General features: G+C 44.5%; 3 protein-coding genes and 1 long non-coding RNA gene across 13 annotated transcripts; 3 read left to right on the top strand and 1 right to left on the bottom strand.

The window, feature by feature from the left end:
- Positions 1-16,485: 16,485 nt before the first annotated feature.
- On the bottom strand, positions 16,486-21,907 carry FOXA1 (forkhead box A1). Its single transcript, XM_006117707.4, has 2 exons — positions 21,494-21,907; positions 16,486-19,025 (listed from the first exon to the last, which is right to left on the bottom strand). Exons 1-2 carry the CDS (start codon positions 21,566-21,568, stop codon positions 17,763-17,765), a joined length of 1,338 nt encoding a protein of 445 aa, XP_006117769.2. The 5' UTR covers positions 21,569-21,907; the 3' UTR covers positions 16,486-17,762.
- LOC102462251 (uncharacterized) lies at positions 19,038-31,014 on the top strand. 3 transcript variants are annotated; one of them, XR_012903396.1, is made up of 6 exons: positions 19,038-20,989; positions 22,497-22,610; positions 23,428-23,600; positions 25,916-26,158; positions 28,953-29,758; positions 30,177-31,014. It is a non-coding gene; the product is annotated as an uncharacterized LOC102462251 (long non-coding RNA). The 3 variants fall into 3 exon arrangements; XR_001367849.3 differs by having other exon boundaries at positions 25,916-29,758; XR_331635.4 differs by lacking the exon at positions 23,428-23,600 and having other exon boundaries at positions 25,916-29,758.
- Positions 31,015-48,606: 17,592 nt separating this feature from the next.
- TTC6 (tetratricopeptide repeat domain 6) lies at positions 48,607-232,843 on the top strand. 8 transcript variants are annotated; one of them, XM_075926900.1, is made up of 33 exons: positions 48,607-49,170; positions 49,818-50,998; positions 57,925-58,008; positions 66,874-67,080; positions 68,919-69,061; positions 73,785-73,994; positions 91,654-91,813; positions 93,104-93,208; positions 96,955-97,056; positions 101,762-101,824; positions 115,391-115,821; positions 125,425-125,917; positions 132,034-132,163; positions 146,164-146,339; positions 146,741-146,877; positions 149,108-149,277; positions 157,865-157,985; positions 165,471-165,621; positions 166,351-166,433; positions 175,766-175,842; positions 176,897-177,057; positions 181,377-181,511; positions 182,657-182,806; positions 184,417-184,557; positions 185,201-185,314; positions 187,569-187,688; positions 207,447-207,520; positions 211,705-211,915; positions 213,081-213,233; positions 213,451-213,621; positions 215,508-215,733; positions 218,455-218,624; positions 232,699-232,843. In XM_075926900.1, exons 2-32 carry the CDS (start codon positions 49,838-49,840, stop codon positions 218,589-218,591), a joined length of 5,997 nt encoding a protein of 1,998 aa, XP_075783015.1. In that variant the 5' UTR covers positions 48,607-49,170; positions 49,818-49,837; the 3' UTR covers positions 218,592-218,624; positions 232,699-232,843. The 8 variants fall into 8 exon arrangements, with proteins under 8 accessions (XP_075783015.1, XP_075783014.1, XP_075783016.1 ...); XM_075926899.1 differs by lacking the exon at positions 232,699-232,843 and having other exon boundaries at positions 218,455-218,913; XM_075926901.1 differs by lacking the exon at positions 232,699-232,843 and having other exon boundaries at positions 48,608-49,170; positions 115,394-115,821; positions 218,455-218,913.
- Positions 58,025-61,654, top strand: LOC142829109 (uncharacterized). The gene is made up of 2 exons (XM_075926908.1): positions 58,025-60,181; positions 60,377-61,654. Exons 1-2 carry the CDS (start codon positions 59,583-59,585, stop codon positions 60,840-60,842), a joined length of 1,065 nt encoding a protein of 354 aa, XP_075783023.1. The 5' UTR covers positions 58,025-59,582; the 3' UTR covers positions 60,843-61,654.
- Positions 232,844-288,358: the final 55,515 nt, after the last annotated feature.

Here is a 288,358-nt window from a genome sequence, read left to right as displayed (position 1 = left end):
GTTGCAAGTAAATAATAAAGAACAATAACAATTCCTGACTTGTAGTAAAGGTGATATTTTAAAGGTACAGTTTTGCCAACAAGTGCTCAAAAACATATATCAGAGCCCCCAAATTATAAGATAATTAATAAATCATGTTTTAAGTCAGACTTCTGATTTTTTTCATCTTTAGGGGACACAGCTAACCTCCATTTTGTGTGCATTTATCCCAGAGTCAAAATGTAACCTTATGCACACTCAAAAGCAGGCTTCTCTGTTCCCTGGGAATCCCACTGAATTACTGCTATCCTCTGGAGTACGGGGAGCTGCCATTCTCTTGCTGTATTATCTCTGTCCCTTCTTGGAAAGGACATGCAGAATGTAAATGAGCCTGCTCTCTCCGCGCTCTCCACTCTCCTTTCCCCTATTTACTCCCTTCACTCATTTGTCCCCTATCTTTCCTTCCTTTTTCCCTCCCAGTTTACTACCCATTTTAGTCTCTGACTGTATCTCCTCAATCCGCCTCCAGCTCCATCCATTTAGCCCTCTCAATTTGCTTCTTGTTCCCCACTTTCCCTGATGCATCACTGTTTATTGTTTAGTTTCCTAACACATTCTCCCTCTCTGCTGTCTTGGTAAACTCATTCCTGGCACCTCCCCATTCTCCTTTCCATAGCCCTCACAGGGATGGGCCACCATATTCTGAGAGAGCAATCTGGCCTCAGCCCCATTGATAACAATGGGATGTGGTAGCCGTCTTTTCTGAGGGGAAGGCTTCTTCAACTGCACCAGCAAAGTTTAAAGTGATGTGTCCTCTGAGGTGTTAGTCTTACTGAGAGTAATGGGAAGTAGCCATGATTTTAGATAAGGGCAAAATTGCAGGCAGAACCCAGAAATTCATCAGAATGCTTAAAATAAAAACAAAATCTTGTAAATATTGACAAATATGGGTGGCAATGCTGACATGCCATGATAATTGTAACGTATCAGTTTTTTTTGTTTTTTGTTTTTTACTTGTAGGTGACAGCTTTTGTTTTATAAAGAATAATGCCAAACACTAGCCTCTTTGAATGGAAAAATTACTAGTACTAAAATTCTTCAAGGAAGTACTACTGTCTACTGCAGAGTTGATACACTATATGTGTAAGCATTTCTTGGAATTATTAATCACAAGAAGATTGGAAGGAGGAAGCAGGAAAAAAGTCTAAATAGGAAATGTCAAGAAGACACGGCCAGGCATGAAACATTTGTGGCTCTTAATTGAACTAGAAGCCAGATCAAGTTTCACAACCGATCTCTTCCCAGAACTGATTGGCAGTGTTCAGGGTTCAGTTGGTTTTATGGTTGTTACAGGCACTATTAGCTTAAATTTGGCCCAAAAGGTTTTGTAAAAAATTTTTTGACAACATTGAAGAACAATAAAAGCATGTTGCATGATAAAACAACCTATAATGGTATTAGGTTTTTTTAAAAAACTAACATAAACAAAGGTATATGTTCCTATAGATTTTACAGCTCAGATACTTGGGCACTGAGGACCCGAAAATGAAACTAACTGCAAACATATATGAAATGGACTTCAATGATGTCCATTGTCTGAATTAGAGGAAATATAGAAAGTGACTACTTACAGAAAAGTGTAATGGAAGTTAAACAGGCTTTCAGTTTTAATCAAGTAGAGTGTTGTTAACAGAAATGAAGAAGTGTGTGTGCTTACAACATGCTGCTTTATTTATTTATTTCTTTGGTTGGTTGGTTGGTTGGTTGGTTGGTTGGTTGGTTGGTTGGGGGTTTTTTTGTTTTGTTTTTGTTTTTGCCACGAGAGCCCTTTAATAGAAGTAAATATATAACTCAGTGTGAGTTGTGTGACCCAGTAGGGAATCCCCTTCCTTCCTCCCCTCACCCCCTGCGGCCCCACCCCTTGTGCTGAAAGTGAGCAGGCTGCTACCTCCAGGAACAGCAGTGGTGAGCCAGACCTGCCTCAGGCTGAGGACAGAGGGGAGCAGGATGAGCCCCCTGTTTTCAAGGGAAACACTTGCCCTAAGGAGATGGCAGAGGAGAGGTGGCTGAGAAGTGGAGTGCCACTGAAGGAGACTGCATCACAATAGAAGTTTCAATGTGTGACAGGCTTAGAGATGCCTCCTCCCCTCCCCCACTGTTTTGCATCCTTGGCTGTCTGTAGGGCACTTAGTCACCAACACCCTCCTCCCCCATTTTTCCAAAACAGATTATCCATACTGCTGCAGATTGCACCCCCCACTAGAGGGGGGAAATCCTTCTAATGCTAAAGGCACAGGCTACTTAATGTCCCTTCTGTGTTTCAGAGCAACACACCCAGAGCAATAGGTAGCACAAGCCGCACTGAGCTCATGTGGGGTGTTAATAAATAACTAAGGGCCAAACCCTCCTCTCCTGTCCTGTCCTTCCTCCAGTCACTGTGATAATGTCACCCTCTCGGTCAGTCTGATTGAGAGATAACTCTCTCAGCAGCAGTTTCACTGAGCCCCTCTGCAGCCTATGCCTCTCTGCGTATCAAAAGGAGATGAAGCCTGATTAACCATTTTGAAACCAATGGGCTGAGGAGCAGTCTGTACAAAACAACTTTTTATACGCTTTAATTAAAAACGTGTTCCAGCAGCCCGAGCTGAAAGGGGTTTAGAGGGGACGAGGAGCGGACAGGGCTGAGCCGGTTGCTATAACTACGCCAAATCTTTTCACTCCTTGTCTTCCCCAGCACACTCCATCTCACCCTCTCCAGCCATTAATTCACATGTGCCTCTGTCTATTAACCCTTCAATCTGTCCGTCCAGCAGTCCACTCTTGAGCCCACCCTTGCTGCTGCTGCTAAACTAACTCCTCTCCTTTTCTCTTTCTCTTACTGGCTTTTTCTAAAGGACCCATCCTGTGAGACATTGAGCAGCTCCAGCTCCTATGGAGATCAGCAGGATTTGGTGGCACTCGGCACCAGCCAGGAGCCAGGCCTATTCCTATGTGCTATCCTCCCACACCTTTCTCTTTCCTAACTTCAACTTCACATTTTGACAGGGTTGTCGTACTGAATATTTATTTTAGACATTAAAAAATTACCCTTCAAATGGGATTTAATTTCACATAAAATAATTGTGAAGCCCCAGTGTTCAATAAGCTTAAAATAATGTTTCAATTAACATAAGGGTATCATTTAAAAACATTTTTTCATTATTGATCTTTAATTTCAAAGTTTCTTGTTAAGCTTATATTGTCTCAGGTGTGTTATACGAACGCATAGTCCACACAGTCAATAAACCACAAGATCTTGTAGATGAGTGTATGTATATTAATGTAGCTCTGTATATTACTGTGCACATATATGTACACACTTTTATAGGATTTCAGGTTTATGGGATTTCAGGTACAATTCAATGCTAAATATATTCAGAAAATATATTTTTGAAAAAGCTAATTTCATCATCTATATTTCCTGGGTGTTTTTCTCTTTTCATTTTTATTTATTGCTAAAGATATTTGCATGAAAGAATGATTGTTTTACTTTATGACTAGTTAATCTAATCCCACTTCTTATTCATGCACAGTTTATAGCATACCATTTCCACAGCAACTAAAGGTAAGAAATATTTAGACTGAAATAGGTATAATCTATTTAGTTAAAAAGCGTTTTGTTGTGTGCTATTTACTTGATTAAATAGAATGTCCCTCTTCCTTTTCAAAATTAAAATCAATTGCAAAGCTACTTTGCTCATATCTAATAACTACTTTCCACAAGATTATTTTCTTTATTGTTCTATACCATAGCTTTTGTTCCAGATAAGCATTTCCATTAAAAGGAATACAAATGTGTCCTTTAGAAAAGTATATTAATACATATTTAAGTATGCCAGGCTATCCAGGACAGAAGAGACATTGTAAAAACTGCCTACATACATATTTACACTCAATAGACCAAACTGTAAATGCTCTGGTTTATCAGATAAATATGTATTTGCCAAGGAGTTCCGGACTCTTGAGCAAATAATTCCTATTTTACAACCTCTCATGAAAGAGATAGTCTTCTGTGTTTCTTTCATTCTTGTTTTTTTTTTTTTTTAAATCTTGTATGTTATGTACCCAACTAGATTTTTATTTGCATATCAAGATGAAGCTTCAGTAATCTATAAAGTCCACAACACAAGTGTTTAAGATAGTAAAAGAGTCCAAGCAGTTGTTACATAATATTGATACGTTACGCTAACAGCAACAAACATAGGGTTCCATCCTGCAAGGTGTTAATCAACACCTAGAGGTACTTAGCAGCATTGTTTATTTATTTAATGTTATCATGTATATTACAGTAGTACTTGTATTGGGCCCATTGTGCTACATGCTGTACAAACATACAGCAAAGAGACAGTCCCTGTCTAAGGGTATGTCTACACTACCCTCCTAGTTCGAACTAGCGGGGTAATGTAGGCATACCGCACTTGCAAATGAAGCCCGGGATTTGAATTTCCCGGGCTTCATTTGCATAAGCGGGGAGCCGCCATTTTTAAATCCCCGCTGGTTCGAACCCGTGTAGCGCGGCTACACGGGGCTCGAACTAGGTAGTTCGGACGAGGTGTACCGGTAGTTCAGAATAGGAACCTAATCCGAACTACCTAGTTTGAGCCCCGTGTAGCCGCGCAACACGGGGTTCGAACCAGCGGGGATTTAAAAATGGCGGCTCCCTGCTTATGCAAATGAAGCCCGGGAAATTCAAATCCCGGGCTTCATTTGCAAGTGCGGTATGCCTACATTACCCTCCTAGTTCGAACTAGTGGGGTAGTGTAGACATACCCTTAAAGAGTTTACAATCTACAATAGGACTTGAAGGCCCACAGCAATTAATAAAGTCCATTTACTTCTGTTGAAATCTCTTGCAAAACTCCCTTTGTCCTCAGGGGTAACTTGTGATACCCATAGTTCTTACCCTGAGAGTCTGCCGTATACATGGGTAGTGTAAGTGGCCACCTAGGGTTCTGAAGACACTTTGCAGTTTGTGAGCTGCTATGATTCCATATTGCCCCTGGGACAAGATAGGAAGGGACCTCCCCACCTTTTCAGATTGTACTAACTTCTTACAGGCAGAAAAATAAAAAAAAATCTCAGATTTACTCAGCTGGCTGTAGGAGAATGGAAACTATTTGCATCACCATCCCCCTCCGGCCCTTTCTTAGTACCTGAAGGCACCTCTTTACTTTAACCCAACAGAGGTGAATATATTCTTCCTACTAATTAGTTTTCTCCCCAAACCACTCTAGATAGGAAACAGTATTTGAAAATGTTTGAATCTGGATGTAGAGGCAGTAAGATGGTGTGTTTTCATTCATTGAGTTTTTGTTCTCTGTGTATAGCTTATCCATCTATGCCCTATTAATCTAGATCCAGAAATAGTACCCATCACAGTAGTATTTGAACATGTTCCAAAATGATGCAGTGTAAATACACATATGCTTTGTTTCCCTATTTTTCCCTCACACACTTCTCCATTTAGCAGAAATTGAACTCTGGTTCCTTTTTAAAAGCAAGGAGAAACAATGTCCATCTTTAACAGTAGCTTGACAACAAAAGCAAGGAGAACCAATGTCCATCTTTAACAGTAGCTTGACAACAAAAGGGCTTTTTTTCCGGAGGATCGGGGCCAGTGTAGACGCTCTTTTCCGGCTTTTTTAAAAGCCGGAAAAAAGCGGCGGACATTTTTATTTAAATGCCGCGGGGGATATTTAAATCCCCCGCGGATTTCCCTATTACGGCTTCTGAAATTAACATGCCCCTTCCGGAAAAGGGGCCAGTGTAGACGTAGCCCACCTGAAAATCATAATCCTGTTTGGGCTGTGGCATAAGACAAATTATTTCTCATAGACCAAAGGGATTCCTTGTAGCAACTAAGGTCTACTATGTAAGTGCCCATTTAGAAAATGCGTAGTGGAATATTGACATTTAGGGTAACTAGCCTTGTAAAAGACAGTTCGTGCACATGAAGTATGTGGTCATGTAATATATTTTGGAGGAGACATTATACATAATGAGATGAAATATACTCATGTTGGCCTGTATATACCTACCTCAATATTAAGAATGTGAGGTCTGCTTCCATAGAGGACATAGGGGGTACATCTATACAGCAGGGCTAAAGTCGAATTAAGCTACGCAACTTCAGCTATGTCCATTGAGTAGCTGAAGTTGAAATAGCTTCATTCGGCTTTTGGCGCTGTCTACGCAGCAGGAAGTCGAAGGAAGAACACTCTTCCTTAGACTTCCCTTACTCCTTATGAAACAAGGGTTAAAGAAGTCAGAGTAAGAAGTCCTCCAACTTGACATTATTTCTAAATAAAGGCTTGTAGAGTAGATGTGCACTAGGTTATTCCGAAATACTGTGTAGACATACTGAGGGAGTTTTGCCACTGCCCTCAATAGGAAAAAGATCAGCCTCCTATTGATCTCTTTACAATCTATGGGAAAGATACAGAAGTACCTGAATACTCTGCATCTCCTCTGAGGTCTATGCAGGTGCAGTTTCACAATCATACTTGGGCCCAAAAAACTCCATGCCAGGCATACCTGAAAACACAGAATGGGAATCCACATAAAATAACCCTGTCAAGGTCAGCCCTATCTCATGAAAGGAATGATGACAGGGTCAACTTTATTGCACATGGGGAAATCCCCACAAGTTTGGAAGAAGCTATCTCTCCTCTGACCCTGACCCCTCCCCTGCCCAGCTAAGTAACCTAAATCAGTCCTTACTTAGGCAAAACTCCCACAGAAGTCAATGAGAGGGGTTTTATGGTGACATTTTATTTTTCAAGAAGGAATGCAGAATCTGGCCCTAGTTTAAAATAAGAACTGGAGGGCATTCCATCATAGTCAACCAGAACAGGAGGGAAATTTAAGAAGACCTTACCTGAATTGGAATTTGGCCATGGACCCCTGCTCTTGTGAAATGTGTCATAGGGTTATTAACTGGCTGCAAGTGGTCAGGACCTTGGTTTTTATGTCTCATCTAAAGGACGGATTAGTCTAACGGGACAATCTCTTGTTTAACTAGTACATGTTTTATAACCTTCCATGAAAGATTTAAAATATAAAAGATAACTCCCCTCATGAAAATGGCTATATATTTTTAAGTCTGACTAATAAGCAGAAGCCAGAAGATTCTAAACTAGACCTTAGCAGTAGACCTTCCCTCCAGTATTAGAGATGTTTCTCCCTTGGTATGTATGGTTATGCCAATTCTCTTCCAGAATATGATCTGAGGAAGTGAGTCTGGCCCACAAAAGCTCATCATCTATTAAACCATCTTGTTAGTCTTTAAAGTGCTACATCGTTTTTCCTTTTCTTTTAGCAAGATCAGACGAACATGGCTACCTCTATTACTATTCACACATGACTAAAGACAGCCTAAAACCAGACAGGTGCTGTCTCCTCTCCCTGGGAAGTCTTTCTGAAGTTAACTCTCCTTAACACTAGAGAGAATTGCCCCTACAAATATAAAATTATTGAAGTGTTAATTTACAAGACACTGAAATTTTAGCAATGATTTTTCCCTTTTTCCCAATCTCAAACTCGTCACCTCCATTTCTCCCCTTATTGTTAAAGGATACATCTACATTGCAAGCTTATTTCGGAAAAAGCTATTTTGGAAGATATCTTCCGGAATAGATTATTTCAAAATAGAGCGTCCACACTACAGAGAAGCCTCAAAATTAGTCCAAGTCTGGCTCCCCTAATGTGGACATGCTGTCTTGATTTAGAGTTCCAGGAAGCACTGGGGAGGAATAACTTAGGATGGCCCTGGTGAGGAGCTATTTTGACATAGCAGCAGTGGAGCGTCTATATACACCCCTCTTCTGAAAGCTTTTTTGGAAGAGGCGTTATTCCTCATAGAATGAAGTTTACTAACATCAGAAAAAGCCCTCAGTTACTTTGATTTTCTTTTGAAATAACAATTGCTGTGTGGACGCTAATATTGTTTTTCCAGAATAATGGCTGTTATTTGGAATAAGGGTGCAGTATAGACACACCCTAAAATGTATAATATCAGTGTACCCTAAAGACTTTGAAGTCTTGCTTGTTAGGTCCTGTCCTCCAAGAAACTCATCCCCCACCAAAATCCCACAGCAGTTAATGAGCTTGACTTCCATGGGAGCTGGGTTACTTCCCAAAGGTGCTCAGCTCCTTGAGAAAAGTACTCAGCACTTTTTGAGGTCTGATCCTCCCTTCCTCTATTCATGGCTCTGACTGATGATTCTTCTCATGAACCTTGCTCCAAAACTGCCACAAGGGGTGCCAACGAGCTGTAGAATAAAGGGGCTCCTGTGCAGTGAAACAAGTCCTAGAGCTAATGAGTTTTTATTGTACCATCCATATACAAGAGGCAGTGGAGGGGGAGGGAATGCAGAACTATCCATGGATTCCAGTCAGGAGTTCTGCTTAGAAATCAATGACACCATAAAGCCCTGAGTGTGAGTCTTGAACTCTGAACCCTTCCTTATCCTATCCACTATCCACTATGTGCCTGTCTCCCTGACTTATTCCTCAAAGATTTTAATTGCATATTTACCTTATGCAAAGTCATAATCTTATTTAAACAGATTTATGAATCTGTGGGGAAGGAGAAGTTGGCGGTGTGATTATATATTATCTATCCACACCTCCAAACCCATCACAAATATATAAATACATATCTATACACACATACACTATTTATTTAAACATTCATCTCTCTATTGCTTGGCCGTGAAAGGAAATCTGCTTGAATAACATCCGATAAAAAAACAGCCATGCTGTAAACAAAGAAGCAGGGAACTCTTTTTAATCCCTCATTTTGAGCTAGTCATTACACTTGCCATGACCAAGTGGAGTGGCAGCTGAATTTGATCAGAACAAGGGCGGGCTGTTCCTATTTTCCCTGGAAGTGTTAACGTTTGATTGAGTTTGTTTACCATCATTTGCCTCAAACTGTGCCGCGTTTAACTGTCTATAATGTTTGATGTCAGGCTCTGCGCTTAGGGACATTCCCACCGCCCTGATCTCTCTTGGGCACACTCCTGAGTTTTGCTCTGCTCAATGGAGCAGCACTTTTCATAGAGGCGAGTGTACTGCTTCTAACCTTCTTCTGCAAAGTTGGCGCGCTAAGCCAGTGTGAAGGCGGGCCAGCTAGTGCAGAGAGTTGGAGGTACATTCATGCTGCGCTTAAATCAGGAGCCGGCAGATTCAGCGGGGTAGGATCCTTTCCCCTTCTCCAGCCTCAAACCAGCCTGGAGTGTAGCATCAAGTGCCTAAAATGCGGTCCCAGAATCGCTGGAATCGCTGTCAGGTTTAGGTGAGGAGTCCCAGATCCAGATTGCCCCTCCCAACGCCTACCTATGGCAGAGAAGTGGCAGGAAACCCCAACCTGGTTAGCTTCGGCTTTGCCAGGAAAGGCTGGAATGCGCAGTCAGACCACCAACGCGCCTTGATCCTCCCAATAACCCACTTAATAGACTTCTGTAATTTAAACTGCCGGGGACCCCCACTCTCAAGCTGATTTTCGATCTAGGTGTTTTCTCCTTTTCCCCCTTTTGCCTTTGAAATGTCCCCACTTCCCCCCTCTCTTTCTTCTCAGCCCCCGTCTCTAATTCTAGATGAGTATTACTTTGCTCTTTTCGTTGGCCAAGCACAATTGTGTTATTGGAGATAATGAATTCAATCCCCATCAAAGAGTATTAGGAGCGCCTTGGCCCTGTAGTGGCTTTTTCAAACTCGGAATGAAAGGCCGGGAGAAAATTCTCTGGGTAGCCTCCCTGATAGCGGCTTTTGAAGTGAAGGGGGTCGAGCATTGTTGTTCAAATTTTTGTCCATAAGGCTGAAGAAAGACCGGCGGCTTTTGATGAGAAGATGAGAACCGCCTCGTAAGTTGAGCAACAAGTTAGATGGCAGCGTCTTACTGCTGCCTGCTGCCTGTGGATAACATATGTCCCGCATTAATAAGGGCTCAGAGGGAACAATGGGGCAAGGGGATACAAGCCTGGCTTACACCAGCTAAAGGCTTTTTTTTCTCTGGACCGCTGAGTATGGCTAGTGGAGGGGAGAGCTGATGAGGTTCTGCCTCGCATGTTGTTTTTCATCAAGCATTCCAGGTCGGCGGAGGCTCCACCACTGTGTTGGCATGAAAGGGCAACGTGTTTCTCTTGGAAGGACTCGAGTGTATATTATCTTTCACCCCCGGAGGCTGCGACGCAGGGATTTGTGCTGTCGGGCGGTTGTGTGTCCGTTTGGTACCCGCGCTTGTGTGTGTGTGTGTGTGTGTGTGTGTCCCGGGGGGAGGAGGGGCAGGGCGGGAGTTAGGCTTGTGCGGTGTTTTCTTTGATGGCAGAGCCTCCAAGTCTTGAGCGGGGTTTGATGTTAGCTCTGAAAAAGGGACTGTAGAGCCAGAGAGCGTGTTGCGTCCCTTGCAGTTGTGTGTGTTTACACAGCTACGGGGTGCAGGGCATCTTCGCGAAAGCCCCCAGACTGGGGGGACGGGACAAAAAGAAAGTATCCCCGCCCCAGCAGGCTAAGCCGCAGGACTGCTCGGTGGTTTTAGTCACATCAGATAACCTCTTCCCTCGAAAACTTCTCTCGTGCATTCGACTTCAGCCCCCACGCTCTCTTACGGCGAGCCCCACGGTCTTCCAGCCCTGTGGAGGTGCCCCGCCCCTAGGGATCATGTCTGAGAGTAGCTATGGAGAATCGCAAGTTTTCATGAAGACCAGCCCCACCTCCTACTTCCCAATGTGTTTTCATTTCTCGCCAGTCATAATCGGGAGGGAATGGTTATGCGCCTTCAATGGCTGGCTGGCTGGCTGGCTATGAAACTAGAGGGAATAAAGGGGAAGATGAATTTCAGCCACTGCACAGTTCGCTTCAGAGTTAGATGGTTAACTGGCGAGCATTTGGAACACAAAAGGCGGTGTAAACAAGGGCTATAACGCGGTAGCGCCTGGGCCAGATCCCGCCTCTATTGAAGCCGAAAGGGATCTTGGCCGTTGACTTCAGTGAGGGCAGGATCTGCCTCAGGGTGAGTCAAGCACCCAACAGCACTTTTGTACCAGTGTGGTGGTGGCAGGCGGGCTTTGCCGCGCGTGCAGACGCGGAGTCCCGAGCACAGAATACGTGCGCTCCGTGGCTCTCCTTCAGCTACGGAGGGGAGACTTGATAAAGCCTCCTGAATCAGCATAAACGCGAGCCAGAGCTCCGGGGGCACGAGGCACCCAAGTAAACACTCACGGCAGGGACATTTTAAATGCTCATTGATAACGCCTCGAAGAGAAAAAGGAGCCTGCTTGGCGTATATGCCCCCCGCCTTCAGCTTATGAGGGCGATCTCATTTCAAATAACGACTAATTCTGCTCTAGTTTATCGGTATGAGGTAGCTGATCCAGGACAGAATCCGCAAGCCGAAATGAGTTCAATTAAAGTCACCCGAAAACGTTCTCAGGAGGTCTCTGGGAATTATTGGCGCCTGGTTTACAATATTTCAGCTCGTTCGCGGCAAATGAGTCGCAGGGTCATAAACGCTGTAGAGTATCGAGCTAATGCGAGTAAACACGAGGTGTGGAGGGTGGGAGGCGGCAATTTTCAACCTGAGGATAAATCTCTTTACTTCAGTGTAAGGGCTCGACTTGCATGGGAATTTTTGCCTGAATGGGGCAGGGTTTGTTTCTTGCCCTTCAGTCTAGTTACCTGGATGTACTTGGAACATAATCGGAGGGCGCTGCGTTCCATTCGGATTACAGTGGCTGTAGCTCGAGATAAATGCATTGCAGCATTTCACCGCAGCTGTTATCCAGACATTGATGTCCGACTAGCTAGCATCCCCCCACCTCAGCATGGTCCCCGGGCTCCAGCGGAGAGTACATAGTACAAGGCTGAGATGTGGGACTATTAGCTCTTTAAAATGTATCCCGCCCACTGTGGGGATCTGTGTTGAGGGGAAAACACTCCTCCCCCCCCTTTTTAAACCATCCTCAATTGGCGAAATGTTCCTTTCGGAGCAATACGAAGATGTGAGAAGGATGAGACGCTTTCATATGACAAATTAAAACATAATTGGACACTGATCAACAATTGCACTCAGCTTTCTCTTAAAATCGCTCTCTCTCCCAAAGCCCATTGGACACGTGAAAATGAGTCAGTCGTGCCATAAGAAATTTTTGTTTATTTAATTTTAATTTCAAGTTTGGGGGAGAACAGTGTGAGAGGATGGCAGGTTTCAATTTTTTTAACCTCAAACCCACCTGGATTTTGTCAGGAGATTGCATGTGTTTTAAATTCTAATGACTAAAAACAAAGGTGAGGGCTGGTAGTTAGAGCTGTCCAAAGTTCAAAGATGTGAAATCTCAATGAGTTTCTATTTGAGGCGAAGAGGAGAAATACAAACATCATGGAAAGTCTTGGGCCAGAAAGTTGCACTATATTGGGAATGAAGTAGGTTATTTGGACTAATCTGTCTGTAACTGTTACTCTGTCACAATGGGTAGAATAATTAGTGCAAAATAACCAGCCAGAACAAAGACAGGGTTTTTTTCCTTATCACCCTTAGTGTTTAACATGTTTTTCAATCTTTCGCCTCCTGAAAATTGACCTTTAGACCTTGGAAAATATAGACATCCTCATTCTATAGTTATTAGTTATTAGCTGTATTTTCTGGGAAATTGAGAAGTCTGTGCTTTGATAAGGAGAAATTACCACCGTCTTACAGCATCATATGCAAATTTAGTCACCAGTTAACTCATTTTTTAAAAGTTATTGATTGGTATCAAACATTCTATACCACAAACCCCCCAACTAATCTAATGGGAGCTTTTGCCTTAGCAATGGAAATTCTAGCCCTAGCTGCACACACATCAGTATGTATAAGCTATTGTCATGTAGTGCTAGTTTGATTATTCGTATGTTTCCATTGCATGTGTTTTCCCGTGGAAACAAATTCATATATATATCTATATATCCTGTATCCCCATAGACCATTTCACTCTTATAATATATAAGGAGAGTAGTTCTGATTCAACATTAAGTCAAAATTAACCACCGAATGTAGACTAACAATTGTGTTTTAACACGTGTATTTCTGTCTTGTGAGTGTGCTTTAAGGAAACTATTTTTCAAATTAATTTTTTTTTAAATCTACATTCTAGAACCACTGTTGTTTCATAGCGAAAAGGAGCAATTACTGTGTACACTGCTACAGCAATCAAGTGATTTATATATAATATTGCTGCAAAATCAACACCAATTCCATTGATTATTTTAAAGGCTAGTTATCCTTACAGCAGGGATAGTTCGCTTAGTTCAGGTTGCAGTGGTTAGTGTTGACTAATCATTGACCAATAAAAAAATCAATCCCTCCCCCTTCAGTCATTTTAAAACAAGACATGGGCACGTTAGTGAGATATGTCTTTTAAATATAGATTTTCTAGGATTTGGTCATATTTATACTTTATTGATGCAGCAAAATTTAAGTCTACACCCAGAAAATTCTATTATTTCATGATTCCATATAGCGTTTTTTAACTAATTTATTTCAATAGGTATCCCCTTACAATGGTTTTGCTGTTACACATACCAATATTGACCTTATAGAGCAAACAAAACCGAAGGGCTATTGCTATATTCCTTTCTAATGTAGGTGTGTCATTCTTCTTGCCCATTCCTTGATTCTCACGATTTTATTCCCCTTTGAAGAAAAATAAGGATTTCTCCTTTTTAACAAGTGATGCAAATTTAGGGCTTGATCCTGATCTCTCTGCAGCTCCAAGAGGTGCGACGTGTATTTCCTTTTAGACTTAAGACAATCTGGGCGCGTGTGTTTCTCCTCATTGCTTATAAAACTTGCCACAGGGAAATTGAGTTTAAAAATTACGGGGCGGGGGAATACTGGCACTACTTAGGTTGTGCCACAAGGCACGAATCCGAGGCTGTATTCCCTGCGATCTCAAAAATTCCCATGCAAGGAATGCGGGATCGATTTCCAGATCTGGGTCTTTCAAAGCGTCTGAAATCCACTTAGACGTTGAAGAGGTCCTCTAATATACTGAATGACTCCCTGCTTGCATTTAACTAGGTTAAATGAACTTGAGGGATGCCAATAGTTTTAGCTTTCTAGCATGTGGTTGATTAAAGATAATTGCATTTTAAAAGGCAGATAAACTGGACTAACGTCCGAAAGTCACAGCGCAACTAATCCTGAATTCACCCATTTCCTTGGCGTCCAGTAAGGCAATAGGGCTAAGATACCAAGAATTGAAATATAGGAAATTCATGCTCCCTATCATTAATTTGACCCTGGAAGAGCGCTAGGACTGAATTATTGTAATATGTATGTTTTCCTTCTATGAATACTATGGAATTGGTATATTGCTCTCCTTTACCTGCAGTCCCGTCTCGAGGGTTTTTTTTTTATGCTTCTGCTGAAGGCTTGTTGAGCAGATCTGTAAAGAGCAGAAGCTGCAGGAACAACAGACCTAAACAGTTGAGCATGTAGCAGAAAACACACCACTTTCCTTCCTTTTAATGACTTTATCTTGAACTAAGCACAAAATGTGTATTGTTTTAAAAAATACTTTTTTCGTCCTGACAACGAATATTTCCCTTTTACTTCATTTATATGGTTTCCCCCATTTTAGATTCTAACCTTTATAATATATAATTATTTAGTGTATATCCTGGAAATACACATTATCTGTAGTATAGACTGAATTATATCTAGACAGCACATTTTGAACCAGAATGTTCTGGTTAATACATTTTACTACACACCCCCATAATATTTTTTCAACATCAGTTACACCCTGTCAGTATTCCACAACTGAAGTCTGAAACCGGGTGTCTTAGCGCTGTGAGTCAATTTATATTTTCTATGCAAAGCATAAATGTTTTCACGTTGAAGTACAGTATTATCTATAGCACTATTCTATGGACAAGCGGGGGAATTCTACTTAAAATGAGCTTGGGTAGTAATTACTGGGGCAAAACTGCCTTTGCCAGAATGAGTGAGGGCGGTGTGCTCATCTCATCTGGCCTGACTTGCAATGGTGCTGAGCAGCTTGCAGCTCCACTCCAGGGGGTATAGACAGTCTTATGCGAAGGGGCTGCAAATAATTCCATTTAGCTACACCGCTCAACAGCTCGTTTTCTACCAGGCGTGGAGCTGCCTTTCAGAGTGTTCTAGAATAAAAATGTGGCAAAATATCGCATTGTGTGTGCGCGCGTCTATGTTCTTACAGAGTGTTGGCTTCTGTGAACGATCAACCTGTCTGTGAAAAGCGCAAGAGCGGCTTCCCTTTTATAGGTTTCCTTTCGTTCCTGCCTGGGCCGCCGGATTTTAAGACTTGGTTTTGCTAAGGGATTTCTGTGATCCCCCTTCCCCGAATTTAGTTTGTCTCCACTTTCCCCGACCCGTCAGGGAGCAATTATGTGCTAATTAAGAGAATTACATAGTTCTTTTATCTCGTGTTCTTGTATGAAGTGGGCTGATCAAAGTAAAATCTGTTCAAGTTCATACCCCTGCCGAGGATGCAGTGCACAAACAAGTGCTGCTTGCTGGGGATCAGCGTTTGCGGAGCTGTTGTTGTTGTTGTTATTGATGTCAATCTGAGCAAAGGCTACAAAGAAGTAGGTGGACTGGAAACTGAGCCTAGTATCTAAGGAGATTAATGATTTTTTTGTGTGATTTAGAGCAGCATTTTGGTGTGAAGTTGCATGTAAGAGATTTTCTTCTCTGTGTAACAATGGCCAGCCGTTTAATTCCTGGAAACTGAGTCTTTAGAAGAATTGGTACAAAATGTGTTTGGCATGCTAGCACACATAACAGTTATCAGATATGACCAATTAATATTTAGGCAGAGCGGTAAGGAGGACAGGCATATTTTGTTAAATTAGTTATCTACAACTGGACTCGGAAACATCTGCATAATTTGCAATAAATACAGATTAAATATACAGTAGGAGTCATCACATGGCACTTAAACTAAAAAGCATAATCTGCTGTGGATTTTTACCGTTTAAATACTGTGTGTTTTAATTTCCTAGGGAACAGAATACACACTACGATATACTTTCATTTTCTTTACAGCCCTAAAAATGACAAAAGACTAGAAATTAAAACAAAGAAAAGGATATTACACTTTCATCTAATTGCATTTTTTCACATGGAGTGTTTTTTAAATTTGAGGTGAATGCTTATACATGAATATATTTACTATATATAGAGAGGGTTTATTTGGATCTATCTATCTATCTATCTATCTATCTATCTATCTATCTATCTATCTATCTATCTTGCTTTCATTATTAATGCCAGCATACCACTATGGTTCACAAGAGTTCAATATTTAATACATAGCCTTTCATTTTAAAATATTATACCTTCATCATAAACACTATTTTTATATTTTAACTATGTTTATATTTTATATAAATCTATTCTATCCTTCACACATATGCAACTGAAAGAAAATAACAGAAATCGTCCATTGTTAACGTTTGATTTATTTAAAGTCCTTAACTGCAAATGATCAAAAAACATACTTCACGGCTTAAATTCTCAGGTATCATTTTAAATCAAAATATTTTTCAATTACAATCACATTTATAAAATTAACATTTAAAAAACTCATGTGTAATTTTACTGTTATTTAAAGCAATCTCAGCTGTAAAGAAAGAAAATATAAACCATGCAATAAATTAAGAACATTGAGAAAGCGAACAGGAATAATAAGACCCGTCTGTCTATGCTAACACCGTGTAAAACTGTGGAAAGTGCATTAACACTGGATGAAACAAGCTAACAATGGCAATAATGAAAGGCCATAACAAATTCTGGAGGTCTCATTCTGGAACATATAAGAAGGAGAGAGCTCTCTCCTCGCCCCTCCTTGCGTTGCGTTAATATGCAGTATTTTCTGGGGAAAATAATGTTATACAGCAATAGGTCTAGTTTGTACACAATGGAGAGACTCAAATTAAATAATTATGTCATCCACGTGTTGAAGAGAGTTCCTGATGAAGGAGAATCTTCGTAACAGCTTGGGAGAAAACAAATCCAACTGACTGTGACCTCTGTACCACATCCCGAGACAGGTAACGCTTGGAAATATCTGGGCCAAATTCTGCGCTCCAAAACTCCCACTTCCATCAATGAGAGTGCAGGATTCGTCCCAGGGCAATTGTGCATGCGTGTTCTACTAACCGAAGAGTATTTTGCCAGTGTCAAAAGGATAATCTGAGAAAGTAAATAGCTTTCTTGTTGCTTAGAGATTAGTGTTTTGCGACTTCACAGCAGTATTGTCCTTCAGACCTTCTTAATTAAAAAAGAGAACCGTATACGTCTGCTTGCTTGCTTCTTCATCTCCGTATTGTTAAAAGTATTGCCACATACCTGTAAACTTGCATGAGATTATAGAGCACAGAAGGGGGCAGTGGGTAGGGATGGAAAGCACAAACAAATAGTTTACAAGCCCAACAATCGGTTTTTTTCTCTTTCTCTCTCGTAAGCAACCCCCGGCAAAGGCGACAGCGATCTTTGGAAGGGCAGAGGAGAGGGAGCGAGGAGTTATGTACAGAGGGGGGGGGGGGGGGGTCGCTCCGCTTTGCAGGCGCTCCTGGTTTCGAACAACGTACCCACGGCGTGTGAACACAACAAGAAAGTAACAGTCCTTACGCGGGAAGCGCGCGGGAATGGGACAGTTTGGTTCCCGGGCTGGCGAGGGGGAGACTCGGACTCGCCCCGCGAGGTGGGCCGAGCGGAGCTAAGAAGTGTTTAGCACGGGTCTGGAATACACACCTTGATAGTAGGAAGGCTCCAAAGCGGAGGGCTCAATGCTACTCCTCCCGGCCATGGAGGCGCTGCCCAGGGGCAGCCCGCCCGGGATGCCAGCCCCGTAAGAAGAGTATTGCAGCGCCTGCTCGTAGGCTTTGAAGTCCAGCTTGTGCTGCTGTTCCGAGGAGGACATGAGGTTGTTGATAGAAAAGGGGTGGTTGAAGGAATAATGGGGGTCGCCTTTGAGGTGGAGCGGGGGCTCATGGGCTAGGGAGTGCGGCGGGTGCTGGACAGGCGCCAGGGAGGGCACGGAGCTGAGGGTGGAGGACGCCGCGGAAGCCGAGGTCTTAAGCTCAGTACTCGCTCCAGTGTGGTCCATGGCGTGGGGGCTGGCGGCGGGGTTGGGGTTGGGGATGGAGCTGGCGGACTCTAGCGGGGCGGGTTTCGAGTGAGCCCGGTGTAAAGGGGAGTTGGAGCCGGACTGGGAGGCGCCGGGGGGCTCTTTCCTGCCCTCCGCGCTGGCTTTGTTGCTCGCCTGCTTCTCGCACTTGAAGCGCTTCTGCCGGCGCAGGTAGCAGCCGTTTTCAAACATGTTGCCCGAGTCGGGGTGCAGGGTCCAGTAGGAGCCTTTGCCGGGCTTGTCGGGCGAGCGGGCCACCTTGACGAAGCAGTCGTTGAAGGAGAGCGAGTGGCGGATGGAGTTCTGCCAGCGCTGCTGGTTCTGCCGGTAGTAGGGGAACAGGTCCATGATCCACTGGTAGATCTCGCTCAGCGTCAGCATCTTGCTGGGCGCCTGCTGAATGGCCATTGTAATCAGCGAGATGTAGGAGTACGGCGGCTTGGCGTGCGGGTAGCTTCGCTTGAAGGTCTTGGTGTCCCGGCTCCGCGAGAGGTTGGACTGGGCGTAGGCCATGGGACTCATGCAGGGGTTCATGCTGGCGTACGGGCTCAGGCCATTCATGGAGGCTTGCTGGGCGGACATGGCGTTCATGCCGGTGGGGCTAAGCGCCGTCCCCATGGCCGCCACCCCTGCCGTCATGCTGTTCATGGCGCTGCTGGAGCCCGCCGACATGCCTGCCATGGCGCCGGGGCTCAGGCCGGCCCCAAGCCCCGGGTTGGCGTAGGACATGTTAAAGGAGCTGGATGTCATGTTGCCGCTCGTGGTCATGGTGTTCATGCTCATGTAGGTGTTCATGGTGTTCATAGAGCCCAGGCCGGAGTTCATGTTGCTGACGGGAACTGAGGAATAGGCCTAGACAGGGACACAAGATGAAGAGAGGCGGTGAGCACGAGAGAAGGACACGAACCACTTTTATGAAAGCGAATCCCCGGAGTCCCTTGCACAAGAGGGGAAACGTCTCCCGGCCTTACACCGAGCAGTAACGTCGCCTGACCTCCAGGAAGTTACCACGGCCGTTCTGGAGGCGATCTACCTCCAGCCTATTTACAAATACAAAGTGATAATATATACACCTCTGATGTATCTTACAAACCTCCAGCCAACATGAACACCTTTTTGCCTTTATAGTGTGTCTATTACTATACTACGGAAACTGCTAATTTTATTCTCCGCTGTTTCATGCAGACGGTAGCAGGGTGAGAAAGCTAAATATTTTATTCAGTACTTATTTGGAAAAAGCGCCTGTATTTGTATCTCCGGCGACTGATGCAGCATGCACTTATCTTACTAAGTCACGCTAAAAGTACAATCTCACCTTTTCATATCAAAACAAGTCATGCACACACCATGCTTACAAATAATGTAAAGCGATTGTCTAAAACCAGTTACATGTTCCTCTTATTTCTCCCCATATTCTTAATGTTTGATTAGCTAATAAAAACCTAATACAAAAATATGAACAAACTTGTGCGTTTTCTGATTAAATTTTGGACAAGGCAGAATTAAATTGTCTAGGTTTTCCTACAAAGCATCATCATACATATGGCTGCCACGTATTTGATTTGTTTTTGTTAAACAAACTAATAATATACCATTAAAAGAAATTCAGCTATTCCCCCGTTTAGACCATATTTTATTTATAAATCTGAGAGACAGCACGTGGACCGTTTTGTTCAATATCTGTGTCACATTATTTAACCTAACATCAAAAAACATTTCCCAAAATATATATACGCTAAATTCTATATTGTTTCCTTATGATTTTTTATAATCTTCTAATGTGCAATAAAAATACGATTGAGACACATTTCTGAACTATTATAAAATATATCACCAAAATTACTAAAGGAATATAAAGCAATAATACATCTTAATTGGATAGAAATAAGGTCAAGGCCTTTCTCGTTCATTTACAATTTAGAGTGAACAAATAGAATTCTGCTAAGTAAAAGCTATGTTTAATTATTATTGATGTACTGTAGAATTTGCAGCTCCTTATTATAAGCAATCATGCCGTTTGTCTCCTAAAATCCTGGTTTTATTTTATATTGAGATAATTATTTCACGGAACAGTTTAAAACAAGAAGGCGTTTCCCTTACAAAAATCTATGCAGTGTATATATTATAGTAGCAAATAAGGACAAGCAATTGTCGCTAACATAGTAATAGGAAGGCTCCCAAAACTTTATGGTAGGGAATATTAAATACAGAAAAGCTAAATATGGTTTTCATCTGCCCCTTCAACATTAAAAAATAAGTGTATGGGAACACCCATGCACCCACTGTTCCTATATGTGTGCGCAAATATTTAGTATATATATATCCCGCATCTTAACCCTACGCATTTACAATTCTACTATGAAGTGTCTCCTTTCTGCGTACTAATCTGTGCATAACTTTGGATATTCTCTCTGTTACTTGTTTAATGCTAAGTGTGTTGTTTCTCACAAATATTCCAATGTGAGCTAAACGGTCACATCCACAAATGTGCAAACAGCAATCCCTGTTGGGTTTCAATCCATATTCCAAGGGGAGGCAATTCACTCCGTATTGGTGCTTTATTTGCCCTCTATCATTGTCCATTTGCTTATGTTTGATCTTTTCTTTCTGTTCCTTCTGAGCATATTGTAAAAACAAGAATAACATGGAAATGCGACGGGGATGGAGAAAGAGACAGGTTCCCCCGGGCCCGCCTGAGGAGACTCTCAGCAGCGCCACCCTCCGGTCCCAGGAAGAAGCACTGCCATGTTTCAAAAATCTTGTTGCAAAGGACAAACGACTGGTTATTTTGCCCAGTAAAGCACCAGAATTAACAGGTGAGGCCGTAGGAAGCTGTGGGGAAAGGCCTTAAAACCGAAACTCGCCCACGGCGGGGGAAGGCGCTAGTATTTGCCAAGGATTTTTGCAACTCGTGGCCCTCACACCGTGCACCATCTGGAGAGCCCTGGGCTGCGGGAGCGAGGGCTCAGGCACAGTCCTCTGCGCCAAGCCGAGAGTTTACGGGGCGCTTTTGTGTGTGTGTGCAAAAGTACAAATGACGCCTCTTACACGAGCTCGATCCCCCTCCCCCGCACTCCCACTCACTGCAAGCACAAGCAGCGGCCCCGTTTTCACGGAAGCGCCATTGGGTTGAGGGAAACCCTGGCGATTTCTTTATTGCTTGGCCGGCTTCAGTGGAAAAGGCACGTCTGCACTGGCAGGATCTGGAGTGCAACCCTCTTCCCCATATTGTTACACACACTCCAGCCCTCCCTCCTCCCCCTGCGCCAGCTCCAGCGGCTCCGGGGCAGCAAACAAGCGAGCTCCTTGGATTCACTCACCTCCTGCGTGTCGGTGTAGTAGCTGCTCCAGTCGTTAGTTTCATGCCCTTCCATTTTCACAGTCCCTAACATCATGGAGCCAACCTGCCCGGTGTAACCATCCAGCCTCTCTCCCAGCCACAGGCAGCAGGAAAGGGAGCGTGACAGCCCCAAACTAGCAGGAAGCCAAATCTCGGGGGGAGGGGGGAAGGAGGAGGGGTTGAGCTGTGGTCTACAATCAGCCAAAAAAGAGGCAGGCAGCGGTGTGGGGCGAGACACTTGAGAAAGTGAGGAAGTGCCGGCTGGGATGTGAGTGGAGTTGAGCTGATGTGGATCTTACGTCGCAGAAGTGCCCACCTCCTCCTCCTCCTCTCCCCATTTGTCCGCCGCACAAAGACGTTCGCACCTACAAAGCCGGAGATGCACCTGCAAACAAGGCAGTTCCACTCGCTTGCAACTCCCCCGGGGCGTCACTTTATTTGCAAAGCAGTGTAATTGGTTTAAGCTACGGGGAAAGAAGGAGAGACAGAGGTGGGAGGAGGGAGGGGGGAGAAAGAGTAGGAAAGGAAAATACCCTCTTTTCAAATGGCCAGTAGAAATGCTAGCAGGGATCGCTGGAAATTACACGAAGACGATAAGGAAGGGCAACCCCCGCTGTTTGTATAGAATTCAAAAGGCCACCCAGCCTCCGAACTCGGAGATTTGGGAGCCGTATTTACTAAAGTGCAGTAGATGTTCATTTAACGTGGCGACCGGCATTTCAAAGTATTCAAAGTAGCCAACATACACCCAAGATATGAGAACTAGTCTTAAGATTATACAGCACTTTTCACCTTCCTCTCCCCCCCCCCCCACTCACCAAAGCAAATAACTTTGGCGCTTCCAATTTCAATCTATGTTCTCTGCCATATGTTTCCAAAATTCTATTGACATGTTCATGGGCTAAGACCAGTCCATTCCTCTATACAAGGCTTCTATGTAGCTGTAAGTTTTATTTTTCTCTTTTGCTGTTTCTTACGTTCAGAAATCATGCCATGTGAGTCACAGCGGTGAGGCATGACGTTAAGCCACCCAATAAACACGAACACCGGATTGAATGCGGATCCACTGATATTAACCTATATGTGACAAACATCAGGTGAGTCACTGAAACCATTTTCTATCCTTGTTATAGAAAGTATTCATCCCATAAGCTTGCTTGGAAATAGTCACCCAGCCACAGTGATAATAATAAGCAGCGGATGCCTGACTAGTAACTTTAATTGTGCATTACTCTGATTTCTCTCAAGAAATGGGGGTGCCTCACAATGGTCATATTTGGCTAAAAGTTGAAATTGGTCAGTAACAACAAACAAAACTACACTGAGCAAAACTCTTGGGCAATCTACCCCGCTCTTGCAGGGGAGGGGAACTAAGATATCATTTTAAATTTCCACCTTTTGTGATTCTCTGATCTGATGTCAAGATCGTAGACACGTCTTTGGGTTTCTTAGCAACATCCTTTATGTTTGTCCCGATGACAGAACTTGTATTACTTCGTAGTAAAAAGCTTTCGGGGGAGTTTAAGGGAAGGAGAATAAACCACCTTACAATTCTTGGGCATTTGAAAATCGATGTGATACGAATCGTAACAAACATTAAAAATACACTAGTGAACTGAATTTCTGTACATGGTGTTTATCAGATGGGACATACACAACGGCTTTTAGTTGCTTCCTCGTTTAATTGTCCTTGTGGGTTTTTTTACTAATAGTGTGACAAATTCTTGTGCATCACAAATTAAGCACGTTTCACATTAAAGTCTCTCAGAATAAATTAACATTATAATACACATAGTCTCACATATAATATCTCTGCTTTGAGAAATATGTTTTAACTTGTCTCGTAAACGCGTCCTTTGTTATCCATATCTTTGTTCTTTTTCTTCCCCTTTTTTTCTTTAAATCTGGCAACAGAGTTAAGTTAAATCTTCGAAACAAACAAAACTATGAAATCAGCAGGCGAGAACAAGGGAGGAAAACGTGCCGTTAAAGAAACAAAAGGATAAAAGCACTGGATTACAATCCGCTTTTTAAAACGGTCACACTGTAAATAAAAGATTTATCTTGAAACAAAATCCACATAGAAGGTATTAATAGACAACATAATCAAAGAATGCAGCATCTATCTATCTATCTATCTATCTATCTATCTATCTATCTATCTATCTATCTATCTATCTATCTATCTATCTATCTATCTATGACCTGATCAGTCTATCTATAACACAAATTAGTACTTTTTGAGTCACTTATTTATTTCAATATTTTTGGTTCTGTTTGGACAACATACCAGGTCAAAATATACACGAATGCCCTATGAAACCGTGCGGGGCTCTCAGCAGCAAGGGGTCCTCTGTTTTTCTCGTGATTGTGCCACAAACTATTCTTTGTTTGTGTGAGATAAGCAAGATAGTATCCTATTTTCCGCAGCAATGTAATTCTAGTGAAAACAGCCGCCTAATATATTAGCTCTCATAAGAGATCAGAAACTGTCTCCGCCACATGTCTACTGGATACGTTCGCAAAAATTATATAGAAACGTTATAAGGCAAAGTGTATCAGCTAGCTCAAAAGTCAAGCTGTTTAAAATTACATTCTCTGGCCTTCCAAAAGCCATAGGCAATGATATCAACACACACAACCCACCCTGATTAAAGATTCAGCCCCTTTTTAAAGAGTAGGTTTCCTCTGCTGAAAGGTAATTGTAAGACAATTTTGTTTCACTGAATTTCTACGTGTACAGGAGACTTGTTTGTACAAAGTCACAGCGCCTCCTGTTGTCCAGCTGCTATGCCAAACTCACATACCTGTTTTACACACAGCTACTGGGTACAATGCCACATGAATAGCTGCAGTTTATAATCTTCTTACAACAGTTTTCACTTACTTAGACAAATCAAGCTGCCTGAGGCAGAGAATCAGCAGCTACTGGAAATTCCCTCAGTGCCCACTCCTCTTTACAGCACTGCAGCCTGCTGTTTGAGAGACAGATTTTCACTGCAATTTAGCAGTGGATCTAAGCTCGAGGATCGGGGCGGTTATTTGTGCGGGTGTTTGCAAATAGTAAACGGTGGCTTTGGCTGTGAACCGTTTTAAAAAGAGTACATTTCTAGCCAGCTAGCTGCTGAAACTCTATGTAATGTGCCCGACGATCTGGGTGTCAGCCGCATTTGGCCATACTTTGAAGACTCTCTGGGCAGGAAGGAACGGAGACTCTTCTTAAGAAGTGCGTGGGTGACTCCGGATCAAACCTCTTGGGATGAGTCTAGTTGCCGAAGTGTGTTTGCTAGGCTAGAATAGTATAGCCCTGGTTCCAGTATAGTGATCCTTTCTTCTTAGTGCACCACAGCTGATTGTAACTATTTACAATGACTCCCTGAAATCATTTGCTTCAACTGTCATTCGTTTTGCAAAGTCACAGGACGGGGACACAGAACAGAGAGAGCTTCTGCTCTCGGATGTCTAATGGGGACCAGAGTTTCAATTCCGTTTAGTGGTCTCTCTGCATCAGAAACCGGAGGATGTTGCAAATTAGGAAGGGGAAATAGAAAAGAGACCGACGTTAGCTGGAGCTATTATTATAAGAGAGTCACAACTCATCCCACTTACGTGATGAAAAACATACAATTTTTGAAGCCAGTTTGCGCAGTATTTCTGAGTAAGGGTATTCCAGGGAGGCCTCAGGTAGGGAGATAATGACAGTGAACAAAGGGAACGGTGGCAGATTTCTGGAGTATTTGTCATCTCATTTATTGAAGAATAAAAGTAAGGGAAATTAGTGTTTTCTATTCATGCTCACTTACCAAATATGAAAGTTGGATCATCTGGACAGTCCAGCCACCCCAAAGATTCATTCCCCCCTACAAACTGCAACAAACACAGAAACAAAATTATTAAGAATGATTTTTTTAAAAGAGAAAAAACTGTTCATTTTTCCTAGAAAACGTTGCCGTTTAATGTATTTATCTTTGCCTTTGATGCAGACGGGACTTACGGGTAATTCTTCAGGTTTAATTTGAAGTGGCCACTTGGTTTTAGCTAAATAAGATATTTGTATCGACATTAAAGAGATTTTCTGTTAAGGGACATATCGCTGACACGTGAAGCTGTTCCAATCATCTGTCTCTTTCCATGGAGCTAGGGACATTTTTCTTCTGTGTTAATTGTACAGACTTCGTTTCATTTTACTATATACATTTAACTGCAGAACTGCACATAGAACTGGTCATTATCAGAAAGGATTTCCATATTATTAGAGTATTATGGGTGTGTTAAAGTAGGTTGGACTAAACTTGGTGATGGCTATCTATCTATCTATCTATCTATCTATCTATCTATCTATCTATCTATCTATCTATCTATCTATCTATCTATCTAAAGAAGCTTCATTTTTTTTCTACAGAAGAGATGAAGCAGAAACAGGAAAATCCTATTACTCTAATTTCACACAAAACCGCACACCAATGTCAATAAAACAAATAATCCAACGAAAAGCCCGATGTTGTCAGATCGCAGGGTGCAGCACCCGTTTCTTTTAAATACAGGACAGAGACAACACAGATTGTGAAAGCCTGAATCCTCCTTTCTCACTCCCAGCATGTACTTCGATTAATGTAAAGAGCTTCTGATTTCCACGAAGAAACCGGTAAGTACCAAGACGAAATGCAATTTTATGGACGGATCTAGACATAATAGAACCACTTCGGGACTTGGCAGCATTGACTGAAATATAAACAGCGATGAAAGGGCCCAGCATATTTCTGGGGGCAAAATAGATAGCCTCGTGCATTTTAACACCTCTCCTGCCAGCCCAACAACTGGAAGCTCTGTGTTTTGAAAGTATGCCTCTGACGCAGATAGCCATTCTCGATACTGGCTTTGATTTAAGGGTTGAGCTCTCAGTCGCTCAGCAGGAGTTCACGAACAGGTGAGATTTGATAAGGTTGCATTTACTTTCCTCTCTTTTGGGATAAATGTACTTGCCTAGACAGGTAAGAACACTTTATTGGGTCAACAGTGGCTTCTAGTCTTTTCCTCGTGAACTTTTCTTGCCTCGGATTTTGTCAGTCGAGTAGTTTTTCCTTAACTAATGATCTGCCTCGAAATGAAGTGTCTTTCCCCCCTTACTCCTGCTGGTTTTGTTTATCCCGCTAACCTGCAAAAAGAATCGTATTCCTCTTAAAGTAGATTTTAAATGTAGTGTATTGTGAATCACTTACTAAGTGACATATAACGACACTAAAATGGTTCCTGATCCCATCCACACGGTCTGGACTCTTTTTCCTTCTGAATTGACTCCTTTATCTCCTGTGGTGTCTACAGGAAAAAGCCCATTTCAAATAAAACAATGCATTTGAAAAATGAATCTCTATTCAGCTATTCAAATGAATCGATGTTTCTACCTTTAATTTCAATCTAATGCAAGATGCAGGATTAAAGCAGTACTGTTGTCAACTCCCAGACGCTGACAATACAAACAATCTAGTCACTCCTTTAAAGAGGTACTATACAAAAGTAAATGGAGGACAAATTATATGAGAAATTCTACAAAAATGTTAATATTTTTGAAACTATGTGTTATTAATGTTGAGTAATTAACTATACCCAGATCAGGATTCTGGAGAATTGCCAGGAAGTCAATTTATAAATTTGTGTTAATTTATAAAATTAACACAAATGTCACCTAGGAATTCGAGTGTTTTCGCCTCCACCCTTCTCTCCTACCCCCATTTTTTGTCGCGCCAGGTGTGTGACTGATAGATTGTCCGAATGGATCTAGAGTATGTTTTCCTGATAGAGGAAGCAAAGAAACTGTAGCTCAGCCGCACTACAGTTCTTTCCATCAGCTGTACTAGGGGTTCCCGAGATCTTTATTTTGCAAGTTACAGGAGCACCGATAAGTTAATCGCCTACACCTGACTCGATCCTGCTGCTATTGCAGTCAGTGAAAACAGGATCCGGTCCATCAGATTTATGAACTATTGAGGAGGAAGGGGAAAGACCACAACACAGCTAAGAAGGCGCTCAGGATCGGTCCCTAACAACTCCGGATTCTATAATTGCCTGATTATGATAACCGAGCCCTGTTACAAAGTTCTTTTACACAATCACAGGAGATATCGCTCTGTGCATTGTCATAGCGATGCTGCACTGCCAGGATTTTTTGTTGGTTTGTTTTTTTGGTTTTGGTCCCATAATTTGTATTGATGTGATAGAATCCATTCTTTTATGCGTGAGAATACATTTCCTTACATCATTCAATTCCTGCTCTAAAACAGATTAGAAAATATCTGTGCACTAAAACCAGGTAAGGAGGAAAAAATCTTTAAAATTAAAATGACAAATAAATACTGTCCAATCATTGCTTTTGGCCACAAAGACAATTGGATAATGAGAAAATGTATGTTTTCTTTGTTTAAAGCAACATATTTTTGTTAAATAGTTTATAATGCAGGTAAACTATGTAATGCATACTGTAAGTTAATTTTTGTGAATGCTGCTAGATATATACAAGCTGTTTGGATAGTTCAAATTGTCAGGATGCCCACATTTATACATGGTCTGGGGTGGATCATTGAAGTATGGAGACAGACCTATTAAAATATATTGTTTTTTCCCATCAGTGTCAAAAAGAAAGCATTTATTTTGAATGTTGGGTGCAATAGTTATATTATAATTTATGGAATCTATAAAAATAAACATGTAGCTTGTATATTGGTTGCCCTGTACCCATTTTCACCAATCCATTGTTCAAAAACACTTTGTTGACTTTGAAAAGTTACCAGAGTCATAACTGTTTGCAATGTTGCTGTAGCTTTGGTGGTCTCCGGATATTAGAGACAAGGTGAGTGAGATCATAACTTTTATGGACAAGCTTCTGTTGGTGAAAGAGACAAACTTTCACCAAGGAGCTCTGTGGGAGCTGGAAAGATAGTCTGCTTCACCTACAGACAGACTCTGGTCCAGTGAAAGGTATTACCTAACCTTCCTTGTCTCTGGAGTCATAGTAACATACTAGCAGTAGCTAAGTAGTGAATTTAGGTAAAACATACACAAATCCCTATAGTTTCCTACTTGTGGAATCCAACACAAACAACAAACATGACCTTTCAGGGTTTAGGTGGGGCTTTCAGCATAGAAGAAAGGAAGTGAAAAAACTGTTATTGAACTGGATCTTTAGCTCTAACAAGGGACTTGTTAAATTGACAATATATGTAGTTCTCCAGGCAAAAATTTGAATTTCTTGGAGAAAGGTTGACTCAACTTCAAAGGCCATAATAAATCAAATAATTCCATACCACAATGACCACAAGCTGCAGAATGGACTGTGGCTGCAGTCTCATTGAGGGAAGGATGGGCTTGGTAGCTTACATTTTAAGTGACAGGGATAGTGGAGGGTTCTTCCCTCTGCCCCCATTGACATGTTTCTCATCCCACAGGACTGTGTTTGGACCTGGCTTTGTTGGCTGATGGGGCCTATTACTTAAATCAATTAGGCTACGTCTAGACTACAGGCTTCTTGCACAAGAAGCTTTTTTCAGAAGAGATCTTCCTAAATAATTTCTTGTGCAAGAGCACATCCACACACAAAAGTGCGCTGAAAAAGCGATGTGCTTTTGTGAAAGAGAACATTCTGACTCATTGGATGCTCTCTTGCATAAAAGGCCACCCGGACCCACTTCAGTCTGGGCTTTAGGTCTCCAATTGCTTTCGAGTGCTGGTGCTGGAGTCCTTTCAGAGACATTCTCTGAAAGGGACCCCCCTGGACATCCTGCTGCTTCTGCATGCTTGCTACCTCTTTGAGGGACAGCTAAATGTTTGCAGTGCCTGCTGTGGTTGCCCTGTTCTTTTTTGGATGCCACAGCTTTTTCCTCTGTGCTATGGAGCTGGAGCTGCCCCTGGGCATGTGATGGCCCTACACAACCATACTTCAGTTCTTGCAGCACTTAGTGCTAGCTGCCTTCCTGGTACTGCAGGACCTGGACTCCAAGCTCATTCTGAGGACCCTCTCCGTGGCTGCGGATGCTCCAGTCTGGCTGCTGCACTCCCACAGTTGAGAGAAGGTTCTGGAGGCTGGACACTAGTTCAGACTGGTGGGACCAGCTGGTTCTGGAGCAGTGGAATGACCAGCAGTGATTCAACAACTTCTGCATGCGGAAGGCCACCTTTCTTGAACTGTGTGCCTGGCTCACCCCTGCCCTCCGGAGACAGACCTCTACCTGCGGCCCACCATCCCTATGAAGAAGTGGGTTGCAATCGCCCTGTGGAAGCTAGTCACCCCCAACAGCTACCAGTTGGTGGACAATCAGTTTGGGGTGGGGAAGTCCACCAATCGGGGCCCTCTTTAAGGGGCTTATGGGCTGCAGTCCCTATGGGGTGGGATGGGGTGGGGGGGGAGAGTATTGCATAAGGTGGTGCCTCGGGAAAGGGGGGTTGGGGGCTGTGGGGGATGGAGTAGGGGTGAGAGGGAAGCCCCATCCTGGAGGGCTTGTGCCATTCCACCCTCACACATCCCACCTTGCTGCTGGGGGAGCACCTCAAAGAGGGTGGCGCCTGGGGTGTTTTGGGGGGGCAGCGGAAGGGAGCAGAGTGGCTATCTCCCAAGGGATCAGACACTCCCCCCTCATTCTCTGTTTTGTGTGTTTCTTTGTCTCCTTGTGCAGGTGGTGAGGGCCATCAACTCCCTCCTGCTGCAGAGTGTCGTCTGTCTCGGAGACCTGGACGCGACCGTGGCCAGATTTGCCACCCTGGGGTTCCCCAACTGCGGGGGAGCCATTAATGGGACACACATCCCCATCCGAGTACTGGACCATCGAGCAGATCAATATGTTAACTGAAAGAGCTACTTTTCCATTGTTCTGCAGGCCCTGGTGGATCACCAGGGACAATTTATGGACATTTTTGTAGGGTAGTCAGGCAGGGCACACAATGCCCAAGTATTCTGAAACTCAAGCCTGTACTGCAAGCTGGAGGTGGGCATGTTTTCCCTGGCTGGGACTTTGCGGTCAGGGATGTGCACATGCCTCTGTGCATAGTGGAGGACACGGCATAACTCCTCGTGCCATGGCTCATGAAGCCATACCCCGGACACTTCGATCCCTGCAGGGACCTGATTAATGCTCACCTGAACTGAGCCAGGATCCAGATGAAATGCACCTTTGGCTGCCTAAAGGCATGTTTCCAGTGCCTCCTCACTTGCCTGGATGTAAGGGAGCACAACATCCCTGAGGTGGTGGCAACATGTTGCGTCCTCCCCCAATATTGTGTAGTGGAAGGGTGAGGCCTTCCTTCTGGTGTGGAGAGGTGCGTTTGAGCAGCCCCAGACAGTGGCCATCTGCCAGGCCCATCAGTTGGGAGGGCGTATCTGGAAGGCCCTGAGGGACAGATTCTCTCAGGCACCTCACTAAATCTCCCCAGGGACTCCCCAATAGGGGCCTCTGCCTTGCAGCTCCATCCCTTCCCCACAACAACCCCTCCCTTTGCCCCTTCCCTGACCTCCCAATAAACACACCTGCTTGGTTTTGAAAAAAATGCAGTCTGTATTACTGAAACATTGTGAAAAGGTGGGCAGGAACGGGGGGCTCTGAACTGAGAGGGGGCATCAGAATTGGGGGGATGGTGGCTTGATGTGCCACTTTAGGTGTGGGGACCTCATCGGGGTTGTGTGAGTTGGGGGACTACAAAGAGGTGAAGGAGGGGGAGGGGAAGGCTGCAGTGGGGTCAGGGTTGGTAGGGAGGCAGGTGGCGGAGGCATAGGCATCACTCGGGGAGGGGCATAGGCATTGCTAGGCAAGGGAGCAGAGGCATGATGAGGTAGGGAGAATTGGCATAGCGGGGGGGGGGGGGCAGAAGGGTGGAAGCCAGGATCAGCAGCATCAGGCGGGTGTTCCATCAGGTGGGACATGATGGCACACATGATGTCACAACCCTGCGTCAGTTGGTCCCAGGCACACTCCCACCACTCTTAAGTCACTGTGCACCTTGTGTGCCAGGGTCTGGTGGATGTCATGAGGACAATGATGTGCTGTTGCATCAGGTCCTCACGCACCCTGGAGTGCCTTTGGGTCCTCTGGGATCTGGTGGGTGGTTGCGGTGGTGTGGCTCGGCCCTCAGTCCCAGCTGGTCTAGCTGTGGAGAACATACAGAGGGAGAGAAGGTCAGTCATCCCTGCAGACACTATTCCTGGAGCTGTGTTGAGCAGGAACCAACAGTCCATGGCCCAGAGGAGGGGGATGTCCTGTGAGCAAGGCCATGTGCAGTCTGCACAGTGGGCCTATCCTCACAGGGCCCTGAGGTGCCATGGGGACTGTGCTGCAGCCAAGAGAAGTGTCCGGACACATGGGCGGCAGAGAAGCTGGGAGCAGCCAGGCCCTCCCTGGGGGCCACACACACAACTGTGGCTCGCAGCATTGTCCACGGGAGTAGGTGCTGCCTCGCACATGGAGGCATGCCCGTGTGCAACACTCCACGGTCTGTGTGGGGTTGTGGCTGGGCCCTTGTGGCTAACTGGCTTCCAGCCATGCTGGCCTCCCCACTCCCAGGGTCAGGACATGTGGGGCCTCTCCTGAGCCTGCCAGCAAGATTCCAGGTGTCCTCAGAGGCTGCCTGCTGCATCCATGTGCCACACAGTAATGCTGAACATGGATGCATGTGCACAGACCACAGCACGATGTGCAGCCCAAGCAACCCAAGCGACATTCGCCCCCTGCCTATCCCTGTGTGCCCGTCTCCCTGTGTGTGTGACAAAGTGAGACCACTCACTGGAAGATCCCTCCCAGGTGTCCGAGGAGGCCTGAGAGACATCTTGACTCCCTGTCACTAGCTCGAGGGAAAGAGTCACAGTGCCCCCTCCTGGCCCGGAGCCCTTAAAGGGCCATGGTCTGGCTACAGTGTTTGTGCCAGTTGCAAGCCGGCCAGCACCCAGCCAGCAGACCCTGCACCTGGCACGCCATGAGGCAGCCACCCGCTGCCACCCAGCCCTCTGCCTTTTCCCAGGACCAGGCTGGCGGCTCCCAGGAGCCTGCCCGGGGCTGCAAGAGGCAGGCGCCCGCCTGGTCAAGTGTGGAGATTGTGGACCTCCTCCTCTTCCTCCGGTGTGGCCAACTGGCCCTCCTGCTCCTCCTCGGGGGTGACCTCCAGCGGGACAATTATAGGGGCCTTGACTCCAGAGTCCACCAGGATGGATGGTGAAGATGTCCCCCCACATCCCAGGATTAGCTGGAGCTTTCTGTAGTCTGGGCAGGTGTGGGGTCCTGCTCCTGAGCGTGAGCTGCATTCGGTGGCCCAAACATATCCCTGGTGGAGCTCTTTGACTTTGCTCTGGACCTGTTCCATGATCCAGGGAAGGGGCCGGGCTCTGCCAGGAATGTGCCCATCCGGCCATAAATGTCAGCATTGTGCCGCTTGGCTTGGGGATCCTAGAGCTTCTCCTCCTCACCCCACAGTTCGAGGACAGACTATCTGTGGGCCAGATCAGGATGGGATGCGCCTCTTGGTCTCCCTGGCTGGGTCCGCACACCCCTGGAGCTGCTCCTGAAGAGGGCCAGGGGAATCATGGGGAGCTTCAAGGGCGGACATGGCTGTAGTAGGGAAAGCCACGCGGTCAGGGTGCTGCTCTCTCTCCGACTTCCTGCCACAAGGCTTTTCCAGGGTGTCTGCAGTTTTAAGAGGGGCCAGGAGATAGGAACTAGAGAGTTGTGATTAGCTTGTATAGAATGGCCACCAGGGCACCTATGCTTTTTCCTGGAGGCCTCTACTTCCACAAAAAGCCCTCCTCCCCATCCACACATGCCTTTTTGCAAAAGAACTCTTTCGCAAACAGGCTTCTTCCTTGTAAAATGAGGAATACCAATACCACAAAAAGCCCTCTGTTCTTTTGATTTACTGTCGAAAGAACATGCTTGCAGTGTGGATGTAACTCAAGTTTTCTTGAAAAAATGGCAATTTTTCTGACAAAACTCTAGTCTAGACATAGCCTTAGGGAGATAAATTTAATTCAGGCATGTGCTTCTAGCTCTCCATCAGCATTAGATTGATGTTCTATAGAGATAAATGGTGGTCATAAATGTCTGTCCTGGAATGTTCTCCATTTTGAATTTACAATAATAGAAGAGCTGAATAAAAAACCCCTATGGGTGGTTTATTTAAAATTCCTCCCTGTGTAATGCTACCAGGACCTCATGCATTTCACAGTTCATAGAACACAAGACTTTCTGCTACCAACAATTCAGGGCCCTATCACAAATGAGATAGAGCTCAATCTCTGTGAGCTGAGTTAGCAATGCTCATGCTCTGTAGGTTGTGGAGGCAGTATAGTCACCTATTCAGGAGGGACATTTAATCTGTCAAGGTAATCTCACCACCACCACTAGCCTCTGCACCAGAACAGTTGTAGCCTCCTTTGGGCATGCCAGTGAAATCCACGGAATAAAGGACTTTACTAATGAGAAGTGAATGTCAGTGATATCTCCTTAGAATAGAAACCCCAATGAGATTCCTTAAGATTCTATCCAGCTCATTATTGCCCCAGTGACTGCGAACCTCCTGAGTGTCACAGCTCTGTAGCTCTACCCTGTTCTGAAGGTTAGTTTCCCCCCATAGCTGGCTGCATGAAGCAGACTTTGGCTTTACACAGCTGCCCCAAAGCATACCCTTCAAAGGGATGGAGCTTCCTACTGTGCTCAGGATCTAGAAAATCACATCAGAAAAGTCACCACATGCAGCGCCTTCCCTTATTTCCTCATGCTGCATCTTTGGCTAACAGGCTGTCAGTGAAGGGACAAGCTGGCAAGTCATGACGCTCTCCCCCAGGCTGATAGATCTAAAAGGGAGCTCTCTTTAAAGAGATATTCTGGAATCGACCAAGTTTCAGATTAGAGACTGTCTGCCCCACACTATTTTCAGGATTGTGGGCTGAATTCTTATTATCATCTATAGGATTGAGGCAAGAAGACTTTTCCCCACTCACTTTTACAGGATCACTATCTGGGAGTTTCTCTCATCCCAAATCTCAGCCTCTGCAGACTCACAAGCAGCATCCCCACAATTCTTTTTAGCACCTTTGGCCCTGGACTCCCAAATCTTTCTGTGTTGCTGGAGCCACAACAGATTCAATTTCCTCTATGCATAGGATTGACATAATCTGTTCATATGGGCTTGCATGCCTCCAAAAGACTGAGCTTTCCAGCTGTGAAGTCAATGAGAACTATACACCCAATCATAGACAAGATCAAAATGTGCTTTAGGAAGCAGATGAAATGGACTGGGACAGAAATCTATAGAAATTTGCCAGGACAACTCAAAGAAAGTAAAGAGCAGCCAGCAATAAGATCAACCTTAAAAATGAAATTAAAAGTTCAGGGCCATATGCAGCGAAGATTTCTGTTGGGGTATAACTTTAAACTCTGGAGTAGTCTCACTGAATCAGTACATGATTCAAGCCCTCCATAGATAAATAGGAGAGCACATTACCTAATTGAAAGCCTCCACACCCTACAGGCTTTTGGTCTCTATTAAAGCAGGAGAGGCTCTGTCCTTCTTACTATAAAGATTATGACTAGCTTCTAAAAGTAAATCAGATATTTTCTCCGTGGATATATAATGACATGCATCTGGGTTATGAATAGTACAGTTAAAATATGCCAAATATAAACTTTTGGTTTGTGTTCACTAGAAGTGGTCGTATTGTCTCATTACTTAAAATATTGCTTGGAAATGAAAGCTCATCATCCATTTTCCAACTTTTTAATCAACTTTCTGCTGTCAAGGACCTGTCAGTGTTTAACTAATATGTTTAAATTGGCAAAAAAATAAAGAAAACCTAAACACTTAGGAGGAATAGGTATTTATTTACAAAATTATTTCTGTTGGTATAATATTGACAGGCATAGATATCATGCAACCACTGAGGTGCTTTTCAAAGAAGAGTGTGAATATTTGTAGTGAGTCATAGATATATTATAATAATTAGAAGAATTACAGTTTTCTATGTACCAAAATTCTCAGAAGGTGATGAACTGAGGTACTTACTGACACTTACTCCTCCTCATTATTGCGATAGGTAATCCCAATAGGGGTTGACCAGATATACATATATTGACATTGGAAAAGCTACCAATTCCTTATACTTCAATGGATCTGGATCAGGCCTTTGTAATTAATGGTACAAATCATAATAGTAAGTACTGCTCTCAAATCAGGCCCTAAACCAGGTAATGTTCATAGTGTTACTATTCCCTGTTGCCTGTAATAAAAAGTAGATTATTTTACAGTCTACCTTTTTCAAATTCATCAGTGATTAAAAACTGCAATATTGTTGCAGCTATAGACAAGCAATGACATGGTTTTCCAAGGCTAATTTATTTACTACAATAACTATTATAGGACAAATGCTGATAATAAACTTGAAACTCCCATTAACGTAATACATAGAAGACATAATTTAGTTTCAAATCAGTCAATTTACAGGTTTATGAGTGAACACTTTTGCTTGAATTCATGGAATATATATAATGCTACAAAGAAGGGTCATAATAAACCCCATTTAAGGTGATAGTTGCATAGCAGATGCTCAACTCACACCCTCTTTCCAGTGCCACAGACACTCCTTGCATAGCACAAATGGCTTCATTAAAGCACTGCAGATGAGGTAGTCCCAAGCAATATTCCCTTTATTTTTTTCCATCCATGTGTGAAATAAATTTTCTTATGTGCTCTGAGGCATGTGTGGATGTGCACCACCAATAGAAACCCATTCTGTCGACTGTCTGTGGGCACTCTGCTAATCAGCTGGGCAGCATCTGAATCTATCTGGGTGGCCACCCAAGTGCACAACTTACAGGGAACACTGGTCTCAAGTTATAGCAACTACTAGGAACTGACTGGTTTCATATGGTTAAACTGAATAGTGGTTTGTTTTGTGATTTATTTTGTGATTTGTTTTGTGATTTAATTACCATATATATGGATTATAGTATTTCAAGAATTAATACTCACTTTATTTTATTTATGTATTTATTAATAAGATGTCTTTGGGATACTTATGCTTATTTTTATTTGTATGTATGAGAAAACTGAAATATTAAAATAGAGTTATTGGTTTCTTTAAAGAGCAATTATAGAATCATGAGCGGCTGATAATGTAGGTGTGGGATGGCATTGCCTTCCAAAAATTGCCTACATGTCCCAGCCATCCCGGAAGGGCATGGAATGGCAGCCACAGTCCTTAGTTGGGGTTGGGCAGGGCTTAGTTGGGGGAGGGAGGGCAGGGCTAGGTTGTTGAAGGGAAATGGTCTGAGGGAAAAGGTGTGGCTTTGAGTAGAAAGGTCAGGGCTTTGGCTTGCCTTCCTCAGATGGGCCTTCATTCTCCTCCCATATATAGGATTATAATCTAAGTAAATGTATATAGTTTTTCTATTTATCTGGGCTAGAGAAGGTAGAAAAGAAGCACTGTACTGGAATTTAGAAGACATGGATTCAATTCTTGAGTCTGACAATAACTCTCTTTGTGGCCTTAGGAAAGTCATGTAAGCATTTTGTACCTCAGTTTCGCAATTTTTACAATAGGGATGATGTTACTTAGCCTGTTTTGTGATTTTAGTGAAAAATATAAGACAAGTGATAAAGAATATTATTCATTATTTTAGTGGATGGATAGACAGGCGGTTCTGTGCAAACTTAGGGTACGTCTAGACTACATGCCTCTGTCGCCAGAGGCATGTAGATGAGGCTACCCGACATAGTAAAATGAAGCGGTGATTTAAATACTCGCCGCTTCATTTAAATTTACATGGCTGCCGCGCTGAGCCGACAAACATCTCATCAGCTGTTTGTCGCTCAGCGCGATAGTCTGGACACTCGGGTGTCGACATCAAAGGTATTTGTCGACCACCCAGGTAAACCTCATCCCAGGAGGCTTACCTGGGTGGTCGACAAATACCTTTGATGTCGACACCTGCGCGTCCAGACTATCGCGCTGAGCCGACAAACAGGTGATCAGCTGTTTGTCGGCTCAGCGCGGCAGCCATGTAAATTTAAATGAAGCGGCAATTATTTAAATCGCCGCTTCATTTTACTATGTCGGGTAGCCTAATCTACATGCCTCTGGCAACAGAGGCATGTAGTCTAGACGTACCCTTCCTGCTTTGTACTACAAAGCAGACTTAATTTCTTTTCTTTTAAACGGATTACTTTTTAGCTTCCCTAGGAATGTTTCTCTAAAAAGCTTGTGTCAATTAGGAACAAAGGAAACTGGTTTGCATTTTCTCTCCATCCAACTGAACATATTTTAAAAATCACTTTTATTTTTATAAGAACAAATCCTTCCTTGTAATAGTAATAGCCTACTAACTTAGAATGTACAATTTATGTGAAGTTAGAAAGCTTAGTGATATGGTGAAGCATAATTTAATAGTGTGTGCCCAGGGACTAAACTATACAAAGTTTTCCAGATCTAGATCCATCTACATGTATCAAGTTTCATCTACTGATTAAATCCTTGGACTAAGCAGGCTACAGAGATGAGCGTTAAATTGTTCAACTGCATGACTTACAGTAACCCCCCCCCCCCAAAAAAAAAACAACTTTCTTTAGACTGTGATAGCTAAACAGAGGTTCATAATTCATACACTAGTACTTGGGGAGAGGGGATATCCACCTTCCAGTGTCCATGGGCATAGGGGACTCTCCATGCAGAAAATTGCAATGAAGGGCTGAGGTGGAGGGGTGTCAGCTAACACTGCCCCCTCTGTCCTAGATGCTGTATGAATTGGCAGACCTGTGAATAGAGCAGAAGTAGAAGTAGGAGGGCTGTGGGGCTGTTCATCATCCTTCAAGCCCTGCAGTGAGGCCTGGGAAGAGATGGGGCTCCAGAACCTTTAGTTCCTAGCAGCCGGGGCCTAAGGCCGTGTCTATACTACATGAAAGAGTCAAACTAAGTAAGATACGGAACTCGAGCTTTGAGAATAAAGTAGCTGGGATTGATGTACCTTAGCTCGACTTAATGTGGCATCTCCACAGTGGGAGGTCGATGGGAGAAACTCTCCTGTCAACTTCCCTTACTCCTGGTGACCAGTGGTGATGGGGGTAGGGGTGGGGGTACCACCAGTGGTCTACTTAGCAGATACATACTAGACTTGCTAAATCGAACACTGTAAGATTAATCTCCAGGGTCTTGATTTCTGGGTAAGTCTAGACAAGGCCTAAGAACCTGTCTAGAAGGCCCTGGGTTTCTAAGAGTTACATGGATCTTGAGGGAAAACAATGAAATAGAAGGTAAAAACCATCTATTTGCTCTCCTCCCCAGACTCTTCTCCTGTGAATTTTCTGCAGAAGGGACAATTAGACTCTTACTAAGTCCTAATTGTCCTGCTGTGCCCATTTAAATCAATCTGAGTTTTGCCATTAATCTCATTGGGAACAGGATGAAATGTCTTAGTGCTTATTGCAGACCAACTATTTATAATAAATTACCTGTCTCCTATTGCCTCAAATGAAGAATAATCTTAACTAAGTCACATCCCTTGTTTTAGACAGTGTGTGAAACAAGCATGCAGGCATGTCACAGAATGTCATTAAGTACATTCAGATATAATTTATTGTGTACCTACTGGGAGTGGTAAGTCTTGTTTAGCATAGTACAGGTTCAGTCCTGTAGTCAAGCTCTGCTTGGTTTATATGTTTGGGCCAAAGCTGATGCTTTTATATCACTTTTTGAATTAAAATTGTAACAGTGGCTACTCTATACTGTAGTAAGTCCATGCACTATAGCTAAAAAATGCAGATCAATATATTTATGTCATACTTTTCCTACAAAAAATACACAATTTTTTATATGATTGTCTTTACGATGAGTACCATGGAGACAACTACTACACTATATCCAATGCATAGAGAAAACTATTTGCAACATTATTTTATTTCTCTCTGTTTCAAGACTCACCCATGTTATGGTTTTATATATTTTTATTTCGACAAACCTGTATGTTTGATAGCCTTTTCTCTTTATTCCCCTTAAAATAAATCAACAGATTAGTTCAGTTACCAGATGCAGCCATGTTTATAAGACAAATGATAAATACTATTACTAGCTTTTCTGATTTTTTTCCTCTGACTTTTGCCTGCGTCTTAATCCAGGGGTATTTGTTTTGCAATTTCTTGTAACTACTCCTAGAATCTGTTGCATCTCTTTTCATCTCTGTATCTGCTACTCAGTGCATTTAGTTCATTTTCATATCTCTGCTCCTTAGGTAAAAATGTTTTCTCTTAAGCTAAAAATCAGAAGCTGCAGAATCTTATTTGTCTCATTGTGCTACATTTTTACAGATGCTCCTGGCAGGTTTGAGTCCCCTGCCAATCATTTCCATTATTTTTTATTCCAGGCCTCATTCTTATTCACTGGTTATGTCCATGGACATATGTTTTCTCTGGTGGAGTTCTTTCAGTGATTATCTTATTGGGCTTGCACTGCAGGCTAATCTCTGACTGGCAAACAGCAAAGGTAGAATGGCAGCCCTTCAGCAGATGAAACAAGGCAAGCAACACTCAGAAATGAAAGCATGAGGAAACACCCAAAACTGATGAAATCACAGTCAACATATGAGAGCCAACTGTTCTTATTTTTGCTAAACTTCTTACAGTAGGCCCGATTCTATCCTTGTCATTCCACATGCACAACTCCCACAGTAGTCCATTAGCTATAACTCTACTTGATCTTTTACATCATGGTCTGTTTTTCCATTCCCTGCAAATTTATCTCTCTTAACATTTTATTTTAATCATAGTTTTCTCCCCTCACATTTATCTATGCCATATATAAGTAATCCTCCCCAGACCCAATCTCCTTTGGATGCTTTCAACCAGCTTCACTGAGACTATATACAGCTCTTAAATTTAGGTTGAGTTCTAGGTTTAGACCCTGGATTGACTTTATGTAGACAGATCTTTTGATACTATTAAAATCACTGATATAAAAAGCATCTTAGAAGAGTGTCAAAGCAAGGTTGTCCTCTGTTCTTTCTGCTTTTTTCACCTTTGTAATGGCACCATCTGCCTAAAGGAAAAGGAAAAACCCTAATATAACTGAAACAAAAGTAAAGAAAAAGTCTGATATGTGGATGATATCATGCTGATGACATCCCAAACAACCCTCTTTCTTCTGGAGTCAGTCCATGAAATGCAGACACTGTAGTCTCTGGAATTCAAGGAAATCACTAGGTGATATATTGGCAGTGCTGACATTTGGACTGGCCTCTGAGAACAGCCCTACTGACAAAGGAAACTAAATGGTATTTGGTATTTAACTTAACATGAGCCCCACAAATATTTTCCAAGGTTAGTTTTCATCTTTCCACCCTCAGTGCTGCAGGTGCTGACCCCTGCTAGCTTGCCTGGCACAGAGGCCAAGTGGAATAAGGGGAAAATATGCGTAAAGTAAATCCTGGGCCTTTCTTACAGCCCAAACGAATACTTTTGAAAAGGATCCCAGTTTTGCTTGAACCAGTCCTGAGAACAGAGCAGATACAGGATGAGCAGTAGAGAATGCTAATTTTCCTGCAGTGCTCCACCATTGTATCAGAACCCTGATCGGGAAGAAGCAATCTCTAAGGTTTTTCCTTCCTTCCTGAAGCTTCCTGATGCAAATACCTCTTTCCATTCAGTGTCATCTTCCTAAAGCTTCCTGATGCAAATACCTCTTCAGTGCAGTGCCCTCTCTTCCATCCCCCACAGTGACTCCTGCAGAGAAGAAATGTCAAAGATAAAGTGAGATGCTGATTTCTTATTTACCATTAGGTTAGTTTGAGACTGAGCTGCTCCCTAAAATCCCCACTATATCAGCTTATGATTCTTACTTCAATGAAAAAAGCAATTTCTGTTAACTTTTGCTTGCATTCCTAGGCTACATCTATACTGCAGAGCTATTTTTGGATAAATGGGGTGTTCCCTCATGCTCTCTCCCTGTTCCTCTGGGTGGACTCCTTGCACCCTGCCCCCCTTGCAGGCAGCAGTCACCTATGCTAAACTGAACTATTTGTGAAAAATACATTTGTTACTCTCTTGAGCTACAGCAGGGATAGGGAACCAAAGGCCCGGGGACTGGATGCAGCCCCCAGCTAACCAGGATCTGGCCCTCGAGGCTCAGGGCCTCCCCCAGCATTGGGGAGCCCACACTGGTACTCCAGAACCCCACTGCCCCACCACGGGACTGGAGCACACAAAATCTACTAGGCTAGGGCCAACGAGGCTCTGCTGTGGTAGGGGAATGTGGAAGCGTCTTTCTACTTCTCAGTCAGGAGCCATGTCAGTAGGGTTTTGGGGTTTTTTGGTTTTTTTTGGTTCTCACTTGTCTATAGGCCCCAACTGATATTTCTGTGGATCAGCAGCCCCAGACCTCCAAAAAGTTATCCACTGAGTCTTGCTTCAGGAACAGTACACTCCCCAGTAGCCCTGGCTGTGTCTCTGAGGAAATCAGTTGATTGTAGTCTGAGAATTCAGACCTCATCTACCACACTTGGTCTTATGCAATCTGGGGCTGTGTACTCAAACATGACTACAGCATTAACGATGTATGCTCACAGATAGTGATAAAAGTAGAAACCATGTGCTCTAGCTTGGGGAGGGAATGTACACAGTCAGGAGCAGCCTGAAGTGAGCTGCAGCAGCTGGTGCCCCAGGCGGGACACACGATCGGCGCCCCCACCTGTGTGGCTGTCAATGGAGTGACGTCATCATCGGGCGCCCATGGCACCCCATGACGTCATCATCAGATGCCATCGAAGGCGGTGCTCTAGGTGACGGCTGAGTCAGCCTATAGTCATGGGCTGCCCCTGTACACAGTGCAGGCAGATGGACACAGCATGCCAAGTGGCTAGGACACAGACAAAGGTCTTCATTCACAGTAATGTCTCCCAAGTGTTACAATCCATGGAGGATCACTTAACTCCCCCAGGATTTTGAGCTAGTCTGTGTGAACATATACAGGGGGACCAACTGGGCCCAAGCCACAGTTGTGTGGTGTCACGTGAGGCTCAGGGAAGAGGACATGGGGCTCAGGGACACTGTGGGCAGGGCTGACTGACCGCCTTGTTGTTTTCTGTGTTCTCTGCAGCGGGACCAGCCGGGAGCAAGAGACACTTCAGCCCTGCAGTGGCGGCACCGACAACCCAGGCACAGTCTGGTGGGCCAGGAAGCACGACCAGCTCCTCTGGTGTCACGTCCAGGCAGTGGAGTGGATGGAGGAGGTAGTCAGCAGCAAGCTGCGGGCTGACACAGAGTGGCAGCAGCAGGTGTGGGGTCAGTTCTCCAGCGCTGTGACTGCATGTGCGACACTATCTCCATTCTCACGTTGCACAGCAGCCATGCCGTGCACTATGGCATGGCCTTGCTCCACCCTCCTGCCCCCCTGCCGTGCCCATGCCCCCTCCTGCCATGCTCATGCCCACCTCCCTGTGCTGCCTGCCCCAACCCGGGCTGAAGGGCGCGGAGGCCTCTACACCCGTGGATGCGCTGGGAGGAGCCACCCCTCCCAGCAATAACTCTCCCTCCCAGTTCACAGCCCTTTCCTCCTCCCCCTCCCAGTTCAGAGCCCCCTCACACTGCTCACCTTTTTCCCCTATGTAAATAAAATACAGTTTATTCTTGGTTAAACAAAAAACTGTTGAGTTTATTGGGAGGTGAGAGAAGTGGGGTGGGGGGAAGGGAGATGTGGATGCAAGACAGAAGCGACCTACTGTGGGGCCTGGGAGAACATTTCCTTGAGGGCCTGTAAGATGTGCACCCCATTGTGGTGTGCCTGCTGGATGGCAGCTGTCTGGGGCTGCTTGAACGCCCAGCCTTCGCCTGCCATCCACTCCGGGAGGAAGGCCTCCCTCTTCCTCTCCACTATGTTGTGCAGCACACAACATGCTGCAACAACCTCTGTGATGTTCTGCTCACCCATGTCGAGACGGGTGAGCGGACAACGGAATCTTGCCTTCAGCCAGCCAAAGGCGCACTCCACCTGGTTGCGGGCCCGGTTCAGATGCTGGTTGAATGTTTCCCAGCCGGGGTCCATGCATCCGGTGTATGGCCGCATCAGCCACGGCATTAGAGGGTAGGCTGCGTCCCCCATGATGCACGTGACATGCGGATGTCCCCAATCGTCAATTCCCGCTGGGGAAAGCAAGTGCCTGCCTGTAGCCTGTGAAACAGGCTGGAGTTTTTCAGTATGCGGGTGTCATGTGCCCTGCCCGACCAGCCCACATGTATGTCCGTGAAGCAGTCTTGGTGGTCCACAAAGGCCTGGAGCACCATCGAGAAGTACCCTTTCCGGTTGATGAAGTGGGCTGCTTGATGCTTCGGTGCTCAGATGGGTGTGGATGCTGTCCATGGGTATGTCTACACTACAGCACTAATTCGAACTAACTTAGTTCGAATTAGTTAATTCGAACTAAGCTAATTCGAATTACCGCAGCTAGACTTAAAAGCTAGTTCAAATTAGTGTTTTGCTAATTCGAACTAGCATGTCCACATTGAGTGGACCCTGAACCGAGGTTAAGGATGGCCGGAAGCAGGGCCGGCAGGGCATCAGAATAGGACTTAGAGCGTGGAGCTGCTGTCTCAGGCAAGCCGAGGGCTGTGCTTAAAGGGTCCCAACCCCCACCCCGGACAGACAGTTCTCAGGGGTTCCCCGCTTGCAAAGCAGTCCTGGCTTGGAATGCCCTGTGTGCCCACACTCGGCACATCACAGCACTCGGCCATCAGCCTGGCTGCACTTGCTGCAGGCTGCCATCCGGGGGGGGGGGGGTCAATCGGGGGACTGCAGGAGAGCTTCCACCCTGAGGAGCCCGTAGAGCCACCCCAGTCCTCCCCATCAGGGGCTCGTACCCCATTCCTCCCTCACCTCCTTCCACTTACCCCTCCCTAGCCCCCCTTCCTGATGTACAAAATAAAGGACAAGTGTGTTCAAAAATAGAAACTCTCTTTGTTGAACAGATCTCGGGGACACTGGGAAAAGGAGGTGGGAGAGGGGAGGGCAACTAAAATGATCAGGGGTTTGGAACAGGTCCCATATGAAGAGAGGCTAAAGAGACTGGGACTTTTCAGCTTAGAAAAGAGGAGACTGAGGGGGGATATGATAGAGGTCTATAAAAGCATGAGTGGTATGGAGAGGGTGCATAAAGAAAAGGTCTTCATTAGTTCCCATAATAGAAGGACTAGAGGACACCAAATGAAATGAACGGGTAGCAGGCTTCAAACTAATAACAGAAAGTTCTTCTTCACAAAGCAAATGGTCAACCTGTGGAACTCCTTGCTGCAGGAGGCTGTGAAGGCAAGAACTATAACAGAGTTTAAAGAGAAGTTAGATAAATTCATGGAGATTGGGTCCATGGAGTGCTATTAGCCAGGGGGTAGAAATGGTGTCCCTGGCCTCTGTTTGTGGAAGGCTGGAGATGGATGGCACGAGACAAATGGCTTGGTCATTGTTTCGGTCCATCCCCTCCAGGGTCCCTAGTGTTGGCCGCTGTCGGCAGACAGGCTACTGGGATAGATGGACCTTTGGTCTGACCCAGTACGGCCATTCTAAGCTCAGGGCTCAGAGTCGGGGGTCTCACTGGACCACCCTGATTTTCATGCACACCTGCTCCTGGGTGGCCAGGCTGGCAGCTATCCTGCCCTAGACAGTCACTTTCCTGTGCCTAGTGCGGAGGTTGTGGATGAGGTCCACAATGTCCGCATTCAACCAGGTGGGCGCCCGCCTCTTGCAGCCCTGGGCAGGCTCCCGGGAGCCACCAGCCTGGTCCCGGGAAGAGGCGGAGGGCTGGGTGACAGTGGGTGGCTGGCTCGAGCCATGCCAGGTGCAGGGTCTGCTGGCTGGGTGCTGGCAGGCTTGCACCTGGCACGGGCACCGTAGCCAGCCCGTGCCCCTTTAAGCCAGCCCGGGGCCAGGAGGGGGGCAGATGAGTTTCCCTGGTGGTGCCCAGAGTGGCCACCAGGGAAAGCTGGGGAGGGCTAGCCTCCCACTAGTTCGAATTAAGTGGCTACACAGCCCTTAATTCGAACTAGTTAATTTGAACTAGGCATTAGTCCTCGTGGAATGAGGTTTGCCTAGTTCGAATTAACTGCACCGCTAGTTCGAATTAAGTTCGAACTAGCGGTTTGCATGTGTAGCGCCTATCAAAGTTAATTCAAACTAATGTCTGTTAGTTCGAATTAACTTTGTAGTGTAGACATACCCCATAACTCCCATGCAGTTGGGGAACCCCAGTGCAGTGAAGCCAGCCATGATTGCATGCACACCCTTCAGGCAGATGACCCTCTTGAGCAGGATGTCATTGATGGCTCTGACAACCTGCAGAAGGGCACACAGAAACACAGGGAACACACAGAATGAGGCAGGGTGGGTGCCTAGCCCTTGGGTTGTGCCTGCCCCCCTTTGATGCCCTTTCCCCATAAACATGCAAGGGCCCTCTTGCCCCGGAGGCCCCCCCTTTCCCGCTACCAGCAGGCCTATGTGAGGGAGGGACGGCACCAGACCCTGGGTGACAGGGCTTCCCCTCCCCCCCGTCTCCCTCCAGCCTGGAATCTTCCCTTCCCCCGGGCAGGGACTGCAGCCCCTCTCTCCCCTGAGGTCCTTACCTGCATCAAGATGGCACCCATTGTGGACCTGCCCACCCTGAACTGGTGTGCCACTGAGCAGTAGCTGTCTGGGGTGGCCAGCTTCCACAGGGCGATGGCGACCCTCTTGTTGACGAGGGTGGCGGGCTGCAGCTGTGTGTCGTGTCTGAGGAGCGCAGGGGTGAGCCAGCTAAACAGCTCCAAGAACGTCTGCTTCTGCATCCGAAAGTTCTAGAGCCACTGCTGATCATCCCATTGCTCCCGGACCAGCTGGTCCCACCAGTCAGAACTGGTGTTGAGTCTTCAGTAGTGCCTCTCCACGGTCGGGTAGGAATGCCACAGCAAAGACGCTGCATCCAGGGAGAGGGAGTCTAGATTGAGCTCTGCGTCAAGTTCGTGCAGGAGTAGCGAGGCAGCATTCAGCAGCAGCTGTACGCACTCCAAAATGGCTGTGTGGAGCCCTGGCTCCATGGCACAGCAAGTAGAAGGCAATAGTCCCCAAAGGCACTAAGGCACAAGCTGTGGTGTCCAAAGAGGCTCAGGGCAACCACAACAGGCACTGCTACAGCTTTCAGTCTCAACCCGAGGTCCCAAAGTATGCAGCAGCAGAGAAATGGCTGTCCAGGGAGATCCCTTTTAGCATGTCTCAGAGAGGCTCCAGCCCCCGCCCCTGGAAGGTACTGGTGTCTTTTGTCCTGTCCGAAGTGGTTCCGGGGGGAGGTCATTGTGCATAAGCGTTCTGCCAGTGTGGACACTGTCTTGTGCATAAGCGCTTTGCTTTTGCCATGCTCTTTGAGCAGTGTGGATGCACTCTTGTGCAAGAACTTTTGCACAAGAATTCTTGGGCAAAATAGTTCTCATGCAAGAAGCCTGCAGTGTAGATGTAGGGTGCTCCTATACAGCTCCTTCGTGAGAAATATTGGTCTTCATTTTGAAAGATACACAAACCTTGATGGGGAAGACCATTTACTTCAGTGGTGGATCAGTCTCTGAGATACTTATCCAAACTGAACCTGGGTATCTAAAATATTTTGCAATTTCATAGGGGGTGATTAGTTTAATGAAGGGGTCCCCGTCCTCCTAAATCAGAAAACTCCAAAGGGATTAGTGTTAACATTGAATTCTGAGACCTTAGCTATATCAGGTATAGGGGGTACCACTATGGATAGGAAGCTGAAACACAAAGCAGGTTCTATTCACAACTTCTTTTCTCTACTTTTGATTCTGTGAGCACTGTGAAGCAGATGCAGTTCTGGGAGCCCTGGCTGGATTCTCTGCTGTCCCGAGTCCTTGGCAGTCTTTTTAGTTAAATTCCAGTGATCCAAATTTTATAGCTGCTGATGAATGTCAGAAAGAGACAAATTTGACCTTCTGTTTCAGGCTGAGTTTGCAGGACTAGCAGTTAGAAAGGTGGGATTTAGACTTTCTCTGGAAGTCTCCGAGGGCATGTCTACACTATCTCCCCTTATTTTGAAATAACAATGTGAGTGTCCACACAGCAAACCAAATTATTTTGAAATAACGGTCTTGTTATTTAAAATAGTAACCTCTACTTCTGATGGAGTATGTCTACACTGTAATGTGTACCTCAAAATAAGCTACACAATTTGAGCTACGCAAATTGCATAGCTTTTTTCAAAATTGCTATTCCAGTGTTTTCCTTTATCTTCATGCAATGAGATTTATAGGAAGCCAAAATAAGAAGGCTGTTATTCTGAATGTATTTTGAGATAATGGGTTTCTTGCATAGACAGTGTAGAACGCTATTTTGGGATAATGGAAATAGCCCTGCTGTGTAGACTACCCATAAGGAATAACACCTATTTCAAAATTGTTATTTTGGGAGTTATCTTGAAATAATCTAGTAGTGTAGATATAGCTCCAGAGGTAATAATAATGGCTATATTTAGACAGTTGAGCTATTTCGGGATACCAGAAGCACCCCAAAATGACAATTCTGTATCTTTAAAGGTGCCTGTCATTTCCAAATATATTCTGAAATAATGAGTGTGCTATTTCAGTGTCCCCGTAACCATGAGGCTTAAGGGACTTGTTGGAATAGTGCTTTATTTCAAAATTTGGCAGTGTGTAGACAGTACCGAATTTTGAAATAAGCTATTTTGAAATGATCGTGAAATAAGCTATGCAATTTGTGTAGTGCAAGTTGTGTAGCTTATTTTGTAATAAATTACTATTCCGAAACGTTGCTTACGCCTGGTGGAATGAGGTTTTCAGGGACGCCTGAATATTATTTCCAAATAACAGGCACCACAGTGCAGACCTAGCCTCAGAGTAGAAATGTCATGGAGCCAGGGCACACCTCCATCCACTAGGCAACAGAGTTTCTTTGTACAGAGAAGCAAGGAGGCTGACGGAAAACGCAGGCTTTTGGAGGGCGCCTTGCTTTCGTGGCTGGCAGATATCCGCCCTGGGCGCTGCACCCTCAGCTAGCCGGTATCCTCAGGGGACGGTTCCCACAGCTGCAGCGCAGCCACAAGTCTTCCCGCTCTGGGAAGAGACACGCCCGGTACAGCCCGGCGTCCAGACCGCTCCGCCTGCCTCGAAAGCCAAGTGTCCCCCAGATTTGCAAAGCGGGGGCCCGAGCAGGTTTAGTTGCACCGACTGCGGGAGCTGGCCCATTCCGCCGTGAGTCGGACCGAAGCCTCCTCCTCGTATGAGACCAGCCTGGCTACCGCCGGGGAAATGCAGCCGGCTGATGGGAGAAGTTAACGCGGCTCGGACTGGAGCAACCTCCTCTCTGCCTGTCATTGTCTCAGAAGAGCGCGCGGCGCTAGACCCTCCCCTGCTGTAGGGGGCGCTCTCGGGAAGCGGGAGCCCAGCCGGCCCCTCTTCTCCGGCCGGGTCTCATGCTCCGAGCCAAGCTGGCCCGTTGCTAGGTACCCGAGCGCGTCCTCTCTTCCCCTCCCCGCCGCTCCCGGCCCGGTGTCCGGGCAGAGCCGCCGCCCCACGGGAAGGGCTGTGGCCGCGCCTCTCCCTGCCTGCGTCCCGGGCCACGGGCTGTGCCCAGCGGCGTCCCTTGAGCCGGGACTGACTCCACGGGGGCAGGTGAGAGAGCTCGGTCCAGCGCCCCACTGACCCGTCAGCGTCCCAGTCAGGGGCTGACCTGTAGCTGGAGGAGGGGGTTTCTTTTAGACGGTGTCGGTCATGGGGAGGGACAGGGCGGCTGGGTGGGTGCTTAGGTGGGGTCCCGTTTGCGGGTTGGTACATTTCATGTTGGGGAGGTCAGATTGGATCTTTTTGGCGGTTGCCGGTCGGTGAGTATCTTTTCCAGATACTCTTTTAAAGGGAAGATTAGTTGGGGCGGAGGGACATCTTTTTTTTTTTATGCGGAACTTCAGGAGGGAGTCATTTGTTATGCAGGAGGAGGCTCCACCTGCTGTCCTTTTGCATTGAGGACTCTTATTTTGAGACTTCCTCTACAGTGACCCCCAAAAGAAAAGAAAAGAAATCCCCCAACCTTCTAGCAGCTGCTAGCAGAGATAGCAAAGGTTCAAGTTGCTGTACATAAAGTGCTAGTGGCTGTTGGACTTTCTTAACTGCACATATTGTGAGTAGTCCTATGGAAATCAATAAAACTACTTACAGTGCACAAAATTAAGGATGTGCACAAGCCTGCAGGATTGAGGTCTATAGCAGGATTGGTGTATGTAACATATATACACACACACACACATTTCTGTCTTACTTTATAGACCGTATACATTAAGAAGAAATGGCTAGAAAACATGAGCACTTTGGACTAAGTTATTTAGAAGAACTAAGAATGATTAAAGAGCGTGAGATTATATGCAAGGAATCTCGGCGAGATTTTCTTAAATTCAAACAAGCGGTAGCTATTGCCCATACAAACGTGAGCAGTCAACCTTTACTGGAAGATTTAACACCAGATCAGTCACATCAGTTAGAGCAGTATCATCTTCAGAGGTCAGAGAGTCCACATAAGCCTGTTATTAATATAAATAAAACTGTACCTACAGAATTCATTGGCAGTTCTGAAATAGCCAGAAAAGTTAGGATCTCTCCTGAAGTAAGAGACATGAAAAAACCAATTAATGATCTCAGAATGATGATGCAAACAAATACATCTGTAAAAGAGGACAGTACCTACACAAATCAGAAAAGTTACTCTGAAAAAATAACTGTGGAAAATAGTAGTTGTAGTCAAGAAAGTACAAATGTAAAGATGCCAGTAATAGCATCTTTAGCAGGTACCACTAAAAAAATCACTATGTTAAAACAACCAGCACCACCTCGGAAGCCTAAATATCGCAAACTTACTTTTCATCCACGACTAGTAATTTATAACCCCCCCATTCTGTTACAGAAAGTCAAAGATACTAGAAAAATGCAGGGTAGAGCCCATTCTATAAAGGCAAATGTTAAGAATGTAGAAACAAATAAAACAAAAGAAACTAGCAATGACAGTAAAGAAAGTGATGAATCTAGTTCTACAGATTCAGATTCAAGTGAAAAGGCTTCTGAAAAGGAAAAGGTAATTAAGAAAAAAGATAAGAAAGTATACAGAGAACTTTCAAAAGCAAGTCAACAAGATTCAGTTATTGAACCGGAAAAAGCACAGAGTAAAAGAAGCAGAGTCTCCCGCAGTCATCCAAGTGTGAGGTCTACTTCAGAACAGTTGGAGGAGGCTAGAGACATAACTACACCAGACACTTCAAAAATATATGAGGAGAACTTCCAGCAGAGCAAACCAGAAGAACTTACTTCCACACCAAAGTTGCCTGTGAGAGTGGCTGCAAGGTCTATTGATGAAATAATTGCTTCGCTGCAGTCTACTTTTCAGTCTCCCTCAGACCAGATGATCAAAGAACTCCTGGAGAGTGTTCTTGGCCAGAACTACAGCATAAAAATGGAAGTAGGTAAACCAGAACAAGAACAATATTTTCTTTTGGGTAAATATTACTTTTAGAAAAGTTGTATATTTGTTTTTCAGATCCTACTATGTGTTATAACACAGAGGCCAGACAAGCTGAATGGGTAAAAACATTGATGTGTCATAGAACTTCCTTCATTTTTTCTTACTGTCAATTTGCAGTGTCCTTTAAAAGTAAAATCAAGTCAAGATTAAAACTTGTTAAAATATAACTTCATTTAAGGGTCTCTTTTTGGACTCTGTCAACAGAGGGATGTAAATGAGACACTTCAAAATTGCAAATGACCGCGGTTTTACTTTCAAAATGGCGCTTTTTCGAAAGAGCACCATTACGCAATTATGCAAATGAAGTACAGGATATTTAAATCCCTGCTTCATTTGCAATTTTGAAGTGTCTCATTTACATTCCTCTGTTGAAAGAGGGATGTAGTCTAGACACAGCCTACTTATAATCTAAATGGTTTTTCTATTTCCCTTTTAAAGGGATATGTTTGATATTGACAGATTAACAGAAGTGTTAAATGTAATTAGAAGGTAACAGTGTTAAAAATGTCAGTTTTCAGTTATTGGTTAGCACTGTGAAATCACAATTAAACTGTTAATAAGTTACTGTTAGATTTATTAATTTGGTGTTAGAGATCCTCTCATCTACTGTGGTAATGTTTACAGTAAAAGACTAAAGCCAGGTCTACATTAGACCTGGAAGGTTGGCTTAAGGTATGCAATTCCACCTATGTAGAATATGTAACTGGAGTTATCTTACCTTAAGCCAAGCATGGCGGCATCCCCACAATGGGACTTTTGACTGTCCTTACTCCTCACAAGTGCGAGGAATACAGGTGCTGGCCACAGCTGCCCTTGGCATTTGATTTATGGGTCTATACTAGACCCATAAATCAAATGCCAGAATGTCGATCTCCAGTGTGGTGAGTGAAGATGTTCCCTAAGGCATTAAGCATTAAAAAAAATGCTATTGAAGACTGTTAATTAGACAGAGAACCTTTTACTTAGCCATTATGGATTCAGTTCCTAATCAGCACAGGAAATATTATCAGATGTCTCTTGGGATTGTGTGAAAATAAGTTGATGAAAGGATCTGATTCCATTTCCAAATGATCAGGTGTTCACATAGAATCATAGAAATGATGGGTTAGAAGGAACCTCCAAAGGTCATCTAGTTCAGCTCCCTCACCAAAATCATTGTTGGAACTGGCACCCAAGTGATATTTATGTGATTTTAATGTTTTCTATTTACATTCTGTATGTTCTGTTTTGATGTTTTTCAAACAACAGGTCATGACCCAGTACTGGGTCATTCAATGTTAGATAGTGGGTCTCATTTCTGCAGAGTGACCAGTGGGGGTAGCTCAGGCTAACTTCCTGTCCTGGAACTACATACTGCGCTGCACCCCAGAAGTGGCTGGCAGTAGGCCTGGCTCCTAGGTGCATGAGGAGAGAGAGTGCACAGGCATCTATGCATTGTCCCTGGCCCAAGCACTAGCTCTCCACTCCTATTAGCTGGGAATCTGCTGCTGCCTACTTTTGGAGAGCAGCATGATTTGAGGTGCCTGGAGAGGCAGGATGCCTGCCTTAGCATCCCCGCTGCATCGCTGACTGGGAGCTGCTCAAGGTAAGCCCCTCCTGCCCAGCCTTGATCCCCCCAAAGTCAGAGCCCCTGCTATACCTAAAGCTTTCATCCTCAGCCCCATTTCAGAGCCCACACTCTAGTCAAATTATATTGGGTTGCAGGCATCAACAATTTTCTTCAAGTTTGAAAACCATTGTTCTGGTTGAGATTTAAATTATGGTTCAGACATAACAATCGTATATTTCTTGGATAGATCTACTTATGGCACACCATTAATTGAGAAGGAATCCTTGTGGAAGGTATAAATACTAAAACAGCAATATCTGCAAACGTAAGCAGAAGTGCTAAAATAGATTGAGCATGCATTTTTCACCAGTTAACCTCTGATCATATATTGCTAGCTGGCACAGTGAGAACAGTTTCATATAGATAGAGATTATGTGCAGATATTTTAAACGTTCTCTTTTTCACTGTTTTCTTGAGGCCTAATCCAACACCTGTTGAAGATTAAGGCAGTCTTTTAATTGATTTGAATAGGATTTGGACCAGGCCCCTAAGCAGGAAGGTCAGACTGTAAGCAGGAAGGTCAGTGCAATATGACAAATAGTGTATCTTAAACCAATAGAATGAGGTAATAGGTCCTGATATATAAGAACAGGAAAAAGAGATTCAACATCACTTTCCCAAGCTGGAATATACAATTTTCCTCTTTTGCCACATCTGCACATTTTTTATTCCATTGCTTTAAAATACACTTTTTGATCGTTAGTAGGAAGAACAACAACCTTTTAGCATTCTTTTACAGGCAGTCCCCGACTTACGCGGATCCGACTTATGTCGGATCCGCAGTTACGAACGCGGCTTTTCTCGCCCCGGAGGACACGGACTGCGGGACCTCGTGGTCCCGCCGCCCGTGTACTCCGGGGCAAGAAAAGCTGCTCCGCGTCTCCCTGGTCTGCAGACCAGGAAGACACGGAGCAAAGCCGCGGAGGGGCTCGGGCAGCCGGGCAGCCCCGGCGCGCCTGGGCTGTCCTGCCGCCGGCTTCCCCCGCGGTTTTGCAAAGCCGCGGAGGGGCTGGGTCTCCGGGGCAGCCCAGGCGCGCCTGGGCTGTCCCGCTGCAGGCGTGCTCCAAGGCTTTGCTCCCCGTCTCCCTGCAGACCAGGGAGACGGGGAGCAAAGCCACGGAGCACACCCGCAGGGGGAGAGCTCAAGCGCGCCCGGGCTGTCCCGCTGCGGGCATGCTCCAAGGCTTTGCTCCCCATCTCCCTGGTCTGACCAGGAGACCAGGGAGATGGGGAGCAAAGCCTCAGAGCACGCCAGCAGTGGGACAGCGCAGCGCCTGGACTGCGGGCATGCTCTGCGGCTTTGCTCCGTGTCTCCCAGGTGAGCAGACCAGGGAGACAGAGGAAAGCCATGGAGGACTTGGGCGTCCCCACCCCGTCTCCTTGGTCTGCTGGGGGGGGGGGGTGCAGCTAGTGCCCCCCCCCCCCAGCAGACCAGGCTTTTCTTGCCTACCCCTGGGGTAGAGCAGCTGGGGGCTGGCGGGTTGGTCCCGCAGCGCTGCTCCGGACCAACCCGGCTGCACCCCAGTTGCTCTGCCCCAGGAGTCCTGATTCAGCCGCTGCTGGTCAGTTTCAGCAGCGGCTGAATCCGGACGCCTGAGGCAGAGCAGCTGGGGTGCTGCTGGGTTGCTCCAGTAGCGCCGAGGAGCCGCGCTACTGGAGTAACCCAGCAGCACCCCAGCTGCTCTGCCCCAGGCGTCCCCAAGTCAGCCGCTGCTGAAACTGACCAGTGGCTGACTACAGGAAGCCCGAGGCAGAGTTGCTCTGCCCCAGGCTTCCTGGAATCAGCCGCTGATCAGTTTCAGCAGCAGCTGACTTGGGGACGCCTGGGTTTCTTAAGTTGAATCTGTATGTAAGTCAGAACTGGCGTCCAGATTCAGCCGCGGTTGAAACTGATCAGTTTCAGCAGCGGCTGACGCCAGTTCCGACTTACATACAGATTCAACTTAAGAACAAACGTACAGTCCCTATCTTGTACGTAACCCGGGGACTGCCTGTAATATAAACCTGTACTTTTAAGCATAACTACTGTGCAAAATAGAAGTGTTAGTGGGATCTTTATGTTGTATATTCCATTTTATGACTCTTGCAGAATGCAAATATGTTTGGGTCAGTTCTTCAGCATGTGTAAATCAATGGCAGTATCTTGAATTAGCACAGCTGAAGTGCTGGTCTTTGGGTTTTCAGGGCATGACTATATAGCAGATATAAATGGAATATAATTTAAATATAAATATAGATTCTTCCTTACATTTATTTTAGCATTTTCTACCTTATTGAAGAAGCATGACTTTAAAAAGAAAAAATAGAACTGTGACATTAAATAGAGCCACTTATTTTGGTTAAAATGAATTATCTGCATAGCTAAGTTTGCTGCCTCTGAAGCAAGGAACAACTATCTAATGCCTTGAAAAGCATAGTTTTCTTTGTTTGTTGTGTCAAGTTATTGGTGAATTGTAAAGGTTGTTGTAATAAGCGTATGTTAGGTTCCCTTTCAGAACATTGTATAGCTTTGCTATTCAGGTTAAATTTGTTGGATAGGCACTGACCCAGTTCTCTTTTTCTTGGCCTCTCAACAGTTTTTTTCTCAACATCATTGGTAAGTCACAACGTTGAAAATATATTGTCCTTGAAGCTTATTTATTAATGTACTCTCAATGAAATATTACTCAGTAGATTAAGATTAAATTGACTGGTACATGCAAAAAGCTGTTTGTTTGTGCATTTTAAAATCTTCACTATGCTAGAATGAAAATGTACCCAATAAGAAAAAAACTGAAGTAAAGAATAGTAAAGAATAAAATTAAAACAATAGTAAAGAATAAAATTGTGAAGCATGTAGAAGAACATAATTTGTTGGACAAAAGTCAACATGGTTTCTGTAAAGGGAAATCCTGTCTTACTAATCTATTAGAGTTCTTTGAAGGGGTTAACAAGCATGTGGATAAGGGGGATCCAGTAGGTATAGTATACTTGGATTTTCAGAAAGCCTTTGACAAGGTCCCTCACCAAAGGCTCTTGTGTAAATTACATGGCCATGGGATAAGAGGGAAGGTCCTTTCTTGGATTGCGAACTGGTTAAAAGACAGGAAACAAAGGGTAGGAATAAATGGTAAATTTTCAGATTGGAGAGGGGTAACTAGTGGTGTACCCCAAGAGTCAGTCCTAGGACCAATCCTTTTCAACTTATTCATGAATGATCTGGAGAAAGGGGTAAGCAGTGAGGTAGTAAAGTTTGTGGATGATACCAAAATGTTTAGGATAGTCAAGACAGAAGCAGACTGTGAAGGACTCCAAGAAGATCTCACCAAACTCAGTAATTGGGCAGCAAAATGGCAAATGAAATTTAATGTGGATAAGTGTAAAGTAATGCATATTGGGAAACATAACCCCAACTATATGTACAGTATGATGGGGGCTAATTTGGCTATGACAAATCAGGAAAGGGATCTTGGAGTTATCGTGGACAGTTCTCTGAAAACTTCCATGCAGTGTGCAGCGGCGGTCAAAAAGGCAAATCGGTTGCTAGGAATTATTAGGAAAGGGATAGAAAATAAGACACAGAATATCTTACTGCCCCTGTATAAAACTATGGTACGCCCACATCTTGAAAACTGTGTACAGATGTGGTCTCCTCACCTCAAAAAAGATATTTGGGCCTTGGAAAGGGTTCAGAAAAGGGCAACTAAAATGATTAGGGGTTTGGAGTGGGTCCCATATGAGGAGAGGTTAAAGCGACTGGGACTTTTCAGTTTAGAAAAGAGGAGACTGAGGGGGGGATATGATAGAGGTATATAAAATCATGAGTGGTGTGGAGAGGGCCGATAAAGAAAAGTTATTTATTATTCCCTAAATAAAAGACCTAGAGGACACCAAATGAAATTAATGGGTAGCAGGTTTAAAACGAATAAAAGAAAGTTCTTCTTCACACAGCGTGTAGTCAACCTGTGGAACTCCTTGCCAGAGGAGGCTGTGAAGGCTAGGACTATAATAGAGTTTAAAGAGAAGCTAGATAATTTCATGGAGGTTAGGTCCATAAAAGGCTATTAGCCAGGGGATAAAATGGTGTCCTTGGCCTCTTTTTCAGAGGCTGGAGAGAGATGGCAGGAGACAAATCGCTTGATCATTGTCTTCGGTCCACCCTCTCTGGGGCACCTGGTGCTGGCCAGTGTCGGTAGACAGGATACTGGGCTAGAAGGACCTTTGGTCTGACCCAGTACGGCCGTTCTTATGTTCTTATGTCTTGAAAAATTTACATTTAACTTGAAAGTAAGTAGTCTCAATCCCAGTAGTTTTGTTGCTGAAGGGTTCTTTTTTCTTTTCTTCTAATTTTGTTCTTGTTCTGTTGAAGGCTTTAATTACATCTTGAGGCCATGAACTGTATGAAGTGTATAAATGGTTGTAATTTCTTTGTGTTTTTAAAGCATTTTCAAGAAACATTGTGAAATAAAATATAGCTCCGGCTATAAAACTCACACTAGCTAATGCTGTCTTGACCCCAAAAGTCCCTGTCTATCACAAGGTAAATGCGTACTTGCGGAATTGTTTGAACATACTCAGCAGAGGCATAGGAAGCCATCATGTGGAATAAAGAAATGCACACCTTACTTGATATGGTGAGTTGGTGTACCAGAAACAAAATGGTACACATTGAGCACAGATATGGCATAGCTCCACATCCCAACTTCACTAGAGGAGGATTTGTTCTGCAAAGAGAGGAGCACCTTTCTAAACCCTGCAGTAACTCTTTCACTGACTCTACCTGCACAGGGGCAGATGACTGTTTTTGGGGCCCCAGGCAGCATAACTCCACGGGGCCCCTCCCTTTGCCACAGCGCATGCGCCGTGACGCCATGCGCATCCGCGGTGGCGCCACGGCGCATGCGCGGGGCTTTGTCCACCTCTGTTCCTGCAGAATTTGATGTGTGAGGTGATTAATCAAAAATGTACTTAACATCCTGTTCTTTAGGGCTCTGTTCCTGTAAACACTTTTGAATGTGCTTAACTTTACTACCATAAGTAAGTACATTGAGGGACTACTCATGGTAGTAAAATTAAGCATGCACAAAAAGTGTTTGTAGGATAGAGGTGTAAGATCATTTGTCCATGAATATACTTATTGGTTTCAAATTAAATTGTGAATATTTGCAGTGAAAAACAAAACTCATGCTTATCAAAATATCACTTTGTTGGTGTTTTGTTCTGTAAGATAAAATATGTCATAAATGCATGCTTATTTTTTTTCTTGTATGAAAAGCTGACATCAGCTGAACTTAAGGAAAAGAAGACTGAATCTCAAGCTAATGAAGAAATAGTAACAAGCTTTCAGGAACCAAGCCTGGTAAAGTTCAATGTTATCTAGGAATGTTAAAACATAATAAGTTATTGTGCTTGTGTTTGCTTGCTATGTTGCTCAGATAGGCAGTTCATGTTTCAAACTGATAAAAATGAAGGGAAATTAACTAGTTTATTAAAAAATGTATAACACTCCATAAAAGTCAAATATTCCATTTTTTTTCTTGCTTTATTTTTCTTTGTGTCCCCCTGGATCTGTTTCTCCCACTGCTGGAGATATGCAAAATCCCACTGAAATCAATGTCAGATTCTTTTGAGAACCAGGACAGGATACTGCTCTGTTTGTACATACCTAGCACAACGAGGCTCTGTTCTTGGTTGATCCATAAGCACTACAAATAAGAAATATGGTTAATCAATTATGTAATTTAAGTGTTTGTATTGAGTGGCCCTTGAGTAAATAAAAGTTCTTGTGTGCATATTTTATTTTTCTGTAGCATACATTTAAGCTATATATAGTTACACATTTAAACATAGACACGTTCTTAATGTTGTTCACAGTTGTAAACTGAGAGCTGAGAGATGTACAATGTATTTGAGTAGTGTATGTCTTTGTTATATATCTGTGTTCAAGTTTTCAGGGCACACTTTGTAGAAATCATGAATCAGATCATGCCATCAGTTTTTGAGTGGAAATCCCCATTAGCATTAGTATTTAGTGCAATTCATTGTAGTTCCTTTTGGTTAGTATTCCATCTTTTTAAAGTCCATTTATTCATAGATGAATTGATTGTTTTAGTCTTAACTGATCAAATATTGCAGATGCTGTTTAAAATAAATATAGGCAATGAAGGTAAATTTCACAGCTGTAAACATTATGTTGAGAAATTTGTCTTGTGGAATACAAATATCTGTAGTACAATATCTCCTACAGTTCTGGAAATCTGAGTCCCTTACCGCTCTCTGTAGCTCATGGAGGCAGATCAGTGTTTTGTCACTGCCTGGTTTGGCCAAGCTCACTGAACTTTTGCTTGCCCCCAGATTCTTTGCTTCTGCAGCAGCAGACAGTAGCAGTTTCTTTTGCTTCTGTCTTTACTCTTTCTATTTTAACTTTTAACTTATAAGTTTTCTGAGCAGTGGGGAGAAGTGTTCTCCATATTCCTCCTCCTTCCAGTGTTGGTTAGCTCCTATAGTTTAACCGTTTTTGAGTTTCTGCTATAGTCTCTTCCCTGCCAGCTCCTCTGCTTCTTACAGGCATGGCAGAGCAGCTGAGAAAGCACTAGCTCACATTCAAGTGGTATTCTCTATGGGTATGTCTACACTACAAAGTTAATTCGAACTAACAGACGTTAGTTTGAATTAACTTTGATAGGCGCTACACATACAAACCGCTAGTTCGAACTTTATTCGAACTAGCGGAGCGCTTAATTTGACCTAGGTAAACCTCATTCTACAAGTACTAACGCCTAGTTCGAATTAAGTAGTTCGAATTAAGGGCTGTGTAGCCACTTAATGCGAACTAGTGGGAGGCTAGTCCTTCCCAGCTTGCCCTGGTGGCCACTCTGGCCAACACCAGGGAAACTCTTCTGCCCCCTCCTGGCCCGGAGCCCTTAAAGGGCCATGGTTTGGCTACAGTGTTTGTGCCAGTTGCAAGCCGGCCAGCACCCAGCCAGCAGACCCTGCACCTGGCACGCCGTGAGGCAGCCACCCGCTGCCACCCAGCCCTCTGCCTTTTCCCAGGACCAGGCTGGCGGCTCCCAGGAGCCTGCCCGGGGCTGCAAGAGGCAGGCGCCCGCCTGGTCAAGTGTGGAGATCGTGGACGTCATTGAGGTTTGGGGGGAGGCCTCCAACGTCCACGATCTCTACTCTAGCCACAGGAACGTTGCCATCTACAGCCGCATGGCTGACAGCCTGGCCACCAGAGGCCACATGCGGACCCGGGAGCAGGTCCGCTGCAAGATCAAGGACCTGCGGCAGGCCTACTCCCGGGCCTGCCCCCACTTGAGGCCCTGGACGGCATCCTGGAGGCTCACGCCGTCCATGACCCCGGGTGGTGATCGACCCCGGGGCAGAGGGCCCCGTCCCGGACACGGAGGAGGAGGAGCAGGAGGACGCCGAGAGCCAGGAGCCTTTAGGGAGCCTGCCCAGGACCCAGGACCTCTGAGGAACCCCACAGAGCACATCGCCTGTGTCGTCCGAGGCCGGGGAGGCCTCCACATGTGAGTACCATCATGCTCCCCTTATGTGTACGGGAGGGTGGAGGGAGAGGGAGCCCAGGGACCGTGCGCGTGGGCCTTGCCCACCATGGAGCAGCAGCGGGGTGTCATGCAGGGGCCCTGGACTTGCAGAGCGGGGCTAGGTTTCACCCACCTTGTCCCCAGGGAGAACTGACCGCTGCTCTTGTTTCACCACAGCCACAGTACCTGGGACTGCAGGGTGCACCACCCCGCCTGCAACAGCCACCCGCACCCAAGCCAGCAGGTGCACCAGGGACCAGGAGGAGTACCAGTGGCGGCGCCAGCGGTTCCTGGAGCACCAGCTCCGCACCCAGGACCACTGGGTCCGGGAGGGGCTGCGGCAGTGGAGTTTGGAGGTTCTGGAGGAGGAGGGCCGTGCCCTCGGAGGCCACCTCCAGACCCTGGTGGACAGGTTCCTGCCGCTTCCTGCACCGACCCCTGTGGCCGTCCCAGCTCTCGCTCCTCCTCCCACCCTTTTTCCCCCTCCCGCTTCCCTGCACTCCCCGTCCCTCCTGCCCCATCCTCCACACCCGCTCTCCCCCGACGCCCCCGCACCCACAGTGCTACAAGACGGGAGAGCCAGCAGGACCCCAAGCCTGAGCTTTCTCTTCCCTTCCTCCCCCTTCTAGCTCCCTCCTCCTAGGTTTCCCCTCCCCTCTCCCACCCTGACTCCTCCCTCCCCCCGCCCCAGTTATGTAAAATAAAAATGAGATTTTTGTTGGCAAAACAGGTGTCTTTATTTGACATTAGGAAGGGGGGTTAAGGAGGGGAAGAGGAGGAGGGTGGAAGAAGGCCCCAGTGGGGCATGCAGGGAGAGTTCAGTCCTCCTCCTCCACCTGGAAGCTCTCCCGCAGGTCTTCCCGGATCCAGATGGCCCCCCCGCTGGGCTTCCTGGATGGCGGCGGTACGGGGCTGAGCGTAGTGGCCAGCCATGCGCTCAGCCTCAGCCATCCAGGCTGGCAGGAAAGCCTCCCCCTTCCTCTCGCACAAATTGTGCAGCACACAACATGCTGCCACCACGGGAGAGATATTGTGCTTGGCGAGGTCGAGGCAGGTGAGGAGGCACCTAAATCGTGCTTTCAATCGTCCGAAGGCCCCCTCCACCACGATGCGGGCCCTGGTGAGCCTGGCATTGAAGGCCTGGCGGGAGGGGTTGAGGTGCCCCATGTATGGCTTCATGAGCCAGGGCTGTAGGGGGTAGGCCGCATCCTCCACCAGGCACACGGGCATGTCCACGTCCCCGACCCTGATGTGGCAGTCAAGGAAGAAGGTCCCATCCTGCAGCCTCTGGCACACGGAGGAGTTCCAGTACACCCATGCGTCGTGTGCCTTGCCGGACCAGCCCACATTAATGTCCGTGAACTGTCCCCGGTGGTCACACATGGCCTGCAGGAGCACGGAGAAGTACCCCTTTCGGTTGATGTACTGGGAGGCCTGGTGCTCCGGGGCACGGATGGGGATGTGCGTTCCGTCGATGGCCCCCCCCGCCCCCCAGTTGGGGAAGCCAAGGGCGCCGAACCCCCGGATGACGGAGTCGGGGTTGGCGAAGCGGACCACCCTGCGGAGCAGCACCCGGTTGATGGCCTTGACCACCTGCAGAGAGACACAGCAATCCGCGAATCACTGGGGCGCCCGGGTGGCTGGGAGTGTTCGTGCCCTGGCACTGCCCTGCGCCCTACTCCCGGAAGCAACCCCCCCGGGCAGCGTGTAGTACGGCCGGGACAGACCGACTCCTCCGGTGCGGGGCACTTTCGCCTCCCCGCTCCCTCCCCCCATTTTCCCTGGGGCGGCCTATCTCCTCCTTGCAGCCCCCCCTCCCCTCGGCCCATTGGCCGGTGAGTGCCATACCTGCATGAGCACTGCTCCGATGGTGGATCTCCCCATGCCAAACTGGTTCCCGACGGATCGGTAGCTGTCTGGCGTGGAGAGCTTCCAGCGGGCAATGGCCACCCGCTTCTGGAGGGGGATGGTGGGCCTCATGCGAGTGTCCCATCGCCGCAGAGCAGGGGCGAGCCACTCGCAGAGCTCCAGGAAGGTGTCCCTCTTCATCCTGAAGTTCTGGGTCCACTGTCTGTCTCCCCAGCGCTCCAGGACGATGCGGTCCCACCAGTCGCTGCTGGTGTCCAGACGCCAGATGTGGCGGGGCACGCTGGCGTCCGGGTGCTGCTGCGGCTCCTCCATGGCCCCCAGGGAGGCCAGGCGGAGAGGTAGCGGGCTGACATGCACCAGGTGGTGCCAGGCAGCTTCCAGCCATTGCTGGCAGGCTTGCAGCAGCAAGTCCAAAAACTGCACCAGAAAGCCCAGGGCGAGCTCTGGCTTCCAAAGAGAAGCACCGACATAGACAGGCGCAGAGAAAAATGCTTTGTTGTCCCTCGGCGAGGTAGGCAAGCAAGCGGAAAAGCTGAGAACCAGCTGTCCAGGGGGGTCCCTTTAAGCACGAGCCTCAGATAGCCTCAGACAGCAGCCACACAAAGCAACTACTGACCTGATGCCCTGCCGGAACTGGTTTCAGCTGCCCTTAAGTGCACCCCAGCGTCCAATCAGTGTGGACGCGCTAGTTTGAATTAGCAAAACGCTAATTCGAACTAGTTTTTAAGTCTAGATGCGCTAATTCGAATTAGCTTAGTTCGAATTAACTAATTCGAACTAAGTTAGTTCGAATTAGCGCTGTAGTGTAGACATACCCCAAGTGGGCAGTCTTCACTGACATTGTGCTCACCCTGCATCCAGTCTCTGACTTATGAGTTTTCCCCTTCCCATTCTGAAAAGAAATAGGACCCTATAAGCAAGTTTTGAGACAGGCTACTTATAGCTTCACCCTTTAAAAGTGGACACTCACTCTGAACAGGTCCTATGGTTGGCCAAGTTTACAGGCTTCCTCTATTTTGGAGAAAAGCTGGAAAAGGTGATGGCTGACAACACAATACCCAAACTGTCTCTCTCTTCCCCACTAAGAACCCTCTTCCCCACTATAGACAAGCCTTCAGTGGGAGGCACTTCTTTCTCTTCTTGTTCCTTTGCTGTTACCTCTGGCTATGTCTAGACTGCAGGCTTCTTTCGAAAGATGCTTTTTCGAAAGCATCTTTCGAAAGAGCATCTTTCGAAAGATCGCGTCTAGACTGCAGGCGGATCTTTCGAAAGAAAAATCCGCTTTTTCGAAAGAGAGCACCCAGCGAGTCTGGATGCTCTCTTTCGAAGACGGCCTCTTTACATTGAAGAACGCCTTCCTTCGAAAGAGGAACTTTCGAAGGAAGGCGTTCTTCCTCGTGAAACGAGGTTTACCGCCATCGAAAGAAAAGCTGCGTTCTTTCGAAATAATTTCGAAAGAACGCGGCTTGAGTCTGGACGCAGGGGAAGTTTTTTCGGGAAAAAGCTACTTTTCCCGAAAAAACCCCTGAGTCTGGACACGGCCTCTGTGAGGACAACAGATTCCCAAATGGAAAATAGTGGAATCAAAGTCTTGGAGAAAAGTCCAGCTGTACCTTAGCCCTCTAAAAAAATGCACTTTATGACAAAAATTGCATAAACCTTCACCCAGAGCAGAAGGTAGGTGGCAAGTTTTCTCATTTCTAGAGGAATTTTTCATTGACCACAGAAAGGTGGGTCAGGGAAATAGTCAGGGTTGCTCCCCAAGTCATAGGTTTCACCCCATGCAGTCTTCATCCAGCTATGTAGGGATGTTGTTTGTTCTGGTGGCCCTTGCGGATGCCACAGAACTCACCATGGAGGCAGAGCTGCTGCAAAGCAGTGCTAGGCTCATGGGTCTCATGCTGCGCCTCATGGTACAGTTTGTCTAGACCAGTGTTTCTCAACCAGTGGTACAAGTACCCTTAGGGGTACTTGAGAGAAATTCGGGGGGTATGTCAACACAACTGAAATTTGGAGAAAACTGAATTTTTGTTTTAAGTTTTACAGCGCTTTATTATTTTTGTACTTTTTACACCCAAAATTTTCATTGCCCACCCAACTACAATTAAGTTGTTAAACAAGTGTGTTGCAATGGTAGAAAAAAGAATTGTGTGTCTGAAAACTGTAGGTACTGGGGGTACTTATAATTTTTTTTAAATGGGTACTTTATAAAAAAAGGTTGAGAAACACTGGTCTAGACTGCCTGTATGCTGCTCCAGTAGGACAAGGACCAGTGTGGACCGCAGGCCCTACTCACCCAGGTCCTGGCATTCCTGCTGCTGCATATGCCCCTCAGTCCTCTGAACACTGCAGAATGCTACTTCTGGCAGTAGGAGATGAGCTTGGACTGGAGGGACCGTATCGTCCTGCAGCTATGAGATGACCAGCAGTGTCTGCAGAACTTCTGCATGTGGAAGGTCACATTCCTCAAGCTCTGCAAGTGGCTCACCCCTGCTCTCAGGTACAAAAGCATGTAGCCATTGCCATGTGGAAGCTCGCCATGCCAGACAACTACTGTTCCATCGGGAACCAGTTTGGCATGGGGAAATCCACAGTCGGGGCCGTGGTCCCTCAGGTAGCCAAGGCCATCAACCAGCTGTTGCTATGGAGGGTCGTCACTACGGAGGGTGGGGTGGAGTGGGGGCATAGACAGCATGTACATTCCCATCCTGGCCCCTGACTACCAAGGGGTTCCTATGTAAGAGTGTCATGGGGCTGAATGCTCTGGACTGGGTCTGCATGTGCACAGGCTGTTGTACAACCCCCAGGCCAAATAGGCTGAGAGAGGAGTGCGCAGCTCCTCGCAGCTCCCTGCCTGCCTCCACTTGTATATATGGAAAGTTATAGAACTCACCTGAAGCACTTTCCCTGTGTTTGTCTGAATCCTAGGAGACATCCTGGGAAGGGGGGGACTGGTTCCAGGTTGAGGAGCAGGTCCTGGCCGGTGGGTATGGTCTCCTGGCTGGCCTCTTTCTTCTCCTCATTGGTGTCATCTACCACCCTGCCCTCCTGCTCCATGACGATGAGAATGGGCTGGGGGGACATGATTGGCTTCCCTCCCAGGATGGTATCCAGCTGGTAGAAATAGTGACAGCTGTGAGGTGCTGCCTTGGATCATTCACTCTGCTCCCTGGCCTTGTGGTAGGCCTACCAGACCTCCTTAATCTTCATGCAAATCTAGTCGAGGGTCTGGTTGTGGCTTTTGTCAGCTAGGCTGGCAGTAATCCAGTTGTAGACCTCCACATTCCACTTTCTGGTGTGGAGATCCTGGAGGTTGGTCTAGTGCCTCCAGACCTCGATAAGGTCCACGATCTCTGCACCATTCCAAGCCAGAGCTCTCCTGCATCCCTTGCAAGTGACAGTTGAGGGAGCAGCATGAGTGCTGGCTGTCGTGAGAGGTTCTGAGGGAGGGTTGGGGTCCATCATGGCTCCCTCGCTGGCTGGTGCCTCGCACATAGCTAACATTGTTCTCCGACGTGTTAGAAGTCCTTCTCCCATTGCCTGGAGTTTTAAGCTCTGAAGAAAAAGGGGAGTAGTGGAGATGCCAGGTGTGGCCAGAACAATCAGAACTATAGCTGTGAAAGGTCGCCAGATGCCTGTTATTTTGAATTAGCATTAGTGTAGTGTCCACACTCACAGTGTTTCAAAATAACTATTTCAAAATTAGTGTTATTCCCCAAGGAAAGCAGGAGTACAGATTTGAAATAACCACCCCTTAGTTTGAAATTATGACCTTAGCAGTGTGGATGCTCTGCTTATTAATTGGCCCTAAGGGGGGTTATTTTGAAATAACTCCCTGGTGTAGACAGAGCTTAAAGAGGATTCCACAGGTGTCCTGGATGCATAGCCTAAACTTGGGATGTTAAAGACTAGTCGACTATCCAGTAAGCAAATGCTTATCGGATAGTTGAGTCGACTAGTTGATTCTCCACTCCTGCTGCCTCTATCAGATAGAGGCAGCAAAGGAGGGGGAAAAGTGGGTACTTCAAAGCGGCAGAGCCCCGGGGTCAACTGGGGAGTCCCCAGCTGATCCCAGGTTTTGTGGAAACGCCACGTGGAACCCAGGGGCACCTGGGGACTCCCCAGCTGACTCTGGGTTCTGTGGAAATGCCGCACAGAGCCTGGGAACAGCTGGGGAGTCCCCAGCTGACCCCAGGTTCTACAGAAATGCCGCACAGAGCCCAGAATCAACTGGGGAGTCCCCAGGCGACCCCAGGATCTGCATGGCATTTCAAAGTGACAGTGCTGCATGGAGCCCTGGGTCAGGGTGCTTCCACTTTGAAATGCACAAGAGCCCCCACTGGTAAGTCATTTCAAAGCTGGCACGCTGCTTGCAGCCCGGGGCCAGAGGGAAGTCCCACTGACTCCAGGTTGCACATGGGTGCTTCTGCTTTGAAATGCACAGGAGCCATTGGGGCTCTTGTGCATTTCAAAGGAGGAATGCGTAAGTGCCTATCGATTGGTCGAATAGTTGATGGAAATTCCATCGACTACTGAATTAGTAAATTAATCGGTATTTAACATCCTTAGCCTAAACCTGGCAACTCTCTTCTTATGTACATAAAAACTTATAATGATTCATAAATATGTTTGTGGGTAAAATACCTTGAACTATTCTGAATATTAATTTTAGTATCTTAATGATCTTTTGATGATTTTGTGTTTACACTATGTAGTTTAGAAAGTATATTAGAAGTATAAATGTGTCATATTTACAAAAATACAATTTTAATTCCTTCCTCTCCCCCTCCCTCCCCCCCCCCCAGACAGAAGAATCACTTAGTGGAACACCAGGAGCTTCACTTGCATTTTCAGAGGATATGCCTGATTCTGTAGAAACAGAGGAATATAGATTACAGTTATCTTCTTCAGACATTTCACTCTCACAAGAACCTGCTTTTTCAGTGCCTAAAATTTTGGAGGATATAGAGAGAAAACAAGAATCACAAATAACTGTAAAATCACCTTTAGAGGTAACATTTGTATATCTGATTTAATTAAAGTATTTGGGGTGAATCATGTTGTCCCTCTTTGGGTATATACTGCTGCTGGGAGCATGCTTCCTACATGGGTAGATAGACATGTGCTAGCTTGAGCTAATGTGCTGAAAATTGTAGCATAACCAGCATAGTTTAAGGCAGCTTGGGCAGGACTCCAGAATACAAACCTATCTGGACCCCTTGGGTATGTAATCTATGTAATCCTCAGATACTCTGCAATTTTTAGGGCACTAGCTCAAGCAGAGCTAGCATGCTGGGAAGCATGCTTCCAATGAGGGATGTAAGAGTGTAACTGTTTAAATAGTTAACTAATAAGCATCAGTTTATCCGTTTCTGATACGGTTTCTTGCCGGCTCCTGGACTTGCTCCTGGGAAGGCAGCTGTCGCCTGATGCTGTAGGCTCTGTAATATATAGATTATACTGCAGAGCCTGCAGTGCAGCCGGCTCTTGAGGAGTCAGGCCGGCAGCCAGCTCTCTGTGTGCTAGGAACCAGGCTTTACTATACTTTACTATAAGCTGGTTTATACTATACTTATACTATATTCATACTATAAGCTGACTCCTGGCATGCACCAGCTCACCAGCTTATACTGTGACACGTGTAACTGTGTAACTACTAGGATTTTTAATGGCTACACGGTTACATTTTTAATCATTTTTTACATCCTTACTTCCAGTCTCAGAGTATGTCTGTGCTACAAACCTAAGTTAACCTATATTAGGTTTACTATGTAATTATGGTGATGGTTTACATCCATACTACCCTCCTTGGGTCAGTTATGCATGTCCTCCCCATGAGCACTTTCACTGATGTAAAAGGGGCAGAGTTGAGATATAAGAGTCTGGTCTCTCTGACCGAAACCTGGTTGCCCCACAGGCTCCTGGGATCCTGGCAGGCTGCCCCACTTACTTCCTATTCCTGATGGACAGATGGGGAAGCCACCTACAGCTTCTTGCCCCTCTATTCCCCCCCCAAGAGTGGTGAGAATCTGCCTGGAGTTTTTCTTCTTCCTATTCTCCAGTGTGAAATTGACAAGACAGTCAATGTATGGGATACAGTGTATACATTAATGCTGCTTTGCCCTAACGACACCAGCATTAGTCTTATGCCTTTTGTGGAGGTGGAGTTATAGTGTCAGTGTAATAGGGCACTTACATTGGTGGGAGGACGACTCTAGTGTAGACATTGACATAATTAGGTCAACATAAGTTGCTGTATGTTGACCTAATTGTTAGGGTTGTAAGTCTATAGCCGTTTAAACAGGTAACCAATAAGCATGAGGTTATTAGTTACCCAGATGGCTACTTGCTACCTGCTACCCCGAGCGACTGCCTCTGATACAAACTTGCCATGCTTCTCCCCAGGCTGCTTCCTCTGTCAGAGGGAGCCAGTAAGCGGGGGCTCCTGGCCTGCGCTGGCTCCTGGTGAGCTGACTGATGCCCTGTGTATATCTGTGTAACTGTTGACCTTTTTCAGCAATTATATGGTTAATCCATTACACACATTTTAACATCCCTACTAATTGTGTAGTGTAGACATACCCTCAGATAGTGCAGCCTGGGGAGGAGCATAGCAAGTTTGTGCCTCCCAAGTTCTGGATTTCCCCTGAAACTGATGTATCAAGTAGAGTAAGATACAACAACCACTACAGTTTCTCTAATTTATAGCAGCCTTAACTGTCTGATTTGTTTTGCTCTGAAGTTCATAATTGCCAGAGTTCAGAGTATTTCAACATAGATAAAAACAACCATATTATATTTAATTTCTCATAAAATTGTTTTTTTACCCTTCAGTTTTCTTGCTTTTTAGGCTGTATCCTCACAGCTGCTACAAGTGAGAGGAGAAGCAATTTTAAAGGCTAAACCATTAGAAGTCCAGCAAAAATTATCAGAAAAAGATCTCATGCTACAGCAATCACTGTCCTCGCTATCCACATGGACTCCAGGGTTCAAGTAACTTTTAGAACTTTTCATTGTTATGAAGTGAATGCATTGCAAAATATTTTTATAGCTATTTTAAACACTTTTAAAAACATGAGTGTAATTCAGGTTTAAAATAGTCATAAGACCATTTTCAAAATCCGGGGTCTGAACACCCAGAAATTTGGGGAAGTTCAGATCCATATTTTATAGCTCAGAAGCAACTGTTGTTTGAATTTGCTGTTTATCTCCTTAAAATAGTTTTCATTTACAACTTCTTAAACATACTGGGCCAAACTCAACCCTGGCATTGACTTAGCAGGGGTGGGAAGCATTTATGCTGAAGTAGAATTTGGTCTACACAATATCTAAGTATTATCCAATATTTAAAAACAAACCATGGAAAATGCCACAAAGGTAAACAATTCCAGATTTAAACAATTTTCTTTATTTATGTATTAAGAATTCCTTGACTTGTATTTGTATTATAGTAGGCTGTTGGTTATTCAGATTCAGCAGTAGAGGAAGGTGAGATTTTTTGAATGACACTCTTTTTAGCTAAAAATGCAGATTCAGGTTGACTGACACTTTCTTTAATTTATGTCAAATTTGTTATAGTAAATAAAAGCTTAGAAAAAGTCTGTTATGTTTCAACATTTTAAAATTAAATATCTTCATATTTTGATTGGAAATTCGTTTTCATTTTAGATTTTACTTGCATTTTAATTATTTTAAAAAGGTTACCCTCTCACCTTGAAGCAAAATGAAATAGTTTATTTTAGGCTGAATGCAACATTTCACTCAACCCCAAATTAATTTTTTTAGACTCTTTTGGTTCATCAACATTTTTTGTTTTGAATTGACTCAAAACAAATTATTTTGTTTATTTTTTTTGATTCATCCACCCAGCCAAACATATCAGAAATTCACACAAAGTTATTCAGCAGTTTTTAGTTGAAGAGTTGTAATTTGAGAACAGAACTTATATATCTTGCTAGTGTCATAGATAGCATATGTAATTCTGTAGCATGTGTGGAGATACAGAAAGTACAGTTTATACACTAATTTGTCAGATCTTATTCATTTCATGACAAGTGAGATTCTCTAGTTTTTTTCCTGTCAATTAGATCTTTATGGCCTAATTTGTTTTGGTGTACCTTAAGTTGCATCTGCACTTCACTCTTTATTGAGGTTAAAAAAAGCTTTAATGATTAGCTTTTGTTGGTCTTAGAGCCCTGAAAGGTTTGCTGGACACAGAGAGAGCCTTTTTATGGCAGGCCTAAAGTTTGTAAATGGATATTACTTTCAATTAAGTAGCTGAGACTAGACTCATGGGAAAAGAATGCCTAAGTTTATGAAACAGTCAAATTGGCATTTAAGTGACCCTCTGCATGCCATTGCTTATCTACATGGCTTAAAGATCATTTGGTTAGCAAGATTATATATTAAAACAAATAGTGACTGCAGACAATGAGTATTTTACCTTCAATAAATAGTTATTGTCAGATTATCAATGGTGCAGAAACTGCATGATTTTCTAAAAAAAAAACAAACACCCAACAACTTTATTTAGTGCATTAGGTGAAGACAGTGTAGGCCACACACGTAGTATTGTTTCTTCATGTCTTCTTTTTCAAAGAATGATAAATAGTCGTCTTAGGGCAGACTGTGTGCTGTAAAAACACACCTTTACCTGCAACATGCCCCAAATATTTTAGTTTTTATTGCTTATGCTTCCAGCTTGTCCATCCAGCAAAATGATAAACTTCAGTACTAGAAGAATAAGCATGATACAATTAGATTTAGACCCAAACTGTTTTTATCTATTTTAAATTAGTAAAAGAGACCTCCTGAAAAATTTCTGAGACAAATTTTCAGCTATTTCACTTTTCTTTATTTATAGAAATCACTGAAACTATTATATGGTTTCTTATTATAAAGAAAACTTAAGAAACTGTGTTCCCATAGAAGTATTATGACTTTCAGTTATTTTTTTAATTTTTCTGATGAATTATACTGTGAGGAAAATGTAGTTTTTAGTGCACAGATTTACATAAGACAGACTATTGCTTATATTTATGGATTATATATAGTGTTTTTCCCTTTTAGAAATATGGTGTGAAATCTTTCATTTCTTGTCTAAAATAAATCAGTATGTAAGCTGCTCATTAAAATATTGCTCTGCAATTTCACTCTTCTGAGTCTAAGCCGACTATGCTTTCAGTCCTACTATACTGCAAAACTTTCATGAAATCTTGTCCTGAAAATGTCTACTCCACTGCTTGGGATTCCAGGGGGTATCCTTTAATCCAGACTAGCCCATTCATGTGTATCATGTGTATCATGACTGTGAATCCCCTTCTTTCATGGATACTCCTTTCTTTTTTAGACTTTTAAATTTTCATCCCAAAAGCTTGATCCTGTACTCTTTATGCAGGAAAAGGTCCTACTGAGTTTAGTGAGCTTTTGCTTGGGTTGTAGGATCTGGTGACATTTTTGCATTGTTGAGGAAACTAAGGCCTTGTCTACACCACAAAAGTTGCACTGCTTTAACTAAAATCAGTTTTTATATTATTTTAGTTAAATTAGTCCAGACATTTTTGTGAGTGTTGGCTGAAAATTATTTACGTTTGTTTAACTTGTGCCTGTAAATTTACTGACACATGCTAAATCAATATAAAATTGGTTTAAAATGACAAAAGTGTGTCCACGCAGGGGTTTTCATTAATTTCACTGTCATTTTTAGAAACACTTCTTTAGTTAAACCTAAATATACATAGTTTATTTCCCCTGAGAAATGGGTTCTCTTTCATATACCAGTTAATTACAACATAATGAAGTATATTCCCAAATAAAAATGAAACTGTAGGTTAAGGTTTTTCAGATATTGACAAGCTAATTGGGTGTTTCAGTTTTCTTCAAAAATCCATTGAATTCATTGCTAAACTATATGATAATTTTCTGGCTCTTGAGATGTATTAGTTTCTTCTGACTGGTGGTATGTGGTGTAATTATCATTTTGCCTCAATTTCCTAAGGCTTCTTTATCTTTCTTTTTTGCTTTCATTCTTTTGTAATATTTTAGGACATGAGAAATGTGGCTCAGTGTTATACTGTTGTCTGTATTTTTTTCTTATTTCTTTGTAGTTATTAGTGCTGCATTTCCCCTTCATAAAACAAAAACATTACATTCTAGTTTGTGGGTTTAGGAACAGCCCTGAGTAAGGGGGATGATATATAAGCTTCATGACTCCAATGATAGCTCTGCAAGGTTTTGTGTCTCAAGAAAATTTTACTCAATGTAACTTTAACTTTGAATTTCCATCAGTCTTCTACAGATGTTTTCTGTAAGTAACTGATAAGTATTTACAAACTTAATTCCAGTTTAATAATTTTGTTTTCCTTTTAATTTCCTTAGATCCTAAAATGAAAACAAAACACGGAAGAACAATTCAGTGAAAGGACCTTTAGTATAATTTGTAACTTTTCTGTGGATGGAGTCTTCTACCTAAAAATCCATCCTCTATAAAATCCACTCTTTTTCTTACTCTCACACTTTTTCTGACCAAACATGCCTTCTCCATTAAACCCTTTATGGCTCTCTGCTACGTTATGTCTGGAAGATGATGGGGTGCATGTTATGTGGATATGTGGGAGTCTCTGCACCATCACTTTGATCTTCTTTACTTTTCAGATCATCCTCATTCACCCTAGGGGGTTTCTTGTCAGCTAGTCCCCCTGCATATAGCTGGTGTATGTCCTGGACATTTGGTAACTCTGTGGAGTCCATAAAATAGATGGAAATGTCTTTTAGGTCCTGATACATTAAGTTGGTGGAAAGAGTCTCATTGACTTCAGAGAGTTTTGGATCAGGATACTAAATGATGGACTTATATAACTTTAATTTTCCAAAGTTAGTCAAAGACATCAGGTCTTACAAAGTCAATAGATTAAATCAAATTTGTATGGGCCAGACTGTTCCGGAATTATGAACTGAAAGAAGTTAGGAAAATGTACAAATGAAGATAGGACTTCATTAACATAATCAACTCCAAAATGTTATAGACATTATTTTCAAGGAATTCTGTTATGGATCCTAAATCCCATCTGCACTACATCTGGGAGCATGCTTCCCAGCATGTGTAGACAGACATATTTTTGTTCTGTTCAAGCTAGTGAGTGAAAAATAGCATTGTGGCTAGGAAAAGCATGGGTAGAAGCTTGGGTTAGCTGTCTGTGGACAAGTCCATTTGAACTTCTTGGTTACATATTTGGTGGCTAATAAAAGTTGTTGCTCGTGCTATTCTTGGCTACACGGCTATTTTTAGCACTCTTTCTCCAGTAAAACTAGCATGTGTTTGTCTACCTATGCTGGGAAGCACATTCCCAGCTGCAGTGTAGATGTGTCTCTGATCTCATTGATGTGTTCATGTAATGTTTCAGCCTATTTACATATGTATACAATTTAGGCGTCCCTAGATTACTTACACAAGTGAAACTCTCAATGAAACTCATGAAAGTTGTGCTTGAATCAAAAGAAAAAGACTCTGGATTATGTAATTAATTTCTACTTTAAAGCTACTGTCAGAGATTTTAACATTTTCTTTTTCCTTGTACAATAATTTCTACTAGTTATATGTATTAAATCTTTAAATACTGTCTGTGATGCTAATGCAGTAGTAATCTATGTATGTGAAATCTAGATCTCAGAAGACAGTGAAAATCCTAACATAGTTGATTTTTTTTTTGTCCCCCAGAGGTCAACATCATTCAGTTATTCATCACCTTTGTACGGCTTCTCCTAATTTTGCATTACCTGCTGATCTGCAGCTGGCTTCAAGAGTATATCATACTTTCGACAGAAAAGGGCATTACCTTTTATTTACAGCAGAGGATCTGTACCACCAGGAGAAAGCATCACTCTGCTCAGAATATATTGCTTTTGAAGAACAAATGGAAAGAAATAGGTATGAACTCATCTATTTTCAGTTTAGCTTTATACAGGCAATCCCCGGGTTACGTACAAGATAGGGACTGTAGGTTTGTTCTTAAGTTGAATTTGTATGTAAGTCGGAACTGGTACATATTGTAGGGGAAACTCTAGCCAAACATTTCTCCAGAGCTCAGTTTTATTCTCCCACACCTCACTTCCCTCAGTCCTTTATTCTCAAGCTGAGGTGTCTGCTGAGAAAAGCCGCTCCGCGTCTCCCTAGTCTGCTGGGGGCAGCGCTAGCTTCACGTCTCCCTGGTCTGCTGGGGGGTAGCAGCTAGTGTGGGGTTGCCTCACCCCGTTTGTAAGTAGGGATCTGATGTAAGTCGGATCCATGTAACCCGGGGACTGCCTGTAGTTAGTATTTAGTTTAAGTGAATATTAGTTAAAAATAACTTTTCTGAAGGCTTCATTATTTTAAATATTTTATTATTAAGGAAATGTTCTGGAAACAAAATGCCTCAATACATTCTGTTTTACACTGGCACTACGGACATATTTTAATATTCTTATTTATATTAATCTTAAACCATAAACACCTAGAATTAATATTGCTCAGAACAATAAAGATATTGTTTTGCATCTGATTTATTAAGACACATTTTAATTTGTTTTTAGTGACTGTTTCATATATTTATCCTTTATCTTGCAAATACGTATGCACATGCTTATTTTTTTTGTCATGTCATACATGAGCACTGTTGTCAATAGGACTTCTTAAGGTAGTCAAGTTTTGCATGCGTATTCCAATTTGGACTTTAAAGCTCAGCTCCGCAAACCCTTACTCACAGAATCTTATTCACACAAGTCTTGATTCTGAAGCACTTACACGTCTGTCTGCCTTTAACCATATGAGTAGTTACATTGATTTCAATAGAAATTCACATACATAAAGTTAAGCATAAATTGTATGTCAGTAGGATTACTTGTATGAGTAAGGGCTATTCATGGGAGAAAGTGTTGCAAAATCTTTAATCTTTAATTTTTGAATAATGTGTTTAAAATGAAGTGACTGTTTTGTAAAATAATGTTTAAAAATTCAAGCTAAGAATGTTAGTGCAACATGCCAAATAACAGGATGATCTGTCAACACGTAATTTGTTTTACAAGGAACAGTGATGAAATGTTAACAATACTCGGCTTTGTTGTCTGCCTATTCATGTTTTATAGTGTTGTCACATCGCTAATTTATGTGCTTTCAGTGTCATTGTGATTAGTTCCTAAATCTCTTTCTGATTTTCCTACAGGTTTTTGCAGTTCCTTTCTCTTAACTGAAAAAAAAAATCAAATATAAATAAGAATGATCTTTCACCTTCATTGTGTAGTGATTATTTTAATTAACTTTTTGCTGTATTTTTGTTTGTGACTTATTGTGTTCGGTAGTTACTCAGGAGATTTAGGATTGGACAACGTTCGTATATTCTTTCACAATTTTCGGACTGGTTGGTTGCTTCCTATAGTCTGTTTAGATCCAGTCATATTTACAAAATATAAGATCATTTCTAATATGTTTGCAGATGACTCAAAATTTGTTAGAATGATAAAGAATAACAACAGGTCAGTTCTATACAACTATCTTTGTTACTTGATAAACTGGGCTCATTTGAACAACATGCATTTTAAAAAATACAGGCATATTTAAGGTTATACTTCTAAGAATAAAGAATATAGGTCATGCTTGCAGGATGGGGGACTATATTTTGGAAAGCAGTAATTCTGAAAGGGAGTTGATAGCCATGATAGATAATAAGCTGGACATAAACTCCTAGGGCATACACTAGCAAATACAGCAAACATTATCCTTGGTGGTATATGTATATCCTTGAAGAATGTATGTGCAAGATGATATTGCATAGAGGTAGGAATATGGTATTATCTCTGTGTAAGGAGTTAGTGAGACTATTACTGCAATACTGCAGTCCATTCAGGTATCCAGGCTTTTTAAAAAGGATATTGACAAATTGGCTCAGAAAAGAGCAATAAGAATGATTCCAGGTCTGGAAGGCCTCCTGCCTTATAGTGAGAAATTGAAGAAACTCAGTCTATTCAGTTTATCCAAGAGAGAATAATAAATAATTGATCAGTATCTATAAGCACCTGCACGGGGAGAAGATTTCTGATGGTAGAGAGCCCTTTAATTTAGCAAACAAAGGAATGTGGGATTCTCTGTCACTTGAAGTGTTTAAATCAAGACTGAATAGCTCTAAAATTTAGGCTAGATCTCAACCAGAAATTATAGACTTGATGCAAGAATCATTTGGTGATAATGCATTTTGATCTGTACAGACTTCTTTTTCCTCCCAGTTAAACTAATGCTGCTCTTTTCAATTTGGGTATGCACTAGGGCTGAAGTTGTCTGTGAACCTTAGTGAGTAAAGTTAGCAAAATATAGAAGATTTTGTGTTTTACAGAATCATAGAATAATAGAATCCTAGAACTGGGAGGGACCATTCAATTCCAGTCCCATGCCCTCAGAGATAGGCAACCAAGAAGAGTGAGCAGGCTGCATGAGTGGTCCTCCTTTATTTCAGTGGGCCCAGGGGTTCCACCTGCAGCCTATAGTCTCCATGTCTGGCACTCTTCCCCACACACCTCTTATGCACTGGGACACTGGAGCCCCACACTTCCTATTTCTCCTTCTCCCTCCCAGCACTTTTGGAGCACCATGAATCACCCGATCCACATTCTGTCCCCAGCCCTCTCCCTCCGTTCCTGAGCTTGAACAGCCACAAACATCCAGTTCTTTCAGTCTTCTCTCATAGGAATTATTTGCTCCATTATCTTTCCTGGCACAAAAGTTAAGCTGACTGATTTGTAGATTGCTGAGTTGTCCTTATTTCCCTTTTTATAGATGGACGCTATATTTGCCTTCTTCCAGTCTTCTGGAATCTCTCCTGTCTTCCAAGACTTTTCAAAGATGATAGCTAATGGCTCAGATACCTCCTTAATCAGCTCCTTGAGTATTCTAAGATGCATTTCATTAAGTATTTTTAACTTATTTTAATTTCTGAGCTTATCCCGTTTTTCACTGGCATTTACTATGCTAGGTGTCCAGCTGCCATCAACCTTCCTTGTGAAAATTAACTCGAAGTTGACAAGCACCTCTGCTATTTCCCCGTTTTCTGTTATTGTTTTTACCTCTTCAGGAAGAAATGGGCCTACCCTATTTTTGGTCTTCCTCTTGCTTCTAATATATTTGTGGAATGTTTTCTTGTTACTCTTTATGTGTCTAGATAGATTGAGCTTGTTTTGTGCATTCACTTTTCTAATTTTACCCCTACATACTTGTGTTATTTGTTTATATTCATCCTTTGTATTTTGACCTAGTTTCCACTTTTTTATAAGACTTTTTCATTTTTAAATAATTCAGGATCTCCAGGTTAAGCCAAGCCAATCTATTGCCATACTTCCCATCTTTTTCTGTGCATTAAACTAGTGTGCTCTTGCACCCTTAATAATGTCTCTTTAAAAACTGCCAGCTGTCTTCAGTTGTTTTTCCTATTAGTGTTGCTTCCCGTGGGAACTTGCCTACTAGCTCCCTGAATTTATTAAAGTCTGTTTTCTTGAAATCCATTGTCTTTATTTTGCTGTTCTTCCTTCTACTATTCCTTAGAATCCTGAACTCTATCATCTCATGATCACTTTCATCCAAGCTGCCTTCCACTTTCAAATTCTCAACCAGTTCCTCCCTATTGTTAAAATCAAATCTAGAACAGCCTCCCTGTTAGTAGTTTTCTCTACCTCCTGAAATAAAAAAATTGTCTCCAATACATTCCAAGGACTTGCTGGATAATCTGTGCCCTGCTTTGTTACTTCCCAACAGACGTTTGAATAGTTGAAGTCCTCCTTTACAACCAAATCCTGTGCTTTGGATGATTTTGTTAGTTTAAAAAAAAAGTGTCATCCACCTCTTCTTCCTGATTAAATGGTCTGTAATAGACCCCTACCATGACGTCACCTGTGTTTTTTAACCCTTTTAACCTTACCCAGAGACTCTCTCAACAAGTCTCTCTCTTATGTACCTCTTAACATCAGTCCAAGTATATACATTCTTACTATATAAGGCAACACCTCCCACCCTTTTCCCCTGCCTAGTCTTCCTGAACAAGCTGCACCCTTCTATATCAATATTCCAATTATGCATATTATCCCACCAAGTATCTATGATACCAACTATGTCAAAGTTGTGTTTATTTACTGGCATTTCAAGTTCTTCCTGCTTATTCCCCATACTTCTTGCATTGATATACGGACAACTAACATTGTCTCCTGAGATGTTTGTGGTCATCCCATTCCAAATCTAATGGATCATTTTCATAAAGTAGATAAATAATTCCTAGTGTGTGAAATATTTGATTCTGTTTTTGATTGTTGTCAGCTAGGATTTATCAAGCTGTCATCTATCTGGAAGTATATTACTGGGTGAAACTTTGTGAAGTAAATGGTGAAGGAAGAAAAACTTTCTGTAAAGTAAGCTCTCTAACACATGATAAGTGAAACTTCCCAGGCCTTTAAAGTTTTTTGAATCCTAAGGGTCATGGGTAGGAATTCCTCGGTCAATTCCTTTAAGAGCATAATCAGAATGTCTTAACTGATACATGGAGCCAGATGTGAATTAGGGGTTTGTGGGGCCCTGAGCCAGAGCAAGAGGGGCCCCATCATCAGCCCTTCCATCTGCAGTGTCTCCTTCCCCATCTGAACTCTTTCCATAGAGTGGGGTCAGGTAGTGCTGTTGGGGAGGGGGGTCAGGGCATATGAGCACATGGACTTTCCCTGTCCCACCTGCCTGGTGCTTCTGCTGGGTAAAAGGATTGGGGCACATGGGCTTCCTCTATGCCTCAGCAGGAGCACCAGGCAGATGGAGTGGGACAAGTGTTTCATGACCCTGCTTCTCGATAGGAGTGCTGGATGAGCAGAGTAGGGCACAGGGATGCCTATTGTCTAGAGGCCTCCTGGTTGTCTGGAACCCCTAGGCTTGGGCCCTTTGGCCTAGGGTGTGTCTAGACTACATGCCTCCTTCGACGGAGGCATGTAGATTAGCCAGATCGGAAGAGGGAAATGAAGCCGCGATTAAAATAATCGCGGCTTCATTTAAATTTAAATGGCTGCCCCGATCTGCCGATCAGCTGTTTGTCGGCAGATTGGGGGAGTCTGGACGCGATGCCCCGACAAAGAAGCCTTTCTTCATCGACACAGGTAAGCCTGGTTTCACGAGGCTTACCTGTGTCGATGAAGAAAGGCTTCTTTGTCGGGGCATCGCGTCCAGACTCCCCCGATCTGCTGACAAACAGCTGATCGGCAGATCGGGGCAGCCATTTAAATTTAAATGAAGCCGCGATTATTTTAATCGCGGCTTCATTTCCCTCTTCCGATCTGGCTAATCTACATGCCTCCGTCGAAGGAGGCATGTAGTCTAGACACACCCCTAGTGATTAATCTGCCACTTCATGGAGCATTGGCTTTGTCACAAGTGCTGCAGGTACTTTGTGTACCAAAGACCTCATTTCTTCTAGTTCTTCCATCATTGCATCATAATCTGTACCAAAATTTGAGCAGAATGACAACCAGAAGATGATGGTTCCTCTTGTACTCAAATGAATTAATGATTGAGCCTGTTGCTAAATACAGTTCTGCTGCAGAGAAGTAGAAGGATAGCAACTGTGCAAGAGACGGGCTGACTTTCCCCCAGTTTTTTAAAAAGCTGACAACGTTGGCTGACCCAGTTAGTATTGGGCCAGGAGTCTATAAGGATTGTAGCCAAGTGATAATGGAACCATATAATGCAATTACTGTGACTTTGCAAAGTATATTGGACCAGCTGGTTAAGCATTTATGGCTTCCATTTTGTACTACAGGCAGTCCCCGACTTACGCGGATCCGACTTATGTCGGATCCGCACTTACGAACGGGGCTTTTCTCGCCCCAGAGCTCATGGGCGGCAGGTCGCCACCCGTGTCCTCTGGAGCGAGAAAAGCTTCTCCCGGTCTCCCTGGTCTGCTGGGGGGGTCCAGCAAAGCCGCTGGATCCCCCAGCAGACCAGGGTCACCAGAGCAAAGCCGCTGCCTGGTCTGCAGGGAGACGGGGAGCAAAGCCTTGGAGCACGCCCGCAGTGGGACAGCCCAGGCGCGCTTGGGCTGTCCCGCTGCAGGCGTGCTCCGCGGCTTTGCTCTCCGTCTCCCTGGTCTGCAGGGAGACGGGGAGCAAAGCCTTGGAGCACGCCCGCAGCGGGACAGCCCGGGCGCGCTTGGGCTGTCCCGCTGCGGGCGTGCTCCGCGGCTTTGCTCCCCGTCTCCCTGTCTGACCAGCAGACCAGGGAGATGGGGAGCAAAGCCTCGGAGCATGCCAGCAGTGGGACAGCTGTGGCGCGCCTGGGCTGTCCCGCTGCCCGCGTGCTCTGCGGCTTTGCTCCGCGTCTCCCAGGTCAGCATACCAGGGAGATGGAGCAAAGCCGTGGAGGACTTGGGCGGTCCTGCCACCCCCGTCTCCCTGGTCTGCTGGGGGGGGGGGGTGCAGCTAGAGGCCCCCCCCCCAGCAGACCAGGCTTTTCTTACCTACCCCTGGGGTAGAGCAGCTGGGGGCTGCTGGGTTGGTCCCGCAGCGCCGCTCCGGACCAACCCGGCAGCACCCCAGCTGCTCTGCCCCAGGAGTCCTGATTCAGCCGCTGCTGGTCAGTTTCAGCAGCGGCTGAATCAGGACGCCTGGGGCAGAGCAGCTGGGGTGCTGCTGGGTTGCTCCAGTAGCGCCAAGGAGCTGCGCTACTGGAGCAACCCAGCAGCACCCCAGCTGCTTTGCCCCAGGCGTCCCCAAGTCAGCCACTGCTGAAACTGACCAGCGGCTGACTACAGGAAGCCCGAGGCAGAGTTGCTCTGCCCCAGGCTTCCTGGAATCAGCTGCTGATCAGTTTCAGCAGCAGCTGACTTGGGGACGCCTGGTTTTCTTAAGTTGAATCTGTATGTAAGTCAGAACTGGCATCCAGATTCAGCCGCGGTTGAAACTGATCAGTTTCAGCAGCGGCTGACGCCAGTTCCAACTTACATACAGATTCAACTTAAGAACAAACCTACAGTCCCTATCTTGTACATAACCCGGGGACTGCCTGTATCTCCAAAGACCTTCCCTGGGAATATTGCCATCTATGAGTCTTACCTTCTATATGAATGTTGTTGACATGGCCATGACAAAAGGAAAGGCCAGCCAAGTTTGTGGTGCTAAAGTTCAGAATTCTGAGCAGGAATCATAGGATTAATTTGGAGTAAGAGGCTTACCACTCTTTAGCTACAGCCTATACTTTTGTGGTCTGTCTTGCCTTCCTCACTAAAGGTCAGATTAAGGTTCATCAGAATGAGCACCAGGAGCTTAAAAAGCTAGTTCAAGAAGGTACAGACCTGGCCCAGCATCAGGCACGGGCACTCCTTGACAGGGATGATACAGTACAGAAAATTATTGATTCAGTTTGATGTCAGCAAATGCATTTGGCTGAAAAATTCTGAATTCCACTGGAAGGTTCAGAAAAATATCATCAACAATGTTCCTTCTAATTTTTTCATCTATATGCACAATACATTTTGTTATTTGCACTAAGGCATTTGCAGATGCACACCATCAGTAGAAATACATGCTGCGGGCTGTGGGCAGCTATGAGCACTCTGTTAATCAGCTGGTAGAATCTGAATCTCTCCTGGGTGGCCTCCCAAGTGCATAGCTTGCAGGGAACATTGCTCAACAACTTATTCTAGTTCAGAGAGAACTTCTTTGGGGAACAGGTGGAGATCTCTGTATGGAAGGCAAAGGACCTGAAAATACTTTACTTAGAAAGACCTTCACGTCATTGGCTGGTTTCAGATGTATTCCAGTGTATGGGGCATGCAGCTTCAAAAGCAGAAACCAGAGTGTATTAAGCCCTTAGCTATAATTCTTCTTCCTCCCCGTTATTTTCTTTTTAAGTGACTTCTGGAAAGATCCTAACAGTTTAAGGTTTATTAGTCAGAGAATATTAAGTAAAAATATTTATCCACATATGATTCTTTTGTATCTTTGGATGCAAGAATCTAGAACAACTTTTGATGATGATAATATTTTCAATAGTTGGCTAGTTTTCTAGACTTCATGCTACTCAATTTGTTTTTCACTTTTTTTATTTACTAGGCATAGAAATTACCATTCTATGGTATATTCAGGGGATAGCTGAGTGAGTCTGTTACAGAAAAAAACAACAAATGGTCTGGTAGCACTTTATAGACTAACAAAACATGTAGATGGTATCATGAGCTTTCGTGAGCATGTCCACGAAAGCTCAAGATACCATCTACATGTTTTGTTAGTCTATAAAGTGCTACCAGACCATTTGTTGTTTCATTCTATGGTATGTTTATGTTTTATTCTATCTGTCACTGACTTTGATGCAATTACTCACATGCTTAAATATTTAAGCATATACTCAACCTTGCTGCATTCAAGAAGTATAGAAAACTGAATCCTCTGGAGCACTGCCATCTTGTGGCACCACATACTACTTAAAAGTTGATTTTCAATCTTTTAAAATTTATATGCTACATAAACCTACAAGGTCATAGGTCCAATTTGTCCTAAACTAGTCACTGGATAGTTAAATTCAAATTATATTGATGTTTGCAGTTAAAATATCAATAGTTTTTCTCTCTTCATGTGTTGGGGCTAGCTTTAAGTATTTAGGTTTACACTTGTTTGTTTGCAACAAAGACCAAGGAATTCTGCAGTAGTCTATTCTGGTATTTTTAGTGGGTCTGATCAAAAAAGCAATAGGTTCAAGTTTTCCTAAGATAGTAATGCTTATTTCTTCCTTGTATTTATCTTAGGCAGCAATATATTCAATATGAATATTAAAAGAGGTATTTTATCCCCCCCATTTCCAGCAAAAATATTTTACAAGAATTGTAAAAAATGTCATTGATATAGTATTGTATTTTATAAAACTCCTTTCATCAGGAATTCCTGTATTTCTCTGAGAAAAGATTTACTGTTTTTGCCAGCAGCTAGAAACAGAACAGTATTAGATTAGTATTTCTACTTCCTAGCACTTTCCCTGAATTTGCTTTTGTCTCCAGAAGGTCAATAGTCTGTAAGGCATTTCAGTTTATATCAGCTTTTTACTGTTTGACATAGACTTCTTAATCTGAAAACCACTTAGATCAAAAGTGCAATATAAATAGTGGCTAATCATTTTTGTTGCTAATTTCAATTACTTTTTAAAAAGTAATATTTTTAAAAAGTGTGTTTTACTCAAGGATCATAGAAATAAAGAGGAAACTTGAACAGATGAAAGGCCAGACACTTGGCAAAAGCTACTTTTTCCCCTCATCAAGTTAAGACTTCTGCTTGAAGAAAGAGAAATTTAATATATATTTCAGAGACTATTCAAGATCACATTACTTTCAGGTCTAAGGCATTTCTTTCTAAGACTCTAAGGAAGGATTACGGGTTCTTTTGTCCCAAGGTTACTTTTTTAGGACTCCTTTCAAAAATTAATCACACTCCTAATTAGAAGGTACTGTACTTTGTTTTAAAATTATGCTCAGGAATACCAACTTTCTCTCATACTGTAAGGAGGTGTTAAAAAGGGAGTAAATTGCAGATATTGTAAATGAGAATCATACCAACTACATTGGTTGTGTGTGTCATATTACAAAGAAATATGAGTGGAATAATAGAAACATAATTGTATGAATTCAAAGAGAAACATGTTATAACTGTGTTGGCCCCATGATATTAGAATGACAAGATGGATTAGGTAATATATTTTACTGGACCAACTTTTGTTGATCAGACACACTCTTTCAAACTACATAGAGCTCTTCTTCAGGTCTGGGAAAGATATTCAGAGTGGCACAGCTAATTACAAGGTGGAACAGATTGTTTAGAATAGGTAGTTAACACAAATATTACCTCACTACAAAGAAAAATGTAATTATTAGTTTAGTCGAGTGGTTTTCAGTCTGTGGTCCACAGATCTCTGAGGGGGTCTAGAGACAATGTTTAAGATTTTCAAGGGGTTTCACAATTCCATTAAGAATGTTTAGGGGTCTGCAAACGAAAAAAAGTTGAAAATCACTGGTTTAGTTGTTTCAAAAACCAAAACAGTATAAAACCAGCAGATGTCACTCTGAGCATGTACTAATGAGGTTAGAATGATTGAGTCAAACATAATAAATATTTTATATCTATATGTATACATAGATATTTAGCGATACATTTTCTCTCATTTGTATATATACTATGTTTCATCCTCTCCATTTAGTTATAAATTTGTATAATTGTATTATTTTCATAAAGACCAATTGTAACCAAAAGGTTGAGTATTCATTGTGTTATGAAATCAAGCTAGAAATATAAATTAAAACAAAATATAAACATAAATCTTATTTTCTACTAAGTTAATATATTTAAAAATATGATGCAGAAATTATCAGTATAAACACTATCATTTATTGAGTAGAATGTTTTTTAAAAAAGCTACTTGGCTGATAAATATTAATCAAACCAGGAATAATGAAAATATTAGTGTTTTTGAGTATTCCCTCATTCACACTCAAAATCTGTTATTGGCAAGGTACCAGGCACAAAGGGTCTGTCTACATAGCAGGGCTTAACTCAAAATAAGCTACGCAAATTGAGCTACATCAGTTGCGTAGCTTATATCGAAATAGGGAGAGTCTACAAAGCACTTATTTTGAAACAGAGCACTCTTTCTCTGACTTCTCTCACTCCTCCTACAATGAGGGTTAGAGGAATCAGAGTAAGCTTGACAGTGTTTTGAAACTATTTTGAAATAACTGCCTCCTGTGTAGATGCAGCTAAGTTATTTCAGAATAGCGCTAGTTATTTCGAAATAGTATTGCAGTGTAGACATACCCAAAGTGAATAAAGGTAGAGAATGGCAAACATGGTTAATTCAAGCGGACAGTTTTATATAAATTATTTAAGAAGAGGTTAGTAAATTTTAATCTGAAACATTATAAAAGGTGCAACATGTATTAAGACACATGAATTGTAACTTATTTTATATACTTGAGAGTGTCACTTTCTAAAATGAGATATTCTATTTATGTGACATTTGCAGTAGGTAATTTTACAAAAAATACAACTCTCTCCCAAAATCAGAATCGAACTGACAGGTTAAACACTTAGGTCTGGTCAACACTAGACCAGGCAGGTCAACTTAAGGTACGCCATCCAGCTACACAAAAATGCTTACCTTAAGCCAAGCTGCCACAGCGTCTACAGGAGGCCACAGCTGACTCCAGGCTCTGCACAGCACTGCTGCTTTGACATGCCAATGGGCTTTGGTGCATTTGCCTTTGAAGTGTAGCAACAGCTCTGTGTTGCTACACTTCAAAGGTGGTGGTGCCCTTTCGACTAATCTGCCTTCAAAGGCAGAGGTGCCGTATTGACTAATGTGATGCAAAAATGCATTGACTATTTGATTAGTCATTTACCCGATACTTAACATCCCTAGTCTATGGTACTGAAGAAAAGGCCTAGGTCTTCTTTGGATTTGGTACCTCACTTGGAGATGTTGGTACTGAAGTCTAGTACAAATTAGAGACTTAAAGAGTCATTCAAGGTAGAGTCTGTCATTGGAGCATTCTCCAGCTAAGAAGAAGGGATTGCCACCTCCATAGCTATGCCAAGCCCATTGAGGGCATCCCCTAAAAGATCTCTGCAGCAGAGCCATCAGTCATTGCCACTCCCAACCATCTCAGAAGCATATGCAGTCAAAAGAGATCTGGTTAGCCTCTCAGTACTGATGTCCCCAGAGGTGCAAGAAGGTTTACAGTCAGTTCTGATGCCTGTGTCTCCTTCCGCTCCATGTCAGAAATTCACAGTACTGTTATCTCCCAAGCTTCCACAAAGGCTGCTGCAATCAAAGGTCAAGCCTTCAATGATATCCTCAGCACCACATCTATCATCTATAAGCTTGGGCTACCAACTTACGCTTCCAACTGGTTCTGCTCTCCCATTATCAGATTCTTCCTCTTTGCACTCAGAGTATTTTCATCTGTGTCCCATCCAAGTCAGAGGACATACCCTCCAGTGGATCTTGAGTCATGCAACAGTCTGTGGTCTTCCTGTTATGGAGCAATGGCCCAGTGATGGTGGGGGGATTCTAGGGTCATATCAGTAATCGTTCTGGATACTGTCATTTGTCCCTGCTGCTGGTAGGACCTCCCCACAATCATCTTTCTTTGGCAGTGAGATTACTCTGGGGGCATTGGCACTGAGAGTATCATTTTCCGGAATTGAGCACTGAGAAGTCACAAGTGTGGCTTCCTCATCACAAGTCATGAAGCTTCACCTTGGAATCCTGTCCTGTCTTTTTCCTCATTGCCAGGCAAGACTGTTGGGTTGCTTTGACTGAAATCATTTGCTCTTACCATAGCACACAAATACCTGAGTGTCCTGAGTCATATGTCAAGGTGTACCACACCAGGCTGCATGTCAGAAAGCAGCACGCATCACTAGAGTTGCTGAAAGCCCCAAATACTCATCATTTGGACTAGGTGGTTCACCTGACAGTGTCATTTTTGTTGATTCTGGATTGGTGATGCACCCTCTGAAAGTCTGGAGGTTCCTTTTATCCCCATGCTACCAGCCTTCATTTTAGTCACAGAAGCATCAGCTATGGTTTTTGGGATTCATATCGGGTCCCTGCAAATTCAGGGTCTTTGGTTGCCTTGGGATCTGATGATTCATATAAGTGTCAGGGAATTAAAAACTGTGCAGTCAGTCTGCTCCACTTTCCTCCAACATATAGTAGGAAAGAACTTGTGACTATGATTTACATAAACAGAGAGGAGTACAGTCAACCCAACTATACCAGGAGGAAATGTGCTTTGGGGAATTCCCCATAACTAGTTCATCTCAGGGCTTTCAGTTGATCAGGATTTCTGCTTACCTTCCAGATACCCTCAATAGAGCAGGACAGCTCTGACTACACTTAGCATGTTTTATGCCCAGATATCACCAGATCTTATCTTCCAGTTCTGGAGTAATATCCATGTGGACATATTCACAACAAAGTCCACTAGAAAATGCCATTTGTTTTGAAACCAGGTTCATTGATAGGTGTATTCTGTTACACTGAAAGGATCCCCATCTGTATGCCTTTCTTCTGATTTCCTTGCTGCCCAGAGTTTTGTTTAAAGTCAAACAAGGCCATGCTCATCTCAACCTTAGAGCACGAGTGTGGCCTTGACAATACTGGTTCTTGACTCTATTGAGCTGGTCAGTCAAACCTCTGCTGTCTCATTCATTGGATTTAAATGTGATTTGCCACTTTCTCCATCCCAACTTCCAGCCTGCATGTCTCTAGCTGCCACATGCTCTTGCGGGAGTGAGGAGACTTTGCACGCTCCCCTGCCCCCAGACCCAGATCGGCCTGGGAACAGGGAGAGTGCACGAGGACTCCTTCTGTTAGGCACCTACAGGGACCTGCCAGCTGTTTTAAAACAGCTGGCATTTCTCTCAAGGGGGCAGGGTGAGGAAAAGAAGGGGAAGACTTCTCGCACTTCCCCAGCCCAGGCCAATTGGGGGTGGTGGAGCACAAGACGTTTCCTGCCCCCGCCCCTTCTACCAGAGGCTCCGCCCCTTCCGGGGTGGCCCAAATTTCTGAAGTGGCCCCCTTTTAAAAATTATTGCCCACTCCTGGCATATCCTCAGAACATGCATGCCTCAGCCTTGTACTCTACTATCATCTATGCCTAAAACATCAGAGTTTGGAGATTACCTCTGTAAACATACATCTGGTAACTATCTCAGCCTTTCACATCTCGGTGGATAATAAATCCCTTTTCTCTGACCTATTGTTACCAGATCCCTAAAAGTATGATCAGACTGTAACCACATGAACAAGAGCCTATTCCACCTTCAGTTCTGAACTTGCTTCTAGAAAAATGAATAGGACTGCCATCTGATACTTGCTCTTAACTTCACCTCTCTATAAATATGCTATTACTTGCCATTATAGTGGGCAAGTGGAATTCCAGTGTTAGAGCTTCCCTATACAGTTTTCCATAAGGATAACATTTATCTCTGCTCTTGTCCAAAATTTTTCATCCAAGGTAGTTTATAATTTTCATTTTTACCTACATTCCTCCCGATATCCCATTTGAACAGAAATTAGGAGAGACTTAAGTTGTTCAATGTGAGAAGGCTTTAGTTTTTAACCTGAAGAGTATTAGGTTCTTTAGAATCTACATGTAGATCTCCATTATGGTTGTGGAAAGGGTTAAGTTTTCACTCAGCAAATCTTATTCTGTAACACTTTATTCATGTATTTATGCTACTGGTTTGCTAATATAACCTTGCCAGCTAGAGTATTGTGCATTCTACTAAAGCACAAGCAAGTCTGGTGACTTCCTTGGGACAAGTGCAGATCACAGCTATATGTAAAGCAGAAACTTCATCATCCATTTACATTTTTGCTTCTCATGCCATTTACCATCAGTCCACAGACAATATCAATTTTGGACAACCTGTGGGTCACATTTGGCCTGTCTGACCCTTCAGTGCAGTCCCTTGAGCACCTACTGGAGAGTGGGGTCAGGACAGCGTTACTGGGAGGAGCCAGCCCAACTCCTGGGCGGCATGGTGAACAAGGACAGCTAGCCATACAATTTCCTTCCCCAATGTGGCCCTGAAGCCAAAAAGTTTGTCCACCTCTGAGGTAGACTGAGCTCACCTCCATGTTCATTTGCTTGTGAGTTACCTACAATGGAATGGACATGTACAAGCACTCGAAGAAAAACTGCTAACTTTCTGTAACTTGTTCTTCAAGATGTTTTGCACATATCCATTCTATCCATGCTCTCCGCAATATGGCTACGTCTACACTGGCCCCTTTTCCGGAAGGGGCATGTAAATTTCAGCAGTCGTCGTAGGGAAATCCGCGGGGGATTTAAATATCCCCCGCGGCATTTAAATAAAAATGTCCGCCGCTTTTTTCCGGCTTTTAAAAAAGCCGGAAAAGAGCGTCTAGACTGGCCCCGATCCTCCGGAAAAAGTGCCCTTTTCCGGAGGCTCTTATTCCTACTTTGAAGGAGGATCGGGGCCAGTCTAGACTCTCTTTTCCGGCTTTTTTAAAAGCCGGAAAAAAGCGGCGGACATTTTTATTTAAATGCCGCGGGGGATATTTAAATCCCCCGCGGATTTCCCTACGACGACTGCTGAAATTTACATGCCCCTTCCGGAAAAGGGGCCAGTGTAGACGTAGCCTATGTGTATCTTTTTCCAATAGTTCTTTTGGAAGAGGCTTTTCTGAAATTTGGCCCATCTACACTGGGCCAAATTTTGGAAAAGCCTCCTCTATTGGAAGAGCTCTTCTTCCTTGTGGGAGGAGGGACACAGGGCTTCCGAAAGAGCACATATGCTCTCCTGTAGTGAGATGTAGCCTCAGGATTGTTAGAACAACTCTATTCTCTTAGAGTATGTCTACACTACAAAGTTAATTCGAACTAACAGCCGTTAGTTCGAATTAACTTTGATAGGTGCTACACATACAAACTGCTAGTTCAAACTTAATTCGAACTAGCGGAGCACTTAATTCGAACTAGGTAAACCTCATTCTACGAGGACTAACGCCTACTTCGAATTAACTAGTTCGAATTAAGGGCTGTGTAGCCATTTAATTCGAACTAGTGGGAGGCTAGCCCTCCCCAGCTTGCCCTGGTGGCCACTCTGGGCACCACCAGGGAAACTCTTCTGCCCCCCTCCTGGCCCCGGAGCCCTTAAAGGGGCACGGTCTGGCTACGGTGCCCATGCCAGGTGCAAGACTGCCAGCACCCAGCCAGCAGACGCTGCACCTGCCACGGCACGAACCAGCCACCCGCTGCCACCCAGCCCTCCGCCTCTTCCCGGGACCAGGCTGGCGGTTCCCAGGAGCCTGCCCGGGGCCGCAAGAGGCGGGCGCCCGCCTGGTCTAGTGCGGACATCGTGGACCTCATCCACGACCTCCGCACTAGGCACAGGAAAGTGGCAGTCTAGGGCAGGATAGCTGCCAGCCTGGCCACCCAGGAGCAGGTTTGCATGAAAATCAAGGTGGTCCAGTGAGACCCCCGACCCTGAGCCCTGAACTTAGAACGGCCATACTAGATCAGACCAAAGGTCCATCTAGCCCAGTAGCCTGTCTGCCGACAGCAGCCAACACTAGGTACCCTGGAGGGAATAGACCGAAGACAATGACCAAGCCATTTGTCTCGTGCCATCCATCTCCAGCCTTCCACAAACAGAGGCCAGGGACACCATTTCTACCCCCTGCCTAATGCCACTCAATGACCCAACCTCCATGAATTTATCTAACTTCTCTTTAAACTCTGTTCTAGTTCTAGCCTTCACAGCCTCCTGCAGCAAGGAGTTCCACAGGTTGACTATTTGCTTTGTGAAGAAGAACTTTCTGTTATTAGTTTGAAGCCTGCTACCCATTCATTTCATTTGGTGTCCTCTAGTCCTTCTATTATGGGAACTAATGAAGAACTTTTCTTTATGCACCCTCTCCACACCACTCATGCTTTTATAGAGCTCTATCATATCCCCGTTCAGTCTCCTCTTTTCTAAGCTGAAATGTCCCAGTCTCTTTAGCCTCTCTTCATATGGGACCTGTTCCAAACCCCTGATCATTTTAGTTGCCCTCCCCTCTCCCACCCTCTCTCTTCCCCTCTCCCACCTCCTTTTCCCAGTCTCCCCGAGTTTTGTTCAATAAAGAGAGTTTCTATTTTTGAACACACGTGTCCTTTCTTTTGTACATCAGGAAGGGGGGCTAGGGAAGGGTAAGTGGAAGGAGGTGAGGAAGGATTGGGGTACGAGCCCCCAATGGGGAGGACTGGGGTGGCTCTGCGTGCTCCTCGGGGTGGAAGCTCTCCTGCAGCCCCCTGATTGACCCCCCCCGGATGGCAGCCTGCGGCAAGTGCAGCCGGGCTGATGGCCGAGTGCTGTGATGTGCCGAGTGTGGGCACTCAGGGCACTCTAAGCCAGGACTGCTTTGCAAGCGGGGAACCCCTGAGAACTGTCTGTCTGGGGTGGGGGTCTGGTCCCTTTAAGCACAGCCCTCGGCTAGCCTGAGATAGCAGCTCCACACTCTAAGTCCTAACCTGATGCCCTGCCGGCACTGCTTCCGGCCATCCTTAACTTCGGTTCAGGGTCCACTCAATGTGGACATGCTAGTTCAAATTAGCAAAATGCTAATTCGAACTAGTTTTTAGGTCTAGATGCACTAATTCGAATTAGCTTAGTTTGAATTAACTAATTTGAATTGTTAGCTTGAATTAGTGCTGTAGTGTAGACATTTCCTTATACAAATATACAGTGGTATGTGGCAACAGAGGGAGCTCAAGGTGCCCCAATGGGTACCACTGAGAAAAAAGGTTCTCATGTACCTACAGTGGAATGGACATGTGCAACACATCTTGAAGAACACTAGTTACCCAAAAGTAGGTAACCATATTATTCCTGACTTCTCCCCTTCTAAGGAAAGAACTTTAGTAATTTTATATATTCTTTCATCTTTAGTTTATTCACAAGGAAAATTAAGTAACGTTACATTATTTTTCTTACTGTTTCAAATAACTGACATTTGAGCAATTTAATCATGTTGTATTGCACTTCAGAATTTGTTATGAAGGAGTTCCTGTTTCAGAACTATACCAGGAGAATCAGAAAGATGGAATCAATGTTTTGCCACCACATACATCAGGAAGTTTAACAGAATGGCAAAAAATAGCTCAATATTATGTTGAAAAGCCACGACTGGAACTCTTAGGAGAGAAAGTAAGAACAAATATTGATAAAAATGTACAGTGAACAGTTTTACAAATAATTTCTCTGAACCAGAAAACATTCATAAATCATTTTGTTAGTATGTGCCATTCAGGAATTGAAGGTAACAGTTAGCAGATTTTCCCCAAATATTTGCCCGTATACATTTTTATCATACCTAGTCTCAAAAGCAGAAAAGAGTCTAGTCTCTTATATGTGGAAATCATCCCCCCTCATATCCAGTTCGTTATGTGAATTATTATTACATGGGAACATAGGAATTACCCTACTCGATCAGACAAGTGGTCTCAGTATTCTGTCTCAATCTGTGGCTAATATCTGAAGCTTCATAGGAAGGGACAAGAATCCTTGCAGTAGCTGGTTTGGGGATAACCGCTCCCCACCGCAAAGAGGTTTCGTTTTAACCACCAGTAATTACAGGTTGGCTTGTGTTCTGAAGTTGAGGGCTTATATCCCTTCCAAGACTTAATTTTTAAAATATCATATCCTATAATACTCTGAATATTATTGTTAACCATACATTTTTCTAAACCTTTTTTTGAATCCTCCTAAGCCGTTGGCCTCAATTATATCACATGGCAATGAATTCCACTAGCTATTTGTGCATAGCATTAAAAAGTATTTCCTTATATCTGTTTTAAATTTGCAAACTTTTCATTTAATACTGCATTGTAATTGGTTGCATTGAACAACAAAAATTTAAGATGGTAAGAAATATTTATGGCCATAGATAAATTAAAATGTTTGCTTTAAAATTTTATAAAGCTTAAGTTTTTAAGTACAGTGATCATGCCTGAGCCAAATGCTAGAATGTGCAATCTTCTGAAAAGTGATATAATTTGTAATATTGTCAGTGTGTGAGCTATAAGAATCTGATAGTCAAGTTCTTATCTGCTTTAGTAGTGATTTAGCAATAAGAAGGGAAATTTTAATATTTACAATGGTAAATATTTGTTTTGAGTACTAGGGTTTCTTTTAATTGTTAAATGATTAGTAAAACAGATTAGAAACTTGTAGTTGATGTTGCTAATGCCAAAAATGGCCTAATTTTCTGAATGATAGCAAGTGCCAGCATTAGGTTGAGAAACGTCATTGAACAATGAATTAAAAAATGCATAGAGCTGCACCAGATAGTTTATTTAGGCTCAGAAGTGTGTCTCGTCACTTGAAATTAACTTATTAAATATATTCAGATTCAGTTATATTCAGATCATAATAATTCAATTTAATGTGTGGTGTGGCTTGGTTTTAATAGATAACTATAGTTTGTTGGTTTTGAAGGTTTCTGTTTATCCAGGAACTCTAAAAATGTTTTGGGCTCCAGCTCCACCAAAATTTTCTGCGCCGCTTTCTTTCATGAAGGAAACCTTATTTCCTATGTATCAGGTAAATATTTTAAACGTTTTCTCTGTGTTGCTACCTTTTAAAAATATATACCGCTGTTATAATTTATGCTACTATTTTTATTGAAGTTTCTTTAGTAATATCTATAGATTATAATATGTATGATCTGTTGTACATATTGCATAATTTGCTTTGGTTTTAAATTCAGTTTCTGGAATAATGGAATTTCCTGTACAAGTTGGACCTCCCTGGTCCAGCACCTTTGGGACCTGGCAGATCCCAAATGTGGGAATTTGCCGTATCAGGGAGGTCCCCTGCCACTAACTCCGAAGCCCACTGGTGACTCTGCTTCTGGCTGTCATTGGCCACCCTACTGACGGCTTTAGCCAGGCTGCCTGCTGCTTGTCTTGGCTTGGCAGGCTGCTGCGGCCCCTGACTCCCAGCCCCACCGGGTTCCCAGCTGCAGCCCTCCTGCTGCCTGACTCCCAGCCACTGGGGCTGTCTAGTCCAGGAACATCTACGCTCCTGCCCAGATCGCGAGTGTTGCCAGACCAGAGAGTCCTGGTGTACGGAGGTGCAATCTGTAGTAATTTACGCTACTTAATATAGTGGCCACCTTTAATAAGGTGCATCTACACAGCAGGACTTAACTCGAAATAAGCTACGTTAATTGAGCTATGTCAATTGAGTAGCTTATTTTGAAATAGCTTATTTTGAAATTGGGAGTCTCTACACAACACTTATTTCGAAATAGAGCACTTTTCCTCCGACTTCCCTTACTTCTTGTACAATGAGGGTTACAGGAGTCAGAGTAAAAAGTCCTTCAGCTTGACAGTATTTCCACATTATTTCGAAATTGTATGCTGTGTAGTCATGGAGTAAGTTATTTCAAAATAACGCTAGTTACTTCAAAATAATGTTGCTGTGTAGACGTACAAATATTGTATGGTATTTGTTTTAATTGCATTTTAATAATTACCACCTTTCTCACTTAATACTTTTATATTTTAAAAAGGTGTTTTTCAATGTGTATTCTTTCTTTTAGTAAACTTTATAAAGTTACTTTATTAAGTCTCAGTGTGTGGTAGCTTATCACTGGTTTCTGTTAAAGTCTGATAACCCCTCATCCCCACACATTAGCAATTTAGATAGAAAATAATTTTAGAAATGTCAGTGTGTTTTTAAATTTTGTAATGTTGTTCTGCAATAACATTTTTGTTGTGCAAATACATTTGGCAGCCAACAGACCATCCAAGCTAGTGGACATGTCTAGTGCTTGGTGCTGGCACTCAAACTATGGAGAAGCCTGTAATCCATATACAATACTTTAGTGCAGGGGTGGCCAACCCGTTAGAGACAAAGAGCCAAAATAGTGGTGGATAGAGTGCGAAAAGCCATGTACCGGAGGGAGGGTGGGGGCAGAGGAAGTTGTTGAGCAAAAAAACAAAACAAAAAAAACCGCACTAGGGGAAAATAGGTGCCGGTACACCATCCCAGGGCATACCATCACAAAGAAAGTACTGGGAAGGGGTGAGAAGTGCAAGCTCTGGGAGGGAATTTGGGTGCAGGCGGAAGTAGAGAAGAGGATGCTGGCTCAGGGAGGGGACTCCAGGCTGGAGACTGCTGAGGTCAGGTGGAGGGTTGGGGTGCTGAACAAGCCGCAGGCTTGTGGCTGTGACGGTGCAGGAGTTTGGGCTGGGGTGAATGAGGGGCTCAGGGCAGGGAGGCTGGGAGTATGATGGGCTCAGGACACAGATTTACAGTGTGTGGATGGTGCAGGAGTGTTATGGCAGAAGACTGGGGATGTGGGGGTGCAGGAGTTTGGGGATGTGAGAGGCTCAGGATAGGGGGTTCCAGTGTATGATAGGCTCAGGTTTGGGGTCTGGGTGTGTGTGTGTGCAGGTGTGTGATGATGCTGCGGCCAGATGGGGGCTTGGCCTCAATTGGGGGCTTGTTGGCCAGGCTTCATTTTTAAATAAAATATTATGTCAAACACAAAATGTTTCAGCGTTGTCTTTATCTATGAGAGGGGCAGGGAACCTGTTTTGAGTCAAGAGTCACTGACCCAAAGAAAAGTCAGTTGGGACCACACAAGTGAGATGCAAAAAATCAACCGCTTCGAAACCCCCCAAGCCTCACTAATGTGGCCCCAGGTCTGCTGGTGGGGGCAGGGGACAGGGTGCTGGGGTAGGGTGCTGGGACAGGGTACTCGTGGTGGGGGGTGGGAGAGTCTGGCCAGGGGAAGGGGACAGAGACAGCTGGGGCCAGTACCTGGGGATCCCAGATCTTAGGAAGCATGCTGGCTCCTCTTCCCCTCCCCTCCCTCAGATACCCCCCCCCCCACTCTAACCAATTCCCCTCCCCTTCCCCAGAGCCAGGCACCTCCCCCCGCTCTTACCCAATCCCCCTCCCCTTCTCCAGAGCTAGGCACCCCCCAACCCAATACCCCTCTCCTTCCCCAGAGCCAGGCCCCGTCCCTTCTAACCCAATCCCCCTCCCTCCCAACCTAATTCTTGGGTCCTGGAGGCAGAGCCGCTGCCGCTACAGCCACGTGCGTCTCCCTCCAGGCGCTGGGGCATGTGCGCTCAGTGGCCGGCCTTGAGATGTGCTGGCTGGGACACTGTGTATGCCCCCCAATTCAATCCCCCTCCCTTCCCCTCCTCCAGACTAGAGCCAGGCATCCCTCCCTCCCCCTGCTCTAACTCAATCCCCCTCCTCCCCGCTCTAACCTAATTCTCGGGTCCCAGAGCTGCCGCCGCTGCTACAGCCGTGCGTCTCCCTGCAGGCACTGGGGTGCTTGCGCTGAGTGGCCAGCATGCCATGCACACCCCCCAACCCAATTCCACTCCCCTCCCCCAGAGCCAGACACCTCTCCTTCCCACTGTAACTCAATCCTCCTCCCCCCCCCAACCTTATGCTTGGGTCCCAGAACCAGAGCCACTGCTACCGCCCCACGCATCTGGGATGCCACGTGCACCCCTCACACCTGATCCCCCCTCCTCTCCCTTCCTCTTCTCCAGAACCAGGCATCTCCCCCCCATTCTAACCCAGTTCCCCATTCCCATTAACTTTATGCCCAGGTCTTGGAGCTGGAACTACTGCTGGTGCCGCCGCCACACCCGGAGCCCACTCAGCAGATGGCTACTAGCAAGTGCAGGCTGGGACGCTGTGTGCGACCCATCCTGCACATGCAGGTTATGACGCAGTGTACTGGGGACCATGAATGGAATGGCTTGGGCAGTGAGCATGCATGTGGCTCAGAGTGGCCCGGCCATGGGAATGGCTGACCTTAGCGGTTCTGGGTTGTCCACCATTGCTCTAGTGCTAGAGATGCACTAAAAAAAAGATTCTTTCTTATGCATAGGGGAGTCTACAGCAGAATTAAACCTGGCATAGCTAGTTCTTATGCCACTCGCTCTCAGTCTCATCATGATGGAGTACAGCCAGAGTAAGTTGTGCTCTGGCTACTCTTAACTGTTACATGCTGTGTTGAGGATGATTGCCTTTTGGCATTAATTACCAAAGCCAGGAAACAGCTGTTTAGAGAATCAGGGAATACTAGCCCTTGGTGGCAGCCTTACCCGCTGTCACATCAAACAGATCTTGACCATAACAGAGTCTTGCCCACAGTGTCTGCACATATTAGATGTGAACTAAATTATAATTCTATAAAAACATTAGATTAGCTAAAGTATGTGCTATAGTAAGTGGCACATTGCTGTATTTATTGTAACATTTAAAATTTTAATAATAATATAACATTAATATTAAATACGTTAATGTTACAGAGCAATGTTATTGAGGGTGTTGTAGTTGAAGATTTTTCAGCTGATCTTCAAGATGAAGACTCAGAGTCTGAGGATGATCTTGACATATACAGTTACATGGTGGTATGTATGTATTTCAGTAAGATAGCTTTCAATTTAAATTAATCCCAACTGCTTCCTTGCCAAGAATTAAGGGCTTAACAAAAACATTCTGAATATTTGGATAAAAATATTTTGTGCCAATTAACTGTTTCTGGTATTCTTATGTTGAAAGTATTTTTACTGAGTAATTGAAATACAATATTTAAAATTGCTTCATTCGTGAACAGACATAACATGTCATATTTCATTCTTTAAAGTTAGAATGTTCTTGACTCAGAATGCTGGATATTTTAGTATAGCAGTCCAGTGAGATCAACTGTAAATTGAATTTTCCCTTCATGTATGGGAATCTCTCTCTCTCTCTCTCTCTCTCTATATATATATATATATGGAGAGATCCATCACACAGTCTAAAGACCCTTTTCTCCTTACACTTTGTGTCTGTTTGCAATGGAGGGTACTCATCTCTTGTAAGAGCTTCCTGTCAGCTCGATGTGATCCTGCACTCTTTCTCTCCATGCCTGGTACCCCAGTTTGGCTGCTGTAGATAGGTCTTCAGTTGCTCAGCACAGTTAGGGTTGTCAGATGGTTTCAACAAAAAATACCGGACACGCTTGACATTACATCACAATCTACATTACATCTTATTTAGAAAATACCGGATATTTATATTTTCTCATTTATATTTTCTCAATTTGTTTCCCAAACAGAAAGCTCAAATACTAGACTGTCTGGTTCAAAACTGGACACCTGGTAACCCTAAGCACAGTGGCTGAATCACCCAGTTAATAGGTGAATGGATGAACTCTTTCTATGGTAGCAAAGGTTCAATCAGGACTATCATTGTGCCCTTGTGGATATCTGCAGCCCTGTCCCTGGTCTCAGTTCTCATCCCCTTCTTTGCTAGCTTTAAGTCCATCTCTGTCTTACTATAGAGAACTACCTCCTGGGCTTTTTCCCTGGAGGCTGTCCTTCACAGTTCTTTCTCACTCTCTCACTTCTCCAGTCAGGTCACTGCTTAAGTTCATTCCTCTTCCTGGGGTGGTTAACTAAGAGTTCATCAGACAGTCTATTTTTCCTTACTAGTATCTTCAGCCTTGTCCTTGAGCGCTTTAAATTACAGCCTTGTGCTTGAGCTTCTAAATAAACCTTATCCCAATATCAGGGCTTAAGATACTTGCCCAGGCCTCCGCACTCTTCTGGGTTTAAACCCAGGGACCCTATAAGCAGTAGCTACATACTATTTCCCTTTATAATTGATATTCTTGCATTCCCTGGGCTGCTTTCCATTCATCATTGAATTCCCTTCATCTGTTTCTATTTGAGGAGTGTCTCGTCATAGCCTCTTTGCCTGGAGAATTTTTCAGTCTTTTCTCTTCTGGTCTTAGCCAGGAACTGTCTTGATCAGCCCCTGCAACTCCTTTTATCTGAGCCAGCAGTTCTCTGTTAAGGCTACAGAGAAGCAAACAATCTAGGCAAGCCTGGAGGACCAACCTTCACTGTATCTTTCCTGGGGTGGCATGGGGACTAAAGAGAGCCTCAGTAGGCATGATACATCCTATCACATTAAAATAAAATGATTATGTAATACTTTAGGGCTCTGCGTAGTGCAATTAACAGTTATTTTGGAAAGAAATTTATAGAAAGAAAATGCATCCAATTTTTTCTTCACTAGAAAAGTAGGTTATGTTGGAACACAACTGTGGCTGATGTTAGCTAACATGCTGTTAAGCGTGATTTTGCAGTCAGGGATCTCCGTGTTTATGTAAGCGGGGGAATGGTCCCGCTCTTGTGGGGAACTTTCCTGGCTTCTATACACCCCGGTGAAATGAACCAGCGAAAGGATCTGAGTCCCCGCTCCCACTTCCTTTACCCCACGGCTCCCTGATCCTGAGGGCTCCCCCTCCACTCTCCTGAGTAGCAGAGCCCTTGAAACCCCAACAAGGCTGGGCCCAGGTTTCCTGGGGCTTAATCCCTGACCTTGTAGTCACTAGGGGCAGGAGTTAGGGTGTCCCCACTCCGAGGTGCTCTTTTTACACTGCAGGCCTTCTTGGCCCAGTGATCACTTCATAAGGTTCAAAGCAAATACAATTTATTAAACATCAACTGATTAAAGAGAATAGAATAAGAAACAATGAGAATGGTTAAATGAGAACACACAGCCCTGCTCTGTAGCACAGGCACATCCACACAGCAGTCTGCAGAGTGTAAGGACAGTTCACAGTCTCTTCCTTAGAAGCCCTGGATGTGCTGCAAGGGGCTGCAGGCTGGACACGCTTGCACTGGCAGTGACCACACAGCCTCAGTCTCTAAGTGGCCAGACCCCTCTCCCAGTCCAGAGCCTTTCCCCACACTTTGCAGGCCCCAGTAGCTCACCACATCCAGCTGCAGGCTGTGCTGCTTGGCCAGTTCCAGCTCTTTGTGTTGCTTCTCTGTTCCTTTTGGCTTTCTGAGCACTGCCAGTCTGCTGCTCAACACAGGGTCTGCACTGCTTGGCCTGTCTGTGTCTGGTTCTGTCGCTGCAGGACTTCTTCTTGTACTCCTCTTTCAGCTCTCTGTCTTTGCAGGACCTCTTCTGCACACAGCTTGTTTGTTCAGAGACAGAGCCAGAACAATCCTCACTTACAACCTGTCAGTCAGGCTGAGCTGGAGTGTTGACTGCTTTCCATTGTCTCTGGGGTCTGTCAGTCTCATGAACCCTTCCCCTTCTGAAGCTGGTAAACCAAAAAACTCCCACAGAGTTTTAGTAAGGGGTAACAGTCCCCTTACATTTAGAATAGTGTTAGCTGATTGAGAGTAAATTAATGAAACCATATATTTAACCTTGACAAGGTGACACTATGTTAAACTGCCTTGTCTCTGTCTTTACTGTCTATTGCAAAGCAACATTTAACACCAGTTTAACTAACACAATTCTTCTGTCATGTTCTAACTTAATTTCATTTTCAAGTGAAGAATAGCCCCTGATTATATTACTGCACATTTTAGCCTGACCAGGAGTTCAGCGGGCATACAGGCTGCTGCTGGGACAACAGCATTAGCTTATTGGAATACATCTAATAAAAAGCAGTATGCACCCAGCTTCATCCAGCTCACTTTCATGTGCAAAACTGTGGTGACAATCTCAGTAGAATTAAGGCAGAATAACTTTCCAAATGAATGATCCATGTGATAGTCTAATATGCTAAACCAGTGGTCCCCAATCTTTTGGGGCTGCTGGGCTAGGTGAGGGCGGGGCCATGTACGTGCTGTGTACCTGGGGTGGCACTGTGCATGTGCCGTGCGCTCGGGGGCAGCGGCCGCGCATGCGCCGGGTGCCTGGGGCCTGGGGTGCAAGAATGGCTTAGGCTGGCCCTGGTCACTTGGTGGGCACACATAAATGCCCCGGCAGGCACCATGGCACCCACAGGCACCGCATTGGGGACCACTGTGCTAATCTGTAAATATGAAACATGCTAGAAGATTTATCTGACACTGTTCAAGTTCTTAATTCAATTAATTTTCATTTTTCTTCATCTAAATTATTGCTCTGGGGTGGGGTTTAGCTGAAGGTTTCAGTATGCAGGTGGTTCTGGGGAGAGAGGACTACACCAGCCCTTTCTTACCATAGCAGGTTGGGGCAAGGTGAAAAGCGCATCTCCGTGGCCCTTGTAGCTTGAATGGGTACAGCCAAGGGAGGGGAGCATGTTCCCTGGCTAGGGCAGATCCGGGTTCATCTGCCCCCCTGTGCTTCCCAGCCAGAGTGAGGAATGCAGCAAACTGCATTTTCCCCAGACTCATTAACAAAGGGGAACATCCAGCAACATCCTCATATGAATCAGGAGAAGGAGCTTCACATGTCCCCTGCCCTCCCTAGAGGGTGCCTGGAGACTCGGAGGCTCAGCACTGGGGCAGTCCCGGATGAGAGTGGGGTGCAGCCCCGTTCACTTGCCTTTTGATTCTGTCTCTTTTCTGTATGGTTTTATGAGAAGCAATCCCATTTCAGGCACATCCTGTTTTCTTGGCACAACCAAACTTTTACCTTGGTTTAACTTATGATAAAGGGAAGCTGCACATTGGATTTGGTGGTCCTAGTGCTTACTGTTTAGGAGGAGTTCTTGAACAGACAGACAGATGGACACACAGATACACTCACACATAGGCAAACTCTCTCAAATATATAGTAGAAGAGATTACTATTAAGTTTTTGTGTTAGATTATGAATTGGATGGGACTGCTGTTTTATAGCTGTTGGAGATGAAGTGACTATCCTGTGGAATATTGGAGTGTGTCATTGACAGCATTGTAGGTAAAGTGAATGTGGGAAAGAATGTTAGAGATTTTACCTTTAGCTTTTTATTTTCATGATTTCAAGATCTGTGAGGGATGGGTGTGTCCTCATGCAACTTTAGTTGTCAAATCAATAAAAAAATTTATTTTGGTAATATTTCACGGTATGTACTTAATAACATAACTAGACTAGTATTAAGTTTCATATCTACCAAAAAACCAAGACTTGATAATAAGAAATATAAGTAATGTTTTTCTGCTTTTGTTTTAATTCTGACTTTGTAATCTTAGTTCTTCATTGACATTCATAGCATTAAACCAGCTGTAAAACAGAAAATTTGTCAGGAAAAACTATCATTTTTTAAAAATTGCATAATTGAGAGTTAAGTAAATGAAGGCTCCACTTTTACTAGACATGGACTATGATAGCTCTATTTTAATTTTATTTTATTTGTAGTCAAAAAGCACATTAAGAAGATGCAAGTCAAGTCCAGATTGTGATGCCACTGAAAAATTAAAGGTACTGTAATTTAGTCACTTTTATTGTTTTCCTTTAGATTTTACAGGCCAGTCTTTGTCCTTTGGTGGTTGATTGTTTCAGTCTGCAATACATTTAAAGAAAGAACACGTACAGAATAATAATATTGTACAAAATATATTTAAAATTAACTGCTTTTCTGTTTTCCTTTCTGCTTAATTAAAAAAAAATAGATTAAATGAAAGTTCTCTTTCAAGTGGATTGGTATCTTTCAGTTTCAATACAAAAGGCTGGAGATCTGTATTGAGAGTCTCCTGTTGACTTCAGAGGGAATTGGGTAGGTCAGTGGTTCCCAATCTGTGGTCCATGGACCTCTGGGGGTTCATGAGAGCACTGTCAGGGGTCCGCAGAAAATTTTTTAAAGGAAGGGCCCGATCCTTACTTTTCTTTTCCTTTTCTTCTTCCTCCCCATGCTGGAGCACAGGGGATGGAGTAACCGTGCACACCAGGATACTGCTTGGTTTTGATTCTGTTCTCTGGAAGCTAAGGGAGCATGTGGAAAGTGCTTGCATGCCATGAATGCCTCCCACGCCTAGCTGGTGTATGAGAGGCATACACAGGATATAAGCACTTTCCCCTCGCTCCCTTAGCGTCCGGGGAATGGGATCAAAAGCAAGCTGTGTCCTGGTGCTCATGGCTACTCTTCCCCCCCACATGCTCCCAAAATTCTGCCCTTGCCCCCTACCCTCCCAAAATTCCACCCTTGAGGAGTTGGTAGCTCTAGAGCTTCCTTGTCCATGAGATCCCCCTTGCTCTTTGGATGGGCAAGGAATGGAGGGGACAGCAGGTGAGAAAGCAGCGCAGGCAAACAGCAGCCAGTGGGACCTGAGAAGCTCCGTGCCCTACAGTCGGCGCATCCCTCAGCTCATATTGAAGCTGACAAGCTGCGACTGAACTCTGGAGTTGGCTTATAAACAGGTCAGTCACTTTTTACCATTTTTTTCTTTTGAATACGTCACTCCTCTCTAGCCATTCAAAAGCTATTCGAGTGGCAGGAAAAGTTTAGTTGGACTAGCAAGAATGGATCGTTTGTGGGGTGTCTGTGAAATGCTAATAAATTAAAAGGGGTATGTTCAAAAAGATTGGGAACCACTAGATTAGGATTTTTATTCATGTGAGTAGTCTTTACCAAATTAATCACACATAGGTGGGACAAGATTGATGAATAAAGGCTTGCTTCTTATATTATAAACACACTGGCATAGTGATATTGTGTTTTTCCTATTTGTAAAGTGCTGTGTACATTTTAAGGTACTACAGAAATAAATAATATTTCTGACAATATTTCAGATTGCTTAAGATAGCAATAAATAATGCAAATGTTGCTTACCAATCACACAACCTGTATGACTTTGACCTTAACTGCATTATAAAGGTAATATTTTATTAAGACAAATCAGTTTGTGGATTCTATTTAAGATGTACGTTCGCCATCACTCAACAGATGAGGGCTTGTGACTAGATTGCAGTGGATATAATAACATGGAGCTTGTAAGGAATATATGTGTATGGTGGAGAGGAGAATATGAAAATAACTGGCAAGAATCAGGGCTTTCCAAGCAGATGTGAGAATCTTATTGCTCTAGGAATCCCACACTGGGGCAGGGAACCTCCACAGTTGCCAACTGAAATTCACATTTTTTTCAGTTTTACTGCTGCACTACTGCTGGACCATGGAATATATTTGATTTCAGAAACACAATAAGTTGCTGTTTCTGAACATTTTTTTAGGTTTTCTGGTGTGCAAGAAATGTTGAAAAAATTACTACTTCTTCAAGGATGTCCCCGCGGGTGCTCCACTATGTGTGCTGGGCTTGCCCCGGTGCTACAGACGGAATCTTGTGATGAGCAGTGTTCGGCCGGACCGTGCATGTGCCGCAGACTTTCAGCTTTCACGCTCTTTTCTGTCTCATGCGGTCCGGCCCCCTGCCAGTTCCTCTTCACTGCCTCAGGCTGCAGATGCTTGGAACCATGCTCTTCATTTAGCTCATTGAACTCGATTATTTCTAGTTCCCTCCTTGTACATACACCCTTAGTTTGTTTCCCTTGTTTCTTAGATTCATCTCCCTGATTCTAAGAAATCGATCCTGAGGTCAGTAATCCAAGAGGGCTACACAGCAGCGAGAACGTCCCTCCAAATAGCCATGGACATCGCTGACACCGCTGCTCTCTCTACTGCCATTGCCATCATTATGCGCAGAGCTTCTTTCCTTCAAGCGGCGGGAGTTCCGAAGGAACTACAGGCCGAAGTCGAGGACTTACCCTTCGACAAGGATAAGCTCTTTGCAGAGACCACAGATTCAATCTTGCACTCCTCTAAAGACTTCCAAACAACCTTGCGAACTCTGAGGATGTACGCTCCCCCCTTTAAGAGACGCCGGTACTCACCATACTAGTGCAGATATGACTACTCCTACATCAGACATCAGTGGCAGCAGCAACACCAGCAACAGAGGCCCTTCGACAACCAACGCTCTCGCCAGAGGCCTCAGTGACTCCGAAACCCAAATGGCAGGACGAACATGCCTCCCAACAACAAGCAACAGGTTTGATGCATTGGTCGGGGGGAGCAGACAGTCACAGGCAGCACCATGAATCGTACAACCCAGCTTTTTCACCACTAGTTGAGGCCCTTTCTACATTAGTGGGCAAAAATCACTACAGACAGATGGGTCCTCGAGATTGTTCAGTCTGGCTACGTATCCCTTTCATAGCCATCCCACCAACCACCCCTCCCATCCCGTCCCTCTTCAGGGACCCCTCTCATGAGGTCCTCCTCCGAGTAGAAGTCGACCGCCTTCTCTCTCTGGGTGCCATAGAGCCAGTCCCAAAGGATTTCAGGAACAGGGGCTTTTACTCGCATTATTTCCTCACCCAGAAGAGGTCCGGAGGTTGGCGCCAAATTCTAGATCGCCTCAGTTTGAATAAATATCTCAAGAAACAACTATTCAAAATGACGACTTTAGTTGCCATAATCCCTGCGTTAGATCCAGGATGCCTTTTTCCATGTCCCTATCCATCCAGCTCACAGGAGGTTCTTACGCTTCGTCATGGCAAAGGACCATTTCCAATACAATGTCCTCCCCTTCGGGCTATCAGCAGCCCCCAGAGTGTTTTCAAAAGTTCTATCCTTGGCCACGGCCTTCCTCCGGCACCAAGGGGTACTCATCTTCCCTTACCTGGACGATTGCTTACTCAAGGGCCCTTCTGCACACGAGGTCTCCCAGATGGCTCACCTCACAAGGCAAGTCTTTCAGTCGCTTGGACTCCTCCTCAACGAGCAAAAGTTCATTTTGCACCCCACTCAGAACATCAAGTTCATTGGGGCCTGCATGGACTCACTTGCTGGCCGAGCGTTCCTACCCTTACAAAAGTTTCAAGCCATACAAGACCTCATTCATACCATCACCATCAGCCCTACCGTTCCACTTGTTACATGCCTCAGACTGATGGGCCATATGGCCGCCACAACATATATGGTGAAATACGGCAGATTGCATCTGCGCGCCCTTCAGTACTGGCTGACTCTTGTATATGACCATACCAGATACGATCTCTGCAAGCCGGTAACACCGCCACCTGGCGTTCTCCAATCACTCCTATGGTGGACCAGCCACAGAAACCTGCTGTCAGGTATACCTTTCCATCGGCAGGAGCCACTCCACCAAATCACAACAGATGCCTCCCTGCTAGGCTGGGGGGGCTCACATGAGGTCCCTCTCAGTCCAAGGCCAATGGTCCCCACAAGAAGCACGCCTACACAAAAACCTTCTATAGCTACGTGCCATTTTCAACGCATGCAAATCCTTCCTCATCTACATTCAAAACACCACGGTGAGAATACTCACGGAAACATCACAGCCATGTATTATGTGAATCGCCAGGGCGGCGCTTGCTCCTGTTCCCTATGCATAGAAGCCATCCACTTTTGGAACTAGTGCATGCGCCACGGAATAACACCTACAGTATCCTACTTACCTGGCACCACAAACATGACGGCAGATTTCCTGAGAAGACACTTCCATGTGAAGCACAAATGGGAAATGCATGATGGCGTCCTATGCGAGATCTTCCAACGTTGGGGTACTCCCTGAGTGGACCTCTTTGCAACTCCCGCCAATACAAAATGCTGCAAGTACTGCACCAGGGCGGGCCTAGGCTGCGCATCCCTGGGGGACGCCTTCCTTATGACTTGTCGTGGAACCCTTCTCTATGCATTCCCCCCCATACCTCTGATCCCCAAATCCTCCAGAAGCTGAAGGCGGTTGGGGCAATGCTAATCCTCATAGCCCTGGACTGGCCTCGCCAGCACTGCTCCTCTATCCGTGCGGACACTGATCCGCCTTCCGCCTCTCCACAATCTCCTCACACAAGACCGAGGACGCCTGAAACACCCCCAGATTCAAACCTTGAACCTAACAGCATGGTTCCTAACTGGCTGACTCCATTCGAATCCCTCTGCTCCGTTCCAATCCAACACGTCCTAGTACACAGTAGACGACAAACCACGAGAAAAACTTACCTTCACAAGTGGCGCAGATTCTCCTCCTGGTGTACCTTAAACCACCACGATCCGACACATCCGTTGATCCCCTCCGTACTGGACTAGGTGTTGCACCTGAAGGACAAGGCCTTGCATTAGCCTCCATCAGGGTACACCTCACAGCAATATCAGCATTCACATCACCGATAGGTGATGTTTCTGTCTTCGCCCATCGTACTACTAAGAGATTTCTCAAGGTCCTTACCAACATGGCCCCAACGCACGACCCAGTCCAATCTGTGTGGAACCTGGATATAGTCCTTGACGCCCTAATGAGGCTGTCTTTCGAGCCTCTGGCGACTGTATCCTTGCATTACCTCACTTTGAAAACCGTTTTCCTGCTTGCCATAACATCGGCACACAGAGTGTGCGAGCTTTCCGCCATGATGGCCACGCCACCATATACAATTTTCCATAAGGATGGAGTAGTCTTAAGACCCAAGATTCATACCCAAAATCGTCTTCCATTTCCATATCAACGAACCAGTGATCCTGCCAACCTTTTTCCCGAAGCCCCATGCTTCACCACGAGAAGCGGCCCTACACTCCTTGGACACCCGGAGGGCCTTAGCGTTCTACATAGATTGCACTAAACCTTTCAGGCGTACGGACCACTTATTCGTCTCCTTGGCACAGAGGTTGAAGAGTCAACGCCTATCTTCCCAGAGGATTTCCAATTTCGTAACCTCATGCATAATGCAATCGTACGCAGCAAAAAGCTTATCCCTCCCATCCCAACCACATGCCCACTCGACTAGGGCCATGGCCATATCTACAGTGTTCCATAAAGGAGTATCCCTTAAGGATATCTGCAGGACGGCAACCTGGTCCTCACATGAGACCTTCGCCAAACACTATTCTATTTCTTTAGGCTCTTGCTCAGATGGGGGCAGTGGCGACTGCGGTGCTTTCCACAGTGGATAAAAAGGGAATCCTTTGCCCTCCTTCCGTTCTGGCAACCACCGCTACGCAGTCACCCATAGTGGAGCACCCAGGGGAACATCCCCAAAGAAGAAAGTGAAGTTTCTCACCTCCGGTACAGTAACTGTCATTCTTTCGAGGTGGTGTCCCTGCGGATGCTCCACTACCCGCCCTCCTCCCGGATTTGGAGTCCTCTCTCTCTCTGCTCTTGTCTCTTACAGACTCCGAGGCGGTCTTGAGGAACTGGCGGGGCGCCGGACTGCGTGAGACAGAAAAGAGCGCGAAAGCCGCGAGCCCATGGCACATGCACGGTCCGGCCGAACACTGCTCATCACAAGCTTCTGTCTGCGGCACTGGGGCAAGCCCAGCACCCATAGTGAAGCATCCGTGGGGACACCACCTTGAAGAACGACAGTTACTGCACCAGAGGTGCTCCACTGTAGGTGCCAGGCTTGCCCCGGCGCCGCAGAATGGAGACTTTTTTTGTAGCAGTACCCCGGCCAGACCGCGTATGCGTGGTGGCGTCTTATGGCATTTGCGGACTTTTGTGAGAGTGCGCAGTCCAGCCCCCACCAGTTCCTCTCGACTGCCTCAGGCTGCAGATGGACTGAACTGCTCTCCTCAACTTTCCTTCTTATCGTGAGATCCCTCTTGTTAAACGTTGTTAAAACTTGCTATTCTTTTTTACCCCTCCTTGGTATTTCTCATAGTTTACACACACAAAAAAAAGAGAGAGAGAGAGAGAAAGAAATTTAATACCTTAGAGTTTCTCCTTTCCTGTTCGTACCCCCGTTTCTTCCTACGGTCCCTTTTGCTGTACATAGTTATATATTATAAGATAGCCATAGTTTTTCTTCGTTCATCTGAAAAAACCCCAACAACAAACAAACATTGGAAATGCTGTCATTCCCGGTTTTAAAAAAATGTGACAATGCCCACCTCTGATGGACATGCCTCATGTATCTGCTGCCTTAGGGAAGCCCATGTCCCCCAGAAGTGCCCACACTGTACAAAGCTGACTGCAAGGTCCAAAGGGACAGGGAAATGAGGCTCCGAATGATCCTATCCGATAAAGCTCTCCAGCCACCACACTCGGAGTCAGCCTTGGGAGATCAGCCCCCAAAACCTAGGACTTTGTCTCCTACAGCTGTTTTGCCCAAAAGACCGCGAGCGTCACTGGACAGATCTTTACCAGCCACCTCACACGACAGAGTTAGCACGGGGGATAAACCTGGCACTTCAGGCACCGCGAAGCTGTGTTTAAAGACATCCGCAGCACTGAAAACAAAGCAACTGGGAGAAGCCACATCGACAGCGGCACTGAGGGTTGCCTCGGCACCGCCCACTACGAAACCTCTGGCACTGGTGGTCACTACTGCTTCAAACTGGCATGCGGCACTGAGCGAGTCAGCACTGACACCAGTGGCACCGACCCGCACACCATCGGCACTGAGCCACATACCTTGGCATGGAACACTCCTCCGCGCCGAAGTCGTTCCCGATCTCTGGCATTCTCACCGGCACCATCACCTTCCCTACCGGCACTGTGCTCCCTGAGGCCTTACTGCGGTCACTGCCACCGATCACCATACTCTCCACATCAGTGGCTACCATTCACCTTCCTAGTATCATATAGGGACCACCGGCAACACCACTACCGTCACTCATCCACCTCTCTGGCTTCCTTTAGAGCTTCCTACACCTGCTTCCGGTCTCCCCACTCACCTCACATTCATCATTGGGAACACGTCCGACCTACGTACTCTCACAGGCCTTTACCACTGGATAGACTTTACCACCGTGATGACCGTTACTACCATGATTCACATAATAGGTACTCATACCAATATAGGTCTAGATCGCATGGAATGTCATATTGTGACTGCACATCTTCTAGACACTCACTGACTCGAGCTCCTCCTACTCCAACAGGACAACCGACACCTCCACCTCAACTCTCATCAGAGCCAGATGACCCCCACCTTTCCACTGAGGAACACCCACCAGAGGCGTCCCTTACCGACCACTCTTCTTCCCCAGATGAAGTCGTCATTCCTGGGGACATTTCCCTGGCTGGACAACCTCTGGCAGTTCCTAGAACTATTCAAACAGGTAGCTGTTACCCAAGAGATACCACTGGATGAAATAAAAGACAAACAGCATGGTCTTCTTAAAAATCTCCAGCCACAACATAGATCAAGGCTTGCTGTCCCCCTAGATGAAGCTATATTGCAGGTCGCCGAGGAAATATGGCAAACCCCAGCCTCTGCGCCAACGACCAGCAAGAAAGCTGACAGGTAGTATTTTGTACCTCCTAAGGGTATGGAATTCTTTTCACCCATTCCCTAGCCCAACTCTTTAGTAGTGGACGCAGCCCATCAAAGGTTAAAAACACCGCAATACAAATACACCTCTTCAGACAAAGATGCAAAAAGACTTGATTTATTGGGCAGAAAAGTCTACACATCCGCAACACTTATGCTCAGAATTGCCAATTACACTGCACATCTCTCCAATCACATATTCGATACATTTACAATGCTTACACCGCTGATGGACCACCTGCTAGAGCCTAAAAGGCCCATACTAAAATCGGTTGTGCAGGAGGGCTATTCGTCGGCAAGAACGGCCCTCCAGATAGCAATGGATGTGGCGGATACAGCAGCCCATTCCATGGCCATGGCGATAGTCATGAGGTGATCATCTTACTTCAAGCAGCAGGAGTCCCAAAGGACCTACAAAATAAAGTCGAAGACTTTCCATTCGACAGGGACAAACTATTGCTGAAAAGACTGATAGCGTATTACACTCTTCCAGGGACTAGCGCACAACCCTTCGGACATTTGGTATGTATACCTCGCTGTATAGGAGACGTTGATATACTCGGGTATGTATACATTACCACCCTAGTTCTAACTAGTTCTAACTAGGGTGGTAATGTAGGCAACCGGAGTTGCAAATGAAGCCCGGGATTTGAATTTCCCGGGCTTCATTTGCATATAGCCGGGCGCCACCATTTTTAAATGTCCGCTAGTGTGGACTCCGTGCCGCGCGGCTACACGCGGCACGGACTAGGTAGTTCGGACTAGGCTTCCTATTCCGAATTACCATTACTCCTCGTTTCACGGTAGTTCGGAGACACTAGCGGACATTTAAAAATGGCGGCGCCCGGCTATATGCAAATGAAGCCCGGGAAATTCAAATCCCGGGCTTCATTTGCAACTCCGGTTGCCTACATTACCACCCTAGTTCGAACTAGGGTGGTAGTGTAGACATACCCCTCCTTACGAACGACAGTACGACTACCCATATGTCAGACAACAGTGGCAGCAACAACAAAGAACCTTCAACCACCAACGCCCACACCAAAGACCCCAAAGGCGCTTAAACCTGGGAAACCGTACACAGACCCCAAACAACAACAAGCAGCAGGTTTGGTCGGGGGTACGCAGACAGTCTCTTACAGCAGCAGCAGTCACCAAACCCTCCTCTTTCACAAACGTTTGAGGCCGTTTTACCACCAATGGGTCACAATCACCAGACAAGTGGATGTTGGAAATAGTTCAATCAGGATGTTCCATTCCCTTCTTCGCCATTCCTCTCACTATCCCCCTCACCCCATCCCTCTTCAGGGACCCATCTCATGAAGCCCTGCTACGTCCTGATGACCATCTGCTCTCCTTAGGGTCGGTAGAACCAGTCCTGGACGAGTTTAAGGCCAAGGGCTTTTACTCCTATTATTTTCTCACTTAAAAAAATTCCGAAGGGATGGCAACCAATACTAGATCTCCACTGTTTGAACAGATTTCTACGAAAACAACGATTCAAGATGCTGACACTTGCTGCTATAATACCTGCGTTGGACCCACGGACCTTGCTCAAAAGTGGAAAGGATGAAACCAGCTACAGCCACCAGTAGCACCGGAATCATCCAAATGTGTCTTTCCCCCTACAGTGAGATAATCAAGCATTGCAGGCTCAAATTGTGCAACTGACCTCAGACAACCAGCAACTGCAGGAGCAAGTGAGGCAGCTCAGAACCATTAGCTCAGCTCAGTAAAAGTACTATTTAGCTAACACAGCCTGCAATTCCTTGCCCTAAAGACGGGCCTGCAATACCTTGTCTGAAAAGTTTGATGAGAACTCCTGGCTATTTCTGGATTTCATGATCCAACAATGCTATGTGTTTCTGATACATTTCCAAATATATGCCTCTGATTGGGCCACAATGGCCTTGGTAATCAGCCTGGAACTCCATGCAGCTGGAAGTCCCATAACCCAGTGCTGTCAAACTGGATTGGCTCATTCTATTTTATGTCAACCATCTTCTGTGACCCAGCTCAAATGACTGAGGCCGTTCTGAGGGACTCTAACAGGGGCAAAGCACAGAGGTCTCCTAAGTCTTGTACTTCCACCACCTCCTAGCAGATCCAGAGTGGAATGAAGCAGCACAACTGTACTAGTTCCAGTTGAGCTTGTGGGAAGAAATAAAAGATGAATTGGTCCTACAGACTTCGATACCGTGTGGACCTTACCATCCACATAGATAATTGGCTGTGAGAACAAAGAGAGGAGAAAAGAGGTTTTTGTGCAGCCCTCCTATCTGTGTACTGTGACATCACCTTCTGTATCACATGCCAAACTAATCCAGCTCATCAGCGACTCAGAGAAGAAGAAAAGGAACTGCAGTATCTGTGCCATCTGTGCTTCTACTATGGTGAACCTAGCCATCCCATTTCATCCAGGCCAGTAAGAATGCTGAGAAGCCTGGGGAAAATAATCTAATCCTGGCATGGTGGTAGGAACCAGCCTGAGCTGTTAGAGAAGAAATTTTCTCCATACCCTAGTCCTTACTGAGACACACTCAGAGCTTATCCAGGAGCCTATCCAACTGCACATCCTGGGGGACCAGCAACAGATGCCCCTCAAATAGGCTCTCATCAGTTTGGGAGTAGCAGGCCATTTAATTCCCCTGACATAATTTAAACTCTTGATGAAACTGTCTTCAGGTCTAGTTGTGAAGAATACTGTCACACGGGAAGCCATTATGGAAGGACACAGCGAAATAATGCATATTTGATGTGATCAGTTCCCTCCATATTCAAATCCTTGGCATGTCCTGGATGACCCTCATTCACAGGAGAGATCAGAAAGTCATTTTCCTATCAGAATTTGGTGAACAGCATAGCCAGAACCAGTGAAAATTGCATCCAGACCCAAGTATGCTCAAGCAGGTGTAGTTGTCTTCATTAAAACACTTGCTGAAGGAACAATGAACCTTTCCTACCAAGCACCACAACTATAATGACTATATTTGAGAAGAACAGTGCAGAAAGCCTCCCTCTACATTGGGACTATGACTGCCCATAGAACTTTAGTTGGGGTGAATATACCATTTGGACAGATATACGCAATGTCAGAGCTTGAACTAGCTGCTTTGTGAGAACATCACCATGAGAATCTGACCTGGAGTTCCATCTGCAACTTGACTACATCAGCCAGTGCCCCAATCCTTTTCATAAAAAGAGGGACAGCAGCCTACACCTCTTTGTCAATTATTAAACACTAAATATGATACAAATCTGAAACTGTTATCCACAACTTCAGTCATGTTGGACCATGTGGAAGCTGCCCATATATTCAGTATACTGAATCTCTAAGGAGTTTACAGTCTCATTTGTATCTGAGAAGGGATATATAGGATACTGCCTTTCAGATCTGTTGTGGCCACTTTGAATATTTAGCTATGCCATTTGGACTGACTAGTGCCCCATCAGCATTCCAGCAATTCATTTACAATGTACTACAAGACCTGCTGGCCTTCAGTGGGAGCCACTCTGAGAAACCTGAAGTCATGTTGCCTGAAGAGTGCCCCTAGGGAAAAGGGAGATCATGGCCTGCAGATATTGAATCCTGGCCTACAGGGTTCATGGGAGCAGCTATGCCTGGTGACAATTCCTTCCTTACATGGGACCCACAAAACCCAGCCTCAATGTGAGATTCCACAGCATAGGTCTAACTGGTAGAGTCCCAGAGTGACTGATTGGCCCCATAAGTCAGCAGCAGGAATTGGATGCTGTCTGAACTGGTGGGCTCCACACGCTTTGGGCTGTGCGCCTTGTGATTCCCACTCCTCCAGCTTGATTTTTCTGGCATTCTGACTTGGTTTGATTCCTGGCATATGGTTTGTGGTTCTCAACTTCCCATTTTGTTTTTGCCTCTGCCATTCAGATATTCTGACTCAGTTTAACTCTGGTTCCCAACTCATAGTTCTGATCTCCAGTTTGACTCCTGCTTCTTACTTCTTGGTAACCTGACCCAGTTGATCCTTCGCTTCTGTCTTGTGACTGAAGAATATATTTCTGACTGCTAGGTCTGGCCCATGACCTGACCAAGAGATTGGGGTTCTCAGGACTTCTAACTGTAGCATCAGGAACTGAGTCCCAGTTAGAATTAAAGCCAGCGGGTACAAATGATCACACAGCTCTTTCTAAGTAAGCATATTTAATGTTAAAGTGAAAGAATGACAGAGAAAGCATATTAAAACAACAGAAAATCTATGTGCTTGCTAATAAAATTACTAGAGATCACTCTCATCTGCAGTAAGGGCTCTGATAGGAACTGCATAGATTCTGGCTTATGCTTTAGCTCAATGACTCTCTGTGCCTCAGTCCTCACCCCATTCTGCCCCTTTCCCTAAAGTTTTATCCCCGACCTGCCTCTTCCCATTCCCTCTTCAGTGCACCGCATCCCCACTCCTTTCCCAGAGCCTCTGAACAGTAGGTGGGAGATGCTGGGAGGGAGAGGTATAGATCTGTGGGACCCCCAGCAGACAGGAAGTGCTGGGGGGAAGAGGGCAGAAGGGAAGGCTTGGCTGTCAGTGGGTGCTCTGTACCCACTAGATTTTCTAGCTGTGGAGCACCCACAGAGTTGGCACCTATGGTAGCTTGTTCTTCAATGGGATTTTTCTGTGCTTACAAGTTCATTCCAGCCTCGGCTAAGGAGAACTAGCATAAATAGTTCAATCTTTCCTTGATACCACTTGGGCCTTTAATCTTAGCCTCGTGTAACAGGTGACTATCAGACAAAGGCCCTCTCCTCAGGGAGTAGCTTCAAAAATCTGGGTATTTGCATAATTGAAGGTTGTGAAATTATATTCATCTCCCACTAGATACTTCGCAGAAAATCCACTTCATATGTCCCCATAGTCTATTTCTGTCTGCTACATTTTTCAGTATAATCCTTTGATTATCCAGACCCACAATAATACATAAACTTTGCATTAATACAATGTACTCCACACATACTATGCTCAATTCAGTAATTTTTTTTCTAGGATAATTCAGGAAACTGCCTTATCTTTTACAAACACACTTTCTAATGTATGGAGAAATCCTAATGTCTGGTACAGTGAGGAGACAATCCATTTTCCCTAACCTATTAATCCTCATACAAGGGACAGTGATAAGGGTCACAGCAAAGGGATGAGACTTGCTGTGAAGGGGTAGGATGGCTGATGGCAGCACTCTGCCAGGTAGAAGTAATTAAGGAATGTATCATGACCTACATGATACAAATTACCACCGGGTAGTTCCCAGATGAGTAATACATTGTTTAGCCTAATTAAACCACGTTTCTCTCATCTTGCCTCTTTTTCCATATGTCTAGAACAGTCTTTTACTCATCCTGATTCCATGCCTGTCTCAATACACTTTTCTATGAATGGCAGTTCCACTGGTATAAATCTTTGGGTGTGAATAAAATTAAACTTTGTCTTCATTTCTGGTTCTTTGTAATACTTTGCTCTTAAGATTAACCTCTTCTGTCAGCTTCAAAGAATGATGTGTTACCGAATAGGGGTACATACTTTCAAAAACATGTTGACAAATGTAGATATAATGTAGTTTATTTAGGTTAAATATTCTTTTAAGATGTTTTTGAATAGTATAGCCTCTATGAAAATATGTATCTTTTTCACTGTTTTAAAATTAAGTACTGAAATCCAATCCACTAACTTGTGTAAATGTAATACATAAATCTTGTTTCCAATGAATATTGACTAAATTCAGCTCTCTTTTTTTTAGCAGATAAGTTTTATTCAAAGATCAGTCTCTGCACCAGATATGTCTGCTTTCAATAGCAAAACAGCTTTTACAATTTCTGCTGATTTCAAAACCAGCATGAAAGAATTGACGGTTATGAAGAAACAGATATCTGATTCAGAGGTTGAACCAGAGATTGAGAAAAGCTCCTCTACTAAGCAACTATTGATTGAAAGCTGTAATGCTCCTCAATCAGTACTGGTAGACACGCCAATGGAAAGAACACCTGTTTTGGACATGCAAGTGGATACTGATGATGACCTTGCTCTTGCTGAGATAGCTCGAAAATCTGGGACTAAGTACATTATTTTCCCCAAAAGAAAGACAACAAAGAAATCAAAGAAAATGATAGACCGTGGAAAATTAGAAGCTGTGGCTGAGGAATTAAAACAACCCTCGAAGATTCTCAAAAGGTTTTCTTAATTAATGCATAATGCATTTGTAAAGCATTTATTTAAATTTGTGCTTATATTTTTTATTTTTGTATTTAATCTTTTTGAATGTGAAGTGTTACTCTGAAACATAGGAGTTATGTTCAGCTCATTAAAAAGGGAATCTTATACTTCTATTAATTAGATTATTTATAAAACAACAGTAGCCAGTGAATACTGAAGTTTGAAAAGTAGCTTTTCTAGTTTTTATAATAGCACAATTTAAACTGAGATTTGTTTCTTCTGAAAGAATAGAAAGAAATCCTGAGGTTATAGGAACTAAAATCCTAGGCTGGATTAACCTCTTGTGTTCTGTGAGGTTGCACAGTTTACATGTAAGGGAAGAAGTTCTCTTTTTATTCTTCAGACTTCTTATTCATCATCTTTGCTTATTTTTATTCATTTCATTATATAAACTATAGATGAGACATGACATTAGATGGTAATCAAGGATTTAAATGCCAGAGATGCAGTAAAAATATTAATATTCTTAGGGTGCGTCTAGACTACATGGCTCCATCGTGAAACATAAGTGAAACGAGGCATACCTGAGTGGTCGACAAAGGCTTCTCTTGTTGACCGTGCCACATCTAGACTGCCATGCTGTGCCGAATCAGCTGATTATCGGCACAGCACAGCGGCCATTTTTATTTTAATGAGGCGGGGATTATTTAAATCCCCGCTTCATTGACTATGTCGAGTAAACTACTTTACATGGCTCCGTCGACGGAGCCATGTAATCTAGACGAACCCTTGCTTACCAGTTTTGTATCAGTATATGAAATAGACAACAAATTAATTCTGAAATCTGATGCATACGTCTTCAGTTTTTGGATTAAATTGTGTGTGTGGGGGGGGACTTGAGAGATATTAAAAAAATTTACACTACTTGCTTGCTCACTGATTGATGAAACATATGCACAGACTGGAAGTAAATGAGTCACCAGTATTGACCTTTGAGTGCACTTTTTCCTTCTAATTATTTTTTCTCTTTAGCTACCCTTCATGGGCTGCTACAAGTTTCAGTATTTTCTTTTTTTCCTCATGTGTAGCTCTTAATTTTTTTTCAACTACAAAATTGAGTGCAGTGTGATTTACTGTTATGGTAGATTGAAGTGGTGGTTTATTTTCAAAAAAATCCATATAATCTCTACTTTTTGTTGAGACTATAATTTTCACAGCACTTCTGTTGAGAGGCAAGGCTTTCTACCTCTTTCTGCTTCAGAGGAGTAGACGAGTTAGTCTATAACAGGAAAAACTTAAAAAACAACAAATATTCTAGTAGCACTTTAAAGACTAACAAAACATAGTATCATTAGCTTTTGTGGGCACAACCCACTTCTTCAGATGACCTCTTTATGGTGTGCTGCACATCTTTTACCCTAGTGGTGGCTACATTTCAGTGGTTTCATACATATTTAAATTATTTTTGTTTGGGATATTTAAGATGAAAGCATCTGGATAAATGTAAAGTATTATCTCTACATTCCATTTTAGCACTGTATTTTGGTGACAGAAATAATATTACAGCTACAGATGAAGACATCTATGTTTCTTTGGCATTGAGTGGTTTGAAATAGGTCTTAAATATGACACAATCAGCATATTTTGATGTTGAACATTGTTGAGACTCTCAGCTTGGAGCCTGTGTAATGATTTTACAAAGAAATTATCGCTCTGGGTTTAATTTTGGCACTTTCCTTGGTGATTAGCATGTTTCATGCATTATAATTTTGTTGATGCACTTAGATCAGTGGTCTCCAACCTTTTTACACCCAAGATCACTTTTTAAGTCTCAGAACAGGCGAAGATCTACTGCCCCGCCCCTTCCTTGAAGGCCCGCCTACATTACATGAGGAAATCTAATGTAAATGCACTGCGCAGGTGCGCAGTTCAGAGAGGGCTCAAGAGCTACTCTTGCAGTCCCTGAGATCTACCGGTAGATCACGATCTACTGGTTGGTGACCACGGACTTAGATGTTCTTTACTCATCTCCTCAGAATCCCATTATTCATTTATTATTTATTTAAAATATTTTTACCCCATCTCTCTATTTAAAATATTCAAGGAGGCTTACAACATTTTAAAAACACAATCTAAATATATATAAAAAAGTAAAATATGAGACCCCAGTGGGTCATAAAACCTGCTAAGACATCTTGAGAGGAGGGACACACACACACACACACAGACTCAAACACAAATAAAAGCATGAGTAAAAAGCCTGACGCTGAAACAATGCTAACATTGGAGACATGTGAATATCCCAGAGAAGAGAATTCCACAGCTTGGGAGCAAAAGCTGAGAAGGCCCTGTTCCACGTAGATGTTAATCTTAGCTCCATAAGTGGGGGAACACTGAGCAGAACCTCTCTAGCTGACCTCAATCCCCGGAAAGGTTCATATGGGAGAAGGCCCTTCAGATACCCCAGACTCAACCCGTGTAGGGCTTTATAGGTCATAACCAGGGCTCGACAAATTATGGAAAACCCTACTCTCCAGACAAAAAAGGTAGGGACTCGCCACCCTCCCTCCCCCAAAAAAGAGGGTTTTTTTATGGCATAAATTCCTAATAAGAATAAGAACAGTAATTACTAATACGTTCTTAATAAATATCACCCAAGTTCTTAATAAATATCTTATAAACTTCTACCTTTTCCCTCTGCTGCCATGTCTCCTCCCCTTGTTCCATCAGCTCCCCTGGTGCCTGCTGCCCCCCAACCCTTCACCCTCCTCTGCTGTCCTGACTCCTGCCCTTCTCGCTGCCCTCAGCCTTCCTGAGACCTGCCCCCCTCCACCAGCCCTTCTCTCCCCCCTGTGCCCACTCCTCCAGTGGCCCCACTCTGATCACGTGAGCTACCCCTCCTCATCCCCTCTCCTAACATCTCCCTCTACACACCTGCCCTGCCTCTCTCCTCTGATGCTGGTCCCTCCCCTGCAAGTGTCTGCCCTTCTGCTTCACCCCCAGAATCTCATGGCACCTGCACCCTCCTGGTTCCTCCCCCTTCCCTCACTGCCCCTGCCCCCTTTGCCCTCTTTTTCCCTGATACACACCCCCTCAGCACCCTCTGTCCCCATTCCCCTCATGCCCCTATGCCCTCACCCTTGCTTCCTCATGCCCACCCCTTCTTTCAAGCCTTCTCCCAGCACCCCCCCCTCTCTCTAGCTCCCAGTGCCCTTACCCTCTCCTCTCCCAGCATCACCCTGTTCCCCCCTCCCACTGACACCTCCCCTCTTGCCCTTTCCCTCATTGTCTGCACTTGGCCCCCTGGCATTTGTCTCTCCTGCACCCCTGTCCCTTGGTGCCTTCCCCTTTCTTCTTCTTCTTCTGACCTCCTCCCCTCCCCTCCCTTCAGCACAAGCCCCTTCCCCATATTTTTCCCCTCCCCTCCCCACAGCCCAGCCCAGCCCAGCTGCTTCCTCTCCCCCAGGGCCAAGCAAAACATTCTCCCCCCTTTTTTGTTGTCTTTTACATGTTTGCATTTTGCAATGGTTTTTGTTTGTTTGTTTTCATTTTTGTCCCAGCATTTTAGCCCTATAAATAGCAAATAGCATTTTCATTCATTTTTTTCCATAAAGGCAAAAGCGCTTCAAATAAACTCCCTCTTTCACTCGCTGCTGGGTCACAGCAGCTTTTTCCCTGCCCTGTCCAGCCCCTCCCTATGGACAAGCACCCCTCACTCCCAACCCACAGGGGAAACAGGGTGCAGGGACAGCACAGAGCCAGGGGGTGCAGGGAACAGTGGTGGGGGGTGACGGGTGGCGTGGGGAACAGGAGGCACAGGGGCAGAGGGACGCAGGGAGTGGGGGAAGCAATGTGCGGGGTGCGGTGGAGGCACGGGGAATGGGATGCGGGGAACGGGAGGGGCAGAGGGATCGGGGTCTAGGAGCAGTGCAGAGAACGGGCAGCACAGAGCTGGGGGGGCAGGGATCAGGGGAGCAGGGTGCAGGGTGCAAGGGCGGTGCAGAGTCAGAGGGAGAGCAGGGGATCCAGGGTGCAGGGGCGGAGTGGGGAATGGGTGACGGGAGCCAGATGGGGTGCGGGGTGGGCGCAGCGAGCCGGGCGGTCAGCCGGGAGTGGTCTCTCACCGGCAAGGGACTGAGGCCATGGCAGGATTGGAGCCGGCGGGGCGGGGCCTGGCTCTGCTGCGCGCTGCAGCCAGCTGCCGGGGACATGCAGCCAGAGCCGAGCTGCCACAGCCCTTTAAAAGCAGCGGGGCCATTTCACGCCAGCATCCTGGTGTCTGCCGGCGTCCTGCCCTCTGGCCTCGCCTCCTCGCACTGGACCTGCACACAGGCAGCCCGGCACTGAGAATTGCCGCAGTTCCCCCTCCCCGGCAGCGCTTTGCTCCTCCACCGGCTGGCAGATTGGATGGGGCCACGCCGCCTGTAGTGCGGGCTTTGGCCAGCCCGTTACAACGGCCCACTAGGCCAGTCCACCCCTGCACTCACCAGCTGACAAAATCTACTCGCCATGAGTGAGTTGGTGAGTGCATTTGTCGAGCCCTGGTCATAACCAAGACCTTAAATTGTGTCCGGAAACATACTGGAAGCTGGTGCAGTTGTTGGAGCACTGGCATAATGTACTCTGTATAATGAGTATTAGTTAAAATTCAAGCAGCCACATTCTGGAGCAGTTGAAGTTTCTGAAGGCTCATTAGCAGCAGCTCTACATAAAGCGCATTCCAGTCGGGAATTAACAAGAGCATGGATCACTATGGCCAACTCATGTTGTTCAGGAAGGGTTGCAGCTGGTGGATCAGACAAAGCTGCCCAAAAGCACTCCTGGCTACTGAAGCACTCCTGGCCACTCCTGAACCTCGCTGGACCCCATAGTACAATTGCCACGAGGTCAAATAGCAGCCCCCTGGCTCCACCTTCTGAAAGTGCCCTGACTGGTAAGACCGGAACCACTGCAGAAGAGTGCCTCCGATACACAACTCTTCCAGGTGTTCCAGAAGGTTACTATGGTCGATGGTATCAAAAGCCACTGAGAGGTCCAAGAGAATCAACTAAGGATGTTAAAGACTAGTCAACTATTTTTAACTAGTCTATAGGCACTTCCACATTCCTCTTCTGATGGAGCTCTTGTACATTTCAAAGGAGGAATGTGGAACTCTGCGTATAGCCCAGGGCTAGCGGGAAGTCCTGCTGACTCTGGGCTGCACACAGGTACCTTCATTGAAATGCACAAGAGTCCCCAGTGGGGGCTCTTGTGCCTTTCAAAGCCATGGAGCCTTTGAAAATGGGTTGAGCCTTTTCTTCGCTGTGAGCACGGCTACAGAATAAGCTTGCCATTCAACTCCAACCCGCAATCGATCAGACTCAGCTCTAGATCTTCTCCAGCGGCATTCTAGCCGTTGCACAGACCGTTTTGCCTCCATCAACTCCCCAGAAAACCAGGGAGCAAACTTGGATAGACTAGCCCGAAAAGGGTGCTTAGAAGCAATCATGTCAACCACCCGGGCTATCTTGATGTTTTATGTATCGATTGGAGCATTGAGAGGACCATTTGCCATAATGGCTGAACAATCCCTCAAGAAGCCATCCGGATCCATCAGCCTGCGAGGGCGGACCATCTTAATTGGTCCCCTGCCTCTGCGGAGGGGAAGGTCTAATTTAACCAGGTAGTGAACAGTCCATGACAAAAGGAGTGTAACCACATCCCTTATCCCAAGAACTCAATCACCCCTGTCCCTTGGTGCCTTCCCCTTTCTTCTTCTTTTTCTGACCTCCTCCCCTCCCCTCCCTTCAGCACAAGCCCCTTCCCCATGTTTTTCCTTAGTCCAAAAGACCAGATGAAGTGTATGACTTGCAACATGCATGGGGGCTGTTATTTCTTGGGATAATCTTAGGGTTGTTATGGTATCCATAAAATCTCATGCTGGAGCGGACAGGACGGCCTTGGCATGAATATTAAAGTCCCTCAGGACCAGAAGCCTTGGGGTCCTCAATGCCATGTCCGAGACCACCTCGGCCAGCTCAAGGACTGGAACAAAGAATAGCACATAACTGTCTAAACCTCATTCCCCTTAGTTGGCCAGTCCCGATTTTACTGCCATATCTTTCCCTATTTGTTATAACTGCCACAATACTATCTGAACCCTCCCCTTTAGCCACTCCATTTGTGCCAAAACACTTAGGCTGTGTCTACATTGCAAGCATCTTGCGCAAGAACTACTGTTCTTGTGCAAAAACTTGCCAGCTGTCTACACTGCATGCGTGTTCTTGCGCAAGTAAATTTACAGTATAGTGTAGGAAAACAGGGCTTCTGGAAGAGTTATTCCTCTCCCCATGAGGAATAAGCCCTCTTGCACAAGAGCTCTTCCACAAGAGGGCAGTGTAGACAGGCAATGTGAATTTCTTCTGCAAGAAGCCCCTAGGGTTAAAATGGCCATCAGAGCTTTCTTGCAGAAGAGAGCGTCCACACTGCCATGGATGCTCTTGCGCAAAAGCACATGGCACCGTGGACATGCTCTTGTGGAAGATTTCTCACACAAGAACTCTTCTGTAAAACAGTTCTTGTGCAAGAAGCCTGCAGTGTAGATGTAGCCATAATGAAAAAGGAGAACAATAAACACAATCCTTCCTTGACCTTCAGTGTAGGCAGGTAAGGGGAACTTCCTCTCACCAAGGACCTTCCCTTGTCCTCCCTGATCTCACCAGGGACTGAATAAGCCACCACACGATAACAAGTGTGCTGCTTTTATCAGCACCCACAAACACACACTCAAAGATTGTAATGATAGAGATGCAGCTGTGTTAGTCTGGTCTAGCTGAAACAAAAGACAGGACTATGCAGCACTTTAAAGACTAACAAGATGGTTTATTGGGCGATGAGCTTTCGTGGGCCAGACCCACTTCCTCAGATCAATTTTTGGAAGAAAATTGCCAATCTGATAGCAGACCTATGTAACTTTGTTCTCACCCACAGTTATTACCAGTTTGGGGACAACTTATATGTCCAGATCAGTGGCACAGCCATGGGTACCCACATAGCCCCACAGTATGCTAACAGCTTTATGGCTGACTTAGAACAATGTTTCCTCAGATCCCGTCCCCTTTTACCCCTTCTCTACTTACGGTACATCGATGACATCTTTATGATCTGGACCCATGGCCAAGAAACACTGGCTGCATTCCACAGAGACTTTAACAACCTACACCCCACCATCAATCTCAGCCTGGACCATTCTACATGAGCGATCCTTTTCCTGGACACCACAGTACAAATCACCAATGGTAAATTAGACACCACTCACTACAGAAAACCCACCGACTCCTACAGTTACCTACATGCCTCCATCTCCCATCCAGGACACACCATACAATCCATCGTCTATAGCCAAGCCCTTAGATACAATCGTATCTGCTCTAATCCCACTGACAGAAACCAGAAACTTCAGGATCTCTACCAAGCATTTATAAACCTCAATTACCCACCAGGAGAAATAAAAAAACAAATTGAAAGAGCCGGACAAATACCCAGAAACCATCTACTTCAAGACAGACCCAAGAAAACCAACAATAGAACACCGCTTGTCATCACCTAGAGCCCCCAACTTGAACCCGTCCAATGCATTATCAATAAACTACAACCTATACTGTAACAGGATACTATCCTCCGAGAGGCTCTGGGAGACAGACCCATATTCTCTTAGGGTATGTCTACACTACCCCGCTAGTTCGAACTAGTGGGGGTAATATAGTCATCCGCACTTGCAAATGAAGCCCGGGATTTGAATTTCCCAGGCTTCATTTGCATGAAGCCGGCCGGCGCCATTTTTAAATGCCGGCTAGTTCGGACTCCGTGCTGCGCGGCTACACGCGGCACGGACTAGCTAGTTCGAATTAGGCTTCTAATTAGGTTCCACGAGGCGTACAGCTAGTTCGGATTAGAAGCCTAATCTGAACTAGCTAGTCCGTGCCACGTGTAGCCACACGGCACGGAGTCCGAACTAGCCAGCATTTAAAAATGGCGCCGGCCGGCTTCATGCAAATGAAGCCCGGGAAATTCAAATCCCGGGCTTCATTTGCAAGTGCGGATGACTACATTACCCCCGCTAGTTCGAACTAGCGGGGTAGTGTAGACATACCCTTATAGACAACCACCTAACCTCAGGATGATTCTTACCAACAACCACAGGACATACCACACTAATACCAACCCTGGAACTTTCCCTTGCAACAAACCCCAGTGCCAGCTTTGTCCACATATTTACTCTGCTGACACCATTATTGGACCTAACCATGCCAGTTACAAGATCAAGAACACATATTCCTGTTCATCCAGAAATATAATTTATGCCATCATGTGCCTAAAGTGTCTGTCTGTTATGTATATTGGACAAACTTCTCAGACACTTCGCCAAAGAATCAATGCACATAAAACAGACATCAGGCTCTCTCACAGAGAGAAAACTGTTGCTTGCCATTTTAATCAGACTGACCATTCTCTCAATGACCTTAAAACATGCATATTGCTTCAAAGAGATTTTAACTCCAGACTTCAAAGAGAAGCCTCAGAACTGTCATTCATGCTTAAATTTGACACTACGTATGGGTCTTAACAAAGATGCTAATTATCTCACTCATTACAAAGATAGCTTCCCCAATTATCACCCCTAATGTCATTACCTCACAGACACTAACCTTCCCCCCTCACCCCTCCTCTGTCCTTAAATCTGATTTGTCAGTTTTATATGTGTTCACTTTTATTTGATTGTATCACTTTGGTATATATGGTCATGTCAATTTTCTTCTGCAAACTGATCTGAGGAAGTGGGTCTGGCTCACTAAAGCTCATCACCTAATAAACCATCCTGTTAGTCTTTAAAGTGCTGCATAGTCCTGTTTTTTGTTTCAAAGATTATACTATATCACACAAACCACCATCACCCATACCCTTGCCCTTGGCTGCCCTGAAGGGCTCTCCCAAAGGGCAGCCCCGTTTGGCTCATTCCTTTGGTGCAGTGCACCAGCGGTGGCCTCCTGGCTTTAAGTCTGCCCCTGGTAATGGCTGCAGGCAATGCCTGCAGCTGAAAGTTCTTAGTCCTAACGGGGCAGGCCTCTTACCCAAGAGATAGTGCAGCAACAGCAGGGCAAGGTCTTTCCTTCAAGGGCAGGGCTGCGGGAGATGTTAGTCCTTATTCCCAGCCCTCACCCCACCCTCCTACTCCTGAGGTCTGGAGAAGCTCATCTTATTAGTGTTTCTGGAGAAACTCATCTTATTAGTGTTTCTCATCCATCTATTTAATCTAATTTTTGAGGTTATTATGCAGCTGTTGAATTTGGTCCTTTACTCAGGTTTAACTTTGTCCTTATATACCCCTCTTGAGAGCTTTCTGAGGAGCTTGGAACTGAGCAGCAGGAACTGATTAATTTTGGGGTGTATGTGTCATTTAGCATACTTGTACTCGTGTCTTCAAGTGGGATTGTAATAAATGGCTCTTAGGCCAAAAATATTAGAGTTATTAATTAAGCTAGTTAAATAGTTGGTTGATTAGTTATTGATTGCCAAATTCTCTGTATCATCAATATATCTAAGAACCTGTAGTTAATGTTGTTATTTTTCCTCCCGATTCAGCTCTGTATCCCTTGGAAGACTGCATATAGAGAATAAATTCAGTATCCGAGTATCTCCGGCAGTTCGACATTATCGTAGTCCCAGTCTCCCATGTTTGTTAGATTTTGAGAAATTTGCAAAAAGTAAAGATGGAATTCCAAAAGACCTTGATGTTCATGAATGGGTCAAAGAAATCTGGAATAACTGGTTTGATGAGGCTTTCCCTCCTAGTAGGGCTTCAACTGAGGAAAAAGATGCTAAAGTACTAACAGACACTAAGAAGGAGGACTCTGCAGAACAAGAAAAACCGTATCTGGAAGTAGAACTAACGGACTTAGAGAATTCTATTTTTGTAGAAGATATTGCTGCTATTGAAGATTTGGAAACAGAAATCAATAGACTAACACTGTTAATTGAAAAGGAAGGAAAACCCTCCGCATTTCACTATTGTAGACGTGGTGCATTAAAGAGGAAATTAGGCAAGTTAAAGTCAGCCATGGATGATTTGGAAAATGTAAGTTTAATACAATGTTTGCTACCAAGAACTAAGTGTTTTTTGTTACCCTGCTGGGCATCTCATTTCTCCCAAGGCTGGCAGAGAGCTTTTAGCCAGCTTTGTGCCACTTTCTTTTGCCTCTCTCCCAGGCTGTCTCTAGACTACACCTCTCTGTCAACAGAGAGATGTAGATTAGGCATGTCGAAATTGCTAATGAAGCAGGGATTTAAATATCCCATGCTACATTAGCATAAACACGGCTGCTGCTTTTTTTTTTAAATGGAGTTTTTTTGGAAAAAAACCCAAAAAAACCCGGCAGTCTAGATGCGGATCTGTCAAAAATAAACCCTTTTTTGAAAGATCCTGTAAACCTTATTTTTTTGAGGAATACAGGATCTTTTGGAAAATGGATTATTTTCAACAGATCCATGTCTAGACTGCCAGGGGTTTTTTCGAAAAAGCTCTATTTCGAAAAAAAAAAGCGGTGGCCATGTTTATGCTAATGAAGCGTGGGCTATTTAAAGCCCTCCTTCAATAGCAATTTCAATGTGCCTAATCTACATCTCTCTGTCAACAGAGAGGTGTAGTCTAGACCAGTGTTTCTCAATTTTATTTGGCCATGGAACCTGTTTCAGGTTTTTAGAATTTCAAGAAACCCCTAGGTTTGTCAAGCAAAAAAAAAAAAAAAAAATCACATTCCTTCCCCAAAACCCTACCCCTTTGAGGCCCCATCCTCTCTGTTCCCCTTCTCTCCATCACTTGCTATCCCCAGCCCTTATGCACTCTCATGGGGTTGATACAGGAGGTGTGGGCTCTGGGGTGGCAATGAGGGATTTGGGTGTGGGAAGGGGTGAGAAGTGCAAGCTCTGGGAGAGAATTTGGATGCAGGAGAAGGGGATGCTGGCTCAGGGAGGGGGCTCCAGGCTGGGGAGTGTTGGGCTCAAGTAGAAGGTTGGGGTACTGAGCTGTGAGGTTGCAGGAGTTTGGATTGGATATGTGAGGGGCTCATGGCAAAGAGGCTGTGAGTATGATGGGCTCAGGACACAGATTTGTGATGTGTGGATGGTGCCGGAGTGTTGTGGCAGAAGACTGAGGATGTGGGGATGCAGGAGTTAGGGGATGTAAGAGGCTCAGGACAGGGGGTTCCACTGTATGATAGGCTCAGATTTGGGGTCAGGTGGTCTGGGAGTGTTATGATGCTGCAGTGAGATGGGGGTTTGGCCTCAATTGGGGCATGTTGGCCAGGCTTCATTTTTAAATAAAATATTATGTCAAACTCAAAAGGTTTTGTGATAGAAATGTAGCCGTGTTAGTCTGGTGTAGCTGAAACAAAATACAGGACTATGTAGCACTTTAAAGACTAACAAGATGGTTTATTAGATGATGAGCTTTCGTGGGCCAGACCCACTCCCTCAGATCAAATAGTGGAAGAAAATAGTCACAACCATATATACCAAAGGATACAATTAAAAAAATGAACACATATGAAAAGGACAAATCAAATTTCATAACAGAAGGGGGATGCGGGGGGGGGGGAGGTAAATGTCTGTGAGCTAATGGCATTAGAGGTGATAATTGGGGAAGCTATCTTTGTAATGGGTACCCATTACAAAGATAGCTTCCCCAATTATCACCTCTAATACCATTAGCTCACAGACATTTACCATTAGCTCACAGACATTTACCCCCCCCCCCCCCGCATTCCCCTTCTGTTCTGAAATTTGATTTGTCCTTTTCATATGTGTTCATTTTTTAAATTGTATTCTTTGGTATATATGGTTGTGACTATTTTCTTCCACTATTTGGTCTGAGGAAGTGGGTCTGGCCCACGAAAGCTCATCATCTAACAAACCATCTTGTTAGTCTTTAAAGTGCTACATAGTCTTGTATTTTGTTTCAAAAGGTTTTAGCATTGTCTTTATTTATGAGAAGGACGGGGAACCTGTTTTGAGTCAAGGGTCACTGACCCACAGAAAAGTCAGTTGGGGCCACACAAGTGATATGCAAAAAAACCCCTCCAAAATTCCCAAGCTTTTCTAATGTGGTCCTAACTGTGCTTGTGGGGGCAGGGGACAGGGTGCTAGTGGGTCCTGGGGCTGGGGAGAGGGTGCGGCTGGGTGGCAGTATGCTGGCACAAGTGGTGGGGTGCTGGGGCAGGATGCTGGGGTCAAGGACATGGTCCTGCTGGGTGCTAGGGTGGATGGCAGGGTGCTGGGGCCAGGGACAGGGTGCTGCTGGGTGTTAGGGTGGATGGCAGGGTGCTGGGGCCAGGGACAGGGTGCTGCTGGGTGCTGGGGTGAGTGGCAGGGTGGTAGGGCCAGGGCCAGGGTCTTGGGGTGGCTGGCAGGGTGCTGGGGCTGGGGAGAGGGTGCTGCTGGGTGCTGGGGACAGTGCTGGTGGGGGTAGGGGACAGGGTACTCATGGGGATTCTGGGCAGGGGACAGGGGCAGCTGGGACCAGTACCTGGCAATCCTGCAGCACCTCTGGGTTCCAGGAAGTGTGCGACTGCACTTCCCCTCCCCAAACAGCTGGCGTGCACGCTGCCTGAACAGCAGGGGCTGTTGCATTCCAGCAACTTACTTTCACGATGCTGTCCTGTGTGGGGATAGGAGGGAAAGTGCGGGGCGTCCCAAGGCAGAGAGCACTGTCTGTACAGTCGGAGCTATGCAGACCCGGGTCTCCTGACCTCCCCTCCAAATGCGCAGAAAGGCCGCGGAACTAAATTACCAGGTGCCACAGCCCCAGCTGTTCAGGCAGAGCACGCCAGCTCCTTTGGGGAGGGGAAGTGCTTCCCTCCCCACTGTGGGTCATGTGGGGTCACCCCTGTCTGGCACCCCTTCGTGTGCCAGCTGGGAGCAACTGTTCCCCTCTGCCCCTGCCTTGATACACCTCTGTGTCACCAGGGAGGAAGGGAAAACAAGTGTGCTGCTTCTTTAAGAAGCTGGTTAGCTGACACTCTCTCTTTCAGAGGGGGCAGGGGAGTGCCAGCTCCTCATGGAACCCCATTTGGGAAACACTGGTCTAGATGTACCCCCAGAATGGGATGGTCCCAGGTGCATATTGGGGGAATTGAGATACATAGCCAGAATACAAAGTCCTCTAGTAACATAATATTTCTTGAAGTCTGTAGCACCTGTCCCAAGCTAGACAGGCTCTGAATTGTCTTCTGGCTGGTAAGGGAGTGTGTTGAAAGTTGACAGTAAGGGTACATCTACACAACAGCATTATTTTGGAATAACTGATATTTTTCCGAAATAATATAGTGAGCATCTACACTACAAGTCTTTATTTCAAAATAATGTTGAGCTAAAGGACTTCTTACTCTGACTCATCATAACCCTCATTTCATGAGGAGTAAGGAAAGTCAAAGGAAGAGTGTTCTTCCTTTGACTTCCTCTGTGTATACAGTGCCAAAATCTGAATTAAACTGTTTCGACTCCAGCTACATGATTGATAGCCCTGCTGTGTAGATGTACCCTAAATTATTTTTGTTCCCAGCTGCTCCAAGACTCCTGGGTACAAGCCTTTATTTTTATAAGGGGCAGTATATTTTTATGCTTTACTAACATAAATATGATTATGATAATTAGAATATATAAATCTACACTGGTATTAGGCATGTTTGTTTTTGAACACTATTAAATCTATAAGAAATTTACAGAGTACCCACTTAATAGAGAAACTCCTCGCCTTCACCCAAGAAATGACACAATCTAAACTAAGCATAATAAAAAACAATTAAAATAAATTATAAACAGCAAAAATAAAAAGGTAAAATTTATAGTATATAACTTAAAAGGAGAAGTTTTATTTAATGTAAAAATCTTCACTTATATCCAATAATGTAGTTTTCATATTTATATACTTTTACTATGTGTTGTACAGCATCTAATGTATTGGGACTCTGATCTGGTTGGTGTCCAAACACTACTGGAATATACACATTAAATCATGATTATTATGATATTTAATCTCAGCCCTGAAGAATAAATAAATTGTTTATTCATGTTTTTTAATTACCTGTTCTGTCCTGCTTCTCAAGGTCATTAATGTGAGAGAGGTTTACTCTCCAATCTGTCTTTGTTGGGGGGATCTTATCTTCATTATTAATTCAAATTGTATCCAAATAGTGCTTATTCAATTTGCTTGTCGACTTTAGGTATTTCTAATGTGCCCATCACCAAGACATTTTTTGATGCAATAGTCTTCAGATCAGTAATAGTGTTTATTTCAGATAGGTGCAGTAACTATAAATTCCACATTCACATTGTCCATCTTTCAAATCTTTGGGTATGTCTAGACTACATGGCTCCATCCACAGAGCCATGTAGATGAGTTTACTAGACATAGGAAAATTAAGTGGTGATTTAAATAATTGCAGCTTCATTTACATCAAAATGGCCACCGTGCTGTGCCGATCAGCTGTTTGGCGGCACAGTGGGGCAGTCTGAACGTTCCTCGGTTGACAAGGGAAGCCTTTGTCAACCGCTCCGGTATGCCTCGTGAAATGAGGTTTACCAGAGCGGTCGACAAAGGTTTCCTTTGTCAACTGCAGCGTATCCAGACTGCCCCGCTGTGCCTCCAAACAGCTGATCGGCACAGCGCGGCAGACATTTTGATGTAAATGAAGTGGCGATTATTTAAATCGCCGCTTCATTTTCCTGTGTCTAGTAAACTCATCCACATGGCTCCATCGACGGAGCCATGTAGTCTAGACATACCCATTGTGCATAGACCAAAAGCATATGGACAAAAATCTCTTCATCTGGTTTTGATGGTTTTATCAAAAAAATGTACCTGCTCTGGATCCAATTTACTTATTCTCTCTGGGTTCTAGTAAACATTTATACAACTTATTACATTTAAATTAACTTACTGTTTTATAATTAAGAAATCAGCTCTTTTGCCGCAGACTTTCCCTCTAAAATGATATATAAGTGCAAAATATGTATCTATTTAATTTACTTTGATTTATAAAATAATATAGATATCTGTTACATGCTCTGATTGTTTACATTATAATACACAATAATACCTATAATCTCTAGATATCTTGTAGACAATCTAAAATTACCTGACCAGACAACCTATCATATTCACAGAATATCAGTTTATCCTTTAAATTGCCCATCTTTATCCTCCTCCAAAGCCTTAGAAAACAGGTGAGAATGGCAGTGTGTCAGAAAGATGTACAAATCCAGACTGTAGCATACCAGTGGCAGATATGTATACTCTTAAATTTTCCCCATGCTTATGTGAGATGAATATTATGAACACGATGAATAAAATGCATAAGAAATTATTCGCTTGATAAGATCTCATTAATGTGCTAAGATCACAGTCAAGTGCTTTCTATTAATGAATCAATAATGTTTTTCACAGCAATAACAATAATACTGTTCACATATGGTCAACTCTGATATTTTCTTATAAACTGGGAAATGCCAATTATTTTTCACCTTTAGATAGATCAGCAATTCCAACATACCTTTTTTGTGTTTCTCTTAGCATTTAATCATGTTTTACTTTCTAAAAATTGATAAACTATATTGCTTTCCCAAGCTAATCTATATTTCTGAAATTCAGAATAATCCTGTGTACACTTAAACATGTTCTTAGTTTGAATCATAGACTCATAGACTTTAAGGTCAGAAGGGACCATTATGATCATCTAGTCTGACCCCCTGCACAGTGCAGGACACAAAATCTCACCCACCCCTCCTAGAATAATCCTCTCACTTATATCTCAGATATTGAAGCCTTCAAATACTTTGAAGACCCCAAGATGCAGAGAATCCTCCAGCTGTGATCTGTACCCCATGCTACAGAGGAAGGCGAAAAACCTCCAGGGCCTCTGCCAATCTACCCTGGAGGAAAATTCCTTCCCGACCCCAAATATGGCAATCAGCAAGTGGGGGTACTCACGTTCTTAAAGTTAAACATGAACATAAGAGTTTCAAAATTGGAACCTCACATTTTACTTGCATAATATCTGTATTTCAAATGTATAGAACTTTGTCCAGTACTGGACAGAGTCTTTGACATCCTTTGTGTTCAGGGGACCTCTAGCTCATTTAAGAAACTGCTATCACTATTTACATATTAAATTATTTGTTTCGCATTTTCTTTTGTAGGCCATAAGCTTAGAACCACTTCTACTTAATGCTTATTGGCACAGACATTTGATTTACCTCTTTCAAGAAAAAAATCAAGCTGCTTTGGATGACCTGAATTTTATAATTAAATGGAACAAAAATAATGCAGGTAAGTATCTATTGAAATATAACTGATTTTTTAAAAGTTTTTTTTCTCACAAATGCTGTTTCTTTGATTCTATTAGACCCCTGCACAGTAAAGAGTTATGGACGTGTCTAGCTTTATGCACCAAGTAATCCCATTTACTGCTGTATGATTACTTGTAGTTTATAAAGTTTTTGTGAGTATAGGTCTTTGAACGGTTGCAGCCCAAAACAATATTTTTAAAGCAATAACTATAAAATGTTTTATTTCAATACATACACAGTGGTCATGACTCTTGATATAATATCCATTAATATTTCAGGGAAAGCTGGCAATGACCTCACAGAAACATTTCTATTACAGGCAGTCCCCGGGTTACGTACAAGATAGGGACTGTAGGTTTGTTCTTAAGTTGAATTTGTATGTAAGTCGGAACTGGTACATATTGTAGGGGAAACTCTAGCCAAACATTTCTCCAGAGCTCAGTTTTATTCTCCCACACCTCACTTCCCTCAGTCCTTTATTCTCAAGCTGAGGTGTCTGCTGAGAAAAGCCGCTCCGCGTCCCCTGGTCTGCTGGGGGTGGGGGTGGGGCGCTAGCTTCGCATCTCCCTGGTCTGCTGGGGGGAAGCATCTAGTGCGGGGTTGCCTCACCCCGTTTGTAAGTAGGGATCCGATGTAAGTTGGATCCATGTAACCCGGGGACTGCCTGTATACCAAATAGAATAGAGAATAAGACAGAAAATATCTCGTTGCCTCTGTATAAATCCATCTGTATGCCCCTATCTTGAATATTGTGTACAGATGTGGTTGCCTCATCTCAAAAAAGATATCTTAGCATTGGAAAAAATTCAGAAAAAGGCAAAATGATGAGGGGTTTGAAACGGTTGCCATATGAAGAGAGATTAAAAAGACGGGGGCTTTTCAGCTTAGAAAGAAGGAGACTAAGGGGAGATATGATAGAGGTCTCTAAAATCATGACTGGTGTGGAGATAGTGAATAAGGAAAAGTTACTTACTTGTTCCCATAACATCAGAACCAGGGATCACCAAATGAAATTAATAGGTAGCAGGTTTAAACAAGCAAAAGGAAGTACTTCTTCCCACATGTATAGTCAACCTGTGGAACTCCTTGCCAGAGGAAGTTGTGAAGGGTTCAAAAAAGAGCTAAATAAATTAATGGAGGATAGGTCCATCAATGGCTATTATCCAGGATGGGTAGGAATGGTGTCCCTGGCCTCTGTTTGTCAGAGGCTGGGAATGAGTGACTGGGGGTGGATCACTTGATGATCACCTGTTCTGTTCATTCTCTCTGGGAGCATCTATCATTGGCCACTGTTGAAAGACAGGATACTGGGCTAGATGGACCTTTGGTTTGTCCCAGTATGGCCTTTCTTATGTTCCTAAAGTGTTCTTTCAACTTTTTGTGTGTGTATGTTTGTAGAAGTTCTGACACATCAGTTATTTGTAACAGGCCTTTGAAATTGATCAGGGAAATTCATTTGGGCTAGTGCAGGGATTCTTAAACTTCATTGCTTCTGATAATTAAAATTATTGCATGACCCCAGTGTGGGGTGAGGCCTAAAGTCTGAGACCACCCTAACCCCCCATGCAGGATCAGAGGGGAGGCAAAGCCTTAGGTTCAGTGGGGCTTGTGTTTTGGCTCCAGGCAGTGGGGCTTGGGCTTGGGCTTTGGTTCCAGGCAGTGGGGCTGGGGCTTTGGCTTTGGGCCTGGGCTGCAGCAAGTCTAATACTGGCCTTGGCAACCCACTTTGGGGTCCTGAAACAGTTTGAGAATCTCTGGTCTAAGGCTTTTCTTCCAAGTAATTCTGTTCAGATTGCTCTGAGATAGTTATAGTTCAAAATTGCTATTTCCCTTTTGTCCCTTCTGTTCCTCAGGCAAATGTTGGCAGCATACCAAGATAATAAATAAACATTTCAAAGTGATGGGCTCTCACTACTGCCAAAGTGCCTAGAAGTGCCCAGAGCTGCTGTAGCAGCATGGGTGCTATGGGGAGGATGTGGCTGGATGTTCTACTCCAAGTATTCCACTAGATTCAGTTACTACATGCTACTGGAGATCCCTCAGCTCCTTGAGGAGAGAACAGAGAAACAAAGACTTCCACAACTAGCCATTTAAATTCTGCATTTGGCTCCAACCATTCCATCTGCCATCCTCCCACTTCTTCTTCGAGTAGTATCCCCATGGATGTTCCACTCTAGGTGTTGGGCCCTGTCCTGGTGCTGCACCTTGGAGATTTTCGGAAACCGTAGTCGGCCAGATTGCACATGCACATGCACAATGTCTTGCACCATTCGTGCCTTTTGCCTCATGCACACTATCTGGACCCTGTCAATTCCTCTCAACACAGACAGAGCTCTCCTTGTCTCCTCACTATCTAGTCAGGAAACAAAGAAATTATATATATTGGTTAGTTGTTATTAGCTGTAGTGTTAGTAGTAGTTCTAGTTCTCGTTTAAAAAAAACAAAACAAAAAAAACAAAGAAAACCTTCGGTTCTTTCTCTGGCCCTAAGACTTTAAAGAAAAAAAAAAAAAAGCAGAGGTCATCCAACAATGCCGGGATCTCCGGGGTTCAAGAAATGTGACCTCTGCCGTGAGGCAGTGCCGGCCTCTGACAGACATTCCTCATGCATCCGATGCTTGGGCGAGGCTCATGTCCCTTGGAAATGAACCCACTGCTCGAAACTCACGGTCAGGGCGAGGTGCAATAGAGAAATGTGTTTATGCATGATTCTGTTTGACAAGGCGCTCCAACCCTCAGATGTCAATCCAACACTCCTTCAACTTCAGACCATTCATCATCTCAGAAGTGCAGGGTGTCCTCTCTGGGAGCGGCTCTGCTTAAAAAGAAAAGGGTTTCCAGTGCGCTCATTGCCCCCAGACTCTATTAATAGAGTGAGCGTGGGGGAGAAGCCGGAAACATCTGGTACCACCTCCTCACATTCAAGGCCAGCTCCGGCTGCGAAACCAAAGAAGATGCCAAATACAGCACCAACAGTGCCAAGGGCCGTGGTGGCACTGAAGCCCCAGGCATTACTGGCACCGACAACTGAGCTGTCTTCAGTGGCACCGCTGGCACTGCCAGCAGTCATGGCAATGGCACCGTCAGTGTCTAGCAGATCACCAGTGCCGCAGCAGGAGACAAGACTGCAACGGCCAAGCGACTCCACAGCACCACAAAAGGGCACTGCGATAGGCATAGAAGCCCTACACCTTTGTCACCCTCACCAACTTTTTCCCCGGCACTATCTCCATCTTTGCCAGCACTGACCTTGCCGGTGCCAAGCATCGCTCAAGCCTCACGGGAGCACTATATGCATACTCGGCACTACAGATCCCCATCATATGTACCGGCACTGTACTTCTGTGCTAGGCACCGTCACAAGAATAGCTCAATCTCACCGCCAACTTCCTCTAGGGGTTCTGTATGTTACATTCGTTCATCGCCATGATCACCTCATATGGAATATGAAACACACTATACTCCTATGTGCTCTTCTAGATGCTCTGTACCTGGCCGCTACTGCTATTATCACAGGGATCACACTTTGCATCACCATTCCAGAAGGTGATGCCTCAGCTCCCCCAACCTTGCTACTGCAGGTCTCCCAGACACACTCCGAGGGTCATAATTGAGAATGAGCGATCCTTGGATCCGATACCACCACAAATGCCACCTCCTCAGGTGCAGCAATCAGAGCCAGAAGAGGGGCAATTGTCGGCCACTGAAGAGCAACAGCCCGACTCTTCACCAAACGATCAGTTGCCATCTTCACTGGATGAGGCGGTGATCCCGGGGGATGTGTCTCCCCCTGATGACACCAAACAGTTTCAAGAGCTGTTTAAAAGGGTAGTGGCAAGTCAAGATGTTCAACTGGCTGAAGTGAAGGACAAGCAATATCATCTACTGAAAAATTTGTAACCTGCGCAATGCACCAAAATAGAACTCCCTATCGATGAGGCCATTATGGAGTCAGCGGAAGACATTTGGCAGACTCCTGCCTCGGCTCCCCCAACCAGTAAAAGAGCAGACAAGAAGTATTTTGTACCATCAAAGAGGCTGGACTTCTTGTTCAACCACCTTCTTGTGCCACCCAACAGTGCTCACGAGCTCCCCAGTACAGAGGTATTGCTTCCGACAAGAACAACAAAAGGCTAGACCTTTTTGGAAGGAAAGTATACTCCTCGACAACCCTATTGTTGCGCATTGCTAATTACGCAGGGCTATTGTTGAACCATGATTTCGACAACTATACCAAGCTGACAGCTCTGATGGACCACCTCCCGGAGTTGAAACTCCCAATATTAAAATCCATAGTACAGGAAGGATACGCATCCACTAGGATAGGCCTTCAAATTGCCCTAGATGTAGCTGACACTGCTGCCAGATCCATGGCAATGGCAATAGCAATGAGAAGATCTTCGTGGCTACAGTCTGCTGGGGTCTCTAAAGAGCTGCAAAACAAGGTGGAAGACTTCCCCTTCAACAAAAAGAAGCTTTTTGCACAAAACATAGATGAGGTCCTCCACTCTGGCAAGGACTCCTGTACTACCCTCAGAACACTGGGGATGCACACGCCCTCCTATTGCTGGAAGTGCTGCTACCCATATCAAAGGTGCTATGGTTTCAACAGGCCGCATCAACTTCAACGCAGTTTCGATCAGTTCAGGTCGAGACAACAACTGCAAAGAAGGCGCATGCAAAATAACCATACCCCAGGCCAACCTGTGAATAAGCAGCAGGTTTGACTCCTTTGTCGAGGCTCCCAGTCACACACAGTGGTCATTCTGCAACATCATCCTTTAGGCACTTTTCACTACCGCCTGAGGCCGTATTACCACCTTTGGTCAAGTATAACCTCCAATCGTTGGATTCTGGAGATTGTGTCATCTGGGTTTACAATACCATTCCTGTCTCTACCTCCCACTACTCCACCCTCCACGTCCCTCTTCAGGGACCCCTCTCATGAGACCCTGCTCAAACGAGAGGTCTACCACCTTCTATCTATCGGGGCAGTAGAGAGGGTACCAAACGAGTTCAAGGGAAAAGGGTTTTATTCTCAATACTTCCTCACATGGAACAAGTCGGGAGGCTGGAGACCTATATTCGACCTTCAGAACCTAAACCGGCACTTAAGAAAACAACGTTTCAAAATGGTGACCCTTGCCTCCATAATTCCGTCTTTGGACTACAGAGACTGGTTTGCAGCCTTTGTCCTCCAGGATGCGTACTTCCCCATTACTATTTATCTGGCACACAGACGATTCCTTTGCTTCATGATAGACAAAGAGCATTTTCAGTATCGGGTGCTGCCCTTTGGCCTCTCATCAGCACCCATGGTATTCTCAAAGACCTTGGCGGTTGTAGCAGCCTATCTACGGTGGCAGGGGGTTATGATCTTTCCCTACCTCGATGACTGCCTTATAAAAGGGTGTTCTTTCATCAAAGCCCTACACATGTTGACAATAGCCAGACAGACTTTCCATTCCCTAGGGCTAATTGTCAACGAACAAAAATCCATATCGGTCCCAGTTCAGAACCTAGAGTTTATAGGGGTGCGACTTGATTCCATGGTAGCACACGCATACTTACCAGCTCAAAGATTCCAAGCAATCTAAGATCTCATTTCCATACTTACTTCCAGCCCGCCAGTTACAGTACTCATCTATCTACAGTTAATGGGCCATATGGCAGCTACGACCTACGCAGTCTGTCATGCCAGACTCCATTTCTGATGCCTTGTCTGACATTGGTGTACACTCCTACAAGACACAAAGTCACCAAGATGGTGTCTCCTTCTTTCAAAGTTCTGGTGCCCCTCCACTGGTGGAGACAATTTCTTGGCAGGGGTTCCCTTTCACTGGCCCCAGCCTTCGACGCAAATCGCAACAGATGCATCCCTTATTGATTGGGGAGCTCATATGAATGGTATGTCCGTGCAAAGCAGGTGGTCAGCAACAGAGAGTTTCCTGCACATAAATCTCCTCAAGCTCAGGGCAGTCTTCAACGCCTGCAGACATTTCCAGAAATATATTTGCGTAATGACTAACAGCATACTCACTGACAACATTGTGACAATGTATTATATAAACTGTCAAGGTGGGGCACTGTCCCGATCCCTTTGCATAGAAGTGGTCTGCCTCTAGGATTGATGTATTCACAACAAAATCATGTTGGTAGTGTCATACCAGCCTGGCACAAGCAATGTAGTTGCGGATTCACTGAGCAGGCACTTCACTCTCGATCATGAATGAGAGATCAGATTGGATATTCCATCGTTGGGGTTCTCCTCAGATAGATCTGGTCACCACATATCAGAATGCGAAATGCAGACAGTACTGCTCCAAAGCGGTCATTGGTTGCAGATCCCTAGGGCAGTGTTTCCCAATTTTATTTGGCCATGGAACCCTTTTAAACGTGAAAGAATTTTGTGGAATCCCATATAACAGTCTAATATATGGAGCTGAAAAAATAGACCACAAATAAGTAAGGATAATAATAAACAAATGCTAAATAAGGTCATGAGATCAACATTTAGGTTAATTGCACATATTTAAAAACAAAAATCACATAATATTAATTATTTTTTAAATCATAAAATCTTATTGTAATGGAATTTTATCGCGGAACCCTTATTTTCACTTCGCGGAACCCCAGGGTTCTGCGGAACACCATTTGCGAAAAACTGCTCTAGGGGATGCCTTCCTTCTACACTGGGGTGACCCCCTTCTCTGTGCTTTCTCCCTTATTGTCCTCATACCCAGGATTCTGTACAAGATCAAGTTGGATGGGGCCATAGTGATTCTAATAGCCCCTGCCTGGGCACGACAGACATGGTTCCCGTTTCTTCACAGAATGTCCCTTCAGCCTCAATATACTCTTCCCGATCTTCCGGACTTTGTATACCAGGACCATAGCCGTCTCTTGCATCCATAACCACGCACTCTTCCTCTCACTGTCTGGTTCCTAACTGGTTCAACCAGTCCGAGGATCACTGCTTGGATCAAGTCAAAGAGGTCCTAAGGAAAAGCAGGAGAAACACCATTCAAACCACCTACCAATTGAAGTGGAAGAGGTTTACACTGTGGTGTTCTACGAGGGGAATCATTCCTGAAAACATTCCTATTCACCACATCCTCGATTACATTCTCTCTCTGAAGCAAAAGGGCCTTGCAGTTGCTTCCCTTAGAATGCACCTGGTGGTGATTTTGCCTTCTGCCACTATATAGATGATACTTCTGTTTTCGCCCATCCAACCATGAGAAGGTTCCTAAGAAGTCTGTTGAACCTTGATCCTTCTTGTAGACCCCCACCTCCATCGTGAAGTCTGGACCTGGTCTTGGACATGCTTACCCGATACCCTTTGAGCCCCTAGCTACCACGTCCCTCAGAATGTTGATGCTCAAACTGGTCTTCCTCCTTGCTATAACCTCAGCACACAGAGTTACTGAGCTTGTGGCACTAATGTCAGAACCACCTTATACAGTTTTCCATAAAGAACGGGTAATACTTCATCCTCACCCAGCCTTTATTCCAAAAGTATGCTCTACATTCCATATCGATGAACCTATCTCACTGCCCACTTTCCATCCGAAGCCTCATGCTTCACCAAGAGAGACACTTCTTCACACCCTTGACGTTCGACGGACATTAGCCTTTTAAATAGACAGGACCAGGGGCTGGCATAAAACAGATCATTTAATTGTTTCTATAGCTGACCAATCTAAAGGAGAGGCACTTTCGTCACAGCGTGTTGCCAAGTTCATAACCTCCTGCATAACTACCTGTTATTCGCTCCATAAGAAACCTCTCCCATCGTACCTGAAGGTGCATTCTACAAGGGCTATGGCTGCCTCCACAGCCTTTTTAAAAGGGGTTCCCCTCCAGGACATTTGCGGTGCTGCCACGTGGTCATCCAATGTAACCTTTGCGAATCATTATGCAATTATTCTGCGAGCAGCATCGGACTCCTCGCTGGCTTCAGCAGTGCTTTCAACCTCGCACAAACCTTGATTATGGAGCCCATCTTGAGTGGGTTGCGAGTACTGCTGTCCAGTCACCTACAGTGGAGCACCCATGGTGACACTACTCAAAGAAGTTACTCGCCTTGGTGCAGTAACGATGGTTCTTTGAGATGTGTGTGCCCATGGGTGCTCCACTACCCGCCCTCCTCCCCGCTTCCTAATCCTGTTAATAGATATCTCGTTTCAGAGTCCCAAGTGGGCGAGAGGAACTGAAAGGGGCTGGATTGTGCGCATGAGGCAAAAGGCGCGAATGGCACGAGATGTGCATTACGCATGCGCGATCTGGCCGACTATAGCTATCAAAAATCTCCGAGCTATGGCGCTGGGACAGGCCTGACACCTACAGTGGAGCACTCATGGGGACACACATCTCGAAGAATTAACATCACTGCATCAAGGTGAGTAAATTCTTCTTCTGGAGTGGTTTGTGGGAGAGACAAACTAGGTTCCCCCTCGTCATTATCTGGGCCAGCAAATCGTTCCGGAAGCCCATTCTCTGTTGTGTGGGTTGCACATGGAGAAGGAGATCCCTAACTTCCAGGTAGGATGGGGGTGAGAGTGGAAGGTGGATTAGACTTCCCACAACCACCTCCTGCCCCTCGTGGCCTGTTCTTTCCCACCAACTGTCGTGGCAGCCTCCTTATGCCACTGACTAATGTTATGCTTATAGTGCAAATTGTAAAAGTCTGTGTTGTGGTACAGAAGGTACATGGTTCAAACATGCTCGTGGTGAGAAATTAAGATGTCAACTTTCCAGTTTCTCAAAACTGAACACTACAGCTCTATGCTTGTTGAGTCCACCCCTGTTCTGAACCTCCAGCTTTCTATCCCACCTACTCCGCCCTCAGTCTCAGCATCCCAGCCCATCCTGAGCCCCTGCTCCAAGCCCATGGCTCCTCCGTGCCCCAGAAACACCCCATACACTTACCCCAGGAACCAGCCAGTGTGCATCTCACTGTTGATAGCCTATATATTCTTCTACCATGGACTCTTTCCCAGCCACAGGGAGGAGGAGGAAGTTAGCTAGGAAAGTGCCCTATCACCATGGCCAGCTATGCCACAGGCATTTGCAGTGCCCTGTCCTGTGTGACTGCAGCCGGAGGGGACCGAGCCAGGTCAGGGATATTTTCCATCCCCCAGGTGGCATAGTCTATGTGTTCCACACATCTACGGCTTGCTTTGCCCTGGCTGACTCTCAATGGTGATGGCGAAACCCTCTGGGGAGCTTACGTCATGGCCACTGCTGCTTCCTAGAGAAGAAGATATAAAATCATGGTAACTGGACTTTTGGTGTCCAGTCACTACTTCTGACTAGAGACTATACAGGTCTGAAAACCAGACTTTCTGGTTGAAAACTAGAAACCCGGGAGCCCTAGGTGAGATTGCTATAATTTTTTTTATCTTCCATTTAAAACAAATAAAGAAACAGAAACCTGGAGGATTGCATATAATATAATCTGAATGAAAAGAATGTTACTTAGTTTGCACTTGAAAATAAAGAAATAAATTTACAGCTGTCCATGCACCTTAAATTTTGTCCCTTTGTATGTATGCATGACAGTATAGTCTTTAATTATAGTATCATGTACTATTTCCCCCCAAAGTTTTCCTGCCTTATTCAGTACACAGGTTGAAAGCATAAGGGGACAAAATTAAAGATGCATAGGTAACACTAAATGCCAGCATTTCTCAGCTTTTGAGCCCTGTCTTTGCAATAGTATTTTATGTTCATTGAATGTACTGTAAAATGTGGTGATATATAGAAGATTTACCCAATGATGTTTGGGTACTTAATTTCATTAATTTGGGGATTTTTTTTGGAAAATAAAATGAAAATGTAAATGCTTCACTTGAATCATTGTCATGGGGTGTGTGTTGCGGGTGAGGAGTTCCTTATACAGGTTGCCCTGGAGAGAGGACTACCTCCTCTCTCCTGTCACCATAGCAACATTCACCCAGGTAAAAGGCACCTCTCCATAGCTGCTGCAGGTCTAGCGGGCACATCTGGGGTCCATGTGCCTCAGCAGGGGCTGGTCTAGTTCATCTATCCCCTGGTCTTCACAGACAGAGTATGGAATTCAGCAAACTCTGCACTTTAACCTCATGCCCTGACGAAGGGGACCAACCAATAATGTTCACTTACAAATTGGGGAAGGAGGTAGGGAGAGCAATCTTCTGACCCCCCAAAAGGGCTCTTGGGGGGGTCGGAGGTTTGGGGATAGGGCAGTCCCAGAGAGTGTGTGGGCCCCCAGTCAGCCCTTTTCACCTGCTTGGTGGTTCTGTCTCTTTTCTGTATGGTTTTATGAGACGCAATCTCATTCCTTGCACATCTCATTTTCCTGGCACAAACCCGTAGCTTGCATTCAGTTATAATAAGAGGAAGCTATACAGGCTGTCCTCGCTGTAAGTACAAGATACATTAAAAAAAAATTAGACTTATAATGAAATAACTTAAAGCAGGGAATTTTTTTCCTACAGCTAACTTCCATTTGTGCCATTTTTTTTTTGCGTTACTTAAGAGTGGGGAATGGAAGGACTTATAATGCATCAGTTCCTACAAGCATCAATGACTTTAGTGCAGAACGGATGTATACAGGGACGCCCTGTATACTGAATTTGCAGGACCTAGCTCTTACTGTTTAGGAGGGTTTCTTGAACAGACAGACAGATGGACAGACAGTCAAATTTTCTCAAATATGTAGTAGATATGTATATATTATGCTCACATAAAATATACTGTACATGTGTACTATTGTTAACATTTTTTCTCTACAAAAATTTTCAAAATCTTTAAAATTATTTTAAAATAAAACCAGATTCTATTTGTTGTTCACATTTTCCCTTTATGGTTCTTTTTTCATTACATGCATGGTAGTGGGATCAATAGCCAGCACCACAATTAAAGGTTAAAATATAATTTCCATTATTAACTCTTTTTATTAACCTCTGTAAGCAGATAAATTCATTTTGCGTTGCAATTTTCTGTGCTTGATCTTTGCCTGAAGCAAATTGTTTTTGCAAAGGTCCAGCAAAATCTGTTCAGTATTTTGAGGTGCACATATGTGTATAAGCACTCTGCCATAAGTTTTAATCAGGAATTTTACACACACATAACTAACTTCAGACGCATATTATTTTGCTCAAACTTGCTTTGTTTTGAGTAGTACATTCTAAGGAGAGCTAAGGAAATGTGTTGCGTTTGAAAAAAAATTGGTGTAATAGTTTTGAAGTTGTTGGAAGATTTTTATGCATGTAGGGTTGCCAGGTATTGGGTATTCAACTGGACAGACTATTTTTTGGACCCTCTGTCTGGTAAAAAAAATTCAGAAAATACTGGACTTGTGCAAAGTCCAGTATTTTCTGGATTTCCGGCTAGGTGCCTGACTGAAGCCTGGTGGGAGTGGAGAGGAGTGGCTGGGAGGTGGGGCGCAATCGGCACTAGGAGCCTCTGGTTGTGTCTGACGTAGGAGTGATGCATTGGGGAGGAGGAGAAGCCTTATCCATACTCCTGAGTGCTGTTCAAGGTACCGTGCACGGGACAGGCAGCACCCTGAGATCGGCATGTGCCTGGGTCAGTCCTGCTCCCTGCCGGCTGATTCTCTCTCCCGCCCCCCCCCCCCCCCGCTTCCCCTCCTAGCCAGCCCCCCTGGTCCCTCCCGACCAGCCCTGCTTCCTGCCAGCTGCCTCCCCCCATCTCCCCTGGCCAGCCCCGCTGCCCCCGACCCCTCCCCCCCGCCACCCCTGCTTGCTGTTCCCTCCCCTCCGCCCGGCCAGCCCCGCTCTCCTCCTGGCTGGTCCCTGTCCCCCACTCCCCTGGATCAAATGTGTCCGGTATTTTTGCTGAAGCTACCTGGTAATCCTATGTGCAGGCCATTTTTTTTTATTGGTTTGCTCGATTACAGATTAGAATTTGTCAAGAAACATGCAAAGAAGGTCTGTTAGATTATTTTACTCAGGTTAAAATGGCTTTGAACCTGTGGACTACTTTGAAGTGCTTTATGTTACTTTTAGTTTGCAAAGATTTTCAATAACTGAGAAATCTTAGGGTATGTCTACACTACAAAGTTGATTCGAACTAACACACGTTAGTTCGAATTAACTTTGATAGGCGCTACACATACAAACCGCTAGTTGGAACTTAATTTGAACTAGGTAAACCTCATTCCATGAGGACTAACGCCTAGTTCGAATTAACTAGTTCGAATTAAGGGCTGTGTAGCCACTTAATTCGAACTAGTGGGAGGCTAGCCCTCCCCAGCTTTCCCTGGTGGCCACTCTGGGCACCACCAGGGAAACTCTTCTGTCCCCCTCCTGGCCCCGGAGCCCTTAAAGGGGCACGGTCTGGCTACGGTGCCCAGGCCAGGTGCAAGCCTGCCAGCACCCAGCCAGCAGACCCTGCACCTGGCACGGCTCGAGCCAGCCACCCGCTGCCACCCAGCCCTCCGCCTCTTCCTGGGACCAGGCTGGCGGCTCCCAGAAGCCTGCCCAGGTCCGCAAGAGGCGGGCGCCCACCTGGTCTAGTGCAGACATCGTGGACCTCATCCACGACCTTCACACTAGGCACAGGAAAGTGGCTGTCTAGGCAGGATAGCTGCCAGCCTGGCCACCCAGGAGCAGGTTTGCATGAAAATCAAGGTGGTCCAGTGAGACCCCCGGCCCTGAGCCCTGAGCTTAGAATGGCCATACTGGGTCAGATCAAAGGTCCATCTAGCCCAGTAGCCTGTCTGCCGACAGCGGCCAACACTGGGTGCCCTGGAGAGGATGGACCGAAGACAATGACCAAGCCATTTGTCTCGTGCCTTCCATCTCCAGCCTTCCACAAACAGAGACCAGGGATACCGTTTCTACCCCCTGGCTAATAGCACTCCATGGACCCAACCTCCATGACTTTATCTCACTTCTCTTTAAACTCGGTTCTAGTTCTAGCCTTCACAGCCTCCTGCAGCAAGGAGTTCCACAGGTTGACTATTTGCTTTGTGAAGAAGAACTTTCTGTTATTAGTTTGAAGCCTGCTACCCATTAATGTCATTTGATGTCCTCTAGTCCTTCTATTATGGGAACTAATGAAGAACTTTTCTTTATGCACCCTCTCCACACCACTCATGATTTTATAGACCTCTATCATATTCCCCCTCAGTCTCCTCTTTTCTAAGCTGAGAAGTCTGTCTCTTTAGCCTCTCTTCATATGGGACCTGTTCCAAACCCCTGATCATTTTAGTTGCCCTCCCCTCTCCCACCCTTTCTCTTCCCCTCTCCCACCTCCTTTTCCCAGTCTCCCCAAGTTTTGTTCAATAAAGAGAGTTTCTATTTTTGAACACACGTGTCCTTTATTTTGTACATCAGGAATGGGGGCTAGGGAGGGGTAAGTGGAAGGAGGTGAGGGAGGAATGGGGTACGAGCCCCTGATGGGGAGGACTGGGGTGGCTCTGCGGGCTCCTCAGGGTGGAAGCTCTCCTGCAGGCCCCCAATTGACCCCCCTCCCCGGATGGCAGCCTGCGGCAAGTGCAGCCGGGCTGATGGCCGAGTGCTGTAATGTGCCGAGTGTGGGCACTCAGGGCACTCCAACCAGGATTGCTTTGCTGTTCCTCATCGAGTTAGACAAGTGAGCGGGGAACCCTGAGAACTGTCTGTCCGGGGTGGGAGTCGGGTCCCTTTAACCACAGCCCTCGGCTAAGCTGAGGCAGCAGATCCACACTCTAAGTCCTAATCTGATGCCCTGCTGGCACTGGTTCTGGCCATCCTTAACCTCGGTTCAGGGTCCACTCAATGTGGACATGCTAGTTCGAATTAGCAAAACGCTAATTCGAACTAGTTCTTAGGTCTAGATGCACTAGTTCGAATTAGCTTAGTTCGAATTAACTAATTCGAATTAAGTTAGTTCGAATTAGTGCTGAGTGTAGACATACCTCACAGAGGGAAGAAGAATTGCCAATATTCTGTGTTTCTAAATACTGTATTTTATATTTTATTGGTTCTAGATGCATATCTGTCAAAGTCTGAAATTTACAGAAAGCAAGGCAATAAAGCATTAGCAATCATGAATTGCACTTTAGCAGTGAAATGCAACCCTACAGATGATGATATTTATTTCAGGAGAGCTGAGTTGTTGAAAGAAGAGGAGGAATTATTATTGGCAATGGATGATTATGCAAAAGTAGGTTTTCCTTTTTGTAGTGTAACGTTATCACTGAAATACAAATATGTGGATTTATTTGGCATGCAGCTTGTATCCTTTTAAACGAACAACAAACAATTGAGTGTGATGAAGTTAGTACATAATTTCTGTAACTTATCCTGAAGAATGATGAATAGCTAAATTAAGAATCAGTTTATAAAATTGCCTAGTTGGTTGTATTCCATTTTTACAATTGAAGAGAAAAGAATGGCAAAGGAAATTAAAGGACAAGGACATTTTAAAAAAGAATTGAAGGTAGCTTATTATTTTTAAAAAAGTAAATATTCTTTGGTACCTTTTCATTTCAGATTTAAAATTCATTGGAAAATCACTATAAGTATTATGCAAATATTATGTGCTTCTTAATGTTTTCAATGCAGTGTTTTCAATATAACCCAAAAAGAACAGATGCACTCATGAAACATGGAATACATTTCTTTGATAAATCAATTTGGACTGTAGCTCTTCAGGATTTTACAGCTGTGATTAAGGAAGACCCCAGCAATATTCAAGCAAGGTAAAATATATAGTCAGCAATTATTAATTGATTAGTAAAATAGCTTTTAAAATAATATACTAATATATTTTCTGTAAACACAAAATATACTGTGCCAGTGACTCTGTACAGGAGACTCACAGATGTGTGTCTCTCCTCCAGACTATCCAAAGTAAAATCTCAGCCTGTCTTGCTTACATCTTATGGATGTCTAGCCATCAGCTTATACTCAACATGTCTAAAATAGAGTTCTTAATTTCTTCCCGCCACAGCCTTTCTGGACTGTGATGAACAAAACCATAATTCTAACTGTCACTCAGGTCCATAATCTGGGTGTCATCTTTCATTCCAGTCTTTCTCTAGGTCCTCACATTCAGGATAAATCTAATCCTTGTAGATACTTTAAGTGCTTGTATATTGTTGATTACACTGGGTGTCTGCATGCCCTATGTGCGGGTGCTGGAGACTTTTTCCTATAGATTATTTTTCATATAGGAGCAGCCTGTGATGTAGTGGGGGGTGCTGTACACTCTGGGATATGCTGTCTACTCTTGTGGCCCTGGGTCCATTCTGGTTGGGCATTCACTAGTTTCTGTGTGTGCTGTGGGTGACACCTACTGGCCTCTGTCTGTGAGCATTGCTCAGTGGGGGCGGGTCTCCCGTGAGCACAAGCACGTAGGCAATGAGCAACAGTTTCTCACCTGGCCAGGGAAAGGGGTTTAAATAAAGGAAAGGGTGTGGCTACCTGGCAGGGATGAGTGTTCTGTGGTTTTGAGAAGGGGGAGTCTTGGCTGGGCAAACATGAAGAGAATGTACTAAGTCGAGTACTGGAGGTTCAGGGGCCTGCGCATCCCTGCCCCAAGGGGTCTGAAGCTGCCTGCCAAATTACTCCTATGCCCACATCAAACCCGGGCTGTGCTGTATCTCTGAGAAGAAATAAACCCTTTCTATTCTACTGGCTGGCAGAGTCACATCTTGCTGTGGACAGGGATGCAGGGACGGGAGTCTCCGACACGCCATCACACAGCCTCCCCTTATAGCTAATCTCATTCTCTGAAGTGAGAGTGTTAAGTTGAAAGCCAAACCTCCTAAGCTTTGACTTAACCATCTTATTTCCTCTTCATGGTACTGCCATTGTATGTGGAAACAGAATATAGAAGCTAATCTCCATCTGTCCATCCTCTGAGCACTATAATAAGAATTCTTCTTCTGCAATTACCCATTTATACTTTAGAAATCTGCCAGTAAAAATAAAAAGGAATTTGCTATTTAAATATTATGCAGTATCGGCCCATTTAAAATGGTGGTTGGTGCCTGTGACTGGTCGCTCCAGCCCCTCACTGAAGCCAAGGGAATGGCCTTGGCCCAGCTAGTCAAGAAGGTCCCTCCCCCACAGGCCTGCTGGGCACGCTACCACTGGAGACAAACTATAAAAGCCTCTCGAGCAAGACAGTTGGGGTGGACCGACAGAGGGGAAGGAGCGCAGGCACGGGCCCCAGAACAGGCTTAGCAGCAGCCCAAGCCTCAGCAGCAGCCTGAGCCACCGCAGCAGCCTCAGCCACAATGACAACAGCAGCCCCAGTAGCAGCAGCCTCAGTGGCCCCAGCGACAGCCCCAGCCAGGAGGGCGATCTGAGCAATGCCACGGGAGCCGTGCAGCACTGTAGAAATGGTAGCAAGAAGCCCAGGGCAGAGGATTGTTCTCTGGGAGCTTGATGTGTTTTGGTAGCCATCCCTGCTGAGCAGGCAGCAATATACTCCACTGCCAACAGGGCCCTGGGATGGGACCCGGCGGAGCGGGAGGGCCCGGATCCGCCTATTCCCCACTCGGCCCTCCCCCTGCTTGTGGGGACTGTTTTTTGGGCTAGGCCAGAAGGCCGTATATACCCTAATAGAGGAGACTGTGGTGGACCAGAGCAGAAGGCCATATATACCCTAATAGAGGGGACTGTGTTTCAGACCAAACCAGAGAGCCGTATATAGCTTAATAGAGGGGACTGTGTTTTGGACCAGGTCAGAAGGCCATATATGCCCTAATAGAGGGACATTAACTGCAAGCAAAGTTTACGGGCCGGGTTGGTCCCACGAAAATGGAGCCCTAACCCAGGTATTGGGGGCTTCTAGACCGTCAAGGGAATACTAAGCTGATTCAAATATTCACATTGTACATAGCTTCATATGGTTTTCTTCTGCAAATATATACATTTTTTTGTAAAATTGTAAATAAAAATAAATTATTTTTTCTATACTAGGATGTATCGAGGAAGAGCATACAGTAAACGACAGCAGTATAAAAACGCAGTGGAAGACTTTTCTGCTGCAGTTCATCTCGATCCTTCTAATTGGTTAGCATTCTATTACAGAGGTTGCATACTGCGAAAGGTTGATCCAAAGAGAGCGCTGCAAGACTTCAGTGTTTCTGGTATTGTTGTTGGTTTTAAATTTTATGTTGATAAATGTCTATGCATTGTTGACTTTTTACAAAACAAACATTCTCTATCAGTTACCACAGCACAGTGTATGAGATATCACAATTCTTTCTGATGGTCAATGACTGCAGAGTCCACCAAAGATCTGTACTGGTACAGTACTGTTCAAGATATTCATGAATGAGCTAGAAAAGGGGGTAAATGGTGAAGTGGCAAAATTTGCAGACTATATAAAATTAGTGTAGATGGTAAAGCCCAGAGCTGACAGCAATGAGTTACAAAGGCATCTGACAAAACTAGGTGACGGCAAGAAAATGGGAGGTGAAGTTCATTGTTAATATGTGTAAAGTAATGCACATGGGAAAACCAATCCCAATTAAATGTACAGAATGATTGGGGGAAGGTGTCTAAATTTAGCTGTTAACACTCAAGAAAGGTCCTGGATCCACTGGGGATAGTTCTCTAAAAATATCTGCTCAATGTGCACAGGTAGTTAAAAAAAGAAAAAACTAACAGGATGTTAGGAACCATTAGAGAAGGGATAGATAATAAGACAGAAAATATCATAATGCCACTATGGAAATGCATGGTATGCTCACACCTTGGATTCTGTGTGCAGTTCTGGTTCCTCCATTCCAAAAAAGAAGGGCAACAATATTGATCAGGGTATAGAACTGCTTTAGGAATGACCAAGGAGCAGAGATTTATAAAATCTTGAAACGTATGAAAAAAGGGAACATTTTCTTTGTACGGTGATCCCACCAGTTAGTTTGTACTTCAATTCTGGTATTAAATATAACACGAAGGGTACGTCTACACTGCACATTCTTTTGGAATAAATTGTTCTGTAAGATATCTTCCGGAATAGCCTATATTGAAATAGCGCATCTACACACAAAAAGTGTAATGAAATAGCGATGTGCTATTTCGAAAGATAGCATCTACACTGATTGGATGCTATCTCACATATAAGGCCACCTGGAACCAGTTCAGGCAAGGCTTTATGTCAGCAGTTGCTTCCTGGAGCTTCTGCTTGAGGCATGAGCTTAAAGGGACCCCTCCCCCTGATATAGCTGTTTCTCAGGTTCTTCTGCTTGCTTGTCTACCTCTCTGAGGGACAGCAAGCATTTCCACTATGTGCTTTGGCTGCCCTGCTTCTGGACACCACAGCACACTCTGCTATGGACCCAGAGCTGCTTTTGGGCATCTGTTGGCCCTGATTTTTGTGCTGCAGTTTCTGCAGGCTGCTCTCCAAGCCCTGCAAGAACACAACCCTAAGTTGCTTGAGGAGACCCTCAGCATGTATGTGGGAATGGAGCTCTTGCAGCCGCAGCCGAGTGTGGAGTGCCTCTTCTGGCAGCTGAACACCAGTTCTGACTGGTGGGACTGGCTTGTCATGAAGCAGTGGGACAACCAGCAGTGGCTCCAGAACTTCCACATGAGGAAGGAGACGTTCCTAGAGCTGTGTGCCTGGCTCACCCCTGCCTTCACACAATGGAACCCACAGATGCACCCTGCTATCCCCCTCAGAGAAGCAGGTCACCATTGCACTCTGGAAGCTTGCCACGCTGGACAGTTAGATGATCCATTGGGAACCAGTTCATCATGGGGAAGTTGACCGTCAGGGCCCTCGTTATGCAGGTATGGCACTCTCAGGCTGCAGTCCCTGGGGAGAGGAAGTACTAAAAAGGGTGACCTTAGGAAAAGGGGGAATTAAGGGCACAAGGGGGTGGGGGTAGAGGGGATGGTTGTGTGTGTAGCAGGGGGAAGCCCCATCCCTGTGTGGTTCTGCTATCCCAGAAGCTGGAGGCCCACATTTTCTTCACCGAGCGCAGCATCAGGATCAGGGACGTGGAGATGCCACTGTGTGTCGTGGGGAATGTGGCCTACCCCCTCATGCCATGGCTAATGAAGCCTTAAGCCAGCCATTTTGACCCAAGCAAGGACCGCTTCAATGCCCACCTAGGCATTCCAAGGGGAGAGACCTGGTATCCCTGGCTTCTGGGTGAGAGGGATGAAGGTGTGTGTATGAGTGTGAGTGGGAGAGAGAGAGAGCAGGACACACATCTGTGCTTTGCAGTGCCATCCCCGGGAGTGGGTAGTGCCTCGATTGTGCAGGCATGCCCGTATGCGACACTCCAGAGTCTGTGTTTGTGTGTGTCTTTGTCCCAAGCCTCCTTCCAGCAGTAGCTCCTGGTGGGAGGGTGGAGTTTCCCCCCTATGGGTCAGAAGTGTGGCTGGCCTCCCTAGAGCCTATGAGCAGGAGCCCAGGGGTGCAGACTGGTGCTGCATGTGCATCCATGTGCACAGACTGCAGGTGATTGAGCGACGATTGCACCACAGCCCCTCAGTGCCTGCCACCCCCACCCTGTGTGTTTGAGAAAACAAAGACCACTCTGATGATCCTTCCCCAGCCTCAGAGGATAACTGGGACACATCCAGGTGTGATTGGCAGGTGGAAACTGTTGGCTTCTAATTAAAGTTTGAATTCTAGAAGCCTCTGCAGATTGGCTGAGCCTTGGTAGGGGGAGGGGCTTTATAAGGCAGTGGGCAAGCGACCAAGGAGCTTGCGAACAGGTGAGTGCTAACAGGGAGTTTAGAGAGGGAGTTGGGAAGGGTGTGAGGTTCTCTTGCCTTTCTTTTAAATCCCTTCTCCAGGACAGCAGTGATGGATGGTGAGGGGTCTGCTGTTGTTACCTGCACAGCGTGTGCCATGTTTGTCTTCCACCCGGAAGAAAGAACGGATTTCATCTGCACCAAGTGCAAGCTGGTCGACATTTTGGAAGAAAAAATTAGAGGACTGGAGGCCCAAGTGTCAATCCTACGCTTGATCAGAGAGATGAAGACTTCCTCGATAGAAGGCAGCATTTAATCCAAAAGAGCCAGAGAGGGCAGTACGTGACCAAGAAGAGAACTGGCAGCATGAAACTTCTAGAAGGGGAAAAAGGCCAGCACGGGAATCCCCCGATGCTATAGAGGTAAGCAATCGCTTTCAAGCTCTCTCCACAGGCTCTGCAGTGCTGAAAGCTCTGGAAGGGACCTCACAAGGAAGAAACCAGAAGGGAACACCATCTACTGGAAGGCATGGGATGCGTAGTCCTACGGATGGGAGTTCCACGGCCACCACGCCCAAAAGGAAACGACGGGTGGTGGTGGTCGGGGACTCCCTTCTAAGAGGGACTGAGCCATCCCTCTGCTGTCCGGACCTGGAATTTCGAGAGGTGTGCTGCTTACCGGGAGCTCGCATTCAGGATGTCACTGAGAGGCTTACCAAACTGATCAAACCTTCGGATTGCTACCCCTTCCTGCTTCTCCACGTGGGAACTAATGATACGGCCAAGAATGATCTTGAGCGTGTTACTGCGGATTATGTAGCGCTAGGAAGAAGGATCCAAGAATTTGGAGCGCAAGTGGTATTCTCCTCCATCCTCCCTGTTGAAGGGAACGGACTGGGCAGGGATCGTCGAATTGAGGACATAAATGCGTGGTTGCGCAGATGGTGTCGCAGAGAGGACTTTGGTTTCTTCGACCATGGGACTCTGTTCCGGGTGCAAGGATTGTTAGGAAGAGATGGGATCCACCTAACGAAGAGAGGAAGGAGCATCTTCGCGGGCAGGCTTGCAAACCTAGTGAGGAGGGCTTTAAACTAGGTTCATCGGGGGACGGTGACCAAAACCCTGAGGGGAGTGGGAAAGTCGGATACCGGGAAGAAATGCAGGGAGGAAGGGGCAAGAAAGGAGGACCCATGTTTCGAATGGAGAAGATAGGACGATCAACTGGTTACCTGAAGTGTTTGTACACTAATGCGAGAAGCCTGGGCAAAAAACAGGAAGAATTGGAGGCCCTGGCCCAGACCAAGAAATATGATTTAATTGGGATAACAGAGACTTGGTGGGATGACTCGCATGACTGGAGCGCTGTCATGGAAGGGTATAGACTGTTCAGGAACAACAGGCAGGGAAGAAAAGGAGGAGGAGTTGCACTATATGTAAGAGAGCACTGTGATTGCTCTGAACTCCAGTATAAAGAGGGAGAAAAACCTGTTGAGAGTCTATGGGTTAAGTTTAAAGGAGCGAGCAAACATCATTGATGTTGTGGTTGGTGTTTGCTACAGGCCACCGAATCAGGTGGATGAGGTAGATGAGGCTTTTTTCGGACAACTGAGCGAAGCTTCCAGATCGCAGGCCCTGGTTCTCGTGGGGGACTTTAATCACCCTGACATCTGCTGGGAAACCTATACGGCAGTACACAGGCAATCCAGGAAGTTTTTGGAGAATGTTGGGGATAACTTCTTGACACAGGTGCTGAAGGATCTGACCAGCGGCCGTGCGCAGCTTGACCTTCTGCTCACAAACAGGGAGGAACTAATAGGGGAAGTGGAGGTGGGTGACAACCTGGGAAGCAGTGATCATGAGATGGTAGATTTCAGGATCCTGACGAAAGGAAGAAAAGAGAGTAGTAAAATATGTCCTTTTCATATGTGTTCATTTTTTTAAATTGTATCCTTTGGTATATATGGTTGTGACTATTTTCTTCCACTATTTGATCTGAGGAAGTGGGTCTGGCCCACGAAAGCTCATCATCTAATAAACCATCTTGTTAGTCTTTAAAGTGCTACATTGTCCTGCATTTTGCTTTAGTAAAATACACACCTTGGACTTCAAAATAGCAGATTTTGACTCCCTCCGAGATCTGATGGGCAGAATCCCCTGGGATGTTAACATGAAGGGGAAAAGAGTCCAGGACAGCTGGCAGTATTTTAAAGAAGCCTTATTGAAGGCACAGAAAGAAACCATCCCAACGCGTAGCAAGAGAGGCAAACATGGTAGGAGACCGGATCGGCTTACAGGGGAAATCCTTGGTGAACTTAAGCACAAAAAGGAAGCTTACAAAGAGTGGAAACTTTGACAAATGACCAGGGAGGAGTTTAAAGGTATAGCTCGAGAATGCCGGGGGGTTATCAGGAAGGCGAAAGCACAAATGGAATTGCGACTGGCTAAGGATGTGAAGGATAACGAGAGGTTTCTACAGGCATGTTAACAAGAAGAAGGTGATCAGAGAGGGTGTGCGGCCCCTAATGGATGAAGGAGGTACCCTAGTGACAGATGATGTGGGGAAAGCTGAAGTACTCAATGCTTTCTTTGCCTCTGTATTCACGGACAAGGGCGGCTCCTGAACTTCTGCGCCAAGTGACGCAAGATGGGATGAAGATGGACAGCCCGTGGTGGGTAAAGAACAGGTTAGGAACTATTTAGAAAAGCTAAATGTACATAAATCCATGGGTCCAGACTTAGTGCATCCGAGGGTACTGAGGGAGTTGGCAAATGTCATTGTGGAGCCTTTGGCTATTATCTTTGAAAAGTCGTGGAGATCAGGAGAAATCCCGGATGACTGGAAAAAGGCAAATGTAGTGCCCATCTTCAAAAAAGTGAAGAAGGATGATCCAGGGAACTATAGGCTGGTCAGTCTTACCTCGGTTCTTGGAAAAATCATGGAAGGGATCCTTAAGGAATCCATATTGAGGCACTTGGATGAGAGGAAAGTGATTAGGAATAGTCAACATGGATTCACAAAGGGCAAGTCGTGCCTGACCAATCTGATTAGCTTCTATGATGAAGTAACTGGCTCGGTGGACATGGGGAAGTCAGTGGATGTGATATACCTTGACTTTAGCAAGGCTTTTGATACGGTCTCCCACAATATTCTTGCCAGCAAGTTAAGGGATTGTGGATTGGATAAATGGACGGTAAGATGGATAGAAAGATGGCTAGAAGGCCGGGCCCAGCGGGTAGTGATCAATGGCTTGATGTCAGGATGGCGGTTGGTTTCTGGTGGAGTGCCCCAAGGTTCGGTTCTAGGACCGGTTTTGTTCAATATCTTTATTAATGATCTGGATGAGAGGATGGATTGCACCCTCAGCAAGTTTGCAGATGACACTAAGCTGGGGGGAGAGGTAGATACGCTTAAGGGCAGAGATAGGGTACAGAATGACTTAGACAAATTGGAGGATTGGACCACAAGAAATCTGATGAGGTTCAACAAGGACAAGTGTAGACTCCTGCACTTGGGACGGAAGAATCCCAAGTATAGTTACAAGCTGGGGACCAACCGGTTAAGTAGTAGTTCTGCAGAAAAGGACCTGGAGGTTACAGTGGATGAGAAGTTAGATATGAGTCAACAGTGTGCCCTTGTAGCCAAGAAGGCTAATGGCTTATTAGGTTGCATTAAGAGGAGCATTGCCAGCAGATCCAGAGATGTCATCATTCCCCTTTATTCGGCTTTGGTGAGGCCGCATCTGGAGTATTGTGTCCAATTCTGGGCCCCCCACTACAAAAAGGATGTGGACGCATTGGAGAGGGTCTAGCGGAGGGCAACCAAAATGATTAGGGGGCTGGAGCATATGACTTATGAGGAGAGGCTGAGGGACTTGTGTCTGTTTAGCCTGCAGAAGCGAAGAGTGAGGGGGGATTTGATAGCAGCCTTCAACTTCCTGAAGGGAGGTTCCAAAGAGGATGGAGAAAGGCTGTTCTCAGTAGTGACAGATGGCAGAACAAGGAGCAATGGTCTCAAGTTGTGGTGGGAGAGGTCCAGGTTGGATATTAGGAAAAACTATTTCACTGGGAGGGTGGTGAAGCACTGGAATGGGTTACCTAGGGAAGTAGTGGAGTCTCCATCCCTAGAGGTGTTTAAGTCTCGGCTTGACAAAGCCCTGGCCGGGTTGATTTAGTTGGAATTGGTTCTGCGTAGAGCAGGGGGCTGGACTTGATGACCTTCTGAGGTCTCTTCCAGTTCTATGATTCTGTGTGTGAGGTACTGGCTCTAGGGCGATGGTGGTCACTGTGCTGGCCACATCCTTCTCCTTCTCCTTCTCCTTAGCTGGGATCCCTAGATGGGCAATGACAGATGTCTCCTGCCCTGAGTCCACTACTGGGGTGGGAAAGGGGCTGCCTTCCCCCCCCCCCTCAGGATGTGTTGCAGGTCTTCATAAAAGGGGCAGAAGTGGGGTTCTGCCCTGGAACATGAGCTGCACTCCCTTGCCCTGTTGTAGGCCTGCTGGAGCTCTTTAACTTTATTCTGGATCTGCTCCTGGGTCTGGATATGGCCCTTTGTGGCCAGGCTCTCAGCCATCCAGCTATCGATATTGGCATTGCGCTTTCTGTAACAGAGATCCTGCAGGTTCTCCTCTTTGCCCCACACCTCGATAAGAGCCAGGATGGTGCATGCCTCTTGCGGCCCATGGCAGGCTCCAAGGAGCCTTGTGAGTGCTCCCTGGGATGGGCAGAGAGCTCTTGGGGAGGGAAGAGGTTGGGGGGTCTGCCATGATGGCCAGATGTCAAGCACTGGCAATTAGAATGTGGCTGGAGGCTGTGAGGGCCAGCGTCCTGCCACAAGCCCTTTTCCCTGTGTCTGCAGCTTTAAGATCTGCAGGGGAAGAGGAACTATAGAGTCCTGAGGCGTGTGGACGGAGTGGCCAGCAGGGCACCTGTGGGATTTCCTGGAGGCCTCTTTTTTCAAAAAAGCTCCGCCTTATTCCTTGTGGAACGAAGTTTACTAATGTCAGAAAAAGCCGTCCGTTATTTCATTTTTCTTTCAAAATAATGCAGTCGCTGTGGAGATGCTAGAATTGTTTTTCCGGAATAATGGTTGTTATTCCAGAATAACAGTGCAGTGTAGATGCACCTGTTATGTGGGGTTCTTTCAACCCAAACCTCTCAGTAACTTTTACTTACTGCGAGGTGGTGTCAGGAAATAATTCAGGGGAGACATGGTCATCCGACCGATAGATGGATGGTACAAACAGGACAACACAAGAGCTAAACTTTACTTAGTCTCAAGCACTTTCACACTCTGCAACAGGTTAGTAAAATACCCCCACCCTCAATAATTACCGAAGTTGAGTGTGGCTCTTGAGTGACACCGAGGAGGCTTCCGATAGCCAGTCTTCCATCTGCCGGTGGGGACGAAGATGCGTCCAGGAGTGAAGAGTCCTCAAGAAGTCCTCGAGGCATCCCTCCAGGTGTTTCCAAAATTGTCCCACCTAACTCAAACTTTCCTTCCCTAATTATCCATTAGTATTACAAGAACATGTCACTCAAAAACTTGTTAAACAAGCACTTTTTAAAGGTTAGGCAAGAGGTTTTCTTTTGATCATCACTTTCACCAGATATATTTTTTTTTTCAGAGACTTCATGCTCGGGGGCCCTGATAGATATATGTTTTAGGGCATTTAGAAAAACTTCCTGTTTTTCTTAATGTATAGGTCAGCAATTTCACTAGAGATTTGGGCCTCAGAAGGATGCGGGGTCAAGCTGCCCTCTCTGTGGCATCCAAACTCCCTCTTCTTCCCCCTCCCTGACTTGGTCATGCTGTCTAGGCCTATTTGGGGCCTGTTAGCTTGGTTGCTAAAGTTTAAGCAGTAAGCAATAGTAGTTCAGGTACATTACTGGATTTGCCGAAATCTCCTCGTAGACGCCCTAAGAAAGCTAAAATTAAAGTAATATGCAGATAAGTTGTACAATAAATAACTACAATTTAAATAAGAACATCAGAAAGTTGAAATATATTCTTTTTTTCTCCCAGTGCTCCTCAATGACTCTTTTGAAAATCTCAGTTCTTTCATTCACCGTGGGATCTTGTACACAGAACTGTGTCACTGGACATTCGCAATCTGTGACTTTGAAAATGCACTAGCTCTGGACAGGTGATTGGATTTTTAATATATATTTTATATCATTTTGAATTAGCTATGGCGGGGTGGGGAGGAGTTATGTCCATTTCCATCTATCTGTTTCTGTCTATCTAATTATTGCTATGACCTCCATCAGTCCAGTATGATGACTTACAAACATTTATGAATGTATCCTTTATGAAACAGAAAATAGTGTTGTTATTCTTATGTTAGAGATGGGATACTGAGCATTAGATAGATTAACCTGGGATTTTCAAAAGTGTGTAAGTGCTTCAAGGACATGTTTTGAAAATTCCACTCTCATAGACTTGCTAGAGTGTACATGAGAAGGATAATATGGTCTTCTGCCTACCAGTGTAGTGTATTAAGCTCAGTATTATCCTTCCTCTTATTTGTTGGAAAACTATAAGTATTTTCTATAGCCCACCCACAGTGCTGGACATCTGAGCTGCTTGCCTCTGACTGCAGCTTTTCAAAGATGGATCAATGATTTGGCTCCACATTCCTGCTTACTGCAAGAATCTCTGCCTTCATGCCAGGAGTCAGGCAGTTTCTGTTGTTCCTGCTCTTATTTTAGCAATTTGAGCTGTTCCTGCCCAGCCTTTGGACACTGAGCAGCATTTCTTCCAACGTTTCTTCTCATCTCTGGGTCAATTAACCCATCAGGGCTTTAACCCTTTCTGAGCCTGTGCTGTCTCACTTTGGCATCTCTACACCTTGCTGGTGTGGTGAGCAGCCAAGAAAGCACAGGGTTAAATCCAGACAATGCTCTGTTGGTGAAGCAGCCTTCCCAACCTTGAGGATGAGTGATGTCCAGCCTATCTCCAGCTTTCTCTTCCTATATCTGTTAAGATTTAGGGCTATGGGTCAAGCAGCTAAGGCCCCTGACTCATCAAGCCAACCATGACTCCAGTGTGTGTGGGGAGAATGGAACAGAAACCCCAGTTCAGAGCAGAGAGAAGCTTTAAAAGTGAGCAGGACCCAGACCACTCAAGAGAGGCATTAAGTCCCAAGGAACCTCTGCAGAACAAAGAGGGACAGTAGTGGATCCACAGATCCCCCAAATCTTAAAGTGGTCCTAAACAGCCCCCTCCATCCCAAGATGATCCAGCAGGCTCTGATTTAGGAGCTCCTCTTCCAGGGGGAGCTTAGATTCTATAGGGAAGACTCTGCAACCTCTTCAAGGGCTCCAGGCTCACAGGAAGGCTAACTACAAAAGTTCTCATCAGAACTGCAGCAAAACTTCTTTACCCCCAAAGCGAAAGAAAAAGCACTAAAATAAGGAGGTAGTGTGTTTTATTCTCGTCTCCCTCCTTAATATCTACAAGGGAAAGTAGGCTGTCTGGTCTTGAACAGAAATAGGCTGGAAGAAAAATGCAGGAAAGATTTTTTTCCTAAGACATATCAAGGTATGTGCAACAAGATTTTTTCCGTGATTCAAATACAACTTGAGCAGGCTCCTGAAGGTAAGCCTGAATAAGTTTCTCTCCTCAAAATCTTCCTATAAGGCAGCAATACTCTTTCACTCATTCTTCAGAAAGTTATTAGGGATGAGTGGAACAAGCATGATAAGACATTAACAAGAGTAACCTCATGCTGCATAACATTCAATAAATAAAGGGCTTTGTTGCTGACTTACCAAAGGTGGACACTACTGTAACATCCTTCACAAGGGTTATGATTATTCTCTTAGAGGAAAAGGACTCCTCTAAAGGACTCTATGGTTAGAAAGTTGGAGGCCACTCACAAAAAGGACTTTGAAGCCACCACTGCCATCTTCCAAGCATATTTGGCATCTATATACTTTGCAAGAACATCTCTTCTGGCTGGAAAAGCTTAAAGCCCTTAAGGGCAGAGATCACCCTGACTTTGGTTCCATTTGAAAGAAAGTCTCCCTAGCAACAGTGCTTGTAGTTGACATTTCAGTAGATTCAATAAGGTTCTCAGCCCAATTTATGGCTTCCAGCTCAGTAGCCAAGAACAGCCTATGGCTCGATCATTGGAAGGAGAACACTAACTCTTAACAGGTCCTATACTCAACCAAGTTTACAAGCAACAGATTCTTGAAGGGAAAACAGTGAAAGTGAGGATCAGAGGGAAAGCTTAAACTCCATAGGAAATCCATCTTCTTAAAAATCCACTTTCTGATAAAGATTGCATAGACCTCCCCACTCCAAACTGAAGCTAAAGGTCAGAATATCCTACATGAATGTTTATCAACTACAGACAAATAGCACAGAGGGTGAGGGATCCACCCCATCCATTCTTCACTCAGTAATCCAGTTATAGCAACCCCAGAAAATACAATCTGATCCAGAATGAAATGTTTCATCTTCTTCATATTGTATTGATAGAATATGTTCTCTTAGAAGAAAGGTTCTCTGGGCTCTACTGCATTTTTTTTTATTGTGTAGAAATGCACAGGATGAGGGCAGGAGTTGGGGAGTATTATTAGAGCAAATTCTGATTCAAAAGTCTTAACAAGTAGATGAAGAAAATGAAGTTTCAGATGGAGACACTGGCCTCTATAGTATCCTCCCTGTCTCAGTGGGACTTCTTGACTTCAGTAGATCTAATAGATGCTTAGCTCCAACATCCACAAGTGCTGGTTGAAGGATTTAGCTAGATCCTGAGAACGATGTTAAAGAAGTTAATTGCTCAGGATCCTGGTCACTGGGATTAGTTTATTTCTCCCATGTTATTTGCTATCTACTTCATTCTTCCCTTTTGAACTCTAATATGGGAGACAGTCCCTAGGAATTATCGAGCTGGCCCATCATATATGGGAGGACCAGGTTACTCTGATGGAGAATGCTATACACCACATGCTTGAAGCCCCCGGAGAGGCTCAAAACCCTATTGACCTTTGCCAAAGAAAATGGCCTCACTGCTCACTTAACCCAGGAGGCAGCCTATAACAAAGGGGTGCATATTTAAGATGGGTGATTGGATATTTCTACTCCTGACTGCAGAGTTCAAGTTACTTGCTAAATGCAGGGGCTATATGAAGTACTCCACCATGTTCGACCACTTAACTACTAAATCAGGCAACCTGACAAGAGGAACATAATCCAGGTCTACTAGATTAATCTTCTGAAGATATGGAAGAGCAGGGTATATTTATTACTCCTTACCCCCGAGCCTATCCTGGGACCTCAAGTGTCCACCTCACTGATTCCAGATCCTATACAGATGGGAGAACTTAGTTGCTTAGAATAGAAGGTGCATGCAGGAAGCTTAGTAAAAGCTTTCTTGACAGTGTTTATCTCCCAGCTGAGGTGGACTCATTTGTGCAACACTATATCCAAACAGAGCCTGGGAAACTTGTCTAGGAGAACCAATGGCCACTCTCCCACAAAATACATGAGTCCATGAGGCAAAAGTTCCATGCAATGTCAGAATTAGGAGTCACTGAAGAATCTCTAAATGGCTGTACCAAGCTGGATGGCTGGACAGCAGTATCTGATTTTATGTAGACTTCAGAAAGATCAGTGCTACCTCCAAATTTGATGACTACTACATGCTGATGAGATAGTAGACCAGCTGGATGAGGCCTGATATATCACCTCATTCGTCCTAACCAAGGGATATTGCCAGATCCTACTTCATCAGAATCATGGGATAAAAATGCCTTTGCCACACCTTTTGGCCTCAGTGATTTTAGGTATATGGCTTTTGGCCTCCACCATGTCCCAAAATGTTTTAATTGCTCATGGAACAAGTTATTCCACCCCTCTGGCTCAGATGGAACAGACTATTTAGAATCATAGAATTATAGGGCTGGAAGAAACCTTGGGAGGTCATTGAGTCCAGCCCTCTGCCCAAAGCAGGACCAATCCCAACTAAATCATCCCAGCCAGGGCTTTGTCAAGCCATGGGTTAAAAACCTCTAGGGATGGAGATTCCACCACCTCCGTAGGTAACCCATTCCAGTGCTTCACCGTCCTCCTATTGAAATAGTTTTTCCTAATATCCAGCCTAGACCTCCCCCACTGTAACTGGAGACCATTGCTTCTCACTATAGAGAATAGCCTCACTCCATCCTCTTTGGAACCTCCCTTCAGGAAGTTGAAGGCTGCTATCAAATCCCCCCTCACTCTTCTTTTCTGCACACTAAGCCCAGATCTCTCAGCCTCTTCTCATGTGCTCCAGCCCCCTAATAATTTTGGTTGCCCTCTGCTGGACCCTATCCAATGCGTCCACATCCTTTCTGTAGTGGAGGGCCCAGAATTGGAAGCAATACTCCAGATGTGGCCTCACCAGTGCTGAATAAAGGGGAATAATCACTTCTCTAGATCTGCTGACAATGCTCCTCCTTAGATGATGTGGACTTCTACAGCTGAGATTGAGAGGGACATCTAGCTCAAATCACCTCTGTATTTGGTTTATATGGGAAATTGGACTAATTGCAAACTCAGCCAAGTGTAAGATTAGGAAAGAAGAAACAATCTAACTAGGGTATACTTTAGGGAAAGGTCAGACCATGTCCCTTGTGCACAAAGTCTAGGCCACAGAGCACAAAGTCCAGGCTCCTATATCCCATGGTTCAAAGATTTTTGATGCTGTCAGCTTACTACAACCAATTTGAACCAGGTTTTGATGCTAGCAGCCCTACCCCTGAAACCTCTTCAAAGAGCCTGCCTTTGTCAATGCCGACTTCTTCAAAAGAATTCATTTTGCAAAGCAGTGCCTCAGAAACAAGACTAAGCACAATGTCTTCCCAGGTAGCAAATGGAGAGGAACATACAGTACTCTGTCTGAACTATAAGTGCAGAGTGAGGAGAGCTCACCCAAAATGCTCATTTTTTCCCTGGAGTTGGGAGCAGGAGAGACAATTCACTAGCTCTGGTTCACCAGGTACCATCTGGAGGGGAAGGATATGTGATGAGATATACAAACCCCATATGGGACAACAGGGATTAAGGAGCTATTCTGGGCCTAGACCAGGGGTGGGCAATCATTTTTGATGGGGAGCCACTCCAAGATTTTGGAAAGTGGTTGAGAGCTGCACTCTTCCATGATATTAATGGAGGAGATACAGGGTCTGGGATGGAGGTTGGGTGCAGAGGGGAGCTTGGGTAAGGGATTGGTGTGCAGGAGAGAGACTGGAGTCTGGGAGGGAGTTTAGGTGAAGAAGGCAGTTGTGACCTAGGGGAGGGGTCTGGAGTGCAGGGGCTTGGAAATGTGACCTAGGGTGGAAGGGGATTGTGATCTGGGTCTGGAGATTGGGGTGACACATCTGGGAGGGAGTATGGCTTCAAGAGGGGAACAGAGTGTTTGCTTATGTTGAGGGTGGGAAAGAAGATTGGGGCAGGGAGAGGCTGGGGTGCCGGAGGCAGGCTGTGGCCAAGAGACTTACCAGTCAGCAGCCAAACCAACTTGCCTGCTTGCCTAGCCATTGAATAACTGAGCCGAGGAGAGGGGGTGTGATTCTTCTTGGCTGCCTGTTATTCAAACAATCAGCTCCCATTAGCTGATTTCTGGCCAGAAACTGGCCAGTGGGATTGTGCTGGAGGCAGGGCAGCTCCTGAAATTTCCCCCTTCCCCTCCAGTTTTGAAACAGAAAGGAACCCCTGCAGCTGCATTTCTGCACAGTGCACAGGGCTGCAGTGCAAGCAGATGAGCCTGCCTGGGGCTTCCCACTGCCTCTGCAGGCTGGACCTGGTGGCTTGGTGGGCTCCTGCCTGTGGGCCGTATTTTGCCCAGGCCTGGCCTAGGCAGTTCAATCCTGCAAGACATGCATAGGTTAGAGAAGGAGCTTCAAAGGGGAACAGAGCAACTATTGTTGGTGGACCAAGGAAGACAGTAGACCTTCAACCTTTTTCAGTTCTTGAGGAAAGGGCTGACCTGAAGGTAGAAGTTTCCAAGATGACCATTTGCCTGAAAGTCACCTAAGGGAAGGAAGGGCCAGATTCAGGCACATCCTAAGATGGAATCATTCTCCTCTGTTTCTTATTTCCCCTTTCTTTTTGTATATGGACTACCCTGGAAAGAGAGAGACTTTCATAGAATCAAAGAACACTAGAACTGGAAGGGACCTCAAGAGGTCATCGAGTCCAGTCCCCTGCCTTCATGGCAGGACCCATTACTGTCTAGACCATCCCTGATAGATATCTATCTAACCTGCTCTTAAATATCTCCCAAGATGAAGATTCCACAACCTCCCTAGGCAATTTATCCCAGTGTTTAACCACCTGACAATTAGGAAATTTTTCCTAATGTCCAACCTAAACCTCCCTTGCTACAGTTTAAGCCCGTTGTTTCTTGTCCTATCCTCAGAACATTTTTTCTCCCTCCTCTTTGTGACACCCTTTTAGATACCTGAAAACCGCTATCATGTCCCCTCTCAGTCTTCTCTTTTCTAAACTAAACTAACCCAATTCTTTCAGTTTTCCTTCATAGGTCATGTTCTCTAGACCTTTAATCATTTTTGTTGCTCTTCTTTGGATCTTCTCCAATTTCTCCACATCTTTCTTGAAATGTGGTGCCTAGAACTGAACACAATACTCCAATTGAGGCCTGATCAGCACAGAGTAGAGCAAAAGAATGACTTCTTGTGTCTTGTTCACAACACTCCTGTTAATGTATCCCAGAATCATATTTGCATTTTTTTGCAACAGCGTCACACTTTTGATTCATATTTAGCTTGTGGTCCACTATGACCTCTAGATCCCTTTCTGCAGTACTCCTTTCTAGACAGTCGCTTCCCATTCTGTATGTATGAGATTGATTGTTCTTCCTAAGTGGAGTACTTTGCATTTGTCCTCATTAAACTTCATCCTATTTACCTCAGACCATTTCTCCAGTTTGTCCAGATCATTTTGAATTATGACCCTATCTTCCAAAGCAGTTGCAACCCCTCCCGGATTGGTATCATCTGCTAACTTAATAAGCATATTCTTTATGCCAATATCTTAATAGTTGATGAAGATATTTAACAGAACCAGTTCCAGCTGGCATATCTCTCTAGGGGGTGTGGGAAGAAGGGGGAAGACTTCTCATGCTCCTCCACCCCAGGCCAATCTGGGTGGGGAAAGAAGCACAAGAAGTCTCCTGGCCCTGCCTCTTCCGCCTGAGGCCTTGCTGGTTCTGGGGTGGCCCTGGGCCATTTCAGGAATTTCTGAAGTGGCCCCCTTTTAAAAACTATTGCCCACCCCGATCTAGGAGAAAGTCCAAGGAATGCTGATGAAACACGACTTGCATCTTACACCTTTTAATAAACATCCATGAAAAAAGGTGCAGACCGTGTTTTGAGGTCACTGATCATGCATATATATACAGTGTTCAAAGGAATTAAAAAGGTAATTAGTAATGCATTTGATGTGTGCTACGTAAGCAAATATGTGTAACTTCAAAGCCTAGCTTTTGACTATTTACAGATGTGTTTTTATAGTACCATAATAATTAGATGAAATCTGTTGTATTGGTCATTGATGTATACAATAAAGTGTTTTATAATGTATAACAAAATGAAAAATAAGAATCTTTATTTTTTAGTGGTATTGCCTTGGCTTACATAAATATTGGCTTGATTTTACTTTTACATTTGGAAAATTACTATGAAGCTATTCGACAGTTCTCTAAGGCCATTGGTATTGAGCCCACAAACAGTAGAACTTATATATGTAGAGCTCAAGCATATTATAAGGTATTTTATCTTCTGTTTTTTAAATCATTATAACACTACTTATACATTTCATAGATACTATGAAAAACATTTAAATATATATTCATGCCTTACATACATGCATAAGTTTTTGTATATATTGATTTCTATGGGATAACTTGCAATGTATAAAATTAAGCACATATGTAAATCTCTGCAGGGTTGGGATCAAAAGCAGTAACAGATAATCCCATTTGTAGTAACTGTAGTTGTAAAGCCTTCTTCCATGACCTGAATATTTAGAGCTCTGAGGTCTGTTTTAGAGCCTTACCTAGCCATCTATCTGTGGAATGTTTAAAATAATAGTAGTGAAGTAAAATGAATAGATAAGCTTTTATAAAATATAAAAGCAATTTAGGAAGTTTGCCTATTTGTATCTTTTATCAGGATAAAGGGTCCCTGTACTGTTATATGCATTTGTTTTAGTGTCAACCTTAGTGGTAGGCAGAACAGAAAATCCTGAACTCAGGTGTTGGTTGATAAGTGAAGCCAAAGTTGATTTTAAAATAAAATATTTACTAATGGTATTTATGCATGATGTGGAAGTCATTCTGTGTTCTCTAATTATTTAAAACTTAAAAAGACAGCATATCCATTAATTTACATGTTTTATTACAAAGGAATCTCTTGTAGGGAAGAATACATTAAATGGGATAACAAGTGATTAGAGAATATGTATGAGTAACTGAATTATTTTTTTGTAAATAACAGGTGCACAATTTACAGAATGCATTAAGAGATATAAATCGAGCCATTCATCTTTATCCAACTGAATCCCATTTATGCATAATGAGGTAGGGAAATTATCATTTGGAACTTAAAAAGTATTCCACTTTACATCTGTTGTTTTCAATAACAGCAGGCTTGTTTAATAGATATCTTAATATAGCTGTTGTTTTTACTATGTTTCAATGTAGAAAAGTATAGATAATAATAATAATGAGATGGTAATAATATTTAAATAGTACCTTTCATTCTTTACAAACTATATCCATGTAGTAGCACCTCACTGATGTTACCTTTGGGACAAAAAGAAGGATCCAGCATCATATACAGGATGCCACTTAACAAATTGTTCATTCAAGGGTTGGGAAAGGGCGAATATGAATATGCACAGTAACAACAGGGCACCTTTACACACTTCTAAATTTAATAATTTAAATGTCCACTCAGAGTGGATAAATACTTCAGTGTCCTTTCTGAAGAATTGATGCAGTAAAAGAAGGGTGAGGGGTTAAGTCCAGTCTTGCCCCTAGACTTAAGGCTATGAGAGTAGGGGGGATAAATATTTAAAACCTGATATTTAACTGTTCTCTCCAGCTTAGCCTGAAAGCTCCATTTTTGTGTAGTTTCACTCATCTTCTATGTAAATGTTTCTTTCATCACAGAAAATAATTTTGCTAAATATCTTCCCTCTCATAGTCTTTTTTATACTCTTTTTTTATAGTCTCAAGTTTCTACCACTATTGGTTCTTTTTTCCTTCCCTGTTCTCAGAAGCCAAATACAAGCTTCCTAGTCTGTTCATGAATGACCTGATTTTTTTCTGTATGGTTTATGGGTTTTGTGTAAGCCTCATAAGGCTTGCTTAGAACCATTGCACCATTTGGCATACCAGTATCCTGCCTGTTGCTACAGGTATGTACAGTATGAGAAACTCTCATTAGGCTGGTGCAGATTTCCAAAACTCTGTGAAAAGTTAAAAAGCAACAAATGGTCTGGTAGCACTTTATAGTCTAACAAAACATGTAGATGGTATCATGAGCTTTCGTGGGCACAGCCCACTTCTTCAGAATACTGGTTATCTGAAGAAGTGGGCTGTGCCCACGAAAGCTCATGATACCATCTACATGTTTTGTTAGTCTATAAAGTATTACCAGACCATTTGTTGTTGTTTAAGTTTATCCTGTGCAGACTAACTTGCCTACCCCCTGAAGCTCTGTGAAAACTGACATTGACCAGTGAATCCATATGGTTCCTAATATATGCATAAAATGCATTTAATTATTAATTCTTTCACTCCTCCCAAATTGTGAAAGGTATCAGCCCTGGCTAAGTCAAACAACAGTTTTCACTTGTGGAGCACCAAATCAGATATCCAAAAAGGCAACACACAGAAATCTACTGGCGAACACTTTAACCTGCCTGGGCACTCATTAATGCATCTCAAAGTCACCATGTGTTCCAGGCCAATTCCACAACCCAAATATCAAGGGAAGGTTGGAACTTAACTTCATTTACAAGTTTGATTCCTATCAGAGAGGAATAAATAAAGACATTGGCTGGCTCTAGCACACTGCCTTCCACATCCTAATGACTTAACCAACCAAACAGTGGGTGCTTAAAGAGGTGCAATTTGTTCTTATCAGCTTCTTGTAACTTGAACTATCTAATTCACTATTTTTTTTCTTCCTCCCATCCTCTACCTCTCTCTCCTCCCCTCCCCCTCCTTCCCTTATTTATTCTGAGATCTGGACTTTTAAAACTCCAGCCATCTGAAGAAAGGAGTTGTGCCCACGAAAGTGCATAATACCATTTACATGTTTTGTTAGTGTTTAAGGTGCTGCAAGACTATTCATAGTTTTTAAAGTTTTTCCAGTTACAAACTAACTTGCCTACCTCTCTGAAGCTTTTAAAAAGTGAGAATATCTAAGGGTATGTCTGATGGACCCAGCGGGGTCTGCACTGCCCCAGGGGGGGCCTCTCTCCCTCCGGGGCCAGGACGGCAGACCGGCGGCGCAGACGGCCGGGACAGCCTCGGCAGGACCGAGACCCAGTGTGGCGGAATGCGCGCGGCCCCGCCGCGGCGCACAGGCCGGACCCCAAAGGGGCGTTCTGGCTACGCGGCTCAGGAAGGAGCGAGGGGCAAACCTCCTGACCCCAGGTGCAGCGTCCCGGAGCGTGAGGATGCCAGGGGAGTGGGATTACCCCGCACGGCGTCTCTCCCTGGGCCGCTTGAAAAGCGGACGGGCAAGCTGTCTAGGGGCGGCTCAGGGAGGAGCCACTGACCCCTCCCTGGGAAGATGAACATCCTGCCCCGTTGGAGGAATGAAGGAGCAACGCTGCGGCCTCCAGGGCACCGACCTGATGTGGTGGAAGACGCAGGAAGGATGAGTGCCTAGGTTGGGTCCGCAGGCGGGTTAGCAAAGGACGGGGATGGAAGAAGCCTGGGGCAGAGTGCTTCTGGCGCTCGTGGGCAGGTGAGTTTTGGGGATCAACCCCACCTGTTGTGGAGGGAATGCACTAATCCCTCCATTTAGGGTCCCTGGCTGGGACCCGGTGGAGAGGGTGGGCCTGAGTCCCACACTCCCCCCTCTCCACTCTCAACCTATTCAACCTGCCCCATTAGGCTGGAGTTCCCAGGAGTCGGGTGACTCCGGATGTGGTACAGGCGACTGCTGCCCGTACAGGATGGGCCTTAGGGGATAGGACCCCAGAACCCTTAACAAGGGTAGAACCCCAGAACCCTTATTGGGGATAGAACTCTAGGACCCTTAACGAGGTTGTGGCAGTGGGTCCGCTGAACTCCCTTGCTGATCCAGCAATAAGTGATCACACTCGTGAACTCCGCCACGAGGGATCGGACCCCAAGATACAAACCCCAACTCTGATGGTGGGTTCGCAGAACCCCCCCGCTCCAGCGAGAGGGGGCACTCGCACCCAGTGAATCCGTCACAACTGGTGGAGAATGTGAGCAACATTGTGACCCACAGAGACCAAATGACCAGGTGTTCGGCAAGTGTTTAGAGCCACAGATGGGACGGACTCTGCCGACCTGATGGAGCGGAGGCAATTGCTGGAGTGGCTCGTGGAGAGTCAACATCAACAGCAATGGGCCCAGCAGGAACAACAGACCCAACTTGTCCAGCAACTAGCTGCTCAATTCCAGGAACACCAGCGATACCTGATGATGGAGTTAGTGGCCCAACAAGACAAATGGTGCCAGACGGTTGAGAAGAAGTTGGAGGTACCGGTGGGAGTTACCACGAGTCACAGGGATGAACCAGGGTTGCCCTTACACCTCACCAAGTTAGGCCCCCAAGACGACCCAGAAGCCTCCCTCACGACATTTGAGCAAGTGGCCACTGCAGCATGCTGGCCACCTAAGCAATGGGCCACCTTGTTGGCAACATACTCGAGCGGATCCGCCCAGCTGGCATACTGTAGTCTGTCGGTCGGTGATGCCTTGAATTACCACAAAGTGAGGGAGGCGATACTTGATCAGCTGGGGCACTCCCCGGAGACCTGCCGCAAGAGGTTCCAGCAAGAACAGTTTAAAACAGGGAATCGACCTCGTGCAGTAGCCCAGTGTCTCCAAGAATGGGGGGGCCAGATGGCTGGAACCAGAACATAAAACAGGCACCCAGGTGTTGGAGATGGTCATAATGGGGCAATTTATACACATCCTTCCTCGAAAGAGGCAGAGGTGGATGTGAAGAAACCAGCCCACGATGCTTAACGAGGCAGTGAACTTGATGGAGGCCCACCTAATGGCCGAGATAGCGGAAGGAGGCAGTAGATGGGAGGCATTACCTGGCCCAAAGGTAGGGCAGCTGAGGCTCTAAAGCAAGCCCACAGGGAAGGGACAACCCCAAGGTACCCGCCGGGGTTGGGACAACACCCCCAGATTGGCACCTGTATGGCCTGCCAAGGCTCCAGAAAAGCCAGAAGGGGACGAAGCACCGGAAGGGGCCCAGAGGGAAATGAGGCCAGGCCCTCGGGGGTCCTGCTTCCAGTGTGGCCAAGAAAGGCATTTCAAGTGGGACTGCCCACTCATGGACTGTACCTTAAGCCGAGATGAGCGGGCCGGCTCCAATCCCGCCCCTGGTTTGGGTAGGGACCAGTGTATCAGTAAATTAAAGGTAGAAGGCCAGTGGACCGAGGTCCTAGTAGACTCGGGCTTGACAGTGACCCTGGTGCAGGCCGACCTAGTGCCCCGAGAATGGCTGGAAGGGGAACCGGTATGGATGCGATGCATCCACGGGGACGTGAAAGCTTACCCGACGGTCTGGGTCTGAATAACAGGAGGCGACCAAGATCGAGTATAGGGAAGGCCGCGACTCTGTCCTACCCCGTGTTAGTAGGACGGGATTGGCCGGGGTTCGGGCAGTTACTACAGAACCAAGGCCAACAGAGCATGGAGAAGAGTACCCAGGAAAGCACTGAGAAAAAGGCACTGGGAGGCCCAATAAGTGGAGCATCTTGCTTAGGGGTGGAGTCGGCTCCAGACTTCGTGACGCAGTAGAGACAGGATCCCACGCTCCAAAATGCATGGGACCAGGCTATCATGCCTGAGGAGCCAGAGGGGACCCGGGACTTCCAAATTCAAGGCCTCCACTTTCAGGTACTGAATGACCGCTTGTACCGGGTGACGGGAGAAAGGGGGTGGAGAAGTGAAACAGTGGTCCCGGTGCAGTTCCACCAGGAAGTACTGGAACTCAGGCATGCAAACCCCTGGTCGGGACATTTGGGACGGGAAAAAATGTTAGCCTGAGTGCTACAAAGGTTTTATTGGCCAGGGGTGTTCCGGGCTGTGCAGGACTTTTGTGAGTCATGCCCAGGGTGTCAAAAGACCGCCCCGGCCCAGGTGCCGAGGGCGCCTTTTGTGCCCTTACTAATAATCGTGGTGCCATTCGATGAGTGGCTTTGGATCTAGTGGGGCCCCTGGAGCCCTCCGGGAGAGGACCCCGGTATATAATGGTAGTCCTCTACTACACGACCCGCGCTACTCCAGGCCGTCCCCCTGAGGAACAGCAGGGCCCCTATCTTAGCCAGGGAGTTAGTAAAAATGTTCTCAAGGGTTGCGTTACCCCAGGAAATTCTAACCGACCAAGGAATGAACATTACCTCCCGGGTCATGAGGGAGCTGTGCCAGATGTTGAAAATCAAACATTGCAGACCTCCGTGTATCACCTGCAAACCGATGGACTGGTTGAACGGTTCTCAATGGTTCAACCAGACGCTAAAAGGGATGTTGAGAAGGTTCATGCACGACGATCCCTGGGGATGGGACCAAATGCTCCCAGGCCTCCTGTTCGCCATGCGAGAGGTCCTCCAGTTGTCTACCAGCTTTTCCCCCTTCGAGTTGCTATACGGACTACGCCCTCGAGGAATCTTGGACCTACTGAGGGACGGGTGGGAGACCCAACCCATGACCGGATGCGGGACCGTCCAGTATATTACCCAACTGTGCGAGAAGCTAAGCCGTCTGGGGGAATATACACGCTTAAATCTGGAGGAAAGCCAGAGGAGACAGGCACGGTATTATAATGCCAATGCACACCAACAAGAGTTCCAACCCGGGGACCGAGTAATGCTCCTGTTACCCACGCGGGAGTCCAAGCTGCTGGCACAATGGCAAGGACCTTTTGAGATGGTCAAGAAGGTAGGCGAGGTAGACTATGAAGTGAGGCTGTCGGGCCGCCGACGAGACACCCAAGTTTTCCATATTAACCTGTTGAAGAAGTGGGTTCCTTGGGAGGTCCTGATGATCGCACCACCGTCAGAGGGAGATGAACTTGGGCCATGGGGCGGGGACGAAGAGGAAACGCCAGGGGTCCACCTAAACACCGAGCTGACGACCCTGCAACAAGAGCAACTGAGAGGTATCCTACAGCGGTACCAGGAAATCCTCACAGCTCAGCCTGGACGGACAACCCTGGGAGTTCACCAGATAAACAGAGACCGGCAAGACCGTGCGAGAACCCCTTTGGCCGTTGCCCCAGAAAGTATGGGATACGGTGAAGAAGGAGATCCAACTAATGCGACACTGGGGGATGATAGAGGACTCTAACACTGAATGGCAGAGCCCGATCGTTCTGGTGCCGATGTCCGACGGGTCAACCCGTTTTTGCATCGATTTTTGGAAGGTCAACTCTATATCCTGCTTTGATGTGTACCTGATGCCAAGGGTGGATGAGCTCCTGGAACGGCTAGGGAAGGCCGCCTATATATCAACTCTAGACCTCTCAAAAGGATACTGGCAGATACCGTTGGACCCCGAAGCCAGGGAAAAGACGGCCTTCTCCACCCCATTCAGCCTGTTCCACTTCATGACTATGCCCTTCAGCCTCCACGGGGCCGCCGCCACTTTCCAGCAGGAGATGGATCGGTTGCTGACACCCCACCATGAATACTCGGCTGCGTATATAGACGACATTGTCATCTACAGTCAGACCTGGGAGGACCACCTGGGACACTTGGAGAAGGTACTTGCCTCCCTAGATAAGGCAGGTCTCACGGCAACCCCAAAAAAATGCCACCTTGCGCAGAGGGAGGTTTCCTATTTAGGCTATACCATGGAGGAGGAGGGGGGGCAAACTGAAGCCGCTTTGTAGCAAGGTGCAGGTGTTGCGGGACTACCCGACCCCACCACAAAAAAACAAATACGGCAGTTCCTGGGGCTTTTAGGTTATTATAGGAGTTTGTGCCACAGTTTGCCACTTCGGCGGCACCCCTAACTGAGATGACAAAGAACACCGAGCCAACGAGAGTGCGGTGGAACCCGCAAGCCAAACTAGATTTCTGGACATTAAAAGAAAAACTGTCGGGGGCCCCGGTACTGACTCAACCCAATTTCGATAGGCCCTTTCTCCTATATACAGATGCCTCCGATGTGGGACTAGGTGCAATACTGGCGCAGGAGCACCGGGGAGAGGAACACCCCATCCTGTACCTCAGTCGGAAGCTCCTACCCCAAGAGCGAAGCAACGCCACCATAGAGAAAGAACCTAAGATATACTTGTGGGGTAATAAATTTAAACTGATAACCGATCACGCCCCACTAGTGGGTTGAATTCAATGAAGGACATGAATGCCTGCATTATGCGGTGGTATCTTGCCCTCCAACCGTACTGTTTTGAGGTGATTCACTGGCCTGGGGACTCGCATCAAAACGCGGACTTCTTTTCGTGAATAGGGGAGCAGGAGCCAACCCCGAGCAAGTCACTTCAAAGGAGGGAGGTATGTGACGGACCCAGCGGGTCCGCACTGCCCCAGGGAGCGGCCTCTCCCACTCCGGGGCCAGGAAGGCAGATCAGCGGCGCGGGCAGCTGGGACAGCCCCGGCAGGGCTGAGACCCAGCGTGGCAGAACACGCATGGCCCCACCGCGTAGGAGGTGGGGCCAGACCCGGCTGCAGCACACAGGCCAGACGCCTGAGGGGCATTCCCGCTACACGGCTCAGGGAGGAGCGAGGGGCGGAGCTCCTGACCCCAGGCGCAGCATCCCGGAGCGTGAGGACGCCAGGGGGTGGGGCTACCTTGCACAGCATCTCTCCCCGGGCCGCTTGAAAAGCGGACAAACAAGGTGTCTAGGGGCAGCTCAGGGAGGAGCCACCGACCCCTCCCCGGGAAGGTGAACATCCCGCCCCACTGGAGGAATGAAGGAGCTATGCTGCAGCTTCCAGGTCACCGACCTGACATGGGAATGATGAGTGCCAAGGTCAGGTCCGCAGGCGGGTTAGCAAAGGATGGGGAGTGGAAGAAGCCCAGAGCAGAGTGCTTCTGTCGCTCATGGGCAGGTGAGTTTCGAGGATCAACCTCACCTGTCATGGAGGGAACACTCTAATCCTTCCACTTAGGGCCCCGGGCTGGGACCCAGTGGAGAGGGTGGGCCTGGGTCCCCCACTCTTCCCTCTCCACTCTCAACCTATTCAACCTGCCCCAGTAGGCCAGAGCTCCCGGGAGTTGGGAGACTCTGGACTCGGTACGGGCGACCGCTGCCCGTACAGGATGGGCTTTAGGGGACAGAACCCCAGAACCCTTAACAGGGGTAGAACCCCAGAACCCTTATTGGGGATAGGACCCCAGGACTCTTAACAGGGACGAGGCAGTGGGTCCGCTGAACCCCCTTGCCGATCCGGCAGTGGGTGTTCGCACTCGCGAACTCCGCCACAAGGGATCGGACCCCAAGATTCAAACCACAAACTCCGATGGTGGGTCTGCGGAACCCCCCAGTTCCAGCGAGAGGGGGCACTTGCACCCAATAAATCCGTCATAAACTGCGGGGGGGGGGGGAGAAAGGGGGTTGAGATACCTCTGTGTCCAGGGAACTCATTTGCTCTTTTGGGTTTTTTTTGCAAAAGAGAAAACGTGCTCTTTCGGAAGCCCCTGTATTCCTTGTTCTACAAGGAAGAAGGTGGCTTCTGAAAGAGAGGTTTTTTCCAACATTTGGCTTAGGCTAGACAAGCCAAATGTTGGAAAAGCCTCTTCCAACAAAAGAATCAGAAAAAGGTACGCAAAATGCAGAGTGCATTTTGCGTACCTTTTTCCGACAAAAACTTGTAGTCTAGTTGTACCCTAAATGTCATTTCATCTCAGTGTAGAGGGCCCCCTCAATGCTCTCTGCATCAATTAATCCTCACATTAAAGACTTAACATGAGGCTGTACTCTTAATGACAAATATATAAAAATGTTTTCTTATTCAGTCAATATTCCCAGTATGCATTTCAACTAATCTCTGCTTACTTTAGGAATAATAATAAGTTTCGACTGCTTTTTATTTTTATTAATACTATAGAGCCACAACAAAGCTAAGAGGGAATAGGTGAAAAGCTATTCCTTCTTGTGCATCATTAACAGAGTCTTTTACTAAGTTTTAATCAATTCCACCTTTGTTACCTCAATAAAGAGGGTTTGTACAGGGTTTCTTTGAAAGCCTGATTTGGCTTCCAAGGACCTGTATTACTAGTGGTAGTGCATGAAAAAGCAAGAAATCTAGTTTGGTCTTAAGACTCAGATTTAATTTACCAACAACCATTCTGTGGGAAAACACTATTGATTTTAGAAATAGCATTATTAACAATATTTGTATAGTTCAAGGTGTATAATTGCTAGTAGCTGTGGAGCCCACGGAAAATGTCTTTTTGTGAGTCTTGTACAGTAATTTGAATAGCTATACACTTTTAACATTTCTTGGTGATAGTGTTTTAAACAAGCTTGTGCAGAATGAATAAGGGGGAAAATATGAATGGTATTCCTTTGAAGATATGATTCTTATCAGAAACTTTAGACTTTTACTTACTTCTGCATTATTTGTATCTTTAAACAAGTGCTTAAACAAGAAATCTCAGCCTGAAAAAATGGTTTTATAGTGAGCAAATTTTAATAACATTTTGTTTTGTTACAGAGGACAATATTTAATTGAGATGAAGGAATATAAACTTGCAAGCTTCTGTATATATCAAGTAGCAGAAATGGGTGAAGGTAAAGTCAGTCTAATTATCTAGGTTTTTATTAAACATATTATCTGAAACCTAATATAAGGAGTAATTTAACTACTGTTAAATTAGGACACTTCCTTATGTTGCTTGCAATTCGTTCACTTACCTTTCTTTACTTGTACCATTTATTTTTATATTTATAAATATTGGTAACGGAGCATTATGTAGAATTTATAGTTATACTTTGTATTTACCAAGGAAGGTTTTTCCTAACATATCAAATGGCTTTACAGACATTAAGGGTGCGTCTAGACTGGAAATATTTTGCCAGCTGTCTACACTGGCCTCTTGAATTTGCGCAAGAGCACTGACTTTGTAATGTACAAAATCAGTGCTTCTTGCACAAATCCTTTCATGCTCCCGCTCGGGAAAAAGCCCCGTTGCGCAAGAATACTTGCGCAAGAGGGCCAGTGTAGACAGGGAAGAACTGTTTTGCACAAAAAAGCCCCGATGGCTAAAATGGCGATCGGGACTTTCTTGCCCAAAGTTGCGTCTAGACAAAAGCATCCGTGCCAATCTAGACGCACTTTTGTGGAAATACTTTTCCGTTAAAAGTATTTCCGCAAAATTATGCCAGTCTAGACGCAGCCTAAGTGTCACGAACACACTTGTAAGCTAAAATACTACAGTGCTCTAGTAACCCTTGTGGGTGGTCTCAGAGCAGCAGAGCTAGTGCCCCAAGCCCTGAGTAAGGATGATTCAATTATCCTATTGACCCCTTAGGAATACCTGTGTATTTATTTGGGGTGATCTTTTTCCTTTTCTCTTTCTTTACAGAGGGGAAGCTTGCAGATGCCCATGATTTGATCTTAACTTTGCTGGTGATAGTTGAAATTTTCTGCCCTAGGCTTTGATGTGAATGGATTAAAACTCAACTTTTTAAAAATTATTTGTGTTTTGGTATAGACAACTGTGGATTCTCATGAATTTTGAACAATTTAAACTTTGCTTATTCTTTGAAACAGTCTTAGGGATACATTGTGCAATGTGCAATAATTGAATATTGTGAATTGTTTGTTTGTTTTTCTTATTTTCAGTATCCTTTAAAACTTCTCCTGTTCAGCAAGCGCTCGTTCAGTCATTTTGTCAAAATCACAATGAAGCTATAGCATGCTTACAGGAGCTTATTGCAAATCAGCCTACGCCTTCCATATTTGTTCTGCTAGGAAAAATACAAATGAAAGCCAAGAAAACTAAGGTTAGAAAATTCTTTCTAAACTATTTACAGTAAAATGCCAAGCAATAAAATATCTTGGTTTTTATAGCCTTGATGCTTCATAGAGTGTCTCATTTTTAACAAACATTCTCTATATTTCAGTATTTAAATTACAAAAGGGAAGAGTAAGACTTTCAGGTTAATGCTCCCGCACTAATGTTTCAGCAAGTGTTACACAGTGTGGCTATGTCTAGACTGCAAGCCTCTTTCGAAAAAGAGCGTCTAGACTGCAAGCGGAATTTTCGAAAAAGCAAGCCACTTTTTCGAAAGAAAGCAGTGAGTGAGTCTGGATGCTCTCTTTCTAAAAAGCCCTGTTGGCATTCAAGAACGCCTTTTTTCGAAAGAGCACTGTCGAAAAAAGGCCTTCTTCCTCGTGAAATGAGGTTTACCACCGTCAAAAGAAAAGCTGCGTTCTTTCGATTTAATTTTGAAAGAACGCGGCTGTAGTCTAGACGCAGGTGAAGTTTTTTCGAAAAAAGGCTACTTTTTCGGAAAAAACCCTGAGTCTGGACACAGCCTGTAGTTTAAAACCATGTAAAATGTAGGAAAAAGAAATAATAATGTAAACTGGCACCTGGTTAAATTTCATAATGCTGTTTTTTTCAAAACATAATAAGAAATCAGTGTGCAAATACTATAATATCTAATGTAGCTAAGAGCAATACCAAAGTTTGCTTACTTCATATTTGTAGAATGTAGGCTTGCTAACCCTCTCAGTATCACTTGGAGTCTCCTGGAATTTGACTTCATCTCTCTGAGGTTATTAAAGCCAAATCAGGAGTTTTTAAGTCACTAAACATTCAGCTGTGCGTTGGGGCTAAGGCAGTGACTGCCCTGGTTCTGTGCTACTCCCAGAAGCAGCTGGCATGTCTCTGCAGTAAGACATTACCTTCAATCCAAACGCTGACTCAGCAGCTCCTATTGATTGGAACTGTAGCCAATGAGAGCTGCTGGATGAGGGGTGGCCTCCCACAGGGCCCTGGGTGTCAGTGGTGGGACCTTACGCAGACGGGTTGGAGCAGGGGGCTTGCCTCCCTCAACCATAGGTTCACCTGCCGCCCATGACTAAATGCCCCAATAGTAGCTATGTGTATGTTACAAGCTACCACTATACCCTTGAATGAACTCTCACAAAAAATGAAAAAAGATAAAAATGCCATATCTGTTGGTAAATGCTTTTCAGAAAACAATAAGGGTACATCTACACTGCATCCCTAGTTCGAACTAGGGATGCAAATGGAGACAACCGAAGTAGTTAATGAAGCGGGGATTTAAATATCCTGCGCTCCATTAACAAGATCTCGTCGGCGCGCTAGTTCGAATCACAGCTGATTCGAACCAGGAAGTGTGCGCTGGGACACGTTAGTTTGGACTAAAGCCCTTAGTCCAAACTAATGTTACTCCTCAAAAAATGAGTCCGTTAGTTCGGACTAAGGGCTTTAGCAAAAAATTTGCTAAGCATTTTAGCAAAAAATGAGGAGTAACATTAGTTCGGACTAAGGGCTTTAGTCCGAACTAATGCGTCCTGGCGCGCACTACCTGGTTCGAATCAGCTGTGATTCGAACTAGCACGACAGCGAGATCATGTTAATGGAGCGCGGGATATTTAAATCCCTGCTTCATTAACTACTTCGGTTGTCTCCATTTGCATCCCTAGTTCGAACTAGGGATGCAGTGTAGACGTACCCTAACTCTGTATCTGACCTATCAGCCCTCAAACCTACACAACAATTTCAGAAGAAGATCAAGGAATTTTACATTTGTACATTTGCTAGTCACTAACAAATCATGGACTGAATAGACACACTGAATTCATTATTTATTAAAACAATCCATAAACCCTCTATCAACCACCCAAGCTGCTTTTTTCATCCACTCGTTTCCTTCCCATCACTGGAGAGATGTTAATGTGCTACTTCATTTTGAATGGTCCTTTGAAATATATAATTATTTATGCTAAACAGTCTGTTCAAATCTTATTTTTAGCAGGACACTTTCAGTTAGGCTATCACTACACTACAGAGCTTATGGGGACCACTGTAGTGCTGCTAGTACAGATGCTCTAAGCTATGGGAGAGGGATTTCCCATCAATTTAATTCAGTGTTTCTTAAACTTTTTAAGACTGAGGAACACCAAACAATAACTTTTTTTTATAAGGAACACCAAGGATTTTTTGTCGAGATAAAAAAAAGGGTCAGGAGGAAAATGGGTTGTGGGCGGGGGGAAGAGGGAAGTTATTGTGGGGAAAAAAAAGGGTTAGGGGAAAGTTTTGTTTTTGTTTTTGCTCAATAAAAGGTAGCCTGCCCTTTAAGGGAGGCCATTTTGAATTCTGTTGTCCTCTATGGCACACCTCCAACTGCCTCGTGGCACACTGGTTTTAGCTGTCACGGGTCCCCATCTCTGGCCCCTTGCTGTACCCCTGTCATTATTATGCAGAATAACTCCCTCCTACCAGACCCCTCCCTTTCCATTTTATGAGAAATTATGGAATTCTGGGCATATCCCATTATCTTGGCACAAACAAACCCCGACCTTGCTTTAAATTATGATATGAGGAAGCTGTATACCAAATTCAGTGGTTCTAGCTCTTACCAGTTAGGAAGGGTTCTTGAACAAATGGGCTCTTAGATGGATGGACAGACAGACACACATTTCTAAAATAATTTATTAATCTTACTATATATTACAGAACAGGACCACATCCAGAACACATGTATGTGAGTAGCTTTATTCAATGAGAGTATTACTCTCTTGAGTGAAATTACCTCTCTGTATTTGCATGATTAGCCCATAACCATTGTATTATAATTGAGATAGTTAATTATTGTCAAGAACAAATCATATCAAACTGACCTGATGGCTTTCTTTGATAGGATAACAAGTTATGTGGATAAAGTGGTAGATCTGGTATACCTAGACTTTAGTAAAACATTTGGTACAGTCTTGCATGACCTTTTTCTAAATAAATAAACTAGGGAAATACAATGCAGATGGAGCAGCTACAGGGTGTGTGCATAACTGGTTGGATAACCATTCTCAAAGAGTAGTTATCAATGGTTCACAGTCACAGGAAACATTGGGGTTTTGCCTTTGCTTGTTATTTAAAGAAGCCTAAAGGTTTAAGCTTTTGAAAGTTGTCTTTTGGTTTGTTTGGTTTAGAAATTCAGATTATGTCTCACTGGAAGATGCTCTGTTGACAATTTATGACATGAAAGATTAATAGCTTCCAAGGTCAGAAGGGACCATTGTGATAATTTAATCTGGCCTCTGTACAACACAGGCCATAAAACTCTAATTTCTGTTGAACTACTATATATATTTTTAAAAATCCTAACTTGATTTTAAAAATCACCAGTAAGGGAGAATCCACAATGACCTTTGTTAAATTGTTCCAGTTTCTAATTATCATCACTGTTAAAATAATATGTCTTACTTCTAGTCTGATTTTGGCTTCTGACTTTAGATCTTGTTATACTGTTGTCTGCTAGACTGAATTGTTCGTTATCAAATATTTGTTTCTCATGTAGACCATAGTAGATAGTGACTGAATCACCCCTTAGCCTTCTCTTTAATAAGCTAAATACGTGGAACTCCTGGATTCTGTCACTTTAAAGTATATTTTCTAATCTTTTAATTGTTCTTATGGTTCTTCTCTGAACCCTGTTAACATCCTTCTTGAATTTTGGGCACCAAATCTGGACACATCATCATCATCAATAGCATCAGTGCCAAATACAAAGGTAGAATAGCCTTTCTGTTCCTACCCAAGATTACCATTTATGCATCCAAGCACTTACTTACTTTTGGATATAGAAGTCACATTGGGAACTCATATTCTTCTGATCATTCATCATGATTCCCAAATCTTCATCAGAGTTACTGTTTCCCAGGATGAAGTCTTCCAAAAGAGTCAAGAGGCTGGAATTTGCTAAGCAATTGCAACAGAAAGAAAATATTACTCAGGCTGCTTAAAATTCTACTTTTTGTTTTTGTTAACAGCTACTTATTTAAACTAATCACTAATGAACATTTTGAAGAAAGGCTGTACTTAATTATTCTCACATCTTCAATTAAAACAATTATTATTTCCAGGGAAACCAAGGAAAACCAGACTTGTCATTTCTTAAATGTATAAGGCTAAAACAAGTTATTTAAAGACAAAGTAAAATTACTTTACAGGCCCTCATTACATATAATAAAGAAGGAAAAAAGGTCACAGGCCTGATTAAAAAAATTCTGTCCTTGTCACCTTTAAACTCAGACTTTTAAAGCGAATACTGTTTTACAAATATTATTACAGGATGCTGTGGAAAGTTTTAGAGAAGCATTGAAGATACTGAATTCTTCAGCAAAAAAATTGCCTAATACAATTGAGGCTGCAGAAATTTATTATTTGATGGCCCTCTGTTATATGGACCAAGTCAGTTTATTACAGGTTTGTATTTATGATTTAGAATTTGTTAGTATTGTGGCTTTAAGAGCTGGAAAGAAAATTGACTAAAATATAAAACATTTTTAAAGCTCACTTTCCACTATGTTTTACATATTTGTACTCTATTTTCTATCAGAACATTGTGTAAATGATTTTTCCCATGCTGATATTACCATATTTAATTCTTTTTGCATTCTTTTTGCTGTGTTTCTTGTATATTTGTTTCACTTTACTCAAACAAAATAAGATTTGCCTAGTGAACATTCAAAATTACACAGGAATTTTGCAAAGGGTAGGTTTAAAAGTTGGTGACCTGAGGGGAGGGCAGTAGAGTTCAAACAGATGACCAGAGAGGCAAGAATAGGTATCATGTGACATTTGGAGACCTGTCACAATGCTGCAGTACACTGCAGCATCCATGCTGGCACCACAGCACTGTATCCAGAGTATAGCAAGCTTTACGCTTCTATTTGAGGTGGCTTACCTAAAACACAACAACTGCAGGGCTGGTGCTCACTACCTTGCCAGTATGGACACTTGGGGAGTTATAGTGCTATGACCTGATTTATTACACTATAACTTGCCAATGTAGACAAAGCCATTATTCTTGTAACCCTGTCAGCCTCCTTCTCTGAGACAGTTAAAAGTGGCTGAAATACCTGATGTGGCATACCGTGACCACTAGGAATGGGTTGCTTTCTCTTTAGACTATATGGCTTCTACCACATTAGCAGATCCCAGAAAAATCAATGTTGTTGTGTTCCAGTATGAAGAAAAATCTGCAGAAGGACTTTAAATAAATCACATTTTAGGTATTCACTAATGTAGCAAATAATTTTAGTATGTTACTTATGGACACAGGACCAAATTTTAGTATGTTACTTATGGACACAGGACCAAATTCTACCATTGTTTATAGCAGTGTAGTCCCACTGAAGAAAACAGAGTAATATAAGTATTAAATGAGGGCAGAACTTCACTTAACTGTGTTTGTCTCATACGTTGTATTAAAATGTTTTAAAAATAAGTAGAGTAAAATAATGAAAACATAAGAAAAATATTACTGGGTTTTAAAAGATAATATTATACCTATGATTCCAATTGTGCAAGTGAGTTGCATTAACTTAAACCATTATGTCAACTTTTAGGCCTACAAAGCTTTTAGCCTTGCTGTTAAGGTATACCCAAATTTTCCTGATGCTTTTTATCAACGAGGACTGTGCAGAATGCAACTCAAACAAGCTAGGTGCATCCAAGATTTCAACAGAGCACTTGCTATTAATCCAAAACATTTTCAGGTAATTCTCAATTTACAATTCTAACTGTTTGGTTTTGAGTAGCTTTTGAGAACAATTGAAAAGCCTTCTGATATCAGGGCCAGTTAGGCAGGCAGAACTGCAGGGTATAAATGTGTGAATGAGACGATAGTGTAGGGAGCAGTGGTTTAGATTATTTGGAACTGTGAAGGGGTTTGGGAATGGGGAAGACTGTCTAGGAAGGGTAGGCTCCACCACAACCAAAACGGAGCCAGCTTGCTGGCACATAAAATTAAACAGGTCATAAAGCGGATTTTATATTAAGGGCTAGGGGGAAAGCTGACAGTTCAGGGGAGCATGTGGTCCCAACAGAGACATCTTTTGGGGGAGAATCCATTAATGGAGACTATCCTAGTAAAGAAAAGAGGATGGAAGATGGTAAAATATGGGTAGGTTCTGATGAGAAATAATCAAATAAAGAGTCGCAGACAGCTAAAAAAAAGACTTTTAAAAAAGTGCTCATATACAAATACTAGAACTCTAAATACTTACTTTGGTGAACTTGTGCCTTGTATTAAATGAAGATAATGATATAATAGACATCACCGAAGTTTCATGGAATGGGGATCATCAATGGAACACAGTAATACTAGCAAAATATATCAGAAAGACAGAATAAGCTCTATTGCTGATGGAGAGACACTATGGGTGTGTCTAGACTACAGGGTTTTGTCGACAAAAGTGGACTTTTGTCGACAAAACTATACCTGCATCTCTTAGTTCTGTCGACATAACTTCGACAGAACTTAACAGTTTTGTTGACGGCTGTAAACCTCATTCTATGAGGAATAACGCCTTTTGTCAACAGAGTTCTGCATCTACACTGTCTTTTGCGTCTGCCCTGTCTTTTTTTTCAGTATTTATGCTGCAGCTTGCTTTGTTGGTAGAACTGGATGTAGTCTAGACACTCTTTGTTGACAGAAGCTTTGTCGACAGTATCTGTCGACCAAATTTCTGTTGACAAAAGCCTGTAGTCTAGACGTACCCTATATGTGGAAAAAAAGTGTAGATTTAATCCTCCATGGCACATAGGATCTGGTGCAAGAGGTGAAGAGGTGGAGCCCAGGGTCAGCTGGGGACTCCCCAGGTGATCCCGGGCTCCGCGCAACACTTCCCCAGAACCCGGAGTGGGAGAGCCTGGGGTCAGCAGGGAAGTCCTCAGCTGACTCCAGGCTCCTAGCGGCATGCAGTGTAGCATCCTTTGTACATTTCAAAGGAGGAATGCAGAAGTGCCTGTCGACTAGTCGAAATTCCATCCTTACTTTTAACTAGTTATCAGTCCATGAGAGGACCTTCCCTCTTATCCCATGACAACTAACTTTACTTAAGAGCCTTTGGTGAGAGACCTTGTCAAAGGCTTTTTGGAAATAAAAGATTATAAGTTATTTCTTGTTTCAATATTCATGTTGTTTTCCATTATTATAACTAAGGTACCAAGTGTTCACTTAATTTGCTTGGTTTCCTGACTACTAAGAATTTTAAGTCCTTTATGAAAAAAAATCTTAGCTTTACTCCATGATTGCCCAAGATATTATCAAAAGGGTTTTTTTAGTATTTATGCTGCAGCATGTTTTCTGTCTTCATGTATAAAGGCATATTTAAGTCGTGCTGCTTACTATGGTAGCAAGGGAAGATACTCCAAGGCAATTCTGAATTGTAACGAGGCTATCAAAATTCATCCTGACAGTGTGAGAGCCTATCTCTACAGAGGAACTTTGAAATATCACAATAAGGTAGAGACATATTTTATCTTGGATGAAATATATGAAATATGTTTGCGGTTTACCTGGAGAAAGAGCTAAAAGCCTAGGGATCAATGCTAATCAGGTTTGCCACCAAATATAGCGTACTTCCACTTTCCCCAGCACCTTGGAAGACATTTCATGGGTGGCTCCGTGGTTCTGGAAGAGGGTGCAGTGGATTGGGTTGGCTAAGATACTTGGATTTATCTCACTTTTACTTCTCCAGTACCCATTAAGGATGCTCCCATAAATGAATTTGACCACAGGAGCAACTACAGCTCCATAATGAACTACCATCCATGTAAGGAGATGATACAAAGTGATAGATCATGGAAAAAATCAAAGAGAGGGTCAAAGAATAATATAGCTAGAGAACATTCATGATGGACTATGTAATACAAACATGGGAATGACTAAACATAAATCAATAAGGTTTAGTTATACAGTCTTGGTCCAGTCAAAATCCCATAGAAATTCCCATGAAGGGAAGATGTGAAAACTGACAAACTAATATGAGAATGTTTTCCTGTACTGATGAATAGACAGGAAATTTTTCAGTACTGTGTTCCTCAGGATAGAACATAAGATGTTTTGAATTATACAGTAATTTTATATGGAATGTTTTTATATCCAGACATACAAAAATGCCATTGACGACTTAACTAAAACTATTGACTTGGACAAAATCTGCATTTTGGCATACTACAACAGAGCAATTTGTTATCACCAAATAAAGGACTTTAAAAAGGTATTATATTCTTTTATTCAGGAGCACCTGATTATATAGTTGTTGAAAATGCTAATAAAGTGTTTCTGAACTTTAGTAGCAAGCTTTCCTTTTTATGTCAACAATCATTTACAACTGCTGTCAGCTGAAGATTGAAGCGCTTGTTTTGTGGGTATAATAAGGTGTTTGAATGAATACATGACAATAAGTGTTGTTTAATGAAGGTCAGGCTGAAAATATGGGCTTATATAACTAACATTTGTTGTGCTTATTTCAGGATGTAGTGTAGTGTAGACTTACTCATTTCTGCTATGATATGTGTATATTTTGCTTCTGGGACACCAAAAGGGATTACTATTAGTGATACTGGAGACATACCCATGCGTACCCACTCTAGCATTAGGCATCAGATAGTGGTAGTGCTTCTGTCCTCTAATTATCTGAATCTTCATTTTTAGCCCTTCTAACAGCAGAAATATGTAGTGGTTTTAATCTACAATCTTGGAGGGGAGTTCAGAAAGGGAAAGAGGGGAGAACCGAAGTAGAACAGATTAAGGCAGGAATGAGTGTTGTTAAAAGTTAAGACCGTTTCTGTCTTGTGACGTTTATGTGGTCTTGGTCCCCTGTGACCCTGACTATAACCGCTGCTCGCTCAGAGGAGCAGGATCGGGTAGTTCCACAAAACCCACTGAATTTGGAAAGAGACAGAGGGCATCTTCACAGAGGTGAGGTTTGGGACTTGGTTGTCAAAATCATCAGAGAGCCCTTTGTTTGATTACTTCCTCCTTACAGATCTTTTTGCTCCAGAACAACGATGGGCAACCAAGACTAGTGAGTGAGCCATATGAGTGACCCTCCTCCATGTCAGTGAGCTACATGCTTGAAATCCCATGATGGGCAGTCTCCAGCCTATGGGCCACTGGGGTTCCACCAGTGGCCCTCATACCCTCTCTCTGTCCCTTTCCCCCATGGCTCTTGTGCATTGGTGCACTGGAGCTCTGCACTTCCTACTCCTCTCCTTCCCTTCCAGCACTTTCTAAGCACCATAAATCTGCTGATTCATGCTCCATCCCTGCTCTGACTCATGGCATTCAAGCTCTGGGAGAGAGGGGGAGGAGTGGGGAATGAAGTTAAAATATTAAAATAAAGTTTAAACAAGACTATGGAAAAGAGCAAATTTGATACAGGAAAAAATAGCAGTTTTCTTTCTAAACATAAAATATTTATAACCTCAATGCAGACCCTATACGGCCACTTTACTGTGCTGCAACTTTCTGGATTGGGTATGAAAAAACAAAATATATCTCTTCCCCCACCTCCCCCTCTCCCAATCACAGCAAGTTCAAGTCCTTAAAGTGACAGTGTAAATGGGCTCCCAGCAGTATTAGCTATTACTTTGGAGGTGGTTTTCATAGAGTGCTGGGAGAACTCTCTCCCAGTGCTGCCCTTGCCACACTTTAAAGTGCTGCCATGGCTTCACTTTAATTTTAAAAGTGGAGACAAAGACTTAGTCTCTTTGCTATTGTATTCTGCAGATGGGGGCATATGTACATACAGAGTGAAGTATAGATGGGAATAGACAATACAGTGAGACAAAAATAACTACTGTATTATGTTCCTTTCTGTCATTTAGGCCAATGATGAGCAACCTGTGGGGTTCCATTTGCTGCCTGCACACCCTCTGTCTGTCCTCCTCCCTCACGCACCTCTTGTGCACTTGAGCTCCGCACTTCCTACTACCTCCCTCCTCTCCCAGCACTTCCAGAGTGCCATGAGTCTGGTGAGTCATGCTACGTCCCAACTCCTCCTCCTTCCTCCCAGACCTTGAATGGCATAAATCAGCTGTTTGTGGCTATTCTGAAAGTGCTGGGAGGGAGGGAGAGCAGTAGGATGTGTGGGGCTCCAGTGCACCAGTGCACAAGAGGTGTGGGGGGAAAGGAACAGAGAGAGGGTGTGTGGGCCACCATGGGAACCCCAGTAGGCTGCAGGCCGTAGCTTGTCCACCACCGGATTTCAATCATTTAGCCCCTGAGACGAAGGAGGGCCACTCATATGGCCTGCTCAGTAGTCTTGGTTGCCCATCCCTCATTTAGGCCCTGCTCCTGTAAACATTTAAGTATGTGTTTTTAGCATTTGAGTAGTCACACTGAAATCAATAGGACTACTCAGGTATTTAAAATAAGGCATGAGTGTTTGCAGGATTGGAGTGTTAGATTGTAAGCATAAGTATCATTGTATGCTTCTTAGTAAAATTACATATTTTTAACTTTTTTAGGCTTTGAAAGACTATGGAATTCTTCTTCTTCTTGAATCGAGTAAGGAAATTGTCTTGGCAGTGTTAATTAACCGTGCATTACTCTATGTGGAACTGGAAGACTACTCTAATGCATTAGAGGTATAAAATTCTTATGCAAACAAAGTACCACACTGCATGGTTATTTTGACACATATAATTGATATGAAGAACAACATGCAAATTTAGGAATATTTCTAAGGGTAGGCCTACATTACAAAGTTAGGTTGACTTAACTACATTGCTCAGGGCTGTGAAAAATTTAATTCCCTATGCAATATAATTAAACTAACTTAAACCTGGGTGTGGATGCTGCGAGGTTGACAGAAAAATTATGTCATCAGTCTAGCTGTGACCTCTTGAAGAGGTGGATTTATTACAATGATGAAAAAACTCTTTCTGTCACTGAGGTAAGTGTCTTTGCTATTGTGGCACAGTTGCAGCCTTTCAAGTACAGATAAATCTTAAAGTGCTGACGGCCTAGTCTCATTAACACTATGGTCTCTTTATACAAATCTGGCAGTAAAGAAAGGTTTTAGCATGGACATACATGGTAGTTACACTGCTTAGGAGAAACTAAATGATTTCTTTGCTTCAGTCTTCACGGCTGAGGATGTTAGGGAGATTCCCAAATCTGCACTGTCCTTTGTGGGTGATTGTAGGGGATCACCCACGTCCGTGCCCCCTATTTCCCAGTTAATGCACCCCTCTAGTCATACTTGGGGTATTCAGGTTTATTAAACTCTGTCGCCTTACAACTCCCGTAATGCGATTGGTCGCCTTTCACCCACTAGGGAAGGGGGTTTGGGCCCACCCTCGCTCCGAACCCCAACCCAGGGCCCTAAGGTCAGGACGCTAGTCCTTACCCAGCGGAGGGGGTTGAAACCCCTAAACTCCCCCGCTCTCGGGGTCCACGCCCCTGCCCTGGGCTGCTTCTTCCCCAGTCGTTGGCCGACACTAACCCAAGAACCCCGGGTTAGTACTCACCCAGGGTCTCCAGAGTTCTTACCCGTCCTGCCTCCGCAGCCAGACTCCGACTCCCCCGGGATCCGTCTTCCTCCCCTCTGGCATGGAGCCCACTTTTAAATTCCCCGCCGGACGTGGGGGGATGACGCCTCCCCCAACGTCATCACTCCACGCCGCCCCCAGGCCTCACGCCGGTGATGTCACTGCGGACGTCATCACGGCCAGCCTCCAAGTCCCACGGATGTGCTCCTCCGTGTCGCTGCTCATCCAGGGTGCCGCCGCTCCCCGCCCGGGGCTCTCTGTGGAGACGCGGGAGTTTTAGGAAGGGGCGGGGCCGCCCCGCCACACACCTTCCCCCTCAAGTCTCGCGACATACTTGCCGTGGCTTCCCTTTGGGTTTCTGCTGTACGCGACAGGCAGTCCGCATTACCGTTGGTAACCCCTGACCGATGCGTCACTTGGAATTGGTACGGCTGCAGGCTGAGGTACCACCGCAATATCCGGGGATTCATGTCCTTCATATTCTGCATCCATTGCAGGGGGGTATGGTCCGTTACCACGATAAATTTATCCCCTAAAAGAAAGTACCGTAATGAGTCAATAGCCCATTTTAAGGCCAACGTCTCCTCAATTGTGGCGTACCTCTTTTCTCGGGGGAAGAGTTTGCGGCTTAAATACAAAATGGGGTGTTCCCTGCCTTTCTCCTCTTGCATCAATACGGCCCCCAACCCCGTCTCCGAGGCGTCTGTTTGCAGCGTGAAAGGTTTAGTGAAGTCTGGTTGGGCCAGCACCGGGGCATGTACAGCCTGTCTTTTAGCTCTCGGAAGGCCGCGTCACACAATGGCATCCATCTTACCTTCTCGGGTTGTCCTTTCCAAGTTAGATCTGTAAGAGGGGCTGCTAAAGAAGAGAAGTTATCTATAAATCGCCTATAGTATCCCGCTAGTCTGAGAAACTGGCATACCTTCCTTTTCGTGGTCGGGGGAGGGTAGTCACGCACGGCTTGCACCTTATCTACCAAGGGCTTGAGCTTCCCTCTTCCTACCATGTACCCCAAATAAAAAACCTCCGCCTTCCCGAACTGGCATTTTTTTGGATTGGCTGTCAGCCCCGCCTGTTGTAAAGCTTCTAACACGGCCGTTATATGGTCTAGATGCCTTTCCCAGGGCTCACTGAATATTATAATATCGTCAATATACGCTGCTGCGTATTCCTGGTGGTTCCTTAGAATCTGGTTCATGAGTCTCTGGAACGTGGCTGCGGCTCCGTGCAGACCAAACAGCATATTTCTAAATTGATACAGCCCAAAGGGGGTGGCAAAGGCTGTTTTTGCCTGCGCTTCGGGGGACAACGGAATCTGCCAATACCCCTTCGTAAGATCCAGAGTCGATAAGTAAGTCGCTCTCCCGAGACAGCCCAACAACTCGTCTATGCGCGGCATGGGGTTGGCATCAAAACGGGAAATAGCATTCACCTTTCGAAAGTCTATACAGAATCTCATGGACCCATCTGTTTTTGGCACCAGTACAGTGGGGCTCTGCCATTCACTATGGGACTCACGTATTACCCCCCACTCCAGCATGGATTGGAGTTCCTCTTTCACCGTGTCCCACAGCTTCCTGGGGAGGGGGGCGTATGCTGTCTCTTACTATCTTTCCCAGCTCGGTCTTTATCTTGTGGTGTATCAAGTTGGTCTGTCCAGGTCGATTCGTCAACACTTGTTGGAATCGTTCAAGGGTGCGGTATAATTGTTCTCGTTTCGGATTCGGGAGCTCCTCCCCAATCCGTATCCCCTCTAATTTTACCTCGGGCTCCCCCCATGGCCCAAATTCTATGTCAGTCGTCCGGGGGTCAATTAAGAGGGCCTCCCGCTGGTTCCATTTCTTTAGTAAATTTACATGGTAAATTTGAGTTTCTCGTCGGTTTCCGTTCACTCGCACCTCGTAATCGACTGGCCCCACTTTCCTCACCACCTGGAAGGGTCCCTGCCAATGGGCTAATAGCTTGGAATCCCCACTCGGAAGTAATAGGAGGACTTGATAGCCCGGTTCGAACTCTCTTACTTGGGCCCTCCTGTCATAGTAAGCCCTCTGCCCTTCCTGTGCTTTCCGCAGGTTCCCTTGGGCCCAGTCCGCCAAGTCATGCAGGTTCTTCTGCAGTTTCTCTACATATTGGGCGGCTCCCAGGGCTGGGGATACTGTCGCTTCCCACCCTTCTTTTACTAGGTTTAGGATCCCCCGAGGCCATCGTCCATATAGTAATTCGAAGGGGGAATACCCCAGGGATGCTTGTGGTACCTTTCGTATGGCGAACATCAAGCCAGCAGCAGCTTGTCCCAGTCACGAGGGTCATCTTGAGCGAACTTTCATAACATTACTTTCAGGGTGCGGTTGAACCGTTCTACGAGTCCGTCTGTTTGGGGGTGATATACTGACATCCGTAGCTTCTTAATCTGTAAAATCCGTCATGACTTTTGAGGTTAAGTTCGTCCCTTGATCGGTTAGTAATTCTTTGGGCAAACCGACCCATGAAAATAACTTTACCAATTCTTCGGCTATCATGGGGGCTGTGGCTTTCTTTAGGGGTGTAAGCAGGGGCTGAACTGCTGCTTGCTGTCAGCCAGCTGAAAGGAGGGGTGGGTGTGCCCACTACAGTTGTTTAGCTCTACAAGGTAATTAACTGTTAACTGTTGACATGTAAACACTGCTCAGGAGAGAATCCAAGGTGTGGCTATGTAAATCCCATTCAGCCAGGGCTGATGGAGGGTCAGTGTTGGAATGGAATGTGGAGAATTGTATATAATTTGGGACTGTTGTGGGGGTCACTAATCATGCTACCCCTAAATGTGGGAACTGTCAAACATGCCACCAGTGCTTGCAGGAGAGACACCACCATCATGGTAAGAGGTCTCGGAAGAACAAGCCTCCCCCCTTCCAGAGTTGAGTGAACAGAGCTGGGGGAAAGGGTTAAAGGACTTGAGTCAGCCTGCTTCACACCTACCAGGTGTGAGCTATAAGACTGGCCCAGCCTGCACCTTTCCCCCAGCTCTGTGACTGGAACACACCACTGAAATGCTAGAGCATTGGGCTGTGCCAGACAGAGAAAAACGAAGATGTTTAGTAGACAGTCTCCGGGGCCCAGCTTTAGATGTGATTCGCACCTTGAAGCTCACTAACCCTGAGGTCAGTGTAAAGGACTGCCTAGAGGCCCTCACTCACACCTTTGGGAGCATGGAGGGTCCTGAAGACAGTTTTTGTAACTTTCTCAATGCTAAGCAGCACCGAGGAGAGAAGCTCTCAGCCTATGTACAGAGGTTGGAGAAGTTGCTGCAGAGAGCTGTCATTAGGGGAGCCGTGACTGCTGAGCAGATGGACCAGACCAGATTGGCTCAAATTGTAAGAGGAACTCCATATTACAGCCCGATTCTACTACACCTCCGGCTAAGAGAACGACTGGAACACCCCCCTGCGTACTCTCAACTGATAAAGGAGGTCAGAGAGGAGGAAGAAAGGCAGGCTACCAGTGGGTTTTGGGAGGCCCAGAGGCCTAAGCCAACCAGCGCTGCACCCCGACAAACAGCCGGTGTGCTCATGGTGAACACCAGAGGAGACATTGCCCAGCAAGTTCAGGTCCTGACAGAACGGATTGCTGAGTTGCAGAGAGCCATTGACCAAGCGCGGATTTGCAGGGATGAGGAACCTCAGGCTGTGTTGATGGATAAGTCAGCGCCTGGAGCTGCCATCCCACCCAGCCAAAAGAGGAGAGGATCATTCTTCTGCTACCGGTGTGGTCAAGATGGGCACAGGGCTGCACATTGCCCAAATGAGGAAAACCCCAGTTTAGTTTATGGAAAGCTGAGAATCAGTCATGAGACGGTCGGGGAACAGGGACCACCCAGGCCCCCAGGATTTGACGGATTCCCCAGAAAAGACCACTCAGCTAGGATCCCTTCAGGACTGATAGGGCCTCGAGCAGAGGTCACTGTAAGGATTGAAGGGGTGGAGTGCAAAGCAGTGCTTGATACCGGATCTCAGGTGACAATTATATTCCAGTCATTCTACCAACAGGTGCTCAGGCACCTGCCTATCCAGCCATTGACTGGCCTTGGCCTGTGTGGTCTCAGCATGAACGAATATCCCTACAAAGGGTATGTCATAGTGCATTTGGAATTCCCTGAGGAGGTGGCAGGGGTAAGAGAAGAGGTGGACACAGTAGCCTTGATATGCCCTGACCCTAAAGGGGTCCCTGATGTGTCAGTACTGATAGGGACCAACTCCAGTCTCTTCAAGGTGCTCGCAGAATACTGCAGACGACGGGCTGGGGACCAATATCTGGATACCCTGATGATCCATACCCTTTGTGCTGAAGCCTATAGGAAGATTGAAGATGCTAAACAGGAGATGTCTGAGCTACCAATGGGTACTCTAAGGTATGCAGGTGCAAACCCTTTAGTAGTGCCTGCAAGGACAGAGCAGGAAGTGCTCGTCATGAGCACCTGGCTGAAAGGCAATAAACGAGTGTTCGCCATGGTAGAACAACCAACTGAGGGAGAGCTTCCTGATGGGGTCCTGGTCCCCTGTGGAGTTATAACTTTACCAGCAGCATCCCAGGACACAGTCACAGTACTGATTGCGAATGAAACAAGTCGTGATATTATTGTGAATCAAGGGCAAAAGATAGCAGATCTTTTTGAGACTGAATCGATTGTGAGTCCCCAGTGTGAACCGCACGTTCAGACTATAGATCCATCAAGGTTTGACTTTGGAGATTCACCCTTGGACGAAGAGTGGAAGGATCGCCTGAGGAAGAAGCTCTCTCAAAGACCCAACGTATTCTCACTGCATGAGTGGGATGTGGGGTGTGCCAAAGGGGTTGAGCATAACATCAGACTACATGATCCCCGACCTTTCAGGGAGAGATCTAGAAAAATTGCACTTTCAGAGATGGATGATGTGCGACATCACCTTCAGGAACTGGCTGCAACTGGCATCATTTCCGAGTCCCACAGCCCCTATGCTTCACCCATTGTGGTAGTCCGGAAAAAGAATGGGAAAATTCGGATGTGTATTGACTACCGCACCCTGAACCGCCGTACTGTGGTTGACCAGTACACAATGCCCCGAGTAGAAGATGCATTAGATTGTTTATTGGGAAGCCAGTGGTTCTCAGTATTGGATCTTCGAAGTGGATACTACCAGATCCCCTTGGGAGCAGAGGACAAGGAGAAGACCGCCTTCATCTGCCCATTGGGGTTTTATCAGTTTGAACGCATGCCTCAAGGGATCTCTGGGGCCCCCGCCACATTCCAGCGCCTCATGGAGAAAGTTGTAGGGGATATGAACTTACTGCAAGTCTTGGTCTATTTGGATGATCTGATTGTATTTGGAAGGACCTTGGAAGAGCATGAAGAGAGACTTCTTAAAGTACTTGACAGGTTGGAGGCCCATGGGCTGAAACTTTCCATTGATAAGTGTCAATTCTGCCGAACATCAGTGAAGTATGTTGGTCATATTGTGTCCCAAGAAGGTGTGAGTACCGATCCGGATAAAGTAGAAGCACTCACTACCTGGCCGCGCCCCAGAAACTACAGAGAGCTTAAGACTTTCCTTGGGTTTAGTGGCTACTATCGGAGGTTCGTGAAGAATTATGCCACCATTGTAAAGCCTCTGAATGATCTTACCAGGGGATACCCGGCCATCAAGAGGAAAGCTAAGACCAAGAATAAGGGGAGACCCCCACGACCTCCCGATCCAAGACAATATGGCCCTCTAGAGCCTTTTGGACCACGATGGGAGGAGGGATGTGAAAGGGCTTTCCGAGAGATCATTAGCTGTCTAACTCATGCTCCAGTCTTAGTTTTTGCTGACCCAAACAAGCCATTCCTCCTACATACAGACGCCAGTTTGGATGGTTTGGGAGCAGTCTTGTACCAAGATGTGAACGGCAACCGTAAACCTGTGGCCTTTGCCAGCCGAGGGCTGTCTGACAGTGAAAGTCGTTACCCCATCCACAAGTTGGAGTTCCTGGCCTTGAAGTGGGCCATCACTGAGAAATTTCGGGACTATTTGTACGGTGCTAATTTCCAGGTATGGACAGACAACAACCCACTGACTTATGTACTGACAAGTGCTAAGCTGGATGCTACTGGACAACGATGGGTGGCCGCCCTGGCCAGCTATGAGTTCAGCATACAGTACCGATCAGGGAGAAACAATGTAGATGCAGATGCGTTGTCTCGGCGTCCACAGCCAACAGAAATTGGTGAGATTCCTGTAGACGGAGTGAGAGCTATCTGCAACGGTAGTTATCAGAAATCCAAGGCACATGAGAGTCCTCATGGGTGTGTTGCAGAAGCACTGGGCCTACCCCCTGAGAGTGTACCCTCTGTCTCCGTGAACTACATTATGTTGGACCAGTCCCCCTTGCCCAGGCTCAATGCTTCTGACTGGCAGAGAGCACAGCTGCAAGATGTCGACATCCGTAACACACTACTTGCAAAAAGAGAAGGGAAAAGCCCTAGTGCAGTTGCCACATCCACCCCTGAGGGTAAGCTACTGTTGCGGGAGTGGTGCAAACTGGAACTAATACAGGGGGTGCTGCACCGGATCACCGTAGATCCTTTGCAAAATCGACGAACGCAACTAGTGCTACCAAAAGAGTACAGAGCCTTGGCCATGAGAGCCCTGCATGATGATTTTGGGCATTTGGGAATGGAGAAAACCCTGGAACTTATCCGTAGTAGGTTTTACTGGCCCCGAATGGCTGAAGATGTCCGAAAAAAATGTGAGACCTGCGCCCGATGTGTTCATAGGAAAACTCTGCCTATCAGAGCTGCTTATCTGGAGAATATCACCACCAGCAGGCCTTTGGAGCTGGTGTGTATTGATTTCTTGTCTTTAGAAGTGGACAGGAAAAATATGGGGAACATTTTAGTAGTGACTGACCATTATACCCGATATGCACAGGCATATCCCACACGTGACCAGCGAGCCACTACTGTGGCACGAGTTTTGTGGGAAAGATATTTTTCAGTGTATGGTCTCCCAACTCGGATACATTCTGACCAGGGGAGGGACTTTGAGAGTCACCTCTTGAAGGAGGTGCTACAATTGTCCGGAGTTAAGAAGTCCAGAACAACACCTTACCACCCCCAAGGTGACCCTCAGCCTGAGCGGTTCAATCGGACTCTACTAAATATGCTGGGGACTTTACGCCCAGACCAGAAAGCATCCTGGAGCCAGCATGTCGCATTTTTGGTGCATGCCTACAATGCTACAAGAAATGATGCTATAGGGGTCACCCCATTCTTCATGATGTTTGGACGAGAGCCGATGCTGCCTATAGACATATGCTTTGGAGTATCAGGAGATGGCGAGAGTTATGAGACACACTTGCAATATGTCTCCCGATTACGAGAAAAACTGCAGAATGCCTATCGCTTGGCTACTGCAGCTGCCCGGAAAAATGCAGACCGTAATAAACACCGATATGATGCGCGAGTGCGCCCACAAGAGCTCCAACCTGGGGACAGAGTTCTGCTACGAAATATGGGTATTGCTGGCAAACACAAGATTGCCGACAGATGGAAGGCAATGCCTTACCGGGTGGTGGAAAAACTTAGAGATCTACCGGTCTACAAGATTAAACCAGAAACTGGGCCAGGGCAAGTAAAAACAGTACATCGGAACCTTCTGCTGCCTGTGGGAGAATTGGTAGGCGCTCCTTACGAAATGGACCATGACATGGGGCCTCAGCGAAAAAAGAAGTGTCCGGCCAAGTCAACCACCCATCATGTGTGGTGAGTCCTGTGAAGCTAATCTCCCTCTACCCAGCACCTTTGAGAGTGAATCTGAAGAGGAAGATGATCCCATTGAGTATACTGGGATGCAGACCAGATTCCGGACTCCATCAATGAGACATGGAGAGAGCTCCACTTCTTTGGCTCTGAATCCTATGGCTGAGGCATTTAGGCCTGTGGAAGGAGGTTCGGTGTCCTCACCTAGACAAACCTCGGAGGATGAGTTTGTCCCATCTACATCTTCAGAACTTCTGGGAGAGGAACAGGCTTGTGATGACACACCTGTGTCAGTGGACAGAGAGTATGTTCCAGGGGAAGGTGTCCCCAGTGCCCTGGACATCCCAGCATCTCAACAAGAGGTGCAACGGCATGTATCTGAAGAGAGGGTACCTACACATAACCCCTTGTCAGCCCTACCCCCAGAAGAAGTCCCCACAGTTCCTGCTGTGCCTGTGCTCGATAGGCGTGATAGGGTTGTAAAACCAGTGAACAGGCTAACTTACAATGCACCAGGAGTGGTTAGTGAGGATGTGATACACCTGGCACACAGGCTGGTAGAGGCCATAGTGGGGTTCCTTAGACCCTTTGAAGAGAACTCACGTTGCTGGTATAATCAGGAACATATTTTGCCGGGACGGCAAATTTTTGACTGGGGGGAGGATGTAAGCAGGGGCTGAACTGCTGCTTGCTGTCAGCCAGCTGAAAGGAGGGGTGGGTGTGCCCACTACAGTTGTTTAGCTCTACAAGGTAATTAACTGTTAACTGTTGACATGTAAACACTGCTCAGGAGAGAATCCAAGGTGTGGCTATGTAAATCCCATTCAGCCAGGGCTGATGGAGGGTCAGTGTTGGAATGGAATGTGGAGAATTGTATATAATTTGGGACTGTTGTGGGGGTCACTAATCATGCTACCCCTAAATGTGGGAACTGTCAAACATGCCACCAGTGCTTGCAGGAGAGACACCACCATCATGGTAAGAGGTCTCGGAAGAACAAGCCTCCCCCCTTCCAGAGTTGAGTGAACAGAGCTGGGGGAAAGGGTTAAAGGACTTGAGTCAGCCTGCTTCACACCTACCAGGTGTGAGCTATAAGACTGGCCCAGCCTGCACCTTTCCCCCTTTGTTATAAGGACAGACCTAAAGCAGACTCCCTGAGGAGTCTTTTTGTTTGCTAGTCCAGTGAAAGCTGGATTCATTTGAGAGCTGAAATCACTGGTTTGGCTGAGAGTTGAAATCACTAAGCTGAAATCACTGGTTTGGCTGAGAGCCAGACCTACTGCAGCCAGTAGAGTGGCAGCAGGCGAGGAGCGGCGACTAGCGGTGTGGCGTGGTGCGGCAGCAGGCGAAGAGCAGCCATCCGTGACGTGGAGCGGCGGCAGGTGAGGAGCGGCCATTAGCGGCGTGGCGTGGAGCAGTGGCAGGCGAGGAGCGGCCATTAGCGGCGTGGCATGGAGCGGCGGCAGGCGAGGGGCGGCCATTAGCGGCGTGGCGTGGAGCGGCGGCAGGCGAGGAGCGGCCATTAGCGGCGTGGCATGGAGCGGCGGCAGGCGAGGAGCGGCCATTAGCGGCGTGGCATGGAGCGGCGGCAGGCGAGGAGCGGCGACCAGTGGCGTGGCGTGGAGCGGCAGCAGGCGAGAAGCGGCGACAGGTGCCCAGCGGAGCGTCCAGAGGTGTGGGACGAGACAGCTGGTGAAGCGTAGCAGAGTTTCGTATAAGGTGCCCCCTATCTATCTCCCCACCCCCATTTCTACCCAGGTTGGGAGGTGAAACCCTGTGGGTGAACTTTGGGACTCTGGGTGGCACAGAGACTTTTGGGGAGTCGGTGGACTTCGGGCGAATCTTGGCCGGGGTGGGGGCTCATGTTTGGGTTATGAACTCTGTTTGTGGTGTTTTCTCCAAGCTAATGCCGTATGAATTCTTCCTCTGTTTCATTAAATGTTCTTTCCCTACACTCAGACTCAGTGCTTGCGAGTGGGGAAGCATTGCCTCTGAGAGGCACCCAGGGGTGCGTGAATTTCCCAGATCACTGGGTGGGGGCTCGAGCCGGTTCTTTGTGAGATTGACCCCAAGATATTGAACCCAGCCCTGGTTCCTGCCAGGCCTAACCGGCAGAAGGGCTACAGGGGGATGGCCTCAGGGCAGCGCGTCGCATAGTCCACGATGACTAAGACATAGCTGTGACCGCGCCCTGATTTCTCGAGGGGTCCCACCAAATCTAGAGCTACTCGCTCAAACGGGGTTCTGACGATGGGAAGGGGAACCAAAGGAGCTGGTAGCATCCTGGTCATGGAAGTTTTCTGGCACTTGGGACAGGAGGTGCAGAAGTTTTTAATTTCCTGATACACCCCAGGCCAATAGAACCGTTGCAGCACCTTCTGTTGGGTTTTTTCAGTTCCTAAGTGTCTGGCCCATGGGTGGTCATGGGCTAACTCCAAAACCTTCCACCGATAGGGCCGAGGGACCAACAGCTGACATCTCTCCTCCCCGGAAAGATCTCCTTGTAACACCCGATATAAGCGATCGTCCCTTACCTCAAACCGAGGTTCCGAGGTCCAGTTCAGCGGGCCCTCCCCTCGGTTTCCTCCTGCTCCTTGTATTTGGTCCCAGGCCGCCCTCAGGGTGGGTCTTCTCGTTGTAGGGTGAGGAAATCTCCTTCATCTATCCCCAGGCGGGTGAACGCCGGCGGCCCGTCTTGCTCGGGTTCTGTGGCTGGAGGTTCCCCTCTGTCCTCCTCCCCCTGTGCTACCAACGTCCCCAATTTGGGTTCCTCGGCCTTCCTCGCAGTGCGAGCCCCTCCCCACTGTCCTAGTAGCCTTCTTAGACCTGGCCAGTCCCGCCCCAACAGAACGGGATACGCCAATTTAGGGCCCACTGCTACTATGCACTCCTCTTCGAGCTCCCCATCTCCTATCCTTATTCGCGTTGTGGGGTAGGAATGTATGTCCCCGTGGACACACCGCAGGGGCACCGGGGGGCCTCTTGCCCGGGCTGGGTATATAAGGTCCTTCCGGACGATTGTCTGCCCGCATCCAGGGTCTAATATCGCCTCTACCTGTCTCCCGTTAACCCACAGTATCTTCATTACCTGCGCGCGGCTCGTTTCTCCTTGGCCTGCGCCTCCGCCTCGCCTCTGTCCGAAGGTGCAATCCATAAGATGGCAATCCTTCTTATAGTGCCCCTCCTGGCCGCACTGGTAGCAGGCCCCTTTCTGGGTCCCTTCCTGAAGGGAGGTTCCCGGCCCCATTTCTGTTTCACGTCCAATACCAGCCTCGCTTGTTGGCCTGCTCCATCGAGGTGCCAATCTCCACTCCGGGAGGAGTCCTAGGGGGGCTTTCCGCCCTTCCCCACCACGTGGTAGGCCCGCGAGTTTCGGAGTGGCGACTTCACCCTTCTTGGAATCCTTCTGGGTCCCGGACGCCCCCTTCCCTTCCACTCCTTCAGCGGCCAAGAAGTGTTCCATGAGTGTTACAGCTTCTTTGAGGGTCTCCGGTAAGTGTCGTCGTACCCATTGCTGGCCTTCGACGGGGAGAATCCGCACGTACTGCTCCAACATGACTAGATCGGCCACTTGGACCCCCATCTTGTTTTCAGGCTCGAGCCACCTCATTCCAGCTTCCTTCACGCGCTGAGCTACTGCCCACGGTTGCTCTTGTGGATTGTACCGAGCTTCTCGGAATCGACGGCGGTGGGTTTCTGGGGTGACCCCTAGTTGGTCAAGGATTGCTTCCTTGACCTTGTAATAGCAGAGCGCATCACGAGCCGACATCCCCCGGTATGCGAGTTGGGCTGAACCCGATAAATAGGGAGCCAGGAGGGTAGCCCAGTGCTCCTGGGGCCATTTCGCCATCGTGGCCACCCTTTTAAAGGTAATCAGGAATGCCTCTGGGTCGTCCTCTGGCCCGAGCTTAGTTAGTCATATGGGTAATTGTGACTCAACCCCTTCTCTGTCTCCGTGGCTCCCGGTTCCACCGGCTATCATCCCGGTCGGAACTCCTTTCAGTTCCCATAGCATTTGATCCTGGCATTCTTGGAACTGGGTGAGACTCTGTTGCAGCGCCTGAGTCTGCTGTTGCTGCTGCAGCTTTTGGTTCTCCACCAGCCACTCCAAGATCTTATTTACTTCCATCTTCTCCTACCAATCAGTAACACATTAATTTCACCTAATACATTCGGGGTCCCAGTTTCGGGGTCCAGTTATCCGCATTCTCCACCACGTGTAGGGGATCACCAACGTCCGTGCCCTCTATTTCCCAGTTAATGCACCCCTTTAGCTGTACTTGGGGTATTCAGGTTTATTAAACTCTGTCACCTTACAACTCCCGTAACGCGATTGGTCGCCTTTCACCCACTAGGGAAGGGGGTTCGGGCCCGCCCTCGCTCTGAACCCCGACCCAGGGCCCTAAGGTCAGGATGCTAGTCGTTACCCAGCGGAAGGGGTTGAAACCCCTAAACTCCCCCGCTCTTGGGGTCCACGCCCCCGCCCTGGGCCGCTTCTTCCCCAGTCATTGGCTGACACTAGCCCGGGGACCCCAGGTTAGTACTCACCCAGGTTCTCCAGAGTTCTGACCTGTCCTGCTTCCACAGCCAGACTCCGACTCCCCCGGGATCCGTCTTCCTCCCCTTCGGCATGGAGCCCACTTTTAAATTCCCCACCGGACACGGGGGGATGACGCCTCCCCTGATGTCATCACTCCGCTCCGCCCCCAGGCCTCGCACCGGTGACGTCACTGCGGACGTCATCACGGCCGGCCTCCAAGCCCCGTGGACGTGCTCCCCCGCGTCGCTGCTCATCCGGGGCGCCGCCGCTTCCCGCCCGGGGGCTCTCTGCGGCTTCCCGCCCAAGCGCAGCGCAGACCCCGCTTCCCCGTCTCCGCGGAGATACGGGAGTTTTAGGGAGGGGCGGGGCCGCCCTGCCACAGTGATGAATCTGAGGAGCTGTCCTGGATTGAAGTGTCATTAGAGAAGGTTTTAGAACAAATAGAAAAACTCAATGTTAACAAATCACCAGGACCGGATGGCATTCATCTAAAAGTACTCAAATTATCTGTGGTGTGTAACCTATCCTTTAAATTGGCTTCCATACCTAATGACTGGAAGGTAGCTAACATGACACCAATATTTAAAAAGGGCTCTAGAGGCAATCCTGGCAATTACAAACCAGTAAGTCTAACTTCAGTACCGGGCAAATTAGTCGAAACAATAGTAAAGAATAAAATTGTCAGGCACGTAGAAGAACATAATTTGTTGGACAAAAGTCAACATGGTTTCTGAAAAGGGAAATCATGTCTTATTAATCTATTAGGGTATGTTTACACTACCACCCTAGTTCAAACTAGGGTGGTTAATTTAGTCAATCGAAGTTGCAAATGAAGCCCGGGATTTAAATATCCCGGGCTTCATTTGCATCTTGCCGGGCGCCGCCATTTTTAAATCCCCAGTAGTTTGGACTCCGTGCCCGCAGCTACACGCGGCACAGAGTAGGTAGTTTGAATTAGGCTTTCTAATTCGAACTACCGTTACTCCTTGTGGACATCCTGTTTTGTAATAAGCCATAAATCTGGAGTCTTTATTAAGAATGTGACTTTTAATGTCCAGAAAAGTTCTGAATTTAAGCACACAAGCTTATCTTTTGAAGTTGTTGTGCAGGTTTCCTTTGAGAATGAAGACTGCTAAATCAGATATAGAAGTGATGGTTTGATGAAAATTGTTTACCCACTGATGATATGATTATTTTATCATTTTTCTATGTGAGTTCATTTGACAACATAGCCATTATCTGGTTTCACCCAGATAGTTCTTGTTTAGTGAACTGCATGAAGTACACCACATGAGATAGGCATTTGTAGGACCTGGGCATCTGGGAAGGTGTGTTGTGGAAAGTATAAATCATTGTAGCAGTGGAGATATGGCTCCATGTGTAAGGGGACTGTTACCCCTTACTAAAACTCTGTGGGAGTTTTTTGGTTTACCAGCTTCAGAAGGGGAAGGGTTCATGAGACTGACAGACCCCAGAGACAATGGAAAGCAGTCAACACTCCAGCTCAGCCTGACTGACAGGTTGTAAGTGGGGATTGTTCTGGCTCTCTCTCTGAGCAAACAGGGAGCTGAAAGAGCAGAGCGAGCTGTGTGCAGGAGAGGTCCTGCAAAGACAGAGAGCTGAAAGAGGAGTACAAGAAGAAGTCCTGCAGCGACAGAACCAGACACAGACAGGCCAAGCAGTGCAGACCCTGTGTTGAGCAGCAGACTGGCAGTGCTCAGAAAGCCAAAAGGAACAGAGAAGCAACACAAGGAGCTGGAACAGCCAAGCAGCACAGCCTGCAGCTGGATGTGGTGAGCTACTGGGACCTGCAAAGTGTGGGGAAAGGCTCTGGACTGGGAGAGGGGTCTGGCCACTTAGAGACTGAGGCTGTGTGGTCACTGCCAGTGCAAGCGTGTCCAGCCTGCAGCCCCTTGCAGCACATCCAGGGCTTCTAAGGAAGAGACTGTGAACTGTCCTTACACTCTGCAGACTGCTGTGTTGATGTCCCTGTGCTACAGAGCAGGGCTGTGTGTTCTCATTTAACCATTCTCATTGTTTCTTATTCTATTCTCTTTAATCAGTTGATGTTTAATAAATTGTATTTGCTTTGAACCTTATGAAGTGATCACTGGGCCAAGAAGGCCTGCAGTGTAAAGAGAGCACCTCGGAGTGGGGACACCCTGACTCCTGCCCCTAGTGACTACAAGGTCAGGGATTAAGCCCCAGGAAACCTGGGCCCAGCCTTGTTGGGGTTTCAAGGGCTCTGCTACTCAGGAGAGTGGAGGGGGAGCCCTCAGGATCAGGGAGCCGTGGGGTAAAGGAAGTGGGAGCGGGGACTCAGATCCTTTCGCTGGTTCATTTCACCGGGGTGTATAGAAGCCAGGAAAGTTCCCCACAAGAGCGGGACCATTCCCCCGCTTACACATGTATTGTGGCAGGGTATGATGACATTTTGAGTTGAGCTATTTTGGTCGGTGAGAAGCTTACTTCTTTTGATGGATTTGGTTTAATGGCAGAAGAGACTTCAGGGATATGGACCCCATAGAGTATGGGGCTGTAATTACTTAATGATACCCTATATGAGTGCCAGTGTGGGCAGGTAGTTGACAATTAGGGATTTGTGGTTGTGTATTGAGGTGGGTTCTCTTGCAGTGTTTGAATGGCCTGTTCCATGATGCAATCTACTTCTCTGTTGAAGTGTCCTTGTTTAGTGAAGGTGGTTTTAAATATGTTAAAATCTATATCCCAGACACTCTTTTTGGAGCACAGTCTGTAGTATGTGAGTGCTTGGCAGTAGATAAAAGTTCTATGAGTGTGTTTGAGGTGGTTACTAGATCTGTGAAGGTAAGTGTGGTGACTCACCAATGCAGGTAAGCATGTGATCAAAATTAGTAATGTGAGCAGTGTCACTGACCTCATTATAAATGTTTGCATGCTCACAGATAACCATTCAAGAGAGAGGTCTTGGAGTCATTGTGGATAGTTCTCTGAAAACATCCACTCAATGTGCAGTGGCAGTAAAAAAAAAAAAAAAAAAAAAAAAAAAGGAAATGGAATGTAATGGAATGTTAGAAATAATTTAAAAAGGAATAGAGAATAAGACGGAATATCTTATTGCCTCTATATAGAACCATTGTATGCCCACATTTTGAATACTGCATGCAGATGTGGTAACCTCATCTCAAAAAAGATATATTGGCAATGGAAGTGGTTCAGAAAAGGGCAACAAAAATGATTAGGAAATTGGAATGGGTGCCATATGAAGAGAGATTAAAAAGACTGGGATTTTTCAGCTTAGAAAAGAGGAGACTAAGGGGAGATATAATAGAGGTCTATAAAATCATGACAGGTACAGAGAAAGTGAATAAGGAAAAGTTATTTACTTGTTCCCCTAACATAAGAACTAGGGGTCACCAAATAAAATTAATAGGTAGCAGGTTTAAAACAAACAAAAGGAAGTTTTTTGTCATGCAGTGCACAGGTAAACTGTGGAACTCCTTGCCAAAGGATGTTGTGAAGACCAGGACTTTAACAGGCTTCAAAAAAGAACTAGATAAATTCATGGAGGTTAGGTCTTTCAATACTTATTAACTAGAATGGGTAGGAATGGTGTTCCTAGTCTCTGTTTGTCAGGGGCTGAAAATGGATGACAGGAGAGGGATCACTTGGTGATTGCCTATTCTGTTCACTCTCTCTGGCGTATCTAGCTTTGGCCATTGCTGGAAGACAGGATACTGGGCTAGACGGACCTTTGGTCTGACCAGTGTGGCCGTTCTTAAGTTCTTATGTTCATGCTTAGGTGCTTTGGTAGTTTGGTCCAGAGCATCCAGCCCCATTTGGAGCGGGTCTTTGTTTTATAATGGTTTAGTTACACAAGTAAAAAAGAGAGGTTAGTGCTATCATAGTAAGATATTTCTGTTACATGTGTGTACATCTCATTGTAATGTCAGGCTGTGATAGTTTCTTGAATACTAAATCTCTATAGATAGTTTGATATTTATTTTTTACATCTGAGAAGCTAGAAAATACCTTCTGAACTATTTTTCCACTGAGTGCATCTGTACAAGTTTTGTGCAAAGCCAAACTGTTTCTATTGCTATATGTTGATAGGAATTAATATAGACTATATAAAACCTACTTCCCCTTGCAAAGACTTAAACTACTTCCTTATTATAAAATAAAATTTAGGGGTGTTGATTAATCATAATTAACTCGAAAATTAATTCTGATTAAAAAAATAATTGTGATTAATCATTCTGTTAAATAATAAAATACCAGTTGAAAGTTATTAAATACTTTGTATTTTTCTACATTTTCAAATATATTGATTTCAATTATGACAAAATACAAAAAATACGGTGCTCACTTTATATTATTTTTATTACAAATATTTGCACTGTAAAAAATAAACAGAAGAAATAGCATTTTCCAGTTCACCTAATACTGTAATACACTCTGGGTATGTCTACACTACCCTGCTAGTTCGAACTAGCGGGGGTAATGTAGTCATCCGCACTTGCAAATGAAGCCCGGGATTTGAATTTCCCGGGCTTCATTTGCATGAAGCCGGCCAGCGCCATTTTTAAATGCCGGCTAGTTCGGACTCCGTGAGGCGTACAGCTAGTTTGGATTAGAAGCCTAATCCGAACTAGCTAGTCCGTGCTGTGTGTAGCCGCGTGGCATGGAGTCCGAACTAGCTGGCATTTAAAAATGGCGCTGGCCGGATTCATGCAAATGAAGCCCGGGAAATTCAAATCCCGGGCTTCATTTGCAAGTGTGGATGACTATATTACCCCCGCTAGTTCGAACTAGCGGGGTAGCGTAGACATACCCTCTGTCATGATTATGAGGGTAAGCCAGCAGCCTGGGGATTAAGGGGTTAACTACACCTAGCCAGGTGGAGTGACCAGTAGGAATGTAGGTGGGAATTTCAAACTGGGACAAAGGAATTTGGGTTTTTCTTTTCTCCCTTTTGTCTCTGTGAGTGAGTTCTCTGCAGCTACAGAGAGGGACAAGCATGTCTCTCTCTCCAAGACACCATTCTTCATTTTCTGTAAGTATGGTAAAGTTTGGGTAGTTTCGTTGGGCTTTATTGTTTTAAGGGTTGGGTATGGGATCTGAGATCTGGCACTGCTTAAAAGATGTTTTGGCTTTTCTTTGTAACTAAGTTCTAGGCCCATGGAGTTTCTCCATGAGTATATTTTGTTACCTCCCTATCTAGTCATTATGTTACAACAGGAATATTGTTGTAATAATAAAAGTTCTTTCTTTTCTTTTTATTAACCTGGCATTGGTTAATTGTATGCCTTAATTTTTATTTTAGGGATGAGATTTCCCAAATGATCTTTCCCCTGATTTCTTTATCAACATTTGGGTGGTGGCAGCGGAAGTTTTATTCCCAAGATCTAGGTTTTTAAGATTCTGGGGGAAGTTTTATACCAAAGCCTGGTAGATAAGGCGTTGGGGTACACTTGCTGGTCCCCACTTCTGCATTTATCATGCCAGAGTGGGGAAGGAGCCATGACACACTCTCTGTATCATTAAAATTGTATATAATTCTACTTTTGTAGGTTCAAAAAATAGCTTCATTCCATAATAAAATAAAGTAAAACTTTAAAGCCTGCAAAGCTTCTTAGTCCTATTCCTTCTTCAGCCAATCACTCTAACCAACAAGTTTGGCTACAATTTGCAGGAGATAATACTGACTGCTTCTTGTTTACAGCATCACCTGAATGTAAGAGCAAGTGTTCAGAATTTACTTGTTTACAAATACAGTAACAGAAGCGAATGAAGAGGTTAAGTATTTATTACTGATTTTTTTAAAATGAGATTATCAGAAAATAATGTACCATTTATTATGTACATTTAATTGCAATTAAATAGGTGTTTTTATAAAAAATACTGTAAGTAATATTGCACCCAGCGTCATAAGAAATACCCAGATACCAAGGCTGCATCTAGACTGGCAAGTTTTTCCGCAAAAGCAGCCGCTTTTTCAGAAAAACTTGCCAGCTGTCTACACTGGCCGCTTGAATTTGCGCAAGAACACGGACGATCTAATGTAAGATTGTCAGTGTTCTTGCGCAAATACTATGCTGCTCCTGTTCGGGGAAAAAGCCCTCTTGCGCAAATGTATTTGCGCAAGAGGGCCAGTGTAGACAGGTAAAAACTGTTTTGCACAAAAAAGCCCCGATGGCGATCGGGGCTTTTTTGCGCAAAACCGCGTCTCGATTGGCATGGACGCTTTTCCGCAAAAAGTACTTTTGCGGAAAAGCGTCTGTGCCAATCTAGGCACTCTTTTCCGCAAATGCTTTTAATGGAAAAACTTTTCTGTTAAAACCATTTGCGGAAAATCATGCCATTCTAGACGCAGCCCAAATGTATTATCTGATTAGAAATTCTGAACTTTAAGTATGGAATGGAAAACAGTGCATAAACTCTCCAATTTTACAGAAAACAAACTGTGTTCTTGTTTAGGTTTCATCCCCTTGTTGATATAAAATTGATTTGCTAAAGTTACATTATTGCAGTGAAACAAAAACAATACAAACATATATAACTGAATATATTTTTTCAGGACTTTAAAGAGGCTTCCTTGAGTGACCCAAGAAATAGTGAGATTTATCAAGCTATTGGAATCTGCTGTCACAGGTATGATATGTGGTTTGGTATGACATGGATAGAAGAAGTGAAATAAAGGAGGAGTTGGATGATATTCCAGTGTATCTTTTGTTAAAAATCCCACTGAAGACTGAGTAAGAGAAAAGGAAAAAGGCAAGGAAAAAAGTGAGATGAATAGGTATTTTTCAGATTTGCTATTGTTGTCCCAGTCTCATATTAGCTAGCAATAAGATGTTCATAGCAGCAGAGAGGGGAAAAAAAGGCTAAAAACAGAAAAAGTAAAGTTAAGAAGACAACCAAGAGAGGAGAAATATAATGAAAGATGGAGAGGGTGTAGAAGAGAGCCAGTAATACCATCAATGGAGTGAGATTCTTAACCAACCTGCCAATAAGAATCATGGAGATTAAAAAAAAAAAAGTGTGAAGAGAAAGCAATTGTATGATGGGATTACTTTGTGATAGTAGAGGGCAGGACTCAGCAGACCTGGGGCTCACTTCTGGTTTATATATTATGTTCCTAAAAGCTCATGCTTCAGATTTTCAGCAACCCATCTGTGGGGTCAAGAAAGGACTCTCCCTTCTACTCCCAAACCCAATGTATTCCTTTTTCTTTTCTCTCTTTCCTTTGATGCATCAGGGATGGGCACTGCTGGGGATTAGACACTAATCGGGTTGGTCAGGGCTCTGAAGAGGACCAAATTCTTGCTTTCTCAGTTGCTTGGCTAGATAGTTCTTGCTCACATACTCCAGGTCTAATTAATTGCTATATATGGTGTTGGGAAGGAATTTTTCTCCAGGTCAAGTTAGTGATCTAGGTGGCTTTTTATCTTCTGTAGCATTTACGTTAAGGGTGGCCAATAATTTTAGATGTGGGGCCACTTCACAAATTTTTGAAGTGGCCTCAGATGTCTGCAGAAGGTGCAGGGCCAGGACGCTTTCTGTGCTCCCTGACCCAAAGACCCTTATGGTGTGGGGGTGAAGTGAGAATGTGAAGTTTTTACCCTCCATCCGTTCTCAACAGCTGGCAGTTCCCTTTAGGTGCTGCACGCCCTTTGTAGGGTGGGGGAAGGGAGTGAGAGACTTTGTGCGTGCATTCCTTTGTGCCCCATCCTTTGTGCCCCACCCAGTCAGTCAGCTGCATGGAGCCCTGAGCCTCTGACTGGACCAGGCTGATTAATCACCTGTGAAGCTGTGCTGCTTCGCAGCTTACAGGGAACGCTGCTGCGTGCCACACCCCTGCACAGGTAGCAGCCATGTGCTCTAGAGCCCCTTGTGCTTTGTAGCTGCCTGTTATTGAAACAGGCAGCTCCCACTGGCTGATTTCTGGCCAGAAACCAGCTTTGCCCCCTCTGGACTCACAGTTTTTGAAGAAAAACTGCCCCACAGCCGCATTTCTGAGCTGCATGCAGATGGAGCGAGGCAATTGGGGAGCCTGCCTGGGCTCCCCACAGCATCTGCATGCCTAATCCAGTGGCTTGTTGGGCTGGATGCAGCCCGCATGCCATATTTTGCCCAGGCCTGATCCTTTACTAATGAAAAACACATAAGACATCATGTGCTGGCTTTGAACAACAGCTCCAAAACCTTGCTTTAAAATTACTCATATTAGTACAATTGTATTGCCTCAAGGAGTGTCTATATTTCAAATTTTTGGCCCCAGATTTCCATGGTTGTTTACACTGTTTCAGTTCTGGTTTAGCAACAGTGGTAGACCTATTGTAGCCAGGGATCTAGATGGTAACCAATGTTTTAAGTATTGTATTATGTAACTGCCCAGCGCAGGTCTGTTCAACATGGAGCTTCAAAATGTTAGCTGATACCAGAAAACTACACCCTGCCATCAATCGAGCTGAAACTCTAGTGGCACCACTGCAGAATGAATTTTAGGAAATATTTCTTTTAGAGGACAAGAGTTAAGGACAAGGACAATATAATAATTGAAACATCTTTGGTAATCATACAATGAAAAGTTTTCCTGTGTGGCCTGCATTTTTTCCCTTTTACTTTTTCAGTTCTTAGAATTCGGAGAAGCATAATTTTGAAGTAGGCAGCAGTGGTTTCTAGTCATTTTCTTGTGGTTGCTAGGAGGCAACATACCTTAGGCAGCACATGTGACTCATAAACAGTTTGTGCCTCTTGAGACTGGGGCATAGGGTTGCCAGGTGTCTGGTTTTCACACCCTCTGTCTGGTAGAAAAATTCAGAAAATACCGGACATGTGCAATGTCCAGTATTTCCTGGATTTCTGGCTGGGCACTGGATTTCTGGCTGCTCCCTGGCAGGGGCGGGGGAGTGACTGGGATGTGGGGCCTCGATTAGCACTGGGAGCCCTGTGGTCGCATGCAAGAACTGAGTGGGGTGGGGTGGGGGCAGTGGCTGGGACTCCCAGACACTCCCCTGCCCGGCTTCTGCGCACAGCCAGAGGCTCCCAGCACTAATTGCGGCCCCGCCTCCCAGTTGGGAGCCTCTGGTTGCATGCAGAAGCCGGGCGGGGGGAAGTGGCTGGGAGCCACCTGCCCCTACCTGGCTTCTACTAGCAACTAGAGGGAGTGTCTGCCAGGGGCACGGCCTGTTGGACTCTGGCTGCAGCCAGTGGCTGCACCCTCCCCCCCCCCCCCCCCCGCCAGCTCTGCTTCCCGCCTCCCTTCCTCCGGCCACCCCTCCTCACATGCAGCCCCCCTGGTCCCCGATCTGCCCCCAGCTCTGCTTCCCACCCCCCTTCCTCTCAGCCAGCCCTGTAGCCCCCACGAGCCCTACCTCCTGCCCCCTTTCCTCCTGGCCAGCCCCGCAGCCCCTAACCCCCCCGCCACTCCCCTTCCTCCCGGCCAATCTTGCCTCCCTCTCCCTTCCTCCTGGCCAGCCCCGCCTCCCTCCCAGCCGGTCCCTTCCCCGCCCACAATCAAATGTGTCCTGTATTTTGCGGGGGGGTCTACCTGGTAGCCCTAATTGGGGGGCATAATCAAAAGGGGAGGACAGGTAACTGCCCCATGTGTCTCCTCTACCCAGCAACCCCCACTGTCTTGTGCCCAGCTCAGGGCTGCCATCTTCCCAGTTAGGGTTTCCTGTGCAGGGTCGGGGAGGAGCTCTGTCCTTCTGTTATGCCTCCCCCCAAGCACAGTTGGTTGCTCTCCCTGGCAGTCAAGTCTAGGTGGGGAGCAGGATGGAACCATTTTGTACACAGTAGATGCTAGCTACATTAGGTTTTTGACTCTATGCTGTGTGTGGTTTCTTGAGCAGGAGCCTGCCTGAGGCGATACTTCACCTTGCCATGTGTACTGCCTCCCTGGGCCCAGCTACTGGGGACAGTGGCTGAGTGTGCAGAGTAGGGTGTCCTAGTGCCCAGTTTTTGAACATACAAAAAGACACAGCACTTAACCCAGTATAGTTTAGAAATAGATCAAACAGTTCAGATATTTTTAATACTTTGGGAAATTGTACTAGTTTGAGGTAGTGCAGATCAAATATCTGAAAGGCTTTGCATAAAGTGTATTTGAAAGAGAAAAGGTTATCTGAGGAACAAAGAGCCCCTAAATTAAATGGGAGTCTTTAATGGGCATTGGATCAGGATTAAAAACAGGGAGTCAGTTCCAAATTTTGACATGTTAACACGAAGAAGGGAAAGAGATGAAATTTTGAGAAAGATTAATGGAATTGGTGAGAATGAATCTTGGAGGAATAAAAAGAAATAGAAAGAAGGCTTATGTTTAAAGTAAATCCCTTATCTGAAACAGCTAAATCTGTCACAGACTGGATCATAGTGTTTGGTCTGGAAATTGGGCAATGTGAATAGTTTGGCTGGAAATCCAAACACGAACAAAACAAGCCACATTGGAATCTGCTGAATACAAACATTGGGGTGTAATTCTGGTTCCATTGAAGTCAACTGGAGATTTTTCCATTGACTTGATTGGGACAGGATGTCACCATTGTTGTTTACAAGTTCACAGACAAACTCATTGGCAGGTAAATGATCAAGAAAAGTACTGTGCTTGGAGAATTAATCATACTCATTTTTTAACCATTGTCCCTGATACCAAGATTAAAGTACTTTGTCGGGACAGTTTGGAGAAGTGTACACTGCCAATGCTGTGTATTTAGTACATGAAATAAGAACCTAAGTCTCTGGAGCTGTAAATCTGGCACCTATAATTAGAAATTAAAATTACTAATTTTTTAAAATAAAACACTGACCTTTAAATGTATATTTATTTTTAGACTTGAGCAGTTTGAAGAAGCTGTGAATTCATTTACCCAAGGGCTTAAATTAGATCCCTTTTTTCTGGATGCCTATGTTGCAAGAGGAAATTCATACATGGAGTATGGTCATGAAACTGGCAATACTAAAGCACAGAAAGACTTCCTGAAAGCAATGCATCTTAACCCAAAATGTGTAAAAGCCAGAATTTGCTTAGGATACAATTTACAGGTAATATCCTCTGACAGACAGAGGAGCATTTATTTTCATATATAAAATTGTTTAGTCCATACTCCACACAAAGAAATACCATAAAGTATTAGCATATTGTTCAGACAGATAAAATAACTTGTATCCGTGATAGAACCTATTTGGTGTTTCTCTGCTATTTTCCCCGTACTCACTTTCAGTGTTCTTTTCAATTAAAGGCTAGGTGGCAATTTACTTTGAAATTTGTCTGTGTTGCATCTTACTTGATTGGGGGATCGATCATTGAGTATGAAGAGACCTGATCTCCTTAGTTAGCCCAGAGAGAGAGAGTGGTATTGGTAATCATGTCCAGATGCCTTGTATACTATTGTAATAAACTCTCACTAGGCATTAGGTTGCTAAATAAAAAAATACCTAGATATTTTTGGTGAATCTATGTAAAAAGAAAATCTTGTATGTTAAATGAAATCAAAACAAAATGTATTAAGCCCTTCAAACAGGGCTTTTATGTGATGAAATCTGAAAACCATCTAGCTATACACAATCCAGCATTAGCAAAGTCATGTATGAAATGACATATTGGGTATTTTTCTCTTCTCTAATTTCCATGATTTTACAACATTGTTACTGTGCTGTTTTATACCTATTTGTCTAAAAGCTTTTCAACAAAGTTGTGAGTTAATTTCATGCCTGTGTAAATGAAAGACTAATTTTATCAGTCTGCATCAGACTTACTTGGGTAGGCCACATGCAGATTTCCTCACACAACTTTGCCAATATGTTTTAATTCTAATTAATTAATGTTTGCACTGTGCTTTATAAAGTACTGCCTTAAGTGCTGAATACTATCACCAATCTTCACAAGCAGCTCTTCTGCCAGTCAGTTATAGAAGGAAGTCTCTTTCAATAACAGAGTTCTGCTTCTGCTTAATGAATCCAAAAAGTGTGTGACTGTTTCTTAGGAAATCAGATAAGATTGCTAAACTTATTTGTACGTGGTCAAAATTCAAATCCATGTCTTCCAAGTTAGAATGTTAGTGCTCCCGTGAATCAGTAATTTGTGCACAAAAATAACTGAATGTGACCACATGGGACCATGTGATGTGCAGTTTTTCCATATTTTTGAAAATATGTCCACCTCCATGTGGTATACTTAATAATAGTCGTATGCTAAAACTTATTTTAGGCCTTTGGGAAGTTTCAGAAAGCTTGGAATCAGTTTACAGTTGCCATTGATATTGATCCAAAATGCCATGTTGCCTATGATGGACGAGCTGTGGTCTGTCTTCAGATGGGTGATACTTTTGCTGCATTTCAAGATATAAATGCGGCACTAAAGGTAAATGTTGTTTTTCAGTTTATTTATTAATATGTATGTGTCAATATTAGGCCACTGAGTAACACACATCAATGTAAAGAACTTTGTATGAAAAATGGGTTAGATTAGGTGGTGCTTTCTAGTTATATATATATTTCCTTTAAAAGAAAGAGTTGTATTATTAATGTAGAAATGTGGATTTCATTTAAATAAAAATGTGTATATTATAACATTTCAGCTCACTACCAGTGCTCAGCTGCTTACAAACCGGGGTGTCATTAATCAGTTTATGGGTCATTTAAATTGTTCAATGAAAGATTATCAGCAAGCAATTTCCATCAACCCTGGCTATGCTTTAGCCTATTTTAATGCAGCAAATATCTACTTTCATCACAGGCAGTTTGCACAGGTAGGTCTTATGTTCTATTTTCATATTATTCTCAAAACACTTAAGTAAGGAATAATATTAGTGATACAAATTAGTTTCTTGAAACTTTTTTTTTTGCTTACATCTTTTTACCTTTAATCAGTTAGTTGCACTCTGATAAGGTATGATTCCATATACTGTAGATGGGTAATACAAAATAGTACTATATTCTGCTACTGTCACTTTTATCTGATGATCTCAAAGCGTTTCACAAATATTTATGAATCACAACAGGGATTTTACAAATGGAGGTAAAATCTTCAAAAATTCCTAAGTAAATTAGGAACCTAAATCTCACTGATATTCAGTAAGAATTAGGCTTCTAAATCAGCCAAGGGCTTCTGAAATTTTTGCCTGAAGATAAAGGCAAAGAGAAGTCAAACAATTATCATAACTTACACAGTAATTCGGTGACAAATAGAACGTAAATCTCTTGTCTGAAAGGCCTATGCTTTAACTACTAAGCTAGGTTTTCTCCTTGTTGTAATATCCTCAGTCTTGAAACACTCCCTTCTGCAGAAATACTCTAGAGAGAGTCTAAGGTTATCAAACAGTAAAGTTCCCCTTGCATTTTCCTAGTAAGCTCTTTGGGTGCATCTAGACTACATTGCTCCGTCGACGGAGCCATATAAAGTAGTTTACTCGACATAGTCAATGAAGCGGGGATTTAAATAATCCCCGCTTCATTAAAATAAAAATGGCCGCTGTGCCGTGCCGACAATCAGCTGATCCAGCACAGCACGGCAGTCTAGATGCAGCGCGGTCGACAAGGGAAGTCTTTGTCAACCGCTCCGGTATGCCTCGTATGGCTTCCCTTGTCGACCTCGCCGCATCTAGACTGCCACGCTGTGCCGGATCAGCTGATTGTTGGAACAGCATGGTGGCCTTTTTTATTTTGTTGAAGCGGGGATTATTTAAATCCCCGCTTCATTGACTGTCGAGTAAACTACTTTACATGGCTCCGTCGACGGAGCAATGTAGTCTAGATGCATCCTTTGAGGGCAACAACTACCATTTCATACTCTAGGTGCCATTTAACAGGCCTTGATATCCTTTTTTTTTTTTAATCTGGGGTGAAGGCTGCAGAACAGGAGTGGGGCCATGAGGGAAAAGTCAGAGCCAAGGCAGGGTAGATTGAAGGGAAGATGTTGAGCAGGGGACGGGATTTTGGGTCCCAGTTACTAGCCATTGGAAACGTGGCAACTCTAAGTGGGAATGTATTCCTGATTGAAACCTCTGAGTGTTACCAAAATGCTACTAATAAATAATAGGAAGTCATTCTGTTAGGAAAGAGTGGGTGAATATTTCTTTAAGATCTTTGCAAAAGCCTTGCCATTCTTGCATAAATGCTGTGGTTTTCTGCTCTCTTGATTATTAACACAATACAAAATATATACAGCATTTCAGAAATTTACATGGTGCATCATGCCTTCATTTTATATAGTATCATGAGCTTTCATTGTAAAACCCACTTCATCAGATGATAAAGTGTGTTTTGCCCACAAAAGTTCATGATACTGTATATTTTTGTTAGTTTCCAAGGGTGCGTCTGCACAGCACCCTTACCTCAAAATAAGTTATGCAATTTGTGCTATGCAAATTGCATTGCTTATTTCTATCTTATTTCAAAATAGCTTATTTAGAAATTTAGCACTGTCTACACAGTGCCAAATTTCAAAATAAGGTGCTATTCTAAATATCCCTTAACTCTCGTGCAAGGGAATAGTCTCTTAAGACACAGAACAGCTATTCGGTATCTCGAACTATTTCCGCTGTGTAGACATAGCCTAAGGTGCCACAGGACTACTTGCTTTTAAAGTTACAGAATAACAAGGCTGCCCCTCTGATTCATTTTATATATTTCACAGGCCAGTTCCTACTATTCCAAGGCATTACAGCTTGACCCAAGGAATGAATCTGCAGTCCTGAATCGAGCTATTACAAATACATTATTACAAAAGATCGAAGAAGCCAAAGAAGATTTTGAGAAGGCAATTTGTCTCTGCCCTTTCTCTGCAGCAGTGTACTTTAACAGGGCAAACCTTTATAGAACATTAAAGCAGTACGAGCTAGCTGAAAAGGATATTTCAACAGGTACTTTTTGTTCAGGAAACCATCAAGATTGGTGACATAGTTTCAGTTATAAGAACAAATTATTTTGTCTCTATTTCCCAGTTCAGAAAGTATTAGCAACTATTTCCATTTATGCATTTAATATATTTAAGTTATAATTTCTTGACATTAAGATTGAAATGTGAGTTGTAATGAAAATGTCAGATAAAATTAATATTAATATTGTTGTTCTAATGAAAACTAAGTAGTAGAGCTGGGCAATTTATTGGCAAAAAAATCATTTTATGTGCCAAAAATACAGTTTAATATAATTAAGACAAACAGAAACTGTGAATTGGAGTTGAATATGACTAATGATTATGATCAGAAAAAAAACTTTTTTTTAAGTCTAATTGTCCCTTTTCATGGTTTTCAAACTTACAGATTTTTATTTTTTATTTTTAATCAAAGCCTTCTTTTTAATTTAGCTAGATATATTTAAAAATCCCTCCATAATTATTATAACTCAAACAAACCCAAAATGGAAAACAAAAAGCCAAAATATCTGTGGGGATTTGATTGGGGGGCAGTTGTTTTGATTTAAAAAAAATTCTGTTAGGGGTTGACCCAAAATAATCTTTCTGAGTTTAGCCACCAAACCAAAAACAATTCATTTATCTGTTTATTCCTAACTACTGATTAGGAAAAAAAGTGTGCTTATAGAAGCTGAAGATGTAGCAAAAGGAAGATGTAGCAAAAATATGTGTACTCATGCTAGACTTACAGATTCTGAGGCCATCTGTGTGTGCTAAGGGCACATGCAAACAGGGATGTACTTTGCTGGTTTGCACACATAAATGTGGGATTTGTGAAACTTATAATAAAATGAATTTAAAAAAAATCTCCATCTGTAGTAGCTAAAGCAGTAGTGACTAAGTAGGCAATAATGAACATTTCAGTACAATGCAGAACTTTTGAGTGATTATGACTTGCTCACAGAATTTACAAAACATTGTTCAGTACAAGGAATAGGTTCACTGGTTCCCAGAAAATAAAAACTATTATAAACCTTTATCCCGTCACTGTAATCAAACAAAAGCCTTTTATTAGTGTTCAAATCAGCTGAGACAAGATTTCCCCCTTTCAATTTCCAGCTATCACTACAATCATTGCTCTTACCTTTCCTCTTCTACCACCCCAGATTCAACTGCTGAGCTTCCAAAACCATGATCAGGTTGTTTAAAAATTCCCAGGATGAAGTTTTTTCATTGGATTTTGATAGCAAAGTCCTTGAGTCACATCCCTATACAAACTAAAGTATCATTGTTATGCTGCTGTCTGTACCATGAACCAAGTAATAGTTGATTGCCAATGCAACATTTTCTTCACCATTAATAAATATGATAAAATGTTCCTGACAAGTTAACTACAGGCAGTCCCTGAGTTATGTGGATCCAACTTACGTCAGATCCCTACATACGAAAGGGGCTTTTCTCGCCGTGGAGGACGCGGGCGGTGGGACCGCCCAGACGCGCAACGGTTCCGCCACCCACGTCCTCCGCGGTGAGAAAAGCTGCTCCATGTCTCCCTGGTCTGCTGGGGGGGGGGGGGGGGGGCCAGCAGACCAGGGAGACGCGGAGCAAAGCCGTGGAGAACGCGGGCGGTGGGACTGCAGCGTGTCTCGGCGGTCCCGCCGCCCGCGTCTCCCTGGTCTGCTGGAGGGAGGGGGGGGCGCAGCTAGTGCGTCCCCTCACCCCCTCAGCAGACCAGCCTTTTCTTGCCATGGAGGACGCGGGCGGCGGGACCATGGTGCGTCTGGGCGGTCCCACCGCCCGCGTCCTCCGCGGCGAGAAAAACCGCTCCGCGTCTCCCTGGTCTGCTGGGGGGTGGCGGGGCGCAGCTAGTGCGTTCCCCCCCCCCCCCAGCATACCAGGCTTTTCTCTCCGACGCTTGGGGTAGAGCAGCTGGGGCGCTGCCGGGTTGGTCCCTGCAGCACCGAGGGCGGTGCTGCGGGGACCTACCTGGCAGCGCCCCAGCTGCTCTGTCCCAGGCGTCCAGATTCAGCCGCTGTTGAAACTGATCAGCGGCTGATTCCAGGAAGCCCGGGGCAGAGCAGCTCTGCCCCGGGCTTCCTGTAGTCAGCCGCTGGTCAGTTTCAACAGCAGCTGAATCTGGACGCCAGTTCCGACTTACATACAAATTCAACTTAAGAACAAACCTACAGTCCCTATCTTGTACGTAATCCGGGGACTGCCTGTACTTACACTTTCATAAAATTAAGACAAACTTACATTGTAAGTATGATTTGAATAAAAATGTATAATTTCTTATCTTCATTGTTATGTTTTTCCATTAAAACTAGATTTTCATGAGTAGTACTGATGATTCTGAGACAATGAACATTGCTGGTACCAAGGAATAGAATGATAATGGCTTTCTGCTCCTTGATTTTTGTTTTAGTGTTAACTTGGTTTGGGAGCCAGAATGTGGCTTCTGATGCTTCAGCAGTTGTTAGAATCATACTTATAAACATGCCATGATGGTATCTGACATCAAAAAGAGTGTGAAAAGGAGACATGAGAGTGTAAATATCGTAACAAAATTACTTAGCTTTCCAGTATACAAATAATATGAATTTCCTATTGAGAGCATGTGGTTTTGTCACAACTTTCAAATGGGCTTTTAGCAAGTGTTGTTTTTTATAATCATCATCATCATCTTTTGAAATTTAAATACTTTAACATTTATTTTTCATTTTTACAGCACTGTCCATTCAACCTAATGACGCTTTGATGTATAAACTTAGAGCTGATGTTCGTGGTAAAATGGGTTTCAGTGAAGAAGCTATTGCTGATTACAAACAAGCAATCAGCATTCAAGAAATGATCGATGCAATGTGAAAAGATTCCAGTTCCTGCAAAACATGATAACCAGTTAGGTCTATTTATAGAGATTTATCTTATTTTAAATGAGAGATACTTGTTTAATATCTCAAATACTATTTAGAAAAATGTATTATGTTAGCAATAGGCTTGGTACAAAAGGTTAGTTTTGTCTATGAGAAAAATATTGTTATTCCTGTAATAACTCGTTTTCATTTTTAGATGAACTTCTGCACATATGTTATCTTCCTGCATAACTTCTTGCTTAATTCAGTGCAAAATTAAACCAAGCTATATAAGAAGAGAATGTTAACATTAAATATGTAATTTCACAAAGTCAACCTCAGATTTTCTTTATTCAGTCACACCAAATGGCAGCTGGAGAATGAAACAGGGACAAGAGAATAAATATAAATGTGGAAGGCCTCATCTTCATTAATTGTAATAGAGGAGGGAGCAAGCACCACGAAACATCAGTTATTTTCTCAGGTCCAATGTGATATTAAATGGCAAAGTAACCAATATTTAGAATTGGCTTATTTTTGTCCAATTCTTATTCTTCTCCTCCTATTTCAGTGAGAGAGAATACCTGAGCCTTTGTTGATTTCAGATCTTTTCTACCTTAGGCTAATATGGTCCACTTGCCATCTCTTAGGCCTCTTACATGTTTGCCCGAGAGTTGTCCCCTTTGAGCTTTTTACTGACACTGGACACCATCTATAAATTGTGATAAAACTTACAAACTGCACTTGTTAAATTTACAGTTTTTAACTTGCTGTTCTTTCTCTACACTAACTTAAAAATAGGCCTTCAGGATGCTGATGATAATCTATACAGACCTATCACAATCTTGTATATAGTTAAAAGGTGAGAGAACACAACAGCAACAGCAGTAGGATAACTGCTGCATCTCAATGAGGGTAGTGATGTCTGACTGCCATTCAGCAAATGGGCAGCAGGAGAAAGCGGAGAAATATATCCTTTCCTTCCCCAACCCCATTCCCACACAAGCAGTTTCTATGTGCATTATGGGCAGGGACACTGTGTGCAAAGTTCAAGAGCATCCAAGCCAGGCCCTCCTTTCCTCAGGGCCCAGGGATTATCTATCCCCTGCCAATTGACTCAAGCATCCCCCAATTTAAATATAAAATATAAAAAAATGGACAAGAAATAAATTTCACTTAAATACATTATACTAGGCATGCACTAGTACATTTCTTCAAAGTGAATTAAATAATAGATCACTATATTGGATTTTGAACCTTAAGAACGAGATTTAGAAGTTAGTTGAACAGAATTTTGCTTTGATCATGTTCATTGAAATTTGAAACTTAGGTATAATGAAATATCAACAGAAATAAAAAACAGTCAACCCTAAACCTCATACACTGAAACTATCAAATGTGGTCCATATCTAGTTATAATGTACCACTATATTCTATACAGCTAGGCACTCAGATATTACCATGCGGTGGATGGGATAAGAATCTTTGTTGAACGGAATAGAAATAAAACATTTGTTCAACCGGAAAACTTTAAGCAATTTCACAAGATTGAGTGGAGGTGAATTTTCAATGACGCAAATGGTAGTGAGGCACCTTATTCTCATTGATAGTCTTTGGGAGTTATGCATTTAAACCCCTTACTCGAAAAGTGCTATCAATTTTCCTTGTGAAACATGAATGAAGAAGGGAGCGTTTATGGTGAAGCTGATGATAAAATGCTAGTTCATGATTATAATTACATAGTCTTCTCTATGCAAAATAAATCACTCAATGGCAAGGAAATAATTTACATTAACATTCATAATAAGAAAAAAATAATTGACGAAACTTGAATTTATTATTTAATGGGTCACACAGTTCCATTTTCATTTCCTGACAAATCCCTATAGGTTTTTCATTGTTGACGCCACGGTAAAAAAGTCAAAACTACATTGCCTGAGACATTCCCTTTTTTGAATATGACATACAATGCTATTCACCACTTATGTCTACATAGAGCTTTTTTATTTGGTTTTTCCCTTAACTAAGCAATCTTTCTTTAGTAAATATCACATAGTGATGGCTAACTGGTATTATAGCTCTTTTCTCTAACTTTCTGCAGTTCTGACCATCTGGTGCACTATTAAAATTCTCACTTTATGATATTCTGATTTTTGAAAAATATAAATGACTGGGTATATCATAACTGAAGTCTATAAAATGTAGATAGGAACTCCCAAGAAATATATTGTTTTCTATTTCTTTGAATATTTAAGACTATTCATTATCAGTGGGAAATAGGTCAATGGAGGGATGATAGGAGTTACTACAGAGAACTTTCTGGGTGTCTGGCTGATGAGTCTTGCCCACATGCTCAGGGTTTAGCTGATCGCCATATTTGGGGTCGGGAAGGAATTTTCCTCCAGGGTAGATTGGCAGAGGCCCTGGAGGTTTTTCGCCTTGCTCTGTAGCATGGGGTACAGATCACAGCTAGAGGATTCTCTGCATCTTGGGGTCTTCAAAGTATTTGAAGGCTTCAATATCTGAGATATAGGTGAGAGGATTATTCTAGGAGGGGTGTGTGAGATTTTGTGGCCTGCACTGTGCAGGGGGTCAGACTAGATGATCATAATGGTCCCTTCTGACCTTAAAGTCTATGAGTCTATGAGTGATATCAAACTAGTGATATCACACTACTGGATTTTAAAAACATTTAATTTTCAGAGAGAGATGGATAATTTTTTAGTATGATTGTATGATGGTGGTGGGGCAGAGATTAGCAGCCCTAAGGTCCCTTCTGGAAAGCTTTTTCTTAAATCTAAGAAAGGATATATCAACAGAGAAGTAAAAGTGGTTGTCAGCCTACTTTATTAGACAAGGCAAAGTTCAAAGAGCAATTCCTGCCACCACGTATGCAGTAATAAATGAGAGAGAGGTGGTATTTCTACAACAGCCTGTAGAATCCTTAAGGGTATGTCTACACTTGCAGCCTAAATCGAACTAGGGCTGCAAATGTAGGCATTGGGAATTGCGAATCAAGCCTGGGATTTAAATGTCCCGCGCTTGATTTGCATCTTCCCGGCCGGGCGCCATTTTTTAAATTTAGAAGCCCAAAGTAACTGCCCGCGTCTATATGCAGCAGTGAAACCAACGTTCAAAATAAAGCCCTAGTTCGAACTACCTGCTAAACCTCATTGCAGGAGGAATAACAGGTAGTTCAAACTAGGGCTTTATTTCAAACGCCCCATTGGCAGATCCCTTATGCCTCCTGCAAGGGGGTTTACAGGATCTGTCGAAAAAGGCTTTCTTTCTCGACAGATCCCCCTCTAGACTGCTGTTTTTTGTGGACAAAGTGCTGAGTCAGCAAAACGCGGTGGCCATTTTTATGCAAATTAGGTGCGGGATATTTAAATCCCTGCCTGTTTAGCAATGTTGACCTGCCTAATCTGCATCTCTCTGCTGACGGAGGGATGCAGTCTAGACATACCCTCAATGATGTGATCAGGTTGTACCTGGCCCTGATATAGCTATATGGTGGAGGTGCATAAATGCAAGGCATTTTTGGATCCAGTGTGATTGTCTCCTCCTGCAAGCACCAGGAAAAACTCAGTTTTTGCATTCAAAGTGAAGGTTCAATGAGGGTGCTGTCCTGAATCTCTCCAGTGTACAGGAAATGTTGCAGCTTCTGAAACACACTCCCTGACAGTAATCTCTCTGGTACAGCACACCTCTGCATTGTAGCTAAAAGGCACAGTCTATTCTTGTATGCAGTTTGACATGGGGAAAAAATACGTTTTCTGCATACAGCAAGACCCATAACAGATGTTTGGGAGGTTCATTAATTAGAGACAAATGCTCAAATTCTTACTTAGATCTGACTCAGATCTTATTTGGGTAGACTAAAATCAATGTACATGTTGCTTAGGTAACAGCTGAGTAAGAATTTAAGTTGCACAACTTCTCTTCTCGTTCATTATTTGAGATCTAGTGCCCCTCACCTGTGGAACTTGAAGTGGTCCAGCATCGTCATTAAGACTCCAGGACTAGAGCTCTGCTCTTCAACTAAGGCTACCATATTTTCTGCCCCCAGCAGTGGAACAAGTTGATGGTTCAGTTTCTCCCAACCATTTAGTTTTAAAACCTATATTTGTATTTGTTATAATGGTATTGCAACTTACTATCTTTCTCCTCTGGTTTGGGTAATTGGAAGCATTGTAGTTTCAATCACCTGGATCTTCTGCAGGACAGTCTATGCTGAGCTCCTGTGTACCCACTCAGGGCACGTCTTCACTACCTGCTAGATCCATTGGGGATTGAATTATTGCAACTATATTTGATGCAATGAATGGACCACTGAGCAGTCTCCCATTGACTCCAGTACTCCACCAGGGTTAAAAAGCATAGGCTGAGTTGATGGGAGAGTGTCGACTTACCACAGTGAAGATACTACGGTAAGTAGACCTAAGTAATTTAGATTGAAGGCCCTCAATAGTGTGGACTAGGCCTCAGGCATGACAGAATTGTTCCGCAAACTCCTGATGTAAATCTAAGCAGTGTTCTCTACGTGAGGTAGCGCTTCCAGGCTCCACAGAGGGTGAATTATGCCCTTCCTGATGCCAGCCAGCTGATCCTTGTGCTTCCATTGGGTAGAGAATTGAGTCAGACTGGTGCATTGGGTTCCCACCTTGCCAAGGACCCGTGGCTCCCACACAGAATATCTCAGACAGAAGCTTCTGAGGACAGTCTAAGGATGAGGAGAAAGCTATCTGTCTAGTTTTAGAGACAAGTCCTGCATCAGATCTGGACTAGAGGGGGAAAGCCCTGAAAAGATTCACTTCTGTCAGATACTGAAGTGGATCTTAGCTCATTGAGGAAAGAAATAGGGCTCCTACATAGTTCCCTTTCTGTCCCATGTGAACCAGGGGACTGTCAATATACTTTGGGATAAGTCTTACAAATCCCACAGATTCCACAAAAGGCAAAAAGCAAAGTGTGTCCTTCTTCCAGCAGTGATGATTATTGTTCTTGAACAAATGAAGATGAAAATGAGGGATCAACTCCCTTCTTCTTCCAGGAACATCCCCGGGGTTGTTCCACCTGTTGAAGCAAAAGACTTCCATGTGTTTAGGTGGCTAAGAAACAGCTTTATTGATCAATAAGGCACAAAGTGAGCCAAACGTGACCCCAGCAGAGCTGGGCCCAGTAAGGCTGTTCAACACAATCAATCCTAGTATTTTATACCCTTACCCAAACAAGTCTGACGTCAGGGCAAGAAATCAAAGCGAACTTCAAAAAGAAACTACTATCAGGAAAGAAAGAAACAGGTTTTAGGGAGTGAGAGTTTCAACTCAGAATAGTTCATTAACACATTCCAACAGCCCATCTTACTGGCTTTTTTCCACATTGGTGAAAGTCAGTTACTTAACTGGCGTACGTGCAGAAGCAAGAAACTGAAATGGCTTTTGTTATACAGAACGGCTTCTAGCTAAATATGAAATGGTTTCCACACACCAGTGCTGCTGCACCTATGGTCCACAGATTTCTGATAGCAGTGCCCTTCTTGTTGGCTGTTCACTTGCAGTGCTGGCATGCAGGAGTTAGAATGGTCATCCTGCGCGCACAGTTCTCTGACCATCGCAGGCTTTGGTTGCAGCAGAGCAATTGCCCTACTTTAACTCAGTCTATAACTCCTATTAGCTGTTACTAGTTAGGTTATTTTAAATTTTAAATTAGCTTGGAGTAGCTTTCCTTTTTCTTACCCACCAAAATAAAAAAAAAAAGAAGAAAAAGAAGGAGGAGGAGGAGAGAGAATCTCTCCCCTATGCTTCACAAAAGCCGCCGCTTTTAAAGCCGGCACAGAACTGTGGCCTTTTCAGATGACTCTTACCACAACATACCTGGTTCCTCAGGATTCAAGAAGCGTGAATCCTGTAGCTCTCCACCTCCATTTCTGATGGATACTCTCACTGAGTCTGTTGCCTTGGTTAAAGACATAATACTCAGCAGTGCAAATACTGCTTGAAATTGACTAGCAGGACCAGAAGTTAGACAACTGCAGCTTAAAATCATGTAGTTGGAATCTGACTCCAAGTCCACACTAAAGCAGCACTCATGGGCATCACCCCACCCCAGATCTCCTGGGGTGCCCAGAATAAGGGGCCAAATTGCATCCCAAGTCCCAGGGACCAAGACAGAGCTCAACTGCTCAGAAAGAGGTCATGCTCCTCAATGGTTTCAGATTCACCACCGAGGAAGCACTCTGGCAACAGAAAGCCTGTCTCCGCGTCCACCACAGCCAACGTGACAGAAAAGCAGGTGGCGAAACGGACCGGCATTTAGAAAAGCCGGGATCCTAAGGAGAAAGTCCGACCTTCCCCCTCTAAGACAAGCACAGAGTGCGCAAGCAAAAGCTCCACACCGGCAAAACCCACCATCAATGGCTATGTCGAAGGCATAGCAACAACTGCCCTGTTCACAGCACCACTCAAGCCACTGCTGGTGGTACCAACAAGGACAAAATCGGCACCACCAGCAGAAGTGCTAACAGCAGCACAGGTGAGAGTGCACTCATTGCTGGCTCCTGGCTCAGCAGCACAATTGCTTAAAGGGCCAGTACCACGTAACAGTGCGAAACCACACGAGCCATACAGCACCGGCTACAATACCTATACCGGCACCGATACCTTATACACCACAGAGCTACATGCTGCTCCCCTCACCACACCTGCCTCAGTTTACCTTGACAGCAGACTTGGCAGTGGGATTGGTACTGGGGATGCCACTATTCGCCTGCAGGCTCAGTGTCTTGTCATCATTGGCTTCAATGCCCCCACTACTGAGCAAGAAGGAGGACAATGAAGGCTCGCTATACAAGAGTACCCCAAGAACTTTGATAGAAAAGTACCTCAAGAGCTTTGTCGCCTAAACTACTACAGGGTCAGCAGTGGCAACAACCACAATGGCTCCCACCAGCCATGCCATCCAACTGGTCATACTGGTACCAGTGGGCAGCCTATAGACTCCTACAGCCCCAGATACCTCAGGGGTACCAGATCCAGGAGCCCTCTAAGAACTCCCCTGAACTCTCCACCTTGTCAGAGGAAGAAGGGGAAATAGATGTCACAGGGGCAGAAGGAAGATTAGACTCAATACCAAACAAGCACATTCTATCCTCGCCACCCGAGGACACAATCATGCCCCCACCAACCATCGCAGTGGATAATTTTAGGTCTTTCCAAGAGCTCTTTAAGAGGGTGGCAATTACTCTGGACATTCTACTCTCGGCTATGCCTGAAACCCAACACAAACTCACGAACATCTTACCTCGTCACAAGCTAAGCTACCCATCCCCATGAATGAAGTACTGATGGATCCAGCCAAGGCCCTGTGGAAGACACCAACATCGATTCCACCGACCAGCAAAAGATCCAATTGAAAATACTATGTATTCCCCAAAAATGTGGAATTCTTGTTTTTGCACCCCTCACCAAAGTCTTTGGTGGTCGAAGTTGCTAACCAAAGGGGCAAACAGCAGATGATCTGTTCAGGCCCACATACCAAGGAATGGTAGCGCCTGGACATATAGGGAAGAAAGGCCTACTTGTCTGCTAGCCTGCAAATCAGGATTGCAAATTACATGGCGCTCCTAGCAAAGTACACACACCACATATTTGATCAACTGTCAACTTTTACTACAGAGCTTCCTGACAACAAAAAGGAACAATGCAGTGCAAACATGAAGGAAAGGGCATTGATCTCCAGAACAGTCCTGCTGGCAGCACTGGATACTGCTGATACAGCTTCAAGGTCCTTAGTGTCCGTAGTAGTCATGAGGTGGGTGTCTTGGCTCCAATTGTCGGGCTTCCCGAGGAAGATGCAATCCCTGGTCGAAGATCTACTATTCAAGGGAACGAAGCTATTTGCTGAGTCCACTAACTGTTCCCTCCGCACACTGAAGGACTCTAGAGCCACTCTGAGGACATTAGGCATACAAACAAAGAAACAGGGAAGACCTTTCAAACAACTCTACAGACCAGCCCTGTTTAATCAGCAACTTAGGCATTACAACAACAGGTGACAACCCAGACAAAATAGACACAGGCAGGCCGCTGACCATGCAACTGCACAGCAGCTTTCAACATCCCGTCAAGCATTCTGAAAGTCTGGTCAAGGGTCATACAGTACTGAGTTCTCCAAAGCAGCAAGACAAACATTATACACCATTTGGCAGCACACTAGTTGCTTTCTATGCAACATGGCGGAACATCATTACAGACAAATGGGTATTGGAGATCATCAAAACCGGTTATTGCATTCCATTTACTTCTATACCACATCACCAATTCCCTTTTCCATCCCTTTTCAGAGACCCCTCTCTCGAACTTGTGCTTGCACAAGAGGCACAGCACCTCTTACAACTGGGGGCTATAAAAGAGGTCCCACAGGGAGAAGGGATTCTACTCCCACTACTTCCGGACAACCAAGAAGTCAGGGAGTGGAGACCGATATTAGATCTCTGAAAACTAAACTGATTGGTTCGTTACCAATGATTCAAAATGATAATCCTAGCCACAATCTTTCCTGTCTTGGAAAAGGGGGATTGGCTGTCCACCCTCAATCTCTGAGATGTGTACTTTCACATCACAGTATACCCATCCCACAGACGATTCCTGAGGTTCACTGTAAGAAATAGGCACTTTCCATACAAAGTGCTACCATTCAGACTCTCAACAGTCCCAAGAATCTTCTCAAAACTCTTGGCCGTTGTAGGTGCTCCCTTAAGAAGAATGGGTGTCGCCATTTTCCCATACTTAGATGACTGTTTAATAAGGGGAACCATGGCACATGACACAGAGCAAGCAGTTGCTATCACCAGAGCACTGTTTGACTCTCTGGGCCTACAGATCAATCTGGAAAAGTGTATCCTTACCCCAACCCAGACCAAAGACTGTGTAGGAGCACACCTGGAATACATGAAAGCGATGGTGTTGCTACTCCACCACAGCTTCACAGCTGTCAGAGATCTGGTGTTGCTAGCACAAACCAGCCCATCCATAATGGCAAGACAATGCCTGCAACTACTGGGACACATGGCAGCAGCCACGTTTGTTGTACCACATGGCCAGCTGCACATGAGACCGCTACAGGCCTGGCTAAGAACGGTGTACAGACCACAAATACACTACGTAAACAGGCACCTCGCCATGCCAAACAACATAAAGTCCTCACTAATGTGGTGGACAGTACATCAAAATGTCTGTATGGTGGTACCCTTCCAGTGTCCACCTTCAACAATAATGACAGAGGCCTCACTAATAGGCTGGGGAGCTCACCTGGACAAAAACGTAGTGCAGGATCAATGGTACAGGGACGAGACCAACAACCACATAAATGTGCTTAGAGCAGTCTGCAATACCTGTGTCCACTTTCAGCCTATTATCCAGAACAAAACAGTCCGGATGTGTCTAGACTGGCCAGTTTTTCCGGAAAATCAGCCTCTTTTGCTGAAAAACTTGCCAGCTGTCTACACTGGCCGCTTGAATTTCCGCAAGAACACTGACGATCTCATGTAAGAAATTAGTGCTTCTTGCGGAAATACTATGCTGCTCCCGTTCAGGCAAAAGTCCTTTTGCGCAAAAGCTTTTGCGCAAAAGGGCCAGTGTAGACAGCTCAGATTTTTTGTGCGCAAAAAAGCCCTGATCGCGAAAATGGCGATCAGGGCTTTTTTTTGCGCAAAAGCGCGTCTAGATTGGCACGGACGCTTTTCCACAAAAAGTGCTTTTGCAGAAAAGCATCCATGCCAATCTAGATGCTCTTTTCCGCAAATGCTTTTAACTGAAAACTTTTCCGTTAAAAGCATTTGCGGAAAATCGTGCCAGTCTAGACGTAGCCTCCAAGTGTTAACAGACAATACTACGACAATGAACTACATCAATCAGCAAGGGGGAATGTGATCCCACCAGTTATGCCAGGAAGCCATAAAGCTATGGGAGTGGTGCATCCCCAGTAATATAACACTCATAACTACCTATCTCCCCGGCAAGGGCAACATCAAAGCGGACAGTCTCAGCAGGGATTTCAACCATGAGTGGGAAATCGACCCCAAAATGCTAAAACACCTATTCCGGAGATGGGGGTTCCCCTCGATAGACCTATTTGCCACCAGCAAAAACAAGAAGTGCCACTGCTAGTGTTCAAGAGCGGGCATAGGACACCAGTCCTTAGGGGATGCATTCAGCATAAAATGGGAAGCACCTCTACTGTATGAGTTCCCACTATTTCCGCTGATTCAGTGCACTATCCTGAAAAGCAGACAGGACAAAGCAAAGGTTATACTGACAGCCCCCAAGTGGCCCAGACAGACCTGGTACTCATACTTTCTGTGGATGAGCTTTTGCCAACCATATACCTTCTGCCCAGTCCGATTTCTGTTGACACAGCAGAACGGCCAGAGTCTCCATCTGGACGTACATTCTCTTCACCTCCACGCATTGATGGTGTTTGACTGATATCCTCAGAGGCTTACTACCCCAAGGAGATACAGCAAACCCTGGTCAACTGTCGGAGACCTGCAAGAAGAAAAACATATAATCAGAAATGACACCGCTTCAAGATATTGTGCCTCAGTAAAGGCTGAGCAGATCTCATTAAGCAGAGCTGTGCACTAACTGATGAGCTGAGGAGAAATCTGAAGTTAATTGGGCCATTAGGCCAATGGTACAAAAGACATGGGAAGGATGTGACACAACTAGAGAGAGAGAGAGATTGCTTATCATTTGCTTGTTCACTGTGCCCTGCGTGCCTCAGGAGCTGAGGGCTCCCCAAAACTATAGGAGGCTATGACGAGTGATGGAAATTAATATGGTAAATAATATGGACCTGGTGTTTTATCAGCAAAAAAGTTTTTGAGCTGTTTGTGGACTTAAGCAGGTGGGTCTCACTACACATGGTCACTCCCTCTTCCCTTATCCTGAGCATGTATAGGGAAGCAGAGAGAGATCTGTATCTCCTGTGCTGCTCTGCCTCAGGATGTGGCCTGATGGAAGCTGTGCCTGTCTGACTTCCGCTCAAGATGCCTCATTCTTCCAGGAAAGGGGGCTCAGAAAAAGGACAGCAACAGAAAGGGAATTGTGCTTTCTGAGCATCACCATAACATCTTGGTCTGCTAGGGAAGGGGTTTCCCGCTCTGCTCCCTCCACAGTTAAAGACTTAGGAGAAGTTCAGGCAGCCTGTGATGGAAACAGAGGCAAATGAGACTTGCATTTCCTGGAGCTGCACTTCAACGGAATTACAAAGGGGTCACTGACAAATCTCTTCCTGTGTTCAAAACAATCCTGCTTTTACTCAGTAAAGCCTCGAGTGCTGTCAAGTTGCTCCTATAGCATTTACATGGATCATAACCAGCCTGGAGGAGCTGGTAGGCAGCCTTTCAGGCTCCAGGGGATAGCTATCAAGTTACTTCCACTATTGAGGCATGGGTTTCAGTACCCCTCCTCCGGTGTGTGGGTTCTATAAATAGTGTACAACCTCCATCCCCTCCTTCCCCCCCCCCACCAAAATCCCAAACCACAGCCCTAAAGAACTTTTCTAGAATAGTGGTTCCATCCTATCTGTGACCATGATGACTGCCAGCCGCTTCAGCAGATGGTGTAAGAAACCAAATAGTGGACAATAATGGTACTGACAGAGGAAATCTCTCCCAACTTCCTGCTAGAGATTGTCTGATGATTGAGGCATGAATGTTTAATCCTCTCCAAAGGTAGGAAGTAGCCAGAGATCAGAGCTTCTCTATGGCAATATAAACAACTTTCTAGTCACAGAAGAATTTTCTCCCTTTTAAGACCATGCCATAAAGGATACATAAAAGAGGGAAAAGAAAGTTTTTAATCCTTCACTGGCCCAAAAAGCACTTTGGACTTGCTAGACAAGTTTTGGTATGAGTTCCCCTAAACTTACAAAAACCTGGCTTTATAATGAGGAAAATATCATTTTTATAGCTTCAGAAACTTTTCTGTTCAAAGTAAGTTCCTTTCCCCACAATTCCTGGGAAATAGGTTCTCCCATCATTTTGTTCTTACCTTTGGAACATTGTGTCATAAATAGGCATTCCTACAGCTCTACAGATTTATCTTACACATACATAGGCTAATTGTACCCTGTTAATCTCATTGTATACATAATGCCAGGTTCTTAGGGCCTCAAGGTTACTGCAGGCAAGATGTATGAATCCTGCAATATCTGGGAAACTATTCACAGAAGTCTCTAGAAACATGGGGCTGGTGTTGGGGAGTGTATGAGCATAATTGGAAAAAAATCTGCAAGCAAGCTTCTTTCCTCTGCAAAGGAATCGTTTGTTAGAAAGTTACTATTGCACTAGTTCCCAGATAACCCCTTAGTTTATAAAACTATTGCTTCATCTGAGGGAAACTTTTGTTCTCTGCTATACTAATTAAATTCTCTTGATCCTTTCCCTTCCTACTTCTAGAATTCATTGCTCACTATTTCCCAGGAGTAATGAATGAGGAGAGAGTTGTGCAATAGAATGAGAAGTTTCTTACCTGATCATTTTCATTCTGCTAGCACCTTCTCTCTAAATTCAATGTCTGGTAATCCAGTAAATAACCAGACTGCAAACTGAAGATTTTCTCTAAAGAGAGACGGACATATATTGTCTCCAAGTTAATTTAATGCATTTTGTCAAGTTGTCTTAAAGCTAATAATTGGTTGCTGGAGTGTTTCTACACCTGTGAAAGAATTCTTCTGATGGCCTGAGTTGAAAAATGGAGTCTAGTTCTTAAAGCTTCCAGCAATAAGGTTGCATTGCCTCTGAATTCCACAGGAGGTGGGCATTAGCCTATGGAGAGCAGTTTCTAACGGAATGTAAGAAATTTCTCATTCATAATACTTCTTATTAATTTCACAGAGAGTTTTGAATGAGTTAGGATGTCAAGATTTGGTCCATTGCAATTGCATGAATTGAGTTCTGCAAGCTAGGCTAAATCACTAAAAATCAACTTCATGAATGTCTCTGCAACTTCAAGATGTTTATTGCATTAGAAAAAATTGGAACCTTCTTTAATTATCCTGTAAATGAACCAGATATTTTCTGTTCTCAAAACTTAGATACAAAATTTATATCTGAGGCAAAGATATTGGAGCTCGTCCTGTAACACTGGCTTTGAATCCAAACCAAGGACTGGTGGGAAAAGATGAGCTACTTTCTTGGGTATCATCCTTTTTTATTGGTTTATATAATAGAGAACAGAAATAATCAGTCCTGACCAAAATCACATAAGCTTTATATGTGTGCTATAGTCATCATGATTTATGGACCTTATAAAAAGATCATAACAGTCCCTTCTGACTTTCAGATACATGCATCTCATTGTGATTTTATTTTTCTGCTTCTTTGTTCCTTTTTATTTCCTCCAAGTGAATATGCTATTTGACAAAAGCTAGGTTTATTCAGAAACTTTGCCTTTATTTAGATATATATGCAGAAGCTGATACTTTAAACATTCTGCTTCACTTAACTTAAGAAAAGTGAAGATACATAAATAGTGGCAAATCCTTGTGGTTCAATATAATATTCAAGTTTGTTCAGTACACTCTATTCATTGAGGATTGCTCCTATCTTTTTTTCCAGGATATTTTGTTAGTTATTTTGTAATGATAATGCTGTCATTTTACTTCCTTTAGTATTTTATCATTACTCTTTTAATCAGCAGAAATATCTCAAAAACAATGTTCCTATCTTATATGCTTTATCAAGGGAATGATAAAGTGAGGTATTGCATGCTATTGCTTCAGAAAAATTATCCCTGTGATTATAAGTAATACTATGAAAAAATAAGAGTTTTCAGCTTCATACTGGCAAAAAAAAAGATAGAGATGTTAGTGTTCTTCAGCTTTATATGTATGCTATAGTCATCATGATTTATGGGCCTTATAAAAAGAGTTTCAAGAATAATTCTATGATCATTTTTGCAGTTTCATAAACATTAAAAAAGTTATATCAAGTTGGATAGAGGAAATTGAGGCATTACTAAAAAAGCTGTTTGTCACCTAAGGGCAAATCTATATATTTAAAGGACTGAAACTACTCTTCTCCCTCTCTCCCATTTTCTTTAAAATACCCGCAGATATGTCAGCAGAAAGCCAACTGCTCTGAGTTAATGAGTGATTGAAAATGCAGTTAGGAGGAGGAATTGGGAAGAAGCAACAGCAGAAGCAAAGTAGAGAACAAGCAAATAAACTTGTACTTGTTTCTGAAATTTTGGCCAGACAATACAAAATGTCATTGCCATTACAATCTTGGATCAATACCTGAATTTGAGTGATAAAAGGATTTCATTAATATGATTCAGAAAGAAGACTAGAATGTTTTATGAGATGCTACACTAATTTGATCGAAATATCTACAATAGATCATAGTCAAATAGGAGACTAAATTACAATTAAGGCTCACACAAGGTGAGGCTAAAGCACCATGGGGCACTATTAATTTATTGTATTGATTTATAAAGTATCTATTGCTGAAGCAACTAGGCCTAGATCCTCAACAGTATTGAAATCAAGGGAAGTTAGGAGCCTAAATATCTTTGAAGATCCGGGCCCTGGGTGCTTGTTTACAAAATTATAAACATGGGTAGCATTAAGGAACAACTGCTGCATTGTACGGAAGTGTAAGTAAACTCCAGAGTCATTCTGGATATTTATATGTTCCATAACTGAGCTGTACCTTAGTCTGTATGGGTATGTCTACACTACCCCGCTAGTTCGAACTAGCGGGGTAATGTAGGCATACCGCACTTGCAAATGAAGCCCGGGATTTGAATTTCCCGGACTTCATTTGCATAAGCGGGGAGCCGCCATTTTTAAAACCCCGCTGGTTCGAACCCCGTGCAGCGCGGCTACACGGGGCTCGAACTAGGTAGTTCGGACTAGGCTTCCTATTCCGAACTACTGGTACACCTCGTTCGGACTAGGTTCCGAACTACCGGTACACCTTCCTCGGAATAGGAAGCCTAGTCCGAACTACCTAGTTTGAGCCCCGTGTAGCCTCGCTGCACAGGGTTCGAACCAGCGGGGTTTTAAAAATGGCGGCTCCCCGCTTATGCAAATGAAGCCCGGGAAATTCAAATCCCGGGCTTCATTTGCAAGTGCGGTATGCCTACATTACCCCGCTAGTTCGAACTAGCGGGGTAGTGTAGACATACCCTATGTATAGTTGTGGGACACATATTTGTCATGTGAATTTGTGTATTCATAGCTACATTACAACAGAATAACAGAAATGTCATTAATAGCTATCTGGGCGCATGGAAAATCCCCAGGAACATGTTTCAGTATCTGTAACTCTAGACTATTTAAAGAAAAATCCTTTGGTTCACCTTGTGGATGCCTGGCGTTTTGGTTATGAACAAGTACTCTAGGATGTTTGAAAGCATTTCATAAAGTGCAGTGTTCATTTTGTACAAGACTGTAAACCAAAGAAAGAATAGTGAAATAGAGCATTAACAGTAAAATTTGTAGTATGAGGAGTCACACTTTAATTGTTGTTTGTTAGCACACTAGACATCTGTTAGCTGATATTCACTAACATAGGGGTAGGTAATAATTTTCACAGTGGAGCCACATTATGATTTTTGGTATGTGGTCATGAGCCAGTTCCAGGCCCCCCAAAAGGGGTGGGACCTCGGGTGGAACTGGGGGCTAGAGAGAAAGAGAGCATGTGAGTGTGAAAGACATTCTAAGTATGAGAGACTTTGTGACACTGTGTGTGGTATGGCACAGAAATGGAAGAGAGTGTGTGGCAGTGTATGTGTGACAGTGACTGAGTGTATTGCAAAGACAGTGTGGCACAGAGTGGGTATGCATGACAATGACACAGAAAATGTGTGTGCTGGCTGTTGCCTAGTAAGATTCTGAGAGAAGCCACAAGCTGTCTCTCCAAGACAGAGAAAGTTGTTCTGCTCTGGCTGCTCCCCCCCCCCCCCTCTTGCTCTGCAGAGATGGGGTTCAGGGGCTAGGGCAACACCTAGACTCTCCTTTCCCTTCCTCACTGAACAGCTAGCAGGACTGTCCTGGGAGCAGCTCCACTGCAGGATGGAGCAAAATGGCAGGGAGGCGGAGTACTGAATACATGCAACACATGCTGCCAGCTGCTAATCAGCTTGACGAGCTGGAGAGAAATGCTTGTTGAGCCAGATCTGGCCACCAGGCCTGATTTTGCCCACTCCTATGCTAACAGAACAGGTGAGTTTATAGTTAAATTGTAGAATCTGGAGATAGATATGGGCTGGAAATGGGTAATGGGGTAGATCACTTGATGATTACCTCTTCCATTTATTCCCTATGGGGCATCTGGCATTCGCCACTATTGGAAGACAGGATACTGGGCTAGATGGATCTTTTATCTGACCCAGTATAGCCGTTCTCTGCTCCAGATTTACTATGACACCTTGGTCCAGTCACTTAATCTCTTTCTGCCTCAGAGTATAATAATATTACATCAACTTTCCACTGCAGTGGTTAATTTCAGTATTTTTAAAGCATTTTAATAATTTTGGCTGGAAAGTGTCACAAAAATGCTTTTAATTGGATCTGATAAAAATGGAACTTCCATTAATTGGGAAATTCCAGAATTTTTACATTTGTTTTCATCCCAAATTTGGATAAGCTGCAATATCTGAACCTTTTGCAGAAAAAAGTTATAAAATTAATTTTGAAATGTCAAGGCTTTTTGTTTAAACATTATAGATTAAAATGAAACAGGCAGACATCCCTTAAGTGTGTAGATTTTCTAGGGAGAAAGCCACCATATCTGATCTTCTCCCACAGAAAATTTCAGCTTCAACAAAATCCCATTTTCTGATGGGAAAATATTTTATTCAAAATTTTTCCAAAAAGCCCCACGTTTAACAATGTCAGTTAGGCTAAAGTCACATTTTGTAGATGTAAGCAGAGTCTGAATGAATGATTCCTTTGACAGCTAGCTGGAAAGGGGGAAAGACCGTGAGTGGGTCTATGTAAATACAGTTTGCTCGTGCTTTGCTTAGATTTGCTAGATATTTAGCAGATGGAGCAGTGTTTTGCTCATTGTAATAAGCTTAATGTGTGACTCAACACCAGCTATGTTAGCACTGAATATTGTTGGTGCAGTGAAATATTGGTATCAATGTGCAATTATTGTGGAAAAGCAGGACTGTGCTTAATCTGTTCCAAAGGAAATGACTTCCATTTAGCAGAAAGTGCCTTGCTGAACAGGGGTTGGACTTGTGAGAGTACAAAAGGGGAAGCAGGTATTCTGGTCAAGAGGCTGTGTCCCCTTTCCAAGGATACTGCCTGGACTGTCTTCACTTGTTTTCCCCACTGTTCAAGGAAAAGAGCTCAATAGGCCTCATTAGGAGCCTCCTTATGTTAACTGTGTTTTTTCTACCCTACCCGTCAAGAGCTAAAATCACTGGGAGCTGAAATCACTTCAGATGACAGTTTTTCTGTCCATCCTGAAAAATTACTAAGGGTATGTCTACATTTCATTCCTCTTTCGAGAGAGGAATGTAAATGCAAACACGCAAAATTGCAAATGAAGCGCAGATTTGAATTTCCCACGCTTCATTTGCATAATCACGTTTTGGCGCTATTGTGGAATAGCGCTATTTTGAGGGAAAAAACAGGGTTATTTTGAAATAAAACCCTTCCTTCGAAATAACCCTGTGTAGACAGGCCAAATTTTGGGAAAGCCTCTTCTGAAAAAACAAGTGAAGAAAAAATATGCAAATTGCGAAACACAATTTGTGTATCTTTTTCCGAAAAAAACCCTGCAGTCTAGACATAGCCTTAGAGGCCTCTTTACCTTCCTCCATGGAGGATGGGAAGTGAACTCTGTGGATGCACCTCTGAACTTGGTCTGTCCTGACCTACGGCAGCAATTATGAGTGGGGGGCAAAGAAGAGTTGGGGGACTTAAGAATCTGAAGGGGAAAGAACACTGCCCATCCTACTTGGGGTGGGACTTTTATGGTTTACATTTATGAACCCTGTTTGTGTTGTTTTTCCAAATTAAAGCCAAGCTTCCCTACTTTTATTAAAAGTTTGTTTACCTTGGACTTGGGAATGGGGAAGTATGGCCTCTCAGAGGCCCCTTGGGCTGGTGCGGTGAATTTCCCAGGTTGAGCTGGTTCTTTGTTGGATCGATGGAAAGGAATCCCTAGATATTGAACCTAGCCCTGGCTGCTGCTCTCTCCACCTGGCATAAAGGTTATATTAACATCATTTTAATTACTGGCTAAACTGATTTTCCCAGTTCCAACATCTAATTTATTCTGTAGGACTATTTAAAAAACAATCAGCAAAAAGAAATTTGTCTTCCTTGGGGAAAAGAATCCAGTTCCATAGGGAATACCTTTTATCTTCAATGAAAAACAGCAGCCAGACTCTGAGTAAAACAAATAAGGCTCACAAGTTCTGCTTTTCATTTCTCCACTGTACACAAATGGCAAACTGGCTGTTTTTCCTGCCCAGTGACAATTGCTAATGCTATCCAAGTGCCAAACGTTTTCTTTGTTAAAGAAAAGGGATAATATTTCATTCAGAAATCCTTTCATATATCCCTTTTGGTGAAAATGGTTCAGGTTCATGGCAGTTTAGCTTGAACATTGATAAGTCCATAGCTGTCAAAGGAAAATGGAAGTTAAAGAAACAAGCCAAAACCCACTAACATCAACAAAGCAAGCAGATCAAAAGCAGATCTATGAGGTTGATTGTAGCTCTCAGGTGTTTTGACTTTTTTTTTCTAATGAAAAGCAAAGCTATAAGATAGGAAACATGAGGAATAAAAAACATGTCCTGTCCCACCCACACTTCTGTAACAGGAAACCTGACAACTAACAAAATTAACAACATAAATTGGTAGCTGGCACATAGAGGTGTGCTGAGATGTCAGCACCACAAGATTGCTAAACCAATAAAAGTGAAAAACACAGGAAAGTGAACTTAAAATACACTGGCTTGGCATGAAAGAAACTCCTGTGAAGTAAAGCTGCCCTGGGGAAAAAACTCTTATTAAAAAGTGTATCTGTCAATGAAAGAGTATTACAAGATCATCTGAGCAACACAGTCAGGTTACGTCTGCCTACAGTGATCTATTGGAAAAAGGTCTGCTAATTGTGCTCCACAATTTGTGTACCTTTTTCCAATAGTTTTTTTGGAAGAGGCTTTTCTGAAATTTGGCCCATCTACACAGGGCCAAATTTCGGAAAAGCCTCCTCTTTCAGAAGAACCCTTCTTTCTTGTGAGAGGAGGAAGACAGGGCTTCCAAAAGAGTGTGCCTACTCTTCTGCAAAAACAAACAGAAGAGCAAACGTGTTAACTGGATGCGATGGAGTTTTTCCAGGATACCTCTGATATCCCGGAAAAACACCGTAATGTAGACATAGTGCCAGTGTTTAGTCAGTAACTAGAGCTAATGCAGTGATAGATTTGAACTTTTTTAGCCTGTGATGAGGTGACTAGGACAGAGCACACTGAGAATGCCACGCTCAGGGCAGATTGCAAAAAATAGGGCAGATAATCCCCTACGATAGGTGATTTATTCTATAGTTAGATTCAATAATCCAGAGACAAAAGAGGTTCTTGAGTATTACATTGGTTAACCAGAAACTAAACCCATCCGGACAACCCAATCTAATATAGTGAGAGGTGTGACATTCTGTCCAATCCCAAAGAATGAGACACACAGATGTTGCCAGACAGGGAGTCCTGGTTTATAGAGGTTCAACCTGTAGCTTTATGTGTATGAATGAAGAAAGGATGATGCAGTCTAGAGACTGTCTCATAGGGTATGTCTAGACTACATGCTTCTGTTGGCAAAAGTAGGCTACCCGACGTAGTCAATGAAGCGAAGATTTAAATATTCCTGACTTCATTAAAATAAAAATGGCCACCGCGCTGTGCCGGCTCAGCTGATCGTCGGCACAGCGCACGAGTCAAGATGCAGATCGGTCAACGGGAAGCCTTTGTTGACTGCTCCTGTAAACCTCATTTCACGAGGCATAAGGGATTGGTTGACAAAGGCTTCCCTTGTCAACCGATCCACATCTTGACTCGCGCGCTATGCCGACAATCAGCTGAGCCAGCACAGCGCGGTGGCCATTTTTATTTTAATGAAGCCAGGGATATTTAAATCCCTGCTTCATTGACTATGTTGGGCAGTCTATTTTACATGCCTCTGCCGACAGAGGCATGTAGTCTATACATAGCCATAGAGAGACAAAATGCATTTTCCACCTAGGACTGCTTGCAACATGTTGTTTCATGTGTCATGCACATCAGAAGAGCTAGAGATATTTCATACACATGCTTGAGCACTGTGGTAAACCAGTTATGCTACTGCTTAGTTGGAACAAGAAAGCCCAATCAGAAAGCATTATGTGACATACCTGTGGTTCCACGGCCATGCGTACCACATACTTATATACAATTTCAGGTGCCTTTTTCATTAGGCAATTTCCACTGTGTCGTGTTTGTTTGCTCCAAGATGGCATTCTAAAATGCTGAAAATGAAACCTTATTCCTTTTGCCTATTTCAAGTATACAAAGTTACAAAAGAGAATGATAAATTCACTCTCATACATAGTATCCTTTATTTTTTATTGTCTTCATGCTTACCGTGATGGACCCAGGGCAGCTAGCTACAATCGTTTGGTGGAGGGCAGACATACCAGGAGCTGGGTGAATGGTTTTCTGTTTCCCAAATAAACTGCCAGAGACTGTTGCCACATAATTAAGACAGGCAGGCAGGCACCTGAGGCTAATTAAGAGCTTGCCTGAGGCAGCAGGCTAATCAGGCATCTACAGCCAATTACAGCCTACTGGGCTACTTTAAAAGGCTTCTCCTCTGGTGACGGAAGAGGAATAGTGAAGGACTAAGAGGAAGAAGTGTGTCGCTGGAGAACTGGGGACTACAAAATAGGGTGCGTGCGACATGCATCTCTGTGTCTGCAGGTATTACTTGGCTTGTTCTAGTGTTCTCTGCTTTGAATGCATGCAACAGTACATGGCAGGATAAATCAAGTAGTTGCATGTTTTTCCTGATCGGAATCTGTCATTGGTCACATGTGTCTAGAGAACGGGGAGTGTAGAAAGAATGGTGCATGTGGAGTGGGAGAGAGGTGACATTTCTTTCATCCACAGCTAACTTAGATCATTCCTTCTGGAGTTATGAAGTCCACCAGGACAACTGTTCAAATGCAAGAAAGTGTTTAGCCTCTGAGTTCTCAGGCTCTGTTAGGAGAACTGCCTGGTACATGTGTTCCAGCCCAGAAACCCTACAACCAGCAATCCAGGTTTGCTTAGTCCTTGTTCCTTGGGTTCCTACCTGCCCAGCCTCTCTACCTTCTCTTGCCTTCTTAAGGCTCTTTCCCTGTAGTTCCCGTCTACTCTCTGTGGCCGCTTCACTCTCCATCCATTATTAAACTCAGGGCAGGTTCCAGGTCTTACTTTCCCTCTAGACTTTCTACCTTGTTCCTGGAGATCTCTTTCCTCCCAGGGAGCAAATGCAGGTTCCTTTCCTGTTCAGCCCCCTTCTACTTTCAGCCACTGGGCTTTACAGTGCTGGCCTTGCTGATTTTACTCTAAGTTAACAATGGCCCTCCTTCTCCAAGATGATGTCAGTGATCTAATTGGCCTGTGAAGGTTTAGTTAACCCTATCGGGCCTGATGTAGGATTCATATCCCTTCCCAGACTGTCCGAACCAACATTCAAGTAAGACCCCATGCTAACTCTGAGTAAAAACATATGCTTAGAGGCACAACATGGAGTTTGCTGCTCTCTATTTGGGTTTTACATCAGGTTCTGAGTAGAATGATATATTATTATTGCCATTTCTATTTTGGAATGATTGGGAAATGAAGGACAATTATGAAGATGGGGGCGATATAAGTGCCCAAACAGATCAAAATGTCTCCCTTGGGTACATCTGCAATGTTTTCTGTTAGTCATCGAGAACAAGGTTTACTTGTAGACGAGCCTACTCAACTTTGCATAAAGCTTCATGGTTCACTAGATCTTACTGCTAATTCTTCCTCAGCTTTCTGGAAAATGATAACAGATGCATTACACTGTTAGAATAAACTGGGAGGCCAATATCCCTTCTTTACCAATAGTGCTGATATCTGAATCGTTCCCTGGCAATCTATAAGGTCAGTCATTGAAATGACTATTTCCTCCGCCGGGAATGGACTTGTAGTCAAATGTGGATGGTGAATCTATACCAGCATCAGTTCTGTAGACTAAATTGCCAGGATTCATCCCGAAACGTTTATTTCCTCAATCAAAATATTGTGACTGAAAAAGTAAATCCACTGAAGATGTGCATATTTTGCGGGCCCTCTGCAAGAGCCCATCTGCAGCTTAAAACATTTAAATCGGCCTGTAGCCCGGTGAGGCTCACTGATGGGCTCCTCCCCTTCAGGGTCAGTAGGCAGCTGCTCTGCCCCACTACACCAACATACAGTCTATAATAAAAAGTCTCTATGCCCCAGCCCTTGTTCTGGGCAGGATGACAATACACCCCAAAGACTGTCCTCAGGCTCAACTCTAATTTAGGGAGGAGTAACAGGCAACTACCCAGTTAATTCAATCCCCAGACCCTGGATCAGGGAGGATGGCAGGAAAGCAGTTTATAAGCCTGGGCACTGGTTCAGAGCGGAGCTGCAGGGAAACAGTTTGTAGGTCCAAGCCCTGGTTCAGGGTGGGGCAGCAGATAAGTAGTTTATAAGTCCAAGCCTGGTTTAGGGCAGGGCTGCAGGGAAAGAGTTTGTAGGCCTAAGTCCTAGTTCAGGGTGGGGCAGCAGGCAAACACACACAAATAGTTCAAGGCCCATTTGCAACAACCCCAGCTGGGTCCCCTTGCTCAGGCAGGGGTCCGGCAGATGCAGGCCACTGAACGGGAACAGCCGAGGGGGGGAGACTGCCACCCAAGAGTGGGGTGACAAGGGATGCAGGCCCACGGCCATAGCAGCAGCAGAGCAGTTGGCTGCTGGGTCAGCGGGGGTCTGTACCACAACACACTGACCTTCTGTTGCTGGATCAGCTATCCCTGGGCTGTTTCCATTTCCCCCCTCAGGTTGTACCTGAGTCCAGAGCAAGTTATCTGGGCACCGTGGTTCGGACTCATCCTGCCAAATAAACCAACCCTCCGGGCAGTCCTCCAGTAGTGGCCCTGGCCAGTCTTCGGCTTCCCCAGGGTCCAGTTCCTTGCTTCTGGCTTCCCTAGCCGCTGGGACCTGACTGGGCTTTCTGCTTTCTGGCTTTCTGCTCCTGCTTCTGTTCACCACCACCACCACCACCAGCTGCTGCTGCTGCCTGGGGGGGGGGAGGCCTGCTGGCCTGCCCCCCCTTTTTCCCCTCCCCATTCCAGAGGAGGAGGACCCCACCATCCAGAGGCTTTCCCCAGCTGGCTGCCACCTGCCTGCTGCTGCTGCTCCTGTACCACCTCCACCCCACCGAGAAGGAATAGAAGAGGAAGATCACCATTTGGACTGTGGAGGGGGTTTGTTTTTTTGGAACTGAAGTTTTTCACCTGCTGTTAGGGTGGTGGTGGACTGAGTTTCTAGAAGAGGACTGGAGGAGAGGCACAGAGCCCTCCCCCCAATCCAGCTTTCCCCCCCCCCAATACCACCACCCCCACAACCCGTCCACCAACTCCCGTGCACCACCTGGACTCGCCCCTCGGCAGGGTTAGCTATTCACTACCCCCCCCTTACTATCTGGGACTGTTCCGCTGCAGCAGCAGGCAAGGACTAGGCCCCCACAGGTGCTCGTAGGTGTGCTCCCCCCATCTTTTCCCTTTGGACTTGGCCCCCTCCCTCAGCAGTGTTTGGCTGGGGGGGTCCCTTTTGCCCTTGTTTTCCCCACCTTGCCCCCCACTACAGTAGCTTGCCCGCCCCACCCTGTTAATCATCTCTGTCCCCCCCCACCCAGAGTTTGCTGACCTGACCCGCCCGGCCCCAGTTTGTTTGCTGTCTGCTGTAGTGCCTGTCCTGCCTCCCAGCCCTTGCTTTGCCTTGCCTTCCCTGCCTTGCTCACCCGCGCTATCCCTTCCCCCAGCCTCCCAGTAGTCCTGTTTTACTCAGAGTACCTGGTCCCTACCACAAGCTCTCCTCCCCCCCTTTTTTTAGTTAGCCCCCCCCGCACATTGCACCCCCCTTCCTTGATGGCCCCATAGTCCCCTTTTGTAACCCAGTGCAGCCGGAGGAGCCGGCTCCCATCCTGCACCCGTTACTTCGCCCCCTGCCCGCCTTGCAGGGAAGAGTGGTTGCCGGCTCCAGACCCCCTCGGTTCCCTGCTTGCATCCTATCCCTGTTAGCACCTTCCTTCCCTGCAAATAGTTAAGCGGGAGAGAGTGGCTGCTTTCCCCCTCCCCCTCCCACCTAATCGCGACTCCCCCACTCTCACGTCCTTACCCTTCCCTCTAATGCCCCCCTCCCCTGCAGTATCCCTATGGGGAGGAGTGGCTGCTAGTTCCCCTTCCTTAGTTTCCCTCACAAGGACCCATCCTCTGCCAGCGCCCTCCCTCCCTGCCAACAACTCAGTTCCTCCCTTGTTCCTCTAGCCCCTCTCCCTTACCCTCTCTTCCCCCCGCCCCTTGCTTTGCGCCTTCCTCCTCTACCTTCAGCCGGCAGGGAGGAGTGGCTGCTGCTCCCCTTTCTCAGTTTCCCCCTCCCCACAATTTTAGTGCCCTCCTCCCCAGCCTCCATTCTAGCAGGGGGGAGTGGCTGACACTTCCCTTTGACCCTCTCCCACAATTGAGCACCCTCCTCCCCTGCCTCTATCTTAGGTGGGAGGAGTGGTTGTCTCGCTCTCCCCAGTTCCCCTATTGAACACCCCTCCCCTGCTGGCTGATTGGTAGGGAGGAGAAGTAGATCCCCTACCCCTTCCCCACAATCTCCACCTCCTCCGACACTGCCCCCCCCCACCATGATGGAGGAGGTCCCAGCCCCCTTCCCTATCCCCACAGGTCCCAAAGGTGCCCCTTTGCCAGTGACCCCACAAATTGCTGCAGCTGACCTCCAGACCCCTGACCCGAGTTCTGCATCTGCCACGGCCGACACCCTCCTCCACCTTGGCTGGCAAAAAGGGCCAGGAGAGGAATAAGGGCAAGGGCCTGGCCAAAAAAGCCAAGCCTCCTGAGGCCAAGGCCACCCCACCCGCTTCAGCCCTGCCATCTGCCGCACCCCTTCCCTCCCCTGATGTTTCTCCCACCTGCTCTGGGGGTGATCCACCTGTACCCACAGTGCGTACGCCCAGGTTGCTGCTGCCACTCCCCCCACATTCCGCCATATCATCTGCCCCGAACACCACCTCCAGCTCCATCCCGGGTGGCCGGAGCCCCTTCCCCACACTGACCAGGAGGCATGGCGTCCGCTGCTTCCTGGTTGCTATCTTGCCCCATGTCGAACCTTATGTGCAGGCATTGGTGAGGGTAGTGGGGACCTCGTCTGTGGTGGCAGCCTCCAAACTGTACAGCAAGGTACTGTTCTTCCTTGCCTCAGAAGCTGCTGCCCAGGAGGCTGTGGAGAGGGGCCTAGCAGTGGGGGGCATGCACGTGCCCCTCGAACCATTGGAGGACCTGGGTGTACGGGTGGTCCTCACCTCTGTCCTGCCCTTCCTCCCCAGTGCTGCTCTGTTGCCTGCCCTCTTCACCCTGGAGAGGCCAATATCCACTATCAGCTCTCTCCCACTGGGCTGTAAGGACCCCGCCCTCTGCCACATCCTGTCCTTCCACTGGCGGGTACACCTACGTCAGAGGCATGCAGTGGAATGGCATTAGAGGGGTCCCTCATGGTGCCCTACCAGGGGGCCTTCTACCGGGTCCATTATTGGATGGGGAGACCCCGTGCTTCCTCTGCTGGGTGATGCACCTCGTAGGGCTGGATACTCATTTGGGGGAAGCGCAGAGCTCACGGTCTGTGGGCTCAATTTCTCCCCTCTGACAAGGAGAATGGGAAGGCCCCCCCTCCAAAAAATCCCGAGGGGGGCCAGCGCTGTCAAGAACACCCCCGGCAAGCATCAGCAGGAGGCACCAGCTGAGGAAGCCATGGCAGTGAGGGGGGATGCCACTGTGCCCCCTACGGAGCCCATCCCTGAGGAGGCCTCAGGTGGAGTTCCCCCAGCTCCAGTACCAGCTGAGCCTCCCGCTGCTACTGCCAAGGTAATTGTTGCCTCGGTGGCCGGTGGGAAGGGCTCTGGGGTTAAGGGGATGGGACTTAGCTCCATTTTTGAGGAGATCGAGGCCCTGGGTCTGACCCTGCTTACCCAGGGAGAGGATAACCCTTCGTCAGCAGGCCTCGGTCTGGGTGGCGACTTTGCTGTGCCACCTCCTCCTCTCCCCACCCCTATGCCCCAGGTGGCTGATCCCATCCTCACACTCGGGGTGTCCCTCGTGTTTCCCATCAGCCCGGCCGACTTGAGTGCTGGAGCTGAAGCCACCAAGCCCTTGGGGTGACAGCGGGTGCCAAGCGGCCAGGTCCTGGGCTCGGGGGTGCCCCCTCTCCTGTAAATGAGGTGGGGCAGCCATCTTCCCTTCCTGTTGTGGGTTCAGCAGAGAACCCCCACTAGCTAACGCTGTGGTCGTAGCTTCTGCTTCTGCACCTGAGCCCGACGTCAGCATGGGCCCCCTTCCCGTTCCTGCCCCCCCGGTCCCCATTCAGGAGGCGCCGTAGGCCAGAGGCACAAACTCAGGGGATCTTCCCCTTGACCTTGACAAAAGCTCTGGTTCCCTCCCTTGTCCTGATCCTCTCCTTCCCCCACCCCATTCACACCCTTGGTCCTGATCCCATCCTCTATGAACCAATTTCCAGCCCTGAGTCCTCCCCCATTCCTGACCCCTCTCCCATGGGTACCATTTTCCCCTCTCTGTGCCTGACCCACTACCCGGCCCTGAACCCATCCCCTCTCCTGCCCCTATTGCAATATCTGCTTCCCTGTCACCCTCCACCCATCCTTCCCCCACTCCTGCCCCTATGGCAATGCTCGCTCCCCCTCTCCTGTCCCCACATCCCGTTTAGACTGCCACCCCCAAGAGAGCCGTCTTGTTCCTGCTATCTGTGGGCAGCCCTCAGGGGGTGGTATTTGTGTCCTCGGTCCCTAATCCACTAGGGGCTGCCATGTTCTGTCTGTCGTCCCCTCCCTTGCCGGGGTTGGGCATGGGCAGTGCAGCGCCGTCGTTCCTGGCACCGCACTGGGGACTGGATCCCTGTTTGCCCATCTCCATGGCCCACAAGATTTATTATGGGGCTCAGATGGAGGAAAAGTCTGGCACCCCCTCAGCACTGGGGGCCGAGCTCTGCCAATTCCTTGTGGATACACGCAGAGCTAAGAGGAAGATGGAGCTGGCCCTTCAGTGCTGGGGGGGGGGGCTTTCATTCCATCCTGGGGGCCATGAGGCCCCCTTTTGCAGGAGGGGAGAGGGATCAAGAGGCAGGACATCACAGCCTATTGGTAGGCCCGCAAATTCCTTGACACTCTCCTTGCCTTCAGGTCGGGGAGCGGCCTTTTGTGGGGCCTACAGGAGGCCGATGATCCTCCTGCCCATGAGGATCCACCCCAGGCCTCAATATGAAGTACTCCACCATCGCAGCGCTAAATGCCTGGGGGTCTGTCTACACTACCTCCCTAGTTCGAACTAGGGTGGTTAATGTAGTCAATCGAAGTTGCAAATGAAGCCTGGGGTTTAAATATGAGCCTGGGTCTAGTTGTTCCTCCCACAAGGCTAGGGGAGGGGCTTTGAGAAGTGGACAGGATGCGCCTGCCCACCCCCTCATGGCCTCAAGTAGGAACCCACTACACAGCAATCTGTCTCACTGAAAGTCAATGAGACTAGTTCTGGCTGGGAATTTTCCAACAGAACATTTTTCCCTTGTAAAATGTCCATTTATCAAATGTGAAACATTTTGCAGAAGTATCAATTTGAGGAAACTTACTTTTTTTTCAAAATGAATTTGAAATGTTTTGAAAATGGCAGTGCAGAACACTTCACTTTTTCATTTTGAATTTTAGTTAGATTTTTTTATTATTAAAAAGTAAAAATTAAAAATGTTCAAATTAGAATGAAATATTTTGATTTTTCCAGATTTTTACTTCATAGGATTTGTTTTTTGCTTTTATTCCCATTTTATTTTGTTTTCATTTTTCTGGAACGGAATATATTTTCAAACCCCAGAATTGCTCAGATACCAGAAAATTTGTTTCCTGACCAGACTTAAGCATTTAAAAAAAATTACCTTTAAATTTTTAATTCTTTGGCTGCATTGTTAATCAGTCACTAATATTTTTGGTGTCTTAGCAGTGCTACTTCCTCCTCTGCTATATAATCTGAATACAGTGCATCCCTTTCCTTTTTAAAAATAATATGTTTATAGAGTGCTACAAACTATTCTTATTTGTGTAAAAGTATCATAGAATCTATTGTTCTGATTCCAATATGATTTCTTTTTGTGGATTGGGACACACTGTAGCATACAGAAGAGCCGCTTAAACAGAGGAGTCTGTATCAGGAAGAAGTCAAGGTTACTAGGTAACCTTGGGCAATAAACTGTTCCCCCCTCAACTTCAGTTCCCCAATCTGTAAAACGGAATAATAGCTTCTATTGAAGGCACTTTGCATCTGTATGGATGACTTTCATCTTAGCAAAGTACTAGCATTATTATTTATAGATTGCCTCCAATGAGAGTTATAGAGGACATGGCCTAATGAAAATACAAAAAGATTAAATGAATTTGCCTACGATTAGGCTTAGAGGAAAATTGTAAAGAATATGCTACACAAAAGTTTTATGTACATAATAGTCCCAGACAGAAAAGAGTCCTGATATTGTTTTAGTATGTGGGAGAAACAAGCACACTGCCTAGAATAAACAAAACAATAGAAACCATGCCTCAGAGGAAGCAATATCTGTGGGGAGATCAAAACAAACTACCATAATTGTGATAAGTATATCTGACATCTCACTATGATGAAACTATTTAATTTAATTTGTTAAATATTATGAATAAAGAAGTCTTAGGATCACATTTATATTTTGGTGCTAACTGAATTTTATTTATTTCAAACACACAAAGAAACCAGATTTAACAATGTTCACTGGCAATTTACATGACATTTTTAGCTATTTGTAATTCTGTTGTTTCTTGAATACAAGTTTATTTAATTTGCCGATTCATATTTTAATTAATGAAAATCTAATGGCCTTGTTGTGTCCATAAATGCAGATTGCAATGAGGCTTTGTGGTACTGCATGTTGCATAAAACTGTATCAGGCTGAGGTCAGTGTTTGCTTCCTATATTTCTTGTGCCAGAAGCTAGCACAATGTTTATTGTAGAGATAATGCATCCACCTTCTGGCAGTAAAGAAGGTAAGAATTGCTGATTTAATACCCAACCATCTATGGTTGGTATTAAGGATTATTAGATGTATATGCCACCTGAAAAAAGGAGTCACTTAGCTAGACTAATTTAACAGTAGATACAAAAGGTGATTTCAGCTGGCAGCTAAATTGGAGAGATAAGCTCCAAGTTTAATCTTTAACCTATTTTTTATAGAATACATATTGAGAAACTGGATATCAAACATATTAATGAGAATTTTCTTTGTGATTTGATAGATCCTTTTTTTGTTTTTCATTATAAGAAGTATCTTCAAGAAAGGATCAGATGACCAAATGCCTTTAAACAGTTGTGGAACAAATTAATGTTAACTGATTCAAAAATTCTGGTTACAAATATCTAAGAAAACAGAAATATTGAATGTCATTGGCAGGTAAAATGGGAAACAGTTTTGCATTTTATTGTAATTTATTCTTGGCAATCCAATCAACTCTTTAATTATTTAATGGAAGTCAATTCCTTTTGAAAATTTACAGCATTCTTAAATGCATCTTCCTTAGTAGACAGTGACTGTCCCTTGCATAGCTATGATAAGTAGTGCACACCGTATAAAACATAATTCTCCATTTTTAGCAGGAAAGTGGTTCACTGGGCAGTTAATGAAAAAGAAGGTGTTGACAATGCCTGGTTTGCAAAGGTCCAGAGTGCTACCATAAGAAGCATTTGCCACATCAGTTTACAAATGTATTTGGTATTTCTTGGGAATAAAACTTAGATGCATCATTTCTGTGGTGATGCTTATAGTTCTTCAAGGGGCTCTGCATAGTTCCACTTATGGGTTTTGCGCCACCTGGTGGTGTCTAACAGAAGAACTTTCTCTAAACTATGTTGGAAAACACAAATGTACCTCTTTACTTTTCCTCTCAGTGTCATCAAATGTTCTAAGTGTGAGGCTATTTAAGGGGTCAGTGTACCTCATTCTGCTTCAGTTCCTTCCAGAGTCTACAGTAGTTGGAAGTGAACAGGTCTGGTCCATTCAGATCTTGGAATTTTCTCCATTGAGCTTGTCTTGATAGTCAGTAGTTTATAGCTGTTAATTTAGTTTACTCGTGAATGTAGTGTTGAATACAGATAGTTTAGTGTAGCTTGTGGAGTTGGGTCCTCATAATGGTAGAACTAAGGAAAAAGCAGTCATGTGTAAGATGCATTTCATGCCTAGCTGTCTCCCTAGTACTAGATGTCCATAATACGTAACTTAAGTGCCTGGGTGAAGGCCATTCTCCAGGTGGGTATTCAATTTGCCAGACTTTCATGCTGAGTACTTGTAAGGAGAGGCAGAACAGAGATACGGGGCTTCTGCTCAAGGAAACTTGCTGCTAAACTGTCTAGTTTCAGAAGGATCTCAAGTCTAGCAGGCCAATTTCAGTTCTGATAGCTTCCTCCAGCAAAGTTAAGTTATGTAAAGATTCCAAGTTATTGGCATCTATTTTGGCTCTGGATCCTACTTTGAACTAAGTCAAGTCTCTAAAGAGTTGGAAAAGGATGACTGCCCTGTTGTCAGCTCCAAGTATATCATTTTCCAAGAAGTCCGGGAAAAACAGGGCCAATAACAGATCCTGCACATCAGATTTATTAAAACAATCTGGTTCTGACATGACCTCTACTCTGCTATCTCTGAAACTCAGGTCAGTTCTGTCTTCATCTTTGAAGAGCAGAGGTGCAGTACTAAGTATTTCACCTGATACAATACTTTCCAGGTGTCTTGAATGCCAAGAATATCTGATTCCTCAGTTTCAGCTTCTATTTCCTCTGTTTTGGAACATCTAATGTAGTTAAAGCTTATCTAATACTGCTTTAAGAGTTCATTTAGCAACTATTACTTTGATGATAGATCACTGTTTGTGCATGATACAGTCAAAAAGATGTATGAAGCGGTTACCAATTTGTATATCCTTTTGCAGAATCTGATCTTACCTGGGACCTCAATTTAGTCTTCTTCATAATTTTAAAACCGCCATTTGAACAAGACAGTGTTCTTTGTTTTGTCTATAAAGAGGGAATTTATTATTGTTATCATGTCAGCCAGAAGTGTGAGAAAATACATACTCTGATGGTGGATCTTCCATTTACTATATTTCATAATGGCAAAGTGGTTCCCAAACCTGACCCCAGGTTTCTATCAAAGGTAGTATTTGAATTTCACATCAATCAAGCTATTACTTTACTATTTTTCCTAAGTTACATGCTAACATAGGGAAAATATTAGATTACATACTTTGGATACTAAAGGATTCTGGCACATTATTTAAAAAGAGCTACAATTTTTATAGGAGTTTTATTTGTCTCTTGTGTAGAAATCATCTGGGCAATAGCATGTCTATTCAGAGTAACCTTCATTTCTATTATGGTGATGGAGATATTAATGTGAATGAAAAATATATGGCTCTATCCATTGGATAGCTATGAAAATCTCCATCAAGTTTGCTTTAGATCAGCGCTATTCAACATGTGGCCCATTTGTTTGTGGCTCACGGTGCAGTTTGGTTTTACGCAGAGCTCAACACACGGCCCGCGGGCGGGATCCTGTGAACATGGCCTCCACTGGGAACACGTGCCACAACAGTGAGGTGTCTCCCAGGTGGGGTGAGCATGAAAGACGCAAGCAGACAGGCTGGCTGGAACAGATGGGTACAGGGTGTTGGCATTTCCAGCCCCAGGGATGAGCTACCAGGAGCACCGGGGCATTGTGTGAAAGAAGCTATTTGCATATATTTTCATATATATTTGCATGTATATGCAACCACACTTAAGTTGTGGCCTTCGGCGCATGTGGTATCATTGTGGCCCATGCGGCCTCCAAAGTTGAGTAGCCCTGCTTTAGATTCTGTAGGTACCATAAATGTCTTGTTGCAGAATTAAGGATGTTTGGGTGCTAATCAATACGAATTATTTCTCTTTAGTCACGTGAGTGTGTGAACCAAATATTAAGGTTTGTGTCAATTTTTTTCTGTCACTTAGCTTGTGATCGCCATACTTTTTAATGTTTGCACTTTTTAAAGAATATGTTGAATAGGAACTCTTTCTTGAATCACATACAGCAAACTGAACTATAGTTTTAAAAAGTTGTTTAAAGTGTTGGTTCAATTTCCTATTTTTCAAAACATTTGAAAACTACATTCGGATTTTTTAAAGGCTACCGTGAGGCCATATAGAAAGAAAGATGGCCATTTGTATACTAAGATATAATCAATGTTGCACAATTCTGATAAATTATATACAAAGTATAACTTGTAAGGTATTAGTTGAAATGTTATGAGCTGCTAAGTGTTATACTGTTCAAATTTATTTACGATCATTGTATCTCAGGTTGTGAATATTTGGTATATGTTGGTATTTCACATGTGTTGTGTTCCTAGGTTACAGCCACAAAACAGATTTACATTAAGGCTATCCAGTCTTGGTTGATGGGCCAATAAAGAGGATCAACTCTTCCAGTAGGCCCCTCCCAAGGATGCCTCAGAGTACATATGGACAATGGAGGCCCAGTTGCTCAGCAGGAAACATAGAAAATGTGATTTCTGTCTCCATGTTTGAGACATTATCCCTCCATGCACAGGGGCTGAGGGTATAAAAGTGCAGACTGTGATGTTATTTCTTTGCCACTTTCTTACTCTACATCTTTGGACTATAATTTCTAACCAAGAAGAGCTTTGAACAATGGACTGAGGACCCCAATATTTGGGATGGTGCGGAAAGACTAATCACAGACTGGCAGATTTAACATCACTTCCATTATTCTGATTTGCATATTCTGAAATCAACTGTAATGTATTTGATTAATTTTAACCTCTTAACAGCGCTCTTCCTTTGTAAGCATTAATCAGTAAAATCTGAAATATAGTTTGACCTGGCACATATCTGGTTCTTTGGAATGGAAAAAACCTGGTGGCCAGGGAGAGGAGCTCAGCAGGGAGGCTGGTGCCCCCCTCCCCTTACTTGGACCACCCATGGTCCGGCAAACTCCTTTGTCTGGGACCAGTCCCGAGGGTGCCAAACCAGGGAGGTCCAACTTGTATTATGGTATTTTGGAAGCACACATTTGTTACTGGCTTGGTAAAATCTTACTAAAGATAATACCACTAATTTGTGGTTACATGAACTGTTTCCTGGCAGTCTGACATGAGGTTGGTGCTGTGATAGGGTGCTTGCCCCACACAAGGATTGAAGGGGTTAATCATGCCCTGCTTTGGAAGGAGCAATGGAGATGAGTCATTTGAGCAGCCCAGAGTGGCTTTGTGAAGCACAACCAATCAGGAAGGAGTTGCAGGGGGCAACCATCTGTACTCAGCAGGCTCTGATAAAAGGGAGCTGCAGGGAAGAGTAGGGTCGTTTGCCACTGTGACCCTAGAGAGTATGATCTGCATCCCTGGAGTCTGACAGAACTAAGCACCTTGATCAGAGCAGCTGCCAGTAGGTACCAGAGGAGTGAGAGGGAGTTCCTGAGTACTGCTGAGTGCCCTGAGCTGAGGGTGAAGATGCTGGGCCATAGGGAAATGACCCAAGGTGGTAGAGCAGCATTGACGGGGTTTCAGAGGAGCAGCAGGAAACTGCTATTTACTACTGCAAGTCCCCACAGCTCACTACTGGGGAAGAGGCTCGACTGTTGAACAGAGATACTGCCCTCTCTCTGGAAGGAGGAAATACTGATGACAACAGATCTGGAGGGCAGCATTGAAAAGAGGATGCTGCAGTTCTGGAAGCAGAGAGGAGCCATAGGTGGGAGTAGATACAAAATTCTGGTGTGCAGACTGCAGATGTGAACATCAGCCTCAAGCAATCCCAGCATGACCAGTAGCCGGAGGAAGTTCCAGTCCTGCAGTGAGGGCTGCACCCTGTGACAACATGGTGAAGAATGCAGGCCTTTGGTTGCCTCTGAGGTAAAGGGACAGCGTGAAGGATTGAGTCTTGGGTGAAGAACTGAATAGGACAATTGCCCCAGAGGAAAGAGAGCTGTGAGTGATTGTACTGTATCGTCTCCTCTAACTGTTTAGGATAGTCAAGACAGAAGCAGCCTGTGAGGGGCTCCAACAAGATCTCACCAAACTGAGTGATTGGGCAACAAAATGGCAAATGAAATTTAATATGGATAAGTATTTAGTAATGCACATTGGGAAAAATAACCCCAACTATACGTACAGTATGATGGGGGCTAATTTGGCTACGGCAAATCAGGAAAGAGATCTTGGAGTTATCCTGGATAGTTCTCTGAAAACTTCCACACAGTGTGCAGCGGTGGTCAAAAAGGCAGATAGGATGCTAGGAATTATTAAAAAAGGGATAGAAAATAAGACAGAGAATATCTTACTGCCCCTGTATAAAACTATGGTACGCCCACATCTTGAATACTGTGTACACATGTGGTCTCCTCACCTCAAAAAAGATATTTTGGTCCTGGAAAGGGTTCAGAAAAGGGCAACTAAAATGATTAGGGGTTTGGAACGGGTCCCATATGAAGAGAGGTTAAAGTGACTGGGACTTTTCAGTTTTGAAAAGAGGAGACTGAGGGGGGATATGATAGAGGTATATAAAATCATGGTGTGGAGAGGCGGATAAAGAAAAGTTATCTATTAGTTCCCATAATAGTTCCCATAATAGAAGAACTAGAGGAAATTAATGAGTAGCAGGTTTAAAACTAATAAAAGAAAGTTCTTCCTCACACAGCTTGTAGTCAACCTGTGGAACTCCTCGCCAGAGGAGGCTGTGAAGGCTAGGACTATAACAGAGTTTAAAGAGAAGCTAGATAATTTCATGGAAGTTAGGTCCATAAAAGGCTATTAGCCAGGGGATAGAAATGGTGTCCCTGGCCTCTGTTTGTCAGAGGCTGGAGAAGGATGGCAGGAGACAAATTGCTTGATCATTGTCTTCGGTCCACCCTTTCTGGGACACCTGGTACTGGCCACTGTTGGCAGACAGGCTACTGGGCTAGATGGACCTTTGGTCTGACCCAGTACTGCTGTTCTTATGTTCTCTACACAAGGAAGTAGTGTGGTGCAGTATAAGAGAGACACCCCTATGGTGCGGGGAGAAAAGACTTATAGAGTTGCTCCCTGATAGGGCTCTGCATTTGAAGCCTAGCCAATATTATGTCTGTGGCTAGAGGGGATACCTACGAATGGTTATGTGAGCCTATAGCCTTTATGTGAGCTGTAATGAAGAAACAACCCACGAAAGAAGAAAGCATGGGTGCCCAAAAGAGCCCCAACTGCTAAAAGACTATGAGGGTGTTTCTGTTTTTTGTGTGGGGAATTGGGGCGCATAGAGTATGAAGGAGAGGAATGGCCCAGAGATGGGTAAAATTCCAAGGAAGAGGGAATAGGAAGCATGTATTGGGAATGCAGAGAAAGTGAGTATAACCCAGAGGTGAGCAATAATTTTTGATGGGGGCCACTCCCAAGAATTTGCAAAGTGTTCAAGGGCCACACTTTATGGAGTGGTATAGGATCTGGGACAGAGGCTGGGTACAGAAAGGAGCTTAAAGCAGAGGATTGGGGTACAGGAGTATGTTTGGGCCCTGTAAGAAATTTGGGTGAAGGAGGGGGTTGTGACCTGGGGTGGAGGAGGGGGTGAGGTCTGAGAGGGGGTTTGGGTGTAGAAGTGGATTCTGACCTAAAAGTGAGGTGTAGGCAGAAGTACAGGATCTGGGAGGGAGTTGTGACCAGCAGCAGGAATGCAGGAGGGAGTGCAGAGGTTTTGGGTTGTAACCCGGGGGAGAGTGGTGCCAGATGCAGGATCTGTCTGGGAGATGCTTATCATAGATGGCTCCTGGCCAGCAGCCTAGCAGGACTCTCAGGCAGGTTCCCTAGCTGTCACGCCCCCACATATTGCTCAAAACAGCCAGCTGCTGGGGTCAGCATGTGCCTTTTTGTGCAGCACATGCCATGAAGTGAGGGATGTCTCCATGTGCTCAATGAGCCAATACGCGTGGCCCAGGAAGCTTCTCTTTGCTTTTTGGCCAATGGGAGCTGTGAGGATTGTGCTGGGAGCAGATGCAGTGTGCAAAGACAGCTCCCCACGAGGCATATGCCACACAGAGGTGCACATGCTGGCCCCAGCCACTTTGAGAAGCATGGGGGAGAGGGGGTACAGAAGGAGGGAGCCTGCCCAAGGCTCTCACTGGGTCGCAGGATAATCATTGCTCAGAGGATCATGGTGGCTGAATCCTCCTTGTGGGCCATATTTTCCTGCCGATGGTATAGCCACAAAAAGTATAGAGGCTACACCCATGCAAAAAGGCTGGGACTGAGTGGCCCCAGAAAGATGTAGGGATGAACTCAGTGGCACTGGAGCCTGGGAGAGCCAGAGGGGCTGGTGAAGGAGCTGTGGGAATTGCTAAGAAGATCATGCAAAAAGTGAAGGGCCAGAGAAACCAGGCTCAGAAAGCCAAAGAGGAGAAAGAAAATGTGTCTTGCTGAAAGGTGCAAAGCAGGAGAGGGATGACCTATGAGCACAGCTGTGGCAAATATAGGGCTAGAGGCATCTTTACTGCTACACCTGCTTCAGAACTCCTGGTTGAATACCATCTGATTCTGGTGACTTATTACTACTTAATTTATCAATTTGTTCCAAAGGCTCTTCTACTGCCACTTCAGTCTAAGATGGTTCCTCAGATTTTGTCACCTAAAAAGAATAACTCAGGTTTTGGAATCTTCCTCACATCCTCAGCCCTTGGAGAGGAATGCAAATAACTAATTTAGATTTCTCGACAATGGCCATATATTCCCTGAATGCTCCTTTAGCTTCTCCATCATCTAGTAGCCCCACCAGTTAGGCATCAGGCTTCTGATGTACTTAAAAATATTATGCTGTAACTTTTTGAGTTAATAACATTTACACCTACCAGAGAATTTCTTCGCAAATACAAATACAGGTTGAAGTGCTCTTATCCCCCCCCAGTCTAGCTGCATTACAAACTGGGCTGTTGGAGGACATTTAGGGGTAAATTAGAACTAAATAACAGCACAGAACATTGACAGCTAGGACTGGTGGCTTTAAACAAACTTAATGGGACTGAGGGAAACCTGGCTACACCCATGAAAAGTGGACATCTGGCTAACTGAAATCATTCTGTACAACCGATGTTTCCAGTCCAGAGAGTTTTGTACTACAGAGGTTCAATCTGTATCATGTTTGTTCTGTAATTATTTGTCCATCTTGGTTTTTATTAGCTCATTTTTATAAATATTCTTTGATAGCAAATGCTTTACAAATTTTAGAAGCAGCACATTCTTGCCAAAAGTGATTCTGCAGAGATTTAGATTTTTTTAACTTTCTTGTCCAATAGATTCCTCAAGTATGTAAACAGGGGTTCAACTATTGCTTGCAATGCAGCCAGCTAAAAGGAGAGAGCAGTCCTGGGGGTTGGTATGCTCACTCAAATTGTTTAGTCCTGCAAGATAATTAACTGTTCATATGTAAATACAGCTTGTGCCGGGATGGGGAAGGAATCTGGGGTATGGTTATGTAAATCCAATTCAGCCAGGGCTGATAAAGGATCAGTTGTTAGAATGGAATGTGATGTATTGTAACTAATTTGGCTGTTGTGGGGTCACAAACATGCTACCCCTAAATGGAAGAACTGTAAAATATGACACCAGTGCTTGCAGGAGAGACACCGTCATTGTAAGGGGTCTCAGATAAACAAGTCTCCCCCTTCCAGATTTGAGTGAACTGAGTTGGGGGGAAAGGGCTTGAGCCAGCCTGTTTCATGCCTGTCAGGTGTGAGGTGTAAGAATGGTTCAACCTGTCTCTTCCTCTCTCCCCCACCCCCCATTTTAAGGATAGGCCTAAAGCAAATTCCATCAGGAGTCTTTTTGTTATTCCAATGGAAGCTGGAATCTTTTTGCCAGCCTAAAGAGTTGAAATCACTAAGAGCTGAAGTCATTGGTTTGGCCTGGAGCTAGACCCATTGCTCCCAGCAGAGCATCTGGTGGGAGCGAATGGTGGGCAGCTGGTAGGAGCAGCAGCAGGCAGCCAGCAGGGTGGCTGGTGGAGCAAGCGGACCACAGGAGCAGCACAAAGGTGTCATGGCCTCAGGTTCAATGAGTAGAGTCATCACAGTGATATGTCTGGGTCCGTACTGACTGGACAGAGCTGTAAGTGGGTGTTTGAAGTGGGGTAAGGAGAAAGTTTGGGTAGGTAAATAGGACCCTTACTTTGTTGGACTAGTGAGCCTGAGAGGCAAAGGACATTCATTGCTCAATCCATTTGAGCTGGGATGGTTACTCATGGGTTGGTTATGAACTCTGGTTACGGTATTTTCCCAAGCTAATGCCATGTGACTTCTCTCTCTCTTTCATTAAAAGTTTATTTTATACTAGTAATACTCTGTGCTTGCTTGTGGGGAAGCATTGCCTCTCAGACGCGCCCAGAGGTGTATGAATTTCCCAGGCTACTGGGTGGGAGCTCGAGTTGGTTGTATGTGCGATGGATGAAAAGGGATCCCCAGATATTGAACCCATCCCTGGCTGCTGCCAGTGCTACCTGGCAGAAGGGTTACAAGTAGTTCTGAATATTTTCAGATAATAAAAAAATCAACCTTTCTTGCAGCCTTTTGAAGATTATTTTGTACATGTCTGGAATAGAAACAGTATCATGTAACTTAAGTGACTTAACTACAAAATAACAAATATCATATACTGATAGTCACTTACATGTTTCCTCATAGTTACCTAAATCAAGTACCTGTGTTTCTATCTCATAATCTAAAAAGACATAAAGTGCATTCAGAGAAAAATTGTTTAAGTAATGGCATGTATAGGACTATTTAACATTCTATTTGTCTGTTGTAAAAAAAATCAGCATGTTTTCAAAATCTCAGTACACATGTCACTGCTTCTTCTGTGAATGGCTTTTGAGAATAGATATTTTGGAAAAGATATTTCCCCAGAAAAACCTAAATTATCTTTTCATAATGCACAGAAATTAACTCATTGTCTGATCTCTGAAGGCTTCATTGTCTTACGGGGGTGATTTTAGTGAAATAGATGTATCATTTAATAGAACTGCTGGTTAGTTACCCTAAGGTACAAATATATCACAAAGACTCAGGAAAAAGGGCAGAAATGCAAACGTTTATGCATATCGAAGCTAAAGAACTGGCTGAAGCATAATACATTTAATCTGTTTGTGCTCTTTTTTCCCCACAGGATTTCCAGGTACAGGCAGTCCCCGAGTTATGCGGATCCGACTTATGTCGGATCTGCACTTACGAACGGGGCTTTCTCGCCCCGGAGCTCGCAGGCAGCAGGACCGCCCAGAGCGCAGCGGTCCTGCCACCTCGACCTCCGGGGCGAGAAAAGCTGCTCCGGGAGCCTCTGGTCTGCTGGGGACTGTCTCCAGCAGACCAGGGACACCTGGAGCAAAGCTGGGGAGGCGGAGGGGTCCCTCGCCTCTGAGGCTTTGCTCTGGCAAAGCCGGGAAGGCGCAGCACCCCGCCGCCGCTGCTGCTTTGCTCCCGGTGCCTCTGGTCTGCTGGGGACTGTCTCCAGCAGACCAGGGACACCTGGAGCAAAGGCGGGGAGGCGGAGGGGTCCCGCGCCTCTGAGGCTTTGCTCTGGCAAAGCTGGGGAGGCGCGGTACCCCACCGCCACTGCGGCTTTGCTCCCGGTGTCCCTGGTCTGCTGGAGATGGTCCCCAGCAGACCAGAGGCACCGGGAGCAAAGCGGCAGCGGCGGCGGGGTGCCGTGCCTTCCCGGCTTTGCCAGAGCAAAGCCTTAGAGGCGTGGGACCCCTCCGCTTCCCTGGCTTTGCTCCCGGTGCCTCTGGTCTGCTGGAGATGGTCCCCCCACTAGCTGCACCCCCCTCCCCCAGCAGACCAGGCTTTTGTTGTGGACCCTGGTGTAGAGCAGCTGGGGTGCTGCTGGGTTGGTCCTGCAGGGACCTACCTGGCAGCCCAGCTGTTCTGTCCCAGGCTCGAGATTCAGCCGCTGTTGAAACTGATCAGTGGCTGATTCCAGGAAGCTGGGGGCAGAGCAATTCTGCTTCCAGCTTCCTGTAGTCAGCCCCTGGTCAGTTTCAGCAGCAGCGGCTGAATCTGGAGCCAGTTCCGACTTACATACAAATTCAACTTAAGATCAAACCTATAGTCCCTATCTTGTATGTAACCTGGGGACTGCCTGTATTTCACCAACATGGTGTTTATGTTATTAAACCCAGCCAAAATAAAAGTCTTTCTGAAGCTAATCTCTTTTTGTGATGTTTGTTGCATTATCTGGCAACTTTCTAAATATTAGTGAGTATTTGGGGAAATTAGCTAGCACTCTAATTAGATGGAAATTGGAGGACCTATCACTTAATTACGGCTTCCATAAACAGTCTTTGGGGATTGAGTAATTCAAAGGAATCTCAAATGGCCTCTCATACGAGCATTTCATCGACATAGTCACTATCTATGTAAAGAACAAAAAGAGCATTAGGAAAGTACAACCATAGATATAATTAAATGGAATCATTTATGCACTGTACCATATAAAATTATAATTTCAAAGTTTAGTGAAATATATTCTTAAACTGTTCAATTCTCAGGTGCTGCAACTAAACCTAGTGTAATAGATTTTCTTTTGTAATCTATTTTTCCTTCATCTTCCTTCAACTTCTAAATTTTCATCACACCGACAATGTTATTCTGGCATGTTTTGCTGCTGAAACACATCCGTGTATGAGATCATTCATTAGAAGAATATTAAATGTAGCAAAGTTGATCACAACTGTTTTACTCATACAGGGCTTTCACATATTACAGCTAGAGGAGGGCCAAACCTAGAACTATCTTTCAATAGCCTCCTCCCTCCCCCCCGAATTTAAGAGGAATTTATCTCTGCTTCTTTCACAGACTTTCATACATACAGCAAGGAACTCAGTTGCATTCAAATAACACTTTCAAATTTGCAGATTCTCAGTAGCAGTGAGCATTCTCAGTAGCAGATTCTCAGTAGCAGTAGGGTGAATCTGGAAAACTTCCCTGCCAAGAAAAATGAAAATAAAAAAGATGAACAAATCTATCTCTTAAACTGCTCACAGCTGTTAATTTCACAGAATGGACTTTTAGATGTAAAATCCATGATGGCCCAGAGTGTGAAAATAAGTATGAGTGAGGGAGCTCATTTGGGAGATGAGACCTTGCTCCAATGAATAGTTAAGGATACTATACACAATGGAAGAGCTTCAATAGGAGAGGTTGAGAGAAATCTGTCCCAAAATGCACAATAACAACATAATGGTTAGGGTACTGAAGTGAGAAACTTGAGTTTGAATCCCCATTTTGAATCTGAGTGAGATTGAAACTGGATGTCCCACATCCTGGCTGAGTATGCTAACCACTGGGCTATTGGGTAAAATACTATCACCACAGGTTTTTGTGAGAAAGGGCTCACCTGGCTTGCGAGCCTAACTCAGGAGGGTTCGCAACTGTAAATGTCAAGCAGAGATAGGCACCTTCTTACAGTCTGAAGTTAGAGGATTAAGTCTCCTCTCTTTTAGGGGGTTAGTCCACACATGCCTCTCTTCAGCATTTCCAACAGTCTAAATTAGGCACTTCCTGTTCTATGTCCTGGCTTCTATTAATCCTATTCTTAGGAGCCTCACTTTCCCCATGCATTGACTGGGGAGTCTGAGGGGGCTGACCAAAGTGCCTAAAATTAAACATGGTAACACTGAATCTAAATTACTTTTTCAGATCTAGGCCTCTGACTCTTAACACACCAGAAGTGCTGAATAGTTTGAAAGCTGCAGCAGAACAGCAAGCAGTCTTGAAACATTCTTGAAGGTGCCCATATACACGACACATGAACACATTGTTCTAGGGGGTTCCAAAGCAGCAGCACAAAGACATCACTCAGCTGTCTCTCAGGCACATCAGAAGCACTGAGGGGTATTTTCAAAAGTATCCTTAGTAAGTACATGTAGAAAGTTACAGAGCTCAACCCAAAATTTGAACTAAAAGACAGCATTCTTGGGTGGATACAAAACTAGGCAAAACAAGTTCACTCAAACCCCATCAAAACCACTTCTGTTTTTGGACAACTCTGTTTGAAACAGACTGACCCAAATCAGAACCAGTTATCCAGAGACTTCCCCTGCCCCAAAATTGAGGGTCCAGCATAAAATGGAACCCTGGTTTGGGTTTGGTACATTAGAACCTCAAACAGTGACGGAGTTTTCTAAAATCTGGCCATTTCTTTTTACAACTCTGCATTATGAAATCCACATTCAATCTCCTGCTCTGTCACAGACTGGCTGGGAGACTATGAGCAAGTCAGTTGAGTCCAGATTTTCAAAAGGCATTTAGCCACTTACAGTTAATGGGATTTTTGACTCCTCAGTGCCTAAATCCCATTTGAAATTGAGACTCAGGCCATGTCTATACTAAACAGAGGATTGATGCTGTGGAGATCAATCTTCTGATGTTTTATTTAGCGAGTCTAGTAAGGACTACTACACTGAATGCTGAGGGTGCCCCCACGAATTCCAGAACTCCTCATAGTTGCACGGAGTAAGGGAAGTCAATGAGAGAGTTTCTCTCATCAATCTCCCGCTGTGGGGTGCCTGAGAAATTTGACCTAAAGTACATCAATTCCAGCTACGTTATTTAGGTAGCTGGAGTTGTGTATCTTAAACCAAGCTTCCGGTTTAGTGTAGACCTGCCCTTGGGCTTGTACATTAATTAAGTGTTGCAATGCTGAGCACAGCAATGCTTAAATACCTTTAAATCTCGGGCTTCCCTGTCTCTTATTATCTTCTCTGTGAAGTGAAGTTAAAGCACTTCCATTAAGTTGTTTGGGTAAATACATTTAAGACTCCAGGGTGCTCATATACTACATTTTTGGTGATCTCGTAAGTACCAAAAGTAGAGCTAAAATTGTACTTAAATTGTAAATCCCCAGGACACGGATTCTCTTGTTGTACATTGCTTAACACAATTGGGCCAAGGCTTCTAAGGGCAATTACAATGTAATGAATAATATTCACCATTGGCTGCAATACAAGATTTAAAGTTTAAATGTTTATATTCTTAACATGTATATCTGAAATATAACAACCCAACAATTACTATTTGGTTTCTCTATGTAACTGCTCACTAGATGTCCTCACAGGATCATGGTTATTGGATATTTTCATGATCATATTTTGGGGGCAGCTATATTTGCCCTATTCTGGATGGTTATGAGCTATAAAGTGACACCAGGGATGTATATTTGTCAGCAGTTGAGTGGGAAGATTTGGAAAGACAGATGGACGGGCCCAGATTTTACATTAAAATTTATTGCACTGGTTTAAAAGGTTTAAATCCTTCCTTGCTTTCTCTGGCTTTGCACAGACACAGCTGCTGTGTAAGATACTGAACTCTGATATATAATTATCACTTGCCAGAAACTGAAAAACACATACATTTACCAACAGCACAAAATAAGTAGTTGAGAAGTTAGTGAATATATTTGAGATTACATGAAGAATGGCTAAATGGTATTAGTCTTAAATTAAACATATTCGTTATTTAGGAAAACATTTTACATGACACAATAATAAAATCACTATTTTACTTATATAATAAATATCTGTTCATTTTTTGGCTTTTTTAATTATACAGGCAGTCCCCGGGTTACATGGATCCGACTTACATCGGATCCCTACTTACAAACGGGGTGAGGCAACCCCGCACTAGCTGCTTCCCTGCAGCAAACCAGGGAGACGCGGAGCGGCTTTTCTCAGCAGACACCTCAGCTTGAGAATAAAGGACTGAGGGTATGTCTACACTGAAAAGTTAGTTCGAACTAACAGACGTTAGGTCGAACTAACTTTCCTAGGCGCTACACTAGCGCTCCGCTAGTTCGAATTTGAATCGAACTAGCGGAGCGCTTAGTTCGAACTAGGTAAACCTCATTTTACGAGGATTAAGCCTAGTTCGAACTAGCTAGTTCGAATTAAGGGGTGTGTAGCCCCTTAATTCAAACTAGTGGGAGGCTAGCCCTCCCCAGGTTTCCCTGGTGGCCACTCTGGCCAACACCAGGGAAACTCTATGCCCCCCTCCCGGCCCCGGACCCCTTAAAGGGGCACGGGCTGGCTACGGTGCCCATGCCAGGTGCAAGCCTGCCAGCACCCAGCCAGCAGACCCTGCACCTGGCACGGCACAGAGCCACCCACCCGATGTCCCCCAGCCCACCCCCTCTTCCCGGGACCAGGCTGGCGGCTCACGGGAGCTTGCCCTGGACCGCAAGAGGCGGGCACATTCCTGGGCTAGTGCGGACATCGTGGACCTCGTCCACGATCTCCGCACTAGGCACAGGAAAGTGGCCATCTAGGGTAGGAGAGCTGCCAGCCTGGCCACCCAGGAGCAGGTGTGCATGAAAATCAAGGGGGTCCACTGAGACCCCCGCCCCTGAGCCCTGAGCTTACAATGGCCGTCCTGGGTCAGACCAAAGGTCCATCTAGCCCAGTAGCCTGTCTGCTGACAGCGGCCAACCCTAGGGACCCTGGAGGGGATGGACCGAAGACAGTGACCAAGCCATTTGTCTCGTGCCATCCCTCTCCAGCCTTCCACAAACCTTGGGCAGGGACACCACTCCTGCCCCTTGGCTAATACCACTCCATGGACCCAACCTCCATGACTTGATCTCACTTCCCTTTAAACTCTGTTCTAGTTGTAGCCTTCACAGCCTCCTGCAGCAAGGAGTTCCGCAGGTTAACTATTTGCTTTGGGAAGAACAACTTTCTCTTACTAGTTTGAAGCCTGCTACCCATTCCTTTCCTTTGGTGTCCTCTAGTCCTTCTTTATGGGAACTCATGAAGAACTTTTCTGAATGCACCCTCTCCACGCAACTCCTGCTTTTAGAGACCTCTATCCTGTCCCCCCTCCGTCTCCTCTTTTCTAAGCTGAACAGTCCCAGTCTCTGTAGCCTCTCTTCATCTGGGACCTGATCCCAACCCCTGATCATGTTAGTTGCCCTCCCCTCTCCCAGACTTTCTCTTCCCCTCTCCCACCTCCTTTTCCCAGTCTCCCCCAGTTTTGTTCAATAAAGACAGAGTCAATGTTGGAAGAAACGTTATCTTTATTTTGTACATCAATAAGAAGGGGGGCTAGGGAAGGATAAGTGGAAGGGGGTGAGGGAGGAATGGGGTACGAGCCCCCGATGGGGAGGACTGGGCTGGCTTTGCGGGCTTCTGGGGGTGGAAGCTCTCCTGCAGCTCCCCAATTGCCCCCTCTCCCCAGATGGCAGCCTGCGGCAAGTGCAGCCGGGCTGATGGCTGAGTGGTGTGATGTGCCCAGTGTGGGCACTCCGGGCACTCCAAGCCAGAACTTCTTTGCAAGCGGGGCACCCCTTAGAACTGTCTGTCCGGGGTGGGGGTCGGGACCCTTTAAGCGCAGCCCTCGGCTAGCCTGAGACAGCATCTCCATGCTCTAAGTCCTCCTCTTATGCCCTGCCGGCACTGCTTCCGGCCATCCTTAAGCCCTGTTCAGAGTCCACTCAATGTGGACTTGCTAGTTCGAATTAGCAAAACGCTAATACGAACTAGTTTTTAGTTCTAGACGTGTTAGTTCGAATTAGCTTAGTTCGAATTAACTAATTCGAACTAAGTTAGTTCGAACTAGCGCTGTAGTGTAGACGTACCCTGAGGGAAGTGAGGTGTGGGAGAATAAAACTGAGCTCTGGAGAAATGTTTGGCTAGAGTTTCCCCTACAATATGTACCAGTTCTGACTTACATACAAATTCAATTTAAGAACAAACCTACAGTCCCTATCTTGTACGTAATCCGGGGACTGCCTGTACAGATTTTTAGCTTTGGTGGCCATCAGTCTAACTAAACCATTGCCAAATTTGCCAGCCTATTCCTGATTTCCTCTATATGTGCTTTTTTTCTTCCTCCACTTAGATGACCATGTCTTTGAGCTAATCTGCTATATAATATAGATCCACAGATTTCAAGTCTATGAGAAATCATCTAGACTGACCTCCTTTATCACAGAATTTCATCCCATTACCCTGTATTGAATCCAATACCGTGTGTCTTTCAGGATTCAGACTAGCTAATGGTCTTCAAGCTTTTCATGTCACTCCCTACCATACCCATGTCTGCACCCCCCTTCTGGGAGCTGTGTGGCTGGGTTTGGTACTGCAGTTCCTGGGGGGAGGGTGAGTGGGGCATAGACGCGGGTAAGGGAGCTGAGGCTGGGGACAGAGCTGTGGCTGGGATGCAGTCAGGGTTGGCAGCCAAAGCCAGGAGCAGAGCTGCAGCTGGGGACAGTAGCTGGGGTCATAGACAGATGTGGAGCTAGGGGCTGAAGCCAGGGCCACAGATGGAGACAGCTGTCATGCCTCCCCAAACATTCCTCCATGTCTTCCTGGGGGGATGCCCCACAGTTTGGGACCACTGAGCTAGGACCAGTTCCTGGCCTGCTTCCCTGCTAGCTTTTGTGAATACATCATGAAATGGAGAATTCACCACTTCTCTTGGTATTTTGTTGCAGTGGGTACCAAGTTGTAAATGGTCAATAAGTGGAAGTGATAATCTGTGCCTTTGTGGGTCACACTAAATGAACATCTAGTAATTCCTATCAAGAAAGAGCACTGGAATCCATACCCTTTGGTATGGCCAAGCTGCATTTGGAACCAGATTAGTGTTAGATGACTGATAAAAAGTGTCTCTGTGCAATATTTGTTCCTGAGTCCAGCTAAAGACTTAGTCTGTTCCCTGGTATAAATTCGAACAGCTTAAAGACAGTCCAAATTGTGGTGTATTGAAAACTGTGTCAAAATCACAAGCTATCACTTTAAATTGTCAGGAGCTTTCCTGAGCCTACTTCCAGACTAGGGAATTCTGTAGGAAAGCCTACTAGTTGGGTCTTTTGAAATCAGTCTACAAAAAGCCAACCTATAGCAAATTAGCCTGAGTTGTTCTCTTTGCATTTAGAAACTGCCCACTTTTTCTTTCTCTGTTTTTGATTCTTGTGTATTAAGGTTCTGGATTTTAAGCAATGAGGTAGTATATTTTATTTGTATCCAACTTCTTTGCTTATATGCCATGGACATAACATATACCCGCCCTACACAGAGGCTAGGAAGAGAGTTGGTGCTGAGCTGCTAGACTGGTTCTATGCATGGCATTTGACAGCTTTACTTTGCATTTGCTTTATACCCTCAGAGAAAAGATCAGAATTTGCCTCCGTGGGACACTCAATTATTACTCATTCATGGCTGTCAACTCAGTATGGCCATGTCTGCACCAGGTGATTATTTTGAATTTACTAAGTCTGACTTCTGGGCAACCAGTTTTACAAATTTGAAGTTCTGTGTCCTCACTACAGGGAAGAATTAAATGTAGTCCGAGGTAGCGCGGCCACATTAATGGAAACTGCCTCAGACTCAGAGCCCCAGGACGCACTTTGGGGAGCTGTAGGGGGCTTCCTGGAGGCCAGTTAGTTTAAATTAGTAGCACCAGAGTATCTAAACTAATGTTATTTTGGACTTACAAGTTCAGGAATAGTGTTGCTCCTCGTGAAAAGCAGGACTGCAGGGTTCGAATTCTGAGGCCCCTATTCCTGAATAACAGGCTTAGTAGCTTAGAAAATCAACCTTGGGGGATTAATTTCAGACTAAGATCTTAGTGTAAACCAGGCCTATCAGCCATATCAAAATGAAGAATAGTGCAACAGAATTGTTCCTGAAAAAGTTCTCAATTATTTACACTGTTTGCTTTGAAAATTGTTTGCAGGAAATATCACTTAGTAAAACATACAATTTTAAAAAATAAAACAGGTATTTGACATGATGTGACAGAAAAACAGCAGGCCTTCAATAAATGAAATTCTATCAAAGTTGATTTTGGTAGGATAAATGAAAGACTGATTACATTTTGAAGGAAAAGTCAAAATAAGTAGTTATTTTAAAAATATAGTAAATAAAGACATCTGAATTCTTATAAATACAAGGATTTCCTATTCTCTTCTATTGAGGTTTTCTCTTGCGGCTGATACTAAGGTATCTGATCATCTTCCAGTGATTAATTAAGCAATATGACGAGCATCTGTCACATGTAGCTCCTTCTCCATCCTTTCATAAGGGAAAGTTGCATTTGCCTTTTACCCATGCATTGTGTACTTGAATTTGAAAGGGCAAGAGACAGAGTTGTATTAGGTCACTTGGATTCAAACTCTTGACTCGAGATATAAATCTCCAGTGAGAGCTGAGACACGGTGAGTTTATTGAAATTGAAACAAACAAACCCCAAAGCCAAAAAACAAAAACAAACCCAGTAATTCACCTGAGACAGTAGCACTTTTATATCTAATTCAATAGATCTGTCTAAAAAGTCAATTGGATGTATTGGGCACAACAGAGCTAGCTTCTCTGGGGTTCCTTTATACATTAGTAATACAATATATTTTAGATTACAAAGGCAGTATGTAATACAGTTAAATATTATAAAAAGGTTTTAAAATCACGTGTTAACCAATAATTATTATACTTTGCTCTCATCTGGCAGGCTCTCAAAATATTTTACAGCTATTAATGAATCCTGCTACAAATCAAGTCTGTGAGGTAAATAACTGTTTTCCATTTCTTTGTCAAGGTAAACAACCTTGTGGATGGGGGGGAGAGAGAGAGAGAGATTGATTAGATTTTAGCAAGGCATTTGATATAATGTTGCATGACCTTCTCATTAACAAACTAAAGAAATGCAACCTAGAAGTATCTATTGCAAGGAGAGTGCATAACTGGTTGGATAACCTTTCCCAGAGAGTAGTTATCAATAATTCAGTCATACTGAAAGGGCATAACAAGTGGGGTTCCACAGTGGGCAATTCTGGGTCTGGTTATGGTCAATATCTTTTAATGATTCAGATAATGGCATACAGAGTACAGGTATAAAGTTTGTGGATGATATAGGATGAACCTTTCTAGTCCAGAACTCTCTGGTCCAGAAACATCTGCAGTCCAGAATGATTTTAGTTAGTCCAATGTTCACTTTTAATGGGTGTGGTCAAATTTTCCTCAGTCCTATAAAGTTTGTTTACAGCCGCCAGTTCTAGCTCTCAGTGTTCTGCCCTGTTATTTAACTCTAATTTACCCCCAAATGTCCTCTAACAGCCCAGTAAGCAGTGGAAGTGTTGGTAATGTTGCTAGACAATATTGACCTCCCATGGTCCGGAACATTTTCTGGTTTGGAACCAGTGAGGTCCCAGGGTTTTGGACTAGAGAGGTTAAACTTTTACCAAGTTGGGAGGGGTTGCAAATGGTTTGGAGGATAGGATTATAATTCAAAATGATCTGGGAAGAGTACTGTGGAAAGGGATCTAGGTGTCATAGTGGACCACAAGCTAAATAAGAGTCAATAGTGTGACACTGTTGCAAAAAAAGCAAACATTATTCTGGGATATATTAGCAGGAGTGTTGTAAGTGAGGCATGAGAAATAATTTTTCTGCTCTATTCTGTGCTGATTAGGCATCAACTAGAATATTGTGTCCAGTTCTGGGCCCCACATTTCAGGACAGATATGGAGAAATTGCAGAAAATTCATAGAAGAGAAACAAAAATGTTTAAAGATCTAGAAAACATGACTTTTGAGAGAAAATTGAAAGAACTGGGATTTTTTAACCTGGAAAATAGGAGGGCATGATAACAGCCTAAAGGGGACATGATAACAGCTTTCAAGTACCTAAAAGGTTGTTACAAGGAGGAGGGAGAAAAAATATTCTCCTTCATTTCTGATAATAGGACAAGAAGCAATGGGCTTAAATTGCCCCAAGGGAAGTTTAGGTTGGACATTAGAAAAAACATCCTGTCAGGTTGGTTAAGCACTGAAATAAATTGGTTATGGAGGTTGTGGAATCTCCATCATTTGAGATTTTTTAAGAGCAAGTTAGACAGACACCTGTCAAGGATGGTCTAGATGGCGCTTGGTTTTGGCATGAGTGCAGAGGATAGGACTTGATGATCTCTCAAAGTTCTTTCCAGTTCTGTGAGTCTATTTCTATGATGTTTATACAGAACAAGTAACAGTGAGAATGGAGTATTAAATTGATCTGTAACTTCTTAAAAACTAACAGGCTACATATTAGCAGTGATTTATACTTGTCTTCTCAAAATCTTACTAGACGATCTAGTGCAAATTGGCTTGGATATAAATGTTGTCAATTGTATTGTACCCTAACTGAGAGAAAAGGAAACAAAAAGTAATAATAATGGCAATACATTCAACTGGGGCAATGTGTGCTATAGGGTATGCTTTGGCCAGTTTCACTGAATTTTTTTTTAAATGATGTGGAAATTGGAAGCAGTTCATTAACCCTCTGAACAAGGTAGCTCCTGGAAATCAGTGTAAACAGGAAGAATAAACACAAATTAAAAATTAAAATGAAATTTAAATTAAATTAAAAACTAAATGGTATAGAGCAAAGGTGTTCCATGTTCAAACATAGAAAGACAGAGAGCTAAGGCAGTGTGCATTCAGGTTTTATTCCCTTCTTTGTGTATACTGTCCTTGCTCATCATGTCCTTCCTGAAAGCAGAGCTCTCTTCGCTCTTAAACATTGTCCTATACACAAGGAAATTATCATGCCTTTTATGGGGAAGCTATTGAAGTAAGAGAGACCAGAATCCTTGGCTCCAACATGCAATAGCTAGTGCTCATTTGGTTTACAGCTGCCCTTACAAGATACAGAAAAAGGAATAGTGGATACAGCTCATTGCTTCTCATTTTCCTGGGGGTATGGATTTGGGATTTCAAATTGTGTACATGGACTCATTGACCAGATTGCTGCCATTCTCCCAGCATACACATACTTTCCCCTGGAGTACAGAAAAAAATTGTGTAATGCACAGCGTGCATAAGGCATACAGCTTTATGTATGTATTCTCTGTTACCTGGTTCCTACTGTATGTGAGAACACAACAAATAAAATAGCTATCACAATTCCCAGAGTAATAAACGTGTAACCAAGGCTTTCTTTGCATTGGTGAACTCAGGATAGTTGACTGTTCTATTTATCTGATTAAAATGCGGCCATCCCAATCATTGTTGCCACCATTGTTCTATGTTTGCAGCAAATCTTGCACAAAGTGTGCCAAGTAAGATATCTATGAAAAGTGTGATGATGGCTTGATGGTTACGATTATGCCACTCATATGCATGTGTGCTTTTTGTATTTAAAGTTATGAGCATTGGATATGTATTTGCATTTCAAATGTTTGCTTCTTGGATACACCAACAGGAGGCTTGGCCTGCCTATTTTGAAGGAGCAATTCAAGTTTAGGGGAAGTAACTGGCAGTGGGCTTTGGGAGGTAGCAATCCACAGTTGATGAGATTTCCTCTGAATGTTCAGACTAACCTGTGAGCAATGGCTTCTTCATGCAAAAAACTGAGTCATCCATGGACAGCGACATGCCCATGTAACTCCAAACTCCATTTTGGGACAAACTTTTCCACGCTTAGAACAATGGGATACCCCCACATGGATGAGGATATACACAGCCTTGGGGACTCCTCCATTTTGTATTTAACCTGCTTCTCACCTCTGGAGGATCTTTACCACAAACTGAAGCTCCAAACAAAGGACTGAATGACCCATCCTAATAGTGGATATAGTCCAGAGACCTGGCTTAAGCTACATGCCTGAACCAAGAACTTTGCAATTGTTGTATGTATCTGAGTCCTTTAACAATTTCAGTTGTCTTGTCTTGTAGTAAACCTTTAGATTTTAGATTCTGAAGGATTGGGAACAGTGTGATTTTTTTTTTTGGTAAAATTCTAAGTTCTAAATTGACCTGGGAATGTGGCAGCTCCTTTCCATTAGTTGGTGAGATTCATATTCATTTCTCATCCATACAAGGAGTGTTACTGGTGGTGTTACAAGAGAACTGGAGTGCCTCAGTGAATGGCTTGTATGACTTGTTAGTCAGTCTGGTGAATAGAAGTGCTCTTTGTGACTGGTTTGATGTGGCTTATAGGAGAAGGTCCCCCAGTCTTGGTCAGTAAGTAGCTAAGGTTTTGCAATTTGCCCTGTACTCTTAGCCGTGTACTCTCAAATCTAGAATCCTTTTGTTACAAGGGGTATGTCTAGACTACAGGCTTTTGTTGACAGAAGTTCTGTCGACAGATACTGTCGACAAAGCTTCTGTCGACAAAGAGCATCTAGACTACATCCAGTTCTGTCGACAAAGCAAGCCGCTTTGTCGACATGACAGTATAGACGAAAAGGACAGTGTAGATTCAATAATGCCTTCTGTCAACAGAACCCTGTCGACAAAAGGCGTTATTCCTCGTAGAATGAGGTTTACAGCCATCGACAAAGCTGCTGAGTTCTATCGACGTTATGTCGACAGAACTCAGCGGAAGTGTAGACGCAGGTATAGTTTTGTCAACAAAAGTCCACTTTTGTCGACAAAACCCTGTAGTCTAGACACACCCAAGGACAGTAGAAGATGGTATCAGGATAATAAAAGACAAAAACAATACCTGAACTTGACCCTTCCCAAATGTACAACCAGTACAACCCACTCTGTGCTCCCTCTCGGAATTCAGCTAGGCAAATAGGCAAATAGTCAGTCTTTGACAGGCAGTGTTGAAATTGGTGGCTGGATTAAAACAAAATAGAAAAATAAATAAAAAACACTGTTCTTACAAAGTATCCACATCAAGATTGTCCTTGTGGCTCTCTTGTCTGGATTCCAATGTGCAGTTAGGCTGGCTCTCCATAGCTTGACTATGACTGTCCCTAGCCTGCTGGGTTTCTTTTTTCCTCTGCGATGATATTGTTCAGTGTCCAAGAAATCACAGAGGGACTCAAAATCTTTCCTTTGGCAGGAATTTGGTATAAGATCCTTCCTGGGTATGATGCTTCCTTCCCTGGTACATTCTAAACACAGTGAAAACTAAAAATGAAACCAAATAATTTGTCTCTTATTTCTGCTTATGATTGGTTTTGGAAGTGTAATCCCTGGATCCTAGGCCCTCTGGAAAATGGAGTCTTAAATCTCTGTAGCTATTACTGCAATACTCTGGGGGCTCAGAGTAGTATTTCAGCTGCACCATCTCCAAAGGTGTTAGTTAATTCGGCTAAAAATACAAGAAATCGATGTCATTTCACTTAAGGGTTAATTATATTCACAGATAATACTAACGTGGGAGGTGTTGAAACCATCAGGAAAGATAGAACAATTCTGCAAAAATAGAAAAAGTAAATTGAGGTATTTCCTGGAAATAATACAGTGAGGTACTTCCTGGAAAAGGCACTGAGAGAAAAATATCATGAACCATAATGGGACAGCAATACCCTAGCCAGGGGTGGGCCCATGGAAGCCTTGCTGCTCCCCCACCCCCAGGCAAATTAGAGCCTGGGGGTGGGGGAGTGCCCTCCCAGCCTTTCGTGTATTCATTTGACTTGTTAGCAGTAGTCCATGCATTATATGGGCTGATAGCTGGCTTTTGTAACTGAATCTTTAGATTTCTCCTCTTTCACAAGTTCTGGTACTGAAACTGAAAACTTCAGCATCTCTCTCCAGTTTGTTTCACATTAAGTGGAATGATTCTGTGGCAGTTATAGTTCTGCTACCCAATAGAAGTTAAGCCAGTTTTGAGTAGCTTAAATTCCAAAATATAATCCTGTCCTATGTAATAACAATTCCTATATAATCAATTATATAACTGTAATTCCAAGTCAATGGCCATATGGCAAACTATTAAGAAAAAACCCTACAAATTTAATATAATAGCAAAGTGCTCCAAGGTATAAAACGCTTTATTTAGAACAATATCCATAAGTCAATATCACATCATTTACAAATATTACATCAATCTTTGATAGAAATCAGGATAAGGTATATGAGTACAACCCCATGATGTACTCACTAGTACAGTCATTGGATTTTGACCCTGATAAGTAGATGTTCCTAACTGTCAGTGTCAATGTGGCTCTTCTCTCTAGTCAGATGTCCTTGCATGTCAGCGGATTGTTCTGATGATCTGTCTTTTTGTACCCCTCTGGTTTCAGGTTTCATAGTCTGATTTTGGCATTCATGTCTTTCAGTGGATGGTGTGAATGTCACATCCATCTGAACAATGATATCCAAATTTACAAGATCAATGACATTCTCATTTCCCAGACACGGCTAAAATGTTTCGGTCTTGTGATTCCAAGTCTCTATGACATGGACAGTTTCTGGTGCCATCATATCATGTAGCTCATCTTCATTCTCACTGTCACGATCACTGACGTCTGAATTCCTACTCTCATTTTGGTCACTTATTGAGCTAGTTTTCCTTTTTCTCTGAATCTCCTGCTGTGGTGGTTTAGAAAGTAGTGTTATATCTAAAGGTGAAAATTTAACGATTGTGGCAAAACATTCTAACACGTCCTTTTCCATCTTCTGCTTTTACTCTATAGACGGGTTCCTCTCTTTCCTTCCAAGTGCTACATGAATTTTATCTTCCCAATAGTATTTTAATTTGCCAGGTCTTCATCTCTCTGAAAGATTCCAAGTATTCCATCACCTGGTAAGTGGGCAGCATCATACATTTTATGGTCAGAGTGATTCTTTCTAGAAGCAGAGAAATTTTGAGAACATATTGATGGCAGTGTTTATATTTTTTTCAGCTGATAATTCTGTTTCTCAATGAAATCATTATGATCCTCAGATGCAGATTCAGAGTCATTTAAAAGTAAACGGTGCAAAGTTTTTTGGGATCACGCTATAGAAAACAACTATGCATTAGTGTGGTATGATCTATATAGTAGATCTTTTCTATTTCCAATGGTTGTGTTGGCCAGTTTTTATGGCCACCATTTGTATTTTTCCCTCTGAAGATGGTCATAGGAATCCCTGTCAGCTTCCCCTGACTGAAAAGGGTGGGAAAAGAGAAAAGGTGGGAAAAGTGGGTCACCTGACTCTAATCTGTTCAACAACAAGAGCACTTATAAGGGTTTTCACCTGCCCCTCAGGGCACTCTTCATGTGTGCCAGATGCAAACCTCAGCGGTTCTGGAGCGACACTTAGCAGGCTGTTTGGCTTAAAAGGCTGTCTGAGGCAAGAGCCTGGTTGTTGTCACCACAGAGGCTAGTAGTCTTCCACCAGAGAGAGTGTCTGGGGCAGTCCTCTGTGGCGCAGCAACCCTGTGCCCACACTTGTAACGACTGCTTGTGCAGGTGTTATTTGTTTTTAAGGTTAAGAAGATTGCAGCAGGACCAGTCATATACACAAGCATATTTACCATCCATAAATACTGCACGCAGGATGGAGTGTCAAAAATAGACAAAAGGAAGAAAGAAGACCAGAAGCAAGAAGATGTTCCACCTACCTGAGTCTCTGCAACTCCATCCTGTCTCCCTGAGTTCCCCTTCTCCAGCCTGAAGCCTCACTGGACATTGTAGGACCCCCTGTTGTTGTATTGCCCCCTTGTTTAGACTATTTATATTGTGGGTTTTGGCTTTAAGCCATTGTTTATGACATTCAGATTTTATATTCGCTCTTTACATTTAATATTTTGTTAATAAACTAGTTGTTGTTCCAGTTATTTGTGCCTGACTTGATTAATATCCAGTGACACAGATATGGAAAGGATAGAGAACTTGTGTTCTCATAGACAGGATTCATTCCTTGTGTTACAGTTGTTATTTAAAACGATTAGTAATGTAAGGATCAGTTTTTTACTAATTTTTTAACATGGTTGTGCATTCTCATGTAGTGGTCCTATTATTAATAATGTGAAAGTCTTTGGCTATTTTGCTGTTAATTCTGATATAATCCATAGGCTAAGACCTTGCTTAGTCAAATCATTATTAACTGTATTCAGCACACAGCACACAAATAATGTAACAAAGATCTGAGGTAAACAGGATGAAGTTTAATAAGGACAAATGCAAAGTACTCAGCTTAGGAAGAAATAATCAGTTTCACTCACACATAAAGAATGGGAAGTGATTGTCTAGGAAGGTGTACTGCTGAAAGAGATTTAGGGGTCATAGTGGATGACAAGTTAAACATGACTCAACAGTCTGACAATGTTGCAAAAAAAGCAGACTTGATTCTTAAAAGCAGGAGTGTTCTGAGCAAGACACAAGAAGTAATTCTTCCGCTCTACTCTGCACTGATTAGGCCTCAACTGAAATATCGTGTCCAGTTCTGGGCACCACATTTCAAGAAAGATATAGAGAAATTGGAGAAGGTCCAGAGAAGATCAACAAAAATGATTAAAGGTCTAGAAAACATAAGCTATGAGGAATTGGATTTGTTTAGTTTAGAAAAGAGAAGGCTGAGAGTGGACATGATAGTTGTTTTCAAGTATCTAAAAGGGTGTTACAAGGAGGAGGGAGAAAAATTGTTCTCCTTGGCCTCTGAGGACAGGACAAGAAGAAATGGGCTTAAATTGCAGCAAGGAAGGATTAGGTTGGACATTAGGAAAAAATTCCTGCCTGTCAAGGTGATTAAACACTGGAATAATTGCCTAGAGGGGTTGTGGAATCTCCCTCACTGGAGATATTTAAGAGCAAATTAGACAGACACCTGTCGGGGATGATCAAAACAGTGCTTGGTCCTGCTGTGAGAGCAGGGACTCGATGGCCTGTAAAGGTCCCTTCGAGTTTTCTGATTCTATGTTTCATGTTAACCCAAAAAATAAAATAAGGTCAAGAAGTCTTAGAGTATTGGAGAGTAGGAAATGTAGCCAGTCCTAAAGATTATAGTTATCAGAAGGTAGACATAGGTCAGTTGCTAATAGCTGGGGTGGAAAGAAGGGCTTAATAGCTATGGCATTTAGCTAGAACTCAAAAGACTGTCTAAACAGGATTTCCGTAGCAAGTCACTTAATCTATGCTGTGCCTAGGTGCCCCAAATGTAAAATGGGGATAGTACTCCCTTTTCCCACAGGACTGTGGGGAGGATAAAAGTCATGTCAGCCTGAAACAGGTTCTACAGTGGTGACGAGAGATATATAAGTGGCTGTATTGATGGTCCTACTGCAGTATAGCCTGGTTGCACATACTGCTTCATATGCAGCTTGTCCCTTCTTAGATGTTGGTGAGAGAGGACCTGTAATAATTGTTTTCAAAGCTGTGTTTTAAAAGCCCAAGACTGATGGCAATTCACATGTCTCTTTCCCCTGAGCTTTGTTCCAGACTTCTAAATAAAACTGTTTTTGTTCTTTCCAACTGTCTGCATCAATTTATATCAACTATAACATTTTCACAGAAGTAAGCACTCGTACTAAGTGTTGTGTTGGAGTTCAACGCATGTGTGTTCAACCCACTCTGCTTCCTTACTTTCCTTATCTTTTTATCTCTAGTGCTGTCATCAATTTGGCCTGAGGAAAAAATCTTATTTTAAATCGAACTCACAGTGTACTAACCTAATGGTGAACATGAGATTTCATTCCAATGACTTATAAGGCTGAAATGTTAAAAGTTTGTTTTCACCGACTCAGAATCATGATGCTGAAGGTTTTCTTTATGCTCTTGAATAGGATCCTCAGGGATGAATTCTGGCTTGAAATGAACAGTGCCTACCCACTGACATTTGCAGAGCAGATGTTCACAAGCTTTGCATGATGAGTTTGTATGAGTTCACTGGTGTGCTTAACAAATTTTACCAGAAGGATTTAGACATAAAGATAACATAAATTTTAACATAATATGAATTCAAGGCTAATATTTTATTTATTCCATTTTTAGTATTTTATAAACATTCTAGTAAATTTCTAGGTATTCTACAAGCAAATTCCCAGATCGCTACATATCTTTTCCTGCCTTCTAGAATCATTATTTTTCTTTGCTTTACAATATTAGCAGTTAGTTACTTCCCATAAAGTAACATGGGAAAAAAGGATAAATACTTCATTACAATGGCAGGGCTTATTTTTTTTAATAGTAGAATTTATGAGCTTGTAGGTCACCAAATGCTCTCTGTGGCAAAATGGTGCATGATCTGAATTCTGGGAACATAAAAATCCATCACTGTGTCATAGGAGACTATCTGAAAAATGTGAATCAGAAGGACAAATCCCACTAAGCACCTCTCTGCATATTTAGGTTCATAAATACCTTTAAAAATCTCTTTCTCCCGAGCTGTGCTGTAGTATTCTTACCTGCTCTAGGGCACTAAATGACCCTTAAACTGTCGTATTAAGACACATGAAGACCACCTTAGATTAAGGAATACTCCGATGTTGCAGAGCCAACATTCTGGCTCATATATCAACCCACCACTTTGTAGCCAACTCTGAGTCATGGCTGGGGAAAATGGGTTTGGATAGGACTTCCCTGTGTCCTGGCTGCCTGAGTTTGAGAGGACTATGCAATGCCCTTTAAGGATTTTAGTGACTACTTTGACCCTGTAGGGGTTATCCCCTGAATCCTCACCAGATCCCAATTTAAGTTGTTTATGGTCGCCCTCCCTTTTTCATGGCACATGAGGCATCTCCAAACAGAATAAACATCCTTTTCTCTTTTTCCCTTGAGAGAGAGGATAATCTGAGTAAATAAAAGGCAAAGATGGTACATTTCTTAGCTAGTCTTTTGAGGTTGCCCCTATTAGGCTTGGGTCATCAGCTGGCATAGTGATTTTAATTAGGATCTATCTCCAGCCCTGTCTTTTGGGCAACCCCTCTTTGTAGCTGGTCTTTGCAGTTTCAGGGGCAGTGAGGCCTGGGACTGTCTACCTCCAGACTAATCAGTCTCTGTGATCAGCAGTCTCTGATATATTGCCCCATTCACCAGCCCTTCCCATGGCAGGTTTTCTTTTTAAAAGCTTCCCCCCACCCTCCTCTCCAGACAGGGCAAGTCTTAGAGGTGCATCTGGCCAGTCCTGAATGAGCCCAGAACAGATTGTTAGTCTCCTCTCTACTACAGTGAAGGTATGCCTCTTCATAGACCCAAACTCAAACACTAAGGCTACGTCTAGACTGCTTCCCTCTGTTGCCAGAGGGATGCAAATCAAGCACGTCGAAATTGCTAATGAAGCAGGGATTTAAATATCTCATGCCTCATTAGCATAAACATGGCCACTGCTTTTTTTCAAAATGGAGTTTTTTCTAAAAAAAACCTCGCAGACTAGACGCGGATCTGTTGAAAATAAAGCCTTTTTCGACAGATCCTATATTCCTCAAAAAATGAGGTTTACAGGATCTGTCAAAAAAGGGTTTATTTTCAACAGATCTGCGTCTAGACTGCCGTTTTTTTTTGAAAAAACTCTATTTCAAATATAGTGGTGGCCATGTTTATGCTAATGAGGCGTGGGATATTTAAATCCTGGCTTCATTAGCAATTTCGACGTGCCTAATCTACATCTCTCTGTCAACAGAGAGGTGTAGTCTAGACACACCCTGATTAGCAAATGTATATATTCTCCCAAGCAAGATGACAATGCCACCGCATGAGATGTTTTTCACATTTGGCCCTTCTGTTAGCATCAATGCATATCTTTGCTGATGTGCACATAGAAAGGAAATCTCAGAGAGTCCTAAATTGTGCCTCTTCAAGGCTACAAAGAAAGGTTTTAAGAGAAGAAACCATGGTGCTCAGTGACCTCCTCAATATTCCCTGTGCTTTTGGAATGTCAAACCACTTGTAAGCAGCTGGTATAAGAAGAAACCACAACCTTTAGTCACTATGGGTATGTCTACACAGCAAAGTTATTTTGAAATAACAGCCATTATTTCGAGACAACTTTACTAGTGTCTACACAGCCAAATCGCTATTTTGAAATTAATTCGAAATAGCAGAGCGCTTATTTCAAATTTGGTAAACCTCATTCCAGGAGGAATAATGCCAAATTCAACATTTCTATTTCGAAATAAGGGCTGTGTAGACACGTATTGAAATAGGGGGCCTCCAGCCTTCCCAGGGTGCCCTGGTGGCCACTCCAGCCTCAACCAAGAATACTCCTCTCCTTCTTCCCTCCCTGGAGCCCTTAAAGGGGTAGACTCTGGCCACCATGCCTGTGCCAACTCCAAGCCTGCCAGCCCAGAGCTAGCAGTCACTGCCCCTGATCCAGTGGCCCCAAAACATGAGCCAGCAAGCCACTGGCAGCCAGCCCTCTACTGCTCCCCAGGATCAGTCTGCCAACTCCCAGGAGCCTGCCAGGGCCCAGAGAAGGTGGGTACCTTCCTGGTCCAGGGTGGAGATCATGGACCTTATTCAGGTTTGGGGGAGATGCCCCTAACTTCCATGATCTCAGCACTAGATGGAGAAACGTGGCTGTCTGTGGCAATATAGCTGTCAGCCTGGCCACCAAAGGCCACATGCGAACTCAGAGCAGGTTTGCATCAAAATCAAGTTGGTCCAGCGAGACCCCCAACCCTGAGCCCTGAGCTTCCCTTCCCCCTTCTTCCCCTTGCTTCTCCCTTCTAGCTTCCTTCTCCCAGGTTTTCCCCTCCCCTCTTCCTCCCCTCTCCCACCTCCTTTCCCCAGTCTCACCAGAGTTTCACCCCCCCCCCCCAGTTTTGTTAAATAAAGAGAGTTTGTGTTCATGAAAATACATGTGTTTTATTTGACATCAGGAAGGGGGGCTAGGGAGAGGTAAGTGGAAGGACGTGAGGGAGGAATGAGGCACAAGCCCCCAGAGGGGCAGACCAGGGAGGCTCTTAGTGCTCCTCAGGCTGGAAGCTCTCCTGCAGGGCCTCCTGTATACTGACAGCCCCCAGTGGACCGCCCAGATGGCTGCCTGCAGAATGTGCAGCCAGGCTCGCAGCAATGTGTCCACGAGAAGCACCAGAGTGCCCAGGGGCAGCTCTGGTTCCATGTTGCAGAGTGCTGTGGTGTCCCGAGTCAGGGCAAGCAGAGCACGCAGAGACAAAATGATTTGCTGTCCCTCATCAAGGTAGGCAAGCAAGCAGGGAAAGCTGAGAACCAGCTGTCTGGGGGGGTCCCTTTAAGCACAGACCTCAGTTAGCCTCAGGCAGCAGCCACACAAAGTAACTCCTGACCTGATGCCCTGCCGGACCTGGTTCCGGTTGGCCTTAAATGCAATTCAGCACCCACTTATTGTGGACGTGCTATTTTGAAATAGCAAAATGCTATTTCAAAATGCATTTTGTGTGTAGACGTGTTATTTCGAAATAACTTATTTCAGATGAATTATTTCAAAATAATGCTGTAGTGTAGACATACCCTATGACATAATCAGCAAACCCAAATGACAACAAAATGGCTCAATACTATAGGCTGTATGTGGCAGGGCAGTAAGTTCCAAGGCTGGGCTTGTAAGTATTTTCTGAAACATTGTGGCCCCTTTCCTCAGCTAGGAGGACATTCATCCTCTGTAGCAGAGGAACAATCTGCATAACTCAAGGCAAAGCAAACTGCTATATATGAGCGACAAGGAGTCCTGTAGCACCTTATAGACTAACAGATGTATTGGAGCATAAGCTTTCATGGGCAAAGACCCACTTCTTCAGATGCATGTAGTGGCATCTACACTCATATCTACTATATTTTACTATAATATCTACTGTATTCTCATATAGTGCTTTATATGAGAATCTCTGAGTCTCAAATCTCTTGGAGAAGGTGGGGAAAGTTGAACTCACATTGTGGCTCCTCAGTATTTGGAAAGGAGTGTCAAATTTGACAAGTAAAAGTACTCCATAATAAGATAAAATTACTCCAGTGTATATCCAAGATAACAGAATCCTAATCCATGTCAGGAAAAAGGAAACCATCTGTTATGGAGACAAAAATAAAGCCAAAGTACAGGCACTTCAGGTTGGTCTAGAAATAGTGACAGGAGCTCATTATATTGCTTCAGAGGAAACCAAACATATTAACTTATGACCAAAAGAGAACTTGTGGCTGCCACAACTGTAGTACTCTGAAAGCAGAACCATAAGAGAAAAGGAGCTTCAGGTATTCCAGCAGCATTATTTGGACTTTGCTCATGTGAGAGATGAGAGCATTAATGGTTACACTATGCAGAAGAAATCAAAGAAGCTGAAAGTTGCTACTGCCAAACAGAAAACAGACTTCAAGCAGGCTGAACAAGAAATCTTTGAAAAAGTCATCAACAAGGTACAAGAACAAATTGACAAATTTATCAAACAGAGTAATAAAAAGGTGTTGAAATATGCAAATACCTAAAGGAAAAATGTAGCTGTGTAAACACAGACAGAAAATAAATAATGCAATTGTTGGAGCAACTCTGGATGTGTATTAACAGTAAAATAAAGAATAGGCAGAATCAGGAAGACAAATACATCCAGCCTTCCATACCATGTCATTAAGGGAAAACAGGAAAAAAGGGGGCCAGATCCCCAATCAGTGTACAGCAGTGTTGCTCTGTAGGCTTCAGTGTTACTACCTTTTAAACCAATTATCACCTTAGTCACTTTAGAAATATAAATCATGCCCACAAGTTTATGCTCACATACAAAATATTCGACAGAGGTAATTTGGTGGATATTTTTCATTTTGTATAAGGAAATTAACATGCATGCACTATGATGAGGAAGGTGAACTTTTGAGAAGAAAGAAAGCTGGTTGATGCACATTCAATTCTATCAAGGATGTCCTTCAAAGAAAAATCATCAAGACAACACATGCAGCTCTCTTCAACTCAACAATACTGCAGGCAATGTTCTGACAGTAGAACATGAGTGCTGATGAAAACAGAGGAACAACAGCTGTCTGTCACAGAAAAGATGATGGAAAGAATTCTGGGTATTTCAGTCCAAGATTGAGTCCTCAATATAGTGGTCAGATAGCAGAGTGGAGTGTGGGACACTGTTATTAAAAGCAGATATAGTAAAATATGATGAGCTACCATATAGCTAAGCTCACCAACCAGTGATGGACTGCAGCCGTCACCAAGTGGTACCCACATGAACTGAAACAACCTCTAAGGCAACCTTCAAAGAGATGGGAAGATTTTATTGTGAAAAGCCATGGACCCACATGGAAAAGGAAATCCAGGATAAGAGAATGGAAAACATGTTGTGATCAGTACAATCTACATGAGAGCTAAAGGACCAAATTGATCAAGGTGATATGGCATACAAATGTGTAGATTGCCCACACAGAAGCACTAGTTTGTTCTGTATTGTTCATAAGGGTCCAAACAGACTTTTCAAATCACAATGTAATCATGTGATCTGATTCCATACTGATTATTTGTGTGTAGATTTCTGACGCGTCGGTTCATTGACATGTTCTCTGAAGGGTCTTCAGTTGTGTCAGAGTTCTGCTCAGCACAGCTGAAGAAGCAAAGGTGGGGGATCCATGCTGCTGGTAGGTGCTAGTTTGACCTTTGCCATAATTTGTAGCTCCTCAACTGTGCTCCTAAAATATACCTATATTGCACTCTTCTTTTGGCAGCATGTTGTGTACATACAAAGGATACAGCTACACTGCAGGGCTAAAGCCAAAATAAGCTATGCAACTTCAGCTACATCAATTGCATAGCTTAAGTTGAAATAGCTGATTTCGACTTTTGGCGCTATTTACACAGCAGGAAGTCCGAGTTAGAGCACTCTTCCTCCAACATTTTTTTAACTTGATGTTGAAATTGTTGCATAAAAAAGCCTCCGCCTGAGCTTACTTGATTTATATACATGCATTTTCTGAAACGGCTCTAAACTGTAAGATCTAAGGTTTTTAACTGCAACTTATTGGGATCTTTGTCAAACTTTGTAATTTTTGTAACTCTCAGCTACCTTGCTTGTAACTTGACCTAAACTGCATTCTCCCCTGAGTGTGAGTGTGAGAGTGTTTGTGTGTGAAGAAGAATGGGAACAATGGAACACATGGCGATGAGTCATCACAGACTGCTGCTTTTGTTGGATAAAGGGAAGTCTGGGCATGCTCCCTGATCACGAGGTGAATGAGACACTATATAAAAAGAGGGAGCACATGTGAGACTCTCTCTTTCTTCCCCTGTTCCTGAGAAACTCCTGTCTAAAGCCAGTGTCTCTCCTCCTGACCAGCTTCCCTAGCCATGATGAGCAGACAGACCCTCCAGGATCTACATGCCTTGGCTCCTTCCGCAACCCATATGCCTGTGTAAGTGTGTGAGTGCCTGAGGACAAGAATGAATGTGTGTGAATGAGTGAATGAATGGAGGGGTGTGTGTGTGTGTTTGTGTATGTGTGTGAGAGAGATAGTTCTATATCTTCTTTAGTTTAAACTTTGGTGGCAGCTCTATCTTCTTTGGTTTAACCTTGTAGTGCAAATAGCGGAGTGCTAATTCGTCAAAAAATAAACCCATACTAGTGTAACCCTAGGTGGTCTCCAGTAAGAATATTTTTGGGGTAACAGAAATAACTACTTGTAGTCTAGACGCGGACTATGCTATTTCAGAATAACCTTAGTTATTCCAAAATTACGCTGCTCCCTAACCTGGCTATAAATACAAGCATATTTTAGCCAAAGGTAGCTCCCTAACCTGGTCATAAATACAAGCGTAGATGGTGAGGCACTATTCAGGTGAGTAAAGATACCCCATAAGCCTGTTGAGATGTACCCGGTACATACCCTACACAGCACTCTACTCATCCAAATATGCATTCCCAGAGTTTAGTGTGCCACTGCATCCCCAAGCTGGAGCTTTCTTGCAACAGAAACTCCAACAGCAAGAAAAGATTCTGGCAAGTAGAAGGCAATGCACAAAGGCTTCTCAAGTTCTCCAACTCCAGCCTTTCCCTGCAGCCTCCCTATTGCCAGATCTTTTAATTTATTCTTAGTTACACACCTTGCTTTTCACTGCAGTGTGTTTCTACACAAATCCTATATCCCACTAGCACTGGTGTGTGCAGTGCAGATATAGCCTAAATTACTCTTTGCAGCACACCTACTAATGCTCATTTCACAGCTTTGAGTACTCAGAGCATAGTGTGTGTATTGTCCCTCCAACAGGCCTATTTCCAGCTATAAGAATTTCCATTACAAAGAATCAGGTGACAAATAACTGATTCCCTATGAATATAAAGTTCATGGTAGAAAGATCAATTTTCATACCTCTGTTCCAGATTCCTCCTTTACTGTCTAGTCAGCATTCTGAAACTGCCTTTGATCTAATTGAATTCATGTTGCTAACATCTAACACAAGCCCTCATTCCTAATATATTAGGAATTAAAAGGGCAGATTGCTTCTCTGAAATTTTGCAGCAGAACCACTCACAGACACTAAACTAAATTGGAATCTTTCCTGCAGTCACAGATATTGCTTAGGTCACGAATGGGGCTCTGTCATTCCTGTTTAGTTGGGCCACTGTGTTGTTAATTCCCATAAGTTTTCCCACTCTAAATATTGTTCCTTGGAGGAATTCTTTTGGTTGGCTGCTTTTGTGTGTTCCTCCAGCTAACTGAATATGCCAGTCTGACTTCAGAACAGGTCCCTGATATTTCCTTCTGGATTCTGTTACAGATAAGAGGTTGTTGAGATCTCTGTTGCATCTCATCAGTTGTTATAAATTCATTCCATTTGATAACTAGTATGTTTACAAGTCTTTTTTAATATAATAAAATAATCTTCAACTGCATCATTATATTAATTTGTTTCTTCTCTCCAATTACTTTTACTGAGCACTGGTACTCACACTTCTGTCTCTAGCCTTTGTTAGGATGCAGTTCCATGAAAAAGGCTGATTAGCTGGACTTCAGTTACAGCTGCAACAAGATAAAGAAACCAGAGAACAATGCCAGAAGTATGAAATATTCTCTTATCCACATATACACCAGTGTGAGAGTCTTGTGGGAATTTGGAACGCTGTGGATCCGATTCTTTGTTCTACTCTAGCAACATAAAGGAACCATAAACTGGGCAAAAATAGCTCCCGGAGAGTGACTATACAGCCTTCCCACAACATCATCCCCTCTCTCCCAGAACACCTAGCTTCCAGTATCCTTGTAGCTGGATAGGTGTAGAGACAATCTGTCACTACCCATGAAGGGAATTCTTTCCTGGCAGGACTTCAACTATTTAGTGAGTTTTTCTCACTGTATTTCTTTGTGTGACATCCTGTACCCCTACATTCATGACTTTTTCAAGTCTGTGATAATTTTTGTACAAAATATGCCATGTAAGGCATCATTTGAAATGTCAGAATTCACTGATCTTTATTGTCCTGGTAAAATGTATGGCAACATTCTATGTAAAGTTATAAGATTCTACTATATGATGTTATTAAGACATATTGCAAATCTGGGGAAGCAGCCCAAATCAGTTCCTCAGAGACAAAGGCATCAGTCAGGTATCAACAAAATCATCTGTGTGAGTGGCCATTTTTTAGCAGGAAGAAGGGTGTGAGCGAGAAATCTATATCTTGACACTAGAACAGCTGGGATGCTCATGTAACCAGACTGTCTGTTGTCTGAACTCCAGCTGGAGATGATTTTCAAAGAGGAAGAAAAGATACATCAATGAGCAACACACATCCTAAATCACGCTTCTCCCCTCATCTTCCCTTACAGCATCAATAACATTTGAAAGACAAAGGAAGCATCAGTGAACTGAGGGAGTGGTCTTGACTCAAGGAAACCAACCAGACTGCTGTGACTATATGGTGAGAAAAATCTTTTTGCTTTAAGTTCAGTTAGTTTGTTAAATTAGGTACTAGTTTGTGTTATACATTTTATTTATTCATAATCAGTTCTAAGTTTTATGCCTCATTATTTGTAATCATTTAACACCTGTCTTTCTGTAGTTAAATGCATATTTTATTATTGTATCTATGTCAGTGTGTTTTGATTGAAGTGTTTGGGGATGTCCAATTGACATACCAAGGTTTGTGCATATCATTTTCTATTAATAGATTTTCTATGAGCCTGCATTGTCCAGAAAGAAAGAGTGGGGCAGTACATGATGCACATTTCTGAGGACAAGTCTGGTTTTGGGAATTTGCTGGTGTTGCTCTGCAATGTAATTCATATCTGGCAGGCTAGACACACTCACATACAAAGTTGGGAGTATCCTAATATACATGCTGGAGATGGAGGGTGAGCAGGCCAGGAGTGACTCTTCTCAGATTCCCTCCAAAACACTTAACTTACCTTTTTGTAGGTAGTTTTCATTGTGTCTTTAGTTGTTTCATCTAATCTTTCTCAGTCTCCTTGTATTATTATTATTATTTTATTTTGTAATCCATTCCAATTTAGTTTCTTCCATGGGATTAAATTAGCATGCTGTTTATTATATCTTCCAAATCATTAATAAATTCAAATCAGGCCATTGCTTTAGCCAAGATGGTTCATCAGAACAATGATTCAAATGGAAGCATCTTTGGAATGACTAAATAGATAATGTAAAGTTCTTGTAGGATTGCATGTTTGGGGCATCCTTCCAGGCAAAAGACTTCCATTGATTTCAACAGGTTTAGACCCCTAGAAATATGGATATTCAAAATATTTTTAAGTTGGGGAAGTTTCCCCAAAGTTATTAATAATTTTAGTTGTTTCATTTATGGATCTCTAAAAGGTATGAGACCACATTTGGGGGAGATTTTCAAAGACATAAATTGAAAGTAGCAAGTCCATCTCCCACTGACATTCCCTTAATTTTTTTCCACTTCAAATAGCAACTTCTCCTTCAAGGGGCTTTTTCTAGGGGGTTTAATACATTTTCTTCAGCCAGGAGCAATGTTTTGACTGTATTTTATCTTTTTATGTATTTTAGCTCTTTAAACTAAAAGAAAATTAAAAGAAAAATATTAAAGGTCTGATTTTCAAAGGTCCTAGGGATATCAACTCCTTCCTTTTGCATGACAGCACATCTGAAAATTAGGCCCTAAATGACTGCCCTAGTCTGCTTCAGTTTTTTGTTAGATTACTTTGACATTGACTATGAATTGGAACTAAGGAGCAACATTAATAATGGAGAACTGTGAAGCTAGCACTTCTATGTCAATTAACATGTAACCTGTTAAAAGAACAGAGCAGACTTTGTGAACCAGTCACATTAAAATAGACTTCACTGGTACTCACCCCAAAGTGTAAAGTGACACAAAATGACTTCTAGTCTTCATCCTTTTCAGATAATTTTTTTCCTCTCAGAAATAATTAGTCTTTGTCTCCTTAAATTGTGTAAAAATGTGTGTTACTTACCAAAGCCTTTGCTGAGAGATCACCAATAGAAGCATCTTAATAATACCTTCTATTTTTATAGCACCTTTCATCTGGCTGGAAACCAAAACACTGTACGAAACACATGAATGGATATTTTTTTTTTGTCCACCACTGAAATGCAGCTACCTCTGATGAGGAAATGGGTAGCTGTGTAACAGCTCAGAAGAAAACTATTAACCGCTGAGGTCAAGGAGGAAACCCCTGCATCCCAACCCCGCTGCTTTGCAGGAGCGCTGGGTACATGGGTGGAGGGGGTCACGGTGCGGGAGTACCCATTTTTCTGAGGTCCTTATAAGGGGCAATGCACATCTCTGCCCCTCTGTCTCAAACATACACTGAGTGTGTGCATCTCTGTCTCTCTCACACACACTGTGTGTGTGTCTTTCTCTCACACACACACACCTGTTGGCACTGTGCAGCCATGTATACACCCACTGGAGGAGAGAATGGTGCACTCCAGTGGGATAGTGTGGGTTCATCATATTCAGTTTTTGCAGGCAACTGTTTGCGGCCACTGCTGTGTGTCTATTGTGTGTTCATCCCTCCTGCCTTAGTTCATGCTGCCTTCTTCAATGTGAGGCCACATTTACAATATTAACCCTTGAGGCTCAGACAAGTGCTAGTTAGTTGATCAATCAGTAGCAAGACGTTCCCTAGGATATATTCTACCCTTTGACTCGACCACCTCAACCAAGCTTCATCATTGCCGTGTACAGTATTCAATTGTTTAAATTTGTTTAAAATGTATACTGTATATGTATATACTGCCTTTTGTATGCTGAAAAACATTTCCTTTGAACTTAACCGCCCTATTTACAATAATTCTTATGGAGAAATTTAATTAACTGAACATCATTTTGCTTAAATGATGCATTTTTCAGGAACATGACTCCAAGATTAAGTGAGGATTAATGGTATTTGAAGAAGTCATAATACAAAATGGTGCATAACCTGGAAATGAACTGATAAACTCTTGGGGAGATTGCTCTAGTATAATCATTTAACAGTAATGGGGATGAAAGCAAAAGTGAAAAATATTTTCTTGTCTCTTTTTTTAACATTTATATTTGAAGAGTAAAGGAATGTGTTGTTAAAGGTGGTAGAGACATGATATACTTTCCTGAATTAAAATTTGAAATGGAGACTAAATTAATGGTCATTAAAGGAGCATAAAAACAGCCATATTAGATCAGACGAAATTAATTTAGCCTAGTATCCTGTCTTCTGTCAGTTTCCAATTCCAAGTGCTTCAGAGGGAATGAAGAGAAGAGGCAATCCTCAAGTAATCTATCCCCTGTTGCTTATTCCAAGCTGCTAG

Source organism: Pelodiscus sinensis, chromosome 4, assembly GCF_049634645.1.
Source record: "Pelodiscus sinensis isolate JC-2024 chromosome 4, ASM4963464v1, whole genome shotgun sequence".
Taxonomy (NCBI): Eukaryota; Metazoa; Chordata; order Testudines; family Trionychidae; genus Pelodiscus; species Pelodiscus sinensis.
The sequence above is the reverse complement of the archived record's forward strand: the minus strand, read 5'-3'. Positions and strand labels throughout refer to the sequence as shown.

Coding starts and splice junctions, on each gene's coding strand:
- FOXA1 (XM_006117707.4), bottom strand. CDS start 21,568: ATGATGTTAGGGACTGTGAAAATGGAAGGGCATGAAACTAACGACTGG. Junction 19,026..21,493: donor ACTACACCGACACGCAGGAG/GTGAGTGAATCC, acceptor GTCCCTGTCTAG/GCCTATTCCTCAGTTCCCGT.
- LOC142829109 (XM_075926908.1), top strand. CDS start 59,583: ATGGTTTGGCTACAGTGTTTGTGCCAGTTGCAAGCCGGCCAGCACCCA. Junction 60,182..60,376: donor GGCCGGGGAGGCCTCCACAT/GTGAGTACCATC, acceptor GTTTCACCACAG/CCACAGTACCTGGGACTGCA.
- TTC6 (XM_075926900.1), top strand. CDS start 49,838: ATGGCTAGAAAACATGAGCACTTTGGACTAAGTTATTTAGAAGAACTA. Junction 157,986..165,470: donor AATGCACTAGCTCTGGACAG/GTGATTGGATTT, acceptor TTTATTTTTTAG/TGGTATTGCCTTGGCTTACA. Junction 215,734..218,454: donor TGAAAAGGATATTTCAACAG/GTACTTTTTGTT, acceptor TCATTTTTACAG/CACTGTCCATTCAACCTAAT.